Here is a 212,974-nt window from a genome sequence, read left to right as displayed (position 1 = left end):
TGATGTCAGTTTAGTTATCATATATAACACAAACGGGGAAAGGTCTTCTGTTTTCAGTCTCACTTTCCCATAAATTACCATTTTGTATTCTATTACTGAACTGGCATCTTGGACAACTTTGACCAAGTAACTTCTCCCTGTAATAGCTCATTTTCCTCCCGTCAAATGAGGCTCATACTTGCCTGCTCAGTGAAGTGCTTTGGGAATTACTAATGAGAAATTCTCTGCCTTTCTTCTCTCTCCATGCTTAAATACTGAAGATTACTCAGTATGAGTCCAGATGAAGAATTAAGTGTGTGCCAGTCTTCTGGAACAAGATACTTATCTGAACAAGTTAATGATTGATCCTTACTACATATCCATTAACTGTACATTGCTAGTTTACAAGAATCTGTAGCTCTCCTGGTGCAATGAAGTCAGCAGGAGTACCTTCTGCTCTTCATAACACAGGTATAGTCATTTCCATATGCCCAGCCCAGGTCAGGTGACTGAAGTCAGGAAATAAATCAGTCTTTTACCTCTGAGTCACAGCTTTTTGTATGTTTGCAAAAGGAAACCCCAGTGTTTGCAAGAACACGAAATCCAGGAGGTGATCTGACTACCTCATTTTTGTTGGACTTGAAAGAGGGGGCTGCAAGATATCGACCTTCTATTGGAAGAGAATGATTTCACTGAGAACAAAAGAGGAAGCAAGTAAGCGGCCCGACAGATTCAAAGGCTCTCATCCTGCGTACAACAGTCTGCGATTTTTCAGCTTCATGGTGGCAAAAGCGCAGACGTTCTGCTCTGTCTGCTAACATCGTGTCCCAGCTAAGCAGACAAATAGGGGCTTTCCGACACTGTTGTGAACCTAACTGCAGCTCTCACACCAGCATAGCCTTCTGATTGCCTGTCTCAGCCTTAATTCAAATTTACAGGGGGAGGCAAAAGCTTTGGCCTGAATGAGCTGTTTTAGATGGAATTACTATGAGTGCAAGTATTGTAGCTCTGTCCCTGGCATCAAAACTCACTTACTCACTTTTCAGTGGTAGGATTGAGATGTCTTTGAGAATTTTCAAGAGGTCCCAGTTGACTAGGCTGGGAGTTAGGGAAAGGTTCTGCACCCAGAGGGTGGTCGGGCACTGGGACAGGCTGCCCAGGGCAGTGGTCCCAGCACCGAGCTGCCAGAGTTCAGGAAGTGTTTGGACAACGCTCTCAGACATAGGGTCTGGTTTTTGGGTGGTCCTGTGTGGAGCCAGGAGTTGGACTCAGTGATCCTCGTGGGTCCCTTCCAGGTCAGGATATTCTGTGACTCTCTAATTTTCTCTTTAGAAGACGGGTAACACCTTATGGCCAATTTCTTTTACATACACCAACAAATCCCGCAGGAAGTGGACGTCCTTCTAGGGAAGGCATTTCAGAGGTGCCCAATGACAGAGGGCAGCAGTACGGCGAGAAGAGGGGAACACCTATTGAAATGGACACGGCGCAGGCGGTTAAACCCCTCAGCTCCCTGTCCCGGCCCCAGCTGGCAGCGGCTGCGCTCCCGCGGCGCCCACTTCCCCGCGGGGACCTCGCTCCTCCGGCCGGCGGGCGGGCGGGCGGCTCGGGGAAGTTCCCACACGGCCCCGGCCGGGCTGGGCGGCGGCCGCGGGCTCTCCGTGCAGCCGGGGGGGCCGAGCCTGGGGCCGGCGGCTGCCGGGCAGGTACCGCAGGCAGGGCAGGGCAGGGCAGGGCTAGGCAGGCAGGAGGGGAGGGCGGGGAGCGGCGGGCAGGTAAGGGGCCGGCTCAGGAGGCGGCCGCAGCCGCGGTGCGGGCGGGGGACGGAGGCGCTGCCGCTGCCCTGGCGGCTATGCCGGTCCCGCCGGACCGCGGGCGGGAGGGGCGCTGAGGACCCGTCGGCTTTTCCCTCACTCTGCCTCTCTCTGTTTCTCCCCCCGCCCCGAGGATGAGCGGAGCCGAGGGCATAAACTTCAGGCGGACGGCCATCCGCAGGAAATCCAGCCCGGGCTTCGCCGCCGTCTCCAGCGGAGCAGCGCGCACCCGCCCCGCCGGCCCCCCGCGGGGGGAGGCCGCCCGGGGGCCGCCGGCAGGTAACGGCCCCTATCAGCTCCCCACGGCCCCTGTCCCGAAGCCCTTCGCCCCGGGGACACGGCTGGGGGTGCCCGGCAGTGCCCGGCTCGCTCGTACCCCCAGCCCCCGGCCGGGCCGGGCTTGCCGCGGTGGTGAACCCGCTTGGTGCTTGTACCCGCTGTCGGGCTGCGGGAGGGCACTGTCGCGACCCACTCTCACGACCGGGACAGCCACCGCAGCCGTGGCTGCCCCTCCCTCTCCTCCTCTCCTCGCCCCTTTCAGTAGCACACCTGTGCCAGGAGAGTTTCACCTGTCACGCTTCACAAGGCAGCCGCATCAGCTTAGCGCAGCGCGGTTAGAAGGGACGATAAGGTCAGGCTGGTTGCAGGTGTTACCTTGGGCTGGCTGTAATAGTAAGCTGTCTTAAAATCCATGCAGGAATTGCAGAAAGTTTTTGCTCCTGAGCAGATCAATGCACACCCCCATATATACATTATATACATATATATATATGTATGCATGTACGTGTATACAGCACGTGATCCTGCGATGTGATGGCAGTGAGCGCTCCAGCAGGCGTGACGTGCTGTGCTTGTGTCGCAGCAGCTTGGCTTTATGGATGTGGAAGGCCGAAGTGGACAAAACAAAGCCTGAAATTTCCAGCGCACGTGTGCTGTATTGCTGGGAATGACATCGTGTGAAATATACAGAACAGGATGTCGGGGGATGTCTTTTCAGGGATTCCCAGGCAAGAGGCATGCTTAATTTGAAAGTATGCACAAATAAGAACAGACTGTCATGGTGTTGTTCATAGTGTGCCTTATTTTAGCATTAATGTGTAATGGCCTTGGCCATGTGCATAAATCCACTTTTTTTTTTTATTATTGGTGGTGGTGGGATTTTTTTTTTCCAAGGCTTCAACTGCATATTTACATCTGGAAATAGGAATTAGCAGCTGTATTTGTAGTTGGAAGACTTAATGGATTTCATCCTCCTGTAACACTGATCAGTTTGAACAGGAGCCCTGTGTTTTGTGTTAATTTTTACTTTAATTTCATCAGGCTTCTGCAGGTGCTTGTCATTACCCCAGAGTTCTGAGTAATAATTTCATACAAAACTACAGTCCTTTATTGTTGCCCTTTTCAGCCACACACACACTAAACCCACAGGTGATTGGTATTTATTCAGTGTACACACAATGCATAGTTTGTCAGTGTTTGTACAAAGTTCTTGTGATTTCTGGATGTCAGCAAGGTGCTGAGGACCACAACAGGAGCACCACACTTTTTATCAGGTGGCTTTGCATTACAGTAATGAATATCATAGTACTTCCTTGCATCATGATTGCTAATATGATCGCTAATATGAAAAAAGTAACAAAATGAAGAGGAGGAAATGAGGGTTTTAATGGGTCTTTGGCTCCTTACCTGCTCCTCTGGTTAGCAGTGACTACTGCGGAATGTGCTCCAGCACCCTGTAATTCCAGGATAGTTTCATAGCCTAGTTTCATAGCCAGGTCAGAATGCAACCTGCACCTGCTGCTGATAAAAGGTGATTTATGATTCTTGCCTTGATTCTGCAAGTACAAACTTTAATCCTCAGGTGCAACATAAAGCTGGGTGTGCTCTTTCTCCTGTTAAAAAAAATAAAATCCAGTGCTTATGTTTTCTTTTCCAGCTTACAAAACACTAACTGGATTTTAAGGGGCCTTGTAAAGCCAGAGCATACCTTTGGCCTGCTTGAAATCCTTTCTGGAGAGGAGGAGTTACTATAGACCTCAGATCTCCAGTCAGTCTCCGCCAGGTGTTGTGAAATACAGTAGTTATTTATGTTTTGCCTGAGGACTGGACTCTTACAGTTGTCTCAGGTCAGCATCTGACGAACAAGTGAAGAAACTAGGTGTATCACATGAGTTATTGTAGTGTATAAACACATTGAAAGAAAATCTGGATTTTGTATATGGCAAGCTTATCGGAGGTCTTCTCAGATTACTAGTGTGTTATTTAGTGAGAAGACTTAAGACCTAGTGCAGTTGCCTTACGCTTAAGAATGTCTTCACATCCTTTGACGTTGGCCTGGTTAAGAAGGGAATATTGCAGATTTTCTGTGCTGGGAGATAAGATCTGGAAGCAATTCCATTCATGGTGGTGTTTGAAAATGCCTTTAATGATGAAATGGGCTACTTAAGTTGTATCTTACGGCATCAGTCTTTTATTGTGTCTTGCAATCTAAGTGTCCAACTTCTAATGGAAATATCTTTCTCCTCTTCAACATACTATTGTCCAAATCATTCAGGTTCACTGTCATAAGCAAAATTGCAGTTGAGTTCTGTTAGCATTGAAGTTTGAAAAAGAATGGTGTGTTTAACTATCTACAGGACCTTTTAGAATTTTACACTAATTTAAGGGCTTGAACAAAAGAGTACTTGAATCTTCAGAGATACTTTGAAATGGTCAGGAAATGTCAAGGCTGATATCTGGAGACAGTTTAAAGAAGAGCTTTTGGTGGAGTTAGCATGATTATTCCCATCAAAAATGGATTATTAACCATTGGGGATTGATTTTTTTTGTCCTGTGCCGAGTTAGAATTCATAGTTGGTACTAACTGGAGCAAATCTTCAAATGCAAGTATGTGTTTTAACTCAAAATTAGCTGTCTGCCAAGAAGTAGGTGTAAGTTATTGCTTGCTTGTTCAGCACCTTTTGCAAGCCAACAGCTCTGCAAAATGTGAGCATAGCAGTACTTTGATACCGCATTGGATTAAACTGTCCTGGAAGGTTGTATATCCACTGATTTAACTTGATTTATCTGTGTAGTGAAAACAGTTCTGAACACAAGGACACAGTAACTTGCTTTCATAGAAATAAATAGCTTTTTTTTTCTTTTTTTCTTTTTTTTCTGTTACCGGTATATTCACCTCTATCCTTGCTACACATAGACTAGGTTAACTTCCTGTGAACTTCAGATCTTGCACTGGTTCCTTGGTTTTGTTCACTTAAATGCAAATTTACACCCTTTCTGGACTGTTTGTCCCATTCTCTGTTGCCTAAATACGCCTGCTGGCATTGTGCTGTACATTAGTGTTCTCAGACATTACAGCATGGTTCTTGGGAAGCTGAGGTAATTTGCATTCAGGACAGCACTCACTGCAGCAAGGTATCTGCATAACACTGACAGGCAAAAAAAAAAAAATCCTGCTGCTGGTATTATATCCCTGCCTGTTAAATTGATATGATTTTATGGGATTATGTTAACAAAACTTCTTTAGTCCTTTGGGTTTCCTTCTTGCAGTATGAGATAGCTAAGTAAGACTGTAGTAGCATCCTGTTCTAGTCTGTGATAATTGCCTGCCTGGTTGATTTTCATTGTTGCTGGTTTTCTTTAGTTTAATTTTTGAAAATTAATTAATTTTGGACTATCATTCTCCTTGCTCTTGCCTTTGTGTTACCTGCTGTATGATGTTGACTGGTCTGCAGTGACTGAAAATCTGCTTGCTATTGAGTGTGTTCAAGGAAAACCTGTATGATCGTTAGGGATAATCCAAGCAATGGTTGGGATCTCTAGATGCATTAGAGGCCACTGCAAAAAACCTGATTGCCTTGTATGCTTTCCTGGTGAATGCAGGGTTTTTGAAATCTTTCTAAAGTTGAAATACCTCAAGGAGAGCTGATACTTCACAATATTGAGGAAGGAGGGTGATCATATAGGAATTTGCTTCTAAATATTCCATTCCCTTCAAAAAATAAGGGAATGTAAAGTACAGAACTTGCACAGGAATACATTAGCTATTAAATTTCCCTGTTTGCTGTTATTAGACAACTTCCTGTTTGTGTGGGCCAAATTAAACTTGTGTGCCTTCTGTTGAAGTCAATGTGTTGTGTGGAAGGTGGCAGGAAATGAAACTTAGTTTCCAGAATATAATTGTACGGTTTTCTGAGTCTTTTCTTTTCCTTTTCTTCTCCTCCAAATATTTAGGATCAAGGTAAACCCTTTGAGTGCACAGTTCAGTTTACAATCTATCAGGAAAGTTGCTTGTCTCTATATTTTGGGTTGGCTTGGTGTGTCTGTTTTGCCTTTGCTAGGCAACATCTACTTTAACCAGTAATTTTTGTTGGTCTTGTAATACTGACTTCCTGGAGATTAGGATGGTGATTCCCCTAAATAAATTCAATTTCTTATTCACAACTGCTTGACTTGCTAATGGTTTGAACCACAGAGGGTTTCAAAGAAGAATTTGACAGGGGTTTGCTAATAATATAAATCTGCTCCTTGCTGGAAAGGTTTCTCTGGAGCGTACCACCCAAAATGAAAGTGCTGGTAAACACCATTCCTGAAGTGCTTTTAGGGATAGCAAAATTAGGAAGGTAATAGCTCGCATACATGATCCAGATTAGTTTGTTATACAGAAATCACAGGATCAGACTGCTTTTGCAGATTAAAAAAAAAATGGTTTGGAGATTTTTGAATTGGAGGAGAACCTGCTTAGGGACTGTTATTTTTGGGCAACCAGTAAATCAAAAATATTGAAAAAGCAAGCTGTTCATACAGGAAAATAATGTTTTGCCCTTTGGTTGTTTTGTCCTTTGTCTGTCAATATCTGTGCTTCTTAAAACTGAAGTTGTCAGACTTTTCACCCACTTCTTAACTCGTGGTGATGAGCTATCTCATCTCCCAGCATTTCAGTCAAAATCCCATTCTGGGCAGTACTTTTATTTGATGCTGTTTGTCAGTATGTGTTGAGTACAGTGTGAGCTGTGATAAAGCATTTTAACTGCTGTATTTAGCACTGTTATGTCTTAAAGAAATGTTAAGTATTTGCTGTAGAAGACAAATTATCTTCCTGGCATGATGTATTTGTCAGAGGTAAAGGAAGGAAAAATACAAAGCAAATTATTTTAAAATAAGATTTTTTTTTTCTTCCCTCTTCTATTTATCTTGTTGGTGGGTAGATTTTCTCTGGAACATTATTATCAATTCAATACTTTAACCCAATTACTGACTACAAATCTTGTAGCTGACACTCCTCTGTGAGGTGAAAAATGGCGTTCTCTCCCAGTGTGGGACACTGCATATAGTATTTCTCTTGAATGTAAGTCAATCTAGGATGTATAATTGCACTTAGATGATCGTAATGATCTCTTCCATCATGTGAAATCTAGAATTAAGCTTTGCCTCAAGCTCTTGATGGTAGAAGCGTTTTAATCAAATGTGTAGCTGTGGATGTCTTGATATATTCAGGCCATTATCAACAAACTTACATGCTTCTGACAAGGGGAGACAGAATTCTGTTCAGAGAGGGTATCCCAGAGCTATAGTTCTGTCAATCACCCAAGCAAATAAAAAGAGGAAATTGAAAAAGGATTTTTTAATGTTTTGTTGAAGTAGCTGCTTTGGAAGTAGCGTTTTAATGCAGGTAGCTTCAGCAGAAGAAACTACTTTGGAAATTAGTGTGGAGAAGGGAGTTTGGGGCTCTGTTGAAATGTTGATGTATGAAATAGAAATCAGACATGTCGTCTCAGTGTACAAATAAACAACAGTAAGGCAATACCAGAAGATGCGGAGAAATGAGTGGAAGCAGAAGAGGAGAGGGACTAAATTGCTGCAGTAGTTTGCAAAGCAAGAAATGTAAAGAAAGATGTATATATTTTTAATGAGTTTTGGAGCAGTTTGCCTCTGATTACACTGAATTTGATGAAATGGAGTTTAAAATGGATTAAAATTGGAGGCAAAAGACATGGAGTAGAAGCTAGGGCAGAGTGATGAGAAAGTGTTAGTTACGAAGTATTAATGCTGAGCGTGTCACAGATGTTAATATAAAATATGCTAAATAGCCTTGAAAGGAGGGAAAATGTGGTGGAACTCTAATCTGTGACATGAAATCCTATGATTTATTCCTGACTTCTGTATAAATGTTGTCTTGAAGCATAGATGATAATGCATCAGATTTACAGGTCTAGCCTTCTCTTCATGGATAATTAAAGGCATGGGCCCCCCTTTCAAATAGATGCCAGTGTACCCAGAGCTAGATGAATATTGGGGAGAGAAACTGTTTACTAGCAATTAAAAGTAATTTTGACTGATTCAGAGGCTTGATTTCTTCTAGCTTCATAAAATATTTGGCTTCTCCTTAGTGGAGTGTGTGAAGTTTCCATGATTCTTTTTGATTCTGTTAGTCACCATCATGACCGAGTCCTCCTGGTCAGGAGTTTCAGCTATACCCAGCCTTGTAGCTATGTAATGACGTGGTAACTACACCCAGCTACAGACTACTTGAAACTTAGGGAGTCTGAGGTGCCTCTGAGTGCTATTTGTGGTGCTGCAATACCAGGCCTGTCCCAGGGTTGCTGTGGGCAGTTGTCCTAGCTTAGTGGTGAACCTCTCACTTGGGTTAGAGTGGTGTGCTTTTTCTGGACTAGCTGGATTTTTGATGGAGCTTCTGTGTGATCTCTTTAAGGGACCTTGCAGCGCTTGAAACACAAGTCAGTAGAGAATTTTCAAAGGAGGTGGAAGGTGTCCCTGCCCATGGCAGGGGGATTGGAACTAGGTGATCTTTAAGGTCCCTTCCAAACCAAACCATTCTATGATCTGTGATCTTTTGGTACGTCTTCTATGAGGTGAGAAATATCAAGATCTGGGCAAAGCTGCAGACCTGAGAGGAGATCATCGTGATGGTACCCAGTGACTTCTGGAGGTAGAAGAGGGAGAGACAGAATGCAGAGCCCCCTGCTGATTCTGACCGACTGAGCTCTCTTCCCTCTGGGAAGTGTCAATTCTTTAAGCTCCAGCCCATATGCAAGAGAAGGGTGACTTTTTTCCCATTTGCTTCGTGATTATATTGGTAACCTTTATTTTCCTTCTGGGCTGAGTCATTCAGTCGCTAATGCTATTTCAGTCTCCTAAGTTCTCTTCCACCACGGAAAACTGTTTTTTAAATCAAAAAACAAAGTTTGAGTCTACAAGAGATTTGAAAAAAAAAAAAACAACACCACCTATAAATGACCCAAATTGTAAAATTGTTAAATAATAATATTTGAAGATAAGACTCTCTTTAAATGTTTTGTCTATATAAGAAGGACTTGATGTCAACTTCTTGCAGTGAATAATCAGACTATTTTTCCTCTTTGTGCTTACGTACTGTAGTTCACTGTTTTGTCTATGGTACTTCAGTTTCTAAGTTGAATATTAATATGCACATTATTTTTGTTAACATCAGTAATTGAGTTAGGAAATGAAACTTAATGGCTAATTACGTTCATCTTCAGAACTGGAGATTTGAGAATCAAAACAAAGCCACTGATACAGGAAGCATAAATTGTTTTGAATAGAGCTGAAACCCCTTTTATTTTTTTTTTCCAGTTGTATGCAATTATACTGCTAGACCCTCTTCAGAAGACTCTTGCCAAAACGCCCCTATTTTAATAGTTTACATTCCTTTTTAAACAGTCTGATACTAACTCTGGTCATTGAGAAATCACATTCCCTCTGTGAGGGTAGAATCCTCATAGGTAAATGCTTACCTATTTTAGCAGTTCTACTGTATTCAAGAAAGTTATGTGGGAGGACAGATACCTGGGGATGGTTTTCAAGAGTTAGGGGTCCTTTTAATTTGCTCTTTCAAGAAAGAGGGCTTTTATCTCTCTAAAAGAAAAGCTTAGAAATTCTCAGGTGAAAACAGGATTCCAGGGCAGTCCTTATAAAACATAAGATTTTGTGGTATAAACAATAAAATGAGAACTGTTGTTAGTGCATAAAATCATACAGCATTTATGTTTTGGCTTATTTTGCTTCTAAATGTATAACTGTGAATTAAGATGCATTTTAAATTTTACAGCAGTTAAGCTGCATCTACTTAGCCGTAAAAATAGCTGTTCCTGTTAGAAACTGGAACAGCCATTCCTGTTCATTACTGCAGAAGCTTAAGTTGATTTTCATCAAGTTCTCCTGGTTATCTGGACCAACTGTTGCTTTGTAATTACCTTCACGTTTTCTTGAGTAACAAGTGATTGTGCAGTAAACAGTGTTCTTTATAATTTATTAATGTACATCTGATCCAGTGGACAAATATGCTCGCCAGACTTAAAAGTGAAGGGCATGCTTATGACTGAGCTGGCTGTTCACACGCTGTTCAGGGACTGCCACGCCAGGACAGGGAGCAGAAGGTAATGGCACTAGGACTCTATCGCGGCTTTTGTGGTTGGGCTGAGTAGAAGGATGTAAGCAAGTCAAAACACGGCAGTCCAAGGGGCTGGTTGTGTACATCACCTATTTCAGAACTTCCTTATATCCTTCCCTGGACCCATATCAACCCTAAAGGATATCTTCAGAATAACTCCGCTGACATGCAGTTGAAGGAGGGAGTTCAAAGTCCATCCTGTCTGCTCTGTGTAGCCAGCAAGAAACCTAGCTGATGTTGGCACGGGCTGTCCTTGGCGTTCAACCTCAGTGTTGAGAATTATCCCTTTCCCTTTAAGTGTTTATCTTTCTTACTGTCTGTGAGAGCTTACTGCTTGTGCACAGGATATACTAAAAGACTTTTGATGATAAGAATGAGAATGATACTCGCATTCAGTGCGTTAATAGGGAAGTTGAAATTTACAAGCCCAGATGAACTAGTTGGCTCTTCTGAGGGTTTTGATACAGCTTAAATAACCAAGTGTCTGTTGACCTTAAAACTAGGAAGTAATAATTCCACACAATTAATATCTGCTTACTTTTAACAGTATAATCTCTGTTTTTCTTATGTGGCTGACACTGTGTAGTTAACTAGGTTTATATGGGGTTGCTTCGGTTGTTTTCAGCAAATGCAGTTGAGCTGCAACAGAAATGTAGGCTTATCATTTTAAACTCTGAATATTAGCTGTAGTTTGAAATGAGGTACATAACATGTGAATCTTAGCACCATGAATATTGTATCCTCTTTATTTCCTAAATGCCATTCGGCAGATGGGCTGAACTGGATCCTGAGTAAAACTAATTTTAATTGTGTTTTTTTTTTTTTCCATGTAACTTACTAAAAATGTTGAGATACGAAGGTGATAGGTCTTATATGCAGTGAAACCATTTAATCTTTCTCATTTATTTTATGATTTGCTGATTTAAGTATTTACATCATTTAGAAAACCAAAGATTATTTCTATGGATGACCCATGCATCTCAAATTGTCAGATTTTTTTTTCTGCACGTGGTTAGGTAGTGATGTTTAAAGGCATTTTCTCAGCCCTTATCGGTTGCTTCTGCTCAGGTCAAGGCGACATGTTCAGCATTCATGTGAAATAGCATGCAGTATTTGAAAACTGTGAGCCCAGCTGAGATCCTCCAATATAAGACATCACACAGCTTTCATAGTCTTCTAAAATTTCTTTGGTACAAATAATTTAGACTCTTATTCTTTAAAATCCATAGTTTTCATTATGGTTTTATGAGAGAATGTTAAAGTAGTCCTTTCAAAACTGAAAGTGATTTTAAAGCTGACACTGAGAAAAAATCACCAGTGTCAGCAAAACTGCCTTGGTAGTGTTGCTGAAGTATCTGCATGGGGAACAAATCTGGGATGCAGCAGTTTAACTTAACTCTTTTCCAGGTAGTACATCTGGCCATGTCCTGAATATGGTCAAGTTACAGACTTCAACCCCTCACTTGTAGAGAAGTGAATGTAGGACACCGCAAATGAAAAATCAACCTCTGTTGTTCATGCCTAGTAAGTGTCGTAAGTGCCACTTTCATTTCACGTGGAGGTGTCTGGGAGATATTCTTCAGTTCAATAACAAATTACAGAAATTCTCTTTTAGAATAACATTTTGGAGCAAGTTTGCTGCAGGAAAAAAAATCAGCTTCCCTCTGCTGCCCTGTTGTGTAGAGTGCTATTGTTAACACCAGTGTTGGCTTAAAAAAAAATAATAAAAAGAAATCTCACAATTTCCTTCCTTTGGTCTCTGGGAAGGAGATTAGAGAACTGAGCAGAAGTAGATAGCTTGTACTCTTAGGAAACTATGGGGGTGCAAGTATTTAGTAGTTTTCTATCTCATACAGTGCTCGGTTCAGCTCTGCTATTGGAAAAGTACATACCAGAGAAAAAAAAAAAAAAAAGCATACCTGCCCCTATCTGCTTCCCATATGTTCGTTATTCATGCCAGTAATATTCAGGCTGTCTGTATGCCCCATGTGCTACCCTGAATCTATAGTTTAGGATGAAAACGGAGAAATTTCTTTTCTTTCCCCCCCTTAAGAGATCAAAGTAGTTCTTTGCTGTCAAATATTAACTTCTGTTTAAGGAAGGGAAAATACTTTTTAAATGTGAAAAGTGAGGATATATCAAGCTTGACAAGAAGTGCATACTTAGTAAGATGTGGGTAAGGCTAACAGAGCTGGAACCTGCAATGCAAATAGCTGAAGTAACTGCAGTGTTACAGTTGGAGACTTTTTTGTACATGTGCAAGGGCAGGTTGTTTGAAGTTGAAATACAATGTTGTTTACAGTGGCTAAGGGTGTAGAAGCAGGATCAGCTTTCTGATAAGGGTTTTTCCAGGTACAGTACACAAGGGGTTAGAAAAGCAGGAGCAATTTAGTAACTACAAGTCAGGAGAGTGGACTGCAAGCTGAGTGCACGGTGCTGAAATAACTCTTTACGCAAGTAATTTTTTCTTTTTAACTTTTTTTGGTGTGTGGGCTTACATTGGAAGATCTCTCTGAGAGAGGGCAGGAGAATTCTGATAACTGGTAAGCATGTTAAACTTTAAATAAAAACTGTTAAACTACTTTACAGCAGCTGCTAACAAGACACATAGAATAAAACTAGGTAATCCACTGCTAATGAAAAGGAGCCTCTGTTTTTACCATAGACTCTTCAGTTATACATATTCAAGTAGATAGAAGCAAATCGTCCATGTTTATGTGCAGATATATATTCTTCACGTATCTTTTTCTAGATGTGGATGTTATGCCACTGAATGATCTGTGGTTTATATTATCTGGGAGGTGTGATCCTTAACTGTAGCATGGCTCCTGTTAGTGGATTGTTGAGTGTTTGTTTGTTTTTAAACCCTGTTATGGAAATATAACCTGTTAAGTTAGAATTTGTCAGGAAATTGACCCTGCAGGTCAATTGAAAGGTTATAACATCTTAAATGTTATGTGAAATAAAGAGGCTTGTTATTCTTAGCTTTTTTCAAAATGTTATAGGAGACTTGCCACACCTAAACTTCAGTGGAAAAAAATTGGATTTTTTCCCCCAAAGAAGCATTGGGTTAGTGTTTACCCATTTGGGAGATGAAAGCAAACAAATATTACCTAAAGTTCCTGGAAAATAAGGAACACTGTTAAAAGTTAAAGCAGGAAAGAAAGAACTAAAAAATGTCATTAAGAAAATACAAACTTCTCTGAGAAGAATGTGTCAAATGCTAGGTGTCTGCTAGCTCACAGTGCTCCTATTGCAGTGGCAGCTGCAGCGAGCTGCTCTGCTGCCTTGTGGTGCTGAGGGGTATGGTTTCCTGATGCGTTGACTTTGTCACGGGCATTGCAGTATAGCAGTTTTTAAGCAGCTTTTGTTGGTAATCTAAAAATATTCTCTATACATAAAACAACAGGGCCATTATAATCCCTAATGTGATTTGATAGACCAAAATTAAGCTAAGTGTTTGGATACAGTTGGATATGGATATGTTTTGGGTTTAAATGTTTGGATATGGTTAATGCCTTCAAGTGTATAATGTCATTTTTTCAGACATTAAGCCTAGTTTGCTGTTCTTCATATTAACAAGTAAAGGGCAGGAACTATGCCTCTTAGCTGCTGTTTTCTATATTGCATTGGGTATAACTGTGTTGGCCATATATTTAAGGAGTAACAGGGAAAAAGACTGAAGAAATTGAGGATCTTCAGGGTTATCTGCCCTGTATGTTTAAATAATACTGCCTGCTTACCCTGTTAACAAAGTGGCTATTGTGCAGGAGGCCAAAGGTAGCAACCTGAGAGACAGTGAAGTTACCAGTTCTTTTTATCGTTGGCTTTGGAATATTTTCTATTGACAGCAGCGTGTAAGGCTAGTTAGTTTGTTTGTTTGTTTGTTTTTTCAGATAACATACAGAATTTAAGTAGAAAATGTTCATGCTTGTCTACGTACTAGAGGCAAACTGTGTATTTAGATGTTGAAGGTAATGGTTAATGTATATCTGGTGTTATAGGGTAACTTAATAGATTATAGAAAAGTGTCTGGCAGTCAGATTTTCCTTTCCATTTTTATTTTCCCCCTTCCATTAAAAATGTTGATGACAACTCACTGGGGACTTGCATTTGTCTATTGATACAGAAATCAAATCTAGAAATATATCAGGAGCCTGAAATACTTTCTAAAGCTAAAGTTTCCCCCTTTTCAAGTGGTTACTGTAGCTGTGCTTTTATCAGCATAGTGCAGTTTGCAGAATGCTCTCTGGCTGACCTTTCTGTAGGTGCTTTGACCAACAGCATCTGCAGCAGCTGTTGTCTTCCGCAGTCTTGAGGAGCTGGCACAGGAAGCAGCAGTTTCTGTGGTACTGGAGCCATGTCTGCTGAGGTTCTCCTCCTGTTGCCTTTCTTCTTTGCCTCAGCACTGGGTAGAAAGAAAACAGGCTCTTTCTGTTCTGAACAAATGGAATGAATAATGAAAATGCAACAATCTCTCTAAAGAATGGTTGTCTCTTTTTTTTTTTTTAATGTTACATAGCATGATGAGATCCAAATACATATTGGTATTGTAAAATATTATCAAAGAATTCACTACCAAACAATTTAGCAGCAGTTGGGTTGCCTTTTTGAGTCTTGTATGATGGTTGCTGCAATGATTATAATGTGAAAGAAATAAATTGAAGATCCTTTTTGCACAGCATATTGATTCACTGAGAGATTTTTCTTAATGCAAGCTTAGACAGATTCGCTTTTTCCTTCAACTGATTGCTACCTGTGGTTATTTTTCTTTAGCAAAAACACCATATGAAGAGCAAAGCCGAGTCTCTTACTATTTGGTCTGTATTAACTTGGAAAGTGATTTAAAAAATACATATTTTTTAGTATTAACCTGTTTCCTAATAAACCATACACACCTGTTTTGCATCTCCTGAGGCTGAAATGAAGGTAACTTTATATTCTGAATTTATACTTATGACAAGAATTTGATTTTTGAAGTCTAATGCTGAATTTTACCCAAGTTCTGTTAAGGTAATTTTAATATAATAAAGGTAATTTATATTTAAGTAATTTTATTTAGTTTCTTTGAAAACGTGAGTGCACACACAACTCAGAATTGCTATGTTGAAAATGTGAAAATTCCCTATTAGTACATGGTACCTATGGAGCCTTAAAATGGGAGCAGCTGCCTATAGCCCTCTGTTGATGGAGATGGATAAAGCACTCGGTGAGGTCCACCAACATGAAGGCAAGACACGCGTTGAAGCCAGCATCGCTCTGGGGTCGACTGCTGGCTTCCAGCAGTGGCAGGCTCCTCTGGCCTGTGCGCCGTGCCCTGATTTAGCAGCAGCATAACTTGAGGAGCTCCTTAGAGGTGGTGAGGTCTTAATACCTAGTGAGAAAGGCGAGCTGGTAGCAGCATTGGTTGTATGCAAAGTGCTTGTGACCGCACTGAGGAGCATAATGGATGACGAAGGGTCCTATGACTCTGAGTGCTGTGGTCACCCCATTTGTCCACCATCAAATAAATCTATTTTGCATGCTTTCCTTTATCTTCTTTTTTCTGGGTCTTCCAATGAAGCACTTCACTTGGCATTGCTTGTAATAAAACAGAAAATGGAGTGACGTGGGAAAGAACTACACCTGAGACTAATGTTCATACGTTGACCTTGTTTGAAGTCTTTGAAACTCCTGAGTACTGGTTTACAGCCAGTAAACTGGGTTTAGTTTCTCTGAGGTTTAGTTTAACTGTGAATCTTTTGCAAATGTTCTGTGCCTGGTAATGCTACGATTCAATAGAAGTGGTCATGTTGACTAAATCGGCCACGTGATAAGAAAAGGTAAGGGGATTTGTACTTAATCAGCTCTATGTTTATTTCATATCAGGCCTGGTCTTTTTTCTGTTCAAGGTGAAAGTAATACAAACAGGCAGAACATAGGTTTGCTCCCTACAGACTTCATTTTTCTTTTTAAAAGATTTCCCTTCCACAGATTAATCTGTTTGGACTGTGTATATATTCAAGATTATACTTACATCATAAAATGGTTACATTTAGCAGTAGTTTAGCGTGTCAATTTTCTATCCTTAGTTCAAAGCCTGGAATGAAAACACACCAATTTACCTTCATATTTCTTTCTTTGTGAGTGGCTAACTTGGAGCTAGAAATTAATGGCAAAAAAAATGGAATTGAGAATAGACTTTCTGTGGAGGTGGACAAAGATGATTACAGCTGGTGGAAGACCCTTAACCTTGTAGCATTCCTTCTGCTATGATCCCTATACTGTCCTTTTCATATGTGGATTGCACCTACTCAATTTTGAACAGGGAAACCTTTCTAAAACTGTTTTGCCTGCTGCTTCCATGGCAATAGATGTCTTTGCATTTGAACTTTTTTTTTTGTAATATTCTCCTCTTCCCAGGTTATAAGTACTTAGAAGTTCAGTGTAGTCTCTGAAAGGTTAGAGAATCCTGCTCTGAACTGCTGATGGCTGGCAAAATAAATTTGTCTCAGCATTTTTCTCTCCTGTCCTTCCTTTTTAGTGCTGAGCAGCATAAAAAGGAATGACATAATGGCTATATTTTTGGATATAAGAAGCAGACGTTACCCATTAAGTGTACTTGCCTCTGTATAAGAACATACAACCCACAGGACTTTTCTGTCCAGCTGTAGGCCAAAACGCTGGATCCTTTACTGTTTTGTGTCCAGTGTTAGTAAAAATATTTGTCCTGTGGTTTTGAATTAATAGTTGTGTGCTACTATGCTAAAGAAACTTAAAAATCATATTTCATCTGCACCAAGCATATCCTGTTGCCCACTTCAAAACATGGCTGGAAAATTCAGTCCTAGTTGTACTAAGTTATTGCACCAAGTTATCAGCTGTAGCCCTCAGCACAGGGACGGTAGATTCTGAAGATGCCAGGGAGCTCTCTGAGATAAATCATATCACACAGTACTGTATGATGATGAATATTGCTGGGCTGACTGTTACAGAAAACTGAAATGTTCTGTTTGTCCACAGACGGTAGATGCAGTTGTAGATTGGCTGGCTGCTGTGAAATCGCAGGTGTTTTAATTGAGAACTGTGGAGTGTTTTCAAATGAAATGGAAAAATGGTATATTTTAGGTCTCATTAAAATAAGTATTGGTATTTTAACAGAAAATTACTCATATTTTAAGCTTAAAAACAAATAAACCTGCTCTTGTACTGTTTTAGTTAATTGATATCTCTGGTATTGGACAAATAGGCATTGAAACTTTGTTGCTGAATAAACCACTCCAAAACAGTATGGTACACAAGATTAAAAACAATGTTTCTATATATATATTTTAGGGTGTTTTCACACCACAGGCTCTTAAATTAGAAAAACCAGAACTACCTGCTTCGTTATAACATTTAGACTGCTCTTGCTGATTTTGAGAATGCTTCAACAGCATTGTGGTGAAGAGACATCCTGCAAAAGTATTGACCTTGTATGCTATTAGTACAAGATATTTCAGCTGCAGGGCTACTCCAAAACTGTTTGATATGATCTCACAACACTGCTTGTGAAACTGAGAAGAAGTAACTGGAAGTCGTAATGCCTTCTGTGCCCTACATCTCCAATGAAAATGACTTTGTCCTTTAACCAAACAAGTGGTGTAAGATGAAACATATTTACGGCAATCTTTTTTATATTTTCAATAGGGATGTCTTTTTTTAAAGATAAACTGGCATTTTTGAAGATACTTGGTGGTCCTCAGATAGGGGTGATAAAAACAAACAAAAAACCTTATTGATGTTGGCTGAGGCTTTCTTACAGAAATAATAGGCAATGCTCAGTAGGCAACCAGCTCACTTTAAACAATGGTGAAGTGCAGTCTAACAAGATATTCTTTTGGTAGCTACAGTAGTGTGCTTTCAGTTCAACCAAACAGACTTTCACGTTCCCTTAAGTATCCACTGTCTGGAGTACATGTTAAGCATTCAGATTGCAGCAGTAAGAATGAAGGAGAAGTCTTCTGATATTGTGCTAAATGTTGGCATCTTTGTACGTGTCCCTAGATCAGAGCAAATTAATGTTAGAGGAAGTGTCAAAACATAAGAATAAAGCTCTCACTTTTCAATTGTTTTATGAATATACTGTTTTTTCAGAAATATGATATTCTGGTGAACAAAACCTCTCCCTCTTATTTTGGTCTTGAAAGCCACAAAAGGAAGTGAAAGACAGCGAGCCCTTCAGCATATAGGCTGTACGGCTTTCTTTCGTGTGAATATTGAGGATGCAAACAGGAAGCAAATATCATTTAGAAAGAACTGTGTTTTGACCCAAGCAGAAGAAACAAATCCATAATTCTTAACAAATGCTCTTAGATATCTTCAATGGTAAGTTAATATATTACTGTGATTAGATAAAAAATGCTTTAGATTAGCAAGGGTATGGTAGGGGTGTCATCATTTTTAACTGAGTTTCTTTTCCTAAAGCAGTCATTTAATGTAGTGAATGTTTAAGCGAAAAAATAGTTGTGGATTTCTCTACCTTGGAATGTTAAGGGGAAAAAAAGTTATTTAAACTATATTGTTTTTTGACAACGATGTTACTCAGAATTAAAATGGCTTTTTTAATTCCCGACTGTAGCTCATTAGGGCTGAGAATCTCTTTCTAAATAATAATGCATAAGGAAAGCATAAGTGTTTCTCAGTGTGATTAAGTAGAGTTAAGAGCAAGGTTGAAATTATTTATTTCTATAGACAAGATGTTCTGTACAAATTTAATAGTTAAATAGCCTGGTTTTCTGAGGTAATGAGTTTGAGCTCTTTTGAAAACTGGTTCACTAATTTACAAGTCTAAATACTGGATTTGTATATTCTAACTTTAGGCATGCAAACTAACAGATTCAGGTACATAACTTGAAAGACTAGCATCAGTAAATACATGCCAAAGTATTGTGGCTTTTTGAAAATCTGAAAAGTATATTTTATCTATTTAGATAAATAAATAAGATTGCTTGTGTCTTTTCGGAGTGTTAAATTGCTAGTACAAGCAAAATCTGAACTGTGCAAATGGCATCTGCACACTGCTGAGATTTGTAGTGCAGTGAAAATGTAAGGTCTAGAATGCAGTAATTAGAGATGGTAGTCAATACTTGTTAATGAAGATGGTGCTTGTGATCCATCTTTGAAGGGAGAGCAAAGCAGTGCTGTCCTGCCTGTGGTGCCCTTACTGACCTCCCGCCGCAGCTGCTCTCTGCTTCCATGGCTCAATCATTGAATAATTGGCATGTTTCCTTTAAGAATAAATAGTCTGTTTTCCAAAAGTGGTGGAAATACTTTGAGAAAAACGGAAGACTTATGACTGAAAGGGGTATGTCTGGGTATGTAGTTTGTGTGCATAATTTCATGATTTTTTTTTGTAGGGTTTACAAAATCTGATAGCTGGCATTCACTTTGTGGTGTTTTTTTTTGTTTTTTTTTTTTTTTTTCAGTGTGGCTTTGCTTTTTGTTAAATAGATCAGTCTAACACAGGTTTTTACACCTTATAACCTGAAGGAAGGACACAGTCTGTGAACTGCTTGTTGCTGCTAAAGGATAAATGAAGTAAGAGGTGTTTGGCAAACAAGCGTTAGATATTCATCACTGAGAGACTGGTGCTGCTTAATTCCACTATCTGTATGGGAAGCCTATGCAACAGCCAGGCATGTTACTGCACTTGAACATGTGTTTTGTCTACTCCTCTATTTGTACAGTTCCCATGGGCTGTTTTTCTGCTTTTTCCTGGGAGGCCAACTTCTAGGAGGTGATCAGAAGAGTTGGCCTGTGACAGTAACCTCTTCTTTATTGTAGCTGTCAAAGCAAGTTTGCCAGGATCAAAGTTGATGAAATGGTTTCTCATAGAAAGGGAGTCTTTGCATAGTGTTTCTTTTGAGGCTATTCTAAATCTGGCTTAAGATGAAGAATGTGTCATTGAGGTGTCTGTCATACTATTTAGTTCCACTGTTACAGGAGAAAGTACTAAAGATGGAGAGCTGTTCATTTTCCCGTAAAAGAGCAGAATGATTACTTTTTCCTTTTGGAGTAAGGTAAATAAAATAGATACCTTTGGGGAATTCCTTTATGAAGAATTTGTAATTCATTGTAATCAGTTTTATTCAGGGTGAGTGCACTGCAGTGAGCAAGAAAAACTACTCAAAAAAACAAGTTCTACTTCTTCAGTTTATCATGCATGTTATGCTTATTAGCATGATTTGGTAGTAATCAAGGATGTTCTCAGAAACTTTTATAGCAGCCTATAAACACAGCTGGTGATACAGTGCAGTACTCCCAGAGCAGCTACGTCCAAAGGAAAACGTCCCTTGCCTCTGCTGACCCCTGGGCCTGCGTTGTTCTTGATAGCTGAATCTATTACTTGCAAGCTTACATTGATGTAGATTTAAAAAAAAAAAAAAAAAAAAAGTTACAGATATTTAAGATATTGTTCTCAGCATTGGGAAAGAAAATGACAATTTAATGGAAAAAGACTTATTGAATGTGACTTTTGTCAGGACTGCTCTAAGTTAATAATTGCAAGATGGTACAGTGACAGACTGCTGATGCTAATGGCGGTCTTTAGATTGTCAGCCTAATCCTGTGGACTTTTAGAACTTACTTGCTTTGATGTTTACAAGATGCCTACATAAACTTGTAGATGTTTGAACTGCTGGTGTGGTGAAATCACTTACAGACATGTATTTATCAATTGCTTTCTGTGTAGACGGCTTATGTTCTGATATTAGCAGAACTTTTTTGTGCTAAAGTTAATTAAGTGGGATCTTGATCTTAATGTGGAGGCTACTCCCAATAAACTTTCTGTGCTCATAGATAAAGTTTATGAATTCAGCCAGGCTGGAGCCACAGGAGAGGTAGTGTCTTTTGCACTGATAACATGACTGAGGAGAGAAGAAGGGATAAGAAGTTGAGCTTTTGACTGCACCAAAGCACTGGGAAAGTCCAAACCAAAGTTGAAAGCTGCAGTTTAGGCTTATTTTTCCTTCTCTGCCTCTCTTTATTTTTTCCTCCTCTCTCTGGTAAATCTTCTTGCAATACTTAACTTGAAGTGTAGCTCGGGCTTTGTTTGGGGAAATGTCAAAGCACAAGTCTTGTATGATTAAAGAATGAGCTATATTGGGTCTGTTTGTACTATATGACACATGAAAGGCCTTATTTAAATTTAGATGCTTCCTGTGCTGCCTTGGTGGAACCATGAAGTCCTTCTCCTTAGATGGGGTTCTGTATGCTTTGAAGTAAGGAGGGAAGACAATGATGCTTTAAACAAGGCATTTGTGTTCTAGTAGAACTTCTGGGAACACAGAGAGAACTGATGTTCTGAGCAACAAATACAATTTTCAAGGGAATATGTTTGCTTAGAAGAAAGTACATTAAGAGTACGTTGCTAATTCCAGTTCTGAAAATTTTATGGAAGCCAGACATAGGGAGCAGAGGGAGTTCAGTAAATCCAAAGAACAAAGCATGGTTGACTGATACATTTATCACTGTTTCTAGATGAAGTGCTGCCTGTTGCCCATTTAAAAACAAGCAAAAAAACCCTTCCTGTCTTCATAAGACTGAAATCAAAGCAACTGCATTCAGAAAATTTAAAAAACAAACAAAAAACTTATTTTGTGCCAATCCTATAGTCACTTGTTTTGTAAGGTTTACCAGATGGGGGATTTCAGAATTCTTAGTAAGAAGCTCCTATTACCAATGTGTTAATTTTGACAAAGGAAAAGCTTGTACAGGAGGGTCCTGCATTGCCCTAGGGGTAATGCTACTTGCAATCTGCAAAGCGGAGCCTTCACATGAGGCTTAAGCATTGCTGTCACCATGCTTCTTCCACACTTGCTTCCATGGACTGCTGGCTGCAGAGTAGAGTTGTTGGTGATGGGTACTGCAAGTTGGATAGAATGAGCGTGTATGCGTGTTTGTTTGTGTGCCTGTATGGGTGGGAGACTGATGATACACAGCCATGCAGAAAGGGAAATGAAGGCATATTGAGGGAGAGTGGACTGGAAGAAGAGAGAATAGAAAACGTTGTGTGTGAGGTGACCGGGTGAGTAGAGTAGGTAAGAAGGTAGACTGTGTGTCTGTTGTCCTTTCATTATAGGACCAATTGTCTCCTTTGCTTGCAATTTGCTTTGGGAGTGAATATATATATATATATGTTCTGCTATGATTAAATTCCGTAGGTAATCTTTGCACACTATTACCAGAACCGAAATGACTGTCTTGTGGACTTCTAACATTCCTGTGTTTCTAGCATATTTATACAGAATGAGAAATACGCCATGTTTGCTTTGTAAAGTGAAGTCCCGAAGAGTTTTGTTTAGAGACTTACAGCCCAGTACCTTTCAGTTTCCATACTTGGCCTCAGTTGTCACCAAGTTTTTCCCCACCCTATTGAAGACTGATGCGTGAAAGCAGCCCACCTGCTGGTTCTTTGGTGCTTCTGATAGACCTCCTGTCCTGCAGGTGGAACAGTGGCACCCTCTCTTGAAAGGTCAGTCTGCTAGGGTGGTTCTGTCAAGAGCTTTGAGACTAAAATGTGAATGATTCTTCAAAGTCAAAAGGTACGAAAAATTAAAACTCTTGTATAGATTCTGGCTCAGGTAAGAACAGATCAGGATTCTTTCTTTAATGATCTGCTTCGGGGCTTGCCAGCCATTGCTTCGTGCAGGGTGCTGGTTGGCTTAAAAGTTATTGTTCTTTCCTGTCTTCCTGGGACTCTTGGAAGTGCTTTTATCTGAGTTGCCTGCCATAATGCATGAAGTCCTAGCCTTGTTCTCCTTTGCCTGCTGCTGTGTCATCTGAGCCTCCCGTGAATTTTCATCCTTTTTTTTAGGATCCTGGCATTGCCTTGAGATAGCTCATGGTCTATTTTCTTTTTTTTCCCTCCATCAAACTGCACCAAAACAGTGAGATCTGTGGAGCAGAAAGACTGTAGTATGTAACACTGTAACTGCAATGCAAAATACTTCTGATGAAATACATTCTTATGTATTGGAGTGATTGTCCTAGGTATTGCAGAGAACAGCTTGTTCCTTTATGAAACTTGTCACTTACTTGATTTGAAAAAGTAAATGTTCCTCAGTAATGGTTTATCTCCCTGTAATAGTCAAAATGAAACCAGTGAGCCAATGGCAGTGTTTGCAATTTGGTTTATTTTTAAAACTTCCTTCTTTTTCTTGAATGTATTCCAGATAACTATGCTTATTTTCATACCTCAGGGAGCTACAGCTGGTGTCTGATAGATACCTCTAAATTAGATAAACCTACTTTCAACTTTCACTCTTTTTGACACTTGAATTTTTAAATGTCATTGGTGTAAATATATGTGTACCAAAGGAAAGCACCGGCTTAGAAACAGTTCGTTTGTCAAGGCTTTTTTTTAAACTGACCTGCACGTAGCAAATATTTTTTAATGTTGAAGTTGTTTTTTTTTTTTTTATGCTCTTGAATGTAGTCAAAATGTACTTATGACAAACCTCTTTGATTGGCTGTTCAGTCTTTAGTATTTTCTCTTTCCTGCTGCGTCCCTTGATACTGTTCTTGAGGGTCAAGAAGGATTTTGAGGTTCCTGTTTTGTGGCCTAGTTTGTTCTGTAAGTAGAAAATTAAATGCGTGGTTGGCAGCTTTTTCAATAGGAAGTGTTTACAGCCTTAGAGATTTGTCTGACCATCACTGAAAGAGACAGCTATGCTGATCACTCTGAAACAGCAACGAACTACAATAACCATGATTTAATTGTTTCTGTTGCGATAATGGTTCAATGCTGTAGTGAACTGTTAGATAGCACTAGAATTCTGCCTTTTCTTTGTTAAGGTTGTATGGTTCCATTTTCTTCACGGTTGTTACATAGGTAAGTTTTTATAACAATACTTGTCGATAGGCACCTAGTCTTCCTGGCAAATAATCACCTTTGATATGGAGTACCCTTCCCCACACACACAGGGTACTGTTCACCCTTGTAACTGCAGAGGAACAAAATTACATCTGCCTGTTCCCTCAAAACTAGTAAATTTCAGATCAGTCAGTTGCTTCTCATTGAAGAGAATGGGCAGCCGAACTTCTGGCTACAATTTAAGCTGGAATAAATATTTCCTGGTTGTTTTGAGTGATTAAAGTAAGTGACAGCTGTTTCTTGGGGGGGTGTTAAAGGACATTATTCTATGCTTGTGGATCTGAATTTCTTCCTGCATCTGTCTTTGCTACACTTTTTCCAGCTGATGCTGTATGTGATGTATTTGAAAACAAGGTGCAGATGTTTTATAATGAATCATTTTGTTTTTGGTTTGCACACCTTTACATCACTTCTTCCTTCGTCATCTGTTTGATGGGTTCCTGTTAAGCTCTCACAAATATCACAAAAGCAATATACTCATCCTTCGCATCGGTTTTGGTATCAGTGCCATGCTTTACAGACAAATTTTTGTTTAAAAAAAATATATGAGAAAAGTCATACTTTATGTTTTAGTTGCAAACATACTGCTATGTGGGAAAAATCTTGTTACTTTTTCTTGGGTAGTTTTTGACTAGATTTAGCTCTTCTAAGTCCTAAAATAGTTGGAAATATGCTCATTATCAATGCTTCTCTAAAAATATTGAGAGCACATTGCTGAGAGCCTTGAACATGAATAATCTTAAAATACTGAGACAAATTTTGTATCTGCTGTCTTACCAGAAGCACTATGCGTTGCCCAGTAAAAATAGATTTGTGATAATATACTAGCAGCAACATTCTCAGTCTAGAAGTACTCTCCTTTGGAATGGGGTGTGCAGATCTGAATTCAGATCAGCACATGGGGCACTGGCAACTCTTTAAGTATGGATGTGAGCAGAAAAAAAAAAGGAACATTGGTTGCATTTTTGGAATAGCTGTTTTCATGCTGAACCTGGGAATTTGCAAGATGAATCTTAACCAAATTCCTGGTATCCTGGAAATTCACGGTCTTCTTCATGGAATTTTTCCTTACAAGGTCAGTATTTGAACTCCCTAATGGCATTTTTCTAATATACTTTTAGAACAGCTTACTCTTTAAACTTGGCAGAGGCAGGCAGCTGCAGCCCTAAAATGATCCTTGGCAGTTGACTGCTGCTTTCCCCAGCTGGCAAGTTTTCCTGTTGTTTTCCTTTTCCCTTTTGTGTCAGCCAGTTGATGATATTTGTTTGTTCTCTAATGGAGAAACAGTTTCCTCCATCCAATATTAGAACAAAGTCTGATTTTTATTTTGATTTCTGGGTCACTTTTTTTCTCATGTAGCTGCTTAAAAACACCACGTGTGCCATCCGGAATTGTGTGTGTGTTTTCCTTGGTTTATATTCCTTGTTTTAAAATATCTGAACAACCTCAAGTAGTTAATGATTGTTTTCTCCTTGTATCTTCATAGCCAGTGGGATTATTAAAGCTATGGTTACCTGCAGAGAAGTCTGCACAAAGAGTGAAGGAATAAGTTGAGGACAAAAAACCAAACAACAAAGAAAAACAACCTCATTGCAGAGCTGAAGAATTTGAACTTAGATTTCTTAAGGTAATTCAGTAACTTACTGTCAGGCTGTTCTCTTTTGTCGTGGAGTTTTGGCATTTTAAATTCACCATGCAGATGATAACACAGTAATTCCTTCATTAATTCCTATTTGGATTACAGTGTTTCCTAGTTCTTCTCATGGATAGCTTTTTGTTTTCTTGGTTCAGAGCATCACTAAGATGAGTGCAGATTTTTGTAAACTGCACTCTTGAATGTGAGGAGGACACAGTGGTGTGGTGAACTTTCTTCTTTATAAAGGATTAATATGTCCTATGCTACACTTCAGTTTTTAATGGACCTCATTTATCTCACAGAATGTGAAGCCGCCTGTCTGAATTGACAGATTTACTAAACTAACTTCTAAATGTTTTCTATGCTACGGTCTTGATCATCTATGACCTCATGTTTAGGCTTAATCTTTCTGTTGCCCCAGGGTAGTTATCATAAAAGTTATTTATCCCTGCCCTACGTAAACTATTTAAAAATTAATATTTAGACATAAGCAAAAAATTCCATGTCACTGAAGAAGAGTGCAGAAGTCATTTTTTTTCAGAGGTATGAACTGCATTGTTTTGTGAAGTATCTTAGCAGTTGTCTATTTATGTCACGTGGTATTCCAGAGAAATTGCTTATGACTTCAGCTAAGGTCCAAGGTTGTGGTGGTGCATGTCATCCATGGAACTTCTCTGCAAACTTATTTTCTGCAAATAATAATATATTGGTATTGTCATTGTTTAGGTTTTCCTGCTTCCTCCTGTTCCCTACCCCTTTCACCACTGAATAAAAGTCAAAGACCCCAAACATAAAATGTCAATTTGACATTTAGTGTGTCCATACTTTTTTCATGCAAATAGTTGTGCAATGCTTTTGTACAACAAAAATGTAAAAATCCTTGCCCTTCTATAAGGTTACTGATATCCAGCTCCTCAGTGTACCCTTTGGGAAAGAAACCCACCAAAGCAGTTTTGCAAGGTTCTTCTTGGCTCTTTCTTGTTTGTTTTCTTTCTGTCCTATACACAAACAGTTCAGGGCAGGAAAAGGCTTAAGAAACACAAGAAACTCAGCAGATGAAGTGTAATAGGTAACAATCACTGTTGATGTTATTATTATATTTTAAATAATATTCAGAGTAAAGTAATTTAGGATTATATTGTGGTATTTGAGTTTGGAGGAGGAGCCACCTTATCCTGCTGTGCTTATATTTCATGAAATATTGTTCTTTGGGTAGGGACAAGGTGGTAAGAGTGATTCTGGGGAGATTCTGGCTCCCAAAGCAATTTCAGTCATTCTCTGGAAGACACTGTTCAGATGATAGGCTAGCCAGTTTACAGATACTGCCTGGAAGACAGGAAAACAGTAATTCCTTTTTCCTGGATTAATTCTGGGGCTGACGCTGTTCCATCTTAATGACAATTAACTAGCTGGACAATGGGAAGGAGGGCATCCTCAGCAAGTTTGTGGATGATGTTGAATGGAGGCAGAGTAGTCGATACGAGTAGGGTAGGGATCCTGTTCAGAAGGACCTTGTCAGGCTGGACAGATGGATTGGCAGAAATCTCCTGCAGGCCATCATGGGCAAATAAAAATGTTAGTACCTGGTATGGATCATCTCTGGACAATAAGACAGGCTGGTGGTTGGAGAGCAGCACTGTGGAAAAATATGTGGGGAACTGGTGAAGAAGTTGTATGTGAGTCAGTAGTGTGCCCTTGTGGTGAGACAGAACCAACTGTGTTAGGTCAAGTAAAGTGGTTATTACAGTGATGGCTCTGTACCTATCAAACCAAACCTGGAGCACTGTGTCTGTTTTTGGGCTCCCTGGTGCAAGGAAGGTACTGTGAAACTGGAGCAAGTCCAGTGGAAGGCCCTGAGGTTATAAAGGCTGAAGCATATGACATACTAGCTCAATACAACTGGATTTGTCCAGAAGAGAGACATCTACAGTGTTATTTTTTACTATTTTTTGACCCCTAATGGGGGTGTATGGAGATAACAGAGACAGCAGACACAACTGCAGCTAAGGAAGTTTTAACTGCACATGGCGGTGGGAAATTTGGCATCAGAGTAGTGAAATGCTGAAATGGGTGCCCATAACGAGCAGATACTTGGAAGTCAATTGGGAAGGCCTCGAGCAATTTGATCTAAGCTGGTTCTACTCTGAGCAGGGCATTGGACCAGATGACCTTTGAGGTTCCTTCACAACTAAATTACTTCACAAACTGAGGTAGGGGAGGGAGGGACTTGAACCAGATGGGGTCTGACAACATTTCTTTGATCAACTGTTGTGATTTGGAGGTGGGCTTATCAGAGTATAGACGCCTGAATGCTTGGCTGAAAATATAAATGACCCCCAAAATACAGTAGTTTTCAATCTTTTTTTTTTTTATTTAACTGCATTCAATAATACGCACTGGCACATAGAAGAGTGACTTGTCTTACATATGCAGGACAATAAGAACACATCTTACAGGAGAGGCTGTACTGAAAGTGCGTGCATACCGAGATAGTCTTTGTCATTGCTGTTTTATTGTAAACATGAATTAATTGTGACTGCCTCCTACAGGAAAGAAAGAAGCACGAACTTCTGTGTCTTGCATAGCAAAAGAAACCGTACAGAGTGTTGTGGTAATATTTCAAGCTCTCTCTAGTCCGGCACCTTAGCTGCACAAAACTTTCCTCCTCCTCCCCTTTCCACATCCTCATTTTGTAGGGAAGTTATTCAATTATATATTCATTGAATATATCATACAATAGATGCTACTATACTTTGAGAGGCCTTCCTTCATCTTCTGGTTACTGTGATAGTCTGTACTGAAGGAAACATAGTTTGAATATAACATTCCTTCTTGAACAGTCATTTTTCCTTCTAGGTATCCTAGAAGGAAAGGTACATAAAATAAAATGCCAGAGAAGATGATAATGTGCTCTATGAGCCAGATCTTGCAAAAGGGGATTCCTCAAATGCAAGCAGCAAATGCTCATGTCAGTTATTTGGTGTCAGTTATTTAGTTATTTAGATTTTTGAATTGATTGCCCAACTTCAGGCATCTGCTTTGAAAGTGTTTTGTGAGAATATCACCACACAGATAAGTAATTTAGGTTCTGGAAGAGCTAAAAAGTCATCCTTTTTCCCCACCTGCCATCTCCATCCTGGTCATGGTAATTGATAGAAAGGATCAACAATCTATTTCTGACAAATGTCTAAGGCATATTGCAATACCATAAATCTGTGCAAGGCTCATGCAGAAAAGATTAAAGAAATCCTTGGAAAAGGCAAAACCAACTTTTTTCTTTGTGTGGTTTGTAGAGGCTTTATTATTAATAAAGGTGTGAGTGTAGAACATGGTGCTCTTCTAGGCTGTAGTATTTCTTTATGGGTGTAACTGATTTCAAAGTAATAGCGAGGATGAGCTGAACCATAGAAAGAGTAGGAAGCAGCTAAAGAGTAAGTAGCAGTGTTGGCACTCTAAAATAGTGAGTCAGAGCCATGGGGGAACAAAACTTTGACAAGAGTAAAGAGTTTTTGAGGTAGTTCAGCTCTGTGGACTATTTTCAGTTTTCTTGGCTCTTTCTGCATGAAAATGTTGTGTGCTATGACTGATTAATATAATTTACCTTTTTAAATCAAATGGATGCATACAGAATGTACAAGTGTAAGGACAGTCAGACACCGGCAACCTGATGTGACTTGAACGTGATTGCTAGGAACTGTGCAGGGCCTGGCTTGTTTACAGACACCTTCCTCCCCACCCTCACTTCCCAAAAAAAAAGCAGCAACAAGAGCAAAACAAACAAACAAACAAACAAAAAAACCACAAACTAACATCCTCTGAAATAAAAGCAAACTTCCTGGACTTATGAGCATGTCTGTGTTCTCCAGCTCCTCTTTTCCTTTACTTTCCTTGATTGCAAATTGAGGTGGACTGTATGAAGTTCATTTGTTACCAGAAATTCATGGGTTTTTTCTTCTTATTGGCTATTCTACTGAAATTGGATGCTGAGTAGATGAGTCTAAAATTCTGCCAAGCCACTGTTTCCAGAATACCTTGTCTCCTAGTTGTGAAGTAGTGTATAAAACAACAGAAAAAGGGAATATTCATTCATCTTGGTTGCTTATTCAAAAAAAAAAAAAGGCTTATTGAATATAATTAAACTTGGCTATTGTTCTGTCTCTGGAAATGGGAGAGACTGTGGTGTGAACATAGCAACAATTCTCGGAACGCTCACACCATTTTTGCTTGTTTTCAGTTAGCATTTGGTAGTCTTCCTAAAATACAGTTCCTTAGCACACTTTAGCTTCAATATTGAGTGAAGATGTATGCTGTTGAAGGGGGAAGGGAAAATAGCAAGGATGTTTACCATCATGTACTGCACTTACGTAGGCTTACTGTGTATCCCTAAGAGAACTTCTCAGATCTTTCTGCTCCCAAATCTAAACAACGTAATCCCCCAAATCTCCAGAAATTTCTGAGGAAGACAGTATGGCTTCTTGTGGTTTACGGTGTCCTCATAGTCTAAATAACTATGACTGGAGTCTTTCAGCTATTACTTTAGCATTTCCTGAGTTCTTGGTGACAACAAAATAGTTGCATTTTCCTTTTCGAAATAAAATATTGAGTAGTCTCTCTCTCCAGTCAGTGAGCAACAGAGGTGTTTCTGCCAGCTGCTGCTTTATAGGAAGGTGGCAAATGCATAGAATGTATATTATGTGCAGAGGAACACACGGTCAGTTTGGCAGTGTCTCCCACTGCTTCTAAATTATGTGGAGTCAAATGAAGTATTTATGTCCATTTTTAGCATCGCTTTTGATAAATCCCAAATGTAGATGCCTCTGGTCTGACTCTGTCTTAAATTTGGATGTGCTAAATCTTCCTCTGAATTGAGGAGTAGATGCATTTTGGAGATTACTTGCTTTCAATCATGTAAGACTGAACTAAAAATCTATTCTGGGGTTTCCTTTCTGTCAGTTCTGTAGCTTCCAGGTATGAACGTCACAACTTATTAAAGTCTTTACTTGTTACAGAATAGATTGACTGATTAATAACTCAATCTGAAACGCATTAGATGAGAGATTTCTCTATACTGTGTACCATCATAGTACGGGATTACCTTAAAATTACATGATGATGGTTTACCGAAGCAATAGAAATAGGAGGAGACAGAAAAATTGCTGTTATAGGGTGCAGCCTTAATCATTATTTGTTTGTTAAAGTTATATTAAGCCTTCTATAAAATAATAAAAGTTAAAATGTATGGCAGTGTAACATATGATATAATGCTGTTATATTCTAGGTAATCATGGTCTGGATGAATAAGTGCTCTTTGTAGACTGTCAGATGCAGTCACTCCTTTTGTTGATGATAGCAATCACTCTTAATCATTACAGGGCTTAAATCAAATGTAACCCTGCAAAACGAAAAGCAGAATTTTATGGTGGTTTCTTTAATTTCTGTTCAGATACAACTTCTTCCTGCAATTTCAGGTTATAGAAAGAAATAGAATATAAAAATTCACTGTCTGCTGTTAAAGTAGGAGGAGATTAGTAGAACAAACATGACCAAAACCGTGGCTATAATTCATACAGAACTTTTAATGACTAGCTACAGGGCTTGAAGGTTAGGAGGGTTTCTGGGTGAAATAGTGGATGGTGTTGAAGATGATGATGTTTAAACTCCAATTTGACTGGGAATGCTGAGGATCTTAGCTCAGCCAGTAGCAGGAGAAAATGGTTGACTTATGTTAGTACCATCAGATGGCTTTCTTAGTGAAGGCCTGTTAATAGACAATTCACAAATTCACCAGCTGAACTGTCTGGCTGCACTGTGTTATTGTTTCTCTTCTGTTAGACTGAGGTAGGTGTAGTGCATGCATGTGATGATGTAGCGTTGTCATAGCCATCTTCCTGGGATGGACTAAGCATACTCAGTGTGCTTCAGGACTGAGCACTAGATTCTGTGGTCTCCTAAAATTTCATCCATTCGTGTATTTCCTTAGTTATCTTATGTGCTGATCATAAAATGACAATTTTCTGAAATCCAAGTTTTCATACTTCATAAAGCAATAGTGCAGTACACACATGCTCAGAATGTTGTTTTAGCTGATAGTTCTTTCTGTTTTCAAAAACGAATTTGAGAAGATGGTACTCTAGTGGATGTTACTAGAGTCTTCTTATTTCAGCCTTTTCTGAAGTGCTCTGTTTTGTGGGGACCCTTACCATGTAGGGGGGAATTCCTTTTTGCAAACCTTTATCCATTTGGTTCTCTTCTTTACTGTACGGTAAAACCTCCCCTGGTGCAACTTGAGGCCGTTCCCTCTAGTCCTATCACTAATTATCTGCGAGAAGAGACCGACCCCCAGCTCCCCACAACTTCCTATCAGGGAGTTGTAGAGAGCATCAAGGTCTCCCCTGAGCCTCCTCATCTTCAGACTAAACAACCCCAGTTCTCTCAGCCACTCCTCACAGGACTTGTGTTCCAGTCCCTTCACCTGATTCATAGCCCTTCTCTGGGCACGTTCCAGAGCCTTGATGTCCTTCTTGTACTGAGGGGCCCAAAGCTGAACACAGCACTTGAGGTGTGGCCTCACCAGAGCAAAGTACAGAGGGACAATGACTTCCCTGGTCCTGCTGGCTACTCTGTTCCTGATACAAGCCAGGATGCCATTGGCCTTCTTGGCCACCTGGGCACACTGCCGGCTCATGTTCAGGTGAGTATCGACTAGCACCCCTAGATCCTTTTCCTCTGCACAGCCTTCCAGCCACTCTGGCCCAAGCCTGTAGCATTGCATGAGGTTGTTGTGACCAAAGTGCAGGACCCGGCACTTAGCCATGTTGAACCTCATCCCATTGGCCTCTGCCCATTGATCCAACCCATCCAGGTCCCTCTGCAGGGTCTTCCTACCCTCCGGCAGATCAATACTTCCCCAGGTAGGTGTCATCTGCAAACTTACTGAGGGTGCACTCAATTCCTTCATCCAAGTCATCAATAAAGTTATAAAGAGGATGAGCCCCAAGACCAACCCCTGGAGAACACCACTGGTGACTGGTTGCCAGCTGGATTTCACACTGTTCACCACTACTCCCCTGGCCCAGCCATCAAGCCAGTTTTTAACCCAGCAAAGACTGTACCTGTCCAAGCCATGGGCTGCCAACTTCTCCAGGTGAATACTGTGGGAGACTGTGTCAAAGGCCTAGGTAGATTACATCAATAGGCTTTTCCTCATCCACCAAGAGTGTTACCTGGTCATAGAAGGAGATGAGGTTGGTCAGGCAGCACTTGTCTTTCACAAACCCATGCTGGCTGGGCCTGAAATGAAAAATGAAAGAGCGCTAAATGCAACTTACATGATTGTCATATTTATGAGTTTTCTGATACTGAAAGATAATAACTTACTGCTAGACATGATACTACTATGACAACAGTAGTGAGACTATAAGTGGAAGCAGCTTATACAAATCCTTTCTCTGTATTTATTTGGGTGTTTATAGTTCTTCACAATCTAAAACACAGAACCCCTTACACACAGAGTGACAGTCATTTTGCATAGCCAGAGTTGTCCATCACTTTCTTAATAAATGAGGGCTCTTAAACTCTTCAAGATGCAATTAGACTGTAACTCAGATAATGTGGGATAGAACATAGCTATAGGATTCTACTTATTGGCAGTACTGAGGCAAGTGAATCTTAACCTGTAAGGATTTTTTTTCTTTTTAAAGAAACATTTGCTCTGACTTATGTGCCCACTCGCACAATCTGCTGTTAGTCTGTTAGTGTGTGTTGAAATATTTCTTGTTGCGTGTTTCCTGGGATATGTCAGTGAGTTATGAAATCCAGAGCTTCCTTTTTTTATATAAGTTGATAATGCTTGTTCTAAGCCCAGTTTAAAGACTGCCTCCTAGATGGGCAGAGTTACTTGCACCAAAACATTGGAATGTAAGGAGTTCTGTTCATGGTAATGGCGTTCCAATATAAGGCATGGGTAGCTGTAAGTAGACTTCTCTTTTTGCCTTTTTGTTTTTTCCTTTTTGTTTTTAATAGCTCACTCTTTTTGATGTGAATTACTGACCTGGGGGATAGTCTCTGAAATATCTGAAAGTAAAGATATACATAGCTTTCTCATCCTGGCCTGTAGCTGATATTGGATCTCTCTTGAAGCATTGTAGGACAGCAGGAGTCAAATAGGATCTGTTCTAGCCTGTGATCAAGCTTCTCCTTGTAGGAGTGTGTTTTGTAGCCTAGGCGTAGTTTTTCTGCTAATAACAAGAAGAATGCTTGTTTCTCGCTGTCACTGAGGAAGGAGAAGTAATCTGTCAGTGTCCGAGGGCTTTGAAAACTGGGGCAGTTGCTCTGAATTGAACTCTCATCGCATGGATGAGCAGCAACGGAAGCAGAACATGAGAGCACTGATCAAAGGCAGCTATCACTGCAGTGAGAAGTAGAACCTCGTGACCTTCCTCACAGCACACGATGGGTTTCTGTTCAAATTTGAGCCTATTTTCTGTCACTTTTCTGCCTTTTCCTTCCTATTTTTCTGTCACACGCAGTCTGGGATTAGTGATGTTTGATGTGGGTGTGGGATTGGGGGATGAATGCTACTTCAGCCCACCCACATCATTAGCTAGCAGTGCATCACCAAGTAGTCTCTTCTCTCAAACCTGAAATTTAGATAATACTTGTACCTACGGTGTGCCTATATTCTAGCTGTTTAAAATGTAAACATAAGCTGAATAAAGAGTATTTCACTGTAGTGTACATATATAATGTATATGCATAGATATACATACGCAACATTTGCACTATTTTGTATTACTTGAGGGACATAGAGATGCTGTTAAATATTCATCCACTTTGTAGTGGATGGTCTTTTGACCCAATGAGCTCATCAGTGTTTATAGCAAAGACAGTAAATGAAACTTTTGAGCTAAAAAGTTTTGATTCCAAAAATTTTTTTAGTGTGCAAGGTCAGTTTATTAGTTCTGTTCTGTATGTATCGGTATCAGTCACTATTAATTTCTTGGAATGTATAGGGGGTTTGGGGTTTGGAATCTTTGTTTATATGTACATCTTGATAGATTTTGTTCATTTTTTTTTCTGTATCCTTATGTGTACTGAGAACTTTTGCATTAATGACGAATTATAAGAAGTCTAGATTTTTCAAGGAATGGGAGTGACCTGTGTGCCAATATCCTTTCTTTCCCCACATTATAGCAAATGAATAAAATCCCTGAAAGCTATTGCTCCCTCTTTGTTGTACTATATGTCAGTAGTAAAAGTACAAACCTCCATGATATCCTTGTCTCAAGCAAAATGCTGTACAGTAGTAAGCTATACTAAACCTATTACTTATATTGAAAATAATCTGAAAGAGATGACCTGTGTTTTCTTGCTGTGTGCTTTTAATGCTCTATATCTGTCATGGGTCTGCCTGGATGGAAACCCCAGCAGTGATCAAGACCCCCCAGTATTCTTCAGACTTGTTTATGTAGTCTCTTCCAAAACCTTCACTTCTTTTTTTTTTCTTCCAGCTGCAGAGTTGGTTGCTCATCCTTTTGGGAAGGGGTAGACTGCATTGGGAGTTTTGAGCCGTTGACACACATACAAAATAAAACCACAGGAATATTTTGGGTGACAGCAGTGTAATGTGTACTTGCTGTCAGCCTAAGCAGTACTGTAAAACAGGGTTGCTTTTTAAAAAAAAAAACAAAAAAAAACCAAACAAACAAACTCACTTGTGTAAGCTGGTATGGGATGTGGGTGGAATTTTTGGCATTCGGTGGTGTGGCTGTGGCAGCTACCAGTAAATCCTGCACTGCTGGTTTTCCTTGTGCTGGCAATGGAGCTGATCCCTGTGGGCTGGGATGGGACAGGGGACTCAGGACGTTCTCCGCCACGGCCTGAGTAAGTACCACAGCGGGTTTCCTAGGCAGCTGCCTGATATGTTGATCCGCTGGAGGAGCTTCAGGCGATGGAAAAGGAAGGTGTTTTTGTAAAAACTAATCTGGTGCTTTGTCAGAGGACTGTTATGGATGGCTCGGAGAAGTGTTTGTGTTGGATCTAGCACAGGTGTTTCTCAATCTTAGAAGCCTGTGACAGATCAGTGCCTGATGAGTTTGGAGAGGAATTTGAATGGAATCAAAGTGTATTATATGAATGCGTCTGCTAAATGCATTTTAAGATATTTTGTTTCCCTGGGTTCTTTGCCACTAATAGGTTAGACACCTGTAATGGGCTAAGGCATGAGGGTGCTGAGGCAATATTTAGTGCAGCTCGAGCACCACTGCTCCAGCTGTACCTCAGATTGCCTCTGTGAAGCATCAGCTGAAGTTCTGCAGTTACGACGACTTATTTTCTTCCCAAGTTTAATTTCTAAAGAGCAAGAATAAGTTTTGGCGGGACTTTTCCAAGCCACAGCAGCCCAGCTGTCCTCTGGTTCCCATCCAGGCTTCTCAGAAGCTCTTCAGTAAAGCCTAAGGAGAGAGGAAGGTCCCATGGCCATGCTTCCCACCCATGTGCTACTTGCATGTCTGTTCTGCTTTCACTGGGATCTTAACTGGTAAATAAAGAACATCGGGCAGAACCCCTGGGGTCAGCTGCTCCCCCAGAGCTGGTTTTAGTCCCACGTTGCTCAGAACCCTGTCCAAAGAGCCGCCTGTGATCTCTCTTCGAGCCTTGCATGTCTGAGCTTTGGCTGGCTTGGTTGTCAGACACTGAATGTGTCAAACCAGAAGGCTGCTGCTTTTCCATGGAAACGCTTTATGCAATTGCAGAAATAATCAGGCATGTTTGCTGGTTGCTGTGCCCTGTTGTTGGACCCTTCCAGACACCAAATTGAATTGTCTTACCTTGATAAACTGAGTTTTCAGCAAAAATCCAGTGCTGCTTTTGTCGTTCCTCTTGCTTTTTTTTTTTTTTGAATGCAGATGGATTGGAAAGTGTTAGTGTCAGTTTATTCTGTTGTTGTAATGTAAGTCCCTTGATGTTGTCTGTCCCTTTTCCCCTCTGTTCATGTACGTCTTGCAAAACAAGCTCCAGACCTCTTGCTTCTGGGTACCACCAGTATGAGCTGTCTCATGCCTTCTGTGTGCTAGGCCTGAGCTGCTGTGTCCTCTTCAGGGAGGCTGTGCTATTGTATGTTCTCCTTAAAAACTCTCGCTTGCACTGCTTTCTACTGTTGATATTAAAAAAAAAAAAAAATAATCATTGTTTATAGAACCAAACTTATTAAAGTAACTGTTGCTTTGTGCTTAGCAATTTCCAAGAAATTGTTCTAATCTCAGACTTTTGGGTTGGCAAGTGGATTTTTTTTTGATTGGCTTTTTAAATTATTATTTCTTAATTGGCTTTCTATAAATCATATCTATAGATATGATTTGCTGTTGGCTTTAAAGAAAAAAGCCAACATCCGTCCCTACAGGCATATTACTAAATTGAAGACACAACTGATACAGCTCGGTGGGAGAGGTGCCTTAAAGTATTCAGAAACTAAAGTACTTGCAGATAATGGAATAAGTGTTTCAGTGTATTGGGCTGGTGCTGCTCTTAGGTGTTTGGAGACATAACAGTGGAAGTCGTGACTTTTCTTCTTCCGTAAAAAAAAAAAAAAAAAAAAAATTTCCTAAGTTGAAAGCTGTGCTGTAGGACAGCCTATGAAGGAATAATAACTTTCAGGCTTGCATACCAAATGCTTGTGGGTCACTAAGATGGCCTAGCGTGAGCTCTGTCCATGTTTCTTTGTTGTCCTTTAATGATAGCTGCCAAAAATAAACATCCACATAAACAGCTGTTGTAACCTTTGGAAGAATGATTTGCTGCAGAGACTGGAGACGGTCCATGTCACTGAACTGGTGAGAAGGAGTTAGCTTGTCTTCCTATTGTGAATCCTGCTTTTATAAGCAGTAACAGTTTGGAAGGGAAATGTTTATCACTCAAAACACTTAATCAAATAGTGGTCTTAACAACAAAAACAGTTGCTGCCTCTTCTCTCATCTCCAACATGTGCAGCTCCAAGTCTGTGGAGCACGGTGTGAGAAAAGAGGAAACTCAATAGTCTTGCTGCTTTTGTGACTTTCAGGAAGCATGTGCTGACTGGAAACCATGGGGTCTGGAAACACTTGGGAAGTAAGGGGAGTGTTTTATATCTGTAGAGGTGCTGCTGAGAAAGTACTTGCTGTCAGCAAGGTTTAATTCATTGCTTTCCTTCTGCAAAGTACAGTGGTACAATTTGGGAAGAGAGCCAATTGAGATAGGATTGGAAGAGCATCACTGTTGCACAAAGGAATCTTAAAGGACCAGTGTGGGAGCCTTACCCCTTCTATGTTGATCACCAAAAATGCTGAATCTTGGAAGTTTTTATATTGTAGATGAGTAAAAAGAAAACTTGTGAATTTTGGCCCTTACAATTGCTTACACGCATAATTTTTTTATACTCTTAAAAAGTTAGACATCCTACTTCCCTTAAAGTGAACTTCCTCAATACTATATGCTGTCAAGTTAAAAGAAATGTATATATGTTATGTTGAAGGTATTACTCAACGATAATATACCAGACTTACCACTTACTATACCATTGAGTTTTTTCACAAAAGGTATTCCTCCTCTTTTGAAGCAAGTGTGAGAATTTAAAGTATGCTTATGCCTTTTAAAGTTATATGTTACATTCTGGTATGTTGGATAGTTGGTTTTTTTCCTCACCAAAGTTACAAATGTTCATGAAATGCACAGCTGTATCCCCCTGTTTAGAACATTAATTATAAAATTAAGTTCACATTGAAGAGTTAAAAAATTATCTTTCTTTTCAGAAACAGGTGATAGTGGATCAATGGTCTATTGTAGTGTTTTATCTCTGGCACTAACTTACGTTGACACCACTGCCAGGACTTACAGGGTGTTTTTAGTAAAACTGTAAAAACAGGTATGAGAAATGGGCAAAAGTTCAAAACCAAGCACGTGTGAGGCCTGCTGTTGGTTACCTAAATGCAGTGGTTCGCTTTATAAATACAGCTTTTAGGTCTTCCACAGAGAATGGAGACTAACACCTGTTAAATATTTTTCTCAGGTTAATAACATACATTATTCTAAACTCATGTGATTGATTTTGGATTAATAGGTTTTCCTCAGTCAAAAAAAATCCTATTTAAATAACATACAGTTCTAAAATCCAGTTTGAGTCTCAGTCAACTTCAGTAAAATACCAAAGTTTCCATCTATCAGATGGCGTCTGGGACTGGAAAAAGCTGAAGTGTACATGGCGTCATCATTATAAAAGACACTCCCTTTATGGGATACCCTTCAATGAAATAAATTCAGGACACAGGATGTCAATATGTTGCTCATTTTTCATTGACGCATTCTGACTAAAACCAATTTATTACTGAACTCTGGCCCAGATGGGGCTAAAGAATAAAGGGAGATGGGTATGTTTCCTTTCCATCCTCCCATTTCTCCTCAAAAGCATTCTGAATGTGCTGTTTTCCTGTCTCTATTTCAAGCAGTTTAAATTAAATATTTGTCAAATATGCAGAGGGTTCTTTTTAATATTGCTGCATGTAACTTACCTATTGCTTCTACCAAGATTTATAGTGCCCCCTATTACCTTTTTTGTGATGAGCATTGCGTTTAGCTTGTTAAAACTGTTTAAAATTAGACTTAAGAATTAAAAAAAAATTAAGTGGATATTGACTGTTGTTGCCCTCTATTCTGCTAGCAATCCTTCTGTGGTGAGTACAACTAGTACTTGTAGAAGTACAGCTTGAGAAATTATGTCAGTGTCTGGAATGGGTTTTCTGACGCCCAAGTTGTTTGCAGTATTTCAGTAATGATTTTTTTAAGCAGTCAGAATTAACATAAATCTAAAAAAAATACTTTGCATGAGGTCTCTCCTTAAGGAAAAAAGACTAAAACTGAACTGGAACCTCGGTAATTTTGAAGTCAGTGTGTTTGCCAAGAACTGAAATTGCTACATTTTATTTTTCCAGAAATGCATAAATACATAAAATAGACAAATATATAAAACTCTTTTTTTGAGCCATGTTCTTTACTTTTAAGAGAAAAAGCGAGAAATGTTACGCGTTTCATAACGCTTAAACACTGAAAAGTTTTTATTATTAATATTTGGCAAATTAAATAGGAAATTGGCTTCCTTCCTTACATTATTTTACCTTTGTTGGCAGTGGATGAGTAGGATTGGTGCCCATACTTGATCAAGATGTTTTTGGTGATGTAAAAATGGCTTATTTAGAAGCAGAAAATGCATTGAGAGGTTTTTCTTCCATCTTTGACAACGTGAGAGTAAATGAAAAGTGACATGCACAGCCCCGAGCGCACACCGTGGTGCCGGGAGGAGGTGGGACCAGCGGGTGGGAAGGAACGGTGTGAGGCACAATGATCTGATAGCCCTGGGGTGGGAGTTGGCAGACCCAGGTTTTCTTCCTCGTCTGTCACCTGTGAGTGGTGTGAGTCCCTTCCCAAGGCTGGGTGCTGTTTGGCTGCCAGGCTTGGCTTGGCTGTGGGGATGGCCCCGTGGGTGGGTGCAACACCTCACCAGTGGGGCTCTGGCCCCGATCATCGGAGAGGCTTCCAGCACTAGCCATGTAGTAGTGGGGTCTCTTATCAGTGTAAGAAAAACTTAACTGCGCTTGTGAAACAAAACTACCTTCCTTACGCAGTGAGGCAGAGGGAAACTGAAAATTTAAAGGGGGAAGAAAATCATTGACATCTGCTTGGAGTCACCCACAGGAACAGATGAGCTTCTTTGTGATGGGGGATTCTGGTGCAGGGTTTTGTGTCCTTCTGTAGGAACCAGTGCTGCCCTGCAGGACCAGCTACAAGATCAAAGGTGTCATTAGGGGAGAAATGAAACCATTTTCTTTTCCTCAAAAGAGTAACTTGCCAGGCCTAAGTTAGCATGTAGGAACTTGAAGTCCAAATTTGGCAGTTTTAAATAAAGTTACCCACAGACTTTTGACGCACTGTTAGTCATATGCCTTGCGTGGCTTCGAGAGTGAGGGAGAGAAAAGTTGAATATCAGCACATTCAGTCCATGGGCTACTGCACAGTGTGCTTTTCACATCCAGGAGTAGGACCTTAAATATTTTGGGATGAGGTCCTGTACAACTCACAGGTAAGTAAAGCCTGTGTTATTTTGTAGCTGTTCTTATTTTGTGGACAGGACTGTTGCTGGTTGGTCTTGAAAACCCACTTCCTTCTCTTCCCCGGAGGAGGGGTGTGGGAATCTGGCTACGTGCTGAGTCGGTGCACACCACTGCTGGAGTGCGTAGCGGTGTGAGATCTGGTCCGGTGAGAGCTGTGGTTTCAGGTACAGCTTTGAGGCTAAATAAATAAATAAAGCTTTTCCAGCCACACCCCCGCTGGCAGCCTGGATGCACAGCAGAGAAACAGCGGCTTCTGCCTGCTGAATCAGCATCAGCCTTGGCAGATGCAGGAGCAGATAAACCTCAGCAGCTGTGAGACCAAAAGCAAGGAATTGGTCAATTCTTGGTGGCTAAAACCCAAACTGGGAGTTTATAGGATGCTCTGGGAGCGCTGTTGCAGGGTCCAGGAGGCTCCCATTCAAGGCAAATAAGCCTTCTTTCAGAAAATAATCTTGTTAAGGGGAAAAGTGCCCCCAGTTAATTTCTCTGAACCCTTCCATGCTTTATAAACACACGAAAATAATTGCTATCCCCGCCTCCATCTTAGCGTGTGCTTTACGCCCCTTATTCCCTGGCGTGGCACGGGCCCAGGCAGCGTCAAGGTTAAACCTGGTGGAGAGCTTTGTTAAGGTGCTCCGTGCCTGCCTGCGAAGGCAGGGCACCTGCTAGGCATGCCCAGTGAGCGCCGCGAGCTGGCTCTCGCTTCCTGACGGATCTGCGAGGCTGAAGCACAAAGAGCCCTTGTTGCCTGCTCCCCGGTAGTCTCCCAGTGCTCCCACTAGCTGGGAAGGACTGGTTACCATGGAGGCTGCCATCTGTTCGCTCCCCGCTGGAATGTGATTATCCGTGCTGGGTTGGGAACCGGCACAAGCAGGGGAGCGTGTGCTGGCTGCAATTATCTGCAATGGAGTGTGGTAATGGAAGGCTTGAATGAGCGAGCTGGAGCAGCACATAAAAGGATTTTGCCCAAACTGTTAATGGTTTCTAGCCAAGAGGAGTAAATGCGGCTTTTTGTAAGGTCAGTGCTAAATTCATAATGTGTTCAGTTAATTTTTAATGGGGGCGATGTATTTATGATTTAAGGACGATAGTACCATGGTAATAGTGCTTATTGTTAAGAGTGCAACGGGGAGGGGGGGTGGCTGTGTTTTAAAGATTTCTGTTTCTCTGTTTCAGTTCAAGCAGTTTAATTTGGGGTCATTAAAGTAGTAAGTCAGAACAATAACTGGTCAAACTGACACAAATGAAGCAATTCATATCTCTTGTCTTTATGAAATGCTGTTCGCTGCCAAATCCGTTTGATTTACATGCCTCTTCATGTTGATTGCTTTTTGTCTGAGTGATTTTTATTTTCCTTTGGATGCAATAAGTGTTTTGTTTCTCATACTGGAATGACGGGTGAGAGATGGGGCTGAAGCAGAGCCAGTGGTACAATAGACCTTTGGGGTGTTTTGTGCAGTTTGCTTGGAGGAAGCAGTGTAAGGTAGGCAGAATGCAGTAGCAGGTTTTTCACTCTTCGCTCCCACCCTTTGCCCCTGCTTCCAACTCGCAAACTGACCAAAAATTTTGGAGTCTTCCTCTCATATAGCTTAATTGTACTGAGACTTTTCACAAGTTTTTCAGGATGTTCTGCAAATATTTGGGCTGTTTTGGTGGGAGGATTTCATGGAAAGGAACGCAAATCAGAAGAGTATGCTTGTAAGGCTTTTGTGTCTTCTAAAAGCCATGTTTTTTATGCTCTAGGTATATTATTTTTTTTTCCATAAATGCACGATGAATGTTTGTGTGCAGTTCAAATTATAGTGTTAAACAAGGGGCACTGAAATTGACTCCTTAGAGCCCTATTGTACACCACATACATAAAATGTTACAGCAGCAGATATTTTTAGTAGGGGCTTTCCCATTTCAAATAAAGCTCTTACGCTGCATCCCTTTTGGCAGGACTGCCATTTTTATTTGGTACAGGGGAGGATACTGCTAGAGGCTTTTAATTAAAACTGTGTCAGTCCTAATTTTGCCCTCTGCTTTGTGCCCTTAAAATGTCAGTGCATTGGCGTCTGGGAGAAAAGTTCCCAATGTGGTTAATAAGTTGCTATTGCAACAGAGTTGACTATGACAAATTTTTAACCTACAAGAGGCTTCACAAGTCCTTGTGCCTAACAAAAGCAGGGGGGAGGAGAGAGGAAGAGAGGGGCTGAGGTTTTTTTTTTTTTTTTTTTCCCCCATTTCTTTGAGTACTCAGAACTGTTGGGTGTATATGAGGTTTTCTTATGCCCATGGGAGCCTGGTGTATGTGCCTGAAGTCCTTTCAGATGTTCCTTGTGCACGTTGGTGGAACTGGGTGAGTCTTCTCAATGCAGGCTGCCTCACCCTTGTGATTTAAAAGATTTCTTTTTAACGCCTTCCTTCTTCAGAATTTAAGCATTCTGTTGCCATTGGAGCGGGTGATTTATGCCAAATGTGCTTTTAATGGGCTGCAGTGGACTTGTTCACACGTGCCGGTTGCACGTCTGTAATTGCGTTGTTAGAGAGAGCGCAGGGGGCAGATTGGCTTTTGTGCTTGGGAAGAGATCAGACTTTCACCCTTCAGAAGCTAGGCTGAAGCTTGCTGAGAGCCATCGGGAGGGAAGGGTAACCACCCCAGGGTTAGTTATCCTGGAGCTGGTGTGGGATGTGTTTCTGTTCTCTGTTTGGTTTCTGGTAAGGTAGCTGTGGGGCCGTGGGTGGGAATTACTGGCTCATTGGCAAGTCTTCACAGAAAGCTATGATCATATTGACATAAAGGTAATGTCTTGTATACTCCTCCTGGAGGTGATTTCTCCTGATTGCTAAGCTGGTGGTGTGCTGAGAAGCTTGCTTTTCCACTGCCTTTGCTAAACCTTTTCCAAGAATAAACAGGGGGACTTTCCTCTTGGCATTCCCCAGCTCTGCTTCTTCTATTCTCTGACAAGCACTGTGTAAAGGTCCAAATGGTCTTGAGCAAACGATTTTTTTATATTTATTTCCTTTTCTGAATGGTTTATATGTAGCTGTTGAATATACATATTTTTTACTATTAAATTTTACTTTAGGTCACTGGGTCAGCTTTGTTTTGCAGATATGGGATTTAAAGACTAGACACTCTTTTAATCCATTTGAGCATCTGGCTTTTCATAGTGGGCATCCCATTTCCATGTAGCAGAGGAACTGTTAAATGTCTGTTTGAAATTAATTATTTTTTAAAGATTTTTTTTTAATCTTTGGTGGATTATTACAATCAGCTCTGATGTTTATGCGTAATGCAAACAAATAAGGGTCAGTGTAATGTGCTACATGATCCCTTGAAGGAGATTTGTTCTAAAATACTGTCTTGGGGGCCAGCAGAGACGGTGATGTGTTGTACTCAGTAGTGGTATTATTTTAAGATGGTAAGCTCAATTTTGGTATATCAGCTCACAAAAAAAGGCACTTTGAATGAACTCCCAACTGTATATAGTATTTAGGAATGCAACCTATTAAACAGTGGGCTTTTCATGATTTTGTTTATAATAGATATACATATCAAGCTTTCAGGGAGGCTTGTCACTAAATGTTGAAATCCTGAGTCAATATATAGGAGGCTGGCTTGCATATAAACGATCACAATTGTTTTCTTCAAACAGACAAGTCTTTCTGCTTTTCCTTCGACGCATGACTGTGGAATGCTGTTTGACATGACTTGCTTTCATTTATACATTGTCTTCAGGCTGCTACTTTGCAGAGCTTTTAAACATGCTCAGTGTTTGATTCACTTTTTTCCTGCCATTTACTGCTGTATTCTGAGTGTTAAAACAATAAAAAGCTGAGGGTCTGTACTGTCTCCTCACAGTACATTGCTATTAAAGCCTGCAGTTCTCCTTGAAGAGCTCACTGTTTTGGAAAGTCTGGGTGCCTGTTTACAAACTGTTCTCTTTGCAGCTCCCATGGAATAATGGAGTCCTCGGGATACGGGATGTGGGAAGACAAACCTGCTGACGCAGCACTGCCGCTCTTGGTCTGTTCACAGGGCCTTGCATCTTTTATGCTTTGTATGGGTGGAGACAAAATGCAGGCATTAACACTTTTTTGATGATACTAGAAATTGTTGTGCCAGATTTTAGAAAACATGAAATTTGTTGAATTGGTTCTAAAGCAGATCTCCATACTAAACCGGTGCAGTGAGGCTCTTCTTTATGCATGGCTGGATGTGAGAGGCTGGCAACATGCAGAGTAATGACACACCTGTGAATTGGAGCAGTTTGTTTTTGGTGGTTTTTTTGTTGTTTTTTTTTTTTTTTTCTTACACCATTCTGGGGGTCTTGCATTTAGTAAAGACGTACATTTGTCCTGTCCTTTGCAGTGTCTCACTGAAGACTCTGAAGGCTCAGAGCTGTTCTGCAAATGACTTCAGAAAACATTCCTTCCAGGTAATCACTGCTCAGACTTGGCAGTTAGGAGGAGAACAGGGTGGGGGTAAATGACCGCGATCCAGCAAACAAATGTCTCGAAGTGGCATTTTTTCCCAAGGTGTTCAGTTCATCCAGTTGCTCTAAAGTACAAAAATACTACTTAGTCTGGTAGAAACATGAGAATTGTTTACTTTGTGATGAACATCTGAGCAGAGCAAATACTTGAGTACATTTGGGAAAGTGGAGCTCAGAACTGGAAGTGATGTGATGATGATGGTCTATCCCTTAGTCACTGAGAGGGATGCTTTTGTGTGTGGGCTGTATCATGTGAGCCTTCTCAGCTCATGACCTCTGCCTAAAGTCAGGATTGAGGCTTCAGAAGTCCTGAATTCCATTTTTTTTTCTGTAGCTGGGGGACTTTGTTTGGCAGGCACTGAGTTAGTGCCATGGGCAGTGTGGTATGTTTCTGAGTGCTGTCTATCACAGCTGCTGTTGGAGTGGTGGAGGGAAGATTAGCTCCAGGGCTTGTGTTACCGCTTTGAGGAACAAGTTGATTCTGTACTGAGTTATTCCTGCAGGGCAGGACCTGAACTTCTCACTTGGAATTTTCCTGGCTCGTGTCTCTTCCTCTGTCCCAGCACTGCTTTTGTGCTGCCACGTTCCTGCCCCGCTTCCTATGTGGGTTAATGTTTTTGTCATCCTTTTCTTAAGGAGATCATTGATGCTAAAGGAAATGAGTGAAGGCATGAAGTGTGCTTTCTGCAATGCAAAATAGTTTATGAAGGCTTCCCATATCATGCTTGCAGTAGTTACATTTAGACTGAGATCTATCACTTAGAAGAAATATTTTGATGCTATTTTTACTTTATTATTTACAGCATGGTTGAGTATTTTACAGCTGTTATTAAGCTTGCAAAATATATAAACTATGAACCCTTTCGATGAGTACCTTTCTTTTTTTTTTTTTTTTAAAGATCCCATGCCACTTTTCTTTACAGCTTTAATAGTTCTCTGGCAGCTCTAAGTGCCAAGTTAGCTTCCATGACTAATTTTGATGTTGATTCCCTTCAGTAGCTCTTGTTCATGCAATTGCTCGGAGCCTTATTTTGCTGTTATGACTTGGACACCCACTGTAATGCAACTCACAAATTTTTTTTGTCCTTTTGGCTTGTCAAGATTTCTGTGTGTGAGTCAGTTTTAACTGTGGAAGCTGCTAAAAGCAAACTCAAAGATCACAGAATCACAGAATCGTCTAGGTTGGAAGAGACCTCCAAGATCACTCAGTCCAACCTCTTAACTAATACTAACAAGTCCTCCACTAAACCATATCACTAAGCTCAACATCTAAACGTCTCTTAAAGACCTCCAGGGAAGGTGACTCAACCACTTCCCTGGGCAGTCTATTCCTATTCTTCTATAACAGCAGATAGCTGCTATAAGCCAAAATAAAATGGAAGGCTTACTGCCGGAGTTAGAGCTTTATCTAAAACTCAAAATACAACACATCCCAATATGATGAAATATTCAGAGGTAGCCATGTGAGCACTGTTTGCATGTAGTGAAGTCACCAGTGCTGCACTGCTCTGTTGACGTTATGTTATTTTTGGTACATATTCTTTGGAAAAAAATCATCCAGGACACTGTAGACAAAACACCATTTTTTTCCTCATTTTACTATTTATTCTAAATGCTACGGCATTGCTGCTGGCATAAGAGGATGATTGCTGGTTTCATTTCTAATTTTTGGGGGGGTATGTGTTTCTATAAATCATAAATATTTATAAGTATTATAAAATATGGTCTTTCTAAACAATCAACTTACATTTTCCAGACTTGTCTTATTATTGATGATGGTCTGGTATGACTGAGAATACTCCAAAATGTTTCTACTGTTGAAAATTTATGAAAATTGTAAAATGTTTTTTTGCTTGCTGTTTTAGTACAGGAATAAAACTTCAGTTGGTAGCTGAGTTGTGTTTTTGTGTGTGTGTATACATGTGCCTTCTGTGTAACGTCCTCAGTGTGTGTGAATGATGCACAGAGATAACAAGTGTGATACATACTGCAATTTCACATTAGATGTTTTCAGTGTAAAACAATGCACGGGGAACAGTCATTATGGGAAGGAAAAGCTGCTCAATCCAATGTGATCTCCTTACAGTTCTTTGATACTGTAGTCTATTGATCGTGTTTTGATGTATGAAGATTTTCTTTGTAGGTCACCGGAACTGCTTTAATCCATGTTTATCTCAAAATTGGGTGGAATTTTAGAATCCCTTTCCATAAGAAAGGCAACGATGACATTTTACGGTGTATGTTTTATAACTGGCATCTTTTCTGATGCTAGTTTTTCTCGAGTTCATAAATAGCAGTAAAAGAACTGTGGGGAAAAGCTTATTGATTGCTTTTGTGTTAAAATAAATGATGAAAAGCTATTACCAGCTGGCTGATGAGGTCTGGGGTGTGGCTAGTAATACTTTAAAGAAAATTATAGTTTCATTAGTGCTGATGTTGTCTCTGAAGTATGTGTTTAACTAGCTGTATAACTTCGCTATGTAAAATGGAGAGTCATGACTGTCATTGATCTTCCACCTTTATGGTATCAAAAGCTGAAATTCTGTCACTTGTCACCACTGTCTGTATCATTACTGCCTTTTCTGAAACAATTTGGTTGGGGAATCCCTTTTGATCATTTTCCTTTGGACACTTGAATTTAGTAAGGCCAGATGGACTGGAATAAAAGCAGCAATATGTATTAATGGCAGGAGCTAAAAAGACTGTAAAGAAGGTCCCAGTTTGCTGACTGTCCTGTAAGTACTAGGTTAGGCTGGTGTAAATACGACAAAGTCAAGAGACTAAAGCTGTTTGTGTTCTGGAAAAAAGTTACCCTGATGCCTTTTAGAATGTGATGGGGATGATGGAGAAGGGTGGAAGGGAAAGGGCAACACCACTGTGCCATCAGGCTTCTCTTCTCCAGAAAGCACGAAGTCAGAGTTGAGGTAGAACAGGTTGAAAATGCCTATACTGTTGCATATTCCGTTCAAGAAATACAAATGGGACTCAGGAAGAGACTAAATAAATTTGCAGTGAATATGCCTGTCAGCAGCTGTAAAACACAGTTGCACAAACACATCTGCTGACTCTGGTGATCCTAGACATCTGATGCATGAAGCCATGGAGATTGAAGGAAAAATCATCGTGTGCTAGCTGCCTTCTGATGTAGGTTACCCAAACATTTGCTACTGGTTCTTTTCAGACATGCAATATTTGATTGAATGATTTCTTATTTTTTTTCCTGGCCATCATTCGTAGTTCGTGTGCCCTTATCTGATCTGGAAATGTACTGATGTGTTCCCCTCTGGTGTCTATTGTGAATTTGTCATGCTGTTTTTCATTAACTCAAAGCAAGAATAATTAGTACTTTTATACTTAGTATCTGATGCTGCCCAAACTTTTTTTTTAACATGTTTATATGAAAGTTAAATCACTGTTACTGCATGCTGACCAGCTTCACTTGTGAGTCTTTCTACTGTCTGGATTTCTAACATGGTGGGGTAATTTTTAAGCTGAGGATGCAGCCTTTCACTAACTGCTAAATTTAAAGAAAAGTCTGTGTGCTGGTCTTTCTGGTTTGAATTATGTTTTTTCTGCTTGTTTTGCTTTGTCTTTTTTTTTTGGGGGGGTGGGATAGGGGTGGGTTTTTTTGTGAATGTGTAATGTGTGACCAAAAGCTAAATTAACTAGAAAATGAGTCTGTGTCCTTCAGCTGTTTTGCAAAGTTGTTAAATGAGCGATACGTTTAGTCTTTGAAGGTGAAGAACGATGGGTGGCACAACACTATTAGGGTAGGTTGCAAGCTTTTTCTCCTCTCTCCACTTCCCTTTTTCCCCATCCTTTCTTAAATAAGTGTGTGGGTTTCTGTGGTAGCAACTGACATGTGGTTCCCACCTGGTGAGGCATGAGGGCTGCTCTACTGGCCTCGCACTGCCGGCCTTTGTTAGCTTGGTCCTCCTGCCTGGCTGCCAACAGAGCGTGGTGGCAACTGGGACCATCCCTGCGGGAGGTAGTGGGGCCACTGGGGAAGAGACAGCAGCTGCGGTGCAGGCAGGGGCCTGGAGCCTTCTCCAGGGGGAAAGGCAAGAGGAGGAGAAAGCAGCGAAGACAACGTAAGAAAAGGGAGAGATGCTGGGTCATAGGGTCTTTGCTTGGTATTTATTTACTGTGTGTTAGTGTAACAGAAGGCTATAAAGCTGCTATAAAAAGTAATTTCCTTGTCCCTAAATTGTAACATGAAGCTTTTCTCCCAATTTTGTTTAAAAAAAAAAAAAAAAAAAAAAAAAAGGTTGTAAGAAATAGTGAACTGTTAAGCCATTTTTTAAAACATGAGAATTAAACCCAGTTGATAAGCAAAGCCTTTGTCTGCTTCTCAGATATAAAAACAAAACTTATTTAACAATTGCTGATCTTAGTCTGCTAGAAAAGATTACTTGGAAGAATGAATCACAGATTCCTGGATTTTTGGTAAATATGGGAAATACTTTAAGTGACAGGAACACAGCTTTATATGGTTAGTGTAAAACATACAGTTGCCATAACAAATGCATCCCTTTTGTAAGCACTAATAGAGTAGATGGCAGTGATGTGGCACTCATCTGCAGTATAATTCTTAGTTTTTTGTAGAACTACAACCATTTAATTATTTATTTGGAGGGCTTTGTATTGCTTTTATGCTAAATTGCAGACACCATGATTCTACCATGACAAATGCTGTACAAATGTAGGACAAAAAAGCAGACTTTTCCCTTAAGAACTCCTATTACACGTCCTTTGGGCTTTTGTGCAGCCACTGGCTTTCCCTTTGGGGCACATGTTACAGCTGAGCTGGAGAGGGGAGAAAAAAAAAAGATGGAAAAATACTGCTAGTTGTTTTCTAATTGTGGCACAATAACTGCTCATCACACCTGCCTTGCTATTGCTTGTCTTAAACCCAAATCCTTGCACGTGAACCAGGAGAGCTGGAGGAGGGACTGGTGGAGTAGTTTTTGATTTCAGAACTGGGAGGGAGTGTCCTTAGAACAAACTTGTTTCTGTGTGGGCCGCAGATTCGGGATCTCTTATAATACTTCTCACTTGGGGAGGCTAGTCACCCATCTCTTTAAGGTACTATTGTTATTCTTTTTTATGGCAGTCCAAAATATCCATTTTTAGACTCCCTTCCCACCCAGCCCACTTCTGTGGACTTCTCTTTGTCCCTTTTCTTCCTGGTGGTCGCTTGTTTTTGTAGGTCACTTGCTGAATCTAGTTTGTTCCCCATCTTATTTTTGAATGGGGACATGCATGTATCGACTTGTACCATTTTTTCTTCCTTCCTCACATGCCTATGGGGCGAAGCTTAAAGGATGCAGCTTAATGAGACCTCAAATAACTAGGTTTGCGTACTGTCCACTCTCACCCTTTTTCCTTCTGTTGACACTGATGCTCATCTGACCAAACGGGGCATCTCAGCCTGCTAAGTTAACAGACCAATCCGAGAGAAAATGAGTATGTTTCTGGCAGATTAGTGAGCTGAACCAGCTTGCTTCACTGCCAGACAAGACTCTGTAAGGAGAGGAAGAGCAATATTTTTCATCATCAGCCACTGGCTTGATGTGACTGTACTCTTGGGATGCATGCTGATCATCTTGCCTTGCCTCTCTTGAGGATATCGGGCAATCATGCATGAATTTCATCCTTCGTGTATCCATTCAAGGGCCCTTGCCAACTCTTCACAGCTACTGCACTCGGTCATCATTAACCTCTGCAGTCCTGGGCAGCCCATTGCTGCCCCTGGGTAGGATGTCAGGGTTGATCTGAGGGGACAGCCTGGCTAGGAGAAGGGCAGGCATTTTCCTGCCCGCTGTGCCGTGCCATGCTGTGGCTTCCACCACATGCCTCTTGGAGCTGGTCAGGTTGTAGAAAACACCGGTTCAGTTTGCTAACCTGAAAGAAAACCCTTTGTTTTGCCTGTGGGGCTTTTCCTGCCGGGTTGCATTGCCTGGTCATGGGCTGGATGTTTTTGATAAGGGAGAAAATTGACTATAGCTGCAAAGTGGTTCATGTACTAGAACCACTAAATTGAAATGCAGCTGTAACGTTAACCACATCCTTGTGGGCATCATCTCCCTTCCTTGGCAGAGAGGGGAAACTTCTGAACATCCATGTGGTGGTTTTCCTCATGTGCAGCTCCTGGTAGTTGGCTGCTTGACTCTTATTTTGTCGCCACATGGTGATCAAAGGCAGGAAGCCCACACCATGTCCCCCCCTACAGCCAAATGGAACAACAAAGCACGAGTGGCAGGACTATGCTGGGCTCTTGCACATTGCTTATTTAAGGTTATAACAAGAATGTAGAATTAAGGGCAGCACATGCAAAGGCTGAAGGAGAGTGGATTTTTCTGGGGCAAGGGTGTGTGGTGCCTTGCTAGCTAATCCCATTACCCTAAGAACAGCTGGGAACCAAGCAGAACACTGCAGACTTCTGGCAGGACCTTAGAAACTGTTTTGGCTTAGGGACAAAGCGTGCCTTCATTTTTGCCTAGGACCAAATTACTGTGCTTTTTAAGTACTTGGGTGGAAAGGAAAAGGGTGAGAGAGGTGAGTAACAGTGTGAGACAGCCGTATCTACCTTATGGGAACCCTGTGAAATGTGCCTGTTTGGTTGATGTGGTTTTAAGTCTCTTTTGGATTAACTGATTTATTTAAAGGTCTGTCACAGGAAGAAGAAGAAAAAAAAAAGGAGGGGGTGCTTTCAACAGAGAGCACTGATGTATTGGAATTCAAACTGCTTGTGCTCTGTTCTGTGCTGGAAGGGATCTGAGGCTACTGATCCTTCAGGTGGGAGAAAAATCACTTTTTCTCCATGACTGGCTTGCAGAAACTGCATACCATATCCTGATGCAGTATTCTCAACAAAACTTTTCAAACACTCTGTGCCTGAAGTGAGCCTGCAGTGAGACGGCAGCTGAAGGCAGAGAGGCTGAACGTTGGGCTGTGATTCACTGTCACATGAGCCGATTTGTTCTCAGGGGTGTGTGAAAGTGTGGAATGCTGTCCATGTCACCCTTTAATACTTGGTTCAACTTTTCAGATTTCCTGAGAGTGCTCACGATAACGTGACTTTGTTCTCAATAACAGCTTCATCAAATTAAGAATAGTCAAAAGAGGCAAACGATTTGAGTCCTCTTACCTGCAAAATGGGGAAAATACTAAGGAAGCTTGTGAAGTTTAGTTTGCAGAGTGCTTGGAGGTGGAAATAAGAATAAATGTCCTATATTTATTATTAGTCATTTGTAAAAACTGTAGTACTGGAGTCATGAAGTCATATGATGAGCCAATACTTTTGAGTTGAGATAACTCAGTTTTGTAAAGTTAAACTACTTTACCATGCATGTGTGTGGACCAAAACTATGCTGGTTTTAGTTTGAATAGCTATTTTATTCATATTAAATGACAGCAGCTACACAGTGGTATGATTTTAATTAACCACTAATGAGAGCACATTATTTAACTAGCTGTTCTCCATGCCACTTTTTCTGCTTTTAGAAAAATGTAATAAATGTAAATTTATTCTTCAGTTAACTTTTCTTTAAAGTTGAGGGATATGTTCTAATGACCAGTCAGATACAGCTGTGCCTCTTGTCAATGTGATTGCAACTAATATTTGATAATATGACATTAGGGTGTAGGTTGTACTTTGCACTGTTTCTGTTCCTATAGTAAGGAAAGCTGGGTATAAAACTCCTGTGAAACCAGGGGAATAGATTAATGAGATGTCCCCACTGTATCTGTTTTAATCTCCCCCAAATCCCCTTATCTGCTAGCTCATCAAACAGAGATAAAACAATTAATCTTCTACCTTTTTTAAAAAAATGGAGGATTTAAGTGTGTGTTTTGAAGTTAAGCTTTGGAGACTACTTTATACCTGTTTAATGTTGCTGTTCTGGAAAGGAAATTTCACAATGTCCTTAAGTTTGTGAAATTCCTTTTTTTTTTTTCCCTGAGCAAATCGGGATCTGAGGTTGCTCTCCATGAGCTGTTGCAAGCAGTGAAGTCACCTGATAGGTAGAAGGTGGACCAGCCCTAGTCAGAGCTGGGATCTGGTGTGTGCTCCGTGCCTCCTGCTGGCACCTCAGGGATGGAGGAGAGCAGAATCTGGGAGCTCAGATGGCCTCCCTCCCACGCATCTCATTCTGCGGAGTCAGAAATAGCTGGGATATGTGCTTACCCGAAAAGGGAGACTTGGCAGCTTGTTTTGATTTTTTCCTGCCACCGCCCTGTACTTTCCCTGGTCTGACCCCTCATCTTCTCTTACCTTATGGCGGGCAGTATCTCGTATTTCTGTAACTGCTTACCTGAATCAATTGCTTTTTGTACTATTTTGCAGCCTTTTCTCTTACAGTTTTCTAATCTACTGTGTTGCTTGCATGAAAATTGAAAACTATTGCTGCTCCCATCTGAATTCAAAATCCGCCACCTATGTGCATCATCAATGTTTTTCCTGGGTTAGGAAAAGTGTGTCAGGCTGAAGGAAGATGGACCAAGTCTCACTGGCAGGTGGGCAAAACAGTCTGGTGTGGAAAGCGGTTTGTTTCAAATATGGGACACCCAAGAAAATGCATTTTCTTCGCAAAGCCTTTTCTGGAGAGAGATGGTGTTCTGTTGTAGGCTTGCTTCGTCTGGAAGCCCCAAGTAAGGAGGCAGTCTTCAAATTCTGGGAGATGAGCTTCAGAACAGAAATGTAACCTGTTCATTGGAGTTCTTAGTCTGGTCTCTTAGTCCTGCCTTTTATAAACTTAATCATTTACACACTGTTACTTTTTGTTTTCATGGTGTATTGATGACCTGGGTGAATGAGATTTCTTTAATGAGACCAGGATTACTGGCTAGGAGTATCAAAGATGGTAAATTGCCATTTGAGCAGTTCAAAAATACATGTCAAAAACAAACAAACAACACACAAAAGTCTGGGTTAAAGGGCTAAAAATGGATTCTGTTTAGTTTTCAAATCCATGTGCGCTGAACTTGCACCTCCTCATCTCAAGAAGAAAAATAAAACCAAAGTTTTGAAATAAATAGGAGAAAATAGTTGCTCTTACAGGTTTTGGAAAAAAAAATGAACTTTGACATCTGTACTAGAAAGGAAATAATTAGCTGCCCTCATCAAGAGAGCTGTCTCCCCAGTGAAAAAACAGATATTCATAACAATGGATTGTTTTGCAAGTGTATTCCCTGTAACCCTTGGTACTTGTCCTTCAGAGCAGCTCTGCTGTGGCGTGCTTGTGCGTAGCCTTGAGTGTGAGGATTAGGAGTGGACCTTGGTGGAAGGGGCTGCAGGGAGATGTGGTTTGGAGCCCTGGCTGAAGATGACCTCAGCTGCAGTGAATGAAGAGCTGGCTGCTGTATCCGGACTCATGTTATCCAAATTGACAGGGCTGGATTTAAATCCTGGTTTCTTTCTCCTGCTGGTATAAATGCGTGCCAGCCAGGGACCATGTGATCGGAGAGCTCACATGTGAGCAACAAGAAAAAATGCCACTTTCAGTAACTTCTCTTTTTTGTTGGTCCTTTCACTTTCTGAAAATTTGCATTTCACAATACAGAATTCACTGTAATCGCTTTGTGTTCTGCCCTTGGGCACAATAGCGAGTTTATGCCATTTTAAAATTGATTTTAAATAATTCCAGGGAGTCTTAATCTGTGCCAAATAAGCTAATATTTTCATGACAATTCCTTAGTGTAGACTTTTTTGTCCACTGCTCCAGTATTGTGTGCTGTGTTTATAAACTTATTCCTAGAATGAAGTATACACATTATACAGTGAAAAAAAATGTATTAGAAATGAGCATTGTGTAGTGCAAAGGGAGAACAAAGTCCCGACCACAAAAGTGCTCGAATTTGTCCTTTAACCTTGATAGTGCTTTATTTTCAAAGAGCAATGCAGTTTGTAGTGACAGAACTTTCATAGCGGCTTGAGCATTAGACAAAACAATTTATGGTCGTCCCTCCTCCTCTTCCTCCTCCCTTCTCCAGCACTGTGTAGTTACATAAGCTGATTTCTTTGTTTTTCCTCTTTAATAGTGAGCAGCGGGCTTCACTTCTTTCTCTAAGCTGACTGGCTCGCATGCTTACGTTTTTCCTCTTGAAACCGGCTGGCCAGAGGAGGAGCACGGTGTAATTGAAAGACCCAGCATGTAAACTGTCGGCATATACTGTACATCTGGCAAGAAGTCCTTTCTGGCAGCTTATAGGTCATGTAAATAGGATATATGTGAGCGTGCCACAGGGTTATTACCATTGTGAAAGCAATTCCTCGTGCAGTGGTACTGAAATATATTTAAAAAAAAAATGTCTTCTGAACCAGGTAAGACTGAACGGGATGCTTCTGTTAAGCCTTAATCTCTTCAAGGCTTGGGGGTGTTTGTGTCCAGAGGCACAATGAGTTAAACTTTCTCGGGGGGTGCCTTGAAGCAAGTAAACACATTAAAATCCAGCTGCTGTGTGAGGCAATACAGCTGGAATGTGGTGGTGTCTTTTTGCTCTTATTCTGAGTAAATGAGATTGCAGTTGTTTGAGCTGTTTGCCTAGTAAATGTGCCACACAGGGAACTGTGTTACTTTTGGCTTGTTCTGCTGCTGCTTTCACCAGCTCGAGACTTTCTAAAGCAAATCAGTTTTGTGATATTTATTTCTACTTCTGGCTCGTTTGTCAGGTTCATTGAGTTCTATTCATAGCTGCAAGATTTCTATAGTGCACTTCTGTAAATCAGCACTGGCTCAAAGCACTATCTCTTGCATTGTTTTAGGAAATAGGTGTATGCTTCCAACGTGCTTAGCTTTTCTGGTGTGATCTTGCAATAATCCATTTAACTTGCACTTCTGATACCTTTAAAGTACAGGATTAGCTTCCAGAATAAAAGAATGTCATCTTGTATTACACCATGCAATGAAAGGTCTGGATTTTTTTTTGCATTGAAAATGTGTTTCTAACAATTTTTAAGAATACTATTGAAGTTGCTGCTTTACTTGAGTGCATTTTGGAGTTCTGACAAAAGTTCAGCTTAGGGTAAATTGAATTAAAATGGCTTATATTTAGCCCTAACTTCTGAACACTTTTAATTCAGTTCTGCACAGAGATACAGATGGTATAGGTCTGTGGAAGGTTTGGGCTCAGCGTGCTGGTTTTCCTCTTGAAAGCCCTCTGAGGGTGCATAGAGGGAAGGGAATGATTGCATGGGTGAGCTTGAGAGATTTGCTAGAGAAGCTTGGAGCAGATGCATGCAAATGGCTCTGCCTCCTGACCTCAGTGTTTGTGGGCATCTGATTTTTCACAGGTACAAAGAATACTTGTTTTAAAATCTTTCTATTGGCTCCTTATCTGTTTTATTATCAGGTTTGAAGTTGCCCTTCTCCCTTTAGATTTTGGTAACCACCCAACAGAATGGGCATCGTAACTTTCCTCCCACTTTGTATCATTATTCTGTATCCTGAGAAAAATCTACATGTGATAGTAGGAAACGTCTTTTTTTTTTTTTTTCCCCCACCAGTCTTGCTCTTAGGAGCTGTTTTCTAGGATCTGTAATGCATACTATTTTCCTATAAACATAACACAAAACCCTCATAGATTTCCAGGAAGCTCAGTGTGGTGCTGTAAGTACTATTTTTGGTATTACAAGTAATCTTCACTTTTGCCCTTTGGCATGTTTTTGGCTATTTCAGTTTGACTTACAGTATACTTACGTATCACAGGGGCAGTCTGAATATAGAATACACTGGTGAAGCTGTGATCTCTGATTCTGAGAGATCAAATATCTGAAGAGCAAATGCATTTATATGTGCCTTAAGGTGACATAAAGTATACTGTCATACTGCTGTGGTATTTTTCAGGCAGTGTCTCTTTGCTCAGGCTCCAGTTAGAAGTTGCATGAAAGCAGTAGTGGACTGTCTTGCAAGTACTTGGCTTGAAGGGTGAGCAGAGCAAAGAGCAGCCTATGGAAGAGCATGTAGGGATCATGTAGCGTGACCTTTCCAGACTGGTATCAGGAGACCCATGTGCATAGACAGTATGCATAAAAACGGTGACACCAAGTTGTTCCGGTCAGTGCAGGTTTGAAATGGAGCGGGCAAATATCCCTTGACATTCCTAAATAGCACCTAAAAGACACATGGAGCTACTGCTTCTGCTGTTACTTGCTGGGGCACTGGGACTTGAAGGGACAGTGCCTCTTCAGGGATGTCAATTCTCACCTCAGTTTAGTCACTGCAACTGCAATGTTAAACATGCGATTGAGGGAGAGCATCCAGCTGCCTGACAAAAGCAATTCTTCCAAGTATTGAAGGCCTGTAACAAATACAGGAAACGTGTACAGTGCATCTTTTCTGGAGCTTTGACGTTTTTGAAGAAAAGAACTTTACAGCTTTATTCTTATTATTACTATTCACTATAGGGTGAAAACGTCACTGAAAAACTCATTTCAAGCAATGTCATTCTGAAAGGTTCAATGTTACTGTGACCCACAGAAGTCACCAAAGAACTAGGTGTTCTTCATTAGCTCCATCACTGTGCTTTGCACTGTGACTGCAGGCCCCAGAGTCTTCTGCTGGTCTTTTCAGTGCTAGGTGCTATATAAACAGTGAAAGACGGGCTGGTGGTTTACGTCAGTGCTTGTAAACCTAGTGAATTTGTTGACTCTTTTCTAAAAATAGAAACTAGTCATGGCACACTCATTTTCCCCATCTTCCCCCCCTGGGTTTATGATCACTATAAGACGGAAGGATTAAATTGCTGTAAGGATATGGAAACCCAGAGCCTGTGTGTTTCCTTGCAGTATGACACGCAGTAATTGACAGGAAGAGGAGTAGGTAGTTATCAAACACAATCTTTGCTTTATATTGTTGTGAAATATTTAACATACTGTGACTGCTCTCGCTTGTGAAGATGCCCATGCAGGAATGACCTGTCGCTTGCAGGGAGGGAGAGAAAGGAAAAAATAAAGGAAGGAAGCAACAACTGGGTGAGGTCATATAAGGTGGAGAGGGATTGGAGTATTGCCAAACTTCAGGTTATAAAAGAAACGAAATGTTTAGCCTTAAACAAATGTGTTTTTGTTTGGTTGGTTTGTTTTGATTAATGTCATAGGTTTTTGTTTGCTCTCTGTTTTGGAAGACTTTCATCCCCAACATGCAAGCTGTCAGCTCTTTTTTTTTTTTTTAATGAATATTTTGATACTGTTCTGATGCCAAAAAGTGAGGCTTTAAGGAAAACGATGAATGCTGCACAGGAGTCCTCAGGGTTGTGCTGCAGCTGGGTGAGCAGCTCACGTGACTGAATGGGTGGGTGCTGCCAGGGGGCTGCCCAGGCCCTCCCTGGGCCTTTCCCAGGCTTTTGGTCTCATCCCCAAGCCATTTCAGCTTGCTCACACAGCAGAAAACTAGTATGATACAAGCAGCATATTGTTTTCTTGTGGGGTTAGGTTGGCCTGGCAATAAATCCAAAAAGTATTAGTGTTGGTAAGAAGTAAGCGATTGCAACTCAAAGGATGGTGAGGAAAGGAAGGGGATAAAGCTAACCCTTTTCTGTGGGGGTCATCTTGGTCAGTCTCCATGGTTTTATTTTTGGTTTTGAGCAGCCTTTTTTAGTCTGTCCTGAGGCCATAAACATTTTCATTTTCAGAATGTTTGCAAAGTGAAAGGTTGCACATCCTTCAAGTGTGTTGGACAAAACTCGAGTTGTTTTAAAATCATTTATCTTCAGGAAGTGTTGGTGGGTTTAATGTATTTTTACTTTATATGACTTTTTAAAAAGCATTTTCTATCCATTTGCTCATTTGAAGATAAGGAAGTTGCTTAAACAATCATATGACTATTAAGCTTTTTGGAACAGGATGGTAAATATTCATCTGAGTCTGCAAGAAAAACATTTTAATTCTCTGAATTAAGTTTTAAGAGATGATATTTAAAATTCATCATATAGTAGTTATTTTTTAAAATATATTTTAAATGGGATTCTGGAAAAGAGAGGAGAGAGAAATAAACATTACAATTGTTCTCAGTTTGTATCTCTTGGCCAGTTCATAGCATAAAACATAAAGCTGTTGCAACCTGTTCTGATGTTCAAGAGGTGATTGCACTGATGGCAGGTCTGCTGAGCTGAAGCGAGCTCTGTGAACAGCAGCACAAACAGTAGTAATTTTTGGCAATGTGAGGCTAAGGCTTTATTCCCCGTTTGGATTCCAGGCAACATGTATTTGACTTCCTTCCGTAAGGATGATTAGAAACTGATGAGTTAGCGTGAAATGGTGATCTCTCTCTCTCTCTCTCTCTGTCGCTCTTTATAGGCAAGGCACCACATAAAAACTGGCATAATTATGGTAAGCTTTGAGGAGACAGAAAAAGGAAGGTCCCTCTTAAACAATTTCACAGGAAGGCCCTAAATGTACTTAAAGCAAGCTTTTTCTGGCTATTCTTACTTTTTTTTTTTTTTTTCCAAACCAGGTCAAAAGCAGGAAGCACTTGAATTCTTGTGAAGTGTCCAGCTTTGGGTTCTTTATATTTCTGTTTCGGTGCAATGAGCCATTCCTAGGGAGCTGCTTGTTTTTCTGTGTCTTGTAGATGATGGTTGTTAATTACTTGGCAGGGAGACGGGAGTGCTCAGAGAGCCTGACAGCAGGCTGTGCACCGCTGACTTTGGGGAGGAAAAGTGTTCTCTGCTGAGCAGCTGGAGCACCGCACAGCTGTGCTGCTGATACGTATTTAAGGGACTCACAGCCACATGTTTATCACCCTCTTTATCACTGTTCTTTATCATGTCCATAATTTTAAATATACTTCAATCTTTCAAATAACAGAAAGTAGTGGCTGGTGTGCTGTTGTGGTGCTATTATGCAGTTAACATGCTGCAGCCTTTTCTTTAATTAGAGCATATTATTTTAAGTCTCGATTCATGTATGTTTAGAGAATAGGGTTTTGACACAAACACACACATTTCAATACTGTTTTCTCCAACAGTAACCCTTCAGAAGGGATTGAATGGAATTAACATCATCTAGTGGCTACTTGCCTCTGAAAAGAGTGCCTCGTCTTCCTTTCCCCTGTCAATACATTTGCATCTTTGCCCAAGCCCCAGTGCATCTGAGGTGACTGAAGGTGTGAATCTGGAAGAGTTAGTTGCGTTTTTTTTGGTTTTTTTTTTTTTTTTTTGGCAGGATTACATTTCTGAGGGCTTAACTTTCCCGGCCTGCATCCTGTGGCTAGATGCATGCCAGCACTGATGCAAAGTGGTGGGAGCAGGCAGCCGGGAGGAGGGAGGGGAGCGGGTGGAACAACTCGTGTCAGTGCTGGCTGGCTCCTGGATGGCTTTGGGTTGCCAGATCTGGCCCGACACACTTACTGCCTCAGCAGCTGGCAGTGGGAAGCAGTTCCTGTCTATCAGTGATAATTTTATTGGCTTCTATTGCATAATTGACTTCTGTTTGGACCTTTGGCTATTATGCATTTCAGATATAATGCATATACATTCATACCTTGAAACTACTTAAATGCTATCAGAATGTATCTTTCTATCAGTGTGTTCAGATCTTCTGAAAGAATAGTTGTCAGTTATACTTTGAACCTCCTGTTATTAGATTTTTTTTTTTCCTGTGGGTCTGTGGTATTTCTTTTTTTTATTTCTAAGCATCCTATTTCTAAAAATATTTGCCTAGCAGTTCATCTTCTATCAACAGAAGTAGCTGAATGTATATCTTAAAGCATATGTGTGTTTTCTAAAATAGCTCTGAGTTGAGATGAATCTGAAACAACTGCATAGGTAACTGGGCAGAGAAGAAGAGGAAAATATCAACAATTGACTTGATAGGGAAGTCTTCTTAAGCAGTGTATAGTGAGCAAAATGGTGAAATTTACAGTTCAGTCTTATTTATCTTTTTTTTGAAAACCTGTAAGTATTTGTCAAACCTAAACACTATTGTTTTATAATAGCTTAGAATTTATAGAAGTGAATGACTTTTTTTAATTCTTTGAATTAGTATTACAATTGCATAAGTATATTCTATTATGACATCTTGAATAATTTCAATAGTTTGTACAAAATAAAAGTATCTGCATGTTTTTCTAACATGACTCCAGTACTGGAGGTGCTCTCCTTAGTATGAAATGTTAGACTGCTGCTTAGTTATGGCATCCTGCTGGTTATCTTACATATAGTAACTGGAAGAAATTAAATCATCTTAAGACTCAGCAAATCAAGCAAAAGAAATATCTAGGGCTTAATGCCACAGCCCTTGTTCAGACAAGTGATTGTTCTGTGATCAGTGGGTCTGGTTATTCAAATGGGGTGTTGTCATTAAGTAGGAGGTCAGGATATTTCAAAAATGATGAGTGCTGCTGGTGTAAAATATGCTGATAACCTAAAATTCATTAAAAAAAAAGTCACTGTTTTGTAGAATGGCTGGGGATCCATTCCTCACCTCACAGCTCTACAAGGAAAACTGAAAGGAAAAAATACTTTGGGAAAACTTGGCAGAAGTGCTTCGTGCTAATCTTTTCTCACGGTAGGGTTCACCACAGTGGCTCTTAATGCAGTAGGAACTCAAGAAAGACACAAACCTTACTCAAGCCCTTCCTTCATCAAATGCGTGTGAAACTGTAAAAAGTTCACAAGGACACGGAGGGAAGCAAATGGCCCTCAGGTACAATGCTCACCAATTTTACCATGATTGCCACAGGGAAGAGATTGAAGGATGTAGTCAGTACTCTCCTGGGACTGTAAAATATTGCCATGTGAGAAGCACTTCTTGAGCTGAAAGTTGCTATCATGTATTATGGAACTAGCAAAAGACTGTGTTGACAAGGAGGGCGAAATTACCTGAAATTACCTGGTGTAGAAATGAGACAGTAACAGCAGAAAGCTGAATGTGGTGGTTTCAAGGATCAACTTACTCTGCGTTATCCTGGAGCGATGAAACTGCTGCTACTTACTATACACTTTTTATTATTTTATTTATTTATTTTTTGTGGTAAAGTCATCGTTTTTAAATACATGAAGCTTATGGTTTATCATTTGTAGGGTTACAAACCTTGGTAGCCTTTAAGTCTTGGAGATAGTCTTCACAAAAAGAAGAAAAGGAAATCAGGCCCAAATCACTTAAACAATATTGATACTATTTTATTAAAAACAAACTATGAAAAGTCTCCACAGGTAAAAAGAACACTGCTGCATATTTTCTATTTAGATTTTGGGCTTGATAATACATGTTCAAAGACCAAAGTGAAAATGAGTTTGAGGGACTGTTTTGTAATACAGGAACCCAAGTATTCATGTGAAAGAGTAGTTCTTGATTCCTGTAAACAGAACTCATTTTGCTTAGAGCTTTCCCTTCGATCATATGTTTTCTTCTGGAGATGTGACTTGAAAGTTGGTTGTCTCTGTTCATATGAGAAATCTCCAATAATCATTAAATAGCTGATTAACAGCAGCCATCACTAAAGCCGTTGTCCTAGTGTATATGAGTATAGGTGACTCCTAAGAGCCTTAATATAATAGAGTCTGTGTTTTTGGCCGAGGACTTAAGTCCTAAGCTACTACTCTCAAACCACAAACTGCACGTTGGCAGCATATTCTGAATTAGTGGTTTCCACTCAAGGGAAACTGAGGCGTGCTTCAGCCCAAGCCGGGCGGTCCTGCCTGCTCCCTCCATGCCCCTTCTCCCTTTCAGAGGAGGGAGTAGCAGTGGCAGGTTTCTGGAGGTCCTGCCATCTGGAGCAGTTGCTCTGTCAGTAGCAAGACCCACAGGCTTGCTGTCTCTGCTTCTTATGATGGAGGAAGATGTAAGAGTAGAAAACCACAGCAGCAGAGGCCAGCAGTGAGGTTGTTGCATTATCTCAGAGACTTGCAGCTTCCGCAGCCCTCCACCCCTGTGGCCATCAGTAACCTCAGCTTCAGCTGAGGTCCTCCACCCCTAAGGTGCCTTGAGCGTCAGTTTCACCACTGGTGTCCTCCAAAAACTGAGTGATTAGAGAGCAGTGGCACTGCAAGTCTGTCAACGATAGGAAAGTTGTGGTCCAGCAGGGGGAAGGTGTAGAAGATGGCGACTGCAGAGAGCCTTGTTCTCAGAAGGCTCAAACCATGGGTACAGTTTTTAAAAGCTGTTCACTGTTCCTTTTCCTGTTTTATTTTATGTGACTAGTTAGCATTATAGTATAGCATATACCACTTGGACTTCTATCAAATTAATTTTGATTTTAAAGACTCCACATACTGCAGGTGGTTTTTTGACTTGCTTTGCATTCCCTTTCCTCACTTTGCATTTCCATATTCCTGACTCCAGAATGTGCCCTCTCTGATGAGGCATGTGTTGTATTCTCTGTTGTAATCTCTAATTGTCCAATGGAGAAACTGTAATGTTTTCTAAGGAACTTGTTTTTTGGGTTCAGCCCTGGAAAGAGCCATTTGAAGCCTTGTACAATGTTTTTTATTTTGTCGGAGCAGCACCAGCAATGCAAGTTATGTTATTGCGCTAATCCAAAATTTAGACAAATGTTAAGAGATAGTCACATTAATTGCTGACTCACTCCTTTTACTAAGACCACAGCAGATGCACAGGCCTGCTTGCTTGGAAATTACTTTTAGATCAGAGCCAGGAAGGAAAGCAGAGTTAAGACACACTGAGTATGCCTGCTGTAGCCAGCGCTGGCACAACATACGTAGTGAATGTGAAATTCACCATTGAGTCCTTTACTTTGTGTTATATATAGCATCCTGAGACTGAGGTCAGGAGGTTATCATTGTTTTATCTTACTTGTTAGTATTTCGGTGTTTCCTTTTGAAGCTTAGGCTTTAAAATCTTAAAGCAGGTAAGCTGTTTGAATGCAGTGGCATCAAAGCTGGTAGCTCGGCAAATTTGGGCTCTTTAGTTGCAGTGACTGTAAGGCACTATTTCAGGCACAAAAATAAAAATTACTGTGGGAAAGACACATGGTTTCTCCCAGCCAGAACAACCATAAAGCTCGAGAAAACACGGGAAAGGTGACAGTGGCTGCTTGCGTCTCATGAATACCCACAAAACAGATCAGTGCAGTAACGTGTCGTCTTAGACCAAGCAGATACGGGTACGTATCTGCTTTGAATTGGGTTCTATCAAAAACACTCTGCATGACCCAGAGATTCTTAGAAGTGAAATTATTTCAAAAGAACTATTATTCATAATGAAATTATTTCTTATTAGAAAATTGTGTGTCTCACACGGTTGAACTTGCTGAAGTTTGTTTCAGTTCTATATTCCTGCTGTTTGTTTTCAGTGGCTCACGTGTGTGGTGTGCATACTATAATTTGGAAACCTCTGCTCTTCATTATTATGCAAACTAGCTTACCTACTAAGAATCTGAATGTTTTCTGGTTCCCAGGAAGTATTGTGTAGCAAATATTTGGCATACCAGTTTTGAGTTGAGTAATGTTTCACTTGTTTAATTTTACCATCAAATGTTGTGGTTATATTCACCATGTTTATTGAACAAAAGGTGTGGTATCGATACACTTCTTGTTTTCTACCTTATTTGCTTGCAGATTGATTTACTCCTTGCAATAAATGCTGTGAAAGGGAGGACAGCATTTGGTAATCCTAAGGATGTTTCCATGCACTGACATGAGAAATAATAGCCTTGTATGCATCACATCTCCATTATTCCCAGAAAGTGGTCTACCTTCTATTGAACTTAGAATATTTTTGCTTGTGTCTGGAGAATAGCTTTGTAAGAATTTTTTTTTTTCTGGATTTTGCTAGCAAGTGTATCTGAACTAATACTTCACTAGAACTTGATCTGCATCTTAAGTTTTTCCAAGATTCCACTCTTCAAAGATAATTCTAAACCTTCTGATATTTGCCTTTTATGTTTTTTGGCCAGCACCATACTGCAGAAAGAAAACTAATTTCTTCAGCTACACAGCCCTACTGACTTCAGCAAAAATTATTTTTCTCTTTTTACAGCATTGCATTATCAACCGCTTGCAGTATTTCAGCAGTTGCTCACCACAATAAACGCTGCCTGACGTTTAACCTTTAGAGCTCATCTGCACAGAACAGAATATCAGTGTGAAATTTTTGCACCGTTCTGAAGTTGCAACGCATTCACAAATCTGTCATTGCTATGATAGAGAGGGGACAATGTATCAAAACACAAATACATAATTAACTTTAGAGGATAGCATTTAATAGAATTTGGAAGAAGGTACATTTTTTGTTTGTTCTCATTAGAGACACTTGGATCTCCAGGCTTCCTACTCTCCTCCTCCATACTCCAGATTTTCAGATAGTTTTAGCTTATTCCAGGCTGTTATTCTTAAAACATGTTTGGGTATGTAATTAGCAGTATATGCCTCAAAGTATTGTATGGGTTCCTCACAAAAAGGGCAAGCCTGTGAATAGTAGGCACTGAGTTACTAAAAACTTAATTTTGAGAGCAGGTTTGGACACAGTTGTGGGCAAAATCCATGACCTGATTTACTAGATTTCCTGCTCGGGCCTCAACAAATCTGCTATTGTAACTGCTTGTGCAAGAGTCCTTTGGCTGCTTTCATCTTTGGACTTAGGAAACAGCTCATTCTTGCGCTGGCCCCACTATGGCTCCTGTAGCATTCAGTGAAGCAAGTGGATGTTTGAATGAATCTTTTTAGTGTCACAACTACTTAATATTGTTTTCAATTTACCAGGAGATTGTATGCGTAGATTACTGTGGCTAAACTAATGCTTTAGGTAAAGGCTTTGGTAGGGAGAATATTAGCTGAACCTCCATGTGTGTCTGGGGGCTAGTAGGAAGGGTGAAGCTTTGCACTGATGTTACGCGAAAAGATCTACCAATATTAAATCAAAACCACAATCATGATGGTAGGTATTGTTGGGACTTAATACACCAGGTGTGTATATGTAGTTATGTAATTTTCAGAGAAGTAAAGCTGGTTTTGAGACTTAAATTTTGCCTCCTGCCAGTCCCCAAAGAGTAACCCTTTCCCCATAGGCTTTGGTTACATCTGGAAATGTTGCATTTCGTGCATTCAGAATGTACAATCAAGAGTAAATCACAATGGCAGTAAAAATTAGAGGGGTACTGGAGCAGTACGGATGCAGGGATAAAAGCGGATATCACAGAAAATCTGATGGTGGGATTATTTTCCTGAATTATTGTTTCCAGGATTATTTTCCTGAAGCTCATGGAACTTCTGATGGAAGACCAATGCAATACTGAAACATTACTTTAACTTTTTGTAAATACACAAGTCTTTTTTTCATGTTACTGGCATTTCAAGCTGGTTGACTGTCTAAAATGTTCATGGCTCCAAGTTATTTTTAATTAAAATACTCTGAAAAATTAGATAATGCATCTCCTAGCTTCAGACATCTAATTTTCTTGCAGATGATAAGCAAAACAACTAAGCACTTATCAAACTTACTATGTTTGTTTTTCTTTTGTTAGTTATCTCTTCTTCCTCATTTACATTCTTGCCTGCCTCCATTTTAATTTTCTGTGCTCTTCAATGTATTTAATCATCCCCAATTATAACAAGCTGTGTTAGTCCTGTACTAGTGAATACAGTAACTGGCAAGTAGTATTTTGCTTATTGCATGTCTGAGTTCAGTTAAAATCTCTCAGTTATTATAATACATAAAATTGCAGAAATACACAGGTGTTTCTCTAATCAGATTAAAATCAATCGCAATGGGGATCTGTTTCAGCCCAGTAGAAACTGCAGGTTTTTGCAGCATATCTGGCTTTTTGCATATATAATAAAAAATTAAGTTGTACTTACAGAGCAATGATTGAATTTCTAAAAGGTAGACTGCTTTCTTAAATGGTCAGAATTGAGCAGAATTGCTTGTGGAGCAAACATTTGGTATTTTTGTACGTGCTGAAAATGATGTGTTTGGGTTTTTCTTAAAATACACTTGCAAGTCTTTGTTATTAGATAGAAATACAGGAATATTCACTACAGATTTGTGTCACTTTTATTTATTTATTTATTTATTGCCTACATCACCTGGAAGGTAGTATCTTTCACTGGCAAGAAACTAGGGATTAAATTTCCAGGGATGTTAAAGTATGCTTTTCCTCCAGAGAATGTGACTACTCAGTTCTATATAGAAGTATGATGTGGCCAGATTTCATTTACCTTTCTCCATTCCAGCTTTACATATGAAGAAAGCTGAACGTATTTTGTTCATCCTGATGCGGCTATATTACTCTTCAAAACATGTGGCTTGGGGATGTGGAATGATTAACAGAATTACTTGTTTGAAATATGTCTTGAATATCTGTAGCGTGTCAATCTGCAGCAAATAAGTCTTCCAGACAGGATGAATCATTCATATAATGGTTTGTGCAACAGTAATGAATTTGAAGATGTTCTTCTTCCGTGCACTCGCCAAGCGTTGAATTGTTAGGAGTGTTAAACCAGAGTACATTTTAGGTCAGAATGCCTCTTGGAGTTTTGTATTATATCAGCGGTTGCAGAAGATCTCGCTGCAAAGAAGCAACCTCTTCTGTCGCTTGTATTACAGCGGAGGAGCTTTGAAAAATGGATTTTGTTCATTGAATGCAATGAGCATGTGCTAGTCTGGTGGGTGGGTGGGTGGGGGGATGCTGACAACAAAACTGATTCTTAAAGCAGATCAATGTTTTTGCATCAAAAATTTGTTTTCAGATGTTCCTGGTTTTGTGAGACTTTGTGCTAAAGCTGTGTGTGTGTGTGTGTGTGTGTGTGTGTGTGTTAACAAGGCAGAATCCAAGCCTGAATATTTACTTTGAGGGACTGGGGTTGCATTTAAATGATAGACTTAGACTGAAGTAAGGACTCCAGCAGCAGGGCGCTGGCTTGCCCCCTGCCAGCTGTGTTCCTGCCTCTTCCCTTGTGCCAGCAGTGGTGCTGGAGTGGCCATGGGTTCACTGAACCCACCTGTCTAAAACGAAATCCAGCTTTCAGTTGTTTCATTTCTGCTGCTCATCTCAATGTGTGGTTTCACAATTGCTGGTGCTAGCCTAGGAGGAGGAGTAGCCAGGAGGAGAAGCTGGAGTAGTCGCTGACAAGGAGGGAGGAGTGGTAGGCAATAGAACTACCCTGTTCAGCAGCAGCTCTGTGTCTGGGTGAGTGATAGCCTTAAACAGGAGAAAGCACGTTGATAAAGTTGCATGTGTAAAATATGTTCCAATTCCGACCCTGGCTGTACCTTGTTTTCTCAGGGAATTCGAATAATAAGGTGCTATTTTGATGGCGATTTCCAGCCTTGGCCTGAACAGTTGGCAGTAGCAGTGCCTCTCACTGATCTGCAGTTGCGGAGGTGGAAATCTTGAAGTGAGCTGTCAGATCTGCAGAAAGACAGAACAGTTTTCAAAAAGCTCTAAGACATCATCACACTTTTCACCCTCACTGCAAAGTTGTAAGAGTGATTTCTCATGTATGTTCAGTTGCCTACCTGATGTGTGGGATGTACTGATCCTGCCAGGAGTTTCTCTTTCTTAAAATTGTTTGTAAGTTGGGGTTTTCCAAATTGGACTGTGAACAGTTGCAATATGGTATGGATTTCTGGAGGAGAGGGAAACTCAGTCTGTCAGCTCTTTGATGGAGATGGGGAAGACTTGCTCATACAACCCACATGCCATCCCCTGGGTCTGTCCAAGAACTTTCAATACTCCAACCTACATAGGAGAGGTGGAGATGGCACTTAAGGTATATAATGTATATATCCTGGTGTAATAAGGAATGGTCTGGGATAGAGCTACCACTGTAGTACAAGACAACTTTTTGTATATGGAGATACCCAAAGAAGCACAGCTGAAGAGTTTGCTCCTAAGATCACAAATGTCTGGTGAGCGTTATTAAATTGGCCTTGTGGCTGGTCCCAGAACCTTTATGTTCTTGGGGTAACTGAATGAAGCAGAAGAGGGAATGGTGCTATGTTGCAGCCACAGGTGTCCTGCATGTGTTGTGATCCCAATACTAGTGCCTTGGTTGGGTGGGTTGTTGATCTCTTCATGGACCTTTGCAAGCCTCCATGTTTGTAGAAGGAGCTTCTTAGTGTACGGCTATTGCAGTCTTTAAAAAGACAATAAGCTTCTAAGAAATAAGTATTTGAAAATACTGTAGCAATCCACAAAGTATTGAAGAGTCTTTAAATAGTGTTAAGCAATAGCTGTGGAATCTCTTTCCACCGCTCTTTTAAGAGTAGGCTTGGCTGTTGGCTTGATATAATGGATTTTGCCTTGGGATAGGAAGATGCATTATATCAGCTCTTCTAGGTTCTGCAGACCAGTTGTTTTTCAGAAGACAACAGAGGATTGCCTTATGAAATGGTTGGCTGGGTTTTGGATTAGTTTTTTTGGAAACTAGCAAACAAAACCCCAATTGTACTTCATTTCTGCTAGTACAAGCAAGCAGAGGTGAAATGATGGCAAAGAAAAGCAATAAATTTAACTATTCAAACTCTACCCTAGTTATTTTGTGAAAATGAAAATAATTATGGCAACACTGCAAAAAATGAGAAATGGATTTTCAGTCTTCCCCTTGCACTTCCTGACAGAAAAAAAAAAGTGGATTTTTTGATTCAGAGATGGAAGAATATTGACTTAAGTGAGATTTCTAGGTCCTTCATATAGTATTTTAAGTCTTTGATAAGGTTTACAGAATGAGTAACTTCCATGCCCACAAAACAAAATGCATGGTTTAGGCTTACAGAAGTACCTTTCTAACACATGCTTTTACTACAGTTTCTGTTGTTTAGATATGTTTTGCTTTATTTTTGCATCCAGCTTTCTTACAAATAGCAGCATATTGATCCTCTCAATTAGAATGAATTCCGTTCTGCTAGGACGAAATGCAATAGAAGTTCGCTGGCTTTGTGCTTTGCTTTTTTTTTTTTTTTTACTGTCCGTAATAATTGCTCTGGCCTACAAAAAAATGACAATTAGCAAATTTTGGATGCTATCTTCAATAATTAAAATATTTTGAATGTATAGCATTTTGTGAACACTTTGGATACAGAAATAGAATGGCTGAACAAACACGCTGTTTTTTCAGTAGCTCTATTGAACAAGCACATTGACAGTTCAGATGGGAAGAAGTCAGAGATTGTAAGCTTTCTATAGGAGATACTAGGCTAGCCATGGTGGAAATATATATATATATATATATGTTTAATACATGCAACTCTTCAAGATTTAAGCAAAGTAATAAATTTGAGTGAAAGGTAAAGCTTATTTTTACAATAAGACACTCTCCAAAGTGAAGACAAGTATTCAAATGTTCTCTGTGGAGAAGTGTTAGCACTTAAAATGTGTGTTTGTAGTCATTCTACTTTGCATTTAATCCTGTTTCTAACTCTTGTTTTTTGAACATGTTTTTTTTTTCAGGCAGCAGCATCTGTCCAAAGTCCTTAATACCGTCTAGATCTTGTCCAGTGAGTGCCACAGCCAGGCTAGTTGAGCAGAATGCACGCAATGAAGCGGCTCAGGGATTAAATGGAAGTGTGCCAGTCAAACAGTCCCCACGTTCAGCTTCAAATCCAAAGCCACAAGGTAAATAGTATCAAATACTTCAGTTTGGTAATTTGTTCTTCATCTTACTGTCAGAGAAGTAGAGCACCTTGGAAGAATTGTACTTCTTGGAGAGAAAATAATGGGGTAAAAGTTTCCTATGGAAATACAAATGTTCTGTAAATGCTTTGAATGGGTAGTTTCTGATGAAGTAATATTTTGCTGAGAAAGGTTTTCAGAAGAAAGATTGGACTTACTATCACGGTTTAAAAAATGGTAGGTGGTGCTTGCATCTCAATTATCTAGCAATTTGCTGTGCACTTAACTGCCAGGCAGCAAGTGTGAAAGTCTTTCGGTGCCCAAGACGTGGCTAGTAGTTAAAGATGAGAAAACATGTGTAAGTCCCTTGTTAATATTAAGCTGATGTCAGGGCTTGTTTTTCATACGGATTACCATTTTTGAGCTGGAAGGTTGTGACACTATTTTTGAATGAGATGGAGTGTTTGGCAAGCTGACTTCACAGCAGGGAGGAAATTCAGGACCTTTGAGATTCCAGCTGAGCTCAGTACAGGTAGGATTATGTGGAAAGAGATTGGAACTCGGTGCTTGCACAGTAAAAGCTGTACGGTATGTCCTGCAGAGTAGTAGATTGCTCTTCTTCCTGTCCATAAATAGCGTTTTCAATTTTAGAAGATAAACCTACATGTTGAAATTACATATCTAAACCTCTAACCATTTTTTATGTGGTCTTCTCAGTAATGTTAATGATTCTGCTGAGGTTGGTCATAACACAGTCCCTGTGAGTCCCTGTTTTCTGGAAATCTTGAATTCAAAGAGAATCTGAACTGATGTCTTTTAGTAGCGATGTACAGTAGGAACTTCATCTCAAAAGAATTTTGAAGACTGATATCACGATCTTGCTCAGTGAATTGGATTCTAAGACACAGTGCTGATGTGAGAGAAGCTAGAGTCACTTACAGAAAACTAGATCACATCTAAACCATGAATAGAAAATAGAATCATGTAGACTCATCATGTTGTGGATTTAAAAATCTGTGTATTGGTCCATGGGAAAATGCATCTTGAAGAATTTTGCAGTAGTCCTGAATTTATCTTAGAGTTAAGGAGGGGAAGACATTTTTGAAAAGCTTTGTTTATTTAGGGTGAATGAGAGCAAAATAAATCTCTGTTTTTTTTAATGTTGTTTATTATTATTTAACCTTTGATAAAACATTTTTAGTTTAGTGAACAATACTGGCAGTCATATGTAAACATTGCTTATCAGAGTGGTCTCTCTGCACCAGTTCCTAGGGCTCTGAAAAGCATTCTCCAGAGCTAAGTTAGCAAGAGACCACATGTTCTTCCCAAGAAAAATATTTTAGAAGAGAAATGGGCAATGAATAAAAAGATTTAAACTTTTCAAAAACAAAGATAGCCCACTTAGTATAAATTTCAGCTGTTAGATAAATTAGGCATTGGATATTATTGAACCTCATTCATTCAAGTCATAACACAGCTTTTGTTGCTCTTTTGTAGCCATGACTTCTTTGTTTATGCCAAAATTGCTTGCTCCAAAAGTGGCATAGCCAGGAGTAATGCTGTAGTCTAAGAAATGCAGCTGTGGAGATTCTATACAATAATACTGTCATAAATAGTATTTTGTGCATGCTCTATCCGTGGGCCTATGTCTTTCTCTGTTCCTATTAAATGTGTGCTGCATATCAAAATTACAGAGTATTTTGTTTTGGCTTTTTTAAATTCAATTGAAGCAAAACAAAATAGAGACCAAATTGTTTAAGCAAACTAAATTGATCTAGTTTATTGGTTTAAATGTTACTGAGGTTTTGTTTTGTTTTTTTTTTTTTTTTTTTTTTGAGCAGCTATTAACGTACAGGTATGAAGTCATTTTAGTTTTATAGTAGCAGGAAATGTTTCTCCAAATTGTTGTTCTAGTCTTGCAAATACTAAATGTCCTTTTGTAATGAAAGGAAGTAAGATCACAGACCTGAATCGAAATGCCAATGTGTTTGGTTGCTGATGAATTAACTGTGAAATGACCTTCATCTAACCTACAAAAATGTATACAATTAAAATGAGAGAGAGAAAGAACACTTTGAAGTTGGATTATAAGTGGGGGTATGGGTATTTTTAATAAGCTTAACCTTCATATAGAGGCAGAATGTCCAAAATCTTGCGCTTGAAATAAATGAACCATGGACTCTGAACGTGCTTTGCTTTGTACTTGGCCACTGAGCAGTAGTTTAAATTTTTGGAAACAGCTTTCTTAGGGCAGTTAGAGCAAGTGAACACTTTTTCTGCACAGAATCCAATATAAAATTCTTTCAAATTATTTTTTTTCCTGGCATTTCAAGGAGAAAACAAAGTAGCTGTCTGATACATTGATAGTAGGAAATAATAAAAAAAAAAAAAGGCAATTTTTGTTCCCCATTAATTCCTTCCATCAACAATTTAGCAGTTCATATGTCAGAGTTCTGTGCTAAGTAGAAGTTGATTCACGAAAGTCTGCAAATTTGGAATGAAAGCAGAAGGTGAAGGCCAGTTAGGGTGTTAAGTGAGGAAGCCTCGACTGCAGAGAAAAGCAGTCACAGTGTGTACCAGCTGTGAAACGCGGTGCTTTGCCTTTGCATCAGCGTGGTGCATTCTCTGATAAAGGGGTAAATCCAGACTGGAGGTAGTCACTGGAAATAGAAAAATACACTAATGAGTTCTGGGGCAAACGTAATGTGCAAGAAATGAAGCAAGTTGTTAGAAAACTTGACATTTGTGCTTACCTACAAATACTTGGGCAGCAATCTGGACCTAGCGATAGCAGACTGCATGTGGAGTCACATGAACGAGTTGATGCATTTTTTTTCTAGGTTCTTCTATTCCATGCTTTTTGAACCTCTTTTATGAGCTTTATATGATGCCCAGTTATGAAGTATTGGACACTAAAACTGTTGTCTCTAGCAGCCAGTATCATTGTAGGAAGGAAAATCTGTTAAGTGTCAACGCTTCCTCAAAGCAATGAAGGATCTTGTCAGTTGAGGGCTGCGCATCAGTTGCTCATTTAGATTTTTCTAATGAGCACTTAGGAGTACTTGTGAATCTCCTGCTGATTCCAACGAGGCATCTTTGTTAGGGTTGGAGATGACGTGCTGCTCCAGAAGATGGCCTGGTGTGTGCTACTATGAAACTGTATGGACACAAACATTCAAAACTTGGTCAGCTGAAGTGCATTTACTGTGTCACATCAGTCCTGCTCTCCTTTCTCTGCTAATTATAAATTAGTCCATGGTTTCGAAGCTATTTTGTGGCCTGGGCCCAGAAAAGCTGAAAAACCTCTTAAAGGTGTGCAATGTATACTGTATTTTTCTGGCAAAGGAAACTTCTACAATTAAAGGTGAACTGGACTGAAACTGAGAGCCAGCTAGACTTCTCCAAACTGTATGGTGCCTTAAGAAACCGAAACCTGTAGCAATGTCTCTTTTAGCAAGCAAAATGCTCATTTCCAAACCTAATCTTCAGAAAGGAGATAAATGAATAAAGCGCACTTGAGTGTTACTGGTTTTATTTCTTAATATGTTTTTGAAAGATACTTGTTCTGATATGATATAAAAATGTGGAAATGTACATCCTAAAGAGGAGCTGACATTTTTCCTCCTTCTGCTGAGTCTAGGTTACTGGTTATTTTGTACTGTTCTTGCTACTGTAAGTCTTTAGTATCTATCCAGCTGTGCTCGTTTGATCCTCATGAAGGTGATGGAGCACGCAAAAAGACGATGAAGATGACTCAGCTGGGAGAACTGTAGTTGCTTATCACAGGAACTGTTTTTATATTTTCATTGAATTAAAACGTGGCAGCATTTTTAACCAGCAGAATTTAAGTGCATAGAGGGTGAATGAACATGCGTTCTAAGAGAAGTGATAGACTTTGCTAATATGCCTTCTTGTCAGCAGAGGTTGTTGCAGCTATTGAGCCATTTGTAGGTGCCTCAAATTACCTCCCATCTCCTTATGCATATGCCAAGTTGAATGCACAACTAGGGACTACAATTTAAACACTGATTGTATATTTTGGCTAGCACAATGCAGTAGCGGCTACCTGAGTATACTAAGGGGTTTTCTTCAGGCAGAATATTCTGTTCATATCTCCTAATAAGCTCAAAATTCTACAGTGTAGAGACAAAAGTATTTATAGATTTGACAGAGCTCTGTATTATGCAGTATATTAAAATAGGCCAGTCTTTTCTCATTTCTTTTCTTTAAGATCCTTGCTCTGTGAACTTTGAAAAATAATCTGATTAAAATAAAACACTTTAGAAGTACATTGAGGGAAGAATTAATGGAATTTGTTTTCTGTAATTCCTGTTAATAAGGTTGACCTTACAGGGAGGTTTGCAGTGCTTTTTATACTATTGTGCTTTTCTTTTCATTGATCTTGTGACTGTCCTTTCCCCACTGTGCTATTTCTAAAAGTAATAGTAGCAACAGCAGCAACTGATTATGGGAAATGCTGTCTGTTAGATGGTAATAAGAAATAAAGAAGAAAATAACTTGCACTGGGGATTTGGTATGTCTATTTGGTTTGTGGTTCTCCTCTGAAGACGTCACAGGAATTTTTGATATACTGGTTTTGTCCAGTTTGACCAGAGATTCCTCCAGCTTACCCTACTGAAATATTATGTTGGTATTTTTCTTTCCTTTTTTTCCCTTAATAATAGCTATGAAAATGTGCAATCCCTTCACAGAATGTCCTAGAATTTGATTTTTGTCCCAAGGGATCCCCTACAAAAATAGCTTTCAACTAATTCTTTCTGCTTTATTAGTAGACACTAATTCCCTCAAGTTTAGTAGCTTTAATATATCCTTGTGAGGATATTAACTTATGAGATGTACAAAAGAATTGATGTACAAGTCCATTAAGTAAGAAAATTCACAGGACTGCGGGCTCTACACAATGAGTTGCAAGAAGTCTTTCTATAAAGAAGCCTAGTGCTGGTCAGTAAACCCACCCAACATCCTCTTTCCCTTTCGTCTCCTCCCCTGGGGAAATGGCAATGCCCACGCTCAATTATGTGGCCTGCTTTTTCCCAGCCCACTTGTCTCGCATTTTTCAGCTGTCCCATCGCCTTTGTCAGCGCAGTAACCTATTCAGTGCTTTGACAGTTATGTGATGCTCGTTGGCCTAATTCTGCCACACATTCTCAGAGCTCCCTGGGAAGACGGAACGTAGGAGAAACTGTTCCACAGCACTGCAGCTGCGGGTGAGCAAATGTACACAGCCCCGCAAGAAAGGCTTCAGTTAGCACATATACTCGAACACTTACACAATTTTATATTCTGTTTGTTTCAGGATTGTGTTGTAATTATTTGAAAATTACAGTATTTTCAGTTGTCCTTGCTGCACTGCATCCTTTCCCAAACTTCCTTTTTTGCTTGTTTTATCAAATAGGAACAAAGCTTAAGAGAACCGAAGGTACACACATACACATTAAATAAACTGATCTACAAGGACTTCTTTTCTTCTTCCTCTATTTCATTTGTCCCCAGTTGTAGTTGATATGATTGAAGTCTAAAGCTTTTTGTGGTACTTTCGTTTCTTCACAGTGTCCCTCATGGTACTTTTCAGACTGCAGTTATCACTGCAATCTCTCTCGAGTACAATTTAGTTATCGGATGCACAGATAAGTGTTACCTCCTATAAACTTAACCTAAGGTAGGAGGTGGAAAGTCATCCTAAATCAAGTGTCCCTTCAAATCTATCATATTCTGTGATAGTATATTTCTAAGAATTTATTCACTACCACTTTCAAGTGTTGGTTGGTGGGATTTAAGCTAATTCCTATGGCACAGTTTTTTCAGGGTGAATCAGGAAGCTGTTCTAGAATCAGGGATGTGACAAACATGGCTTTTTCCCATCCATCTATTGTGCACCCTGTAGCAGTGCTTATTTGTCTGTTGTGTAACTTGTGTGTGATTGCTGATGCACATTCTTACCTCCTTTCCCTTGTGCATGCTCCCTGGCAAATCCCAGGTACCCGCTGGAGGGTCAGGCTTTGTGGTACACCTTCATGCAGTGCCTTCAGCGTAGCAGTCGAGCCCAAGGAGCGTCTGCTGCCACAGGCGGTGACTTGTCTTCTAGTCACTGCCATATTAAACACTGGCTGATCGTTAACTATCTAATAAGAGCTTATGGTAGGGATGTGGGAAAAAATTAGAAAAAATGAAAAATATTTTTGGGGAACTGAATTTTCAGCAGTATAAATAGACAAAGGTTCACTAACTCAAGAAAGCTTGAAGCTGAAGACGAATATCTTTTCCACTGACAATTATCTTTGAAGTAATGAGGGAGAAGGTAAAGAATGAGAGCATCGACGGTTAGGGGCAGCAGTTTAAATCTCTCTTGGGAAAAGACTCCTAAGTTCCACAACATGCCTAGATCCTATGATTAATTCCTTTTCAGGATAAAATCTATATTTATGGAGGCAGCATATGTGCTTAATCAAGAAGACCAAAAAAGAGAAGGAAAAAGGGGGGCGAGGGGCAGCTTTTTAGCTTGGCAAGTAGCGTGTGGTTTGGCTTCCACCCAAGAGATCATAGAATCATTAAGGTTGGAAAAAACCTCCAAGATCGTCTGGTCCAACCGTCCCCCAACCACTGCTATCACCCACTAAACCATGTCCCCAAGCACCACGTCCAGCCTTTCCTTGAACACCCCCAGGGCCAGTGACTCCACCACCTCCCTGGGCAACCCGCTCCAATGCCTGACTACTCTTTCTGAGAAGAAATGTCTCCTCATTTCCAACCTTAACCTCCCCCAGGCACAACTTGAGGCCCTTCCCTCTAGTCCTATCACCAGTTATCTGCAAGAAGAGGCTGACCCCCAGCTCCCCACAACTTCCTTTCAGGTAGTTGCAGAGAGCAATAAGGTCTCCCCTGGGCCTCCTCTTCTCCAGACTAAACAACCCCAGTTCCCTCAGCTGCTTCTCACAGGACTTGTGTCTCAGGCCCTTCACCGGCTTTGTAGCCCTTCTCTGGACATGTTTCAGAGCCTCAAGGTCCTTCCTGTAGTGAGGGGCCCAAAGCTGAACACAGTACTCGAGGCGTGGCCTCACCAGAGCAGAGTACAGAGGGACAATGACTTCCCTGGTCCTGCTGGCTACTATGTTCCTGATACAAGCCAGGATGCTGTTGGCCTTCTTGGTCACCTGGGCACACTGCTGGCTCATGTTCAGGCAAACGTTGACCTCCCCCTCCCCCCCAGATCCCTTTCTTCTGCACAGCTTTCAAGCCACTCTGCCACAAGCCTTTGCAAGCCATTGCATGAGGTTGTTGTGGCCAAAGAGCAGGACCCGGCACTTAGCCACGTTGAACCTCATCCCATTGGCCTCTGCCCATTGATCCAACCTGTCCAGGTCCCTCTGCAGGGCCTTCCTACCCTCTGGCAGATCGACACTTCCCCCCAACTTGGTGTCATCTGCAAACTTACTGAAGGTGCACTCAATTCCCTCATCCAAATCATCAATAAAGATATTAAAGAGGATGGGCCCCAACACTGACCCTGTGGGAACGCCACTCATGATTTTTGTCAGCTGGATTTAAGTCCATGCGCCACCACTCTGGGCCTGGCCAAAATGTAACAAGATGTCTGATACCACACAGCACATAAGTGTATGAAGTTCCTGTATTCATAAAACAGCTTGAAGGTTAAGTAAATCAAAAAGACTCTCTTCTTAATTACTGTGATAAGTTCTTATGCAAAAAATCTCTTATGTGTTCTGGAAATTCAAAGAAACAACTCCTGAGTGATTGATCACTGTTACTGTTGTTTGCAGTGCCTCCAAAGCCAATTCATCTGCAGAAGGTATCACCTGTTACATACCAAACCCCTAGGCATAAAGCTTTATCAAGTCAGAAGCCAAGAATGGAGGAAGATACACCTACCCCTGTTCCTAGCGTCACAAAGGAAAAGTCCAGTAAAGTGTCAGATCTCATCCATCGTTTTGAAGGAGGCAGGTATGTGGTATAATTTTAATTCCTTTGTAGTTCTGTCATGTGTGGCTTAACACTCAAGTAACGTGTAAATAATGTTGATGGTATGGTGGTGCTCAAAACTATCCCTGCCAGAGGAGCTGATGGCAAAACTGCATGCTTTGAAATGGTGCGAGCCAATTGTATATGTGGTCTGTACAGGGCTGTGCTTCTTCATGAGGCCCTAGTCTTAATTTTTCTTTAAAGTGAGAAGACAAACACACACACACCCCTTTCAACATTTTTAAAAACATCCTGAAAAATACAATGATTTGAAATAAGTGCTGATTTAAGAATGAAACTTTGGAGCAAATCCTAAATTATCTTGTTCTCACAGGAAAAAAAAATCACTTTTATAAACAAACAGAAAAACTGCAAATCCTGGTTTTCCTTTTATACTGACTTAACCTCTTCAGATCATTTATGTGGAGAGCAAACATTTTAGTGGATGCATGCTATATGAGTTACTTGTATTGATATGGCATGCATCCACTAAACTGCTTTGTAGTACTTGGTGATTTTAGTGGAATATCTTGATGTTCCTTAGTTTTTATACTGTATTTCACAGGAAACACTTGGAACTTTGAAAACCAAGAGCTAGAGTGAGCTCTACATTCATGGAATAGTTCTATTTGTGTGTCTTTTAATTGGATGCATATGACAAACATTATAAGCTCTGAAACAGGAGTTCCAGATATATCTACTCTGTACAAAGAAAGTGACTTTCCAGAAATCCCATGACAGGGAAGCAGTTCAGGAAATGGTCCAGTGACAGTGGAGTGTTACAAGTTTGGGATATTACTTTCTTCTGTTTCCTCAGGATATTGATGTTTTGAAGGAGTGGCCCCTAGAGGGCTGAATGCGTGATGTACAACAGGTCATGTTGTAAGGAGCCAGAGTATTAAAATTTTCATTGAAAGAATGCCTCCTCAAGATGGGGGAAATTTAATCCTTTATGCAGAAGCAGCTAAGCTATGCAAAAGGAGGTTTGTTTAGTGGAATAGAAAACATTTTAGAGCTTTGTCTGCAAGAAACTTCCATCATTAGCCACAGGCTTAATTGTGCTGCTGTCATGACAACTGCCAAAAGGTGGGAAAAAGAAACTAGTGCAGCACTAGAGGTCCTGTGAATTTTATGACTAGTTCAGGTCTCCAGTCCTGTTATCACTTTGTTTCCCAGTCTTCCTTCAGAGAATTATCCAAGTCTTTTTAACAACACAGTGTCACTAGAAAAACAGTTTTACCTCTTTGATTGTTCTTCCTAGTGGCTGTGAGCTATCAAAAAGTTCTAGAATAAAATACTTACAATAGAGCATGCTTTATTGTTTTTGTTTGGTTTTGAACTCATCTGTAAGTCTGAGCAGTTACATTTTCATTGCATCTGTGGAGGTGGAGAATAAGAGGCATATAAAAGACTTTCCATAGAATTCTGACTTTTTGCAATAAAGGCAGATGTAAAGGCATCAAAATGCATCCCCGAAGGAATTGAGCTGCCTTTTGGAATTTCTCTGTCCTTAGAAATACTGCCTTCTGTGTTATCAGCTTTTTTTTTTTTTCTTTTTCCTGAAAGAGAACTTCTTCAGTTCAATGTGCCCTCGTGCCAATGAGCTGTATGTTTGTTTTTGCTAGCCATGCCTGCTGGATTGTACAGAAATTCTTTCAATATTATGCAAATAAAGGAATCTGTGAAGAAAGCACTGGAAACTTTTTTTTTTGTAGACTTTACAGGCATTTTGTTTTGGGGAGAAGTTGAGTAGATTTTTGGCTAACGTTATTCCTAATGAAATTAGTGTACACCCAATAATACCTCTCCAGTGATAAACTCTCTTCAAATCTCTGATCTCTGCTGATGAGAAACTTTCCTAATTAGCATGCCTAATTCTGGAATGCCCTGCTGTGACTGGGGAAGGAGTGCACATTTTGAAAACGTGCTCAGCTCAGAGAATGTGTCTTCCATGAAGGTCAACTTCACTTGTAATTATTGGTCTTCAAATGGCTAGGTAGCATGTTCATGAATGACAAACTGATCGTCGAGTATGATAACATGTTTTCGTTAGTCTGTACAGTTCATAAACATATAGGCATGGGAGAAAGTTAATTAAGCCACTTTACTGTATGCATGCAATGGAAAAATGTCAATGAATTATAGCTAAGTTTCTCAGCATTTTGGGAGTGCTTTTTTTTTTTTTAAAAAGAAAGAATAATTTCTGCACAACAATGAGAAATGATTTAGTTCTTTTGTTATATGATGGAAGAAAATGAAGCTAGTGTAAGATATTTTTCAAGCTACTTGTATAGAAGTTCATAATATACTTATAGTATTTGTATAAACTGTCCTATAAATAAGGAGTAAACATACATAGAGAGATGAGGATGTAGTCAATCAATATAGACTCCAGGTTTTCACTAAGAAATGCATGTTATGCTTTAATGGAAAAATGCTATTCAAGTCTTGGTGGTGTGAACTTCCTAATATTAATATAGGAAGAAATGATTTGGAGGAACTGTTTATATGGTCTAACTGTCCTATTTCCCTTAATAGTTGTTTAGTTATTTTTTTCTTTTATAATGCCATGTTTAACTTTTCTCTCATCTGTGTTTTGCTTGTCTGGTGTCATAGCCCATTCAGTCCTAGTGATTTGAAGAAAGATTCCTCTGTTCTCAACATCTCTAAATCTCAAGGAAGATATGGATCAACACCATCACCTCAGCCAAAATTCCCCTCCCAACAACTGCTACAAAAACAGGGAAACAGTAATACCAACAAAACTCAGGTTGCACAGACACACACAGCCAATGGTGTACTAGCACAAGACCAGATGGAACGTGAGGACAGGAGGATACCTGACCATGGCTCTGCTGTGTCCACCCCAGTTCCAGATAATTCAATCAACAGCAGCTTAATAAATGGCGAAAGAGTAAGTACGTCCAGAGAGTCATTAGAAACTACAACTTCCTGTGAAGGACAGATACTTAACAGCTGCTACAGGACTCCAAGCGGTGATACACTGCTCCCGTCTGACAATGAAACTCTAGAAATTAATACTAACATGGAGGAAGAACCAAATGAGGAAATCAGCAAACAAGATCAACCTATAGAAACAAAGGTAAAGAGAGAAGTTGTTTCTTTCTTGCGATATTGCTGCTCTGTGTATTTTCTCTAGACTTCTATTTATAAAAGTAAGCTTCATAGGGCAGGTCAGAAAGCTGAAAATCTTCTAGTTATTTTTCCTCTAAAATTTATTACTGTAATTTATTATCTAAAATTTATTACTGTTTCCTCATTATTTAAAAAAAAAAATTATTTAAAAGTAATCAGCAAAATGTCTTAAACTACAAAAAGAGAGCTGAAAGTTTGACTGTCCAGTGGCAATTGCTTCTGAAACAATCTGTCAAAAAAAAATTGCAATTTGGAAAAATTTTCTTGGTGTTGGTAATTTTATGTTAACCTGTAAAATGACACAAAGCTAGAGCAGAGGCTGTGCCACCAAAAGGATACCAACGTTTCAAATGTGTTCAAAGAGGTTAAAAGGAGGGGTGGGAGGGGAAAGGAAAATTTTGTTCTTACATTCCCTCTTCTTCCCACCTCCTCCCCCTAAGTTAGGCATCGGAGGGTTTGAAAAAAAAAAAAAGTGAAACTGAAATATGTGTACATGTTTAGCACTAACTGTGAGGAAGGAGTTACTGGCATATACAAAATAAAATTTCATGCGTATTAAACTGAAGCAAAACAGGGCTTCAGGAAAAACTGTCAAATGGATCCTTAACTTAGATGTAGTTGTCAAATCTGGAAAGGCAGTGGCAGTCTGCTAGTTACCAGATAGAAAAGAGATTCAGAGAATACTAAATATATGCTTTGTTAGCAAGAACTATAGAACATGATGAATTTGAGCTTCCTCATAAGGAAGGTTTTAAATTATTAAGGAAAGTAAGTGGGTGGAAGAAAATCTGTCTTAGAAAAATTAATTGCTGAGAAAATTTGTGAAATTTCCCCTTTTAAATGTTTGATTATGCAGTTTGCCTTCTTGTACAGAAGCATTCATGGCCAGTGAACATCATCAATAATTTCAGTCAATCTTTGCTCTGCGTGAGTCACTGCAGAGGGTCTGGGCTGGCACCTTCTGAGCCCTGCTCTTCTCCACAGAACTAAAGGGGAGAGCGGCTAGCTGAACATCCCGTTGTGTGTTGCTGAGCACTGCTAAATCTGTTCTCCAGTTGTCATGTGTACACCTGCATGAGCCAACTACAAAAATTCAGGGAGATTGTGGAGCTGGAAATGCAGGACTACATAGCTTTGGACTGCATATCAGTGTCTTCAGAGAATCATAGAATGATTTGGGTTTGAAAGAACCTTAAAGATTATCTGGTTCTGAACCCCTGCTATGGACAGGGGCACCTCCCACCAGACCAGATTGCCCAAAGCCCCATCCAACCTGGCCTTGAACAGTTCCAGGGATAGGGCAGCCACAGCTTCTCTGAGCAACCTGTTCCAGTGCCTCACCATCCTCATAGTAAAGAATTTCTTCCTAATATCTAATCTAAACCTACCCTCTTTTAGGTTAAAACCATTACCTGTTGTCTTATCACTACAATTCCTGATAAAGCGTCCCTCCCTCTCTCTCTTCTGTAAGCCTCCTTTAAGTACTGGAAGGCTGCTATAAGGTTCTTCTGGAGCCCTCTCTCCTCCAGGCTGAACAACCCCGTCTCTCTCAGCCTGTTTTCATAGGAGTGGTGCTCCAGATCATTCTCATGGCCCTCCTCTGGACTCACTCCAACAGGTCCCTGTCTTTCCTATGCTGGAGGCCCCAGCGTACTATGCTGGAGCATACTATGCTGTCTTTCCTATGCTGGAGGCCCCACCCTACTCCAGGTGGGGTCTCAGATCAGCAGAGTAAATGGGGTGAATCACCTCTGTTGACCTGCTGGCCACACTTCTTTCAATGCAGTCCAGGAAACAATTGGCTTTCTGGGCTGCAAGCACACATTGCCATCTCATATTCAAGTTTTCAGCCACTACTACCCCCAAGTCCTTCTGTGTAGGGCTGCTCTTAATGCAGCCATCCCCCAGCCTGTATTCATGTTTGGGGTTGCCCTGACCCAAGTGGAGGACCTTGCACTTGGCCTTGAACTCTCAAGCCTGTCCAGATCCCTCTGGACAGCATCCCTGCCTTCTTTCGTGTTAACTACACCCCTCAGCTTGGTGTCATCCACAAACTTTCTGAGGGCGCACTCAATCCCACTATCCATGTTGCTGACAGATATGTTTAATAATACAGTCCCAATACAGACCCCTAAGGGGCACCACTTCTTGCTGGTCTCCACCTGGACGTTGAGCCGTTGACAGCAACTCTTTGAATGTGACCATCCAAACAAGTCCTTACCCACTGAGTTGTCCATTTGTCAAATCCATACCTCTCTATGTTAGAGACAAGAATGTTGTATGGGACAACATCAAATGCTTTGTACAATTTGAGGTGGATGATATCAGTAGCTCTTCCATTAACCCCTAATGCTGTACCCCTGTTGTAGAAGGCCACCAAATTTATCAGGCACAATTTGCTCTTAGTGAAGCCATGCTGGCTGTCACCAGTCACCTGTCCGTTTTCCATGTGCATTAACAGAGCTTCCAGGAGGATCTGCTCCATGAACTTCTTATACAACTACTTTGCTGTTTTCATTTACAAAACAGCAGCATCTCTCCAAGCCCTTGAATTAGGTTAACTAGGGATCCTGTATGTACCTGCTGAGGATAAATTCTGTATCTAGGAAAGATGGGACACAAATTTACGTGTATTACAGGGTCATGCCAAGAAGGTGCTAGTATGTAGGTTGGGTTTTTTTTGTTTGTTTTTTGTGTTGTTTTGTTTGAGCAATTTGTTTTTGCTACTAATGATTAAAAGTAATTTTCATGTAAACATAAATCTGATAGTGATTCGGGGTGCCTTTAACATGCCACACCTTTCATTATGTTTCTGTCTTATGATCGGTAATGCCTGCTTCCCTTCTTTGTGCCAATAAAGTGCTGAATGCTCCATGGGCAATGCTAAGCTTGAATCCAAGTTGTGCAGTAAGGTGCTGGCAGGATTTTTCAGGAAAAGGCAGAGATGGGAAGCATTTACGTTGTCATATCCAGGAAGGAACTGAGCAAATGGTTGGAGAAAATGTGATTGGGAGCAATCTCATTAAAGTGTCTTTGACCTGCTGGGTGACCAACAAAAGTTATCTGGCCTGTATTGACCAAGAGCCCAAGTGCGAGGCTGTTACTAGATGTACTGTTTGTTGATGTTAGAAGGGTAAAAAACAAAACAAAACCAACCACAGAACAAGCCCATGTAGGATAACTCTTAAGACAGCGTCAGTGGAGAACTGGATCTATAAAAACTGAATTGGATGATAACAGCACTTTCTGAGATACCAGTATGCTTGTGGTGCAAGAACATCCTCTTTAATGATGTTAAGAAGCATATCTACCATAGATTGATCTGAGGGCCATACTTTACAAAATAAAACACTAATTTAGATTAGGGTAATGCAATTTATAGATTGAAATGAAATTGAGTTTGAAGTGGCTGCTGCCATGCCATCTGGAGTATAGGAGGGCAGGGTGCTGAGGGACAAGAGAGGTCTGATAGAGCTCTAAGCTCTTACTGTGTCCAAGTAGGCATTGGAAAGAAACAAGAGCATTTAGGCAGTTTGTAGATTTTACTAAGCACCCTTATTGTCAGTAAAAGATCTTAAAACTGAGATGCAGTTGAGTTGAAGTTGCACTTCACTGAGTAACAGCACCTTTCTGTTCTTTTTAATTAAGCAAGCATGTGTGTAGGTAAAATTGAGTGAAAGCAAATAGGAGTAGATGCATGCAAGTCATAGACAAATTTTAAATTATGTATCTGATACTTATTTTGGTAGCAATGTGAATGAAGTTTCTCGTCTCCTGTATGCCATACTTCCTAATTCAGGGAAGGCTGGTGCAGCCTCACTTTGAGTACTAGTTGCAGTACCAGACACCACAGTTTATAAGGACATAAAACTATTAGTGTGTGTCCAGAGGAGGACTACGAAGATGATGAGGGGTCTGGAGGGCAAGATGTATGAGGAGCAGCTGAGGCCCCATGGTTTGTTCAGCCCAAAGCAGAGCAGGCTGAGGGGAGGCCTCATGGCGGCCTGCAGCTCCCTCAGGGAGCTCAGGGAGCTCCTCCGAGGGGAGCGGAGGGGCAGGCGCTGAGCTCTGCTCTCTGGGGACAGTGACAGGACCCGAGGGAACGGCATGGAGTTGGGACAGGGGAAGATCAGGCTGGATGTTAGGAAAAGATTCAAGAAGCGTTTGGACAACAGATGTATGGTCTGATTTTTTGGTGGTCCTGTGTGGGGCCAAGAATTGGACTTGATGATCCTTATGGGTCACTTCCAACTTGGGATATTCTATGATTCTTTTAGTCCACTGCTGGAAAGGGTGAATTAAACCAGGGAATGGTACAAAACTGAAGCAGAAACTGGTTTTTAGACCAGTTTTTACTGGTTTACCGGTTTTTACTTAGAAGTAATGGTGCTCTTACATTTTCTACCCCACCTCCTCATCACTGTAGGTCTGACTAAAGTCAAATTCTTGCAGGTTCTGGAAAAGTTTAGGTGAAACTAACTAAATTCGACAGTGATCTGAGACTTTTTCCCCAAATGAGCAGACCACAGTATGTATTATTTCTCTTATTTACTGTATTAGTCTGAAAGTCACAAACCACAAATACCACAAGGAAAAAGATGATTGAAAGTTAAGTTTCCTGCCTTGCAGCAGAAGCACCTTCTGTCATAAAATTTGTTTTTTCTAAAATGCGGAGGCTGAATAGTACAAGAACATCCCAATCAATTAGCTTCCTGAATAACATCTTGTGAGAAATCTGCTACTGGAGTTAACTGCAGGCAAGAAGACAAATGCTTCTGTATTTGTTGTGAGATTTGGTAGGGAATGGAGATATTGACTGCATGCATGCCATAGATGGAGAAGAATCCATTGCACATCTTTATTAAAGTATTTACTTGATAGCTCCTTTTAATGGCCATGCTGGGGGCTCTGGTGTTTCAGATGCAAAACCTGGTGGAGGTCATGTGTTTCTAAAGGTAAGGTGAAGGATTGATTTAAATAGGGTGAAACTTTTGTGCTATGTTAACTTTCTGCCAAGAAACGTTTAACTGTTGCAATTCTTGAGTAACAGAGAAAGTAAAATCCTGGTTCTACATTTTATGTTCTTCTTTAGCAGCAGTAAATCATGAACAAAGCTGTATATCTTTAGTACCCAATATAAATATGTGTAAATCCTCTTGAAGAATTGCCTTTTTAGGGTTAGTAGGATCTTCGCTGCTTATCTTGGTTACTATGCAAGAAACTCACAGATCACTTTCATAATAAACTGTTGCATAGAGTTAATTTGTCAGAAGGTGGTGGTAATATTCAATAGCTCATGCAAAATTTAGTGTTTAACTTGATTTCAGAAACTAACTCAAGAGATTAAATGAAATCTTAAATTCTCATGGAGATTTACATTTATTTTCCCAATACTCACAGAACAAAGCTTCAGATCAAGAACCAGCCATGACACAGATGGTTTTAGGAAAGGAAAAACCCACTCTCTTACTTTAGACCAAACTCAGCATTTAAATCAAACAATCAATATCACACAATGTGGATTGAATGAGTTTTGCTTATATTTTACATCTCTCACCACATCTGTGTTTCTCAATATATTATTGCAAAGCCTGTGGGGTAAGGGCTATGCTGTGATAGGTGTGAATCATAAACTGCATCACTATCGTGTTGGTAGGTATAGTTTTCTTGACAGGAGATGGTACTTGGGAGATGGTATAAAGTCATCTTTAAATTAGTGCAATCTGTGCAGGTTTTGCACAAGATGCAAAGAATTCATATCCTCAGCAGCATTTTTCGTACCTCATCTAAATTTGAGAGTTCAATTTAGGTAGAAATTATTTGCTTTCATAGAATGGTGTGGGTTGGAAGGGACCTTAAAGATCATCTAGTTCCAAGCCCCCTGCCATGGGCAGGGACACCTTCCACTAGACCAGGTTGCTCAAAGCCTCATCCGGTCTGTCCTTGAACACTTCCAGGGATGGGGCATCCACAACTTTAAGGTCTTAAGCATCCATAGTAATTATATGGATGTGGAACTTTGTACTAAAGAATAGGCAGCTAAGCCCAGGTGAAATATGTAATTTAAAAATCCTATCTAGAGATACAGGTTTGCAGTCCTGCCTGCATGAACTTTGTCAGATGGTTGGATAGAATGGAAAGTATGGTTTGCTTGAAATTAATAATTTTTAAATACTTTTAGCTAATAACTTATCCAACCAGAAAATATCTGTTTCAGGTCATTAGAAAGGTCAGTTTAAAGATATGTCACAAAACTGTCTAATTTGCAATTTTCAAAGGTTAGTTTTTGGAGGACAAATTGAACTGAGAGTTCAGTTCATCTGCAACCATTAGAACAGTAAAGTTTGAATCAACTTTATCCTTTCATTTGGAAAAGAGTAATGCATTCTTTTAAATAAGGTGTTTAAAAAAAATGCTTTGGTATTTTTGATATGGTTGCATTCTGCTTTACAGTAGATCTCAGGAACTTAGTGTTACCTTACGCTTCTGATATTTTGATCAACGGTTGAAATTCAGCCTCTAGTTGAATATTCTCTGTATATCACTAACCATTCCTGGTTGTTTTTATATTTTGAGTTGCCTTCTGTTTAGGGTCATCTCATAAGTTTGAAAGGTTCTCCCCAAATCATTGAGCTGTGCTTGAAGTGAGTGGAGTATGTATTCCAGGTATACTTTGTAGTAAATTTTTATCTCAATCTGTTTTGTTAACTGCAGAGAATCCAATATAAATGCTGAATTACTAAAAGCATAAAGAAGTCCTATGAGATACAGAAAATACTTCCAGTAAAAGTGTGTCCAGTTCTTTCATTTCTTGTGTCTTATTATCTTGCTTGGGAAAAGAGATATGTGCATTTATGGTTATATGCTGTGAAAATAAACCTTGACTTGTAACTTGAAACAGACTTAAAATTCCCTTCCACTGTTAATGATTAGATATATTCATCAGATTCATCAACACTGAAGTTCTCAGAAGTTGAATACTAACATCATGTTTTTCTTTATTTTTTTTAAGTTTCTTTGAATATTTTTTTCCCCATTTATCTCTACAAGGTATTTCTTGAACAGCTCCAATAACTAACAGCTATGTCATTCTAACTGTCATAAAGTATTTTTCAGTATTTATTTCCAAATAATGTTGCAAGACTTACTTTGCTATTCGGAATAGCCCCATGCAGGGCTGCAGACCCTGTGCCTCTTCTGCTCTGCCTGCCCTGAGCCCATAGCTGTATCCACTCCAAACAGCAGGTGGGTGCCCAAGCTGAGGGCAGAGGTGCAGCAGAGGCTTCACACATCACTTCTACTTGGCACAATGATGAGTCTTTTTATCAATTGTAAAACTTGAGAACTATGGAACTGGACTTGTTTCACCCCCTGCATTCAGGACAAGTGGCAGTCATTTCCATCAAAAAAAAACTCAACAGGAGATGGATGCCACTACTAGCAAAATAGCCTGTGACCTGTTGTTTCCAACAGGAAGGAAGCTGGAGTTGACCTCATTGAAACCAGGTGTTTTTCTTCAGATAGGATGCTGGAAGGGCACAGAAGTGGGAGAATGAGAAGGGAGAGGGATGGAGCTAGCAGAAGAAAACACAGTTGGGAGTTTTTCTAAAATGTGGACAAATATTGAGATGTTGCAGTGGGAATCTGAAGACTTCCATAAAAGAAAAATAGCAATACAGTTTTCTGTTATTCTTGCACTGATCTAACCCTGTAGGTGAATGTTCGTATGCTAGAATAAGAATGTGCCACTGTGATTAAAAGAGAACTCATCCGTGGTGTGTGTTTTCCCACACAGAAGACTCCTGAGTCAGGTAGTGACTGTAGAAAGGAGACCGAGGTTCAAAAATTATGACGATGTGTGAGGGAGGTACTGAAAGGATGGAAAAGCTGAGGGGTAAAAGGGTTTTGTCCTGGCTCAGGGGTGAGGATTGAATGCTTTTTCTGAATTGCTCATTTTGTATATTTTTTGAGTCTGCTGTGCATGATTTTTCTCTCACCTAATTAGTTCGCATAATCTTCTGAGAACTGTAAATCGATTCTGTAGCAGTGCTTCAGGGAGATAGTGGGTTTTAGCAAAAAATAACAATCAAACAAAAAACCAAAAACCTGAAACATACATACATGCAGAGGAGCCAGTAGCCTCCATGGTTTTGTGCCTCAAGCAAGTCCACGTGTAAAATTCCTTGCAAATGACTGCTCTAAACAGCATGTTGGAGCTATAACTGCAAATCCTTTAGCACTCTGCAGTGTCTCTTGACAGCACTTAAAATGCTGTTCTGTAGGTTACTGTGGTTGCTATGTGGATTGAAACATTTAATGAACAGCTTTGAAGTCACTATTGAAAGCCTGTATTTAGGGAGGGAACTTGCTATGTAGCAGTGTGGCTGTTAACTCTGAAGATCAGAGTTGAAATGAGTTCAGATCTGGAATACTTGCTGAATACTGAAAGGTGACAAAAATGACTGTTGTCCTTTACATGAAAGCTCTGTACTTCATTACTCACTATTCTGCGAACAATCTTTATAAATAAATGTACTTGCAAATGTTTATCTTGCAGAAAGCAGTATGCAGTTTGAAATCAGAAATAACTGTTTCAAGATCTCTCTACTTATTTACTTATTTTTAAGTATTTCTACAATTTGTCTAGAAAATTCCCACTGTCCTATAAGCTCTATTTGGACATACACTGCCACTTACATAGTCAGATTCAGATAGATTCAGATGTCATTAAACACAAACACTTTTCAACATGACTGCTAAATCTAGAAGAAAATCTTGTAGTGGAAGAGTCATTTTGTTGAATTTGACACTTGTGAGCATGAGGCATTTCCCTAACATTTTAGTATTTTAGAAGGGTGCACTTTCATTATTTTGAAACAACTCAGAATTTTATATTCTAGCATACTAAATTTAATATTGAAATTTGAACAAACATTTTAGGTTATATTTAGCAGAAGAATCAAAAATATGTTTTGTGGAATGAAAAACTTTAAAGTGAAAACTTTCCTTGAGAAGTAAAAATGGCTTGTGTAAAGAGCTAATGAGGTAGCACTCTAATTGCAGCCAGCAATGCATCAGCAATGAGTGTATCGATGAACATAAAACATTTTGCATGGTATTTTTCAACAGTTCTGGTATGCAAAGAACAGTCAGTTCAAATAACTTTCCAAATGGGGGCGGGGGAGAACACCAACTAATTCCATCTGTTACGTTTTACTCTGCAAATGAGTTCTTCCAGTGCTGAAAGGTTGGTGGTACTTGATTACCAGGATGTGAGCTGTTCAGTAGGGAGTTTGGGCTTTGGCAAAGATCCCTGTGCAAACTGAGAAATACTAAATAGTTTAGGCTTTGACTTTCACTGTGGAGCTGTTTGGTTATTATTTTTTTTAATCCTCCTCTGACTTTTATATTTGTTGGTTGAACTGGTAGAAAGCTTGTATTTTCCAAAATAGGGTGATTATTACAAAATGTGAAACTTGGTTTTCAGATACTTTTTGGACTCTGAGGTAATCGTAGGTAATCACATATGCTTTTGAATAATTTTTTTAAAGCATTGTTATGTTTCCTTCGGTATTCTAAGGGCTCTTCTCTTCTCCCTCAGGAGACAGATGAACAGAAACGTCACAAAATTGCCAGTGAACTTCTGCAAACAGAAAAAGCCTATGTTAGCCGACTTGACCTCCTAGATCGGGTATGTTTCTCTTTAAATTGTTTTTATTTTCTTGCCATTAATTCACTTGAATGGCTGTGTGTGTGTCTGTGTGTGTGCGTATTATGTAAAGGAGATGGTATGCTTTTTATATTTTGCTGACCTTTCCAGTCAGTCATCTGTGGTTGCTGCATAACTTTGTCATTTTTTCTAATTTAAGAACACTGCGTTTTTAAAAAACGCTTTAGAATTTTGTGGCTATTAATGCAGTATCTTGTGTGTGCATGTAGACTTCAACATAAACAGTAGATGTGCAAAATCTGTACTAGCAGCCAATCCAACAAAGGGGATGAATAATGTTGTCCTCACTCATTTCTTGGTTGCTGTTGGACAAGAAAGAGTATCATTTTATAATACTGATATTGCCTGCCCACGAGCAAATTAGTAAATCTTTCAGGTTTGAGCTGTATGAACAGCATTTCTCTTCAGTGCTGAAGAACCTAGGAAGATGCCCATTGTAAACTGTATATGCCCTACTTTTCTATTAAACATTTAGACCAAACTCTGTTAAAGTGAACAAAAATTCCTCTCTGCAAGGGAAGGGTTGAGTTCTTGTGCTCTGTAGAATCAAACTGATGTTTCTTAATGCGGAAGTCTGGGAAGGGTTGTTGTGCTTCTAAATAGGGTTAAAAAGTAAGTAACCTTTATAGTTTCCAAAAGAAATTTCTCAAAATTCTCTAATTGTCCTATCAGAGATGGAGCAAAGTAAGTCTATTTTAAATAGTAAGTGAAAGCGTATGGCTTTTTTGTGTTTCTTTTAAGACAGTTTATCTGTCTCAGCTGGGATTATCAAAATTTCTGTCTTCAGACTCTTTATTTCCCCCAAAACCCATACCTAAGCTTCTGAAGCCCTTTCTAGGGAGATGCAGTCTGCTCCTGTTCACCTGTGGGAGAGAGACATGGACCATACATTCCTGTAAACACTGGTTCATGTGGTGTGCATATTAACAGCTGCATGTCTCTAGTCAGTTTGTAGCTATGTCTAATCAGATATAGACCACTGATGGGGAGATTTTTATTATTATTATTTTTAAGAGACTACTGTAGTATTAAATAGCCCAATCAGAACTGGGACCATTTTGCACTTTAAATGTTATTTGGGGAATATACAGTCTTCCAGTCAACGTCAATTTTAAAAAGTATAAGCGGCTACAGCATACATATAATCATAGAATGGCTTTGGGTTGGAAGAGACCTTAAAGATCATCTCGTTCCAACCCCCCTGCGATAGGCAGGGTTGCCACTCACTAGATCAGGTTTCTCAGGGCCTCATCTAACCTGGTCTTGAGCACCTCCAGGGATGGGGCATACAGGTGGTTGAGCTAATGGTAATCAGCCATCATGCTCACTGGAGAGAAAATGAGAGTGAACAACACAACTGGAGGACTGGGAAAGCTAAGATCTAACTCTTAAAATGCTCAGAACGCTTGCACTCAGACCAGAGTGGTTCTACTTTGGTTTGGCTTTCCTTATGTCTGTTCAGCCTGCAGCTCTTTTTCTGTCTCAAAAGAAAAAAAATGGGGTGTAAGGGGAAGAGTAGCTTTTAACTTTTGATGAGGGAAAGATAATAAATAATTTTTAGATAATGAAAGATAATAAATTATTTTTGTAATTACCTGCCTATGTTACTGAAATATTATTCTTGCCCTCGTTGGTGTAGGAGGAGGTGGATGAGTCTTCATCCAGTGATAAAAGGCTAATAGGTTTTGGGTTCTTCTATATTGCAGGTATTTTACTCCAGACTCCTTGAAGAAGCCAACAGAGGTTCCTTTCCAGCTGAAGTGATTAACAAAATATTTTCTAATATATCATCAATAAATGCATTCCACAGTAAATTCTTACTTCCAGAACTTGAGAAAAGAATGCAAGAATGGTAAGAGGTGATTCACTGGTTAATAATCTGCTAAAATAGCATCTCTAGGAACTGTTACAGGCTTGAAGTAGGGAAGGTGCATTCATAATTAAGTGCTCCAGTCCCAGGAAGCACTGTGGGTAGGAGAACATCTGCTCTTCCACTCTTCATGAGGAACTGACTCAGCAGAGGATTCGCATCCCTTGTTCAAACTAAAGGACATCTATCTCACTGAAGCTAGTGAGATTGCTCATGATTAAATGCTTTGCTGAATTAGAGGTTCACACTAAAATTATGTGCTACCTGACTAAATCATTGCATATAATACAAAATTGAGATAAATATGCACATACAACAAAATTGAGATATATAACATATATATGTTTTGTGCTGCCTTTGTAGCACAGTAATGAAAATAGAATTGTTCAGTTGGAAGGGACCTTCGAAGATCATCTAGTCCAATAGCCTGATCAATTCCGGGCTAACGAAAAGTTAAAGTATATTAATGAGGGCATTATCCAAATGCCTCTTGAACACTGACAGGCACAGGGCATCAACCACCTCTCTTGGAAGCCTGTTAGAGTGTTTGACAGCCCTCGTGGTAAAGAGAATTTTCCTTACGTCCAGTATGAACATCCCCTGTTGCAGCTTTGTCCTGTTCCCTTGCATTTTATCATTGGTCTCCAGAACAGTGACCTTTGCCTGCTCATAGCTTGAACGGGCATATGCTTCACTGTGTAAAAAACTGGCTGGGTGGCTAGGCCCAAAGAGTTGTGGTGAATGGAGTTAAATCCATTTGGCAGCTGGTCACTAGTGGTGTCCCCCAGGACTCAATACTGGGGCCAGTTCTCTTCAATATTTTTATTAATGATCTGTACAAGGGGATCAAGTGCACCCTCAGTAAGTTTGCAGATGACACCAAACTAGGCTCAAGTGTTGATCTGCATGAGGGTAGGAGGGCTCTGCAGAGGGATATGGATAGGCTGGACTGATGGGCCGAGGCAAACTGTATGGGGTTCAACATGGCTAAGTGCCGGGTCCTGCACCTGGGGCACAACAACCCCATTAAACACAGTAGGCTGGGGGGAGAAGTTGCTGGAAGACTGCCTGGTGGAAAAGGATGTGGGGGTTTTGATCAGTAGCCAGCTGAATATGAGCCGGCAGTGTGCTCAGGTGGCAAAGAAGGCCAATGGTATCCTGGCTTGTATCAGAAATAGTGTGGCCAGCAGGACTGAGGAAGTGTTTTTCCCTCAGTACTTAGCTCTGGTGAATTTTGGGTGAGTACTCAGCTCTGTGTTCAGTTTTGGGCCCCTCACTACAAGAAAGACGTCAAGGCCCTGGAGCATGTCCAGAGAAGGGCTATGAAGCTGGTGAAGGGTCTAGAGAACAAGTCTTATGAGGAACAGCTGAGGGAAAAAGCCCAGAGACAAGGAGGCTCAGAGAAATTTTCCACTCTCTAAAACTACCTCAAAGGAGGTTGTAGCAAGGTGGAAGTTGGTCTCTTCTCCCAAGCAACAAGCAATAGGACAAGAGGAAATGGCCTCAAATTGCACAAGGGGAAGTTGGGTTGGATATTATGAAAAATGTCTTCACTGAAAGGGTTGTGAAGCGTTGGAACAGGCTGCCCAGGGAAGTGGTTGCATCACCATCCCTGGAGGTATTTAAAAGACACATGGATGTGGCGCTTAGGGACATGGTTTAGTGGTAGACAGACTTTGCAGTGCTAGGTTAGTAGTTGGAGTTGATGGAGGTCTTTTCCAGCCTAAATGATCCTATGTACTATTGTGCGGTATCTTTGTCCTGTCTTGATGTATGGGATTCTGGAGATGCTATGGAGATGCTCAAATACATGTCTATTTCTGGTCTATCTTATTAAACTGACCAAAAAATAAATAAATTCCAATTTATTGCTGCTCCCCTACCCTTTTTGGGAAAAGGGGACACCTCATTAAAAAAAAAATAAAATTATATTGTTTTGACCCATTGTTTCATTCTTTTTTTTCTTTTTTTTACCTCAGCACCTTTTTGGCTCCTGTATTGCATGTTATCTAGAGTTTATTCTACTGTTTATCCAGATATCCTTTCCAGTTACATATTCATATAAGACCTTAATTGTCAAAAAAATCACACAAAAATTAAGAAATAGTACCTTCTTGTGATGTGAAAAAATCTCTGACCACACAAAGGTTGATCTAGATAACAAGGTCTATGTCTTCTGACTCTGTAAGATAATTCCTCTTTAAAATGATAATTCTTTAAAATAGAATGTTTACTGTGCACAAATTGTGGTAGTCCTGTACAATCTGTTATGCAAGAAAGTAAATAGAACCTGAGCATCATGAAATACGACAGAGTTTAAACCTTAATCATATATTTCTTGCAGAATAACCTCATAAGGTTAAATTTGTCGTCTTCTGATCAATTGAAAAATCTGATAGGAAATAACCCATAGATTAAAATAGAGTGTATACATATGAAAAGTTGAGTTTAACTTATTATAATGGTGCTTAAAAAGCAGCACACACTACATTATGTCAGTGCTGTGTATATTTGAAATGAAATTTGTGATGAACTCTGAAGATCTTGCTGTAGACACATTATAGAACACAGGAGATGGGTTGCACTACCTTATGTATTTGCAAAATGCTACATTGCACACGAATGACGTGTGTATAGTTACATAGCTTCTGAGGTTTAAAAGTTCTTTTTGCAGATGAGCTATGAATATTGGTGCAAAACTACTAAGTTGCATTGCAAGCAACTGCTTGGAAACAACCTCTGTGCTGTATGTGAGGCAGCTTGTTTAAATGTCCTTTAAAAATTATGCTTTGGGAAGGAGTTAGAAGAAGAATGGGTGCAGCTGAAGACAATGATCTCTGATCATTGCTGGGAGTAATATCAGGCATAGTTTTCTCTGCCCATCACCAGGTTCTGAATTTGTCTGCCACAACAGACTCTGCCAAATACAGTTTGCTTTCCTCAGCAGTCTCTTGATAGAAAATACTGAAATATTGGTACTTGTATGCACTTCTAAAAATTCCCACAAAAAAAAAAAGACACTTTCCCTAAGTTGTGGTTGGTTTCGAATACTTGAAGTAAAAATACATAGTTTTTGAAACCGGGAAAGCAGAGCAGAACCAGATTCTGTTTTGGAAGAAAAGGCAGTGTGTACCTAAACTTATCTGGTGGAAATGAAGTTGTCTGGTAATGGCATTTTGAAGGAGCTGAGCAACAGCTGGAGTTGACTATCTCTTTTACAACATATGGCTTGAAAATAGTGCAATATAGTTCCCATGAAAAAAACGAAACAGAGCATACCAGCAATTTCAAGTCAAAATACCAATCTAAATCTGTCTTTTTGTACCCAAGGATGACCAATAGCAGATAGCTGGGGAAGCATATAAGAACATGGTGTGATATCTTCTGTGGTTTTTTTGTTGTTGTTTGTTTGTTTTGTTCTTTTGTGGACAAATTATTTCACTCTTTCAACACAAAATTTTAGACTAGCATTCTTGGGCAATTTCAGAGCTGACCTATTTGTGTGATTTTGCTTTGAAACTTCAACTTTCAATTTTGTTGGATGCCTGTTAGCTTGTATATCAGAAAAGAGACCAAGCAGTTGTTCTGTAATCACCTTGTCTGTGTTAATTTTTACAGACTTTTGCTTGGCTTCCTTTCAATCGTAACAGTTTTAAATACAAATCACGATTAGCAAGTCAGCTATTTCATGCTCCAGTTTTTTAGAAGGCTTAGGTGAATACCGTTGTGGTCTGATAACACCAAAATAGGAAGTGTTTCTGTACCTACAGAACAATGCTAAGTCCTATTTCTTGAGCTATATAACAGTGCCCTCTTTGTTTCCTGATAACAATGCACTGCTGATTTGGGTCTATGGTAATAGTTCTCTTTTTCCAATCTGTCTATCCACAAGAACAGTAACAGCCCTAGACCTGATGTCATTTAGTATACTTTCCTGTTTTTGCTTATGGTGTGTCGCGTTTAAATATGTGAAGAAGAAGATATCTATACTTAAAAGCTGATCATGGGAAGATGCCGTTCTAAGAAGGTTCTGCTTTCTCTGAGTCCCTGTCTTTCAATAGCTCTTCGTGCTATGTGGACCTTGTCTAACTTACCTGAAATAAATAATTTGTTTTCACGGCCTGAATCTTTGGACATAGAAGAAAAAAGTGAAAAGTAGTGAAAGTTTTGAATCTTCATAGTCACTGACAATGCAGTGCTCTGTGTAAATGAGCAGTCATAGGTATCGAAGGAGCAGGCATAGCAAATGGTTCCCACTTTTAAAAGTTCTGATATTTTCTTGTAATGTCTTTCTAGTAATAGTTATGAAACATGAAGAAGTATTCATTTTTTTATACAAATTGGCGTAGATACAAAGGATTGCCACAGTCTTTTCTGCTTTAAGCTTTTAATGGCAAAATCTCATCATCACTTTCATCATCACTTACCTGTGAACTTTAGCAGAAAAACCTTAAAGTCTGTTGTGCTTTTTTTCTTTTCCAGGTGACATTTAGAAATGAATTCACATTTATTTCAGTGCTGTTAGAATTGACATGATTTGCATTTTATTTTCAGCTTAAAAATATTCTGCTACATTGTGTTAAAATGACAACCTAGAGAAATAGAATTCAGTGAATTTGGTGGCTATTTGTTTTGAATCGCTAGCTTGCATTTGAAAGTGTGCTTGAATATAGAGACTGGTGGAGCAAATACCTGAATAAAGGCTGGAGAGCCTCAGTGATTTCAGAGACTAGCTTCTCACCCCATCTTGTCCCCTTCTCTGGTTACAAGGTCCAGTGGTAGCTCTGCCAGGTTTTGCACAGGTTGTGTCTTCTGCTCCCCTGGGCACAGCTGCAGCTGGGCCAGTCCTGCCAGTATTTGGTATTCAGGTAACTTTTCCTTGCTGCACAGCTTTTTGCTTGGAACAGGAGTGTTTTAGAGTAGTTTTTGGAAAATATTGCTTCACTTCAGGCCACTACTGCACTGTTGATTTCTGACTTTTAGAAACATAGAATTGTAGAATGGTTTGGGTTGGAAAGGCCCTTAAAGATCAAATTGTTCATCTCCCTTGCCATAGGTAGGGATACCTCCTGCTAGACCAGGTTGCTCAAAGCCCCATCCAACCTGCCCTTGAAGTCTAGAGATACTGAGTTTCTGAAAGTCCTGAATGCATGTATTTATATAGAGCATGGAAGGAGAGCTCTGTGGTATGGATTTAGTCCTCAAATAAAAGGACTGAATAGCTATTTAGAGGGTAAAGTGTGGTCAAAAGAATATAATGTAGCTGTAAGGAGCTGCAAATAAAATAGATTAGGCTATGTTTTGTAAACATAGAGTCCCAAGGTTTTCACTATAGAAAGTTTTTCTTTCTTTAGTGCTCTACGTGATCTGTAATGCTTACACATCACCAGAGAGGGTGCACACAATCTTTTAATTCAGGTCAGTTTTAGTGGTTTTGTTGGAACTCTACATGAGATGATCCCAAGCAGAATGATACTCTTCTCTTCAAATACTTAGAACTGTTTGATAACCTTGCGCAACTTTTCCTTCCTGTTTGCTCTCAGATTCTGTCGTCTTACTTTACAGGACTGATACCCCCAGAATTGGAGACATTCTGCAGAAGTTAGCTCCTTTCCTCAAGATGTATGGAGAGTATGTGAAGAATTTTGATAATGCAATGGAATTGGTAAAAACATGGACTGAACGGTCACCTCAATTCAAATTAATTATTCAAGAAATTCAGGTAATTGGAGAATAACGTAGATCTCCAAGTAATACTGGCATATATAAAAATGTATAGGTTTGTGGGTGAAAAAAGTATTAAGTAGAAAATTACATATTGAATCCTTTAGACCTAAGGGTTGCTTTTATCCAGATCGTGTTGCCTTCTGCTTCTCCTTCTTCCTTCATGTGTGCACAAACACCCACACAAATCCAAACTTTCCACTGCAGCATAGAGGACCTATGTATAAAGGTTGAAACATGAAAAGACTAAAAAATACTAAATTTTGTCATAGACACCAAAAACAAATAAATAAATAAAATGATGTATTACTACAACTGTAGGTCCTTGCACTGAATCCATAAACATTTTGTTGGCTCATGCCATGCTGTTATGCAGAACAATAAACTTTGGATGTAAATCTGAAATACTAAAATGCTGAGCCACAAAAGGGAAAAGAAGTTAACAGCAGCACATCATTCTTCGCAAAAGTGTGTTTTATACCCTATAGTGCTCCCTGTAGGTTTCTGTGTGAATGGCAAGTATGTATCTTCCTCCTGCAGACTTTTCATCTAGAAATAGGGTAAGATATTTCTGCTTAAAATTTATTGCAGAGTAGGGCATTCCGATTCTAAGCCAAGGAAGGCAACTGTTTGTACTTCAATGTAATTGTTTAATTATGTATAAGATTGTGGAAACGAGCATATATCTTAAAATATTTTTTTTGGGGGTGGGGTGAGGTACATTATGTATAAAACTCAGAGGAAGCATTCTCTCTTCACGTAGATAAAATACACTTTATAGCCCACTTAAGAGACATTTTCTAATAAGTGATCATGAACTGTTCATAATAACACAATAGTCATTGTCTTATTCTCAAAGTTATTAAAAAACAACGTTAAAATACATTGGAGTTGGAGTTTTTTTGGTAGGACTTTTATTAATGTGTTTTACAGAATACTTAGGAAATTATTTTTACAATTATTTTTAGTAAATAAATTTCCAATTATTTGTTTTGGTAAAGAAGTTTTTGTATTTTCTTTTGGAAGGTCAGTCATGAATGTTTCAAAATACATTATTTATGTTCTATCAATCATTTTTATTTTACTATATTCTTGTAAAATAATATTTTTACCTACTACATTGAAATATGTTTACAATTTTTAGAAGGAAAAAGTGTGTGGAAATTTGACATTGCAACATCACATGCTAGAACCAGTGCAACGCATTCCACGCTATGAGATGCTTCTAAAGGACTACCTAAGGAAATTGCCTCAGGACTCCCTAGACTGGAAAGATGCTGAAAGTAAATATCTTCTAGTCAATAAAATAGCTCTGATAAGATGTTAACAAGATGATACTGTAAATTAAACCTCTTTTCAGGAAAAATAAACTGAAAAGCAAAACCACTGTGAAAAGAATGATAGAATTTCTTCAGTGAAATTGAAGGATTATTTGGAAAAAAAATGTTTGAATAGTGGATGAAGTTAGCACAAAAACTGTAAAGCCTTTAGTTATTCTAAAAATATAAATTTAGAGTATTACATAAGTTTTCCTTTAGTTTTGGAGTTATGCCTGGGATTTTATTTTTTTATTTGCTTCAGGGGTTGTTTAGGAGCTGTGTTTTTGTTGTTGTTGTTTGCTGTATTATTTTGACATGTATGTCTCTTATTTGGAAAAAAGTGGATTTGTGCTCATTATTGTATTTATAAGCTCCTGCAAGGAGAAAGAGAAGTCTATTTTCAATTCTTTTTCCTCTCTACGTTTATACAAGAACAGTTCAAGCTATTTCGGCCAATCGTTCAAAACTTACATAAAAATTGCAAGCATCATTTTGTAGAATGATCCATTTTTCTGTGTAATATAAAAACATGTAAAAATGCAGCTTTTTGTCTTTGCATTTTTTTCTTTCTTTCTTCCATCTAGAATCTCTGGAAATTATATCCACTGCAGCAAGTCACTCAAACAGCGCAATAAGGAAAATGGTAAATGGTCCTTGTTTCCCTGTTCGTTTTTTCAAATATTGTATTTGAAAAGTGAAGCTAGGAGTGCTAATTGCAATTTTTTCCTAAAATTGGAAAAATTGGTTTCATGGGCCCAAGTGATTGCTCCTGCTCAGTGTATTTATATAGCTCCTTGGAATGATAAAATTTGTCATGGTACATAGTTCTCAGATGTTCCAGGTTGAATTAGCTGACAGTCTTGAACTCTTAACCTTGTCTCATCTGTTTCTGTCAGTGGAAGGGTGATTGTAAAGAGTAGTTACTGTTTCTCTACCATATCAGGCTGACATGATTGGTACTTCATTAAGTATTTTGGAATATCTAATTGGTATTTTGAAATTTTGTACAAGCAATGATGCAGGCTCTATATATACCTGCATTTTTAAAGTTTATCATGACATTTCTAAAAGGTGTATCAACTAGGTCAGTCAGTCTACATGGTTGACCGTATACACCAGGTATATATATATGTTTATCAAAGCCGACATTCTCCAGACTTACACAAGCCCCTGGCATTTAATTTAAAATGCATGAAGATCTGTGCTGTTATTTAATAAACTTTATAATTGTATTTTCGCTGAAAAGGAAAATCTGAAGAAATTGTTAGAGATATATGAGATGCTGGGAGAAGAGGAAGACATTGTGAACCCTTCCAATGAACTGATAAAAGAAGGACAGATCCTTAAACTTGCTGCTCGCAATACATCTGCTCAAGAACGGCACCTTTTCCTAGTAAGTATAGTGATGTGTTTTAGCAGGGGTGGCTGTATGTCTTTCTAGACTTGAAAGAACTGCCAAAGAGAGAAGGAAATCATCTTCTAGTTGATGCCAATGATACCTTTCTTCTAGTGGTATTCGAACTTGAGCAAAACCTATACTGCTAGTAGAAAGGCTTGAGAACACTTTTCAGAACAGAACCAGTGCCCAGCAACTCACTTCTAAATACATCTGCTAATCATAAATGCAGGTTCTAGAGCATGAGAACTTTGCCATTCTCATAAAAATGAAATGTAGAAGCTTAGGATTTTGATCCTGATAGATTGGAGTCCAAGTATGTTCTCGTGATCCTGTGGGAACTTACTGTGGCAATTCATCCTCTTGTCAGGTGCCTTATCTTGTTTTAGGTGTAACAAATTACAGCAGTATGCCCTTACAGCTCCCTTGGAAAAGGTTTGAATTAGTTCATTGCTTGTGGTCCTCTGGCATTGCATGTCTTCTGGTTTTTAAAGAGCAGTAACGAATTGTTGAGGTACAATGCCTACTTACCTGTGCTTCAAACAAAAGAAGAAGTCATGAAATAGTAAAATATCAAATGGGGCTAGACAGCTGATTAAAATGGTTTGTGCTTAACATGAGAGGTGACAAGTTTAAAAGGGATTTAAATGAGGTGAGTTTCTCTTTTTTCCATCACATTTTCTCAATATTATTTATTAAAATGTGAGAAAATTAAATTCTATAGAGCTAATTTAAGAACTGTGCTTCTAGGCTGGCACTTCAGACATTTAAATAAAATTTAAATAAAATTTAAATGTTCTATTCTTTAATAGGGAATATATCATTATACTGCTCAGGTATTTTTTTTCCTGTGATATTGAGAGTTTCAGTGAATAAAAGCTGTAAGACCAGAGTGCTCATTCTTCTTGGAGAAAAGACAAATATTTTTGTCAAATAATATTAGTTACAATTTATACAAAACTAAATAGGTTTGGTACAGGGTCTATATAAATTTATACACTGACAAAAAGAATTATTACTGTGCAGTTTAGAATAGTTTCTGCAGAACTGAGGCATGAGAATGATTTTTCTAACAAAAGATTTAAAATGGTGTAAAATATCCTTTGGAGCATAGTTATGATAAAGGTTATGAAAATTGCTGCATATACAGAGCAATTATTCTTATATCCATTGAGGCTGGCCTTTAATTTTATTTCTAAATCCTATAACAAAAAAATCAGACATTGTCTTGCATTAGATGTTTGGTCTTCTCATATATCAGCTAAGCACAAATGAACCTGCTTTCTCACCGACTGAGTTCAGCTTTGTGATATTGTCCAGCTATCAGTAGAAACTGGCTGTCATCTGTGTTTTCATTAATGCAAAGCAACGTGGTTTTTTTTTTTTTTTTTTCCCTAGTTTAACAATATGTTGCTCTACTGCGTCCCCAAATTCAGCTTGGTAGGATCAAAGTTCTCAGTTCGAACCAGAGTTGGCATAGATGGTATGAAGATTATAGAAACTCATAATGAAGAATACCCACATACTTTTCAAGTGTCTGGAAAAGAGCGAACACTGGAGTTGCAGGCCAGGTAAGAGAAGTCTTTTTATCTTTTTATGGAAGATTAAATATATACATGCAAAAGAATGGAGTGATGGATTTGGAGAAAGATGGACTGGGCTTCATCTTAATATTAGTGTTTTGAAAATAACCTAGGCAAAAAGCGTAAATTATCAGTCTAAGAATCTCTTGGAATAGAAGATGTATCTACAAAGTATAGTGCGTTATCTTGCTTTGTTGAAATATCTAAGATAGTTGTGAGTGGGCTACCTGGAAAATTGAGATCAGTGTATCTAACTAATGCAAAGACAATCTGTCTGGCTTCACCAAGTATTGTGAGATGCTGAGTCTGATAATATGGGCAGCGCTACTACCTAAAACACCTTGGTACCTAAAACACCTTGGTACAAATGGATCTGTTCACCTCTGGATGTGTCCACCCAACAAAACTCTTCACTCTGGTAGGGATATGTCTCCAGAATGTAGTTCTCTACAGTGATAGATGGGCACCTGCTTATCCTCAATCATTTTTCCAGTCTGCTTGTTTTCCTCTGATCCCCTCACCCTGGAAAGCAAGTTCTTTTAGTTCTTGGGTCCTTTTTTTCCAATTGCGCTCTTCTGAATGGTATTTTCTGATTTCGTTATTAGTCCTCTTATCCTCCTCTTCATGGGGGTTACCTTCCTACTACTACTTTTTGCATTGCCTAGACTAAACTTCCCTGTCTAGGTTACCTGACTTCAGATAAAGTGGAGTGCATTTTTACAACCACCTTCCGTGCTGGAGCTGCTTGAAGATCCTATTCTTAGCAGTTGAGATCTCATTGCAGAGAGACAAGGATTAAAGAAGCAGGAAGATGCCTGTGGAGGTTACAGCTCTGTGACAACACCATGTATTTGGGGACAAACCTTAGCTTGCTATTAAACTAAAGCTTGCAAGCTACTTTTCTTGATGAAAAAATACTCAGCAGTGAATGCAGAAATATAACAGCAAATAGCAATTTACTTACACTATAATTTAATTAGAAACCCAATGCAATAGAAATATGCAATTTGGAAAATGACAGGAAAAAGCTTTCCATTCAAATCTGCAAGACTTCTGGGATATGTTTTTTGCTATCAATCCCATCTGCTATAAATTGCTGCATGCTATTTTGCTAAATATTTGGCAAGCTCTTATGCCACACATCCATTTCAGTGGTGAAAGATTGCATCTTGTTGTACCATTTGTGAAGTACTTTTTAATTGGAAGAAAAAAGCTACAACAAAGTAAGTTTATTTTGGTAACGTTTCCAAATTATCAGTAATCTAATTTATTGTATTCATTTATTTTAAGTGTGGTAAGATCCTGTTTTTGTTTTGTTTTATGAATATTTTTAGAATGTATTGTCTGTACAAAATGATGAAGCTATAAATACCAACTGAAGTCTTATTAGAGTAGATTAGATTATTCAAGTCTTGATTAATGCATGAGTATTTTATGTACTCTGTACTTTAATGTCCTGAATTCATGAGCTTCTATTAACTTTGTTGTAATGTTGAGTTTACTCTTAAGGATTTCTTCACTAGTATACTTGTATTTATTTTTCAGAATACTATTTGAGTACATTTTCAATCAGTGGTTTTAAAAAGCTGGTAAATTATTTCTTTGAGAGGTTGCTTATCTGATATGATGTTTAATAGCTTGGCTTTTGTTTTTTAATGTAAGCAGGTAAGGAGAACTACTTTGGCTGTGTAGACAGTTTTTCTGCCTCATGTACAGATGGTAGGTGGGAAGGGGAAACACTTGTAAAGCCAGTAGAATCCTAAACAAGTTGCAGTAATTTTGCAAAAAAACATGTGAGGAGTCATTTTCATTGAGATATTGCAGAAGTTGTCTTTCATATCCTTTGTAGCAATCCATAGCAAAATAAAATTCTGCATGTCAGATAGTGTATGGCTACAGAAGTATTTTTTCCACATTTTTACCCAGGGAGACTGCCGCTTTCAAAGAGCCAGATATATTCTGGTACTGATTTTCATCTTTCTGACTTAAAATTTACAGATAAACAGAATTCATTACCAGCACTGGCCAGTAGTTTCTAACAGTGCTAACACTTGTGAAATAAGATGCCTTTCTAAAGACTTAAATGTTGAAGTCCTACTGGTGTATTTTATAAAGAAAGCTATTGTACAAGATCAGAGTTTAAAATATTTCCTTCAATGTATCTGTCTTACATATCTCATCTCTACTTACTGTAAAGTCATCTGAAATCCACCCTTATGTATAAAAAGCAAAAGATGGCTGTTTGGTTTATAGTATTAAAGCAGAGTTTTCCTTTTGTTTAAATTGGATATTTTTCTTGCCACTGTATACAGTTTTAAATAAACCAAAACAGTAAGGAAATTATTTGGGGGTAAGGGAGGGAGTAAGATTTAAGAGATATTTAGGAAAAATATATGCTAGTATGTGAACTTAGTGCATGAAATGAGAGAAGAAAAAAAACATGTACAGCTAAATTTTCCATTCTCATCTTTTCCTTTCTATCCTGTTCTTGGGGGAAAAAAAAAAAAGTGTAACAATGCAAATACTATTACTACTTTGAAATGTATTTACATTTGTCTTTGAACTTGAATTTAGTGCTTAGTAGTTGAAGCCTGCTGAAGCCTGAAGTCATGCTTTTTGTTGTTGTTCTGTTTTTGTTTTGTTTTGGTTGGTCAGTTAATGATTGGTATTGTCTTTTTCTGAGTTTATGAGAATTACTTCACAACATTGGCTTTTGCAGGAAGTTGTTGATAGTGAGATTATATTTCCTGAACTAGCTTTGGACTAATATGTCAAATATTTCTTTTAGTTCTGAACAAGATAAGGAAGAATGGATAAAGGTAAATTCATCTACATTCTTTATTTTTTTAAATGTATTTTCACTGAAGCAATCAAAAGAGCAATATCCATATTTTCTGGCTATAGCTTCCCTCTGCTAATCAATAAATGGTCGGAATGCATAGAGTCCATTCTAAATGTAGTATGTTTGAGGAGGTTTTCCATTGTTTCCCTAGGCGCTTCAGAATACTATAGAAGCTTTTCAGCAGCGGAATGAAACTTTCAGAAGTGCTATTGCTAAGGAATATGAAGACACGCCTGTGGAGGTTTCTGTAAGTTGCTTTTATTCCTTTGTAACCTTCTTAGTGGCCATTTTGTTCGTTAGTAACTGAAAAAGAGTTTGGCAGAAACTTTGTTTTCAAGCTAATCATTCTTAAAGCAGAGGAATTACAAAGTAGTCATTGGTAATTGTTGGTAATTGTTTTTCTTCATAATGCCAAACCTTATAAATGAGCTTCTTTTTTTCTTGAAATGTTTAACAGAGTTCCCTTTCATTCATGCATAATCATTTTTGACTGGGTTCTTTGTTATTTCTTATATAGATTTCAAAATGCATCTAGAGCTGTCTTGTGCCATTTCCTTTCCAGAGGAAGAGCATAATTATTTTATAAATAATTATTTATTTCAATTTGAAGTACTGCACAAATAGCTGTTTTTATCCTCCCTCTACCCCCCGTCAGAATGCTGAGCTTGGGAAGAGAGCACCGAGGTGGATCCGAGACAACGAAGTCACCATGTGCATGAAATGCAAGGAGCCCTTCAATGCACTGACAAGAAGGCGGCACCACTGTCGAGCATGTGGACATGTAAGTGCCAAACCCAAGCTGCTGTAGCTGGTGAGCAGGTTGGGGAATGAATGTGTCTAAGCACCTAGTTGATTTCAGGTGGCTGTTTGTGAGGCTACAGTTTGTTGCTGTGCTTGTGGCTGAAAGCAGAAGCTGTGGACAGCACACCACAAAGGATCCTCTGTCTGGTTTAGTTGGCGTAGTAATTTTGGCGAAGTAAGTTGCAGCAGAGAAAGTGCACATTTGTGTAAAACGTCCCAAGTACCTGGACAGACTTTGCTGTTACTTCTGAGTGGCTTCAACTGATTTCAACAGGTTCAAGACCATGTTTAACTAGCATAAGCCAGCATTATCTCTGGCAGCATTGGCTGCCTCCTGATCCCATTCTGCTACCTCCTCTCTGCTCTTTGCAAGCAGACCATGAAGCCATGCAGTTAAAACATTTTCATTGGGTTATCTATCTTGGAGCTGTTCCCAGATGGGTTCAGCGTGCAGTTGTGTGAACATGCCTGAGGTATTAGGGAAGGAGAGAAGGTTAGGATGAGGAGAGAGTATTACTGCTGCTTTCCATGTGTGATACTACATTAATGCATTAATGTATGTCACTTTAAAGTGACTGTGTAATAGTGGTATGACTTAAGACTTTTCAGAAGTTAATAAAAGAACAAATATACTGTGCTTCCTTTTCTTGACATCCAGCAACTATACCTTTCTCCAGTAGATGGTAGTGCAAACCCAGGTTTAATTTTTTCTTGCAGGTTGTCCTGTATGACTTCTATGTAGCATTTGTATGTGGTGTGAAGGTTTACTGCATCCACAACTCTGCTTTAGCGCTTTGCAGGACACTAAAGGCTTTTTTAGAAGCTCTGAAATATTCGTTATACAGGTGTTATCTGTTTTGTTTGTTTCCCAGATTTTTCTACCTTAAAACGCCTTTATTAATCTTAAGATCACACCTTTCCCCTTTTTTCCCTTTTGGCAATTTGGACTCCTTTTTACTTCTGTTGGAGTAGCACAAATTTGGAAAATTGTTATTTTCAGTTAAGCTATTGTTGACATAATAGTCAGACATTATCTTTTTTTTTGTATAATTGAACAATACGTTACTATTACATATAATATTTCAAAATTAAATTCTGTTTTTGTGAAGTTTTGTAAATACTTACAATTTATATGTTTGTAAATCTTTTTTGTTTTTAAGGTGGTTTGCTGGAAATGTTCTGACTATAAGGCACATCTTGAGTATGATGGCAATAAATTGAACAAAGTTTGTAAGGACTGCTATCATGTTATAATGGGTTGTACAGATAGTGAAGAAAAGAAGAAGAAAGGCATCTTGGAGGTATGTCATTTAAAAAATACCATATGAGCATAGTTGCCAATAGTCTGGGCTCATAACTAGGTGAAAAAATGGTAGCATTCTTGTGGGGCTTTTTTGTGTTTGGGGGAAATACAAGGTGCATAAATCAAATTCATCCCATCTGATGGGGGGGGGGGGGGCAGAAATGATGTAAAGGAAGTAATAAAACATAATCATTTTGTATTCTTCCTGTTCTTCTCAGGATCACTGTTTAACCCAAGAAGCATGTCATTCTGTTTCCAGATTTTTAAGCAATTCACTTAATGTTCTGTCTAGAATTAATACTTGCGTTCTTACACCATCCTTAGAATGTCTTTGCATTGGATCCTGTCATAGTATTTTGACACTAAAATAGAGTGGTAGTCATGTTGGATAGCTGGTAGCACTTCGATGCCTGACTTGATGTTAGCTTAGAAATAAAACATTGCTGTAGATGTGAACATACAGAGAAAGGCTAGCTGTGGTGGGAAAAGTGAGATTTAGAGACATCTAGAAGTATATAATCTCAAACTACCAGTGAAGGAAAGAACAGAGTACACATGTGTAAGAGAACACATTGTGACGTTATGTATGTAATATATAAATATTCTCCATAAATACAGTCATTCATGATCTTATTTGCTCAAGTTCTTTTGCATACATTATCCAAGATTTGTCATGAATGGTGGTGTATTTCAGGCTTTCTGGTCTATATGTTTTACCCTTTATTTAAGGAAAGCTTATTTTCCTTTTTATGCTTTATACCATCTCCTAGATTGAATCTGCTGAAGTCTCTGGAAATAGTGTCATATGTAGCTTTCTTCAGTACATGGAAAAATCAAAGCCCTGGCAGAAAGCATGGTGTGTTATACCTAAACAGGAAGCTGTTGTGCTGTACATGTATGGTGCTCCACAGGTATGCCAAGAGGAAATGTATAGTGAATGAAAGACAGTAAGCAGATTATTTGCTTGTTCTTAATCAGGAATTTCTCCTTCATAGGATGTTAAAGCTCTGGCTACAATTCCACTTCTGGGCTATGCAGTAGACGACACCCCAAGAAGTGCTGACCTCCCACACAGCTTCAAACTGACCCAGTCGAAGTCTGTGCACAGTTTTGCTGCAGACAATGAGGAACTAAAACAGAAATGGTTGAAAGTTATCCACTTAGCTGTCAAAGGTGAGACACCAGAATGTCAAAATGAACTGCAAGTAAGTTTAGAAGAACAACCTGAATCTTCTAAAGTGTCGGAATGCTGAAGCTCAAGAACACATGCTATTTTTTAAAGATTTCAATTGAATTTGTGGTTAACCTTTTGGCTAACCTTCCTTTGCTCAATCAAAAAAAAAAATCTTACTACCGTACACATCTTAGCACTTTATGTTTGGGAAAAATTCTGGTCTTTCTAGGGATCTTTTTCTTATATTTATGTTTTGTCAATGAAAGTGATGTACAGGTCCATTTCAGAGACTTTTTAAAAATGTGAATGCTATTAAAAATACCTACTAACTTTACTGTACTGCTTGTTCGTTGTTATGCATTTTTTTGAAAATTGCTATTTGGTTCATGTTTGCTACTTTCTTTAAGAATACAAATATTGAAGCTTCCTACTTACATATTAGGACTCGCAACAGGATAAAAGATATACCTCCACATTTCCCAAATAGATCTGTAGTTAAATATACAGGGATAGTTTGGTTTAATGTATGTAGTTTATAGATCGAATTCCACAGATCTGTACATATGTTGTATTCATTTGTTTCTTTTTAATTAAAGTAATGCAAATTGCTTTTACAGGTATATAGGCTTTTAAAGTTTCAATTTATCAAGGAAACAACCTAATGATTTTCAATCTAGAAATGAATACCTAAAATATGATAAAACATATAATATATGTACAGTATTAAAAATGTACAATACTTGATTTTTGCTTTGATTTCATGAAACTGGGTTCCTGTTAGTGAATAATTTATTTAAAAAGCATGTTTTCTATTTGAAATTAAACACAGTCCTAAATTAACAAATACTGTTCAGTGATTTGTTTTAATAGCTGACACTTAATGATCTCGATATTTTTATGCATTAAAAAAATAGCAGTAACATAAGTGGCATGCAGTGGACAAATAAGTTCCAGTTTTGTTTAAAGGAGTAGTAGCTTTTCTTCAGTGTCCTACCGCTGTAACCTTTCAAGAGTGCAGTGTGTGGTTTGAGATAAGTAACAGATTCTGTTAATCTTCTGGGAATTTGTATTTTCACTATTACAGTTATTGGAACAAATGAACATTTTGAACCTAAATATCCTAATTGTTGCAGAAGATTAGATACTGTAATACTTATATAAGACAACAATCTTTAAGGATTGCTATTGTAATGTGGAGCCTGCTTTATATGCATTTAGTATGAAGTCTGAACCTGCAAATCTCAAGTTGCATTAATTGAAATTATTTGCATTCCACTTAAAGGAATTAGGACTTGTGGGCTTTACAGTGCTAAGTCTGTTATGAACTTCCATTCTTATGAGGGTTTTTTTTAATCCGTAGAGGCAAATGACCTCCTTAATTTTTTTACTGTAACATCCTTGGATGAAATATGGTAAATACAGAGGTGTAGTGATTGACTATCAAGTAGATAAAATCATTGCCATCTTTCCCTTTCTGACTCCTCAAAGGAAGGGAAATATGAAACTTCTGCAATCAACGTCTCATGGGAACATTCAGGAGTCTTACTTCTCAATATAACTGCTATCTGTGTTTTCAATCATGTCAGCATGAGGAGCTCAGGCTCAAGTCCAGTTTTGTTAGTAACATGAGGACAGATTTTTTGTAATGAGATTTCCAAACAAAATATTCACTGAAGTCCCACTTCACTCTTTTTTGCAACACTAGGAATAAATGCTCTTTTTAGTTAGCATTTAACAAAGAAAGGATTGTTGAAGTAAGCTCTGTTTTTTAGCATTATGCATGCGTAAGTACACAATGTCTGCCACTTTTCAATGAGAAGAATGTCACAACTTCATTTTAGTGGCCTGTATTTTGCTCTCACCTGCACAAATCCAAAATTTATGATGGCCTTTAGACTTCAAAGCTTTACACTAGTGTTGCTAATAATCAGGACATGGCATTGCAGAGTACTAACTCTACAGCTGATTTTGTACATGTCAGTTCTGAATTCTTCCTTGGGTGCTCTATGTGTCCAGATTACTTTGTGTATAACCCTAGCATCACTTTTATCTGATGTGCGGGCTCTTCTATTGTTCTTTAAGAGATCTGAAATTACCTCTACTGCCAGCTGTATTTACCTTTAGTTACGGGCAGCATAAGGTGTTTATGATTCGTGTTGGCAAGTTCCATCAAATCTTCACCTAGGTGTCCCTAGCTAGTACAATGTGTCTTGGCAAGGGATAGAGTAACATTCAGATAGGCAGGAAGAACTCTCCCTGGCTAATTTTCTTTCCATGGTCTGCAAAAGTGGGTATCTTCTAAAAGAGTCTGCAGTGCACTTGTGGGATCTAGAAGGTTGTCTCATTACAACCTAACATATTAAAAACATTACTTCCTATGTTCAAGTTGTTGACTGTGAGGGGAGAAGTTGCCTTAGAGGAGACCCTAGATAAGATGGACTGAGTTGTACTCAAAATAATATGGTGGTATGATTACTGTCATTTAGTACATTCTGTTTTCTAAGCTCTTGAAAACTTAACTCTGAACTAAGTAGGAAGACCTTTTTCAGGCTAAATGGTTATGAAAATGATTACTAAATGATTAGAAGCAGCAATTTCTGGGCTGCTTTATTGTTATAGTGGTATTGACTATCTGAAGCTGCTTGAATGGTTTCAGCATGTCCCAGAAGAAGCTCTCCATGTGGACATAAACAATGTGGAATTAAATTATCATTAAGAGTTATTTATTTGGAGGTTGGCCTCATATTTGCTTTTGGCAATTAAAGTTAATGTGTGGTGGGATATTTTATTTACTCCAGAAAAAATTCATTCATGTTCTCTTAATTGGTTGGTCAGAATTGTTCTCTTCTGAGTCAGGATGTAATGGCACTCAAACGTATGGTTCTGTGTGTATCTCGTAGGAACAATATGTACCACCAATATTAAAGATCAGAAGATGGAGAAGTTCCTTCTAGATTTAACCACCCTGACAGTTACTCCATTCTTCACAGATCAACCCCCCCCAAAAAAAAAAAAAAGCATTCAAAGCTTTTTGTTTAAAAAAATAGTATTTATTAACATAAAGCTATGCTTATAAGGAAAAAAAAAAACTATAATTGTCCATTCATCCACAATATATGAATGTATGTGAGTGGCTCTGCTGCTTTATCTAAACTTTGTGATTCTTGTGTTCAATAAATGCTTGTTTCTCAGTTTAAAAGTGGTAAGCCTACAGCACAATTTAAAGTAAATCAAGCAATATTGTGTGCTTTTGTCTGTATTTGTCCAAAACAATGGCTTCATTTTATCATTATGTTGGTTTGAAACATAAAAATATATTTTCAAAAAGAGTTGTTATTTCCCCCCCCATTATGGAAAAATGGTGTATTGTGATGTCTGTATGTCTGCACCATTCTTCCAGGTCCTCTAAAAATTGTTTTCAGGCATCAGGTTGGTTTCAGGCATCATGCTGGGTTGAAGAGCTACTGTAAAATCTATAGCATCTATTACGTTCAAATCCCTTTACATTTTGCTTATTCTAAAAGGAATTCCATTTTTGTGTGCAAAACAGATATTGAGGACAGGAAACATTCTCTTCTATTTGGAGTAGAATATTAAACCATTTAAATGCATGTAATATAGTGGCACCTTTTTATGCAAAACCATCTTCAAGTGCTTTATAAATCTCAAAGATTCTAAATTCCTTTTATATAAAAGCGTTTTTATTCTTCATATTTTTAAAATGTGGATGAAGCTGAGCACTGATTTAAATGTAGAATAAATACACTACCACCTGCATAAGTTTTAGATGAGGTTATAAAATAGATGTATGTTCTAAACAGTTCCAAGAGGAGTCAGGAGAAAAAAGAAATATATATATAAATATATATTAAAAAAATGAGTGCTAAAGATGTGGAAACACCTGACAAGTTCTTTGGGGTTTGTTGTATTTTTTTAAATATACTTCCAACCATACAGCTAGTTATAAAAACTGGCCAGCTTTTCATTTCATGGTTAAATAAAATGAACAGTGGGTAGTGGTTCCTTATACTGAAGAAAAAGGCTTTCAAGAAAAAAACAAACATTCCATGTAGAAATAATTCTAAGCAATAAAAAAGGAGCTTTCTCCATAAATATATTTATAAATCTTTAGGTGGTGTAAACTATCATACATTTGCTGGGGCTATTATACCTGCAGTGATTTAAATTCATGTAGAATCCGCCTTACATTATATAAAGACACGGGTGGCATATGAAGATTTTTCCACTTAGAGTACTGCTGATTTACTGTGTCTCATCTGGAATCACAGTGCTCAGCTGAACCTCAGAGCAGTTTCACCTGGAGATAGTTGATGTGGGTGGGAGTGGGCATAAACAGCTGGAAACAATCTGAAAGTAAGTGATTGGGGATGAGACATAATTTTGTGGAAGAACTGACTATCCTTAAGATAAATCTGTTGGTGAAAGGGGGATCAGTCTTAGACTGTGATTTGATTTGAAATCTGAAACAAAATATGTGGAGTTATGTTTTTTCTTCAGTCTGTGGCCCTGTTGGTATGAAGAATGTACCTACCTAGATGGTTCTGACCCATACGACTGTAGCGAAGCATGTTCCTTGGATAGGAGTTTTAATCTGCTAGTCAGATTGTTTCCTAAATCTTTGTCCCTTAATGGAACATAATAGTAACTTAATGATTGTATATTTATGTGTGTATATATATATATATATACACACACATTCATCTGTGTGTATATGTATATATGTGTGTGTGTATATGAGACTATTATTCAAATGACCTATTTCAAGCAGTATTTTACAATTAAAAATATGTACTGAATTCAAAGTATAATCTATATTGACTGTGTTGAGTATGCTATTCAGGAGAAAAAAAAATCAACAGAATTAGATCTATTTTTGTGGCATGTTTGCTGTTTAAGACTAATTAAAAGCAAACCAAAACAAACTAAATTCAATAAGGTGTTCAGTCTTCTTCCTCTAGAACCTAGTGATGAAATTTATTCCCAAATTCATCCATGAGACTTTTCTTCCATCCCTTCTTCCTTACACAAGTGAATGTAGAATGTGTTTTTTATCTAATAAAATTTCAGCAGATTTCTATTCATAAAACATATTTTCAGCCACTGCATAACACCAACCTACTTCATTTTATAGTTCATCCTTTGTAGATTCATTAACTGTGGTGAAAATATTCAGAAAGGGGGGTGGGGGGGGAGCTGTGTGAAAGCATTTTTGCATGCATATGGCCTAATATTTTTAAAAGAGAAAGCAGATTTGTTGCATATAAGGAACTGTTTGCAATAGAAGTATTGGTTGCTGTTTTGTTTTGTTTTGTTTTGTTTTTCCTGTCTCTATTATTTCTATAGTAGGTTCTCTATTCTGCAGCCCTCCGAGCAGATTAATACATTAATTTTAGTGGGAGCTGGATCAGCTGTAATGTGACATCAGAATTACAGGCTATGCACTGTAATTCCCTTTCATTATGAAAAAAAAAAAAAAAGGTTTTAATTAAGAAAACAGATTTTTTGTTTGTAAAAATACTAATATTTGGAAGAGGTGTAAATTTGTTCTGGTTTTTCAATAAACTGAAGAATATTTAAAGGTGAAATTTAAATGCCATTCTAAGTTGTGCAAGTGTAAGTGGTCATTTTTACAGTAAAAAAATACATGAATGTAAAATAGTTGCAGATATTGTACATATTTTCTGTAATATATGTATATTTGGTTTTAAGGTGGGTGGAGAATTGTAAAAATGAAGCACTTTAATTCCTGTTGAGTACTTAAAACAAGAAAAGAAATTTGTATCCTGTAAAATAAAAACATTAAATAATTATTTTTGGCTGGTTATTTTTTGTTGTTGTCTGGTTTGGTTTTCTTTGGGTGGGGAGAGGGAGATTTGTTGTTTGTTTATGCAACAATTAGCACCTGGCTAATTAGGCACCTGCAGCCAGACAGCAGCTTCCAGCAGAAAGCAGAACCGGAGGGCAGCCCCATAGAGCTGAGAACAATTGGGCCCAAACTCAGCCAAACACATCAAAGGGCAGGTTTTGGGGGTCTGCCTCGGTAACCTCCAGGTGCTGCCCCAGCTCCAGCCCAGCTGCAGCCCCTGGGACCCCCGGGGTTATGGGGCTGGGGCTGGGGACAGGGATGGCAACAGGGATGGGGCTGAGGCCATCTGGATGCTTCCCCATTAATGCGTCATGGCAGAGAGGATGAAATTGAGAACAAAGCGTGCAACTGTGGAAGAAATAAAGCCTATGGGGCTCAGGGCAAATGTGTGCCAGAGGCTGCCCATATGTAAGAAACAGCTGCTGCCATAGGATCAGCACAGCACGCTTCCCTCTTGCCCCAAACCGGACTCTCCAGAAGTTTTTTGGGAAGTCACTTGGTTCACGCCGTGCTTCAGGTCCTTATTTGTAACAGAAGGACTCTCTATTTCTAAAGCAGGGGGGTTATGAGGAGAAGAGGGCGGCAAAGCGGGAGAGGAGCGGGGAGTGGAGGCCCCTGCCCTCTGTCGTGCAGGGTCTGAGGGGAAAAGTGAGGGGAAATGGAAACATCAGGGTGCGGTTGGGCCTCGGGATGCAGGACCTACACCTCCTGCCAGGAATAGACGTCCAAGGAGAGGACAGGGTGCCGTCATGAGGTGTTTGCACTAGAGGGAATGGCCTCAAGTTGTGCCAGGGGAGGTTCAGATTGGAAATGAGGAGACATTTCTTCTCAGAAAGAGCAGCCAGGCATTGGAACGGGTTGCCCAGGGAGGTGGTGGAGTCACCGTCCCTGGGGGTGTTCAAGGAAAGGCTAGATGTGGTGCTTGGAGACATGGTTTAGTGGGTGGCATTGGTGGTAGGGGGATGGTTGGACCAGATGATCTTGGAGGTGTTTTCCAACCTTAATGTTTCTGTGATTCTCTGTTACACTGATGAGAGGCTAGAGCCTGAGCTGGAAAATGTCATGTGGAACACGTGGAACAAGGTCTTATCAGGCTGCAATTTGCAAGGTCCTGCAGTTTTGCCACCTAGCCTAAGCCATAAAGGTGGCCTAAAAGAAAGCTGGAGAGGGACTCTATCAGGGAGTGTAGCCATGGAACAAGGAATAAGGGCTTTGAACAAATGGAGGGGAGATTTAGATGTGATGTGATGTGATGTGAGGAAGAAATTCTTCACTCAGAGCATACAGCGCACATGGGAATTAGGGCTGAAGATGCACCTTGCTACTGTTCTTTTCTGTAAAGAGTAGAATGAAATTACCTAAAAACCAGTGTTAAAAATAAAGCTACGGGACGGGATGGGAGGTGCAGGGCAGTCCCTGTGGCTGAGGGGCAGCCTTTCTCTCTGGCAAGCCAAATTACCCGGGGGAGCCAGCCCCAGAAAAGGGGCCCTCAGCCCCCTCAATCCTTGTCCTTGTCCACGTGAGGGCATCTTCCAGGCCGCTCCCAACACAGCCGCCTTTGGCCACTCATGGGCCATTCCATCACAGAGGCTTGCTGAGGTCACAGTGGTCATCACTGCCCCACCTTTGCTGCAGGCCCTATAAAACAGGACCCCTGCAGCCAGCCCACCACTCGTTCAGCGACTAGGTCCTCTGAGAGCCAGCGTACACGGCAGGAAGGGGATTAGAAGCAGCAAGGCGAGAGGCGGCCCTCCTCGGTGTGACAGGACAGCCATGCAGTCCAAAGTAGCACCAAGAAGGAAGGCAGCTAACGAGAAGGAGATGTGTCATGGGCGGAGGGGTAGTGCCTGCAGCACAAGAGACACCAGTGCTTGAGGGACCTCTGGCACCCAGCCCACAGACACATATAGGTGGTACCGCTGGCACCGCAATGACGCGGGGAACAGGCCGCCCCCTCAGCCATACAGCGACAGGGGGCCTGGGCCTTCCCGTCAGTGCAACAGTGGTGTGGAGCCCAGGCGGGAGCATCAGGAAGACAGCTGTGGGGAGCAAAGGCGTGCCCATGGTCCAGAACCCAGTGTGGGACCCAGGCATGGCCGTAAAACAGATGGCAGCCTGGAACCCATGCGGGAAAATCAACCAGACAGTGGCATGGGACCTAGGGGTGCAACTGGATGACCCCCTGGTTCGGCACCCTGGCCTGAAAACATTCTGGACAGAAGGCATCCCGTTTGGGCAGTCCCAGGCAAAGACTGGCTTATTCTTCTGCCTAACACTGTGGAGCCCATGCAGCTGAATCCACCAGAAGATGTGGAGGAAGCAATGGAAGTGGATCCACCTCTGCCAGAACAGAGCTGGGACTACCGTGGCATGTCTTTGCTCTCTGCCATCCGAGAGCACCAAAAGTGGTGCAGGAGTGCCCGGCCAGCTCCCTACTCGTCATCGCTCAGGCTCCATCCCAAGCATTAGCTTGGAGCCGCCAAACACCATGGACATCCCGCAGGCTTACCTGCAGGCTGTCCCGGCAGTAAAGAACTCTTGCCTATTCTCAGGGGTTGTGTGAGTGCTTCTTTCCCATCCCCCAGCCCTTGTGTGAGAGGTGGCATCCCTTCTGCACAGAGACTCGAGGAAGAGCACGAGAGAGGACTCAGCTTCCTTCGGGCTGCTGCGCTGGGGTGACAGGAGGAGTCCCCTAGGGCCACCATGCACCTTTAACATATTTGAAAATAGACTGAGGGGTGAAAATAGTAGTGGCTAATAGAGGTGGCTAATTTTGTAGATTAGGAGTGAGTTTCTATAGCTGAGTAATTGGTAATGATAGACATGGAGAAGGCTGAGGTACTCAGCAACTTCTTTGCCTCTGTCTGCACTGGTAGACGGCCTTCCCAAGTCTTTCATTTCCCTGAACCTGTAGACGGAGGCTGGGGGAGCGAAGTCCCACGCACTGTAAGTGAAGAGCAGCTTCGACACCACCTGATGAATCTGAACAGGTACAGGTCTATGGGACCTGATGACATGAATCCCAGGGCCCTGAGGGAACTGGCTGATGGAGTTGCTAAGCCTCTCTCTATCATAGCTGAAAAGTCCTGGCATTCAGGCCATGTCCCTGGTGAGTGGAAAAATGGAAACGTCATGCCCCTACTCTTCAAAAATTAAAACAGAGAACTGAACAAAGAGCACTGCTGTTCAACAATTAAAACAATTAGGAGACATTTCATCTCAGAAAGAGTGGTCAGGCATTGGAATGGGTTGCCCAGGGAAGTGGTCGCGTCACCGTCCCAGGGGTGTTCAAGAAAAGCTTGGACCTGGTGCTTCAGGACATGGTTTAGAGGGTGACATTGGTGGTAGGGGGATGGTTGGACCAGATGATCTTGGAGGTCTTTTCCAACCTTAATTTTGCTATGATTCTATGAAGATAAAGTGACAGAAGCACGGATCTGTGAGAGCTGCTCTTCCTGCTTGGGCTCTTCCCAGGGTGAAGCTGCCCTGACAGCAACACCCCGTAGCTGTACCCGCACCCAGGGATGCACTGCTGCGTTGGTGTGAAGGCCCTCACTGGAGATGGGTGCAAGTTTCTGGAGACTGAATCTAAAAAGAAATGAGATATGCAGAGCATCCATGCACTAAACAACAAAAGTGATGGGAACCAGGGGCCTGGCTAGTAAAGCATTAGCTCAGGCTGCTCAGGACAACAGTCATCTTGTTATACCCACTCCCAGCTCACTCTGGAGCACAACTCTCCACAGGGGAGTCAGAACTTGAGAGGAATTTGGAAGTACTCCTGCAAAAAGGACAAAGCAATGAGCAGGGATTGGCACAGGGATCTGAGCACCGCTGCTGACCCTGAACAGCCAGTGGCTAATTTCTTAGATTAGGAGTGAGTTTCTATAGCTGAGTAATTGGTAACGACAGACATGGGGAAGGCTTGTTCCACTGTAACAGTGGGACGGAATCTGCTCCTCTCACCCTCTCCAAGTTTATATCTTGGACTGGGAAGACAAAAAATCCAACAACAGCAGTCCTTCAGAGTTTAGATCCAAATTTCTGTAATGGTGGTGGTAATATTCCCTCACGTGACCAGGATGCTGTGAGAGTACTTTATGAGCAACCACCATAGAAAAGTCCAGAAAAGTTCATTGTAGCCCCACATCGCTCTTATGGGTAACTGAGCTCTGCTCAGAACAACGGGGAGGAACAAAGCACTGAGCAGGTGCTCAGTGTCATCTCAGGTAATGAATTAGTGTCCCCTCTCCCTCCAGTTAACTCTGTTCCAAAACCGTTGTTTCTCTCAGGTTAAGCACAATGCAATGCCTTCCAAATGGAGACAAAAATAACAAAAATTTCCTTAAAATGTTCTTTAATAAGAAGATGCAATTATGAAATTCAGACAACACAAAATCTATAATCACAACTCCTACTTAATTCCTGTATGTCAGCGGGCTTAATAAGCAGTGATATTTCCACTTGGTATCAAATTGTTGTTATCAAGTACAGGGTATGTACTCGATAGGCGTCATCTCCTCTGGGTCTTGGTAAGAGCCTGACTAATACCGTCTCGTTACTGCAGAATTGTTCCTGGCATTGTGTGAGCTTCCTGACATGGGAGAAATGCCATGCCTGCCTTTGGTAAACAGAGCACTCGGAGCTTGTTTTCTTTAAAGAGATTGGTCTGGAAGGTCCTGTGGTGACTCTAATAACCAAGAGGAGGGCTCCTTGTGATTATGACATTTTTGTCTTGAAGGCTTTTACCCTCTGCCTCCTTGGCCCTATGCACCAGACAGATATGACAATGTTAAGCCACATCAGACCCAGATCATGTGGTAAACCAGGATACACCCAGAAGGGTTTATTTGATTAAGATATACTCCATGACTGCATTTCCATGTCTGTCTCAAAATTATAGTGCTCTAGCATCAAGAGAAGGATGTGCTACCTGCTCTCTATCTCAAACTCTTACATTGCTTTATTAAAGCATATTTTTCAAATGATTTTTTTTATTTAAAGTCTTAAGTTATGAAGAATCCATCACATACCCTGATAAGCTTTGCATATGCAAATTTGCATAAGCAATATTCAGTTTTTGTTGTTGTTTTGTTGGTGGTGTTTTTTTTGTTGTTGTTGGTTGCTTTTCTGTTTATTTTGTTGTTTTTTGATGATTTTTACGACTAGTCAGAATTCACATCACCTCCAACCATCAGGATCTCATCAAGAGAATTCATCAAGAATTTCATCCACCAAATCTCAATATATTTTTGTTTACTTCATGAAGAACATCTTCACTAGCAAAAGCATTTCCTTTTGGAACAGAGCTTTAGCTAGGAAGCTAGGGTAAGACTTAGTGGGTTGTGGATGGAGGCCTAGATCCCAAAACTCCTCACATGGATTTTTCTCACCACCACCACTCTATTAAACTTGAAGATTCCACAGTTGTCTACATTTGGTTCATGCATTTGCAATATTAAATTAGCCAATGGTTCAAGAAACAGAGATGGCCTTGGGAGCAGAATCCAGGATTACCCTCTCTCCTTTCTTTGGCCTCATGCTCTCTTCTGCCCCTTCCTACTCCTGCCTCAGAGCCAGGCAGTCTTGGCACTCTTGCATAGGGAACATGGAAATGAACTCTCTCTTGTGCCTGTTGAATAATGAACTTACATCTCTGATTTCATAAGCTTGTGTTCTGAAATAAAGCAGTATGTTTCTGGTCACTTTTGAGCATGTTTTAGCACAGTATGTCCAACTCAGTTTTCCAAACTCCACATAAGGGAGCCTGCTTCACAGAAACAGATTTTAGACTCCGATTGCTACTGAATGGAGGAGTGTTCCCACTGTGCGAAATTAAATGAATGACCCAGTGATGGAAGAAGATAAGATTGCAATCATAAGTATGTTTAGACCTATAGCATAGCTATGTAGAACTACCTGCAGTGCCTGTTCTGACTGACTCGTGTGTTTACAAGCTTGTAGAAGGAAATCCAAAGCTTGTAGCTTAAGGCCAGCAGCATTTACAAAAGACCTACCTTACCTACACAGTATTTTGGAATTTGATTTCAGACTAGCACTTAGCTAGTCTGTTAACTGAATGTTCTCTAGTGGCTGAAGTACATCTAACAGTTCTGTTTGATACGAAAAGATGGATGTGCATCCGTGCACTCCAAGACAACTCTGTACTGCTAACCATAGCATGGCAGCTAAAGACATCAGGGGTCCACTTCAGAACTGCAACTCTGACCTGAACTAAAAAGCTAAGGCAGGTGCAACTGAAGTATCCATTAGTCTTATACACAGGCTGTGATGATGGAAATCATGTGGTCAGCCGTTATAATTCCAATTTAAAGTAGCGCCAATCACAATATAAGAAGCAGCATGCACAAGAAAATGTGTATTATAAAATTAATTAATTAACAGTACTGCTTGTGGCATACTATTTTATCTTAAAACACGACCAAAAAACACCACAGGAGATAGTCTTTCTTAAAATAACAGATGCAGAAGATACAAGTTCAATTGTTCTTGAATGCCAGCATATTTGCTGTTTCCTAATTCCTTGATAGGATATTTTTTTCCTTCCCTTTCTAGTTATATTTGCTTAGTTGAATGATAACTAAGTATCCATTTCATTTTCCATTTTAAAAATGTCTTTCTTGATAGCAGACAGGATGTTACCACCTCTATTCCCAAAACCTTGGTCCTCTAAAGTAAAAGGTCTTCACCTTATAACTGGACTGCAAGCCATTCCTTATGCAAGCAGCAGTTTGGTTTTTTTTTTCCATATTTTCTTTCAAATTTACTGATTGCTTTAAGAATACACTTGGCAGACTCCATAAGAAATTTTCCTCGTGGGTGTTCCATATTTAAAATCACTTTTCAAGCTCCCTTATGCAATATATGATCCTTGAGTTAAGTCTTCCAGAAATCCATGGGATTCACATCACCTTCTGTTGGTTCCTCTGGTTGTTCAGTAGCACGTGATGTATAAAAGAAGCAAAGGTCTTATAACAAAAAGATACAACAAAAGCATCTACAATGATCTTGGCAAATAGCAAGCAAAACTTTCCAATTATTCTACACTAGACTGTCCGATGAGACTGAGAAAAGTTTTACATATACTTTATATAGACTTATATTTATTATATCCATCCTTTGACTAATGAAGTTCTGTAACAGACATTTAGGTTGATCATTGGTGAGACCAGCAAAACACATGAGGAAATCAGAAATCTGTTATTTAGAAACTAAGAGGTTAGTGACTTACTACTGTGCATTCACACTTCCACGTGCATCACCATTCAAAGCTGATTCAGAAATTAAGCAATGCACCTTCACTGGAGAGGAAATGAACTGAGATATATCTAACTGTCCAGTTACCAGAGAGGGCTGAAAATCATACACTGAGGCAACTGTTACTGTTCTTGCTGTTCCACAAAGTCTGACCACCCCAGCTGAGAAGGGGAGGTGGGGGGAAGCGTTGTTTTATGGCAGTATGGAATGATAGGGAAATTACTTTCATCTGCAGCCAAAATTGTTTTTCTTATAGGCCTTTTCAGAAATGCTGATGTCTTTCTTATCAGAATGCTCCAGCTTTGTTGCTAATTGATTGAACTTTGAATACTTTGTTTGCCCTGTGGCTCTTACCTTCTGTGCCCTGCCCCTTCCTTAACTTGAAAGCTGCTTTCAGTTCTGCAAGCGTGTTTTGAGAAGCTGAGGGATGTCCCAAATATTCAATGAATTTAGACACATGACTTCCCTGTAAATACAGTAGGAGAATATAAGGAACTCTCAGTTGCCTAGTACTGCAATTTGTCCAGCAAAATTGCATCCCTGCCTAAGAATTATTTTGTTTTGTCAGAGACTGTGTCTCCGTATAGGTAACACATAACTCAGCAGTTCCTATCACAGAGCTGTGACCTTCCTACAGTTGGCTGATATGTGGAGAAGAACCCTTGCCTTGCCGATTCAGCAGAACCCGTGGACTATGGGTTTGAAACCTGTGATTTCTGTCTCTTCTGGAAAAAGACACAGGTTTTGAAGCTGTCACCTGGGGCAATCCATGCAGATCATCCAGGGTCTAAACTTAGGGTCAGTCTGTCAAGGGATTTCAGGAGTTCATCTAAGCTTCTAATGTTGTTTGCTGTGCAGATGTCTGGTGTAAGTGTTATGAGAAGGTGTTTTAGTTACAGCTGTGGTTAAGATGCTTAAGAGGATCATTCAGTTTTGCTTCACATAAAAATCGAGCTCTGACAGACCCATATAATCTCTGTATGGCATGGTTACAAAAGGTGACGTTACCAAGGAATAACTTACAACAATATTGTGGCAACACTGTTTATACAGTATAAAGTAGTATGTCTGTATACATAGTGCAAATGTTTTATTACATCCTTGACACTTTTAAGTATGGTTATCAAATATTTCTTCCTCTAGACAAACATGATGGCAAGGAAATGCCCTTTGCTGATGTGGTGGCTTGTGATTTTCTTGTCTGGCATGAATTAATTAAATGGCAAATGACTTGCCCACTACTATCAGTATGTCAATATAAGGAGACTCCATCTGTCTGAATAAATGGAAGCAGGTGATGATACAAAACTGTATGAAGAAATTCATAACATGGAAAAGAAGAACTGATTTTTTTTTCTTCCTGATTTAAACATAAAAACAAGCAACTTTATAACGAAATTAGGAGATGACAAATTCAAAACTGACACCAAATTGATTTCTGCGCTACGTATAATTAAATCATGAAATTTACTGTCACAGGATGTCATGCAGCCAAGAATTTTACTTGATAGCACAAAAAGCTATTATATGGTAAATAAAGCAATCTAGTTTCATGTAATATTTATAAAATAGAAGAAATATTGAACTGTCTACTTCAGATTTTATAGCAGTATCAAAATTATTTAATGCATACTATTGGGATCAGAAGATCTTATTACTGCACTTTTATATTTTCCCCAGAGCGCTGGTGCTGGATGTTCTCTGAGATGAGAATCTGAGGTAGATTAATATCAGGTCAGACTTGGTGTAGCAGTTTCTGTTTTCTTATGTCAATTAACTTTTAGTAAATAACCAGTCTGACTACTTCTGCCTTTTATCAGATCTTAAGAGTTTCTTGCTTGGTACAATATAAGTCTGGTAAGGAAATCAGATGGGTAAAGCTAGAGATGGCCATTGCCTGTTAAAATGATTATTGGTCTTGCACAGTACTCAACTGGACTGAAGTAGGTGCTGGATTTTTTAAGTTGGTAATAGAGTCGACACTTTATAGCAGAGGTATTTTCAGCTCCCACATTTTAGCCAGAAATGGACAATATATTAAAATTTATACAGGTTTCCTAACCTGGTATCTTTTTTAATTCTTTGTTCTTGCTTTCCTTCTCTTCATTAATTAATTTGCCTCTGTTTGAGCTGTGCTTCTCCATTTGGGTATCCTGCCCTTTACAGTCTTTTCAACATCTCTGCTGAGCAAGCTAGGTTAGTTCAACTCATTTTAGCAACTGATATTTTCACTGTGTTCTTCTTGAAATATTACACTGATAAAATTCTAAGAATAGCCATACTGGGACAGACTAAAGGGCAAGCACACACATTGCTTCTGCATGATACTCTCCCAGCTTCCAACCATTGTCAGCTCAGTTTCTACATAGCTATTTATTTATATGTAGCACATTGCTCTTCTTTAAACTTGTGCAATCCCCATCTGAATCCATTTCAATTTTACTGTCTCCAACAAGGAGCAAGGAGTTCACCCACCCATGAGGGGCTACCATCTTTATTTTGTTCTGACCTGGCTTCTCCTAGTTTCAGTAAATCCTCCCAAAATTGTTGTATTGGAAGGGAGAGTAAACAAAACTGATGCTCTTCCACTCAGTCCAGGCTGCCAATGATTGCAAAAACCTTTAATCCTCCCTACCCCTCACCATTTCTTTTGTAAAGACTTCTAGCTTACTCGGTTGTTCCTTATATTGAAAGCATTTCATACCTTTCATCACCTTTGTTATTGTACTCTTACCCTTTCCCAGTTCTACATTCTTTCTGAGATGTCCCACTTTTGGTCTAAGCCAAAATATACAAAAGCTTGCACTTGCTCCATTTCACAGTGGTGTCCGTGAGGTCATATGCTAAAATGAAAGTGGAAGGAGAAAAAGTACTGGCATAGACGAACAAGCTGGCGTATCCATACACTTTAATGATCCTTATGGCTCTGACAGCAATTGGCTTTGGCATGCTGAAAGCAAACGGATCAACCTGCTGGATAATCACAACTGTACGACTATGACAAGAGCTCATCCTGCTTTCCTCCTCACCAACTGGCCACTCAGGGCCTTCTTCACACATTTTTACATGTGTTAGCCATTTCTCTCTATGCTGAATACAGTAGCTTTTTAAATGTTACTGATTCGTGGAAGAACTCTACAACTCAAAGCAAATGAGTTATAAAGCAGGTATGTGGTTTATTTCGGTGCCGGGTGCATGCGGGATAGCTCCCAAAGGCATGCACACCCTAACGTGGCAACTTGCTTTGGTTATATGCAGTAAAGAGTTGCATATGCATGAAGTTTCCCAATACGTCTATACATATTCATAACCTATCCCCACTTTGTATTAAAATTAGCTCCAAGAAGTCATTTCCATAAACTCCTCTCGTCTGCGCTTGCGCAGTGCCTTCTGGTGGTGGGCGTCGGGGGGTCGTGGGGATGAAGGCTGATAACTCTTCTTCATCACCACTAGTTGAGCCCCTGCCTTTGTACAGACTCAGCTGCTCCTTGGCTCTTGTCCAAACCACAAGGTCAGTCTCAGCTGGTTTTTGAGACAGGTTCCCCATTTTTGTCAGGCAACATCCTCTGTGGGGCCCTGAGACTCCTTGTTTGGGTTAATTTGCACAGTAGGAAGCAAAGACACTCGGCAACATCTATTTTTAATGCAGTTAAGCAAGCCCCCATTCTTCCATTCCTGGCTTTAACGATAACAACTGTTTTATTCAGAAATCATTAATGGGATTAAGCAAGCCCGCATTCTTCTATCCCTGGCTTCATTACAATCTGTTTAGACACCTTTTTGCTTTTATCGTGAAACACCAGTCCTCTAACAAGCACTGTGAAACTTCCTGGGTAAGAACGAGAGGCTCGGTTGCGAAGATGTTGAAGTAAGAACAAACTCGGCGCCAGGCCGGAGGCGGGGCCGTAGCACAGGCTGCGCGCCCCTCGGGCCGCGGCCCCGAGCCAGGCACTACAGCTCCCGTGCTGCCGAGCGGCGGCGCGGCGCGGCGCGCACAGCCCGCTGGGGGCGGCGCCGTGCGCGGGGGCCGTCGCCAATGGCGGCCAGCGGAGGAGGGCGGGGGGGCGGCTGACGGGAGCTGCAGCCGCCGCTGCCGCCGGTCGCGCCCATTCATCGCCGCCGCCTTGCCCGGCCTCGGCCTCGGCCTGCGCGGGGCTCCGCGGCGCCATGGAGGCGCTGATCCCCGTCATCAACAAGCTGCAGGACGTCTTCAACACGGTGGGGGCCGACATCATCCAGCTGCCGCAGATCGTGGTGGTGGGCACGCAGGTGAGGCGGGGCCGGGCCGCCGCGGGGGGCAAAGTCGAGGCGTCCCCGGGGCCGCCGCCGCCGCCAAGGGCACGGCCGGGGACGCCCGGGGACACCGGGGCCGCCTCTCGGGAGGCCTCCGCGGCCCGGGCCCGGCCGAGAGCCGCGTCCTGCCGGCCCGAAGGGGCTGGCGGTGCCCCGCGGCCGGACTCCGGGCGCAGAACGCCTCCGGCGGGGCCGCGACGGCCGCGGGGGGCACCGAAAATGAGACGTTAAACTCTGCTAAAACCCGAGGTTACCGGGTCCGTGCGTTCCGGTGGGATTGGCGGCGGCTGTTGGATGTCACGCCGGCAGCGCTGCCCCCGGGTTTCCCCTGGGACCTGGCGCACGCAGAGCCGGCGGTTGCAGCACGGGCACGGCGCTGAGGCCTGGCGGAGGCGTGCTCGGAGGCAGCCGCGCTGTGCAGCTGGCTGGAAGGCGCTCGGCTCCAGCAAGGCTTTACCGGTAGATACCACATACGTTCAGTGACTTTAGGGCCCTCGCTTTATAAAACACACCAGCAACACTTGCGCAGGGGCAGAGACTTTGCGCTGCTATCTTATATTAGGTGCTTGCTGCTTCTGCGGCTCACAGGAGGCCGTTGCTTCGTGAAAGCTTCTAATCTCTTTTACATTAGCAATCACATAGGTAAGAGTTTTCTATTTATTTATTTTTTTGTTAGTTTATTTCTGTAACAGAAAGGCACAAAGCAGAGATGCGGTATCTCCATATGTGAAATTGATAGAAATATTCATTTCTGTTTCACTCTGAAATATCTTGAAATGGCATTTTATTTTTGAATTACCATCTTTTGTAACAACTTTATGCTAGTTAACTTTTCAAAAGCACGTATAGCACACGATGAACGTTAAGACTATGCTGACGTGCATTTGACTTGAATAGTCTACCCAACAGTCTACCCATCAGTATTAATACCCCTTTGGCGCTATCTTCAATATGTTCATAAAAACCCTTTAATAAAGTAAACTGACGCTATATCTTTCTCCAGACCAAAGCAAAGGCCTTTATAGATTTGTGGTGGTTTTACCTTGCTGGGCAGCTGAACTCCAACATAACCGCTCTCTCCCTGTATGGCCTGCCGCAGGGAAAGTTTACTCCATCCCAGCCAGACCCAGTACACGACTGCAGGAACATGTATAGCAAAATGTTTGGGAAATTGTACCTTGGTTTTGTTTGTTTCAGCTGGGGTTCAGGCACTGTGGTCAGGCACTGGAATGGCCTGCCCAGGGAGGTGGTGGGGTCACCGTCCCTGGCGGTGTTCAAGAAGCGCCTGGACGAGGTGCTACGAGATACGATTCACTAGCTTAGTGGGTAGTACAGGTGATAGGAGGATGGTTGGACTAGGTGATCTTGTAGGTCCTTTCCAACCTTGTGTTTCTATGGTTTTCTATGATTCTATGTTCTTGAAAGATATAATTGTCTTTATGGACGTAGCAATTCTGTAGATACTTTGTGCAATTATTTTATATTTAAAATAAAATATTAATGTTTTATTAATTTGAATTTAGTTTATTGTAGAGCAGGTTTCTAGAGATGTCTCAAATACGACCTTAGAGCTTCTGTTTTGCTTCTGGCAGTTTGCTTCCACTTTTTTTTTTTTTTTAAAGTGCCATTTAACAGTCTTGTTTCTGGAGTTATTTTTGGTTGTGCTATGCGACTGCAAGGTTTTTTCCCACAGTTGATTTCTTTATAGCTTACCGGCATATGCAGTCCTTACTTTTTGTACTTTGTCTAGCATTCACAGACAGCTTTAAATTTTGCACCTCCATTTTCCTTTGTGGAAAACAAATGCTATCACTTAAGATTTCTGTAGCTGTCTGATTTTTCTTTTCTTGAATGACCTTTCTGCATATTCAGCGGGGAAAATGAAAATGTGGGGTTTTAATAACTTTTGTTGTTCATTTTTCTTACCTGTGTTCTGTATCTCTTTTCTACCCTTTTATCATGTTTAGTGCTTATGTCTGTCTTCATTTTTCATTTATTTCAGCTTTTGTGCCCCAAATTAATTCTTTCTCTTCTAGAATTTGTAGAGTTAGAAACTGCTTATAATCCTTAATTTCTTTGAATGTTTTGTTTGTTATTGAAGTGTCCTAGTTTTTCATTTTTCTAGGTAGATTTTGGTGCTAATTACAAAATATTTCTTAGTAAATGTTAGACTTGTGGATGGACTCTTGCCCTTCTTCTGGCAGTGTTCCTGTGACCTGGCTATCTGAGAATTCCTTCGCATTCTCTGCCAAAATACTGCACGAGTCATTTCTGTACCCCAGTACGGAGTTTGTTAAGAATATTGAAGACTGCTGCTGATAGAACTGGCAGGACACCCTCCCACTGCCAACTTTGTATGGCTATTTTAGTGCTTTCTGCCATTCCCAGATAGGGAAGTGCCTTTTTTTTTTTTCCTCATTCAGTATTTCAGTTGCCTTTTTACAACTGCATTGTTGAAATGCAAAACAATGTCCAGGCTGGGAATACCAGATAAACAATATTTGTGCAGTAATACTGTAGTACCCAGCCTTCTAATGTGTTTTCTACAAGTGCTTTGCTTTGTGGTCCATACCTGTAAAGGATAACAAGTGCTTCAACCAAACCCATTAACACTATAATAAAAGAAGGCAAGAAAAGTTTAGTTATGACCTCTTGTATGTTAAGAGCACGTAGGTATTATTACAGAAATTGAAGTACCTATGGTACAGAAGTGGGTGTCACTTTTAGAATGAAATAAATAATAAAAGACACAATAATAAACTCTGTGCCTGGAGATGTGTAGAATTGGATTCCCCCCCCCTTTTTTTTCCAAGTCATTCATTCTTGGTGTCTGTTTTGTGTTTTTAGAAGTCATTGACCTAGATATGTACAAACTTGAGTGTTAGGAGAACTCCTTTGCTACAAAACTAATACTGACAGTGGTAAAAAAAAGAAGAGTTGCACTTTGTAGTGTTGGTTTTAATAGAGACTTCATAGTGAAATTGATTTAGCAACCAACTGAAATTCAAGAAGGGATTTTTAAATAACCTTTCAGGTGTACGTGTATGTACTACTGTTGCTCAGTCTTCAGTTAATGCTATTTTTGGGGCTTCAAACGGGGAAGAGTAGTTTACAGCATTTAACGTGGTTTGTTCTGTTGGATGCTTCCATCTGAAGGAGCTGTTAATTAGGCTCTGTGATCGGCCCGGAGATGAACGTGACATTTATTTCTTTTTTCGCTGTTTGGAGTAAGTGTCGTGCTTCGTATTTCAACACTAAACCAACTCTTGTTACAGAGGAAGGCTTCTTGATCTAACAACGTGAGCATTTGAATATGTACAACTGCATACGCAGATAGACTGAACAGTTAGGATGGTAATTGCCACATCAAGAAGCTGACAGCAATGGGAATCTAGTGTATGGTCCTGGCTAATGAGATGAGGACAAAAATGCGCTGGATGCTTATCAAAGCATCTGGTTTTTAGCTTTGTAATCTTAAAATTCAGATGCTCTACAGAGCTTTGTTGCCTTTTCCCTGGAGAAGTGGGACTTTAAGCCTCTGGAGCTTGTTCATCTACTGGTGCATCCTGCTTGGGGGGAGGTGAAAAGCTGGTTTTAGGTGAAGGAGACTTTATCCTATACCAAATGAACAGGAAAATAACAAGCACCTCTCCTGTGAAGAAAGGCTGAGAGACCTGGGGCTGTTCGGTCTAAAGAAGAGAAGGCTCGGGGGTGCCCTCATTGGAACTTTTTGGTACTTAAAGGGGGCTTATAAAGAAGAGGGACAGTGACTCTTGGCTCAAACAGATAATGACAGGATGAGGGGGAGTGGTTTTAAACTAATAGAGGGGAGATTTAGGTGAAGATTAGGAAGAAATTCTTTACTATGGGGGCGGTGAGGCACTGACACAGGTTGCCCAGAGAAGCTGTGGCTGCCCCATCCCTGGAGGTGTCCAAGGCCAGGCTGGATGGGGCTTTGGGCAGCCTGGGCTGGTGGGAGGTGTCCCTGCCCATGGCAGCGGGGTGGGAGCTCCCATTCTATAATAGCTCCACACAAAGCTCAGGCCAGGAATGGCCTTTTCGTTTTTTTTTCTTTTTTTCTTTGTTCCAGTGGTCTTTCCTGGGATTTGGAGGCAAAGGTCTTTACTTCTGCCTTACAGTTGTGAAAGGGGGTGTAACTAGAACATAGCTTCAGTGCTGGCTGGGGAGAGCTCGTTTTTCTTTCAGCTGTTTTGCAAACTTTTTTTTTTTGGTGTTGTCTTCCCTCTTTGCCTCTTTTGTTGTTTTGATATCTGACATGCACTGTGTCTAGTCCTGGGCATAACTGTTTCCCATTTTGCCATCCCTTTCTCCTGTCAAATCTCGCCCTGACTGTTCTGGTGTGTGTTTCAAACAAGCAGCAAAGTGAAGCTGACATTAATTAGCTGTTTACTTATGCCAGGAATACTATAAACTTTGCTGCTAAAGCTGAACAGTGCAAACAGCAGTTGGTGTTGGGCTGTTTCTTTTCTCTGGTGGGCCCTGTCAGTCTCTGAGCAGCTCCTTTGTAGGTCTTGAAAGCTGCTTTGACAGGAGGCATGCTGACCTTTACACTGCGTCCACCTGCAGGCTTTATACATAAATAAAATCATGGCTCTAAGAACAGTGTGATTTCCTCATTCTGATTTAGTCCCTCCAGTTTTTAAATGTGAAACCGATGTGTTGTTTGCAAGCTCTCAGTTACTGTGGAGGAAAGGACACAACTGGAGAAGAATCTGAAAGAATTGGTATTTTTCCCCCAAGTTTTGTATGCTTGCTGCCAGGGTTCTCTTCAGCTTGTGCTTGGTAACTGTATTTCTTTGAGAACCCCTATTTTAATTAAAAAGGATGTAACTTGTATCTTGCCCACAGGGAATAGTGCAAGGGAAGCATGTTTTCAGGAAAACAAAGGCGAAGAGCGATTAAAGAAACAAGCCCTGGCAAATGCCTTTCAGAATCTGGGCAGAAAAACCCTGTGTAGTTCTTGGAGAAGATTTCTTTATATAGTAGCCAGTAGGTTCACTGGCTGCTTCTTACTTGAAGGTACAAATTGGCTTTGTTTTTGCTTTATTTTATTGGAAAAAGAAATAATACTGTAAGTGATAATACGTAAATCCAGTCTGTACTGCATATAAATGTGGATCTTTAAATATCACAGTTCCCTGAAATAACTTCTCTAAGTTTGGTGTTGGTTGTTTCCAATTAAATGAGGTATTTTTGTCTCAAGCGAAGTATTGGAGGACATTGGGAATTGATGTATTGAGAAATAATGCAACTGCAAATCCTCTGTGGATTTGTTACTGTTTGATGTGTATTTACAGCTAGATGTGGTGTAAATACAGGATTCCTGAACAATTTTGGCTGAGCCGTGTAAGGGAGACCTCAGTAAAAACACATTAGCTTATATTTCTCAATAATAGGATTGGAATTTGGCAAGCCACGTATGTATGCATTGCTGAGAGAATAATTTAGCCAGCCAGACTTCTGTAATTATTTCTTGTATGACAGAAATGATGAGATTGCTGCCGTTTTGTCTCAGACATCAAGGTAGATACATTGCTCTTCGTAAGAAAATTCTTCAGGAGCTGTTATATCTCATGGGGAAGCAAAACCTCTCCTGCTTCCCCATTCCTTGCTGTCATTCTCAAATGTTGGTGATGAAGAAGTCATGGGGACTACCGGCCTTGCTGCCTTAATTCTTTACTTGTGCCTTCCTGCAGTCAATCTGCATTGTGTTGCAGGAGTTCTTTGCAGGTTTTTCCTATTTGATTAGGTAATGGAAAATGTATCAGTTGGTCCTGTCAGAAGGACTGGACTTCCTCAGAGCGGGTTGGCTTATTCACTGAGCTGGGTGGGGGGTGCTGAGAGACGTGGGACAGTGAAGCTCAAATGACTTGGGGTACCTTTAGGAACAACCTCCTTGGAGCACGAAGCGGTAGTCTGTGCACACAGTCGGGAAAACGAGCAGGCAGATAAGGAGAGCGGTGTGGAGGAGACTCAGAACTGAGCGTTGGAGTAGAAGACTCACACGGGAGGTAGGAGAGAGGACAAGCTCCTTTATGCTGCCTCCATATGTGAGGATGGTATTAGGAGAGCCAAGGTTCGGATAGAGCTGAAACTGGCAAGGAACATCAAGGGCAACAAGAGCAGCTTCTTGTTGCATCGCAGTGATAGAAGGAAGGAAAGAAACAAGGGAAACACGGGCAGGCTGCTGCTGTGACCGGTGATTTAGCGACAGTGGGTATGGACAAGGCTGAGGCACTTTCTTTCCCTTGGTCTTTACCAGCAGAGACACAGCAGCTAGGCCTTTGTACCTGTAGGTGGGAATCAAAGAGGAGAGGAGCTATCAGTAGGGGGGAGGATTGGGTCAGGGCTCTTTTGGCCATGGAGAATGTGTCTTGGTGTTCTGTGCGTAGGGAGCAAGCCCTTTAAAACTAGGACTGCTTGTTAGGTCACTGTGGGCTTAGAAATAAGATGAGAAAGCCAGGGAAGGGAATGTTTGGGATAAATACAGATGGCTCTTCATAGCGTTACTTGAAAATGTTCAATACAGAATCTTTTCTGTTTGGCTTGTCAGCAGCCCTGAGGTGTCTCTGAAAGGAACAACTCCCGCTGCGGAGGCGGCTGGACAAAGTCATGCCCTGCTATCTGCCTCGTCTGAATTCCTGACAAGTGTGGCTGGCCAGGCAGCACGGTGCAAAGGGAGTTCTCTCAAAGGAATTAATGTAATGGATGGGAGAAAATGTGTACGGATACTTAAGAAGTGCACACAAATGAAGTAAGCAGGGACAAGTAAATATGAAATGGAGATTGGGGAGGCAGAAACGGGATAGTTAGGACCTGTAACAAGTAGGAATGCTGGCTTCTTGGGAGTGGATCACAGTTCTGACAGATCTCAGCTCTTTAGTTTGTGAGCAAGTGCTCAGTCATTTCCCTGTTGTTGTCCTTCATCCTTGATCTAGGTTAATCTGAAGATGATGTTGACAAGAATGAAGACGTAACTGTTCAGGAGGCAGTAAGAATGCTGATAAGATTTACATCATATGCACTGTGTATTCAAATAAAACATTTAAGTCCCTGTGTGCGTCCCCCCTTCTTACGTTTGTACTTCTAGGAAAAATAGTTTTGCTATCCATCGAACTGGATGAGACTGATGGGTAACAGAGCAGAGCGTTACACACTTGGCAATGGAGGTGTGACACAATGGCTAAAAAAGCAACAGACAGCAAGGTGTTCCTGCATTTACCTTTGTTTCTGGATAATCTATATAAAGTTCCTCTAGTCATTATTACTTACAGATATTTCAAATTAGGATCAGGTCAGAGTCTGGAAGAAAGCCTGACTGATGGGCCACAAAAGACTGAAATTTGTTAATCTTTTTGTGGACTTGGTATTTCAGTCCTTGCTTCAAATCATGACAGTAGTTCCAGTGAGATGACAAAACAAGCATGATGCTGGTCTAAATTCATCCCTAAAAATTCTGTAGTACCCTTAGTCATAAGTACTGGTCCCTGCCCACATTCGTTGTATGAAGGGTTGGCTGAACTGATTCTGTGTTCTGAGCAGACCCCATATCCCTCGCTTCCTCCCACTGGCAGAGAAAGATCAGGGTTGTGTTTACTGCTTTTCTTGCCGGATAATTCTTGATAATGGATGTATATAGGATCCAGATTAAGGAGTGCATCATTAGATACTCTATTATGTTCCAAGAGCAGATTGCTGTAATAAGGAAACATAACGCAATTAGAAACAAATTTCCTGATGTGTGGAGTATTGCAGTGTCTCATCTAATGTATGACTTTACATTGTCAGTTATTAAACCACTGCAGAGGATCCAGATAATTTGTTTTACATCTGAAAGTACCTGGGCTGTGGGAGTGGCGTAGGACATCATGTTCTTGTTCCATGTGTAGTTTGTCGTAGAATCACAGAAGGGTTTGATTGGAAGGGACCTGAAAGCCCACCCAGTCCCACCCCCCTGCTGTGGGCAGGGACACCTCCCAGCAGCCCAGGCTGCCCAAAGCCCCATCCAGCCTGGCCTTGAACACTTCCAGGGATGGGGCAGCCACAGCTTCTCTGGGCAATTTGTGCCAGTGCCCCACCATCCTCTGAGTGAAACATTTCTTCCTTATACCTCATCTAACTCTACCCTCTTTTAGGTTAAAGCCATTCCCCCTGTCCTATCACTACACTCCCTGACCAGGAGTCCCTCCCCAGCTTTCCTGCAGGCGCCTTTAGGCACTGGAAGGCCGCTGTAAGGTCTCCCCGGAGCCTTCCCTTCTCCAGGCTGAGCAACCCCAGCTCCCTCAGCCTGTCTCCATAGGAGGGGTGCTCCAGCCCTCTGATCAGCCCCGTGGCCTCCTCTGGAGCCACTCCCACAGCTCCGTGTCCTTGTGCTGGGGGCCCCAGAGCTGAACGCAGGGCCCCAGGGGGGGCCTCACGAGAGCAGAGCAAAGGGGCAGAATCCCCTCACTTGCCCTGCTGGCCTCGCTGCTTTTGATACCGCTCAGGATACGGTTGGCTTCCTGGGCTACAAATGTGCACTTCCAGTTCACATCCAATTTTTAATCCACCAGTATCTCTTAAGTCCTCTGCTGGGCTGCTCTCAGTCCAGTCATTGCCCAGCCTGCATTCATTTTTGGCATTGCCCTGACCCAAGTGTAGGACCTTGCACTTGGCCTCGCTGAACTTCATGAGGTTTGCAGGAGCCCACTTCTCCGGCCTGTCCAGGTCCCTGTGGATGGCATGTCATGTCAGTCTGTCTTGTCAGCTGCACCACTCAAGCTTAGTGTTGTCCACAAACCTGCAAAGGATGTGCTAGATCCCACTGTCTGTTGTTAAAAAGTACTAAACCGTACGGGTCCCATTACAGACCCTTGAGGTACCAATCTCAGCTTCCTGCTATTTTGGAAAGACCAAACGGTGAGCAGTAGTGTGCAGTGACTTGCCCCATGGGTTTTGTTTTTCTGTCTTGATGAGGTTTTTGGAAGGGACTTGAGCTGTTCATTATGCTCTTCTACTCAGATTATGCTCAAAAGCAGTTACCACATTCAGGTCTCACCTTCAACCCTTTGAGACTGAAGTGATAGTTCTACCCACGTGAAAGAAATCTTACTCAAGAGATGTTAAAAATATTTTTCATAAAGGAAAGCATGTGTTGTTTTTTTTTTTTTTAGTGTAGCTGATGAACCTTTATTGTGTTTCATCTTCTTGAGCAGGCATTCCACTTGTTTTAAATTATAAAGTTTGTCAAAAAGTAGCCTGGATGTCACTCAGAAATTCATGTATTTTCACAGTCTGTAACACTAGTTATACTTCTGAACTGTGCTACAACAAAACTCTGGCAGGGAGGCTTCCAGAACTACTTTGTACTTTGGCCACATGGTTCTTCAGCTCCTGTTTGGTAAGATTTTAGTGCACAGTGTCCTCAGGTGCTGCCTGATTGTGCCGTGTTGCTTGATCTCTGCTGATCTATTTTTTTGGTTTTAGAAAAATCGCTTAAGATGCCACTAAATGTTTGATACTTAAAATCAGTCTTAAGTATCCTTAATTTCATGTTATGGTAGGTTATATGCTCATTTTTTGATTTATTTAAAGTCTTGTATCTGCTCTTTCAGAACTGGTAAGCTGAACTGCGGTAGTATAGTGGTAATACATGTTCTAGCTGTCAAAAGCGTGCATTCTTTTTTTTTTTTCAGAGAATTGTTTGGTAAAACAGTGTTCATGTAGTAACAGCTCCTAACTGACTGCAGTGATTGCCAAAACGGGTTTTCTCATGGCCTGTCTGTGTTGTCTTACATGCTACAGAAAGCTGAAAGAGTTTACTATAGTCCTATTAAAAACAACAACAGATAACCCCACAAACCCTTAAAGTCTGATAGGTCAGACTTCCAAAGTGTTATGTTTGATTTTTACTTGTTTAATTTATCCATAAGAAATAGAAATACATCCATCACCATGGCTTTTAAGTATCAAAAGCAGGTTTAAACAGCTACTGACTTATAGCAGACTTGCCTTGTGTTGCCCTTGTGATATCACTGTATTAGATGCAGTGAGTCTGTCAGATGCTTTCTGTAGGACACTGTATAGCAGAGGACAGACTAGACAACTGTTTGTGGGAGTGGTGAAAGCAAGCTAAAACTAAAATGTTAAAACATTTTTTTTTGTTCAAGAAAATCATGTAGCTGTATTCCAATTTTCAGAGCAGTGGAAAGAGTTCTGTGTTGGAAAGTCTTGTGGGGAGAGATCTGCTCCCACGAGGTACCGGAGTTGTCACCCGAAGACCCCTTATTCTGCAGCTGGTGCACGTTTCCCCAGAGGATGGTCGGAAAACAGCTGGAGATGAAAACGGTAAGTGAGATCCAAGAGCATGTTTTGCCTGGTAGGAAAGAGGCTTTTAATCTTTCTTGTGCATTTTACTGAAAAATACTGTAGAAGAAAACACAGCCATTGTTACAGCTGTTGTGTTCATACAGCAAGTCATGAAGCCAAAAGCTTTTGGATATTCAAAATATCTAGTATCTCAAGCTTTCCTGTTCTTAGCAAGTACTTCTGAGAAAAGCAGGCCAAAATAAGTATTTCAGTTATGATAAAGGTTGTATAGAGCACTGAGAACATGACTTTCCTGTGTGTGTTTATCCCCTTCCTCTTTTGCTGTTTAAATAAGACCTTTCCTTGAGAGGATGACTATATATGACTTTGTGGAAAGAGGTGAAGAAATAAACAAACTCTGGACAAAGCGGTAGAAGGAGAAATAAAAACAAAGAAACCTGCCATAGATGCAAAAAGAATTTAGTAGGCACGTTCTGTAGCTTACAGATAGAATCTCTCAGTTCAGGCAGTAAGCACATCAAGAACAATGCTTTAAGTATTGTGATGGTCTCTAGTTTAAAGCTTTTGTCTTCTGTAGTGTTTATTATCCTCCAGCAGATCATGAAATTCATCTCAGTTGTCCCTTGGGATTTTGAACGCGTTCTGTACTAACTGCTGCTCTTGACATTTTGAAAGACCATCAGGACCATATCCACCTTCTGACCATCTTAGATTTTTTGATTTAGACAGTGAAGGTACACAGACTTTTGATGGTGCAATAATCTTGGGGCTACAATTTTTAATTCTTATTGTGTTTAAATTGTTTGGAGTTTATTTCCAGAAATAGCAAGCGGAGGTAACAGAAGTTTTTTGGTAGTACTTCTCTTCATGTAATATTTATAGTCATTGGTTGCTGAAGAACAGTTCCTAATGTGCAGTTTAAAGGTTGATGCTCCAATTTTCAATATTGCCACAAGCAGAAAACAATTTTGGTTCATAACAATTAAGAGCTTTTAGCATGCAGGACACAGTATGCAGTCCAGGATGTTCTGGATTGTGAAGAGACCATAGGAAAATTCAGGATGGAAATGATCTCAGGAGTCCAGTCTCCTGCTCAGAATAGGGCCGTAAATAGGGCTGTCTTTAAGCTCAAGACCAGGTTGCTCAGGGCTTTATTTAGTTTGGTCTTGAAAACCTTCCAAGACCAGTAACCCATTCTTAACAAGTAACTCTTGGCTACTTTTAAAGAATGACAGATCTGATTTCTTTAAAAGTGGTTTCACCCTACTTGCATTGTACAGTGTATAGTTTTTGGTAGTTGTCAGAATGCTTTGATTCTGAGTTGTAGAATAAAATATGATTTTGTTCTGCTGTGCAACTTTACAGGTATAAAAGGTAATTTTGTAATCAAAGTATTTGGAGTCAAGGCAGAGACTTTCTGCTGTAGGTTGCGTTTGATCTGTGGATATGAATTTTAAATTTGAATGGATTAATGGTATTACTGCATTAGGATGTTGAGCTAAATTAATATTTATAAGGCCCATTTAGACCTTTAAAGAAAAAAAAAATCAATATGTAAGATGTACGTGTTGTGGTCTCTTCCTGATGTTCTTTGGAGAGAAATGTAGGCTTGTTAAGAACAGACAGACTTTTATGACTTTTACCAGTTATGTTCGAAATGCTTCTCTTTTCCCTCAAAATTCAAGCAAATCACTGTGGTTTTGTCACTGGTATGGCTTAGCTTACATACAGATTGTGTTTCATCTGAGAAGATGGGATCAAGTAGCTTGGAAAGAAAAAGATGGTAACCTGTTATCCTGGCTCTACTGTCTGAGATTTTAATAAGTCTCTATGCTATTAGAGGTCATAGTTCTGTTGGTTTTGATTTGGATGCTGAGGTAGGGCTTAAATGTGTTTTGGATTTCCGAAAGGGAAGTCTTGCAGGCAGAGATGCTGTTGGTATGAAAGGTTTCTACGTTACAAACGGAATCTTGGACAAGAGCATGTCAGTCCTGGCATGTTGCTTCCTGAACGTGCTGGTAATGAACTGTGTGTGTGCACGGATACTTTTGTGCAGCTGCCCTGTTGCTTTGTGATCCCTTGTGATTTTGTGATCTCAAGTTTAACATCTGTCTGGGCGTTTGCATCCAGAAAGCTTCCCCGTTTTTAACACAAAGCACTTTGGATTGCTGTGGTATTTGTTTAGGCATGGGCAATTGCGTTGTCTTTATGGCTATGAAGGAAGAAATTGTCTCTCTCAAATAGCTTTATTTTAATATCTTCTGATGCATGTCATCTGCCAAAGAATATCAGTTCATATCAATTTAAGGGTGATTTTTTATTATTTATTGTTTTCCGTTTGATTCTTTGGAGCACATTTGGAAAGATTGTTGAGAAAGTTCAAACACCTGGCTATAATTCTAACATCTGATTTTTAACAAGAAACATTAAGGATCTTCTCTGCTGCCCCTGAGCTCACTGGTGAGCTGTGTGATACCTTTTTGTGGTGGTCACTGTAGTAGACCAAAGTCATTGGAAAAGACCAGAGAGATGAATTTTCCATTATATATGAAGAGCTGTGTTTTCATAACATTTCAAACTGATGCATATATTCTACAGCGCCATGCATGGTTTGAAGTGAAAGAAACATACTCATGCTTTTGCTGCTTATTGTTAGCCTTTAGTGATTCAGCACATGGTGTGTTTGATGCGGAGATACCACACTGTGTGCTCGCTTATCAAATTACAGGAGAAGCAGCGTACATGAGAGACCTGGGGCTGATCTCATTAATTATTTAATTGGTCCTGTAGCTTCTGGCAGCTGATCCGTGCGTTAGGAAATGGCAGTGAGGAGGGAGCATATGGATGGCCGACTAGGAAATGTGTGTATAGGTTCTTTTTTTAATCCAGGATAGGAAGCTGAACGCTGGTCAAATTCTGAACAGGTAGAACTGGTATGGAACACAGAATAATTAATACGCAGCTGTTGCTTGCAAATTCAGTGCTGTTTTGTCAGCTTTTTGCTCTCTACTTCAAATATGAGTCTCCTGTCCCTAGCTCCCCAAAAGTGTGGACTGCTTCATTGTACTTCTCTTTGTAGAAATAATAAAGATTATTATATAATCTTACATTAATTCTCATGAGTATTATATATATTATATATATATATTATATTAATATATATATAATAATAAAAGAGTTCTCACCTGAGAGAGCTTGTCATTGAGGATGGAAAAAATGGTCCAACATACAGAAGGAACTGGAAGAAGGTCGTGTATTTTCACAAGTTGGATTTCATTTAGAGAGAGGCAGGAAAGGATGAGGGTAATGGGAAAAATTTTTGTAATGACTGTAATGCCATTTTTGCACACTTATCTAGCTCTGAAGCTTGTATGTAATCACGTGATTAATACAAATGAAAGTCTTGCCTGAGAAGATTACAAATAATAAGAAAACGGGGGGGGAGACTGATTTACTAGTGAAGTTAGTGATATAAAAAATGTTCAGTGTGTCAGCCAGAAAGTATTGGGTTGTTGAATGTAGGTTAATTGAAATATTTTCTCCTTGCCTTGAGCATCCCTGCATTCTGTGTAATGATTCAAATCCTTCCTCCTTTCCTAAAAACTCCTTTGCATTAAACTAGAGCTACTGGGATTTTTTTCCTCAAATGTTAAAAGGGGTGGGTGTCAGTATAGACTTGAGAAGAGTGGGGCAAGTGTTTCCTTCTGTATAAAGTGAAACTTCTGAGAAAAATTAAACTTGTATTTGCACCAAGTGAGATTTTCTGTACATCTTGGGACATTGCGTTTATTCTTTAAGTCTTTTTTTGTCCTATATGATCTAAGACTGAGTTTAAGACCAAGCCTTTTATCATGGGTTCAATCTTTTCTTGTGTTATATATAGCAAGGAAAACTTTTTTATTTTTTTAAAATTGGCCTTATTTGATCCGTGGATGTTAACAAGGTAAGATGCAATGCCTCTTACTAAGCTGCATCATTTTTGTATGTATTTTTAAAAGTTAATAGATGATACTAAAACAATTCTTTACACACAGAACTAAACCTAGCAGCAGATTACTATGCTGCCAGAAAAGCAGTAATTTAAGACTAAACCTACGTTATATTCCTCCTAAGGAGATGGTGGAAGAATGCTTGGTTGCTATCTTTCAAATGCTATGGTGTCAGTATCTTACTGTTTTTTTCTTCTAGCTCCATGCCTGTTTTTCCTTTCTCAGATTCAACTTTTAAGAGGGGACGAGTAATACAACTTTGAAGATACTGTAGTTTCTTCCTGAATGTGCATTTTGCTTTAGTTCCTCTGTACTGTAAATGGACTAAACCCATTTAATAACCTGGAATTAATGAGCCCTTTCATTTTACACTTTTTTGTGGGGAGACTGGTATGTAAGTTTGCCTGTTTGTCAGCTGATACAAACAAAAGCTGCCTCCTAACATTGGTTTCTTCATAGCTCATGTGCCTGTAGTTGTCTGTGAATTCCCATAAAACAGTAAGGATAGAAGTCTTTTTTGTATTTTTTTTTTTTCCTGAGTTGATCCAGGTAATCTAAATCAGTGCATCTCCACTAATAAGGCTTTGACTTATCCACCTGAGCAAGGCACTAGAATTAACTCCCCAGATCTAATAAGCTTTCCAAACTGAAGAATTGATTGTTGCTGTGCTGCTTGCATTTTGTGCCAAATAGGCACATGCAGCAAAAATTCTTCACTAATTTGTTTTATTCTTGCACTTCCATGCTGCTGTGATGCACTGGCATCACAGAAAAATATAGCTGTAAACTCGATAGCATGTCAATAAAGAGTTTTCTTTTTTTTTGAATATGGGGTTTATATAAACATGAGAAACTTAAAGTTGAGAATGGTGGTAGTTAATGTTGTCTCTTCTTAAATCTGTCTCAGAGGTGGTCTGATTTTTTTAATCTGCATAAATTTATTTTCATCGTTAAAATATGGATGCAAAACTCAGGTTTCTTTCCTGTGCAGTAATATTACCTTCAGTGATACTAAAAATGTGCTTGATTTTTTCTCATTCTTGCCATGAATAAAAGATGAGAAATGTTTTGCCAAGGAAGTTCAGCCTTGCAGAAACTACGGGTGATATTTTCTTTGCTCAGAAAAAAATATTGTAAGCTATTGGAATTAGATGAATAGCAATAGTAAAGTGATCATCAAGTAAACTTTGTCATCTAGAATATCAATTAATAAGCAGCATTTATCAGTGTTCTGTTAGGATCTTATTGCCATGCATACTGTAAATGTTACACATTTCCATCAGTAGTAGATGAGCATGCACATCTGTCTGCATGCATCTGTGATCTTTGTAATAGTCTGGTGATGAAGGTTAATAAAATGCTATGTTAAATATGATGAAAAATTTTAAACATCATTCAATACTGTTTCTCTTTAACTGCAGACCCTGCTACATGGAAAAATCCAAGACACCTTTCTAAAGGTTGCCTTTCTCCATTTGCTTTTTCTCCCTACACATCAAGTGCATGCTTATATACACTAAACCACATACATTTCATGCCACTTGTTGATTACACTTTTACTTTTCCACGATGGCTACTGTGTTGATTGATTGTTTTGCTGAGTCTTGTGATTTAGTTGATTTTTAGCTTTCTGACCTTGTTGCATTAGAATGAGATGATTTTTGCTTTTCTGTGTCATTGCTGCTTCATAGAACTTTCTGCACTTTTAATTCCCAAATCCCTTGAAAGATCTCTAGTGATAAGTATCTTGAAATTCAACTTAAGTGAAAAAAACGTTCTGAATGGTGACTTAATTTCAGGTAAGCTGTGTGTTTGCCAAGTGACCAGATTTCTTGTAGAGCAGACTGCTGCACTGGGGAGCAGACGGGAAATGATGGCTAACTTAAAAATTTTGAAACAGAACTTACTGGTGCTTGGAAACCTAGTTGTGAAAGTGCAAGTGTCTTGCAGCATAACTCAAACTGCTGCCTGCACTACAAAGCAGGAGTTGACAAAACTTTGCTGTTTCTGGGACTGCTCCTGAGTGGCTCACAAGTAATTTCAGACATCTGTGGTGACTGACAAGAGTTAAAATGTTTGGTCCACGACAGATTTGGGAAGAGACATGTTCTCCTAAGACTTCATTGTTATGTAGAATACTTATGTATTTTCTGTTTGTGCCTTTTTCTTTTTGGTTCTACAGGTTTTTCTAACTTTTTTTCTTTCAGCTGTAATTTGATCTCATTTGCATGGTAAAAGAAAAGATGCTAAAGGCTGGTATATTTTTTCATTTTTTAAGCTATTGCTAATAATTATTTTGTTTTCTGTTGCAAGCTGATTTTTGAATGGATTAGACCTTTACTGAAGAATGGTAGGACAGCTGATTAGCTCAGTTCACAATTCAGAAGATGGGCATTGTGTAATAAGATAAATTACAAAGAATAATGAGATGCAGTGTTTAAGCAGAATCATAAGTGTATGTGTACTGAGCTATTTAACATCTAACAGCAGAAAACAGACTAATTCTTCTCTTGCTGCTTGAAAAAAAAAATCACATTATAGTCTTCAATAAACAGGCTCTTGGAAAAATGTGATTGGAACATCTGCTTCCTCTTCCTCATGTATCAATTCTTTGTTTTCAGAGATAGATGCTGAAGAATGGGGTAAATTTCTTCACACCAAAAACAAGGTATGTTTGCTCTGGTGGTGGAGCAGCAGTGTCATAAATACACTGTCATATATATACTTAATTCTATATCTCTTTCCCTTGTCTTTCTCAAAAAGGAGATTATTCTACCTGCTATGCTGCGTGCAAGATTATTGAGGATTTTCTTACTTTTTAAGAGTAATTTATGAAAACATGTTACTTATCAATGGCTCTGTAAGTGGATCATTGATTCACTTGAGTTATTTATCTTAATCCCTTTTGTGTTGTTCTGTTGACTTTTTTTCTTGTGCATGAGTGAGATGAGAATGGAAACTGCAAAGGCAAGAAAGTATACAGTCACAGGTCATTTCAATTCACTGAAGGACTGGCAATGTTAGAGAAAGATTAGAAAGCTATGAGAAGGAAGGAGGAGTCTAATATTTATCAAGGGAGAGGAGAAACAGAGATGACCACAGGCTTCAAGCAAAAGACTAAGCATTGGGTCTCTTTGGTAACAGTGTATCTCTGTGTTGGCAGATGCACTTTTTAAGTGTTTTATTGCTTTAAACTGATTTCCTCATCTTCTAGGCAGTGCTGGAAATTAAAGGAAACCTAAAGAGGAACACAGTGGGAACATGTGAAAGAGTAGCTGTATTCTAACGTATTTCAGATTGGCGGAAGGAGGGTAAAACTAGACAAGAGCAGAAAAAAAATTAAAACACTGTTTTGTCCCCTCCCAGATGTGCAGGGGTTCAAGCTCTGTGTTGTTCATTAACTTCAAGTGGTTGTAACTAGATCAGCGATATAATTAAATGTTTGAAATTCTCTTTAGGTGGATGCTATTTTTTCTACGTTGTCTGACATTGATGGGTAGTAGTAAGTGCTAATAACTGCCACCTGATGCTGCAACAGATTAAATGCCAAGATTACGAGTTCTCTCATTTTTAGCACTGATGATTTCTGTTAGCATTAGCTTATGGGCTATCAGTCATTCTTACTTTTTTTTTTTTTAACCTTTGGCATACATAGTTACAGAAATTTTCATTGTCTCTTGGAGAAGAGAGCATTATTTCACAATTAGGTAAGAGTATGCTGCTTTTGATATTTAAATAATCTTCTTCTTTTGTACTTCAGATCTATACAGATTTTGATGAAATTCGTCAGGAAATAGAAAATGAAACAGAGAGGATTTCAGGAAATAATAAGGTAAATGCTGAACTGTCCATCGTTGTCTTGCTGTAGATCATCTTGCTGCTGAAATCTTTCTTAAGCAGTTCTAGCGGCTAGAAGTGAGAAGCATTGAACTATTCTCATGAAAAATCATAGTCATGCTGTCTCAAGGTTTTTCACTGTATTCATGAGATAAATGACTTAAGCTAAAAGGAAGTGCAGAGAATTGCTGTCACTTTACTTCAAAGCTTCCATAATAATCGTGCAAAAAATAAACTTAAACATGCTTCTATTTGTTCCACACACATGCCTTCGTGTGTGATTATAAAATCAAATATTTTATTCTCAAATATCTATTATAATTACTGAAGTAGAAAGCCTTTTATGCATTATATTGAGAGGATAACAAGGCAGCTTCCAAAGCACTTGGTTGATGAATGTGGCTGGCTTTTTCTCTCACCAAATAGGTAGGTATAAGACATATGATGGAAGAAAGCTGTTGGGTTTTTGTTTTGTTTGTTTTTGATTGTTTGGTTGGCTTTTTTTATATAAAACTTCAGCTTTTGGCTTTCTAAAAGGTCATTTACATAATCCAGTACGGTGATTAACTTTTTTTTATTATTAATATATTTCTAGGGAATCAGTCCTGAACCTATTCATCTTAAAATTTTTTCATCCAATGTTGTAAATCTGACTCTTGTGGATTTACCAGGAATGACAAAGGTAAGATACGAAATGCTTTTCTTCTGACTCGCTGTAAACACTGTTTTGAATCAAGGAGCGTATGTTCAGTCTTTGGCTTGGTTCTGTATCGTTAGATTAAACAGCTTTCAAGAACTAAAACATTGTTCCTTAGTTTAAGTATTTGGCTATATAAATTTGAGATGTCACATGTTCTGGTGTAGGATTTGAGTTTCTGGTGCTGTCCACTGTTACAGGAGCTGGATTTACTTAAGCTCTTCCTCTTTCTATATAGAATTGAGTGATCGGAAACATTGTGCAAGCAGCACATTCCCTTGGAGATAAGAGAGAACTCTTAAATTTCAGATCGGTTTCTGCAGAGAGATGGGCACTTGACAAATTTGAAAATGTTTTTCCCATTGCATCTCCAGAAGCTGCTATGCACGTTTTGCCTAAGAAATTGTATAAAGTGAGAATACATTAGAAGGAGAGTTCAGATCCTGTTCAGGTTTTATACTGAATAACTTTCTGTGGCAAGGCGATCACGATGACTTCTTTTACCTGCCTCTGCAGACATATGCACCCCACTCTGCCTGTTATGCAGATGATTCTTGGATAGCAAGTCATCCTGACAACAGTATCAAAACAAATCATATGAGTTGATTCTCACTTTTATAAGAGTGGTTTTGGCTTTTATTCCTTCCAAGATTTTCCTTTTCTTTCCAGTTTGTGAAGGGGAAAAGAAAGGGCTGGAAAACTTTGTTACACTGTAAAGAGTATTAATCTTCAATGAGTAATCTTCAATAACATAGAATTTTGTACAATATTGAACAATTTGTACAATTTTGAAAAGTTCTGTGTTGTTTTTTTCTCTAGGTGCCTGTTGGTGATCAGCCTAAGGATATTGAACTTCAAATAAGAGAGCTAATCCTTCAATTCATCAGCAACCCAAATTCAATTATTCTGGCGGTCACAGCAGCTAACACAGACATGGCCACTTCAGAAGCACTTAAAATTGCACGGGAGGTGGATCCAGATGGTAAGCAGCAAAACCCCTTGATTCTGTAAATCTTTTTTTTAAAATTAATTAATTTAATTTAAATCCTAAAATAAAGCTAAAGTTTTTTTTTTTAAAAGTAGAAAGGAAAATGAATGTTCCTGCATTTCCTAGAAAATATAATTATTATATTTGCCTAAAGATTTTCTGCTGCAGTCCCTGCAATTCAGAAAATGCTGTGATGAATTAATATCTTAAGAGCTTTCTGGCTTATGACTATTTTAATGGTCATACGAGCAACTTACATTTTCAGAGAAACAGAATAGCACTACAGAATGTTTGAGGTTTTGAGATTTTTAATAATTTAGTCTGTTAGGATGACTTCATGCTTTATTGTCCAATATTCTCTCTTTTATGAGAGAAAATGTCATCCTGCAGCTGATATTTAACTGTTTAGCTGTTTGTTTAGTGACTTTTAGTAAGAGTAAAAATAATATATACTATAAGTACCCATTGTAATGTCCTGCATTTGTATGACAGATCTGACTGATTTGACTTAATGTAGAATGATGTTTATTTTATATTTACCTAATGACTTTGAAATAGATCTGCAGCTACTGAGTACCTGTTTCTTGTGTATGAGAAGTGCTGTTGGTACTATTTACTAATAAATGGCACTGTGATTTGAAAGAAGATGAAAATGTATACTTTGAACATAGATATATTGAAATTAGGATAAAACTTGGTGTTGGTATGCTTTACTCTCAGGTTCTTCTTTCCTTAAAAGTAGTATTTCTCACCTGATTTCAAACACCGAGTCTGCTTGAGCCTGTCTGCATAAGCGTTTACGGGTTGCACAGCCACATAACTTTGCAGGAGAATCTCTTCTCTTGGCTGTGTCTTCAGTCAGATTGTCCTCATTCAATGCAGCTGACCCTTTCCTTTTAATTTACTCCCATAAAAGTGATCAGCTGTGACTTTTGGATCACTTCCCAAAATTCTAATCCTAAAGGTCTGGAGTAGCAGCTTATGTTGCAAGAACTGTAAGCACAATGGTATGTAATGAGAATTTGGAGCACTAAACTGGTTAGAATTTCAAACTTACATTCATCTGAAAGTTTCAGGAGCCAAGTACCTTTTCATTTTTCTGAGTTGATGGATTATTTTTAGACTTGAAAAGCATGCTATGATTTAAAAGAAAAAGTTCTTGCCACTTTCATTTTCCGACCTAAGAGCCAAGGAAATACCAAGGCCCCAGACAAGACTTGCACGTGTTAGCCTACCTGTTTAAACATGCAAAATTTACCTACTTAGTGAATTTGAGTCACTATTTCTTCCACAGTGACTAATAATTAAGTTTTAATTTTCATTCAGAAAACGTTGTCACATGTTTGACAAAAGTCTGTTTTGTTAGGAAAATAAATCCCATGCTGCTTTTTCAGTCTCTTGGGATTCTGGCTATGTATTTGCACAATGCGTGAAGTGGTCCTGTTACTTCCTCTGGCAGCTTCTCCAGCAGTAGTGGTGTTTCAAAAGTAGTTTGAAACATTGCCATTATATCTAGTTCTACATAGATCCTAGAAAAGTGTTCAGTTTGCTTACACCTGCAGGTCCCCTGCCTGCCTTAGTCTTCTCTGCAAGTATGCAGCACCTCTGACCTCATGTACTATGCAAAAATATTTGTTGCAATTAGTGAAAATTTTGAACTGCATAGCACCTAAACCTTTTTCTTTAACCACATACATATGGGGAGCAATACCTGCCAAACCGTGTTATATTTTACACACACATATATATATATGTATATATGTATATATATATATTTGTATATATATATATATATATATACGCACACACTTTCGTTAATAAGGGGCTCCAGATAGACCAGTACTACACATTCTTGTGCTGGTCTTTGCTGGTTTGTCCTATTACACTTCATTCTTCATTCCTGAGGAGCTTTTTGAATGATAGGCTTTAGCTACCTTGATCAAGACAAAACATCCCTTTGACTGAGTTTTGCTTTTGGTAGGTCGAAGAACCCTTGCTGTTATTACAAAGCTGGATCTCATGGATGCTGGCACTGATGCTATGGATGTGCTTATGGGAAGAGTGATTCCAGTAAAACTTGGTATCATTGGAGTGGTGAACAGGTCTGTCCGGGCATATTTATATCATTTTTTAAAGACTGTTAATATGAAGTAATGCTTTGGGTTTATTTAACCATGAGCATGGGTTTAAGAATAAAGAGACCTGACGATGAAACAACCAAGCAAGCAACAAGCTCGTTGGTGACTTTTCAAAAATCTGTTCTTCTTCTAGTCAATCAACTGCTAATTTAGAAAGGAATAGGGACATTTCTTCTAAAAGAACTGTTGCGTTACTTCTTTCCAGTACTGATTTTTAGCTTGAGGGATGTTTCTGATTAGCTGTTTGTGTTATTGCTGATATGGCACTAATAGATACTTCACACTAGTGCTAAGATCATGTTAAATGCATATGGGTGTTGTAGTTGTGCATGTTACCTTTTGCATCAGCTAGGTCAAATCTCATGCAGTGTTGATAGAAGTTTTTTGCTCAGTCTGCATATGTATGACAGCTACCTGTACCAATTTCCCATCTATGCTCCATGGAACAGCCAATAAAACTTTTCTTTATTTTATAAGGGAGAAGGGTTACGTGTGTAAAGCAAAAAACGTCTGTTCAGATCTCCTGTCAGGAAAAAAAGAAGTGTGAATTGTTCTTCCTTTGCATCCATTAACTGGCGTGCAACTCTGCCTTTTAACTTCAGGAGTCAGTTGGATATTAACAATAAGAAGAGTGTAGCTGATTCTATCCGTGATGAGTATGGTTTTCTTCAAAAGAAGTATCCTTCCCTAGCCAATCGAAATGGAACTAAGTATCTCGCTAGAACACTGAACAGGTATTACATACTACATCTAAAAAAAAAAAAAGCATTCCTTTAAAGGTACATTAAGATATAGTTTGGTGTGTTAGAAATATGTATAACCATTTATTTTTCTTTCCTTTTTCTTTTGGTGCTGTGCAGTGAAACAGCTCTGTTTCCAAATTCAATTTCTGCATTTACTGTAATTTTCCTGAGCAAATGTTTTCCTTTGATGATAATTTTCTGTCTCTCTTTTGGTAGAGCTGATAAAGCTGAAATTATTCCTTCCTTCTCATGAAGGCCTGTTTTCCATTTTTAGACTACTAATGCATCATATCAGGGATTGCTTGCCAGAACTGAAAACCAGAATCAATGTTTTAGCTGCTCAATACCAGTCTCTGCTAAACAGCTATGGGGAACCTGTGGAGGACAAAAGTGCCACTTTATTGCAGCTTATTACCAAATTTGCCACAGAATATTGTAATACTATTGAAGGAACAGCAAAATACATAGAGACTTCTGAGCTGTAAGTAATAAATGTTTTTCTAGAATATTGACTGACCCAGCAGCTCTTGCTGGTTCATATTGGCAATAGTAGTACATCAGAACATAACATAATCAAAAATGTTTGAATCCAATTAACAGTAAAAATGTTTGCAATGAAAGCTTTTTTCCTTGTTTTTAGTTGTTATTTTATTCTTTCAGATGTGGAGGAGCCAGAATCTGTTACATTTTTCATGAGACCTTTGGAAGAACCTTAGAATCTGTTGATCCTCTAGGTGGCCTTAACACAATTGATATTCTGACTGCCATTAGAAATGCTACTGTGAGTGTTACTCTGTATTCTAAGTGTTGTTATTGGTTTAAAAATAAAATTTTGTCAATTTGCGCTCCTTCAGGACTCTAATTAGTAACAGCTGAAAGAGTTTATGCAAATAGGCTGAATCCTGCTTTTTGGCATTTGAAGTGAAAAATACAAAATCCAAATTTGCAGCTATTATCAGATAGTTAATGAGTTTAAGGAGAATGCTTACTCATTTCTTTTGCTTGTAGGTTTAAATTAAGCTCCAGCCCAGTTTTGGCAACCCTATGGTGAAGCTATTATATATTACAGAAAGGGTGATGAAAAACTGCCCATGCATTAAGAACTTCTGTGCTAGCTATAAAGACTTACTGTGAGATCTATGGGCTAGGACATGTTCAGATGTTTTCATTCTCTGTTACTAGACGTGATTTTTTAATGGTTCAGTATTTACATGACTGATCGGGTTTGTTGTGGATATGGGGATTGATGTTGTAAGAATTAAAAGTAAGTTTACTTTTATTTTTTTAATTAAAAGTAAGTTTACTTTTTTTGTCAGTATATGGAATGTTCACTCCTCAGAGCTTGATTTGAACATCAAGCAAGTCAGCTTTTGTATTGTGTTCTGCTGGGTACATACAGTTGCATTTCTGCACGGTCAGTAATTATTCAGACTTGGAATACATTAGGTACACTACAGTAGTGATTTGTGTGCATGTTCTTATCCTTCTGTAAATGTAATGCAGCATTTAGTGACTGGTAAGATGTGTTGTTTTTCTGTGAAGCATCACATCTTTGTGTTTCTAAAGCTCATTTAGCTTTCAAAAAACTCAGGTAAAAATATTCCGTGTATAGCTGAGCATTGGTCTGTAAGGTCATAAATGAAATTATCCGAAACATTGACACAGTGACACTGTATTACAATTATATTTAACAGCAAACCCAGCTATTGTGTAGTGAGAGTTGTATGTCCAGAACTGCTGGATTTTTCTGTCTGCTGAAAATTAGGAAGAGAATGTCTTTGTTTTTATAATAAATTTAATTTAAACTTGGATACGCAAATCTGGAAAGAATTGTTCATGATTGTAAGACTACGTAGAAATGTTCAAGATTTTACAAGGGTGATGGTTAATAATAATTTAACGAAATTTGTCGTAAAGATATCTTTTTGAGTTTCTTTAGTCTGTAAAGCTTTTGTATTTCAATATTCTTTTAATATGTATAACTCTTAAACAGGCAAGGACTGTTCTGAGTGCTCTTTTGGGTGTGAAAACTCTGGTCTGCTTTATTCAGGATTTCATCAAATACTGCTACTTATAAATGCTTGTTTTAATATGCAACTTAACAAAAATTACCCTCCTTTTGAACTAGGGTCCCCGTCCTGCCTTGTTTGTTCCTGAAGTTTCATTTGAATTGCTGGTTAAAAGGCAAATCAAACGTTTAGAAGAGCCTAGCTTGCGTTGTGTGGAGCTGGTTCATGAAGAAATGCAGAGGATTATCCAGCATTGTAGTAATTACAGTACACAGGTAAAAGTGTGCTTGAATTATGTTTTCAATATCCCCTCTTCCCCGCCCCCCTCCCCCCCACCTCCCAAAAAAAAAGTGCCTGGAAGTCTCACCAGTAAATTTTTGCCTTTTTTTTTTTTTTAGGAGTTATTGAGGTTTCCTAAATTGCATGATGCCATAGTTGAAGTAGTAACTTGTCTTCTGCGTAGAAGACTTCCTGTCACAAATGAAATGGTAATTTTCCGTCTACTATAATTTTGCTGGGAAAATTATGTTTTCTGGATTTTTCCGTGATGCTTCTCTTTGCTGTGTAATGCGAGGAACCCAAATTATTAAAGGAGTCATAACTCATATTTGTTAAGTAGCTTCTTCTGTATTAGAAGATAATATATAAAAAACAAAGGGATGGGGGTGGAACCCTCTGCAGCTTATTGTCTGCTGTGTTTCGGTTTTCCAAGACGATTTTACTAAAACTTGGATGTAAAGCCTCTTAGCCTTTCTGATGTAGGTATATTTACCTTTCCTGTAACAGAAGCTGTTCACTTACTGTACTAAAGATGCAACGATAAAAATTAAATTATAGTCCTTATTCTATTTGTTTCAAACGTAAGGTTTAGATAAAATGTTGATATCACCTTTAATGCCTTTTAGTTAACGAGAGGTGAAAATTCAACTTTAATATTAAAATATATTTTGCCAAAGCTAAAAGTCTGCTTTAGGCTTGCTTATTTGGGAGGAAAGAAAGGTATTGGCTCTGTACATGTGTGTGTATGTTTAACGTGAAAAGCAAAAAGAATTGTTGTATGTGCTTACAGTGAGGCATCTCTCACTAGTTCAAACATGGATGGCTTGTGACTGAAGGTTGACTATATAGCTTACATCATATGGAACACTCCTTAAATGGCTGAGTTTTGTTTAATTCTTGCTGGAGAGGGGTTAGCTTAATATAGCTAACAAGTTAAATTGATATAACTTCAAAAAAGAGCTGAAGGTCTGAGTGTATTGCAATGAAAGAATTAATTCCCTTCTTGCTTTTTTCAGGGTCAGCGCTTTAATGTCTTTGGGGCAGTAAAAATGTTTTTTTGCTATGGACAGTTAGACTGCATTGTAGGTCATTGTTCTTCACTGCCATTAGATCTACTCACTGAATTTTTGAACCATGAATGCCATTTCATTGCAGGTTCATAATTTAGTGGCTATTGAGTTAGCCTATATTAATACCAAACATCCAGATTTTGCTGATGCCTGTGGGTTAATGAATAACAACATTGAGGTAAGAAAATACATCCTCTTAAAAATAATTTCTGTGTGCTTAGCTGAAAAGTGGATAAGTCGAAAGTATTTTTATGATCATGGACTATAGCTTTGTTAAATGTCTTGTCTTTTGATTCTTCAAATGAAAGCCTAAATAATTGCTTCATAGAAAGAAACTGACACGTCTATTCTTCTACCGTAGTTCTACCTTATATAAAGTATAAAGATTTGATTATAGTACAAATACGGTGTATGCTTATCTTGTGATCAGCTGATTTATTAGATTTATGTTGCATATTACATGCAGAACCAGTGGCTGATGTTTCAATTAAAACAATTCTGTCTGTATGTCTCCTGGAAGATAAGATTGGCACCTGAGTAGTTGCTATTAAGTGAAATTTTGGAAGAGAAACTTTAAAAAGATGGTTGTGAAATTCTCTTTAATGTCAAAGTAACTGCATCTTCTCTCTGACAGAATGTGTCAATAGCTATAATGTTCCTCTCATTCATAAAATGATAATTACAGGTATTGTTTCCTCTATTCAGCTTCTAATTTCTGCTTCCCTTTGGTATTGTTCCTGAATCTGTTCAGGAAACTCCGTCTCCCTAAAACAATTTTCTCCATCACCCTCCAATCAGGCTTTTACAGCTTCAGTAGCCTTTTCTCTTTCTCAAGACCAGTTTTGATTGAGAAACTTTGTTGCTGACATCCTCTGGAAACAATTGTCCTACAACTGATCTGCTCAGTTCTTTCTCCCAAGTCTGATTTTTGTTGCAGTGTTTCATCCATCAGACTAAGAGCTTGTTAATAATTCCTGTGTTCCCTTGCTGATCCAGCGCATTTTTTCATAGTAGTGTTCTTTTTAAAATGTTTATGTTGTCATTTCCGCTTGTTGGTTCTAACCTCTCTTTTATAAATAAATTTTGTTTTGACTGATTATGCAGTTGAATTTGGCTTGATAGACTGACTACTCTTGAATCTAGTCCAGGAACAATGTCTGCACAAACTGCTATAATACAAAACTTAAGATTTTGTGAAGCTGAATGTATGAGATTATTGTATTATTGTGTGTTACCAACATTAGTTCTTTTCCAGTATCTTCCTGAACAGGACATTGAAATGTTTGAAGAAACAAACCATGTAAAACACATTATTTTTATTTATTGGACAATCAGTTCTTACTTTCAAGAAAAATCAGATCTTTGTCATGATTGTTTCAAATTGTTTTGTTATAAAGTGAATGTTTCCTTCCGGGCAAATCAGAGTCAACCTTGCTGGATGTGAAATCAAATTCTTTTGGATTACTTTGAAGATTTAATGCTTAATGAAAGCTGTAGGGAATCTACGCAGAGCCCAACTGTTTAGCTTTGATCCTGTTATCTGAAGGCTCTAGTCTTGATTATAGAGAGTGTTGCAAAAAGTTTTGCAAAAATTTTATATTAAGAATTTACAATTGGCCAAGTAATCAGAGTAATTTCATGAAAATAATTGATGCTTTCATAGGATCATAGGATGGCTATATGGCACTGGATGAGATGTTATTATTAGTGTTTGTCTCTAAAATTTAAGTCATCTTTAAAATACAAGTCTTGGATGTGTGTTGATATAGTGATACATAATTGAGGTCTTGCTGGATTATTTTTAAAGGAACAAAGACGTAACAGGTTAGCCCGGGAATTGCCTTCTGCTGTGCCACGAGACAAGGTGAGTAAATGTTGATTTTAATGTATTTATTCATTCCAAGTTTAACATGTTCTGCTTTGATCTAATCTAAATGTTGGGAACTTTGATCTGCTGTCCTAGTAACAGTTTTGGGAGCTTCCAGAATATTGACTTTTGTCTTTGAATTTCATAAGATGGAAGTGGAACGTTTTCTTCTTCTTCCAAAGATGCAGTTTTGGGCAGTTTTAAATTTGGGATTTCTGAAGATTTACCTATAAATTTTTATTAATATTACATGTATTACTTACATGGCATTTCAGGTGAGGCTTAAAATGTTTGCAGATGTTCAAGATGGAGTTAGAACTTGCATGCTTAAATTTATGGCTGTGACACTGATTTCAAAAGATAAGCAACTGATTTAAAATAATCAGTGTGCCAGTGTAGTGCTTTTTGCTTTTTTTTAAAGCCACTCTTAAGACTGCAGTTTTAGTGCAGTCTTACTTTCTCTGGGAGAAAACGGAGGAGAAAGTTTTCAGTTGATCATCATAATCCAGTCATGTGGTCTGTTTCTGTTGCTTGGTTATCAAGCATCATGAAAATACTGCCTGTGGGAATGAACAGACTGACAGCTAGGATTTTAGACAGTCATGTATTTAATATTCTGTGAAGTATTTAGAATTCAAATGTACAGAATATGGTTTAGACTCATCATAGGTTGTAATAGGAATTATTGCAGGAGTAATAATTATTACAGAAGTAAGAGTAAGAATTATTAGAGCTGAGAAATCAGTTTGTTTCTTAGCTTAAAAAGTAAGATGAAGTCTCAGAGTGGACTTTAATATTAGTGCCTTTAGTTAGTAAAAGTCAGCTGATGGATGAACTGAGAATTTAAGGTAGCCATCTAGAGATGGCTTTCAGTGCTGTTTGATCCTTCTTTTAATTTACTTCATATTTAAATCCATCAGTGAAGGAGCTGAAAAATTGAAACCCAGATAAGGCAAAAGTCCTTTAACTGCCTTCAACATGCTTTTTTTTTTTCTGCATATACTACTGTGTTGCTTGCAAATCCAAAATCTTTTCTTTTCTGGATTTTTTTTTTAAAGACAAAAAGATATTAGCAAATAAAAGTGCATAAGTTTGCTAGGTAGATTTGGCAGTTTTTCAGTTGAATTTTTTTTTTTTCCCTCCCTGCATTTTTCACCTTCCTTAGTCTACTAAAGCTCCAGGTGCATTGACACCTGCTTCCCAGGAGACTGTTACTGCTGCTTCTGCTGAGGCTGATGGCAAGGTCTGTCTTGATTTTTCCTATAAGCACTGCATGCGAAGTATGTTGTGGTGCATCTCAGGTACTATGGAAAGCAGTCTGTATTTAGGGCTCTGTCCCCAACCCACTGTGTCCTACCGGGTGTAGACTACTTGACATTTCATGATTGTAGTATGTGGGTAGAGATGTACTACGAGGTGGCAAAGCCACTGCTTTCTGTTTTAACCCTGGGTTGTAATATATTGTGGTGCAAAATTTGCCCCCGTTTGTAGTCAATTGCTTGTTTGGTGCAACAGTATTGTGATCAAAGTTATTCAGCATGGTTGTTAAACTGCATGTTTTTAATGTGTTGACAGTTAAAGAAGGAGAACAGAAGATAAACTAAAAATGTGAGTTTCCTGCTTCCTGCAGGGAATCCTTACAGGCTTTGTTCCAACCTGAGCCCCCTTTTTGTTGTCTTACTTAATTGTTCAATCCCCGGTTCACTTCTATTTGTGAAATGTGTTCTGCAGTGGCTTTTTACACTTCAGGCGTGCTGTCTGTCACGTTGAAATAACAGCTCAGTAGTGTAAAGACTTTATTGCTAATTGCTTTTACGTGAAGTCAGAGAAGATGGATAGTCATCAAATTGGGTAGCAGGAGTAACCAAGAGGAGTCAGGCTTTTTGCTTCACTGCACACGTACATTCTGCCTCTGTAAAGCTGCCATTTCTGTCCTGAGCAAAGTGATTCAAGTTGGTATTGGAACTTTATTATGGTTTTGGTCAAAGATTTCTTGGTTCTGATATGCTGCAAACATCTATAAAAAAAATCTGGAGCAATTGTGAAGATACTGTTGTGACCACAGAAACTGCCAACTTTCCTGTGACTGCAGGAAACTGCCAAATTTGGTTTGTTTCGTATTATTAAGCAGTTAGTGCATGCTCAGTGCTCTGTTTGGTGTGAAAGATTGTAGCTTTGTTTCTGAAATTGCTTGGGAGATACAGCCCACTCTGCAGTAACACTGAATGAGGGAGCCATGGGGAATTTTGCCACTTTGAATAGCTGTCTTACAATCAGAAAAAAAAGTAATGGAGCTGTTCTTATCAGTGGTTACCTCTTATTAGAAGAGGTTGATTTGAATTCTTGCAATATATTTGGTGCAATGTCTCTGAACAGTTTTGTGCAATTTTAATACGACTTATGTGCACAGTTTAGCTGGGTTTCCTCCTGACATGCAACTATTTGCCATTTTTTTCATCACGCTCTTTAGAACCAGAGTCATCCATGGTGGTGTTTTAATTGTAAACACAGTAGATAGTTTTAGCTTATTTCCTCCTGAAGGAAGACATAAGTAGTAGCAGTTCAGAGTCTTTAATGACCAGCACTGAGTTTACACTGTTGTTTGTTTTTGTTTCTTTTTTTACAGTATGGTAGTAAATAGAAGAGCTGCTAGGCTTATGGAAAGGTGCAAACCAAAAATTAAGACCGTTCCACATCAAAATAAACCGTCTTTTTTTTATATATATTTATCTAACATGTGGTGGATACCATCTACTAATATTTCTTTTGTCCAGTGATTTCTAATGCGTAAGATTTGAGTGTTATGTCCTCTTCTCAGAAGACCAGAGAGTTATTCTTTCCCTGGAATGGAAAGCTTTACTCCCAGAAACTGTGATCTTCGCTTCCAGAAGATGAAGGTTTTTCTTCTTGATTTAGTACAGAAAAGCCTTCAGTAACTTGAGGTCTGGCAGCACAAATAGATTCATAGCTTTGGTACCTGGAAACATAAAAGTGCGTATTTTTTTAACTGTCATTGTAAGGAACTTTGGTTTCTGAATAAAGAATTTGTAAATAAATTCAGGAGCTCTTTAAGAGCTGTGGTGATCCCTCAAATGTGCTTTCAGAATGATCATGATAGTATAGGTCCAGGAATATGTGGTAAAAACCAATAGATTTAGGAAGACTTCCATATTTCAGAAGTGGTCTGTAGACCTTTAAACAACTGGAGACCTTGTCTGTTTGAACAATTTCATACCGTTATTAGGAAGGATGCAAGTTTAAAAAGCTTTTGCTGTATTGATACTCTTGTTTCTGCTGTAAGCAGCAAACTGTTGCTGTAATACAAGTCTTTGAACTTCACATTATAGGGTTTTGATGGGATTTGTTTTGTGAAGTGTCAAGTTATTTCTTAGGAATTAGGAAACAAAAACAACTCTTAAGTTTACATCCATTAATAGATTGAAAGCGTCCTTCTAATCAGTTTCCCAAAGGGAAAACAAAGGTGGGGGAAGTGAAGAACAGGATGTAGAAAGAAAATTATATGTATGAAAATCTTGCTTCTTAGTTACCTCTAACTCAGTAATAGATTTGATCAGACGCTGCAGTGCTAGTGTTTTAACTCTCCAATTTTTCTTTACTGTGTTGTTTGTGCAGGCTGCTCCTGGAACAGGAGATGTGTCCCAGGAGTCTGGAACAGGCAACTGGAGAGGAATGCTTAAACCCTCAAAAGCAGAAGAGGCATCAGCAGAGGAAAAATCGAAACCAGCTGCAGCCCTTCCTGCTAGTCCTCAAAAAGGACATGCTGTAAACCTATTAGATGTGGTGAGTGTCATGAAAGACAGATACCTCCTCTTCATAATTCAGACTCAGGAAAGAAAATACATGAATTCCAGCTCTTGTGACTTGGATAGTAATATATATCTTCATAAATAGTTACCACTATAGGAACGGGGAGCTCTATCCCCTTTCTCCTCCCTTCCTGTTACTTGGTCCTTCTTTTCTCCCCCTCTAGTTTCAGCCTGTGATTTGGGATATGTGGCTTCCTTTCACAAATTCCTATGCAAGTGAAATCCTGTCTAGATCACTTTTTCTACAGAAGTAAATTTCAGCTCCTGTCTCAAATGCCTACTCATTTTTGCTGAAGGTGGCATTTTTGATACTAGAGGAATCATTAAAAACAAAAGGCATTTAAAGTAAAAATAGATGAAAATTGTTAGTCGTTGCACAGCTTCGTTCCTTTAGTGAGCTTCTACAAAAAAATAAAAAGTGGTGCCCTCTGACCTTTCAGTTTCAAAGATTGGGATGTTGATGTCTTTTGATGTTTTTTTCTAAATAATAGGTTTATTGCTAGACAGGTTACATGTATCAAATTATCAGACTAAAAGAGCAGTAGTTCCTTTTGATCTCCCCCAGTTTGATGTTTATACATGTATATAAAGAGCAGAATTTGTAACCTGATGTTTTTATTTTTTACATAGCCTGTACCTGTTGCACGCAAACTTTCTGCCCGTGAGCAACGAGATTGTGAAGTGATTGAACGACTCATTAAATCTTACTTCCTTATTGTTAGAAAGAACATTCAGGACAGGTAAAACCAAACTGCCTAGAAATATTTAAGCCATACAAATGTTGTGATATCTCAAGGGTCACGTATATAATTGTGACTTTTTTATCATGTTTTTATTTTTTAAGTAGAGGGAAAATAATTTTTTTTTCTTTAAAGAGGAAGCAGCAGTAAAACAACCTCTCAGAGTTAAGAAGGCTGAAGTATTGTTTTCTCTAATTGTTTTAGTTCTTTATTATATTGATGTAAATGATTCAATTTGTTACTTAGGAGATGACAGCTTTTCTGGAGGATGCTGCAATTTAGTTGTATGTTTTGCAGCAAATAACTGGAATAAACTCTGGGGACTATGTAGCAATGGTAGAACTCTGCTTTGCTATCCTATTATTTCAAATAGGGAGGTCGAATAGGAACTGTGGCCAAGTTTTCTATTCGTTAGCTATAAGGATGGAAATAACATAAGATGTATTTACACTGTATGCAACTATGGAAAATCTTTGAAGTCTTCCTTAAAAATTGTCACACTTTTTTTTGTAACAAAGGATGGTGTAACACTTAATTTCCCTTCAGCCTTTGTGGAAAAACATAACTCCTTTTTATATATATATATGTATGTATGCATGTATGTGTGTATATATATATATATATATATACACGTATATATATATGTGGGAAAATGGGGAATCTGGTAACTAGAGTTTAGAGAAAATTTGCAAGGTCATAGAATTTTTGTTCTGTCCAGAAATAAAGGAATAGTCTCTTCAGTATAACTTTTCATATTTCATGGTAGGGAATTGCTTTGTTTACCTTAATTTTACTGCTGTGTCACTACTAGTAGTGTTACTTCCTCACGTGCTCTAAGTCTTTTACAATCTTTGCAGTAAATACACAGCAAAAATGCTATCTTCAGCTTTGTAAATTTGATGCATTAGAGCATTTTTTACCTACTTCAGAAGTATTTTTAGGAGATATCTTGCAAAGATTGTATTCACGTCCATCCCACATCATACTTGCAGAGCTGATTCAGGCTCTTATTTGGGTGGTACCTGTCCCCACACGGCCTTGAACCTGAGTTTTGGGTTGCTTTCACTCATAGGTAGGTGACTCCCAAAATATTTTGGGCTTCTTTCTTCAGTTCTTCTTTTGGTAGAACTTGCAATGTATTGGCTTGAAAAGAGGACGTAAATTGAATTACTTCAGTATTAATAGACCTATACTGTCTCATCATGATTTACCAGAAGTCTTCCCCCAGCTGCCCAGTAAGGACCCTTAAAGCAGCATAATGCAGTGGGAAAATTCCTAACCAAATCTGGGAGTATGACTCCAAGAGCTGAGATGTGGTGATGGATCTAGGTTGATCTTGGATCTGGCTGTTTAGACTTGCATGCTCCTTGTCAAGTTAATGCTGCAATGATAATTGCAGCACTCTGAAAGAAGTGCGTTCTTTGGAGCGAAAACTCTCGATCTGCCCAGGATAACGATTTAGATTTAGATTTAGGGCTGTGGGCACGAGAAGAGTGATGGGGCCACTGCTTAATGAGTTGTTACTGATTATGTGAGCTCCCAGACCACACTAGCTGCAAAATACTGCTTAGTGTTATGCCAACAAGGTTGTTTAAACTAATATTTTTTATTTATCAGTTGGGAAGAACCATCGGTATTTTCGTTGTTGGTTGCTGCTATTCTGATGAAATAGCCTGAGGTGCTGTAATTCAGTTTTTGATCCTGTGTTTGTATCTTCACATTTTGGTACTGTGTTAGTATAACGATTTGACTTTGTCAATGCTCAAGTAAATATTTTTGCCCACTTTTTCAGAAGAGTGAAGATACACACACCTTAAGTCCCCAAGAAAATCATGTTCAGCTAGATTCAATACTTTAATAATTTTTTTCAGGAACTTTAATGGTGGGGAAATTAGAGTTGAAACCATGGCTTCTTTGGGGGTACTGTAGCCTGACATAGAACTGAAAAATGTTGCTTTACAGATTCTGTAGTCTTTTTCTGAAGGATTGTTCTTGGTTCTCATTGGTTCCTGCCTGCCTCCACTCCAATCAAATATATTTTGCACACTTTAAACTCCGTTTGCAGATGAAAATTGCCCTCATGCTGTCTCATGCTAGAGATAATATGGCCCAGTGTTTGAACAGTGATCCTATTTTCAGTTCATCTGATAAGTAAGATTGGATGCTTCAGTCCTTTCCTTGCCTCTTCTCCTTCTCACTTACACATGAAGATTGATTCTAGGGTGAAATACTTAGCTTTTTTTTGTGCCTAACACAGTAGAGATTTGAGTTCTGGTATGTAGTGAAAAAAGTAATTTATTTTGAATGTATTTTTTACACCATAAATACTTTCATGTCCTTTACAATATTGCCATTCTATTTGATGAATTTCTTCAGCTCTTAAAATTGCATGATACTTCATTTACTTGAGATTGAAAACTTGATTTATGTTAGCAGTAGATTCCTGGTAGTTTGAGCCAAGGTTCTGTGTAGCTGCTTGCTCACATTGTGCGTTCTTGAATTTAGAGCAGACCTGGTTTTGATAAGCTTTAATGAAGCAACGATCTTTTTGTGCTTGCAGTGTGCCAAAGGCAGTGATGCATTTTCTGGTGAACCACGTGAAAGACACTCTTCAGAGTGAGCTGGTAGGCCAGCTGTATAAATCCTTGCTGTTGGATGACCTTCTGACGGAGTCTGAAGACATGGCGCAGCGCAGAAAAGAGGCAGCTGATATGCTAAAGGTATTTAAAAAAAAATAAAAATAAGGAGCTAATGAGAACAGCTGATGAAATTGAAACCATGTAAATGTGAGATTCTTGAAAGATTTGCCTTCCTTTTTAATTCTGCTGCTTTTTTAAAAGTATGTCAGGATATTATTTCTCTCTGCTAGAGGAATTAGAAGCAATATGTGAGTAGAAATATTACATAGTATTATGTAGACTGAGTACTTGGGAAGAAGGGAGCTAAACTGTGTTTGAGGTGTAAAGCAGCAGCTCTCATCTGGTATTCTTTTAACTTACACATTTGTTTTTGGTTACTTGCTCTTATTTAACTTCCCTCTATTTTGTTCAGTAGTTTTTTTGGGGGGGAGAAAGGATTGATTACAGTGTTTTAACTACTGTTCCCATCTTCTAATGCTTCACACAATGCCTATGGGCCAGTGGCTGCTGTATCTCTAGGTAGCTCCCTGTAATATAAACAGTGGGAATGTTGAGACTTGGTTATCATGACCACAGTGTACATCTGTATGACAGTGCGTTTAGGATGTATCCGTTTTACAGAACTCTTCATTTTTTCATTATGTTTCTTTGGATTGAACTGTATAGAAAAGAATGCCTCTCAGATGCCAGTGCAGCTTCAATAAAGAAATAGCAAAAGGTGCTTCTCTCTTGCATACAGACTGTGCATTTGAGAGATTGGATACTCTTGAGATCTCACTTGTCCAAGATCTCCTATAGCAAGTTTAATCCTTGTTCCTATACGATAAACATATTTGATTGAGGGGAATTGTTTTTCAAACTGTAAACTTCACAGGACCAAACTTAATTTTGGATTTGTCCAGATTGGAGTTAATGCTGTTGCAGATTGTTACCACTCATTTTTTTAATGAAAGTGACTGGCTTTGATTTAAATTTTAATATCAGACTTTCTAGATTGATGTTCCTTGCCTCTTTGAGAAATCCCTTCAGAAACAGTAAATAACTCTGTCTTTTTTTGTCCTTCTGCGTGCAGGCCCTGCAGCGAGCCAGTCAAATCATTGCAGAGATTCGGGAGACACATCTTTGGTGAAGACTGTACCAGCCACACTATTTATATGCATTGGAGGTTACATTGACTTGAAAATTGCTAGGCATGGTATACGGAATAGAATTTTTATTTATGAACTCTTATCTGTGTACTGCAACTGTGTAAATCTGCTCATGTAAAGACAGTTGGTTTGATTTGCAAACAGAAAAATATGCTGTATTTTGCAAAATAAGTCATATTTAATCCACATAATAAATGGCTCTAAATGTTTCCTTACCAGCTTTCTGGTGCAAATTAAAGCAGACCAAGTCTTACTGTCTCAATGACAGGCTCATTTGAACTTGGGGAAAAAACATTAAAGTTCCAGTGCCTGATTTGCTGAACAGGTTGCCTGTGGTTAAGATGGACAGTGTAGTCTTGTGGCATAGTTTTAAGCTGCTTTTACAGTAGAGGTTTAAATACTGTGAAGAGAAGAGAGCACCATGTATTTTCTTTCATGAATATATTGCATGCACTATGGCAGATGGAGGTGTCAATTTTATAGCACAGTAGAGATGTCTACCGTATCACTACGTATGTGTGTCCCCATTTTTTTCCCAAATGTTAAAACTGCAGACAAAATTTTGATCTTCATTTAATGGAGTATCATGTTGGATGAATTAGCCTGGAGCTTGTGAACAAGTAACAGCCTACTACTAAAAAGTGGGTGCAAAGTTGTTGATGTGCACTGGAGCTTGTGTATAAACGTTGGGGTTTATAATCAGGTACAAGACCACCTTCCCCTTCCTCCCCGCCCCGGGACCAAGCCCCTGGACCATCCAATAGTAAATTTGTTCTGGCAGAGCTGAAAAAAATAAAAATGGATTTCAAAACTGTTACGGGATAGTAAGTGTTTCTTTCAAAAACAGATTAAGTTGGCCAGGGAGAAGGGGATCCCCACAACTTTTTCCAGACTTTAGAAGGTATGGCAGCATGAAAGAAAGTCTGTAGAATTGGAATATTTATACTAGAAATTACAGTTGCTTTTGAGGAAATTTTACTGTGCTGTAAGTAGTTTTTTTATTTTTTTTAAGGACAATCAAATTAGGACATAAGTTGGAAGTTAAGTTGATGAGTTATTTTCTTCTGATTGTAATTCATACAGATAAATATTGTTCTCACTAACCTTTAAAGAGTAAGCATTTTAATTTTTATGAAAAAAAATTTATTTAAATTCCAGCCAGCACACTTGCATGTACTTTTCAAACAGATTTACTTTTTTGTATAAAGTAAAAAAACGTGTACTGTGGTATTGCTGATATTTTATCTTTAACACAACTTGCATGTGAAAAATAAGACACTGCTGTTAACAGCCATGGCTTGCTCTTAGTGTATCGGGCCAGTACCATGAGGTTTTTATTCCCATTTTCAGTTCCTTTTCCCGTTTCATCAGTTAACTGAAGTGGAATTCCTTTTCTAAATGCTAAAGATTGAAAATTCAGAACCAGTTAAGACCTCAATTTCCAACAAGGTCTGTTTTAAAGATTTTTCACATGGTAGTCTTCAGTTTGGTACCAATATAAACACAAGGAGTTAAGTCTTACACGTAATTTTTTGTATAGTTATTTTATGCATTATCTGAAATAATTCATGCAGGACATGGAAATATATTCTGTATTTTTAAACAGCCTAAAAAGTCATGATGTGTGCATTAGATGTAATGAATACAAAGGAATTAATTCTAACTTCTCACTTCTTATCCAGAGATGGTACATTTAAGAAATGTGACTGTAGTGGAAGTTGAAGTGCAAGCCACTTTTCAAATCAATTTTGGTGAACAGTGAGAGCTCTTAAGAATTTTGTCAAAAGTATTGCATTTCTAGTTGGAATTCACCTGACATCTCTTTCCCTTGTACTTTTGACATCTAAGAAATATGTTTTCAACAAAGTAGAACTGTCCCTAAGTGAACTGCTACTAAGCTTTAACTCCTAAATGTTGATCAACAGTTTGTTGGCAGGAGATGTTCTTACTTGCAAAGTTTTGAAATGTTGCAATAAAGCAAATGAATTCCATTTATTTACGAAATACTTGCAAGTGATAACTGGCTCTGTAATGTCATGTGAAATTTCCAAAATGCTAACTTGTTTTTTGATATTTTTTTTTGTTTTGCAAATTTTCAAGTGAGTTGAGTGCCAAGAAATGAAGTTGATTTGTCATGCGTAATGCAAATCTTTAAAAATCCATGCTGTAACAGTCCTGTTATTAAATAAACAGATTATATACAAAATATATTATCCCAGAAATAAAAGTTTTGAACTGACTTTTAGGTCAGGTGGCAGGACTATATGCTCTTATAAGTTTATAGAATAACTAACTATACTTGTACAGCCTTACATATGTTTGCACTTGTCCTTCTGCAATTTAACACTTTCAGTTCTTGTAGTAGTTGCAGAAGTTACAGTGTGGACAGACTGCTGATGGCGATTGTTTTTTAAACAACGTGTCAAAGTGCTACTGTTGTTGCCACCCTTAGTTGAAATAATGGAGGAATTGGTAAAAATGTCTACTAGAGGTAGCAACTGAAAAATTCTCACTAGATTAGACTGATTGCCTACAGATGTCTTCTAGTCAACCTTATTTAATTTAAACCCAAAATATTTTTGTCATCAATGAACAACTTTCAAGCTAATTCAAAAGACAACTTACTATCCAGTGAAACAGTCATGGGGGAGAATAACCTGTGTAGCTAAGTTTAGACTACTAAATGTTTGACGTTGATACCTGACCTATGTGTGGTACTACTGTAAATAAAACACAGTATCTGTGTGTCATCAGTTTGTCAATAAATTACTTGTTTTTTTTTTCATAGTCGAATTTCACTTAGTGTGTAAGGGGAGTGTCTGTGTGCCTCAAACTGTACTCTGAAGTAGAACTTGCCTTTGAGTCCTGGTTTATGGAGGGATGATGGCTTTGAGAGATGCCAGATTGGATACATTGCAAACTCATGTCCCTGCTTTATGGAATTACAGCAGGGGAAACAATTTGCCAATATGCTGTACCCCTGTTCCTAACTTGCATTGAATTATCCTGAGTAATATTTGTTGTGGTTTTTTTTTTTTCACTGTTAAATCTGTTAGTCTGAGAGCAGACTGCTAACTGGTGTTTTCTGTAGATACTGAAGTTCTCAAATGCATCTACTTTTTTTTTTTTAACTTGTGTGCTTTGAGGTGAGTTAGATGACTCTTCCTTTGAAGTCTAAAAGAAAAACAGTAGACCAACTGAATATTGGTTTATGCCACCCCCTTTAAATTAGTGGTGTTTCTATGTTCAGATGGCTCCTTTTTAGTTCATTTGCTGCACGTCCTTTTACCTCTTCACTGTGACAGCTTTACTAAGTTAAGCACTTCTTGAAAGCAGCCACATTCTTGCTAGCTGCCACAATAGCATTAATATTCAAGTCTAAGTTTTTCCAGTCATCCTTGATTCTTGGCCTAACTGTTCTAATATTCAGATGCAACACCCTGTACAGGCTGTCCATGAGAAGTAGTGGTTGCATCCAGCTGTGGCTTTGGAAAGAGTCAGGGAAAGGTTCAGATTGCTAGCAGTTGGTCAGAAAGAAACACAGAATAAATTTCTTGGAGTTGATGGATCTCATTAAAAACCTTGTACACAAAGAATTTAATTCTTTTTCAGTTGTGTATTTGTAAAAACAAATAAAATCCTTTTAATACTTGATCAAAGTGGGTGCTAATACTTTAAAAAAACAAACTTGAAATTAGTGAATACTTGTGGATCAACACCATGTGGAAATGAAGGGGAAAAAGGCAGGTGAGATCAGATATAACAAATATGACTTACTCTACTCCTAGAATATTTCCTGCAAACAGAAAGTAGCTGTCAAATCTAACCTGTTGTATTTCTCTGGAGGTTAACAAGGGTGTTACCGCTGTATTTTGTTCTCAGGTGCGTGTTTTTGTATTGCTGTAATGCTTCTGCCATTTGAGGAACAAGGTAAATTCTAACATACATGAACTGGATGATCTTTTAGGGTCTTTTAGCTCTGATCATTACTGCAGCTTAAGGCAAAATGACAAGCAAAACAAATTCATCTTGAGAGCTGCCAAGGTATGTAGAGATTTTTTTTCCAAATAGGAATAAATAACTACTTTTGTCTTTATATAGCAATACATACTATAGCTATATAATTACATATGATGTATAATTATACTAATATTTTGTTATATAAAGAAATATAGTAAATATATAATGTATAGGATAGGGATATCTCGTTATCAGGCAGGTAAGCAGGATCTAGAGGCTGGAGTTAGCACTATTAACTCCATGTACTGAGCTAGTGAAGTACTACCCTATTACAGTTTAATCTGGAAAAAAAAAGATACGTAAGCAGCAAACCATTGTAACTTACTGAAATCTCAATTGACAATGCAGACAAAACCACTGTCAAATTGATCACAGAGTAAAAACAAAAAACATCTGGATTCTTGAGAATGAAGAGTTAGAATTCTCTTAGAATTTCTTTTAAAGTTATTTCCCCATTCTTGTGTGTTAGGTAGTTTAAACCAGCTGCAATGCTATGACCTATTCTAACAAAAGAGGTGATGCTGCAGGACCACATTCTGGTAGCTGAGATTAAGGCCTCTCCTACTGTGGCTGCAAAACAGTATTGTCATTGATTTCCTAGTGTGTGAAACTCTTTTCTCTTTCACCTAAGAGTAAGGATTATTCTAATCCTTGCAAACAGCACAGCAATGGATGCCCTAAATGAGCACCCTCATAAGACTGAGGGTTTCACACCTATTTGTACTAGGGTAGGGAAGGCCCCTTTAAAAAAAGCTTGAGCCAGCTTGCTACAATACTGTAATTTAGCACTTGAGTTAACTAGTTCGAAGTTATTCAAGTATGGCTATGTACTGCAAATATTTTTGGTAACCACATGTGGTTTTATTTTATTGTTGTTGATCTGGTTGTGAATAATGTGGGACCTATATTCCCTAAATGATTCAGCCCCCATCATGGGAAAGTTTGAATTTAGCAAGCCACTGTATTGAGTTCAGGTGTGTAAGTAGCTGTAGTGATTAGTAATGAAGGGTTGGTTTTTTTGGTTTCCTTTTTCAGAGCAATGAAATAAAGCAATGCTGCCTTTAAATGTAGATGGTGTTGTTCCACCAACTCTGAAGTACATTCTCACTTTTCATGTTGTCCTTAAAAGGCAACGAGGACGCTATGATCCCAAATGTTGGCTAGGCCGTAAGTAGTAGGGTCAATTTTTTGTTCTTTAATCAAGATGTACTGTGTTTGCATGTTGCTCTGTCTGAAGGGTCTGATTTGTCTCACATTTTGAGAAGTGAATATGCTCTCTTAACACATTAAGGCTGGAAAGCTTGTATGCAGTATGCCCATAACATAACCAATAATAAGAAGCTTACATATCAGGGCTTAACCATTCCACTTATTTATTATGAATCTTCTGCAACTTGTTTTAAACCAAACGTCCAGAAGAAAAAAAAAAAAAGATTGTAGGTTGTTTGTTCTTACCCACTTATCCAGGTTTTCTGCGTTAGGATGAAGTCAGAAGTTGACAGCAGCATACATCCTCTGTTAGAAGTACTAGTTTCAAGAATGCTTTTGCTCATCTTGCTGTGAATTATGCTGTAGCGTATCTGGTCACTGTTCCCCCTCCCTCCTGCAAGGCAGTAGGTTGTTAAAGTAGGGCAAGAGCCTACTATCCATCTCTGGACTCTGGAATTAATCTTTCTGTCTTCTTGTTCATATCCTCTTACGAATGGTACTTTGAGTAAGGCAGAACATCTAAAAATCTCTGTTGGAATAACATCTATGCAAAATAAAAAAGTTAAGAGTTGCATATGACAGTGTTCCAGTTCTGTATTTTAGTTGTGCCTGTTTTCCATGGCAATTCCAACTGTTCCTTTTGCATGTTTTAGATAGTTCTGTATCTTATTTCATAGTGGACAGAGCCATGTCACACAAGTCTAGCTACTGATACTGATAGCCAATGCATTAACTATGGAAGTTGTGCGTTAGGAAAAAAGGAAAAGCCCAGCTGTAATAAATAGTAATACTTAACTTCAATGGAGTCCAAAGATCCAAATGTAGGTACAACTGTCATAATGTAGGGTGTGCAGCTTTTCAGGCTATTTGCGATTTGTGGTATACATGAAGCGTGGCTTATCTGAAGGAATCAGATGTACAGCAGATAGGAAAAATCTGGTAACAATTTCTATTACTTTCTGATTCAGTAATTTACTGTCAGAAACAAAACATGAAATCATACATGTTTAGAATCTTAGCTTCCTTTATTTGAACCCTGTTGCTGTATTTTGGTATCAGGCAGTTTGTGAGCTGCATAGTAATGCACAGTATAGAAACATCTTCAAGTCCATCTTCAACAGAGTATGCTCTGAGAAAATTCAGAAAAAAAACAAGCAGTAGAGAAACACTGTTGTCACAACTGCAGCCATTTTATAATGTAGTAATTTTTCTTTCCAACCCTAAGCAATGATACTCCATTCTTGAGAATATGCTGTCCAAGAATAAGAACAGTCTCAGGATTGGTTACTCGAATCCCATTTACTGACACTCCACCATCTGTAATTTTCTGGTACCTTAAAAAAAAACACAAAAACAACAACTTGTAATTGCAAGAGGAAGCCATCTATTGCTGCTAAGTATTGTACGATCAGTTAAGAGCTATTTCACAGGTTTTTATTTGTATGTTTAATCTATAATGGAATAATTTTTAGATCTTAAGCAGTTTAAATTTAGTCCAGGTCAAGAGTAACTGAGATCAACCTTAGCCTCCAGAATTCCAACACTTTCTGAGAGGGATAAGGAAACTTGCACTGTTGCTAGCTGTCTCTTCATCAGCTGTAGATTTTTTTTAAGCACAGTACATGACACTGCATTATCCATACACTTTCTCCTCAAAGCGTAGTGAGGCATCCTGTCCCACTCTCATTTAAAAGTGGTATGTAGATAGCGAACACGTTACTACCCGAGTTGGTTGTTCTGACCTTCCGTTTAACATCTGAAAAAGCACACTACTTCAAACCACTGAAGTGAGGTATTACTTAAGAGTGCAGGTGATAACATACCCACTAGGTCCATCTTGAATGGCATTTGCTTTGCGACATAGGTCGAGCACACTCATTCCTGGTTCAAGTACCAATTCAGCAGAAGGAGCTTGTTTAAAAAGTTCCTGTAACTCTTGGTCAGACATAGCTTCCAGTGCCTCCACACTGCTGTAGTAAAGGGCTCTAGTACACCTGTGAGAACAAAGATCATTCAAAATAGAGTTCTTGTCTCATCTTTGTACAAAGTGCAGTTCAATTAACCAGATTCCCCTCCCTGACATCATCTGAGGGTCCGCAGAAGTAGTTAGGAGTACTTCCCTTGCCGCCCTGGATTTATTTTTTTTGAACCCACTCTCCTGCAATCTTATATCATTATTGTATCTTCAAGTCTACAGCATTACTACATTTTTTCTCTTAATAGCTGAGCAACAACTGACTCCATGAAAACAGTCCCTCAAAAGCCTTGGATGATTACCATTGAATAAATCTGAAAGAAAACTGCTCGACAAATCAAACTTCACCTCTTAGCAGACTCCAGCCCCTCTGTACCATGAACAAGCTTGGTTACTTCTGCAGCAAGTCGTTTCTGAGGGCCCCATTTCTCAGGTTCTTTAGCGTGCATTTCCATGATGTGGGCAATCTCCTCAAGAGGAAGGAAGGTGAAGAGTTTCAGGTATCTATGAGCAGGCAAAAAGTTACTTTGTCTACATAAGCATCACTGTGGATTTCCTGTCTTTGTCATTTAAACTTCGTTAGCAACACTAAAATGATTCCCTCTTAAAGAAATCCGTATTACAGGTGTTCTGTCCCTTCAGACAACTCATTGTTTTTGCCCACATGCTTCAGCTTACAAAGATAACTCAAGTTTTATTTAATATTTTTCTACAGGTAATGTCTTCAGAAATAACACGCAAAATGCTTTTATGAAGTTTGTTTTGCAATCAAGAATTTGCTTTTCGAGGGGAGTAAATACTTCACAGGATTTATTGCAATCACAGGTCAACTCATGCAGTTCTACCACATATTTTTAGTAGTTACACGATATGCTAATGTGAAGTACCACATGCTATGCTAGTTGTGGGGCAGAAGCATACTGTGTACTGATGAATGAATATAACAGGAAGATTATTTAGGATAATCAATAATTTACAGGTGCATATCCCAGGCATACCCTTTACAACAAGGCCTGCTTTAATGCGCTTGCAGTACTGTTAAATGCAGTGTACTAACAAAAGTACCTTTACTATTACAAAGTCTGAAAGCAGGAAACATTTAAATGTTAAGTACCCACATACCCTTCTTTGCAGTCTGAAAAGTGCAGTGGATGAAGAACCTCTATTTGAAATCAAGGAATGAACCCTTGAGAGAGGTAACCGAGTTATGAAGCAGGTCACGGCACAAAAGTGAAGACATATCTGAGGTTTATGAAGACTCAGATTTGACACTGATGCTGGTATTTAAAGAAACACAGATTTGAAAACTAACATGATGCCTTGAATAAAGCTATCAGCCTTCTCAGTGGCATTCTAGCGTGGAGCTTAGCCATCCATGAAGCCTGACAGACAGAATTTCTCATGTTTTTGCTATGCTTTCACATTTTCTTAGTGTGATTTTAATATTTTTACACTGTTCAGTGAGAATATGAGTTGTGTGGTTGACTTGGATTCAGACTCAGCAAAACGAACACAAGACCGTGCTTTGGATTTGGAACTGCTTTACCCTGAGTAATGATTATTTACAATTTTGTCTTTGTGTGTGCTACAATTTTAAGTAGCTACAGTTGGACATCCTTCAATCCACTTGCCATTATAGCTGTAAGCTGAACTCCTTGCTTCCATGTCCCAATATGGAAGATGAACAGATCACTTCGGTAACGCCCTCAAACATTAAGCAGAGTCAAAATTATGCCAATTGTTCCTATCTGCAATTCTGAAAAAAATCCACTAAAGTTTCTTTCCATGCAAGGTATATAAGAAGAAGGTCAAACAGCCTTAAGGTTTCACCACGTTAGTACTTTTGGTCATTTAAGTAACAAGCACTTCTCCCATCATCTAAACGTTTAAAATTAATACTTAGTTGCATGAATTATTATCTATTTATACCAATGTACTGTATGTTTGTCCAAAGGTGAGCCAAATTACATGAGATGTTTTCTACTATAGTTACGATATCAAACCATACCTGAGGGTGCTGATTACAGCTAGGTTTGAGGAGGTACAAGCAATTAGTAATTTGACCAGGTATGTGAATTTTGTTGTTTCTGTTTTGCTTCTCAGCCTTAGTTTTTACTTTTGATAATGGCTAAAACTGAATCCTGAAAACCTCTACCTTGTAAATACATTTATACACCTACAATGAGCTTAAAACGATACCCTTTTCTCCCCTTTTAACTTGTGCTAATACCACTAAAGTGTAACTTTTCTATGTGTGTTTTTATCTAGACCAATGGTCTCAAAGTGCGACTATGCAAGATGATCCACTGGGGTGTAGAAAGAAAATACTAGAAGTTCAACAGTACATGTGTGTATTTATGTATATATATTTAAAACCTACAAATCCATATATATGCATGTACTGGGAGTGCATGCTCAAATTTATTTATTACTGATGGGGTGCCTGTCCAAAACATTTGGAGGCCCCTGATCTAGACAGTTAATACAATCACAAATACGAATGTCTTAGCTTTTTCCTCGCAAGACAATATTTTAATTTTCTTAGGGATAAGCAATTATCACTGCGTTGCAATTCTAAATGTTGAACTTCACGCGTAAGTCATTAAGCAACCTGCAATCAGAATGCAGTGTTTCTGAATACTTCGTACTAGCCAAAAACTTCTGGTGATTATGTATTATTATCTATCAACCTGCAGTTAGTTATTACAGGAGAGATTTCACTTGATGTCATGATGTTACAGTACTAAAATTAACATCCATCAGATAAATTTAATTCACCCTACTGGCAGAATGACATGTGTTATACTTTCCTTGTCCGGTCATGCACATAGTAATTTATGATACATATAGCAGCATGGAGACAGGTTCCACTAACCTCTGTACTTATGAATCAGTCATGCCTGTTTAACTAACATGTGGTTACAGTTAACACATATGTCTACAAGGAGACATGAGAAATGATACTAATTACATGACCTTCCATTGCACATATCCCCATAGAACAGTTAGGATCTGGCAAAAAGCAAGATGAAGAAAAAGCACTTACTTTTCAACTATGTTATCTTGTTGTCTGACAAAGAACTGATACAGCTCAAAGGGAGAAGTCTTGTCTCTGTTGAGCCAAACTGCATTGCCAGCAGTCTTTCCCAGTTTATCTCCAGTGGTACTGGTAATAAGGGGTACAGTAATTCCAAACACATCTGTTCCTGTCATCCTGAGAAGATTGAAGAATATAAATCACATTTTGGCAAAGTTAGGGAACACTCCAACATTCTGTAAGATGCTATCCTTTCCGTAAAGCAGTTAAATGATAGGGGGGGAAGGCACGCAAAAGAAGTGAGAACACTTTTATGAAGCGTGCTTTAGGAAAAAATACCTTGGGCTTAAAAACTTAAGTTCTTTGGGTCTAGTGAAGTTTAAGTACTTCAAATAAACAGCTTTGTGAGCAGCAGCACTGGCACATTCACGTGTTCTGTATCTTGTCTTCTGGTCTATGTACTAACCGATGCTGCTCGCGGGGCTGGGACACCTGTAGCGCTCGCTTTCTGTGCTGACATTGCAGTAGCACGCACTGAGCGCATACTGACGTGCCTGCACGCTCTGTGAGCTCTGCAGCACTCGCACCAGACTCCGCAGACGAGCAGAGCTTCACCACACCGCCCTGCCAGGGTGGGAGCCGGGCTCCCCCTCCCTCCCCGGCCCCCGCCGTACTTGGTGACGAGCTCGTAGCCGGACATGATGTTGCCCATCTGGTCGGCGCCCCCCAGCTGGACGCGGCAGCCGCGGCGGCGGTGGAGGTGCAGGAAGTCGTAGGCCTGCAGCGCCGGGTACACGAACTCGGCCAGGCTCATGCCCTCGGCGCTGCGCAGCCGCTCGCGGCAGCCCTGCCGGCTCAGCAGCGTGCCCATGCGCAGCCGCCCGCCGGCGCCGCACAGGAAGCCGAGCAGCGGCCGGCGGCCGAGCCACCGGGCGTTGTCCAGCACCTCGGCCCGCCCCAGGCCGGGCCCGCCCGCCCAGAGGAGCCGCCGGTGGTTCTCGAAGAGCCGCCACAGGCACAGCCGCAGGGCCCGCGCGTTGTCGCGCACCCGCTCGGCCGCCAGCGGCTCGCGAGCGCGCAGCCGCCCGCTGGGGTCGCCCAGGCGCGCCGTGGCGCCGCCCACCACGGCCACGACGTTGTGGCCCGCCCGCTGGAAGTGCAGCAGCGCCGCCACGGCCGGCAGGTGGCCGACGTGCAGCGAGTCGGCCGTCGGGTCGAAGCCGCAGTACGCCGTGACGGGCGGGCGGCCCGGCTCCAGCAGCGCCGCCAGCTGCTCCTCCGCGCCCTGCCCCGGGAACACCTCCTGGAACAGGCCGCGCTCGCACTGCGCCGCCAGCAGGCCCGCGGAGCTCCGCGACCGCGGCGCCCGCTCGTGGAGAGGCCGCGGGGCCGGGAGCGGGGCCGGGAGCGGGGCCGGGAGCGGGGCCCGGCGCAGGCCGCCCCGCAGCCCCGCCGCACGGCGACAGCGCCGCACCAGCGCGGGCGCCGCCATCTTGTGCGGGGCACGATGGGGGAGCGGGGCGGGGCGGGGCGGGGCGGGGCGCTGCTAGGGGCGGGCCCGGCCTCAGCCGCGGCGGAGACCGCCTGAGGGCGCTGCGGGGCCCCCGCAGTGAGTTCGGTTACAGAATGCCTCTTCTAGGAGCCTTGCCCTGATTTTTTTATTATTTTTTTTTTCATAAACGGTGCGTTACGGTACAAACGGTACAACGGGGAGTGGAGAGGCAGGTGACCTATTCTCCGTTATCACCAGTGACAGGACCCGCGGGAACGGTGTTAAGATGAGGCGGGGGAAGTTCAGGCTGGACATCAGGAAGAGGTTCTTCACCGAGAGGGTGGCTGCACACTGGAACAGGCTCCCCAGGGAAGTAGTCACTGCACCAAGCCTGTCTGAATGTAAGAAGAGATTGGACTGTGCGCTTAGTCACATGGTCTAAAATTTTGGGTAGACCTGTGTGGTGCCAGGAGTTGGACTTGATGATCCTTATGGGTCCCTTCCAACTCGGGATATTCTATGATTCTATGATTAAAGTTACATGACGTGAAGATGTTGTGTGTTCTGTTACCAATTAATAAAAGATTTTAATAGTCCACGGTAAAAGTGGTGCAGGACTATCTCGTGTGTGCCTTTATCTTTCATGGTATTAAAGAAAATCCGCATAAAAGAACGTTGTTTTGGCTTGTTCTTCACTTTTTCCCAATCTGCCATCCCAAAACACCAGGGTTTCACATTACTTTCCTTCTCAAATACATTGGAAATCGGGTCTCCAGCTTTGAGTAGTTACTTGGGCCGAACTGATACCAGGCCATTAAACTGAAATTAGTAAGATTACAAACTTAGAATTTTAAAACTTAAGAACTCTAGAATTTGTGAACTTTCTAAATTTGGACCTGCTTAAAATACTGTCTTTGTCATGATTAATCAGAAATTGGGTTCAGTTTCTTTGTGTTTTACCTGCTGTTGACTTCCTTGACTCTGGTTGTATTGTTGAATTAAATCACTTCTGCTGGCATGGCAGCATGATGGGAATAGCTTGCTCAAGTCATGTGCCACCTCAAGGAACTTCTAGACCAGCAAAATAATGTTCTTGTTTCTTCTACCGCTTCCCAGAACTGTCCACTCCTTTTGATTAACTTTCTGCTTCACTGCAACAAAGCAATGCGTCTACTTCAATGCAGCGGGAGGTCTAAAAGACCCTGAAAAAGCCTTTGAAATCCCATATGGTTACTATGGCTTGATGCTTTCATGAAGCCCTGTAGTAGGAGGAAGTCAATAGTAGTTAACAGCAAGTTTGAGTATGGAAAATTATATCAACTCTTTTGGTGATTTGGTGAGAAATTGCATGGCTTTTGTAACAAGCCCTTCCAATCTTGGACAGTCTCGCTCTGTGTATTGACCACACAGATAAGTACTGGCAGAGTATGCATTTCAGAAGTAAAACAGGAGAAGGTATTTAGATTAATGCCACAGGAGTTAACACAGACTGGGAAAGATTTTTTTTTATTTTTTTGTTTAGGTCTGAACAGTGTTAAATAATAATACTGATAAAAACTCTCTTTTAATCCATCATTTTAAGTAGGGGAGAGCATTTGTGTGTGTGTAGGCATGACAGGCCAACTTCTCATTGGCCTGGCCACCTCTAGTCCACCAAACTGACCTCCACATGGCACACAAATAATGACAGCATGCTTCCAGGGTAGTACTGAGTGGAAAACCAAGTGTTTATGTGACTCTGCAATTTACAGGTGACCAAGAAGGCATTTTAAAGTGTTTGTTTTGTTGTTCAAAAGTCATTATCATTGAAGACTTTTTGCTAACAGACCTGTGGGTAAGTGAAGTGTGGAATTATTCTGTTCTATTTCATTGTGGAACAACACAATGGAAAGGAGAGCAAGTTTTGGAGGAAAATACTGCAAAACAACTACGACAAAAAGTGAATTAAGCATCAGTGATGAAATATTTACGGATGAGAAATATTTAATGGTTGTGCTAATGGTACTTTGTAAGAAAAGAATCTGTGAAGGACTTTAGGTCATTAGATTGGTACTTGTGTACTTAACAAGGACGGTACAATTTTTATTTATTTTTTTTTCTGAAGTCTTATTATGGTGGCTGGTAAAAATAAAAGGAGGTTGACAGTCCAAAGTACTAGATGTTCCTTTTCATTTTCTTTGTATTTACGTTGGGTAAAGGATGTTCATTATTTCTGAAATGTGAATAAACACAACTAAATTATATGTTCATATGTGCACGCACACACAACTATTCTCTTTACTACAGTGTTCTCTTTGCTACAGTTACAATAGTAAATTAGAAGAAAAACTATTTTATTTTATTTTATTTTATTAGTTTAGTTTAGTTTAGTTTAGTTTAATTTAGTTTAGTTTAATCTTGGGAGAGACCTTCTGGAGCCTAGGACATGGAGGATGGTTTGCATCTCTTTGCTCCAGTTAATCATCTCAATATAGTTAACTGAAACTTACACATCTTTGGCTTCAGGAAATAATACAAAAACAAGACATCACAACAGGAGTTTGATCATTTCTTTGTAGATGCAGTGAGCAGCAGGAGGTTAACCACAGCCCAAAAACAAGACCTCACAACAGAAGTTTGATCATTTCTTTGTAGATACAGTGAGCAGCAGGAGGTTAATCACAGCCCCGGCCTTTTCTTTGAGTGTTACTTTTCGTGGGGTTTATTAGATTTGTTGTTTTTATGGTGGTATTGTTTTATGGCTGCTAACAAGCTCAGTGCTGCATAGCAGGAACTGGTGTGTGCTCCTTAGGCCACACCAGCACCAACTTTTCTTTGTCTCACTTCGAGGTATTTTCTGACAGTTAATCTGTATATGATTTTTATAAACAAATATCTATGTATTATTCTATTATTTCTATATTTTCTTTTGCCCAAATACTCAGCCGTATTGCCAGAACTGCAGTAATCCACAGTGTCTTTTCTGTAGCATGAATCTATTTGAATTTACCTGCTACTTGTGACTTGTTTATATGGACCTGCTCAGGTTGTCATCATCCATGCTTATGCTTAGAAAAGAAGATTTGAATACGTTCCTAGCTCATCTTATGGAGGAGTCACCAGAGTGTCATGCCCAGTCTGACCAGGAAGGTTACAGGTTATTATTGCCAGGAAATATTTTTGCCCATTTATATTATTGAGAGTTATCCTTAAAAATCTCTAATGACATCCATCAAACCTTTATTGCATGAGAGCATACTTTTGTGGCAACGTGAATCTGATGAGTTAGGTGGTCCGTTCTACCTACTAGATTCCTAAGTGTCAATTTACCTTTTTTTTTTTTTCCCCATCACTTTATCATATCAATGCGGCATACCAATGTACCCTAATTGTTAATGAGCCACATAGTAGAATGCAAGGAGTTTGCCAGCAAACAGTGGCATTATGTTGTGTTTGCTTTCCCTACTTGAATGGTGAGGATAAAGTGATGTTAAATTGTCTACATATAGAAATGTTGTGAAGACAGTGTTTTCCTGTGACTTAAAATAGCAAATCATTCTATGAGGCAAAGAGTGGCTGGTCTCTCTTTGTCTTTTCTGGGGGTACTCAACAGACACAGTTCCTCTTACTTTACGTGATCCTGGTGATGCACTTAATTTGAACCATTTAGCCGGATTTATCATTGCTTTTTGGAACAGAACAGAGCAGGTGAAACACATGGGTGAAACAATATTTATATATTCATACTGGAAAAAAAATGTTTTTGTCTGTAGCTAGAATGTTAATAGATGGCATGGGCAGTGGTAATGTTTCCTCCTTGGAGCTGTTACTCACCTGGGGAGCATGATTTGTTATGTGAGTGCCTCTGAAGACATTTTTCAAATTTGTACATGTGTAGCGTGAGAATAGAGCATATCGCAGGCAGCAGCAAGCCCAGCGTGCTGCTCTGCCAATCACAGCCTCTCGTGTGCAAGACTTTTTCAGTGTTGTGGATCTTCTTTGGATATGTCACAGCAGAACACCAGGCTATGAACTCATTCACATAACGAAAGGTTTAGGGATGACATCTGGTGTTCAAGAGAAAACAAACCTTTGTCTGTGCAAAGCACAACCATGGCAGCTTGTGAATCAGAGCTCCTGAGTCCTTTCTGCCCAGAACAAGAGTGACAGGCTTTGCATTTTGGCCTTGAAGCTTGCCATGGGTGCTTTAATTGCTTTGCTTTCAGATGCTCTAAGGACCATTGTGCTTTTTTGATATGACTGAAGCTCATATTTTGTCTTTCATTAATTTTCTTATTTCCACAACAAAAATAAAACTCAGCTTAATTTTAGCTGTGAATGCATAAACATTAAATGTTTTATCTTCAATGCCACACAGTGTTTGGCTTTTATAGAAAGCTTTTTGTACTCTAGGTTATCTGAGAATGGTGTGTAAAACTATAGATTGAATACTTCATGGTGGTCCACTGTTATCTAAGAACTGAATAATCTGATTGTATATTGAAACTGGCCCTGCTTTGAGCAGGGAGTTGGATTACATAACCTCCAGATTACCATTTCAGATCAAAATTACTCTGTGATTCTAATTAGGTACCATGTGGTACATCTACCAGCCTTGTAAGGGAACTATATCCAGTGACAGCATAATTTACTTTTTGCACTATTGTAGCAGCAGTGGCCATTGAATACTGGGCATTATGTGAATGCAATGAGATAGGAAAAAAAATCTTGTGTACCTTTTCATGGTGTACCACCGTACTGCAAATGTCAAATTATTTGTTCTAAGAACCATTCATTTAAAAGAATTAGACAAAGCCTAAGGTGATCTCTCTTGACCGTGTTATGGCATCCCAATAATGTAACAAGGGACGATAGAAAGTGTTCAGGACTGAGTCCTATTAGAAGACAAGTTGAGCTTATGTAGAAATGTGGATACGGTTGGAGATGATCGAGGTGCTGAGCCTTTTTATTACAAAATCATCAGGCTTTGTATGTGATCCTCCTCCTATAAATCACAAAGTCACATATCTCAGCCTTGTTAGAAAATGATTTTTTTCAGGCATTTTTGTGAGCATTTGCACAAAAAATACAGAACCGATAGTAAAGGCTTAGTCTTTCTTGTGATAAATAGGATAGCTGTGAAAAGATAATTGTTTTCCTGGCAAGACAATTGGGCAAATAACACAAACTAGCATAAGAACTAGCAAGAGATAATAGTGAGAATGAGGATGTTATTTTTTCCACTTGATTTGTTCAAGCAGGAATCCTTTATCCTGGCTGTCCGATTCTCAATTCTGCATGATGCTGACACTGAAGGAAAGGAGGAAACCAAAACTGTGTATGAAAACTGAAGCTCCCTCTGGTTGCCTATTCACGTGTATAATCACCTTGGTGGTTTGAAGGAAATTACTTGGAGAGTCCAGAGCTGCTATGTGAAATTAAAGTAAGTACAAAAGACTAGTATGAAAGGCTTCTGTGGAGATTGTTTTGTGCCCACATGGTACACTGGCAAAAACTAATGTCACTGGCATTCCTATACACTCCTCCACCTATGTTTTCTTCCTCATTCTTTACTGGCTCCATGGAAACTTTGCCTTTCCCTGCTCTCAAATGGAGATGTACGTAATCAAATTCAGACACTACAGTATTGTGGGATCTAATTCTCAAAAGAAGGTAACATTTCCCATAAACCACAATCATCTCTGTCTCAATTGAATTTTGCATCACCCTGAGGCCTTGAAAACTATAGGGAGAATTTCCCAGAAAGGTGACTTAACTGAAGTAATTTTGAAGCTTTGTTACTTATTGGTGGCAACACTCTCTTTTTAGGATATGTCTCTTTTGTGTCCCACTGACAAGAGTGCCAGGCTAAGTGAGGACTGCACAACTGACACATCACACCAGTGGTGGTAACTTATGTGTTCACTTTGCACTTAAGTTTTCGCTTAGTATTTGATAGATATTTTTCTTGTGGAGAAGAGTCTCATTCCATTGCAAAGTATCATTGTTAAATATAACTATATATAAAATTCTGCCTTGACTTATCCCAGTGTTTATTAGCTTGTTATGCAGCACGCGGAATTCCTTATCACCTCTCCTCCCCACACCAAAGTGAAGTTATGCGTGCATTAGCCACGAGGTGGCAATCCAAGAGCTTAATATACTAAATTTTGCTCACATTCATAGCTTAGGCACAGGTTTGGCTTTGCAGTATTAGCTAAGTAAATATATTTGCAGCGTTACTGCAGGATATAACTCCTTGTTTGCCAGTATGTGATATTTGCTCCACATCTGCATAACTGACTTCAAGCAGTAGCTAAGGAAGACTAAGATGATTTTCTGGCTCAATAATTTATACTTCTAATGTCACTATTATTATTAATAATATTATCTGTATTTAAGTGTCTCAGTAGTCATTGAGAGATGTGCTAGGAAGTCGGCTGCTGTTAAAAGCAAAATATCTTAGAAAAGGGGGTGCACTGGGGACATCTCCAGCTGTCCCACCATGGGTCCTCTCCTGACCATAGCTCCTGGCCTTCCTGAGGTCCAAAGGGGCCGGGGCATGCTGTGCTTGTGGATTTCCTAGAGCTGATTGCTTCACTTCCTGAAGTTCTGCTTCTGTCTTCCAAGTGCTTGTTCACTTCTCAGCATGGCTGATGCTTGTTTTCCTGCATTACAAGTACATTTAATAGTGGATCTAAGGTGGTGTTAGGTGGAAATAGTTTATTTCCATCCTTTCTTTTACTTAAAAGTGTTTGTGTCATTTGCAGCCATAGGAAAAGCAGTAATACGCCTGTTTTCTACATGCATTTTTAAGGACTCCTGTTGTAATTTTAATGGAGAAAGTATTTTAAGACATTTTCTATTGCAGCATTACTTCTTACAATAGAGGTTAAAGCCCCAGCTTTACAGAAAATTTTTGTTATTATTATTTCTTTTTTTTTTCTTTTTTTCTTTTTTTCCCCCCCTCATTCAAATAAAATAGACTAAAAATACTTGTAGCATAAGAAACAGAGGGTGGACTTGACAGGTATCTTACATCATTATATTCACCACCTTATTATTTGGACATGGAGAAGTTATTATGGAAGTGCATTTTATTATTTCACACAAAAGAGATAACAGCCTGTTTCTACCTTCTCTTGACATGGTATCGGTTTTCCTTTGAGCGCTTTACGGGAAATCTTATTTTCAATCAGGCAACACAATGTGAAGTCAGTGTGCTAGCACATAAATCTTCCAGATATGTACAAGTTTGTGGTTTAGAAGAAAATACGAATGTAAAAGAGAGTAACACAGTAAGTAGTCTTGAAAAAGTAAATAACTTCTGAGACGTGAGTGGCTGTCAGAGTGACTGGAGGTGAAACTGTGTGTGTGACCTGCGGGCTCAGGCTCTCAGATCTGTTGGGGTCTGCCATGTGTTTCACACAACTGCTTCTGCAGGCCCACTGCTGGCCCAGCTCAGTTCAAACACTTTGCTGACAAGGGCGTTGGCACACGCATCCCCTTGTCCTCTCCGAATTCAGGTTTCATAATTCCTAAAGCCTGAAGGAAGCAGCTGGCTAATAATCTGTCCTCTGCGTAACACTGACCGCTGAATCCAACAATTAACACAAGCAGGGACTTGTGTCTAACAAACGCACATAATTTTGAAAGGCACCTGGGCTGCGATATATCTCTAACCCTATCTGTAAACTTCAAGTTCCCTGCTCTGCCAGCGGATAAACAAACTTTGTCTGCAATGCTGACAGCAGAAGCTTTCTTCTGGGAAACAAGTGATCCCTCAAGTCGCTTCTGCTTCTGGGGGTTGTTTGTATGCATGTATCAACTTTCTTGCTTGCATACTGTACAGCCCACAGACACAAAAGAAGCTTTAATAGTGAGCTTTGGGACATGATGTTTGAGGAACTGGGTGCCTACTGCCTTTCCCTTATGGCTTTCTCTTACTGCATTTGCCAGCTCGTGGGAGAAGTGTTAGACATAAACCCTGATTCCAGACATTTCTCACAGATCACATGGGGCTGGCTTTATGAGCAGAAGGCTAACTAGGCTTGCTGTCACAGTAAAAAATTATTCATGTACTATTTCTGTATGCCTAAATTTTTCTGTAGTGTCAAATTAAGGAGACGATAATTTCATGCTCTTATTAACATACATTTTTTTTTGGATGTGACCCTCACAAGAGTGATTGTACAGAATAACATGTTTGCTTGGAAAAGGAGAATTTAGAAGAGGAAGAGGGAAGCAGAATATGACTGGTAGCCTTAAAGTACGGTGGTGTGGAGAGAGACTGTACACCACATACTCTTCTTCCAGAAGAAAAGCCTTTCTTTTTTTTTGTACTGTAAATTCTCCTCTGTGAATGAGCACTTCTATTGCACTACTTCCTGTAGCAATCACTTAATCACTCTTTTTTTCTTTTTTTTTTTTCCTGACTTTTGGTGCCCGTTTGTGTGGGTAGGGTATGAAAAAGGTAGAAAGGATAGAAGGATGTAAACATTTGGAAACAGTCATGGAAAGCTATTTCCCAGCTTTTACGGAAATATTTTTGCTCCTCTTGCCAGGCACAACCCAGAAAAATCTTCCTGGGGACTCTAAAATCTTCCAAGGACCATACCAAGGTTTTTACCTATTTTTTTTTAACCAATTTAAATTTAAATTTTTACCAATTTAATTCTACCCACTTTCCTCCAGTCTTCCCTCTCTCTCTGTTCTGCATTTGCGGAGCTGAGAATCAGCTTTTGATGAGGTCAGTGGGTAGGCTTTAACTGACCTTAAATAGCAATGTCCAAATATGTCCTGCTAAAAACATAGTTTGTGTTTATCTGATAACAGGAGATGTCATGCTGCTTTGACTTGTCATATAAAAACTTTCAGTGAGGTGGATGAGAATATCTCTCACTTAAGATATCACACAGATGATGCAATATTCCTTTCTCCCCCTAAGCCCCCTTTTCTCTTCCTCTCTTTCACACCTCAAAATGTAGTTTTCAAAATCTAAGAAATCTAGTTTTCAAACTTAGTAAACTTAGTAGCAACAGCATCTCTCTATATTTCCATGAGAACCCTAGAACATTTTGCAGCACTTGGTATTTATATGTAACATGATGATGCTTTCTCTTCATTTACCATGTAGTTCATTTTTGTTGTGTGCATGCGGCCATGGATACTGAACAATTGTTGTATTGAACATTTATGTTTTTCATTTAAGGTATTCAGTATATATTTAAATCAAAGAGCTGTCTTTGGTGTTCAAAGGCGGTTAATATGATCGTTTGTGGTTTAATTATTTACATTCTTGCTCCTCTCCTGGAAGGGAGATGCTCTTCTTTTTTTCCCAGGAACTGTTAGCCAGCATGCTCCATCTAAACTGTTCATTCCCTGTGCCTTAGTATTGCTGCCTGATAAGGGGAAGTTGGGCAGTGGGTTTCTACACAACATCTTCTGACCTTGTGGGAGTTCCCCCAACATATCACTTCTGGAGATACAGATTGCCTTATCATGTATCTGGACTTCTCCAGATACATGATAAGGCAAACTGCAAATACTGATAAAACACAGGGAAAAATGCTCATCTTTCACAGTGAAGGGGAAATCCATTAAGGATCGACATTAAGCTCTGTGATGTTTGAAATACTCATAAATGGTGTGGAAAAGTAGGTGGCTGGTGAACGGCTGATGAGGAGGATATGGTACCAAATGCCAAAAAAAAATTCAGGATGCTCTAATCTAATCATGTTTAGAGATTTGCTGTCTATCAAGGGGATATTGTATCTAATCTGGTTTGTCAGACATCATGGAGACATCAGAATGAGGACTGAATGGGATTCAGAGAAGGAGAAAGCTTAAAATTAATGTTTCTGACAGGTTTGAAAGGAAAACTCTTTGCTTCAAGAGCAGGCTCACTAAGAGGAAAGCCACTTTTTCCTTCTGTTACAAGAAATGCTTTGTTACAAGTCTCAGTTACAGCAAAAATAAAGGTGGTCTGTGCCCAAATGCACGTGTACTTTAAAGAAGAAGTGAAGCGGTAAGTTCTACAAACAGACGTGGAATATGAAGAAACTATGGGAAATGAGGGACAGCCATAGCCATAGTCTAAACTGCAGAGAGAAATGTCAGTGTTTATTGAAACAGTCCAAGAAGTAGTTGAGGGTTTTGCACAATACAGGACCTTTTTGTATACAGATGCAATGTCTAACTGCCCTTATCGGCAGAAGCTTAAGAAATTCTTTAAATTCCTGTTGCACATCTGTGTGTTTATGTCAAATAGCTCAAGCACAGGAAAACTGACACCAGTGCAAGTTTTATGTCTATCCTTACAGTAAAACAAAGCCCTGCACAACAAATGGGCTTGCAGTGGTGTATAAGTCTCTGTCAGTAAAAAAAATCACAGAAGACAAGAACTGAGGATATCAAAGCCAGAGGACTTTGGTGTGTCCAGGGAGGGCAGCAATCAAGCAGCACGCTTGCAGAGATATAGTTGAGACCCACATATGTAGGTCGCATTCGGGAGTTAAGCACAGCATGTAGTTCTGTGTGTGCATCCTGCTCTTAGAGGGGCTGGGGGGGCTGCCCTCATCCCCACATGTGGCTCCCCAAAGTGCTGGGCAGCCTGGATGCATACTGTGGGGACTGAGTGGGAAAGGCAGGTCCTTACCGAAGAACAGGATGTCTGGGGATACTGAGTGCCTCAGCGGAATGCATTTTATTTTCTCTGTTGCCTGAAATGTGCCCACCTTCTTCTGCAGCAATTGTTGTTGGCCCATTCTGAAATCTCACTCCTAGCCCTTAGGCTAAAGCCATTTCCTGCCTGCCTGAAGCTAGCCACAGTCAGCTTCATTGCAGCTGGAGTCATCAACACTGAAAGGACACTTCAGCACTTCCACGTGATGATGGTAAAAATCGATAGCCCAGAACCACAAAGTTTCTGAGAGGCAGTGGGTTTTGTTGGCTGCAAGCTGCAGTGAGTGTCGGGTTGAAGTATCTGTCAGCCCAAACCTTGTTTGAGCTGTGAAGCTGTGATGTTGGCCAGGCCAACCCAGCAGAGACTGACGAGCAGCCAGACATACCAGCTTCTCAGCGGTGAATCACTCCAAGTGATAACGCCTGCCATCAATACCAGGAGTAAACTACTGCAGGCGCTGGCTGGGTCAGCCTATGCTCACTCTTGTTATCAGCTAAATATATGGCCTTTGTCCCCTGAGCTGCAGAGTAGTGGGGTTTGTCTGAATTTTCACCTTCCCTTTGCTGTTCCTTAACTATGCAGCTATCGCAAGCTGGGAGACATCCATGGAAATCGAAGCTGCTCCATCATGGTTTGGGTAATGGAGAATTAAAGATGTCCTTAACCTGCTGAAACACACAGGCAACAGGCAGTTCTCCTCATTTCTCTGGGACTACAGTGACATTAACAACGAGGCAGACAATGTCCCTGTGTTTCCCCCTCTGCTATTACTTAGTTTTCCTTGCAAGTGAGGAGAGAGACTGTTCCTCAGTACAATGTGTATCCTACCAGTATGACTTACTGTAGGGTGCTGTTAGCTGTTTACATTGCTTAACTTTAATGTCAAACAAGACAAACTGTTTTAGAGTCCAGGATAACTCCTGGCTGCCAAATAGTAGGGAAGAAGTCCAGGTGCAGCTGGGTAAGCACTTTGATTTTTGTGTGAACCTCAAATAACCCCGAGGAATTCATTATTCGGTCTTTACTATGAGCACACAAACAAACATACTTTCTATAAATAGCAGTTTCATTAACAGCGGTGGCTAGAGGAGCCTCTTGCACGTGTGGCTTTGATATTGTGGTTACACACAAGCAGCAGATCCTTTTTAACACCCATTAGTAATAACCATGATTACTATACAACCTTTTAGGTTATATCTGTACGTATACTTATGAAAGTTTTTTTTACAAAAATATGTATATAAAAATAATTGGATTCATATACACATATATACAGATATAGGTATACAGAACTACAGCCTTCTAGCCCTTTTAAAATACACTGAAGCTCATGTGAGGAGGTAAGAGCGAAGCCTGGGGAGATTAACCCCACTGTTGGAGACTTTCCCAGCTAGCTAACACCAATGCAGCTGGCTCTTTGCTATCTGTGTTCCAGAGACTTGGACTGTGGCCTATGGCCTGCTGACATTTCTTAGGTCCAACACACTTGAGTAAAGAGGAAGAGCACAAGTAACTTCAGGAGCCAACTTTTAAAAAAACAAAGCAACAAACTCAGGAGGATGCTGCCTGCACATGGCACAGTCAGATTTGGCAGCTGCTAGGACAGCCCTCAAGCACTATTAAAACCATGGTAATTCAGAGCATCTCTTTGTTGCTTCCAAAACATGCTGAGATGTTTGTTAGGGAGTGACAAATGTTTTAAGCCCACCTTCTCTTTCTGTGGTTTGCTGCTTTTGGTTCCCTGACACTCTGCATCCCAGGCCTCTGGTCACAACAGCCTCAGAAAAGCCCTCTGCTCCTACCCTCTCCCAGCTATAAGAAGTGGAGATCTTCAGAGCCACGTGCCCTCAGTAAAGTATTGTTTCAGCTCAAACCAAGGGAAAGTACTGGGATCAAAAAGGTCGAAGCTGGGGAATGGGAAGAATGTGAAAAAATCAAGTGAGGTGGGAGGAAGATGACAGCTGAGGAAAAGATACTTAAGATAAACTTTCTTTACCTGAGACATTAAGGAAAGGTGGTCTTTGTCCCACTAGGATCTCTTCAGCCTTTTGTCACAATTGTTTTTACTTTGTGTGGCTACTGTTCCATGGTAAAAACACTGAAAAAGTGGGAGACCTTTCTTCCTCTGAAGTCCTTGGCTGGCCATCTAGGTATGGTAAAATTTGTGCCTCATACTAAATAGAGATGAGTCTCTGCTTTGTTCCTGAAGCCAAATTTCAGTGGTGTTGTGAATGACAGATAGCCAAGCAGAAGTAAAGGATACATTGATAAATGATCAGGATAAAAGGGTTTAAAACCAGCCATTCAAAGATAAATAGTAAATCATAAATAGTAAATCCATTAAATGTAATAAGAATTATTAGACTGTAAATCAGCTGCAAAAACTTTAGTGAAACACTAGCTTAAGATATTATGAGGCAATATATGTACTCAGAAATTTTGGCAGTCATTAGCCTAGAATCATTCTTGTTTGCCATGTACACTATGCAGAAGTTTTATCATAGTGATATTCCTGTTTTTTCACTTATTTTATTTTATTTGAAGGAGATAAACCCCCATATTTCCCAGGCAGCATTTTTCCTCCTGAGACTGCACTTTAACTGTTGAAAGCCTTTCTGCTTTTTGCTCATTTGTATTTGACTTACTCTTCCCAGATGGTTTCCTTGTCAGTACCTTCCTTTCAGGTTATTTATTATTTTTGTTCACTGCCCTATACATGCTGTATCTTTTTAATGTTTACCTAAAGGATCATGACAATTATGTGCAAATATAGAGGAAAAGAAGCTGACCTACTAGTCAGCAGTATTTTGGGGTGGAAAAAGACGGTGTGTAGAGTTTTGCTGGTGAAATTAAGGGGTCTGGATAGCCATGATGTGGGAAGAGCAGCAGCAGCAGAGATCTGGGACTCCTGGGGAGACCCCACACTGTGTGTGGGCACTGAGGGGGTGATTGTACCCCAAGAAGGTGGTACTGGCTCAGCTGAAGTGCTTCAGGGCTTGCTGGAGGCTCCTGCAGCCGGCGATGTGGCCACCCTGCTCCTCTCCCTGTCACGGTGCTGCCCTTGGCCCTGCTAAGGGGGGTTGGTGTTGGGCTCCAGCCCTCCCTTGCTCCTTCTGTCCCGGGTGTGCACTGGGGGATAAAGGAGTGCTGCCCCAGGGCTTGGTGGCCACCTCTGGCCGAGCTTCAGCCCTTTGCCAGAGGGTGTCTCACTGCACCCAGCCAGGTCTCCCAAGACCCAAAAACGCAACCGTTGCTGTACCAGCTGCTGGTGACAGCAGGCCCTGGAGGGCTTCCAGGGAGACAAGCTCTCTGCTCAGCACTGATGTTGGACACTTGCATCCATGAGCAGACACGTGGCTGGTGGGCTTCCTCCCCACACCTCCACCACTTCTCTCTGGTGGCCTTCCAGACCTGGCTTTGGGAACAACAAGCACTGCAGAAGCAGAGGCCTAAATGCATTTTTGATGGTTGTTTTTTCAATTTATTCTCCCTTTGCAGTGGAGTTAAACCAGGAATTAATTTTGCTTTTGCACATATAATTTCCACTGGGTTCATAATGGGTTTCCTTTGTGCTGAGCAGCTTGATTTTTGTTTGGTTATTTAATATTGCCTGATCTGTTGCACTGTGATAGATGATTAATCTTTACCAGTTGTGTTATTGAGTAGTTCCTACAAAGCAGGAATTAAAATGTCTGCACTTCCCATTCTGCCTGGGCACATGTTGCATTTCACTTCTAATTACACACGTTAGGATGAATTATGTGCTATTATTCAAAATAAATTGTTCTTTGATGTAAGTTCAGCATATGAATGGACAGTTATAATTACACCAAGTTGAAACAGAAATTAGTGCTATTGTTCCTAGTCCAGAATAATTCTGTGTGTTTTATAATAGAATCAAATCAGCAATTTTCTATTGTTTCTCAGTTCAACGTGGCCATTGTGAAAGCATTTTTTTCCCTTTGTATGTTTAAGCTAAAAATGCAAGTGGTAGCTGAATGGCATTGACAGAGGCAGAGGAAAGCTGATCCCTTCTAGTTTGCGGTCTGGTTTCCATATCCCTTCAAAGGCAGCAGCCGCTGTACTGCTGCTTCAGTTCATCGTTCCCTTGGGAGCATGCCGAGGTCCCCCAAAATACTGTATGTCCTGGCATTTGTTTTAGGAAGACCCTGCTCCCATGCCTTAGCTGCTCTGTGGAGTAACATAAAACCGAGTTGTGTACAATGTGGGGAAGAAAAGGAGGAGGACACAAACTCTATTTTCAGGGGTTTAAAGATCCTGTCTATGTTGCTCAGGCTGTTTTGATGATTTACAAAATGATCCCCTGCCATGCTGGGGACAGTGTCCTCTGGAGCAAATCAAACAGCTGTTTTTAATGCAAACACAGGATTTTATTGTTATTATTATTATTATTAACAAGAGGACTAAACACGTTCTCAGTGTCAGGCCTTAACTTCAAGGCATTTGGTTGTTTTGGTTAATCTGTAGCTAGTACCCACAGTGTGCTGGGTGGAATCTGTTATCAGCCACAGATAGGTGCAGTGCCAAGGCCGCGCTGAGCCATGAGGTTCTTCAGAATTTGCAGTCCTGCTGTTGAGCTGCCTCTTTTACAAAAGCCTGTGTGCATACACGTGTTCCATTTTGGCTTTAATTAGTGGTGGTAAATATACTTAAAGAGTGAAATGTGTTTTGTCAGGAGAACTCTGGAAGTGCTTTCTCAGGAGAAAAATAATTAGAAAGGTTAATGCAATCCACTCTGTAAAAGACTTTAAACTGATTTGCTTGGAGATGTGAAGCAGATGCTTTGTTCACAAAACTATATTAAATTAGCCTGGGGCTGGGGGGGAGGAGGACCATTACTGTTTCTCAAGTGTAGCAAAAATGGCAAGTTAAAAATAAATCAATTTTAAATATTGAACATAAAATATGCTTCCATATGCGTATGATACCCCATACAAGTCACAGTCATTTTACTGTGTGCTTTGTTTCGCACAGACCTTAGGAGAGTGAAAATCGGAATCACAACTCGTCTGTATTGAAATTGTAGATTTCCTTGGATAGGCCATGCAGGAATGTAATTTCAACAGGATGGCAGAACTGAAAAGCCTGAAACCTGCAAGTCAGCTCCTGGCAACACACACACTCCGGCTTTGGGAACAATTTCCTATTGAGGTAAACAGACTGAGTCGAAGGGTGTCCCTGGCCAAGAAGGGCTTGCTTCTTTTTGCAGAGAGGCTTTCAGAACAAGGCTCTAAGTGCACACAGAATTGTGAAGGGCCTCATCCTGCCCTTCTGGGACTTCTGAACTACCTGTGCTGGCCCACAAGAAGCTGAGGTGTGCAGGGAGTCTGGCCCAGCAGTCATGGCTCTTGTTTGGCGTGGCGAGGGCAGTACTCCGGCTTGTACCAAGTTTGCACAGCGATAGCAATGCTCACCTGATGCCAGCCACGTCCGTGACTCTCACTCAATGCCTGCTAGTGCCTAAGTGGCTAAAATTTGGCTGCGGTTCCAGCATGTGGACTTCCTTCTGGACGTTATAACTCAGATATTTCAACCAGAGTAGACAGAGCCTAGTCCTTAGAGAAAAAGCTAACCAAGAAAACACTTTTCTATTAAATATTTCAAAGCTGGATAAATCTGTGGTTGTGCTGCATATAAAACAGCCTTAATCTCCTGTCAGTGAGAAACATCGGTTGTGCAGATCTTATTTCCTCCTGTAATCCAGAGAGGAAAGAAATGTTAAAGCACAAATAAGCTTCTTTAGAGAGAGGTGTGAGCCTCAAATCTGTTGTAGGTGTTAATACAGGATGAATTGCTGGAGTGAGAGATGCACAAAAATGATTCAAATGTGAAATTTTGAGTTTTCTGAACTTCCTCCCTTTGAGGCTAGTAGTTCCATCTGTCATTTCAGTTACAATGGGTTTGTTACCTCTGCAAATAATTTTTCACTGCTGAAAGCATAGCCATCCCTTGGATGGCATTAAGGCAGAAATTTGCATTGAACAAAGGTAACTTAGGGGCTAAAATAAGAGAGACTGTTTCTCAAGGAAGTGCTTGAGAGGAATTAATGCTGCTCAATGTGTTTCTTGATCGTTACTTGAGCCAAGATCCCATATGTTTTCTAAGGCTGATGGGACAACAGTATAAGTGTTCTGCATTTTATTCCCTTGTTCTGTACTCTCAGATTTATTACTTACCCTTTGTCCAGTTAAACCTGAAGATGTATGATATAAGAAAAGCTACTTGGCATAAATACAGAAATGCAGTTGAGTCCAAGGCACAGTGAGAACAACTGCAGAGGCAGATTTCTTAGTGGAAGGTGAATTTTTCATGTTATCACTTCACTTCCCAGATCATCTGCCCAAGTGACCTCAATGAGTAATGTTCTTTAAGCACAATAAAAGTATTCCCTGTAGGTGTGCTGGTGCAGGTCTTAGCCCCAAGTGCTCCTCTTACAACTGTGAAGCTCTAATAAGCTGACTACCCAGTAGCTTTCCATTGTTTCCTCTCTGTGTTTTTTTTTCTTTTTTTTCCCCCTAGCATTCCTGGCATCTGAAATGCGATTTATCTTTTTGTCTCTATTCAGCTGAAGAGATTATGTTTGTGCTGAGTAGCAATGCTCTTCTCACTAAAGCTCTGTTTGGTGACCCCTGCGGTGTTTGAGACCAAGAAAACTTACTGCAGCTCAGAAAAGAGGAAAACCTGTTCCTCTTACCCTCATCCCCCTCTCTCCCTACTCCCCCAAGCTCTTCCCCTTGGGAGATGGGGATCTTCTACAAACTGGGCATGGGGTACCCAGCCATGGTCTGCCTGGTACAGGGGCTTTCTGCCCAAGTCCTGCTGGCAGTAGTTATTTCTTTCCTTTGACTGGCATTTTACTCACCAGAAAATCAAAGGTTATGTAAAATTTAACAAAAACACTCCCGAATTCTGCATAACTAAAATGAAAGTTGGCCTGGGGCTTTCATTTGTTTTCTTATTCCCCGAGAAGTCCTGGGGAAGGGACTGTTGCCCTAAAGACTTGCTATCTGTCTGGAGCTCATCAAAACATTTCAGAAGCTGGTTTCTTGCCTTCTGGGACACTGGGCCCCTGGCTTGCTACCAGCAGCCTAAGTCTACATTGCCAAGTGTGCTGAAGTCCAGCTCAGCCTGTTCATATGCAATTGTTCACAAAAATACATGAAAGATAGAGCCAGCAACGGGCTCAAACTAGCCTACTGAATTTGAAGTCACCTTATCAAGGTATTTTCCAGGCACTTGGAATAAGACTTTATTTATTTATTTATTTTTAAATAGGCAAAATAAAGAGAGAAAAAAAATGATAGGCTTCATACCACTGAAGAGCTCTACCTGTGGCACCTCCATAGGCTGTGTTTGGCCATGAGCTACCACTTACCTGGGGGAACACTGAGGACTGCAGGGCTACTAAAGCAGTGACTTCTGCTGGGTCTTTGGGATCCCATACCACTGCCAGGTTGTCTTGAGCTAAAAGGTGATGTCCCGCAATGAGGCCCGTTGGCTTCACAACGTGTGAACCTGCAGTTGCCATCTTCCTGGTCCTGGAATGTTCCTCATCATCCTGCTCTTATTTCTTGATCTGTCCTAACACCACCATCACCCTCCCCTTTCTACCCCATATTGGTTTACCCGGCCAATGTGGCTATTACAAAACAGTTACAAGGCACTAAAACCATGCTTTTAAAAAGCCTGGTTGCTGGTATGAGGGAGGCAGGTTTTAGTTAAATTATTTTGACTTCCTCAGCAGTAATGTTGCAAATTAAATAAAGTGCTAGGGTCAAAAGTGATTTTATTTTGGCTTAATTCTCTTCTCTCCTCATTTGTATCTGTTTATTTTGTAGGAAACAGGAAAATGTTCCAATATCAATATCAGCTCTGGCCCCACCATTTTTTTCTTGTTCCCCACAACCTCTCAAATACTCAATGCTATCTGGAAGGACTGTCAAGCTGTCACAGAGGATTTCTACCTATGAAAGGTGCTGTATAACAGGAAGAAGTAAGAGTATTCAGGTAAAAGTGTGCTTACCCCATTAGGCTGAATGCATTTTTTACTTTTTTCTATTTTTTTTAATTAGTTTTCACAATTGGAATAGGGGTAGCTGCACATGAAACTGCAGACGATACTTCTTAACTTCCAGTCATTAAACAAAGAATTTATTATTCTAATTCCTCTTGTTTTACTTTGCCTTTTAATCAGAATCTGAGGCCCTGTGAGGTGCTAAGACAATACTCTTCCTTTGTTATGTGATAGGCTGAAAGTTTTTATTTCCTAAATATGTTTCAAGTTAAATACATACCCTAAATACCTTCAGTAGTTTGATGATGTTATTTAAAGCCTACTAACTTAGATGTCAATAGGCTCTTGGGTTCAGATCATATTCACTGAAATTGCCTTATGTGGCCATATGACCTCTTGCTAAATTCCTGGAAAAGTGATGAATATGTTGGCAACTAGGAATGGAGACAAGTCCACTCTCCTGAAGAAAATGGGAACTAGTTCAAGGAAGGGTGGGGTTAGCGGTACTCTGTTAGCCGAAAGTTATCGTAAGAAAACTGTTACCTCTGGAAATGTGTTATACTAATGCACATGCATTCTGATAACTGCTCCTGGCAAATTGCTCCTGGCCGTGTTAGGTTACACCTTCGTGAGAAAGACTCTTTAGAAACAAGACGTGGGCTGCCTGTGTCCCTCCTGACAGCTCTTTGAAAGCATTTAGTCTTGTTTTGTTCTGTTACCTTGGGCCTAAATATTTGCAGCACCAATACTGAAAGAGAGATTGACTTGTCCTGTCATGCTGCATAGTGGCGGGACATGCTGCAATGAGTTATCTGTGCTTGTAGGTCACACAGGCAGAAAAGGCTTAACCGTGGCTCTCCCACACCTGGGGTGTGTTAACTTTGAAATCACTGGGGATTTCTGCACATATCTGGTCCATTTTATTTTATTATTTTATTTTATTAATTTTATTTTGCTGCTCTGCTTCCTTTTGCTTTTGATAATACAAAAAAGAAAGAGCTAAACGTAGAAAAGTATTTTGCTCAGTTGAAAATGTAACACTTTTTTCACCCCCACATGAAAATGTTTTCCTTGTAAATCTTGATTGAAACCTTTTCTGTTGTTTTTTTTTGTTTTTGTTTTTTTTTTTTTTTCACCTGATGTTACTGAGATTTGGGTTTTAAGAGAAATCACTGGATTTCCCTTCCAGGGTAAATGGATTCATATTATCGGGGATCTGTTCTGCAGCAGCAATGTGGACTACACGCCCGGCAAGCAGGGAAAATGAGACAAGGCTGAGGCGAGTGGGATGCTGGGGCCAAGGAGTGGCAACCCAGTGGCTGGCTGCCAGCAGGGCCAGCGGCCTGGCCTGCGGCACTCAAGGGGACTGGCAGGAGTAGGCCATGCTCCCCCGCTGCCACTGGGACCTCCTAGCACAGGGCCGTGGGTGCAGGGGGTTCCTTGATTTCCCACCACGTGGCTGCAGAAAAGCCCAGTGGAGTCCCTCAGAAAATGAACTGTGAAAGAAAAAACACTGAACACCAGGGTAATCCCATGTAAAGTGAAGCTGAGAATGGGTGCGGCTTTCCTGTCTAGAGTTCAGCTGGCCAGCTGTAAATGAAATAGCTGCAACGGCCCTGTAGTCCTACGAGTAATCAGAGATTGCTCATCAAGGGCAGGAACACTGTGGATCACAGTATGACACCCCAGCTCTAGAAAATAACTCTGTGACGTGAAACCCTGAAAGGCACTTTCCCCCTCGGTGCTGGTGTGTAAATAATGGCTGCTCCCCTGTGCTCAGGCAGTCGTGGAGCAAGGAGAGTGCCTTCCTGAGCTGTGGCGCTTGAGTCCTGCTCCAAACACAGGCCCTGCACCAAACACAGGCCCTGCACCAAACACAGTTCCCTGTTTCTCCACATAAATTATCCCAGTGAGCCCTGGCAGCAGCTAATGATGTCCCTCCTTGACAAGGTGAGCTTTTGATTTGGACACCTCCACTTTGCTCAAGCCTTGTTTTAAACACAGAGTTACTCAACTAGCTCCTTCCCTAAATCCTATTGACTCTTGTGGGATGACTGCTCTGACTATGCACCACCGGTGCATGGCCTGCTAGTGGCTGTACCTTCTTGGGGGTCTGATGTGGCAACTTGCCACCACACAAGTCCTCAGTTAGTCCAAAGGAGGAGCTTGCTTTGTCCTGCACTCCAGAACCAAGGCTTTGAGGTACCAGGTGATATACAAACAGCTTACATCTGTTGGGCTGCACATAGTATATGGTGATGCAATTCTTCCAAGATAAATGAAATAATAGCCTATGATATGTATCTTTATGGTTTGTTTAGTGGTTGTGTTCCTGACTCAGTGGGCAATTTAAGAGGATGATTTCTGAAATGAATTACTTTTGGGGCAATTAACATCATCCATGATCATGAAACAATGCAAGCAACAAGTCTTCTGGTTTTTCTCATCTCCCTAGGGAGGAAGCACAGGTCTGGGACCTGAGTCAAATAACTTTAAGCAAGAAGAGACTTGAAATGTGTAAGATGACTCCTCTTGTCCTTTGAAGGAGAGAGGAAAGGAGAAGCTCTTTCCACACTCCAACATACAAGGTTATGACCCACTTTTATGCTTTAACATGTAAATGGAGCATAATGGCCTGATATGAAATGCACCCATGCAAATATTAAGATAATCCCTTCCTGGAGTGCTTGTCTTCTGAATAGCTATCACTGTGTTTCATGGGACCTGGCTCAATCGGTCGTTACACAAAAGCCCTGACCTGCAGGTGTGGCACCACAAAACAGACAGCATTGAGACTGGCTGGAGACCTGTGACAGGATTCAGTCTCCACTGAAATGCACTGAAATATAATTTGACTGCATAAAACAGCAAGAAAATGATAGCTAGGAGACCCAGTTACTGTCACTGTGGTCTTGATTTCTCTCCAAGTCTGCAGCAAGAGTCTTCCTCTGATGAGTAAGGTGCCCTTCAGGTGGTGCAGGTCCAAGCCGTAGCTAAGGCTGGTGGCATGCCAGGCTGAACTGTGCTGGGGTGTCTGCAGGCAAAGCCTCAGCCTACCCTGGCCATGCCTGCCCTGGCCCAATGCCACACTGCCCGGCACCCAGGCATGCTGTCTGCAGAGCTGCACTGGCTGGAAAGGACCACAGCAAAGACTGTGGAAAACAGGTGAAGAGGTGTCAGATAAACACCAGAATTGATGCAAGAGAAAGCAGAAGGAAAGTATAGTCATGAGGGAGGAAGCAGCAACCACTTAGTTTGGTCTGAACTATTGCAAAACTTAACTCTGAGCCAGCGATGGCACTCAGATCAAAACACAGGATTTCCCTGTCCTATATGGTGCTATTGTGTCTACTTGCCTTTACATTGTCATCCACAGTAAATTGCCTTTGAAGCAAGCATAGGGCTTTTAAGTGCTCCATAAAACTGCTGAATCATGTGTTGAATAACCTCAGTCAGGAAGCATTGCAAATGCTTGCTCTTTGCAACTAGTTGAAAACTAGTCAGCAACCAGATTAGACTGAAGAAGTTTTCCTGTACAAAGAGTCAAAGTACAATTAACCAATGTTTTTTAATACCTTCAGGCAATCTTTCTTTGGTTTCATCCATTTGTATTTTTTCTTTCAGTTCAATTCAAAGTCAATTAAATCTCACCTTAAAATCACAGAACACCTGTTTGCTTTTTTTCTTTTTTCAATCTTTTTTTCTTTGAGCTTTTGTGAAGAAACAAAGGTAATGGCAAATTGGGGATTTTATTCCCCTACAGTTTTGTTTCAGCTTAATTTCAATGAAAGAAGCATTTTTCAAATTTGAGTGACAGAATCCATTGTGATATCACCTAGGCAATTCTTATCGGGCAGTATACTGGGCACTCTCAGTCTCTTTCCGTATTCCTTGTCAGAACAGACCTTCATATATCTTGCCAGAGATCAAGCTGGTTGTATTGCTCTATGAATTCCCAGCTCCCCTTTTACCCTTTATACAGATAATTGTTATGTTTACCATTCTGCAGTCCTCTTGAACCTCACCACTTGTGCTGGAAATAAGTGTTTATCTTCGGACATCATTTCAGTTTAAGTATTCCAGGCATATGTTTTACTAGACCTGACAACGATAACATGTATTTTATTAGATCAGTGATTATGGTCTGTTTTGGTCCATGCTTCTATCTCCTTATTTATCTTAGCAAGATATTGCATGAAGCTCTGTGGTCCTCTTAGAGTGCTGCCTGATCTACTTAAAAAGTTGAAAATGAACTTAGGCATTTGACTTGGCCAACTTTAATACTGCACCTAAAGAGACTAAAAAGAAAGCAGTTAGACTACAGCTAACTTAATACAGGTCAAACTTTTTAGGTGGCCACAGAGCTGGGCATTCTACAGCTCTTGCTGTAACACCTAAATAGTTTTTTTTTCACTTGCTTCTTTTTAGATGAGAAGAGGAAAGGAAAGGAAAGGAGAGGAAAGGAAAGGAGAGGAAAGGAAAGGAGAGGAAAGGAGAGGAAAGGAGAGGAAAGGAGAGGAAAGGAGAGGGAAAGGAGAGGGAAAGGAGAGGAAAGGAAAGGAAAGGAAAGGAAAGGAAAGGAAAGGAAAGGAAAGGAAAGGAAAGGAAAGGAAAGGAAAGGAAAGGAAAGGAAAGGAAAGGAAAGGAAAGGAAAGGAAAGGAAAGGAAAGGAAAGGAAAGGAAAGGAAAGGAAAGGAAAGGAAAGGAAAGGAAAGGAAAGGAAAGGAAAGGAAAGGAAAGGGGGAAGGGAAGGGGGAAGGGAAGGAAAGGGAAGGGAGGGAAGGGAAGGGAAGGGAAGGGAAGGGAAGGGAAGGGAAGGGAAGGGAAGGGAAGGGAAGGGAAGGGAAGGGAAGGGAAGGGAAGGGAAGGGAAGGGAGGGGAAGGGAAGGGAGGGGAAGGGAAGGGAGGGGAAGGGAGGGGAAGGGAGGGGAAGGGAGGGGAAGGGAGGGGAAGGGAAGGGCGGGGCAGGGCGGGGCAGGGAAGGGAAGGGAAGGGAAGGGAAGGGAAGGGAAGGGAAGGGAAGGGAAGGGAAGGGAAGGGAAGGGAAGGGAAGGGAAGGGAAGGGAAGGGAAGGGAAGGGAAGGGAAGGGAAGGGAAGGGAGGGGAGGGGAGGGGAGGGGAGGGGAAGGGAGGGGAGGGGAGGGGAAGGGAGGGGAAGGGAAGGTGATATGCAAGTATCAGGATTGATTTTTGTAGGAAAAAAAAACACCAACCAACTAACCAACTAACCAAAAAATACTGTGAGCATTCCTTTTGAAATGAAACTTATTTTCCTAGGAAGAAATCTGAGCAGATGTAAGCTTCTGCAAAGCATTTTCTGCAGAGCTAGAAAACTATAGAGCTGAAATACAAAATGTTATCTACTATCTGAAAATCAGGTTGTTTTAATTAAGCCACCTTCTGGCCATGGCAGAAGTGTAATTTTCTCAAATGCTTAGAGCATGTTTTCAGTATTGCTGTTAGAGGAGCTAGACTAGCACAAATCCTTCTATGCTCACATGAACTGGGAGCTGTTTTTTGCTCAGGATCTCCAGACGGTTCTCAAAAACAGTTGGATCCTGTCTTCCCTGGCACACAGGTGCTGCGTGGCTTTGTGCTCCCAGGGGACAGCACATGGCAGCAGCACAGATTGGCTCTTGCCTTGCAGGTAGTGCAGTTCAACACTGATGCTTCAGTGAGAGCTCCCAGCTGGGTTTCCTAGACGAATAATAACTTCTTCAACATTTCACAACATTAAAACAATCCATATTCCTATATTTCTGATTCTGGCAAAAATATGTTGTGGGAGGCTATGCTTTCATGTATGATGTGTATTATCTTTCTCAAAAGAGTATTCTAAAACGCAAAGGGTTTGCTTTTGACAAGGACTTCCTTGCCCAAACCAGGCTAGGAATAACAGCTCTTCTAGTTCACCTGAGCTGTTTGCCCTTCCAACTCTCACTTCCATTTTTCTTTGCACTGTCCAGAGTGAGAAACAGGGCTTCTTGGTTTTCTGTGTTTGTATTTTTTTAAGGTGCTGGGTGAGTTTGTAGAGATGCTGGTTGGGTAAGTCACTGCTGCTCTTGTCTGTGCAGAGAAGATTTAGAAGTGATAACATAAATATGCTTCTTTTCTCACTTTTCTACAGTTAACTTTATGGTGGTAAAAGCACTGGAGACATGTTGTAATGGCAGCAGTCAACATGTAGAGAAAGGCTGTATCTAAACCTGGCAGTGAATTGCCTCTTTCCAGGATTGTGGAGATGGCTTGCCAAAGTATGTTCTCTTAAGCATTTATCTATGCATCTGGCCTTCTCTTGGCATGGGATGGGCCTGTGCAGTGCAAAACGAAGCTACCACTTCAGCATAATGCTGAAACATAATAAATTAAAGCCTCTAGCCAAATGAAACTTGTAAATGGTATGTCACTTTCAAATGAGAGAACGGTTCAGGCAGGTTCAGAGTTCTGCCTGAATTGCTTAGCCAGCTGCAATTACCCTGTGTGTTTTTTAATATTGCTGAGCAAAATGAAGCACACTAATTTTTAGAACTGCAGCCTGCTGCCGGCACGCAGCTGGCATCTAAGCATTTCAACCACATGAAGCGTCAGTGAGTAGTAAGCCAAGGTCAAATACTGCTATTGCCAATGGAGGTTGGGTTACTTGTAAAGTACTGTGAATTCTTGTGGACACGGACATTAGACTATCATTAAGAGTGTAATTGAATTATGGTTAAACTCTTCCTCTCTGTTCCCATGCAGAGCATATGCTGGAAACATGAGAGGACAGTCTAAAAAATGTAATGTTACTCTTGCTCCTTCCCAGCTTTCATTATTTGACTTTTTTTTTCCTTCAGTCCTGAGGACAGTCTTTTTATAACCAATGTGCAGAAATTTGTAGAGACACACTCGTGCATATATATGAGAGACACTGGAATTCAGTGCACCCAAATAGATTTCACACCTTGTAAAAACAGCCCAGGTGATATGAACGCTCTCCTGGCAAAAGGGTGCCCCTGAGCTAGCATATTGCATGAGGTAGCTCCTGCAGAGTGTGTGGGAGTTGTTAAATACATATAAGCTACAGTTGCCTGTCAGAAGTAATAAATCTCAACAACAACAAAGTAGTTGGCAGTTGTTGTGCCTTGAAGGTGGAGTAAAGCCAGGCAACGCCTGAACCTGCCGTGCTTGCAGCAGTCAGAGGGCTCACGAAAGCAGGTAGTGCTGCTTGCAGCATCAGTGCTCTTATGTAACATGTTTCTTTAACAGCAATTGAAAATGATTCCCCTGCCTGAATGAGGGGAAGAAAGCACTTCATTTGAAGTAAGTACTTTCAATTCGTGTCAAAATATACAAAGTTTCTAATAAATAAAGTGTACTGTGTTTCTGCCCACTGCCGCCTTTGAAAGGTGGCACAACACTGCTAAGCTTCATCCTCCTGCAAATATCATCAAGTATTCAGTGGCCAAAGTCAGATCAGGGAGATGAGAGAAATCACTGAGTCCATCCAAACTGTCAGAAAGCAGTAGGAGGATACAATTGTGTAATTTTTCTTAATCTTAGTCTGAGCTTGAATCTGGGCTGCAGAACTGTTTGCACCAAGCTGGTTTATATAGCTGAGCACAGGCTTGTTGAGCTGCGGCATGGACTGATGATCTGTACATCCTGAAAATCTATTATTATTATTATTTTTTTTATAGTAAGCGCAAACTATTTATTTTAAAAATACTATCACAGTACATTTCTATTTTAGCTAATGCATGCTTTTTCTGTAACCATAAGATACACAGACCTTCCCTTTCTTATCTATTTCAACAAGGGTGGGAAGGGGACACATGGACTCATAGCCATATGTGTTTTATACTGAGGAGGGCTCCCCAGTGCACGTTGCTGCTACAGGACATCAGTAAAGAACAGCCCCCTTCCAAAGCGATATATCAACTGAAATCAGAGATGTCTGTTTAAAACAAACAAACAAAAAAATCAATCCAAACCCAGCAGGTTTTCAGGTTAGTATATAGTGATAAAACTGTGAACGTTTTAATGAAATGCCTCCAGGTCCACAGGGGTAAGTAACCATTGCCAGGAGTGGAGATTGTTTTGCTTCTAAACTGTTATGCTGCTCTGGAACACTGAATTGCTACACGTACTCCCATTGCCTTAAATAACAGTTTTGATAGTATCTTTAACTTTTAAAAAAATTATTGTATTTTTGTCAAATACAGCCCTGTATGTTCATGGCACATGTTTGGGCTCCCAGTGGACACTGAGTAAATTTCACCTGGTGCCAAAATAGTCCTTTTAATAGGCCTTTTCAGAGTATTAAAAAAGCAACTGCAACAACAACAAAGTGTCACTTCAGTACTTTGCCGAGGAAGTGGTGTGGATTATCACCAGAGAGTAACCTGAGGTGAGTATTTTAGGGTAGAATGGAGCTATGTTCCTGTGGTGTCTGAGGTGGAAAAGGTGGGGTTAATTCAGCCACTGCTCTTCCAGACAATGCCAAAGCAGGGCACAAGGTTCATAACAGGCTTTACTGGTGCCAAGAGCCTTTCATTGATCTGACAGGTGAGCAATAATAAATAGATTACCTTTGACTGTGGGAATCCAGCAAGGTCTTCCAGAACAGGTAAAACCTGTTGGTCTTTTCCTGCAGCACATTCTGAACCACAACGTTTATACAGATAATGAGATTTGAGCACAGTGTTCTGGTTGTACTTTTGTGTGTGCTGAGGCTTAGATATGCAATGCTACAGTGTAGTTCTGTCTCCACATAGCGTTATAGGATATTTTTCTTAAAGGGCCTATCTGCTTGAGGAATAAAATTCAGTTTTATACATGATTTGTGATGGCACCTAGGCTTCTTAGGGCCTCAAACATCTTGAAAGGAAGGCTCCAGCCTCCAGTCTTCCTGAGTGGCAAGGTCTTTGGTGATTCCTAAAACACTTATCTCCCTTCACTCAATTGCCTTGTACTTGGACTCTGTGCTTGGGCTTTTCAGGCTTGCATGCCTCTCCGTTTTGTACTGACAGGACTAGCTCCTCTGTTAGTAATTAGTGCTAACTAGTTCATATATTTCCATCTAACTATATCTGAGGTTGATCAATATCAATATTGAGATTGAGCTTTTAGCAGATATTCATTTAGTTTTCCATCATCTAAGAAAGAAGCCTGGGAGTTACCTTGTGAACATACAACCTCCAGCGTCAGTGCTGTTAGAGTGGCAGATTACAGTGGTATTCTGCTTTGGAGACATAACAAATGAATTATTTCAGTATGAAATTCTTTCTTACAACTTCTTAAAACGTGTCTGTTCCCTCCTCAGCTGTGATATCTGTTTCTTCCTTTCACTTAGTTTATCATTTACTAAGTGACAGATGCAATACGAACTTTGCCCATCTATTAAATGCCCCCCACAAGCCCAGTTCTTTTCCCATTGCCTTTACCTATGTAGGAAATAGGTTCTAAATATGTTTAAAAATGTGGGCTACAGCTCCATGGGCACCTCTTTAACCTATCAGTTTTTTATATCTAGGTTCCCAGGTGAACTAGCATTTCTAACAGATGTTGGGGGGGGAAAAGGAGAATAAAACTGATCTGTAAGTCAGCGTTACAATCATAAAAAAAGCTCAAAAATTTCAAATGAACCAAACTTCTATGGTCCATTTTTATTTTTTTGCCTTTTTCTCTGATTATAATTTTCTTTTTTTCTTTAAGAAACAACAAACAATAAACTGAATGATGGCCCAGAAACAAATATTAATCTATACATCCAAGTCTTAGTGCTTTACATAATGATAAACTCTAATATCTTTACCTATTGAACGTGGTAATTTACCTCCACAGTAACTGTATTGAGAAAAATTAGTGCCACATCATACAAATATTTACACTGAGGGCCTAGGATCGTAGTCTGTCTGGAAGCCATCTATTGACTATAGCTCGTGAAGACAGCTAATGAACAAGGTTAGGTTTCCTCCTTGTCTGAGACCTTTTTCACAATTGACTGCATTGCTCTTTCATCACCTAGGCGAGACTCTAAGTTCTTTAAGAGATTGAACTGCTTCCTGATGTGGGGCTCGCATATAAGCTCTTGATTAGCGAGTTGATTAAAGGAATTTCCAAAGCTTGCCCAGTCTGACTGATGGTGGCTGTTACAGCTGTAACGTGAGAGTTTTACTGAAAGGAGAAGACAAAAAGATAAAAGTATGGCAAAGGAAGCTGCCAGTGTTGTGAAAAATCAAGGCTTGAGTGCAAGTATGGTAGACTCTGAAAATAGATATGGGGAAGCTCTTTTGTTGCCACGATTTTAAGACTTCAGGAAAGTCTGTAAATCACTTTTTTTTTCTTTTTTCTTCTCGGCATGTACTTTTCCTTTCAAGTAAGAGTTACATGAAATCTAATGGAAGCAGAGCTGTTGGTTTGATTAGAACAACAGGAAACCAAGTTAACATTAACGTCAACTGGAACAAATGTTTCTCCGGTTGGTTCTTCTACCTAGGCAAGGCCACATGGAGCTTGACTCCCCAGCGAGCGGATGGGACTGCCTTCAACTGGAAAAGATTTCCTAGTTTTAAGCTACAGTTAGCACAAGGAATTTCTCTTTCTGTCCTCATGAACCTAAAGTGGTTTGTCAAGTTTTCACTTTATGCATAGAGGCTTTTAAAATATTGTAGAGATAATATGGTATGAGTGGAGAGCAAACACTAAGCACCATTGAAACATCACCTCCTGTCAGCAATTGCCATACACAGAATAGAAACAACTGTGTTGTCCATAGTACAAATTCAGATAAATTAATCTATGTCACACTGGAACAGAAAGACTCCAACCATAATGTTACAGAAATGCTGGTTGGAAGGAACTTTTGGTGGTCACTTGGTTTATCCTCCCCCTGAATTTGCCCTGTGGATAACTCACTTGTTTATGTTCTTAGTGTGGTGCAGCTGGTGACATCTCCCCTGAGTGTGTGTGTGTGGCTGTCTTGCACTGCTGCTACCTTAATCTACTCACCAGGGGAGAGCTTGTAGACCCCTGAGCAAATAATGTGTTAACACAGTTGCTGTTGAAGCGAAGACAGACCTGAACAGCTGTATCTCACTTTGTTTTGGCAAGACAATCCTCCCGACACACTTGAAACATTTTTTGTTTTGGGAGCTTCTTTTCCCTCCACCCTGTCCTGACTTTCTGTGTCTGGGGACAGGTTTTGGCTTGTATGGGGATAAGCAATATGTTACCCTGACTTCACTGCAAAATTTACAGGGGATGGAACTGACATTCACGAGGGAGAAGAGATGGGACTGCTGGATTATTTCTGGTCTCACTTTTGTCAGGTGTCAACTTCAGAGACTCTCTGCTAAGCCACAGCAAAAATGATTTGTGGAGGACAGCATCTGTGCAGTATACAGCTAGCCTGTACAAAGATGTGCCCCCAAAACATTAAGTGCTTTCTCTTGAAGGTCTGTGGGGGAAGAATCATGTTTTGTTTATTTTGGGAGGAAAGGCATTGTTATGGCAGAAGAGAAAAAAATATCAGGACGATCTTCTCAGAAACTCCTTTTCTTCTCCTCCTCACCTTCCTCCTCTTACCAATAAAAGGCTATCATTAAATGGCACGAATGCAAAAATTAAACTGCTCCCTCTTCCCCCTCCAGTAATGTGATAGATGCCTTTATTTAATGGACAGCAGTGGAAAGGGGCAGCTATGGGCTATTTGTTGTCACTCCTGTGAAGATGGAAGGTCATGTTTTCGCTTTGCTTGCAGCCAGAGCTGGGAACCGACCATGGCTGAAGGAAAGGAGTAATCTTTCCAGTGACGCCCTCAGCACTCAGGAGAATGTCCTCTTGCCCAAACTGTGAGTAATGAGTGTTTAACACAAATTTTGTTGAGAGGTTTCTCTGGCTTGCAATGTTATACTGATTTTTAATTTTTTGGAGCTGCTTGTCTATGGAGAAAAAATCCTAGACAAGGCCATAAAACCAGGCTGCATGAATAGAAATAGAGATAGAGCAACACATGCATCTACTGCACTGTGGGTGGTGTAAGCACACGAGAGATCGGGAACCATTATCCAGGGCTGCACTGTATTTACCTTTGCTTTGTCTCCTGGCTGGGAATCAACCAGCCGCTACTTGCTGACCTTAATGGAGCACCTGAGAGTGGACATGCCTTTTCCAAGTGTTTTGCCAAGCACTGGTAAGACAATTGTTTTATCAGTGCTGCTAAGTGCATATTCCCCAAGGAATGAGTGCCCACAGGAACAGAAAGCGGCCTCTGTGCTGCTCAAACCTCTTCCAGTTTGCAATGCTGTGACCACCCCAAGCTTTGTTCAAGGAACCGTGGAATCCATCCCATGGGCCACGTGTCTGCTTCATGAACCCCCCCACAGGTCTTGCTGCTGCCTAGCATCCTGCCCAGCACTGTTAGAGCAGACGCTGGTGGGGACCCAGCACGACACAAAAATTGCTAGTTGAGAGCATCGCTTCTGCTGCAGCAGTGGGGAAAAATAACGGGTACCTACCTGTGCCTGTGCGCAGGCAGGTAGAGCCTTGCAGGGATTAAGGGTGGGCTGGGGTGGCAGCCACAAGCTGGACTGCTCTCTGGCCCTATGGGGAAAGTGAGCATAAGGGGGAACAGAGTGGACAGCAAGAGTCTGATGTTTTGCGGTTGAAGTCCCCTGGGGGAACTGGCCTGCAGACTAGCTGGATTTTTCTTTGCTTTCCAAGTCAGAACAGGAGGATGTGAAAGAATTTTTCCATTGTAAAATGCACAGAATGGCAACGGTGGGGACCAGCTTTTAAACCTGCTTATAAACACCTTCTTAGATCAGGCTACCGCATGTTCTTATGTTTTTTTCTTTTCTTATGCCATTTTAACAAATTCACACTTGTACCCACTGCAGTAAATGTAAATAACATGAGGTTGCCTGCAAACCACAGGTCCTTGTCTTTCAGGTGTACTAAATACCTCTTCTTTTATAGACTGAGCATATTGTAGATTACTGAGTTAACTGTGCCGTCTTTACTGTCCACAATTACCCACACAATAACTTCATTGCAGCCCTAAGCCCAGGTAATGGTGAATCCGTCTATATTTCCATGTAACAGCAGTAGATATCTGCTCTAATGAGGAAAAACCTCCTTGGTGGAGTGGTAGCACACACTGCTTACTCAGCAGGCACAGCCCTGGCGAGGCTGCCAGCCTGCAGACGTGGCTGCGCATTACGCGAGTGTCAGAAAACGCTGGTTTCCTCACGTGTAGGACCTCAAAAACCTGCACAACAAAACTCTGAGCAACACCCAGTCCTTACACCTTGGCAATACCAAACCCAGGTGTTCATTCACTCCACGCACAAGCTGGAGAGAGAGCTGCATGCAGCCTGACAAGGTTTGCAGCGAGGGTCTCCTGAGAGATGCCCTCTATGCTGGAGGTGCAGGAAGCGCCTCTGACCTTGATGGCCTTGCTTCCTGCTGAGTGAATTTCAGAGCTTCCAAACTTTCTCCTTTTCCACACCCACTGCTTAGCCCTTCTCACTTTCATGGGTTACCATCTCATTTTTATTTTTTTTTCCCAGGGTAGCATTTGCTGCCCAGCTGTTTCTGGTAACGCTTCTCACTGGAGGTTTGGCACCCCTCCCCTCTTACCAGACAGGAGCCAGCTCCCTTCCCTCCTCCCCACGCTCTGGCTTTTCTGCCTCCTCCTTGATGAACCAACTGCTCTGGCACCCACACCTCTTGCAAGCACCCCTACTTCAGCTTTTTACAACAGGACACATTTTTTCTTCTGTCTGCTTGCATCATTTATGGCATTTGTGCCAAAACTTCCACAACAACACTTGCAGGAACACTGCTGTTCTTGAAGCATCAGTTACTGAGTTCCAGATTTTAAGTATTTTCAAGCAGAGTGGAACTGCTTGCAAATATTTCTAGGTTTGCAAATCTAAAATCTCGCATATCTTTGTAGATTCTTCTTTTCATCAGCATATCTATCATCAGGCCTAACATTTCTCATCACAGCTTCCCTTTGTTTTAAAAAGAAATTATAATCTTCTTCTATATGCTTTTAAAACAACAAATATTATTCTATTAATAAGATATTATTTAAAGGCTATATGCATCATATTAGAGCAGATTTTTTTTTCCTAACATCATGAAAGGAGAAACATCTTCAGGATCCTTATTTTATTTAAAAAACAAAACAAAAGAAAAACACACACACAAAAAAACCAGACTGAAATTCCTAAAATCCCAGCTTTCTTTTCAGGCTGAAAGCAGGACCCAGGTAACACACTTAATCCGATGTGCTAGCAAAGAGAGTGAGCTGACAGCCCGCATGGCTGCCCCGTCTCTCCTCAAGGACAGAAGCTGTCTTTGAAAGCCTCCATTGTTCTCCGTGCAGCATCCTGCATGTTACCTAGCTGTAAGTGCTATGCAAACACAAAGGTAACCACAGCACAAACACACCGTGCAACCCCTCCCCTCCATGCTGCCAAGCGACATTTTTATTACAGTTTTATAATGAAAAAAACTATCTCCTTTTTATTTCCTTACTTTTTCTTGTCAGATTTTTTCCACAGGCTTTGTTTTAATCTCAGTTACAGCTCATCTAAGGTTCTCCAGCCTTTAGAGGTTGTACGGGGTTTGAACTCATGCTGAGTTTTTAATTGGGCCATGCCAAGTGTCCAGTGTGGGTTAAACTAAAGTCTGCTAATGTATCTTGAAGCACAGTGTGCTTTCCAGGCAGAGTTCAGCGCTGACTTTACATTACCGATTTATTTTGTTTTTATTCCAAGCCAAACACAGCTATTCTAGCTGGGACCATTATCTTACGACCTTTGTGGGCTTCATTAAGTTTTTGAACTTTCCGAAAGATATTGCCCTCTTAACCAGCAGCTAAGCTCACCCTAAAAAAGCCCCTCTGTCTTCATCATTTTTTTTTTTTTTATTCACCCAGGGGCTCAGGCTCTGCTATTTATATTGCTAGTGAACGTGTGGGGTACCACCTTGGCAGTCTTCTTGTTCCTTCTGCAGATGATTGTGGTCTTGTTTCTGAGCAAAGCACCCCATCTTCAGAACGAAGGGATTCAAAGCTCTCTCCATTATTTGGAGATCAAATCTCCAAATGGCATCTCCATAAATGCCTCTTGCAACTGGAGATGTCATACAGGAAATGTTAGTTATGGCTTCAGTCTACCTGCAGCCAGCCCTCATCTCACTGCAGTCCTGCCACTGTCCCTCTCCTCCATAAAGCACAAGATGTTTACTTAGTTCTTGTTTGACGGATCACCAGCTCCTCCGGAACACCTTCTGTCCCTGATTCACGCTTACTAGTGACAACATCAGCCTCTTGGGTGTCTTGCCTCATACAAGGAACCGGGTCATTGGTCTCACTGGCTGCATCCTGGTCCTTTGGACCCTGTCTCCCAGCCCTGGCATCCCAAAATGAAGCTGAGCCAGATGATTGTTCTGGGCAGTATGCTGCTAGCGTCACTTTCTCCAACCTCATGCCTCTTGCTGAGTTAACCTTTTCTTTACAGCACCCTAAAATCCCCTGAGAGGAAAGCACTCCCAGTGCGACTGCCAGCAGTAGGGTAGGAAGTCTTGGTTCCTCCTTTCTGGGCTAGGTACTTCCCAGGCAATACACACAGTAAGACATTTTTGAGGGTCACAAGATGCACTTAAATCTCACAAGAATCGAGAAAGACTTGAAATCTTTTTTTAAGTTGCAGGCACTCCCAAATGTCTAGATACATTTGAGGCAGTACTGGTGTCCTCAGTCTGTACTGATGTACAGATTGCAAACCAGAGGCATAGGTAAGAGAGAGCCTTGTGTAATATCAAGAGAATTTGTGGTCAGCACAGACAAAAAGAACCCAATGACAGGTACTGTATTTGCAGCTGGTGTTGATATCCCCATTTGTTTGCACAGTCATTATACTGCCTGCCCTGTCTGCAAGGGCTCATACACATTCAGAAGGCACTGATACCTTTTGTGGATCTGCAATGTTGGCCGTATACTGTAGATAATAAGGATATCTAAAGCAAATGCCTGCTTCCTCTTTTTCGTGTGTGTGGATATTTAGACTGGTCTGAGGAGACATCACTAAAAGAATACAAATACAGGAATGTGAGCTTAGGCTGAATATATATACATATATACATACGTGCACATACACACACACACATGTATATGAAGCTGAAGAGTGGATGTAAGCAAACTCCTCTGGCTTCTGATCCTGAGTGGACAATACTTCTACTATGTATAATTAATTTTTTTTGGCTCTGAACTTATGAACTAAGATAAAACGGGTTTATTTCCTTATCATAAGCAAACTTATTAAAATATCCAAAGTATGACTGCAGAGAATGGTAAAACCTTGCTCTACTTACACTATCTGCTATAAAACACATTTTGTTTTTGGTATGTTTGAAAAAATCTCCCTGTTAGGTTTTCAGTGGGCATGTGCTGTGGAGCATCTAAAGGTGCAGACTCACAAGGTTATATCAACACCTGAGTCTTCAAACCTTGTCCTCAATGCCATGTGATGTTGAGCTCAAAGTTGCTTTTTCTCTAGTCTGATTTCTGCCACTATTTCCAGATGTTTGGCTTACATCAGGTGATGCCTTAAGGTCATGTTATCTTGCTCATGATCTGCATCTAGGGTTAGGTCAGGAATGAAAATGGAGGTCTTAATCAGTATCAATAAAAGTGAAAAAGAATGCAAGGACAGCTGCTGGAGTTGAAATAACTTAGGAAACGTAAGTCTCATCACTTCGCACAGCTTTTGGGTGATTTGTGCCCTCTGTACTCATTACCTTATCTCATGAACCCCTCACAAAGAGAGCTGCAAAATGGTACTGTTGGGTGTTTTGGTCCTGAACCCAAAAAGCAGAAAAATTTAAGGCCAGCTGAAGCCCAAGTGCTAAACATGGTAACAAGCAAACTGGCAGCCTGAGATACAATCCCTCAGCTTTAATGAGTTGCCTTTAGAGAACTTACTGCCAGACTAAGCAATGGTCAGTGAAGGGCCCGGGATTCTTTTATCATGGTTCATAGCGGTGCCAGTTCATCTCACCTGCGGTTTTGTATGGGCCCAGAAGGGAGAGTTAACCTTTATTAATATATACGATGTTCCTATGCAAAATAAGAACCTCAGAAACAAACAAAAAAATTAACCTAAATACTGTGCGCATGCACAGTGCAATATTTTATATGGCTTTATTCTGTTTGGTAAGGGAAGGAGAAGACAAGGCAATAATATTTAGGAGCAACGATATCAAAAAAAAGGTAAGAGGATGAAATGAGGGAAGCAATGACTAGTGTCTTGGCAATGAATTAATCTCTGTATTCTTTGGTATCTAGTACAACATTATTATTTTATTTCGTTATGGGTAAGACACTATCTCAACATAGGAGGACCTGGGGTCAGTTCCTGGTTCAGCCAAAGACTTTCTGGCTGCCCGTCAGTATGTTTAAAGTCAAGGTCTCAGCTCTCCTCTCTGTAAGAGCAAGTGGGGAGGTTTTATTTCTGAAATCCAAGACTATGGTGAGGATGACTCAGTGGTGATATGGCCCATGGTAAAGTTTACTAGCAAAGGTTTAGCTCAATTAAAGAGGAACAAAGACAGAGGTTTCCTGGTGCTTTAACAGCTCAGCAATACTGGACAGAATTGTAACAGACCATGAAAGTATAAACAAATTATTTGCGAGAGCACTCTGATGCTTTCAGAAGCATTACACTGTTTGCCTTTAGTAACAGGCTCCAGTTGTAAGAGTCTCAGTTGCTGTACCTAGATTTAATTTAAAAATGAATTTGCCCTTTAAAAAGAAGGGGTAAGATTTGAAAATACATTTGCTGCATTCCAGCAAGTAGTTTCACTAGTAATAACAAAGACCAAGGACAGATTTTTTTTTGTTAGAGAGAACACTTTATTATTTCTCTAACATTTGTTGCTTTCTTTGGAATCTTGCTGAAATGTTTTTGATTACACACAAGTAGGAGATCAGTTGTAATAAGGCGTGTCATTGTTTCTCATCCCTGTTTATAGCTTTCAGTTGTTGCCAGGCCTGACATTCCTCTCTGCGACTTTTGAACACCACTGTGATTTTAAAGAGACACTATCTGTAGAAACAACTCAAAAAGTTTGCACCCTATTCTTAATTATCTCTTACCGGGAGTTAGACAGACTAACCAAAATGTCTAAAAATGCCTGGCATTGGTGTGTCTTCTTTTTAAGTGAGTGTGAGTTTCACGGAAGTAAACCAGTGCTTGACTATTTCTAATAGCCCTCTCCCTGATCTTTAGACTGCAGTTCTTCATTCCTGTGCTACTCTGTCTGTAGTTTGCTTTCTGTATGTTAACTTTCACTACCACTGTTTTTATGCAGGGAAAGTAAACTTGTTCAGGCTTCTTGCTGTTTATTCATTCATAGCATATGCAGCATTATTTAGGTTAACAAGTTAGAAGACAAAGTTAGGTTTTAATTGTCTGTTTTCTGTCATATTATAAAATATACAAAAATATTTTTCTCAACATGAGGTGCTATAAATTCCCTTCCCCTATGTTGTTTTTGGACCTGGAGTATTTTTAAAATGACCTTTTAAAAAACAATAGTATTTATCAAACCTCCTACTGGAATGCATTTCATTTGTGTTATTCAAAGCAAATGTGAAGGACCAACAGACCTATGAAAATGACCTGTGCTAGGAAAACAGGGTTGTTTGTTTAACTTCCAGGACACATTTTGTTCTGCATGCAGGTGTGTGACTTCCTGGGAGAGTTCCTAGGAGAACTATGCATCTACAAGCAGAATTTAGCTCCCTGATATCCAGAAATATGTTTGGACACGGTGCAATGTCACAATCTGCTGGCTGTAAATTTCCTCTGGGAGCTAAACCTTTGGCCAGAATTGCTGAAATGAACAGGGCTGATGCTCTCCTCTGTGAGGTCCCCGCTCAAAGGATTAGCCATCCCCTTCTGGGCAAGAAGAGCTGCAGTAGCTGCAGTGCCAGCAGTTCAGGGTGGGGGCACAG

At 39.9% G+C, this 212,974-nt stretch overlaps 3 protein-coding genes across 16 annotated transcripts; 2 read left to right on the top strand and 1 right to left on the bottom strand.

Moving 5' to 3' along the window:
• The first annotated feature begins 663 nt into the window (after positions 1 to 663).
• On the top strand, positions 664 to 115,607 carry FGD4 (FYVE, RhoGEF and PH domain containing 4). Of its 11 annotated transcripts, none has more exons than XM_083820312.1 (18): positions 664 to 1,685; positions 1,927 to 2,072; positions 70,719 to 70,883; positions 78,680 to 78,860; positions 81,495 to 81,981; positions 91,636 to 91,725; positions 93,471 to 93,616; positions 99,200 to 99,356; positions 100,503 to 100,641; positions 101,262 to 101,320; positions 101,924 to 102,070; positions 103,472 to 103,644; positions 106,445 to 106,475; positions 106,650 to 106,745; positions 107,154 to 107,279; positions 108,460 to 108,600; positions 109,373 to 109,513; positions 109,598 to 115,607. In XM_083820312.1, the coding sequence occupies exons 2-18, from the start codon at positions 1,928 to 1,930 to the stop codon at positions 109,853 to 109,855; spliced, it is 2,682 nt and encodes an 893-aa protein (XP_083676438.1). In that variant the 5' UTR covers positions 664 to 1,685; position 1,927; the 3' UTR covers positions 109,856 to 115,607. The 11 variants fall into 11 exon arrangements, with proteins under 11 accessions (XP_083676438.1, XP_083676441.1, XP_083676447.1 ...); XM_083820315.1 differs by lacking the exon at positions 664 to 1,685 and adding an exon at positions 1,731 to 1,754; XM_083820321.1 differs by lacking the exon at positions 664 to 1,685 and adding an exon at positions 45,246 to 45,312 and having other exon boundaries at positions 2,009 to 2,072.
• Positions 115,608 to 126,934: 11,327 nt separating this feature from the next.
• On the top strand, positions 126,935 to 166,284 carry DNM1L (dynamin 1 like). 4 transcript variants are annotated; one of them, XM_083820080.1, is made up of 20 exons: positions 126,937 to 127,210; positions 137,434 to 137,581; positions 142,974 to 143,012; positions 144,174 to 144,220; positions 145,313 to 145,384; positions 145,985 to 146,071; positions 146,906 to 147,068; positions 149,056 to 149,176; positions 149,815 to 149,946; positions 150,230 to 150,436; positions 150,616 to 150,736; positions 152,084 to 152,239; positions 152,363 to 152,452; positions 153,399 to 153,491; positions 155,121 to 155,177; positions 156,346 to 156,423; positions 158,814 to 158,981; positions 159,638 to 159,747; positions 162,308 to 162,467; positions 163,459 to 166,284. In XM_083820080.1, exons 1-20 carry the CDS (start codon positions 127,109 to 127,111, stop codon positions 163,513 to 163,515), a joined length of 2,208 nt encoding a protein of 735 aa, XP_083676206.1. In that variant the 5' UTR covers positions 126,937 to 127,108; the 3' UTR covers positions 163,516 to 166,284. The 4 variants fall into 4 exon arrangements, with proteins under 4 accessions (XP_083676203.1, XP_083676206.1, XP_083676205.1 ...); XM_083820077.1 differs by lacking the exon at positions 142,974 to 143,012 and having other exon boundaries at positions 126,935 to 127,210; XM_083820078.1 differs by lacking the exon at positions 156,346 to 156,423 and having other exon boundaries at positions 126,942 to 127,210.
• Positions 166,285 to 168,907: 2,623 nt separating this feature from the next.
• On the bottom strand, positions 168,908 to 175,297 carry YARS2 (tyrosyl-tRNA synthetase 2). Its single transcript, XM_083820082.1, has 5 exons — positions 174,450 to 175,297; positions 173,785 to 173,952; positions 171,087 to 171,242; positions 170,587 to 170,757; positions 168,908 to 170,097 (listed from the first exon to the last, which is right to left on the bottom strand). The coding sequence occupies exons 1-5, from the start codon at positions 175,265 to 175,267 to the stop codon at positions 169,938 to 169,940; spliced, it is 1,473 nt and encodes a 490-aa protein (XP_083676208.1). The 5' UTR covers positions 175,268 to 175,297; the 3' UTR covers positions 168,908 to 169,937.
• Between the last annotated feature and the right edge of the window lie 37,677 nt (positions 175,298 to 212,974).

The sequence above is a fragment of the Anser anser genome, assembly GCF_964211835.1.
Source record: "Anser anser genome assembly, chromosome: 1".
NCBI lineage: Eukaryota > Metazoa > Chordata > Aves > Anseriformes > Anatidae > Anser > Anser anser.
This window is presented reverse-complemented; position numbering and strand designations above follow the sequence as displayed.

Bases quoted from the DNA above. Each gene is read 5' to 3' on its own strand.
- FGD4 (XM_083820312.1), top strand. From the start codon at position 1,928: ATGAGCGGAGCCGAGGGCATAAACTTCAGGCGGACGGCCATCCGCAGG. The intron at 93,617-99,199 runs GTAAGAGGTGAT...CTTACTTTACAG, and splicing joins GAGAAAAGAATGCAAGAATG to GACTGATACCCCCAGAATTG. The intron at 108,601-109,372 runs GTATGTCATTTA...ACCATCTCCTAG, and splicing joins AGAAGAAAGGCATCTTGGAG to ATTGAATCTGCTGAAGTCTC.
- DNM1L (XM_083820080.1), top strand. From the start codon at position 127,109: ATGGAGGCGCTGATCCCCGTCATCAACAAGCTGCAGGACGTCTTCAAC. The intron at 152,453-153,398 runs GTAATTTTCCGT...ATTTCATTGCAG, and splicing joins TTCCTGTCACAAATGAAATG to GTTCATAATTTAGTGGCTAT. The intron at 162,468-163,458 runs GTATTTAAAAAA...TTCTGCGTGCAG, and splicing joins AGGCAGCTGATATGCTAAAG to GCCCTGCAGCGAGCCAGTCA.
- YARS2 (XM_083820082.1), bottom strand. From the start codon at position 175,267: ATGGCGGCGCCCGCGCTGGTGCGGCGCTGTCGCCGTGCGGCGGGGCTG. The intron at 173,953-174,449 runs GTACGGCGGGGG...CAATCTTCTCAG, and splicing joins GGCTACGAGCTCGTCACCAA to GATGACAGGAACAGATGTGT. The intron at 171,243-173,784 runs GTAAGTGCTTTT...GCCTGCTCATAG, and splicing joins CAAGATAACATAGTTGAAAA to ATACCTGAAACTCTTCACCT.